We start from the raw sequence: 288,358 nt of genomic DNA on the forward strand, positions 1-288,358 counted from the left end.
TATTTTAAATGGTTGTTATATTTTATTTTATTCTAATAGTTATGGATATTAGTCATGAGCCAACTAATTGGGTTCCATGGATTACTTGGATAAGGGATTTAATGGGTACGGATAATTACCCATGGATAGTGTATATGTATATATATATATATATATATATATATATATACATACATACATACATACATACATACATGCATGCATATATATACATACATACATACATACATAATAAATATACATACATACATACATACATACATGCATACATATATATACATACATACATACATACATATATATATATATAAAAGGAAAGTCATTTAGTGATAATCTGATGTATTTATTTTATTTATATAAAAAGAATATACATAGATTATACGTAACATAAATTTTAGTTTCCTTTTTAGTATTTTAATTTTATTTTTCTTTATTAGCTTGACTTGGATTGGGAAAAGGAATATGGTTATTTATTTAGCCTATAAATATGTAGCTATATGGTTGAAAAGAGGACTAGAAAATCTATCACGTATTATATTTTAGAGAGAGAGAGAGAGAAGGAGGAAGAAGAAAGAGGAGGAAGAAGAGGGCGGTTAGGGTTTTTATCAAATCTCTAAAGGCAAGTTTTTGTTATATACTTCTCCTTTGGTCTATGAAATTTATATCTATAGTATAATCTTAGGGTTATGTAAAGAAAAATTAAAATTGAAATTTATAGTTTAATTGATCTAGAACATAGGTTTTATCAATTATATTCCATAAATGTTCTTGTTGTATGAATTTATAAGTTCAGAGATTTGATTTGATTACTTTTATGAATTGTTACAAGTTTTAAATGATATGGTTTTCATATCTGTATATGGATGGAACCTAGAAACATGCCTTAGAATCATGAAAGAAATAAAGAATGAATTTACAGTGAAATTCTGGGTTGAGTCGCGTAAACTATTCAATTCGTTGATACAGTGCTTGAGTCTTGTGGGCAAAGCTCGAGCCTTGGATGAAAAGCTCGATCCTAAAAGGAAAAGCTCGAGCAATTGGGTGAAAAGCTCGAGCCTGAAGTAGGATAATCGAACCTGGAACGTGGTGCTCGAGCAATTAGGACAAAAGCTCGAGCCTTACCTGGAGAAGTTTCGTAATCAGTGTTGTATTATTTTTTTTTATTGAATTTGTGGAGTCCTAAACATCAAATAAGGATTAGGAATGAGTTTAAATAAATTTTAAACAAACTTAAATATATCAGTGCGTGCTATTTGATTCTTTAAGGAATGAATGAATTTAATCTTTAGTTTGTTCTAACAAATAAGATTACATGTATAGCATAAAGTGTATATGGAGAATGCTTACTTGATTGTATAATAAAATATCAATCTGTTTAAGATTCAGTATGTGTAGGATATGTGATGTAGGAAGCTTAAATAATTTTATAAATCATTCATATTTTGTAATAACATGATATCGTATTATTATATTTATTCTGGATTATTTGATATACTTCTTTAATTGTTACATCAACTGTTGGATTGTGTGGATGTAGTGCACCAGTATGGGATGGTGGCACTCTATGGATGGATTAACTTATCAGTTAAGTCCTACCTATTTTGTAAGGGAATGGATTAACTAAAATGTTAAGTCCTACTTATATTCGTGTCAGATCAACTGAACAAGTTGGATGATACTAGTGGATAACTTTATATTATATATATATATATATATATATATATATATATATATATATATATATAGACATATGCCATGATATGAGCTTGAGTCTCAGAATCAGTGGATAGGGTGTGTATATTGCCAGGAATGTGTAGCTAGATATAGTTTGGCTGTGTGCCCTGATAGGTCTAGGTACTTATGCTCACTATATGTGCTTTTTGCATGTTGCCTACTATTCAGGTTGAGGCAACTTTATAGTCTAGTGAGGTTCCTTTAGTGTATATATGTATATATGGACTATATAGTTATTGCATGGGTTAGCCATGGATATAGTTTCTCCTGTCTCCTTTTGGGTTGTCGTAAAAAGAACTTGTTTGTGGGCCTGACCCACTATTATTTTTTCCAAGTGTTCGTCAGTTCCAGACATAGAGTTTGTTTGTGCTGAGTAGAGACAGTCCACATCATTCTTCCGGTTCTATGTAGGACTCTCTTTATGTTTTCGTGTCGGATTATATTTTCAGTTATTTTAGTTGGAATATCATTGGGGTCCACTAGATGGATTCCCGAGTTGTAATGATAATTTAAGTTTTTGGATAATTTCATTTGGAGAATTAATTATTTATTAAGTTACGGATTTATTATTTAGTTTCTTTTCTGCTATTTATTTATTCTTAGTTTTTCTTTTGTAATCAAATGCTTATTTATATACTTAATTGTTTGGTATCCTTCGAATCTGTGCTCGGACTTGATCACCCGTAGCTCTAGAATTCAGGGGTATCATAGTTGGCGACGAAGATGCCTCAGATTCCAAACCAGACCATCAAGTAAGTACCTTTCTATATTTCATTCTCTCTTTATATGTATATATGTAAAATTGAAATTAAAGGTAAAATTTATAAATTATATATATGAAGAAAGAATTGAAGATTGTTTTGAAGATTGTTTCGGTAGACTTGTTATTGCCTCTTTCTGTAGACTTCTTACTCGCTTAGATAGTAACTCCGGGTCTTTATTTTTCCCAATTTGCGTCAGATGACCTCAACTGGGGGCGGCCGACCTTAATCCCACATCTGGTGTTTTGTTTCTCTTGATCTCAGGCAATCACTAACATAAAGCCAATCCAGTGGTGGTTGATTTACAGATCTTTGGACCGGGTTTTTCGGTTGATGGCGATGATGGTTTGGGCGGCCGGCTGCCAACCTCCACCTTTCCCTTTGTGACCTTAGCATCAACAATAATGGTAGGGGTATTTTTGGAAGAGTAAAAGGGTAAAATAGGCATTGTATTAATTGTTGGGTGTTTTTGCACAAATTCAAAAGAATAGGGGTGTTTTTTGCACACCTTTTTAAATAAGGGGTAAAAGTGCTATGAAAAGTATACTTCAAGGGTGTTTTTTGCACTTACCCCAACTCTTGTACGAGCACTTTAAAATCACCAACTCATTATTTTTTCCTAGGGGTGCAACATGGGTTAGGTAACCCGAACCTAATCAGAGCCCAGCCCAATTTTTCACGGGTTTGGGCAAACATTTTTATAATTAAGATTGGGTTTGGTTTGAAAAATCTAAACCCGAATTTAATTAGGGTTGGGCTTGGGTTGAAGTGCTAGCAACCCGAGTCAACCTAACCTAAGTTCTAATATTATTTTCATATATATTTTTATTTTTAAATACATTATATATAATATTTAAACTATGATTTTTTTTTTCTTTTCATTTTTTTTTTTTTTTGTTAAATCTTAACTTATTATATGTTAAAATTTAGGAGAATTAATTTTTTTAAAATTTGTTTATAATTTATTAAAAATCTGCAAAAAGTCTTTAAACTTCTTCTTGTTTAAGAGTAATTTAATCTAAGACTAATTCAAGATCATATTAAATTTTTGGTATAAAGATTAGCCACATGAGTAACTCGAATTAACCCGAAATTTTAACCAGAAATATAAGCCTGAGTTGCAAGCCCGAATTTAAAAGTAGAATGATGGGTTGGGCTTGGGTTGAGTAGTTAAGGTTGATGATAGGGTTAGGGTTGGACTTAGGTTTAACATTTTGTATAGTGGGTTGGGCTCAAATTATACCTCAAAACCGCCTAACCCGCCCGATTTGCAGCCTTACTTTTTCCCCTCAGTTCGTGCATATTTTTTTAATTTGGCCTTACAAGACAAAAACATCAAATCTCCAATCTTTGGCTACACTGCTATTCGTATAAGTTTTTTATTTTTATTTTTTTATTATTATTTTTGCAATCGCAATTATTAATGAACCAAGTCTAAGTGTAAAACATCAACTATATAGGGCAATCGTATTTCAGGCCCCATATTGTATTTTGGATTAAGTGTAAAAAACTTCCTTATAATATAAGTTATGTCCACAATTAGTCCATAATTTTTGAAAAAGATGGAGGGGTTTAAAAAATATGCAGATAAACCCCTCCATCTTTTTCGAAAATGTACATTTCAATTCATAATGCTTAAAAAATATGCAAATAAACCCTCTAAAAAGATGGACTAATTGTGGACATAACTTATATTATAAGGAAGTGTTTTACACTTAACCCATACTATATGGCAAAAATTAAATATGAAAGTTCGATTTTACCATTTTGGTTCTTATTTTGCCCCCAATCCCTCCCTTTACAAATTTTGTAATGAATTTACCTATCCACCCTCATAATAATTTCATTTTCTTTTCTCTCCTCTCCTCCAAAGAGCCACTTCTCCCACCACCATTATAAGCCGTCACCTCCATCACCTCCATCATCCTCCTCTTTCCTCCTTTTCTCTATTCTATCACAATCTCTTTCCTTTTCATCAATTCGTCCCCATTCCACCAATTGGTGTTTATAAACCAAGTATTATACACATCACAATTCCACATTATTCTCTCTTTCCTTTTCCTTCTTTCTCTTTTCTCTCTCCTTTTCATCAATTCGTCACAACCTTTAGCCATACTAAATTTAATAATTTTTAAATCTGTCAATTGAAGTTGAAAGAATAACGTGGTCACCGGTGGCAACAAGAAGTTAACAACACCGGTGAGAGCTTCATCATCTTCATGCTCAAACCGCGACTCAAACATGAGTATCTCTATCGGTGCAACCATATGGCTGAAACTCCATTGAAGACCACAGTTGAAGCTCCATTGAAGACTATGGGTTGATGATTCACTGAAAAACTATTCTGCCAGGAGTTACAATGCAGACCCATTTTCGGCGGGCTCCAGTTCAATTTCAGATGAGCTTCAGTTTCAGCTCCAACATGTTTCATTCAAACCAGAAGCTCTGACGAGCTACAGAGAATATACCTGTTTTTTCAACACCATGAACTCCAGTGTGGAGCTCTGAGTTGACAATGACCAAACCCAGTTATTCCGGCGTATCTCAATGGTTAAAACTTCAGTCTGGCGAGCCCAAGTTTGGCAAAGCTTCATTTCAATCTGGCGACGCTACAAGCAGTGATGAACCACGACAGTGACCAATGGTATAGAAGTTTCGATGTACTCCATCAACGATCAAAACTAAAGCTCACAGACCCAGTTCGGTGAAATCTATAGAACCAGTTCGGTGAAGCTTACACAGCAGCGAGCTCCAAAAACTACAACGATTAGTTTTGGTGACGATGACTAAACCAGTACATTCTAGTTCAGAAACATCCATCTTTTTCGACCATAAGCTACGACGGACAAAACGCGTGCATCACTTTAGTTCTGTCCGGCGAGCTTTATCTCAGACCTGTAAGCCTCCAGCAAGACCCAGCAGAAACTTTAACCTCCGACGAGCTTCGGTCTATTTCAAAAGTTAGTTCCACGGTGATCTTCAAGACTCAGTCTAGTGTATCTTAGTTTGGCGTGCCACAACTACAGTGGCATAGTTTGTCGCAGCGATGGATGAAGAAGATGAGGCGCAGATGAGAGAGAGAATTGAGAGAAATAAGAGATGAGAGAGATGAAGTGCTAAAAAGTGGACAAAACGGTCATTTTACAGGCCTATATTTTAACATATTAATTTATTCTACTGACACAAGGACATTACAGTCATTTTAATTCTCAAGGGGTTATTTGCACCAAATAAATAGTATAAATGAGGGTTTTGTGATACCCTTCGAATCCGATATGGGTTGATCAGGCCTTAGCCCAAACCCGAGGGATACCAACCAATTAATATGTAAATGAATACAGATTTCAAAATGAATTAAGAAATCAATAATTAAAGGCAATTCTAACAGATAATCCTTTAAAATTATATACTTAAAATCCAATAATCCAAAACCTCTATTAAAATAACAACTCAGGAATCCATCTTGTGGACCCCTAATAATAACCCAAACTGAAACAACGGAAATAAAATCTAAAGCTAAACATGGGAAGTAGTTCTACGTAGTCGGGGGAATGAGTGTCTGTATCTGCTCTGCACAATCAAGCTCTAACCCTGGAACTGATCATTACCTGAAAAATAAGAGAGTGAGTCAAGCTCACATGCAAGTCCTATTCTACTACGATCCATACAGAAACTCGATACGCAGATACATCTTAGATAACTCAACAATATCTAGAGTAGTCCATATATGTATAAGTACACACTATAGAATGCTCACTAGTCCAATAGGTCTGTCTCAGCTTAAGTAGAGATACCATGCAAATTGCACATAACGTGGTCATGTGTACCTAGACCTACCAGGGAACAACAACTATTGTCTAATTATCTATCACAGGCGATATACGCACCCAAATCATGGTCCTGAGACTCAAGCTCATACCATGGCACCATAACATAAATATATAAAGTCCGTATACTCCTAATACAAAATATCATCCATCTGGTATAATGGCCTTATATATGTATAACAATCCATCCAGAAACCAAAGTAGGTTATTCAATTGTTTTATTGACATGACACCAAAGTAGGACCTAATTTTAAAAGGATAGTCCTGGTATTTTTATTTAATTATTTAATCGCATTTTTATTAATTTTTTGCCTATTTGTTTAAAATCGTTGTTTTTAATTAATTGAATTGTTTATTTTTGGTTAATTATGTAATTATTTAGTTGAGTTATTTTTCTTTTATTATTAAATACTTATGTGGAATTTAATTGTTTAGTTTAATTAATAAATTGCTTTAATTGTTCATTACTATAAGCTTACGTGGAAATTCATGTAATAGTTTTTGGTGATTAAATATTTTACATTCGTGACATTAGGGTTTTATATTTTTGTTTATGTAAGTACGGGATTTAGTTTAGCCGACTTAGGATATTGGGGAATTAGAATTAGGTTTTCAGAGACGCCTATATATATATATATATGTATGATGTCTGTCTAGGGTTTATCACATAAACCACGAACAGAAAGTATTGAGAGGCAGAGAGAGAGACGGAGAGAAATAGAGAGAGGAAGGCTAGGGTTTGGCTTAAGACTTAGACTGAATCAAGGAGGAATTAGCGACGCATGCTCATGGGTTGAACTAGGAGCAACAGATGTCAGTAAAAACAGTTTAAGGTCGTTGGAGTTGCTAGAGACGACGGTTTAAGATTTCTAAATTGAAATCAGAGGCAAGTCTCTATTCTGTCTCTTTTCTTTTAACCTGTGTTCTGTGCATGCCTAGGTAGACTCCAGGGGTTTAATTAATGCTAAAACATATCTGTGATGCATGTTTAAACTGGAATTTGCTTCATTGTATTAAACTATTTTGAAAATTCTTAAACCTTTTACTTGTATCATTTTGTATATGTTGTTTAAGCCTTGTTTAATTGAGATTGTTGATGTCTTTAAAATAGTCTGGGATATTAATTGAACACTAGGATAAGTATTAAAACAATTACAGAGGCCATGGGAATCACCGGAGGCGAGTAAGATGAAACAGAAACATGTAACGGCTTTAAGGAGTGAGAGAGCAGGCTCTCAAATAGAAGGGGCCAGCTCCTTCAAAGATAGAGACGGCTCCTAGCTCTAAAGAGCAGGCTCCAAGGCTGCAAGAGCCTACTCTCCTATGTTGGGATGCGGCTCCCAAGTGTATGGAGCAGGCTCTCAATTTGTAAGAGCCTGCTCTCGCCCGGAATTGCGTATTATTTGTTTTTAGGCTGTGTTTGGGTTGTACTGGGGTTTTTTGGTCCGTTTAGATTGCGTTAAATGGTGTAGGTAATTGTTATAGACCTGTAAGAATATAGGGAAACAATAATTCAATAATGGATTAAGGAATGGACAGTGTGAACTTAGGGAAAAGTCCTACATGTTGCACTTTGGTTGTTAAGCAACTTACCTACTGGAACTTGGAGATTCTTGTAAATATGATTTAATACTGTTTAAACATATTTAAATAGAGGTATAAGTATAGTGAATTACTTAAAAATAACTATGCTTGGTTGGGATTAAATTGGTATTTAATTTGCTATAAACTGTATCAATTTATGAACGATTTGGAGGATTTCAATGCGTTAATTGACTTTAGCAATTTAAATAGTTGGAACATGATTTTTAGGTTTTATAATGAATGCCTAATATCGTTGTATATGTATTAATTTAGGTTGATGCATACTTTGGAAAATGGTTGATGTATTAACTATTTGGATTTCATCAATTATTGGATTTATGGATTCTTATGAAATTTACATTTAAGAATTTCATTATAATGTGTTCAGTAATAATTTTGATTATCATTATATTGTTCTGGATTATAATTGATAAATTGCTTATTTTTGTTTTGTCAATTGTCGGATTTGTTGTGTGTGTATGCACCAGTATGGGACGGTGGCATACTAGGGACAGATTAGTTCAAAATACTAGGTCCTACCTATTCAGAAATAAGTTAGATTAACTTATAACAGTTAAATCCTACTTATATATATGTATATGCACCGTTATGAGATGGTGGCATATTATGGATGGCTTAGTTCAAAACACTAAGACCTTCCTATACTAGCGACGGATTAGTTCAAAACACTAAGTCCTACCTATTATGGAATAAGACGGATTAACTATAAAAGTTAAGTCCTACTTATATATATGACAGGTCAATAAACATTTGAATGTCATATCCTGAACGGATTATATATATATATATCTTTATGGTGCCGTGATATGAGCTTGAGTCTCAGGGTCATGGTTAGGGTGCGCATATCACCTAGGATGGATAACTGGACATAGTTGTTGTCCCCTGGTAGGTCTAGGTATACATGACCACGTTATGTGCGATTTGCATGTTACCCTCTATTCAGGCTGAGATTACACTATAGTTTAGTGAACGTCCTATAGTGTGTGTATATATACATATATGGACTATTTTAGTTATTGTTGAGCTATCTAGGATGTATCTGTGTATCGGGTTTCTGTATGGATTGTAGTAGGATAGAACTTGCATGTGGGCCTGATCCACTCTTATTTTTCAAGTGTTCGCAAGTTCCAAGCTTAGAGCTTGATTGTGCCGAGCAGATACAGACACTCACTCCTCTGACTATGTAGGACTGCTTTCCATGTTTAGCTTTGTATTTTTATTTTAGTTGTATTGCTTTTCAGTTTGTGATTGAATAGGGGCCCACTAGATGGATTCCCGAGTTGTATAGATATTGGGAAGTTGGGAATTTATTATTTAATTTTTGAGGATTTTTAATTTATAGTTCTTTCAACGTATTATTATTTTATTCTTATTTCATATTTGTATTCTGTGCTTATTTACATATTAATTGTTTAGTATCCATTGGATCTGTGCTCGGATTTGATCACCCGTGGTTCTAGAATCGAGGGGTATCACATTTAACATTTATGGTTAATCCATACGTCAATCCAGATTAGGTAGGACTTAGTATTTGAACTAATCCATCCCTAATATGCCATCGTCCCATACTGGTGCATACACTCCTCCAATTAGTATAATTGATTAAATAGCACTAGGTATTCATCAACATGTCAGCAAAGTATGCATCAATATAAATTAATACATATACAATGATATTAGGCATTCATTATAGAACCTAAAAATCATGTTCCAACTATTTAAATTGCTAAAATAAATTAAAGCATTTAAATCCTCCAAATCGTTCATAAATTAATACAGTTTATAGCAAATTAAATACCAATTTTATCCCAGCCAAGCATAGTTAATTTCAAGTAATTCACTATACTTATATCTCTATTTAAATATGTTTAAACAGTATTAAATCATATTTATAAGAATTTCTAAGTTCCAGTATGTAAGTTGATTAATAACCAAAGTGTAATATGTAAGATTTTTCCCCAAGTTCACACTGTCCATTCCTTAATCCATTCATGAATTATTGTTTTCCTATATTTTTACAGGTCTATGACAATCATATACATCATTTAAAACAGTTTAAACAAAGTAGAAATACCTTGTACAGTCCAAACGCAGCCTAAAAACCAACAGTACGCAATTCCGGGCGAGAGCAAGCTCTCACAAATTAAGAGCCTGCTCCATTGGCATGGGAGCCGGCTCCCTAACTTTGGGAGCAGGCTCTGTGGAGCTAGGAGCCAGCTCCACACTCCTTGGAGCTGGCTCCATTGATGAGGGAGCTGGCTCCCTCTTTTTGGGAGCCTGCTCTCTCACTCCCTGAGCCGTTCTGCATTTTCTGCTTCATCTTCCTCGCCTCCGGCGATACCCAGGCCTCTGAAATTCTTTTAATACTTGTTCCAGTGTTCAATTAATGTCCCAGATTATTTATAAGAGATCATTATGCATTAACAACATCAATTACACAAGGCTTAAAAGCATATACAGAAAGATACAATTAAACGCTTTAAGAATTTTCAAAACAGTTTAATTCAACGAAGCAAATTATAATTTAAACATGCATCACAGATATGTTTTAGCATTAATTAAACCCCTGGAGTCTTCCTAGGCATGCACAGAACACAGGTTTAAGGGAAAGAGTTAGAATAGAGACTTGCCTTTAGGTTTCCGTTCAAAACCTTAGCCTTCCGTCTCTGTGTTTTCCGACCACCTTCTACACTTCTGTTCCACACCTCTATTGCTCTTGGTTCAACCCAGAAGCACTCCGTCCCGTCTTCCTTGAACCTCTCTGTTTATCTCCCAAGTTTCACTCTCAAAACTCTTTGCATCTCGTCACCTCCACTGTTACGTGTTTAGGGTTCTAAAACCCTTGGCAACCTCATACTCATATATATATATATAGGCTTTGTCTTATGAAAACCTAATTCTAATACCAAATTACTAACTATGTCGGTTGACCTAAATCCCGTGAATTCATAAAACCCTAATTAATCCAATTAACTTATTTAAATAATTAAAGCATTACAATATTTCAATTAAATATAAATAAAAAACAATTAAATCAAATAATTCAAATAATAATAATTAATTCAATTAATCCAAATAATTCAACCAATAAACAATTAAACTAACAAAAATGTAATTAAATAATTAATTAAAATACCATAACTATCCTTTTAAAATTAGGGGTATTACAGGTTTTATATTACACATAGACTTTTTTGCACTATATCAATAGTACATGGGGTTTTTTTTGCATTTTAATTTCCTTATTATTTTAGATGTGTATATATATATATATATATATATATATATATATGGGTACACTTTTCCCTTTTGCATAGGGGGTTCCTCTTTTCTCAGGAGGTTTTCTCCTTGTCGGAGTGATTTCTTTGGATTTTCTTTTAGTCCGTTTTTCTTTCTCCTTTCCTTATCTTTCTACTACAAGAAAAATGGTTATTAGTGACAGACTTTTAAGGACAGTACAAAAAACTGTCCTTAAAGACACTAGTTTTGGGGACGGGCTTTAATTACCGTCTCTAAAGGCCCAAATAATTTTCGTTCAACTGGCGGGAAACTTAGCGCCAGACAAATGATTTTTTTTAATACAAAACATAATTAAAAATTAGTCTTTAGGGACGGTAAATGTATTGTGACTAATATGACCTAAGAAAACGACATAGGTTTTGTCCATAGGTATATATATCATTGCTCACGCAAAACCCTCTACACAACTCTGTTCTCTTTCTTCCAAGCCCTAGGTTCATCTACATAACTCTGCTCTCTCTCTCTCTCGTTTAAGCCCTAGCTTTCTCTCGTATACAAGCCCTATCGTTCTTTCTCTGCTCTGTCTATTGCGTCAAAGCCCTATCTTTCTTGCATCCAAGCCCTATCGTTCTATCTCTACTCTGTCTCTCGTGTCGAAGTCCTATCTTTCTTTCTCTTCTCTCTCTTTAGGCGAAAAAGATGCCGACAAGATGATGTTGTAGCTTAGATATTGCCTCCCTATTTAGGTTCTCTCTCTGGTTCATCTCTCTATTCGAGTTCTCCCTCTGGTTTAGACACGACAAACAACCATTTGGAGCCACAATTTCTTCTAATTTCAGAAGGCTATACACCTCAATTTGGAGCAAAAAATTAAGGTTTTATTTATTATTATTATATATTTATTTTTTGGATCTTTCTGTAGTTTTTTTTTATGCAAATACTAATAACCTTTAAAATCTATTTGTTGTTTAATATATTGATGCATCTTGAATTTACTGGATCCTCTACCAAATCTAAGTTTTTTTCATCAAATATTTCAGACCCCCAAAAAAGGGCAAAAGTGTATCCTAGGCACCCGACACATGTTAGTTAAAAGTAAGAAGTCCACTCAACCTGTAATTGCACTTTTTAATACAACTCAGTTCCTTTTTGCTCCTTAACATTGTAGCTTCAATCTGCAGCTTAAACCCCAAAGGTACTCTCAATACTCTTCTCTAATCTATTCAATAATCTAAACATCATATTATTACTAAAATTTTACATTTTTTTGCTAAACCCATCATTTAATGTATCCCATTTCCTGGATCTGTAAATTAGGGTTGTATACATATATGTATGTATGTATGTATGTTTACCTATATTGTATTGAATATTTCAAGTTTTGTGCTTTAATTTTTCGATTTTCGATTTGAATCTAGAACTCATGGGTTTCGTTATTTCATTCTGAACTGTGTAAGTTTTATTTCGGAACGTCATGTTTTCAGCAAAGATTTGAACTTTATAATGCATTATTGTTTGTTATTGTGTGTTTTTCGTCATGTTTTCAACAAAGATTTGAACTTCAAAATGTATTATTGTTTTAGTAGTTGTTAGTGTGTGTGTGTGTGTGTGTGTGTTTTTTTTTTTTATATTATTTATGGGTTCCATCTGAATAGTGACAAATTACGTTGTGAACAGGTGACTCCGGCAGGCTCAGTTGTGTGTAGCTGACTTCGGCAAGCTCAGTTGCACTTAGTTGCTTGTGTTCTCCCTTTTATTGCTATGTGGGTAACAAATTATTAATTTTTAGAATCTCAATTTAATCTTAATATATTCTTGGCTTGCTTGGTTTAGATTTCTAAAACAGTTTTTATTTATTTATTATTATTATTAGAGAACCTATTAAGAGAATGTCGTTCAAAACTTTATTAAAAAACCTTCAACTGCTCTATTAAAAAACCTTCGACATAGTTTTCCCTTAATACTGGCTATCACCACGTAATACAAAGAAATGGAAATAGGATCTCTTTTTCTTTTTCCCGCAGAGCTACAAAGAATCTTGAGGCCATATATTCGCTAAAACATAGAACTCAATAGTCAAAAATATAAATTTGAATACACCTTCAACTGGACTCAAATCACTATATGTGATCCCGCTTATACATACTTGCACTTTGGCACTGCATAAACTGATATTTAGAATAACAGTTCATCTCATTTTTTTCTTCCTTATTATGTTAAATTGGTACTTTACTAATAGCTACCTGAACGATCTACTAATAAACTATGGATCCATAATTAATTTCTAATGCAACACATTATTTGTACTGTTGTATTGTATCTTAATTTTAATTATTTATTTATTTTTAATTCAGGGCGGATGAGGAACCTGTTGATACAAAGAAGTATATTGAAGAGTCTTGCAGGCCGAAGTGTGTGAGACCTTTACTCGACTATAAGGTGTTTTTTGATAAACTATCAACTAAAATTTCTATTGCATTTCCAAAAGTTCACAAATATATATATATATATATATATATATATATATATATATATATATATATATATATATTCCTACTTACAATGTTTGTAGTTCCTTGTCAAAAAAAATATGTTTGTTCTCAGTTCTCTCTTATGACGGAATTGGTTGTTGTTTGAGCATCCTGTGAATTGTGTTTTACATTGCAGTTTAGCTTTAATGATGCAGGTTGGTGTACAGTAGGTGGGCATACTATTATATACTATTGAGGTCGTCATTTGGAATCCTAGAATGCCTGAATAGTTATTGTTATATACTATTGAGGTGGGCATACTATTATATACTATTATACCCTTTTTTTAAAAAAAACGAATATGATGGATCATGAATATTGGAGAGTTGTATTTCTTTTTCACTGTTAATGACATTTTATAAATGTTTTGACTTCTTTTACAAAGCTTTTGTCTATGAAGTGCTTGGGTGTTAAGCTGTTGGGAATAACTATTTCATCCTACATAAGTCCCTATGCCATATAAGAAAGGGTAAGTTCCTCTATGTGATTAGTGTTGGATTATCTGACCAGAAAACATATGGCATAATGAAATTTGATTCTTGAATCAAACTAATAGTGACACATTATGTAAATCCACAGAATCAAAGACTGTAAACTCTGTACATGAAGAGTCAACATCTTTACTAAATATTACCCATCTGCTGGTTGTACCATGCCCTTCAGATGTCATACAGGTACAATTCTAGTCATCACTCATTTTCTATTTGTAGTTGTCTTTAATTGTCTGCTAGTTTTTTTTTTTTTTTTTTTGTTCATGACTGTCACTAACTATATATAATCTGCAATTTGGTCCCCTCTACAAGTGCTCACTCTCTTTAGACATGTCCAGTGCACCAAAATTTCACACCTCCAATAATAGTACCTGACAGCTTCATAAAATATCTTCAATTTTGCTCGATAGTGATAATATAGAGATCTGTGTGCCTATATCACTATCATAAACTTGACCCACAGAATCTGTTTCCTCATACTTGATTAATATTTCTAAATTAAACAAAGCAATATAAACATGTATAGTTCTGTGATTTAATGTTTCAGTTAACTAATATCTCTTTTGATATACTTGGCCTGAGAAAGTTGAAATTGCTACAGTTGGTACATAGGAGTGATGTTAGTGTTGGGAAATGTGCTAGTTTTAAAAACTTTTCGAGAAATTTTCTTTCATAGATCTTGATTCATCACATAGAGACAAGTTTTATGCAAAAATAAAATATAATGTATCAATCAATTAATGGATTGAATACTTACATCAAAGGTCTGAGTAAACCTTTAAATCTTTCCTCTAAAGTGAATGTTCTCACTTATTGTAAATCCCTTAGTAAGATGTCTTCTCCTTGGATCTCCATCTCCTTGGTAATTATTTTGCCTTTAGGAATCACTCATAAGCCTCCATGAATGACCTTGAAAAACTAGGCTTGTGGGAGCCTCCATTAGATGAGAACATAAACCCTAATTTTCTAGAGAAAGAAAATATATTCCTTTTTTTTTTTTCCAAAATCACCCCTAAAATATACATAGACCATGTATATATATAGGCAACAAAAAGATAAAGAAAAGGAAACAAACAATCCTTCTCAATCTCTAATTCACATGTCTCAAATCTAATATGATTCCAATATCAAGTTGGGGTATGAGTGAGAATCCTTTAGGCTTATTATTTTATTAGTTACAATGAATTAATAGTTGGCCCGATCCATGGACCCAATTCAATCAATTCATAAATTAATTTCTACTCCACTAAAAGAAATTAAATGAACTCCAATTAAATAATAAATAACCTCGAAGTCAATATTGCACTTTGACCCCTCTATGCATAATTAGTTATCGGATAAATAAAACCATCAATCCGACTACTTAATCAATATATTTATTTTGGTACCATTGATTATTTCTGAACCGATCACAATAAAACATTTGTTTGACAAAAATAATAATTTAAATAAATAAATATATAATAAATCATTTTGTCTAAAAACATACGAAGGCCTTCGAATTTACTTTGTGATCAACCATAATCAATACAAAATAAATACAAGTAGCAATGATGCAAATATTGAAAATATGACCCTCTAACTATTAATTACATAACTACCCAAAGTGTCGGTTTAAGGATCCCGAAGAATCCGCCGAACAAATCAAAGTAATTATTAATTAATAAAAGAGTCTATAATTTTCTCATGCTTAAAAGTCAAATGCTATGACGGTGATAGGGAGCAATTGCATACGACAGCTCTCGCAATATATCTCAACCTAAAGCAGATCCAGTTCAAGTCTTAATTAATTATGAGTCTATCTATAATTACCGACTATGAACCATTTATGATTACTATCTATATTCATGTATTGATCGCCATCACATACATGTATAAATATCTCTTGTAATCAAGTGGACACTATCAATTTTATAATGAATCGAAACATAATACATTGAATTGACCAATTATATCAAGTATAAATATTTCAGAAATGTCAGGAACTTATGTCACTATAATCCAAATAGGAATTTGCTATGCCAGGGCATATAAATCCCAACAGCTCCCACTTGCCCTCATAGCCAATTCAAATTGCATCTAACTTCAATGTTATCCAGGCGATGATCAAAACTATTGATCCATAACACCTTTGTTAATGGATCAACAAAGTTGTATTCCAACGCAATGTTCTAGCCATGAGAATATTTTCTTGCTGGACAATATAATGTAGGACATGATACTTTCCTCTCAGTGTACCTTGTTCCTCTATGGAACCTTGGGTCATTGGTTTGGACTACTTCTGCACTATTGTTGCAATATAGCTTTATAGGCAGGCTAGTATGCTCCACAACCTCTAAATCAGTGAGATCAAACCAAAAGGCTTCATTTGCTGCCTTTAAGGCTGCAGTGTACTCCACCTTCAGGTTTGAGTCAGCAGTTAAAATCTGCTTAACAATCTACTAACTGATTTCCCTTCCATTGAGTGAATATACACTAAGTCATGAACCTCATAGTATCTACTTCTGATTGAAAAACAGAACTATCATACCTGACTGGAACCACATCATCACATCCATAAATGAGTATGAGATCATTGGTTCTTCTAAGATACTTAATGATATTTTTCACAACGGACCAGTTATTAAGTCCGGGATTGGACTGATATCCTCTGACTATCCCTACCATGTAGCGGATGTCCTGTTTGGTATAGACCATGGTATATATGAGACTCCCATATGCCAAAGCATATAGTTCCAGTCTCATTTGCTCAATCTCCTCTGTTAGTTTTGAAAAACTACTTATTAGAGAGAGCAATCCATATCAATAAAACAAGAACTCATTTTTTTTTTAGTTATGCATACCAAACATGGTTAAAACTTTATCGATGTAGGATTATTAAGATAAGCCTATTTTCCTTTTAACCTGATCTTGCAAAAGCTTGATCCTAGGAATATAACTTACATCTTTAAAATCTTTCATTTCAAAGTAATTGAACAACTACCTCTTTATTGATGACAAAACTTCCACGTCATTATAAATGAGTAGGATGTCAACAATATATATAGAATTAGAAAAATAATGACATTCCCTTGTACACTTATGATTTATTCACTAAGAAATCTTCTGGTATCCTTTTGTAGGTTAACTTTCCTTCCACAGGTATCACCCTACTAGAAAGTTTTACAATATCCCAGATTTTATTAGAATACATTGATTCCAACTCTAATTTTATAGTAACTCGCCAAAACAATCTGTATCCATATCGGTTCATGCTTCCGTGTAACTTACTGGGTCCAACTCATGTTTAACAGGGATATCCATAAAGGTCTCACCTAAAAACATGATTATGTCAGATTGGATGATAATCCTCCCACTACATCAATGTACCGATACAGGAATATGTGTACTAGATGATGCTGACGCATCAATAGGGAATTCATCTATAATTCTTAATCTCTATAATAAGTGTGTTCATCTTGTGGTACAACTGGAACTAATACCATATTCTCACACATTATGCTACTAAGTATATGATTCATAATATGATCCTCCTATAGATAAACAGTGAGTATAAACAATTAACTTTAATCATTGAGATCATAAAATAATCCATCCTAATGCCTTTAGAGTAGCTATCAAATCAATTATGCATTTGATCCTGCTTCCAACTTACTTATCCATATCAAGCGCACATGTGCAAGACTACCCCATATGTGCATGTGATTCAAACTAAGATTTAGTAAAAAACACAGCTCAACGGTATACTTGAGACAGACTAAGATGGAATGCAGTTCATAATGCGCATCGATGTCATTAACGCTAAACTTTTAAATGAAAGAGATAATGTGGCATAACTGATCATAGATCTAACCATGTTAAGTGGAATTCTATTATTCCAATTTGACACCTAAATGCATTTAGCATCAATTACGGAAAATTGGTACACAACACCCTCATTGACCATATAGTTTTTGCACTATCCCAAGAAATACTCATATCCACAATCAGATCGAAGTGTTTTGATAAGTTTACCTAATCTGTGCTCCACATCAATCTTGACACTTTCAGAATATACCAAAAATTTAAGACTTGTGTCGCATCAGATAAATTTATCCAAAACGTGAGTAATCTTGCTTGGATGTTCATAAGACCACACGTGTCAGTATGTACCGACTCCAATTGTTCTTTATTTCTATTTTATCTGGCTGATTAAGCCCTTAGGGTTTTCTATCCTTCAATATAAGATTCATAAGTTGGTTTAGGCTCATCTGCCTCACTAGGTTATAAACCTTCTTTGACCAATCTTTGAATCTCATATTAATTGATTACAACCCAATAATAGACACTAAAAATACAATGAGTCAGGAATAATAATTTTTCTCTTAACATTCAATTTAGAAGATGCAACATTAGTTTCTACATCCTGCAAATCTTAAGAGTTTGTGATTATAGTATATTAACTATTTTTTAATGCACCAGAAACAATCGCAAATCTATTCAATTTAATAAAACCAGTTTTACAAAATAACGATCCAGTTTTTATAAACCACAAGTGAAACAAAAATTAGATATCGTCTAACCTCTGTGCATAAAGATAATTCTCTAATACTAATATCCTCATACTTTCTAATTTCAGTTGTAATACTCCCACTGACTTAGCTACAACCTTGACATTAGGTCAAGTACAAATATATTCCATATCATCGAGGCTTCTGGATTCCTGAAATCCTTGCAATGAATTACAAACATGTTTAGTAGCTCCAAAATCTATTCATCAGGAATTAATAGATACAACCACATAACATGGCTCAATGATTAAATATATATTTTACTATGCCACGTCATTGCTTAGACAGTTTGTCATTTAGTGTCTTAGTCAGCGGCAAAAGAAACAATTTCATTCGCCCTCAACATACACTGCCCTATTCCCTTTAACATTTTGCATACCCATGTTTTGTGCTAGCCTAGTCCTATTATCATCCTTCTTCTTTACTTTGGCCTTCCACTTGGGCCTAGAAGAAGATGGTATAGACTAGGTTAGATTGATAGGAATGCCTATACTATTTGATTGTCCTTTCATTTGTTACCAATTCTATAAGAATATCAGCGAGTGTGAACTCAAACTGATTCCTTATTTAGTTCACTTTAAAAGAGTCGAACGAGTTTGGTAACAAGACAATAATCATGTCAACTTGAAACTTACCACCCAAGTCAGCCCTATTGATCTCCAGCTAATTTTTAAATAATAAACAATCATTTTTCAAAATCTGATATCAAACTGGAGTTCCTCAGGCTATCTTAATGGTATTTAAATTTGACACAGTACTCAGGTATATGCTCTATCTAATCTCACCAAAATATCTCATTGACATTTAACATGATGTTTGAAGAAAATAAAATAATGCAAATGTTAGTTTTAAAGCATATTCGAGATAAACTCTAGAATATTGCACCAAGTCATATCATTTGCCTTATGTAATTTATTAAAGTCATTAATGTCAAATTCGGTATCTCAAAGTAAAAGAATTAGGTATAGGAGTAGTAAATACATTTTGTACCCTTACGTTATGAATAAAATATCTAAGTTCCTTTTCTAGTCATTATAAATGAGGTCCACATACATTGAATATGTTAGCAAGCAGATAAAATGGATTAGACATTATTAATCTAAATATAAATGTATTCATACAATATGCAAGGTGAATTATTAATACTATCATGCATATTTAAAATTAAAATGAGTTTGTTAACCATATAATATAATAAATCTCAATAGAATAAGAGATCATTATCATTATCAGTAAACAATCCCTTTTAATTAATGTGGGTCCCTCAACTCCATAGCATAATAAATCACACAATCAATACGTCAATAACTTATCCTGTTAAAGGAGTTCATTATTACCATTGTTGAGATTCATTTGCTATTAGGTGAGCACTTCCATTAAAATAATAATATGTGGGTCCCTTAACCATTGTATGAAAATCAGATAACCAATACGCCAATAACTTATTCGGTTGGCGAAGTTCATTATTACTATTGGCAGGCAAATCCCATCATCTCCATATCTCTTAAGACAATGCCTTGTCTATCTACATGAAATGATTCCCGATTATGTTTAGCCTTTCTAAAATCACCTACTGTGGACCACTCCGTTGGAGAGCTAACACTATTAATTTTAGATTGAGTGTATAACGTTATTAATGCTCTAACAAAAAATAAAATATTAAATATCTTGTCATTATAATCTAGACTTTTTAAATCATGCGTAGGGCCTTATTTTTAAAGATCTAATTACAATGTACATTTAATATTTTTATTTTCATGAGACAACCATTCTTGTAATATTAAGACTCTTCAAATCATGCGTGGGGCCTTATTTTTGAAGATCTAATTACAATGGTTTTAATAACGAAGACCATGGGGCAATGTATAAAAATCCCCGCTCCCACTCAATTTTTAATCATTAATAATTAGGGTTTTGAATTTATTCATTTACATGATATAATGCTTGCAAAACGTCTTGATTTTAATCCAATTAAATTTAGAAAATATTTGGACATTTAAATGATTCACTAATGATTAATTTGAAGCACATTTTAAAAATAATTTACAAAAATAATTTTTCGTTTCCCAATAAGTGCCCTAAAATTAATTAGTAATCAAATCCAATTAATTTTTATAATTTAATTAATATAAATTAAGTCATTTAATTAAATATCATGGATCCAATGCATGAATAATCATTAATCAACAATTAGATATTCCATGCATCACATAAATAAATAAATAACAGATAGAATCAATTTAAATGGCCAATGGATTTAGCTTTTAACATTTAATTGCTCTAAGTATTGTATGGGCATCCTTCAACGGCTTATAAACACCTATAGGTAGCTGGTACACGTCTAAAGAAGCAAAACAGCGCTTGGAACGCGCCCGGAGGACTCTGCACGCACTGGCACACGCCTGGAGGAGCTGCAACACATTCCCACGCGCTGGCACGCTCTTGGAAAGTGTGTAAGGAGTCCCCACGTGCTTCACGCACTAGGGAGGTCAGCAGGCGCGTGGCACGCACCTGTACGCGCGCCCATGCGCTCTGACGCGCGTCCACGCGCGTGTGGGAAAAAGGCAGCTTGTTCTGGCGCGTGAGGAGCATTCTGGTGCGTGTTCCTCACGCGCCAGATACATCTAAGGTGCGATGCACCAGATTACTTCCAGCCGCCATTAATAAATCCTATGGCCAATGAACCGGGTGCACCGCATGTGGGTGTACCGCGCCGCACCGGATCTGCAAGCCTTTTCCAGTCACTGCCCTCGCTGCCGGCGGTACTCCGGTCGCCAGAAGATCGCCGAAAAATTTCAGAAAATTAATAAAAAATCCCAAAAAATTAAATTAAGCCTCAAAAAATTCTAGAAAAATTCTGAAAAATTCGAAAAAAATTTCAGAAAGTTACTGAAGCATAATTTAACCCTTTCGGACCCTCTTGAAGCTTCATAGCATCCTTTGATGAAGATTACATGGCTTTAAAAATATTTACAATTTGAAATACAATGGAAAAAATTAAATTACATCATTGAACTTTCAAACGGCTAAATCAAAGCCTTAATTACATTCATCCAAAGATAAAATTATATTCAAATAACCTATAAGCTTCATTGATGGACCAAACATACATCATCATTCATTCACAATTATACATACATCATCATATATCAATATATATCAACATATTATATCATACATCAATAAAAATATATATGAATATAATTCTGGATCCATGAATGATGAATTTTGATAAAAACATGATCTCTAATAATGAATCAAATCATGTTCTGATATCACTGTTGGGAAACGTGCTAGTTTTAAAAACTTTTCAAGGGATTTTCTTTCATAAATCTTGAATTATCACATAGAGATAAGTTTTATGCAAAAATAAAATATGATGTATCAATCAATTAATGGATTAAATACTTACATCAAAGGTCTGAGTAAACCTTTAAATCTTTCCTCTAAAATGAATGTTCTTACTTATTGTAAATCCCTTAGTAAGATGCCTTCTCCTTGCATCTCCATCTCCTTGGTAATTGTTTTGCCTTTAGGAATCACTCATAAGCCTCCATGAATAACCTTGGAAAACTAGGCTTGTGGGAGCCTCCATTAGATGAGAACATAAACCCTAATTTTTCTAGAGAGAGAAAATATATTCCTTATTCCTTTTTCCAAAATCACCCCCAAAATATACATAGACTATGTATATATATAAGCAACAAAAAGATAAAGAAAAGGAAACAAACAATCCTTCTCAATCTCTAATTCACATGTTTCAAATCTAATATGATTCCAATATCAAGTTGGGGTATGAGTGAGAATCCTTTGGGCTTATTATTTTATTGGCTACAATGAATTAATAATTGGCCCGGTCCATGGACCCAATTCAATCAATTCATTAATTAATTTTTACTCCACTAAAAGAAATTAATTGAACTCCAATTAAATAATAAATAACCTCTAAGTCAATATTGCACTTTGACCCCTCGATGCATAATTAGTTATCGGATAAATAAAGCCATCAATCTGACTACTTAATTAATATATTTATTTTGGTACCATTGATTATTTCTGATTCGATCACAATAAAACATTTGTTTGACAAAAATAATAATTTAAATAAATATATATATAATAAATCATTTTGTTTAAAAACATACGAAGGCCTTCGAATTTACTTTGTGATCAACCATAATCAATACAAAATAAATACAAGTAGCAATGATGCAAATATTGAAAATATAACCCTCTGACTATTAATTACATAACTACCCAAAGTGTCGGTCTATGGATCCCAAATAATCCACCGAACAAATCAAAGTAATTATTAATTAATAAAAGAGTTTATAATTTTCTCATACTTAAGAGTCAAATACCATGACGGTGATAGGGAGCAATTGCATACAACGGCTCTCACAATATATCTCAACTTAACGCGGATCCAGTTCAAGTCTTAGTTAATTTTGAGTCCATCCATAATTATCGACTATGAACCATTTATGATTACTATTTATATTCATATATTGATCGCCATCACATACATATATAAATATCTCTTGTAATCAAGTGGACACTATCAATTCTATAATGAATCGAAATATAATACATTGAATTCACCAATTGTATCAAGCATAAATATTTCAGAAATGTCAGGAACATATGTCACTATAATCCAAATAGGAATTTGTTATGTCAGGGCATATAAATCCCAACAGTTAGAATAAACGATTGGTTTTTTTGTGTAGCTCCGATAAGTAGTATAAGATAAGATTACAGTGTATCTACTCTTTCAATCGATAATAACAATCGATCGAGACTTCTATCATTTTTCTTACCTAATTAGTTCAAGATGTATTAGGAAGTGAAAAATGAATGCCCCAACCGTCTCTATTAATCATTTCTCCAGTCTTGAAGACTAGTGTAATAGGACTGAAATCGAGTGATGTTATCAATGCTAATGTATACTGAGCGTAGTGTCACGCCTCACAACCAAAGGTTACGCCACACAAGCGCAGTGTTATACCTCTAATTTTAAAAGGATAGTCTCGGCATTTATTTATTATTTTTATTGTATTTTTCGTGATTATTTGGTTTAATTATTTTTATTTATTGATTTCATTTAATTGTTTTTCTATGTGTCATGTGTTTTAAATTGAATGAAGTTATCTTTTAATTATTTAATTGGAATTAATTAGTTAAGTGTATTTAATTATTTAATTGGATTTTTAATTTAATTATGGTTTAAGTTACAGTTAGCTTTGGGTTGCAAATCACGTATAGGTAAGCCGCACTATGATAACCTAGATTGCTATATGGGCCGATTGACTAGAGTTTTACATTAGGGCTCTGGCTTTAATTAAATAAGGATTAGGGTTTAGGTTTTTACGCCTATATATACATAGTTGTAATCTGTATTAAGGGTTGGAAAAAACCCTACTCACGTAACATAGATACAGAGAGTTACACAGTGAGGCTTTGAGAGAGCAGAAAGTTACACAGTGAGGCTTTGAGAGAGGACCAAGGGAGGATTTTGGTGGATTAGATCAGAACCAGAGGAGGCTAGAAAGTTTAGAACAACGGCGACAAGGTTTTGGTTATAAAACTGTACAGGCAAGTTCTTATTTTCCTCTTTCCCTTTGGCTTGTGTTCTGTGCACCTAGACAGTCTCTAGGAAATTAATTGGCCTTAAACTGAACCATGCATGTTTTATATATGTTTTACTTGATCGTTTTATCTGTGAAAAATTTATTTACAAAACAATTATACTGTTCTAATTTTTATTTTGAATCGTACTGAAATCAACCAAGGTCTGATTGGATACTAGATGTAATTTAAGACTTCAAATTTAAATTGGAGGAAGAACAGAGGGGTTGGGATAAAACTGATGTTGCAATTTAGTTTTAGTGTTGTTCTTCAACAATGCTAGTTTAAATGGCTTGATTAAACTCTGTAATTGTTTTCAAAATTATTGTAAACAATCTTGGGGAATGCTTCTAGACTAAATTAAGATTCCTAAGATTAGTTTTTAGAAACCAACAGAGTGGTAGGAATTGATCAGAGAAGGAGCGGATGGACTGAAACGAAGCAACGGGGACAGAGGCTCTCAAAGGAGGTGAGAGCCGGCTCCATGGATGTGGGAGCCGGCTCCCACAACAAGTAGAGCCGGCTCTAGGGAGTCCTAGAGCCGGTTCTAGGCTGAAAAAAAGCCTACTCCAAATTTTGGAGCAGGCTCCCTTTTTATTTTCTGATTTATTTTAAGTTTTTTTTAATTTTCTACGTACTGTGCTTACTATTGGAGCATGGGATTTAAACCTGTTGGGTTTGGGGTACCACAGAGAGTTTAGAAGGCTGAATTTGGGGGTTATTTGGACCTTAAATTGATTAGGGTTAAATTCTAAATTGTCGGGACAAACAGTGTAAAAATTGAGACACTCCCTATGCTGTTAACAAATGGAAGATGAATTAATTGTTGAATTAAATTTCAGCAATTTGATGGAATATAATGTGTTTATAAAACTTGTTTTAGAATGCATTCAAGTGCATGATAAGGTCATTTAATTATTAATTTTGATCTATGCATGCGTAGGAGGCTAGTTGCTGAATTATTAAATCGTTTTCTGCAACTATATGGTTAATGCTTGACTCCCTCAAAAAGTGTATCATATTCCTTATATAGGTAGGTCAAATACACCCCATGATGAGCTGTGGTCGTGCAAGGCATATTCTCCAATCATTGGATGAAGGACAGAATAAATGAGCTGGACTTTAACTTTTTCTCGCCGGAGGAAGTTCGATCGATCGAATCTTAACTTGGATCGATCGAAAATGGGTTCGATCGATCGAACTGCATCTTGGATCGATCGAAGCGGTCTGACTCCTCCGGATAAGGACAAGGCTGAGATATTTTCAAGATATTTATGGGGAAAAAGACAAAAATGGTTGGTAGGCGTACAGCTGTGGATAAGATCAATCATTTGAATAGGACAAAATAGGGTTCGATCGATCATAGATGATGTTCGATCGATCGAACTTGGAATTTCAGCAAAGGCCAAGGTTGGATCTATCGAGAAGTACTGTGATCGATCATAGATGTTCGATCGATCGAACTCTAAGTTGGATCGATCGAACTTTTCAGCTGCACAACTTGATTCCCTTTTGCTCCTTTCTTTCTCCACTTTGCTCGCTCCTTTGGTTTATCTCAGGATTGCTTCAATTAAGCTCTTATTTGGCTAAGTTAGCTCAATTTTGGGATTAGTGCCTGAAAATATAAATAACATGTAATAAGTCTAAAACGGCAAAGTAAGATAGATAAAGGTACTAGAATGTTTAAGCTTAAAGGGTTTAAATGCGCACTTTTCAGTGCTCATCACACCCCCAAACTTAAATATTGCTAGTCCCTAGTAATGAACTAAGAAGTAAAGAAATGAAATAAACAACTATACAAGTATAAACTGGAAAGCAAGTAAAATGATAACACCATTTTCGTAGGGAACACGATTGCATTTAGCATATGCGACAAGCCTTTTAAACCCCTAGGTTACCCCTAGTGGACGATTAAAGTCTCGTGAGGGTTTCCAGAAATGGTACCCACAAATATTAAGCTCATTCTTTCAAAAGAGGCACCAATATTGCAAACAAGCATTGAGAGAAAACTACCTCAAGTATGCAATTTTTCAACCGTTTCTAAGCAATCTCCCAAAATTTCAATATCAAGCAAGCTAGTATGGTCCTCCACATATCAAGAAAATGATCATGAAAATCGAAACAAGTCTAGAATCCATGTGAGAGATCCGGCATCAAGTGTGTTGCTATCTTAGCCAACTAGAGAAGTAATCACATCCTTACCCTCAAACTAGCATACAAATCTAGTACCGATCATCAAGATAAGAGAGTGGACCTTTTATTAAAGCTTTATTGTTCTAGGTGTGCTTATTCTTTTCACTCTATTTTATTTATTTTTTATTTTTTTATTGAGGATCAAAGATGGAAATATTGTGCAATGTGTTGATCTCTTAAGCTTTCTAGAAGATTCATGTAGCGAGCTTTAGTTCAATGACTCCCAAACCAGATGGCTTTAGGGTATTAGGTGTTAAGACACCCCTACGGACTTACAAACTCAAATCAACTAGGCTACAAATCAAGACAACAACCATCTAATCATTTCCTACTTCTCACCTTTTGGGAGAAGTCCTCACTTTGATTACTTTTGCAACTTTTTTCTTTTTTTTTTCTTTTTTTTTTTTCAATTATTAACCTAGAGTTTGGGCCCTCCACCTTTTGGCGCGAGAAGTTCACTGCTTAATGAGGCAAGAATCCCGGCTACTCAATGAAAAGGGGTTGTTATCCACCTTTATCAAGAATGAAAGCTTTCAATGCACTACTAGCCCAATTGGGATATAACCAATTCAATAATCAACAAAGCATGAACCCCACAATTGAATGCTAGCGTGCGCCGGTGCTAGTGTAGAATCCTAGAATGAATCTCAAAACAATCACAAATTCAGGATGATGTGGACCACAAATGCAAGCAAGATATCAATCTTTTGAAAAATTTACTCCTAAATGGCATTCAAAAGGCATACAAGGAGTATTGGACTCTCAAGTCAAGTAATTTTTAAATTTTAAGCAATATAGTCCTCAAAAGATCAAAATCATAACTAGAAATGGACCGAGTATAGAAATATCCCTCAAATACACAAAACATGCTCAAAATTTGAATTTTAAAGCAACACTGAAACATACACCAATACACCCAAACTTAAACTGTACATTGTCCTCAATATGTGAAGAGAACAAAGGAAAGAGTATACCAGTGCTTTAGACATGAATGATCGGGATAGAAGTATCCAAAGTGGGTGGCATGGCCCCCCCAAACTTGGGATAAACTGTGGTCCTGAAAAATTTGCACTTGGATAAACTCATTAGATAACAAAGTAGGATAATCAGTGCACAGTGGACATGCAAGTGTAAATGGGATAAATAGAGAATAGAGAGAGAAGTGTAAGAGTGGTCCTGAAAAATTGGGCAGCACTCTCTCACTGAAGTCACTGTGGTGTACCTGATGGAGTCAAACATACAAATATGAGATACTAAGAGACATCCATAATCAAAAAGCAATATATAGAGAATATAAAGTGCAGGTACATCAATAAAATAATAAAGCCGACAGACCGGCCGCAAAGTATAATACAGTAACAGTGATAGTATAATATAGATCCAGAATAAAAGAAATGAAAGCATAGAACAACAAGAAGTGGAGTCTCAGGAGGCCTGATCGTGAAGATCTGCAGTGACTGGAGGTGCAGGTGCGGGTGCAGGTGCAAGGAGTCGGCTGAAGAGATCGGCAAAGCAAGCCATGACATCCGCCCTGAAAGAGGTGAACTCAGGTCGGTGGGCAGTGATGTCGGCTCGCATGGCTGCTACGTCCTCCTCCAGTGTCTGCAAGCGTGCTCCGAATCCGGGAGTGGGAACTGGAGACTCAGGTAGAGATGCCTATGAAGAAGACTCCCGAACTCGCTCCTGAGCAGTGGCTCGATCACTGGTATCATCGGCATCAGCATCATCTGCAGCATCGGCATACTCCTCCGCAGGTCGCTCCAGGTCAATGTCTATGCGATCGGCAGCCGGACCGACTGGTGCGTCGTCCGCTACGATATCTGCTGTTGCTGGAGGTACCGGCTGTGCTTGGGCTGCCTCTTCCTCCTCTAGTTCGGCTGCTGCTTCTACAGCTGGCTCCTGAAGACTCCGAATAAAAGCATTGTAGCTCTTATTCCAGTCGCTCCTCCCATAGAAGCTGGACCGTGCAAGGGGCTCCTCATCTGGGGGCACTATCTAGCGCTGGTCAAGAAGGATCTGCGTAATGAGGTGTCCGAAGGGCAGAACCTTGGACTGCTTAGGGTCCTCCCTGGAAATGAAAGAATCATACAGCAACCTCATCACGCTCCAGATGAGGGCTGGGATAGATACCCAGCAGCCCGTGTAAAAAGCGTAAAGAGCTGTCAAGTAGTCATGATGCCTCTGAATCTTGTGGCCCGCCATGTAAATGTTCTGGAAGAGAACTGTGTCGATGAACCAGAGGTCGTCAGGCAAGAAAGTCCTGGTGGCGAATGTCTGACCACCGGTATGATGGCCTGTCAAGGAGACAGCCATGTCAAAAAATGAAGGCCTATGCAGCCTCGGGTATGTCTCTGAAAGCTCAGGTGGACACCGGTGTGGGCACTGGCAAGCACAGGCCAGAGTGTCAACTGTGATGACAATCTCGTGGCCGTCCACTGTAGTGATCATCTCCGCGGTAGATCGTGGCGAGGGCCAGAGATGCTGAAAGAATAGCCGCACCAGTCGCGGGTATACAAGGCCGGTGATTGGGGCAAGGATGGCTGAGAGGCCCCGCTGCATGATATCCTGATAGCCAGACCGGGTCAGGATAGACTCGGAGAAGTACTCAGTATCGAAGTACGACTCCTGAGCCATGGTCATGGCTGCATATCTCGGCAGCAATTGGTCAAGGCGCTGAGCCGGTAGAGGAGGTTGCGGTGATGGCATGGCGGCTACATCTGCCTGATGGCGCGCAGGAGAAGGTGATGGTGTGAAGGCTGGAGGAGCCTGGGATGTAGATGGCATGTGGTCAGCTCCCTCCTTAGCCTCGTGGGATGGGGACTGAGGGGGAGTAGCCTGTGCGGGCTCCTCCTGAGCATGAGATGGCTCTGCAACCATCTCTATCCTGGGCCGTATATGTCGGCGGGGTCGCTGTGGCCTTGAAGATCTCCTGGCTGTACTCTTGTACCGCGGAGGCATGATCTGTAAAAAGACAAGAAAATTTCAATATATAAGTCAGTGCCAGATATATAAGAATTTAAGTGCATAATAGAAACATGTATGTCAAATAAGATAGACAAAATACGGATGACATGAATATATGATAATGATGAAATGTGAATCATGCTAAGCAATGTAGGTATGAAATGCATCCAATGTGGAATATCACAGGCATTGTGCATATAAAGATAGCATGAAGACAACATGAGATGAATGGAGTGTGTATGTGTGATCTTTGAAAGTTCGATCGATCGAACTTTAAGTTCGATCGATCACAGAAATTTTCGATCGATCGAAGTGAAAAATGTTCAAAAGTTGGATCGATCGAAGTGAATTGGATCAATCCAACACTTGGATCGATCGAAGCATGAAAGTGCACAACATTGGATCGATCGAAGGTAGTGAAATGAAGTTTACTACTTCGATCGATCGAAGCACAAGTTCGATCGATCGAACTGTGCGAATGCCGAATCTGAAAAGTCGCAGATCTGTGAGATCTAGAGCACGAGGCCCACACAAACGTGTTTGTGGGCCCATCTACACACCAAACATCCAATCCTTAACACCCAAACACTCCCCAAACTCCATAAATCACATCACAATCCCCAATTTGGTTCGGCCGAATGGATATGTATATGTATATCATGTAACAGGAAATTCAAGCTTCAATAATGGACGATTTACACATTTATAACATGATTCGACATAGAAAATCAATAACATGCATCAATTTAAGCTTGGAATCAAGAAAATTGCATTCAGTTTACCTCTAAACCGAGAGAGATGAGATGAGAGAAAGGTGTGAAGCCGCGGGGAAAATGAGACTTGAGTTGGCCGGAATTTGCTCGCCGGAGATGGGGAAGATGATTGGGAATTGGGTTTTTGCCGGATTAGGATGTGATTGAGAGAAGAGGGAGACTAGGGTTCGGTTTCCTTTTGAAGTTGGATCGATCCAAAGTGATTGATCCAACTCGGTTATATTTAAAAAACACGATATGCAGAGTTCGATCAATCGAAGATGGAGTTTGATCGATCGAACTTAGGTCTCCACTCTTAATGGCATTTTTTTTTTTTTGAAATTTTGGATTTTTTTTTTGAATTTTGAAAAAATCAAAGGAAATTAAATTAATGAGATGCAAATTTCGATCGATCGAAGATGATAAAGAATGTACAAGTTTAAGGGCTCAAGAGTTGACACGCGTTGGAACCTTGGATCGATCAAACTTGGAATTCGATCGATCAAACATGAAAAATTTTGAAAAGTCCTGAGAGCATGCATTTTGGAATTTGTATGCAAGTCCAAAATTTTTCTAAGTGTTGGGACTCATAATCGATCGAACCACATGTTGGATCGATCGAAAGGTAGTTCGATCGATCGAAATAGTTTACGATCGATCGAACTTTTGAAAATTTGGAGATCCTGAGAGCATGCATTTTGGAATTTGGATGCAGGTCCAAAATTTTTCTAAGTGTTGGGTGCAAAATGAGAGCTGGATCGATCGAGTCCATAGTTGGATCGATCGAACCAATGTTCGATCGATCGAACCACAACTTGAATCGATCGAAATTATGCCTAAATGCTCAAAATGACTTGAATGCTCATGCAATCCCTTACTCAGTTCCTTCCAATGAATATGAACCACAAAAACAGTATCTAGACTTCGCAAGAATCAAAATGCAAGATAGAAATGAGGGAGGAATAGGGTTTTAACATCCTACGAGTTTCGATGCTAGTCTTTAACGTCTCTAGCAAGACCTTGGGCTCTTTCAGCCCGGATCAAAGATCTTCCAATACATCCCCTCCTTTTTGGGATGAGAGATGTTTTGAGTCACTCCCAACAAATGGTTCTTGGAAGAACTTGTTGGGGTAAACTCAAAAGACGTCTTGAGTTCCTTGTCAAAACTTTCCTTGGGCTTCCACGCCCTTTCACAACAAGAGTTCGAAATCATTTTTCTTGCATGCAATGCTGAAGATGAAGATGAAGGCTTTGGAACATTGTTCATACATAAAAGCTCATTCCTTTCACAAGCAAGATCATGACATTCCTCTACCACATTAACCTCTTCCTCATATTTGTCAAATGGATTGGGTGTGGGGTTAAAGATGTTCAACTTCACTCTCATGTGCCCAAAAGAAATCTTCATTATCCCCGTCCTACAATTTATGTTAGCATTTGAGGTTGCCAAGAAAGGACGGCCAAGGATAACCGGAATTTGGTTCTTTGGATTGGGCACCGGTTCCGTGTCAATGATGACAAAGTCAACCGGGAAGAAGAACTTATCAATCTTAATCAACACATCCTCGAATATCCCCCTAGGCTTCTTAATGGATCGGTCGGCAAGTTGTAAAACCACCGACGTCGGTTTCAATTCACTTAGGCCCAATTTGACATAAACCGAATAGGGAAGAAGGTTAACACTAGCCCCTAAGTCAAGAAGTGCCCGGTTGATGACATGTTCACCATTGACACAAGATGTTGTAGGTGCACCGGGGTCCTTAAACTTTGGCAAAGTGTTGTGTTGTAGAATGGAACTCACTTGTTCGGTTAAGACCACTTTCTTTGATGTTTGGCTCTTGTTCTTCCGCTTTTGGGTGCATAAGTCCTTCAAGAATTTGGCATAAGCCGGAATTTGCTTAATTACATCCAAAAGTGGAAGATTGACTGTGACTTGCCTAAACATATCCATTATCTCATTGTTCTTGGTCTTTTGCCTTTCTTTTGAAATGGACCCTTTCAATGCGTCCAGAAATGGAGCTTTTTCAAAAACTCTTTCAGCATTTTCTTTCAAAGAATTTTCAGCATTGGACTTGTTCAATTCATTGGATTTCAAATCACTTTTCAAAGAAGAATCATGAATAACATTTTTCAAAGAACTTTTCTCAAACACATTTTTCAACACTGTTTTCAATGAATCTCTTTGGAAATCATCTTTCAACTCACAATTTGAGGGCTTCTCATTCTCAAGGTCATGCACATGCAATGAGGAGGAATAGTGTGTGGAACGGGACGGGTGACAACTTGAGGTTGTACCGGTTCACTCTCTTCATTAGGCATTCTAACTTGATTGTCTACTACCCTACCACTTCTCAAGGTTGTTACCGCATTGATATGCTCAACATTATGCCCTTCCAATGAGAATTTGGTTTCTACAACACATTATTGTTTAATTGGGGCATTAATGTGCATCTTTCCCTTCTCTCTAGCATTAAGTGTTTCAGCTATTTGCCCTACTTGGGTTTCTAGCTTGGCAATTGATTGAGAATGGGAATGCAACAATTGAGTATTTGCTTCTAGAGTGCCCAAAGCATTTAAAACCTTTTCCTCAAAAGCGGAACCTCTAGAATTTCCTTGAGAATATGATTGGTTAGGAAAATGAGAATTAACAAATTGATTTCCTTGTGAGTTATATGGTCTTGAACCTTGGGATCCTTGGTTTTGAAGTGGAGGTGGAATGTATTTCCCATGAAAACCGCCTTGGGAAGAGTTTGAGCCCTCCCCTTGGTTTTTCCAAGAAAAATTAGGATGATTCCTCCAACCGGGATTGTAATGGTTACCATAAAGATTGTTCCCTTGGTTCACAAATGTTGCATTAACTTGCTCAATGGGTTCATTTTGAATTTGTCCATGAGGACAATTAGAAGTAGAATGAAGAACACTAGAACAAGTCATACATGATTCATTTTGAGCTCTAGGAGAATGGTTAGGAATGGAAGACACTTGATTCGCCAGGTTTTGATTGATCAATTGATCAAACTTTTGAGATAAAGACTTCATCTCGGCGGTTATATCATTTGAGTGGTCAACTTGATGCAAGCCAACACTCTTCCTACCTTGAGAATTTCTACCATTCCTAGATGACAATGTTCTATGCAAAGAGTTTTCACTCATGCTCTCATAAAGACGTCACACGTCTTCCTCTTGCCGGTCTATATAAGAACCTCTCATTGAAGCATCAACCATGCCTTTATAATTGTCCGATAAGCTTTCAAAGAAGAATTGGACCAATTGCCATTTAGGCATGTCATGGTGAGGACACTTCCTTAGCAATTCATTGAAGCGTTCCCATGCCTCGTGGAAAGTTTCTCCTTCCCCATGTGTGAATTCTCTAATGGCGGTTCTCATAGCATTGGTCTTAGAAACCGGATAGTACTTTTTCAAAAATTCTTGTTGCATTTCTACCCAAGAAGTTATAGAAAAAGGCCTAAGGTTGTTAAACCAATACTTCGCCTTATCTTTAAGGGTGAATGGAAAAAGTTTCAGCCTTAAAACTTCTTCAAGCATGTCCGTGTATCGAACGGTAGAACAAACTTCAAGAAACTCATCCAAATGCTTGTAAGGTTCTTCACTAGGAAGTCCATGAAAGTTAGGTAGCATTTGGATAGTTTGTGCTTTAATCTCATAATGGTGTGCTCTAAATGGTGGCAATTGAATGCATGTGGGTGCATTATACTCATTAGGCACATAGTGATCTCTCAATGCGAGTGGTGGATTAGCAACCTGAGGTGCAACATGGACACCTTGGTTATATTGAGCTTGATTAATGATGGGGGGTTGTGGTGCATACATTGGCCTTGGAATTCCCATTGGAATTTGGCCTTATTGTTGAGGAGGTTGATGAATGTATGGCCTAGGCATGCCTAATAGAACTTGCATATTATCATTTTGCGCATTAGGATGAAGGATGCCTTGTTGGTCTATGTGACCAAGGTCTTCAACATGATCATTATTGAGAGCATCCATTGGTAGATTGGTTCTATGTGAACTTCCTCTTCCCCTTGGATTCCTAATAGTGGATTCTAAATGCAAATCAAGAGGGACAAGAGTAGGTCTCAATGAACGACGACCATGCATGCACAATGCAACACGAATAAGCAACTTTCTCAACAATGCAATTAAACTTCACAACCACAATTTCCAAATGCAATGTATGTCAAATAAATGCCTCCACGTGGGCCCCCGATTTATCTAAGGAGATTGAGTAAGAAGGTCTCACAATAGTCCTTTAGCACTTCAACTCCAAAATTAAAAGCTTAGCTTAACAATTTTACTTAGCAATTTTTCATTTTAAGCATTTTTCATTTGCTTTGCTTTGCTTTGCTCCTTAGCTTGGAATTACTTTGCTAGCTCCTTGCTCAATGCACCTAGTCAATGGAGAACAAATTCAATAAGCAATCAAAAACAGAAAATAAAAAGAAAGTAAAGACACGATCAAAAGAGTACTAATCCTAATTGAATTTCACAATTCGACGTTGCCAATTTAAAATCCCCGGCAACGGCGCCAAAAACTGACCTGTCCTTGCCTTTACAAGGGTCGCGATACCAAGTCAAGCTTGAAGAGTTGTGAATTTAGGAGGTGGCCAAGTTTTACATTTATAAAAAGCCACTACTACCTTTCTCTATATAAAATATAGATAGGGCGAGTAGGGATCCTCCCAAGGGATTTGATGGTGTATCGAATTGTGAAACTATGGTAATTAGGGTTAGTAGGTCGAGTGATCACACAATTGATTGATTGGTTGATTAAGCTAAATTGAATTCAACTAAATAAAATAATATGAAGTAAACAAGAGAGAGAGAGGTCTTGGGGTGTAGAGATCACCACCAAGCAATACTTTTCAATACTACTAACAAGTGATCAATTAAGGGTAATGGATGTGTTGCAATATGATAAGGGTGTGTGCGCATTAGGTTAATTCAATTGGCAAGAATGACAAATCAAGCAAGTATTGTCTAAACATCATGTGAAGAGCACAATATATCTAAACAATAGAGCATATATTGTCTAGACAACATGGGGATAGCACAATAGATCAAAACAAGTCATTAATCCTTCATTAAGCTCACAATCCACATACAACACAATATTAGAGGAATATGTCATTTGGACTCACAAGCATGGAACATCAAACATCAAGAGTAGATTGTCCTCCCATCTAACATTACACTACCAATACACTAAATCTACACTACTAGCATGAAAATAAAGCTATCTAGACTAAGGGAAAGGCACAAACCATCAAGAATAGGCATAAACCATCAAATGAACCAAAATAGCATTCATTAAGCATATCATCTTGATAATCTCTAGATCTATAGCATCAATACACATAGACATGTATCAAAAACACTAAATCTAGAGATAAGCACATGAATATCCTACTCTAGCATACATAGACATATGGATAGAATAGAATAGTCAATTGGAAGCATTAAACCATACAAACCATGAAATAATCAAGATTTATATATACATGAATATCAAGATGTATCATACAACACTAATCCCTCAATAATACACAAGATTAGAGTATAGAAAGCATGCTTGGGGCTAACTCTAGCCCCAAAAGGATGTCTAGCCACTCATGGTAGTGATGATCCAACCCTCAAGGGCTAACTCCATGGATGCTCCTTGTTGGTGAAGATCTCCTCCAATGGTTGCTCTAGCTTCCTCCCTTCTTCCTCTCCAAGAATAGCCTCCAAGATGATTTTCAATGTGTGACAAGAGATTCTAGAAACTCCCTCAAAAAGTGTATCATATTCCTTATATAGGTAGGTCAAATACACCCCATGATGAGCTGTGGTCGTGCAAGGCATATTCTCCAATCATTGGATGAAGGACGGAATAAATGAGCTGGACTTTAACTTTTTCTCGCTGGAGGAAGTTCGATCGATCAAACCTTAACTTGGGTCGATCGAAAATGGGTTCGATCGATCGAACTGCATCTTGGATCGATCGAAGCGGTCTGACTCATCCAGATAAGGACAAGGCTGAGATATTTTCAAGATATTTATGGGGAAAAAGACAAAAGTGGTTAGTAGGCGTACAGCTGTGGATAAGATCAATCATTTGAATAGGACAAAATAGGGTTCGATCGATCATAGATGATGTTCGATCGATCGAACTTGGAATTTCAGCAAAGGCCAAGGTTGGATCTATCGAGAAGTACTGTGATCGATCATAGATATTCGATCGATCGAACTCTAAGTTGGATCGATCGAACTTTTCAGCTGCACAACTTGATTCCTTTTTGCTCCTTTCTTTCTCCACTTTGCTCCCTCCTTTGGTTTATCTCAGGATTGCTTCAATTAAACTCTTATTTGGCTGAGTTAGCTCAATTTTGGGATTAGTGCCTGAAAATATAAATAACACGTAATAAGTTTAAAACGGTAAAGTAAGATAGATAAATGTACTAGAATGTTTAAGCTTAACGGGTTTAAATACGTACTTTTCAATGCTCATCACTTGGATTTAAATTGCCAAAATATTAAACAATCTTCTGAAATTGTTTTAGCAATTTATTGGATAATAATAGGATTATTTAACCTATTCACATGCATGATGGAGTCCCTGACATATTAAATTTGGTTTATGCATGCTCTGGATGTTAGTTGTTGATTTGTTAAATCGTCTCCTGCAACTATATGGTTAAATGCTTGGATTTAAATTGCTGAAGCTTTAAATATTTTTCTGCAATTATTTGGATGGTGGTTTTTGGGTTTGTTAATTATTGAACTGTTATATATGTTGTAATTTACATGGATATGGAGGATTGTATGTACCGGTATGAGACGGTGACATACTAGGGACGGTTTAGCTCAAAACGCATAAACCTAACCTAATGGATTAATGGAATGGATTGGAAGATATCGAATCCTAATTGTGTCTAAGTCAGATCAGCTGTAACCAAGTTGGATGACTTCCTGGATTAACGGATGGTAGTTAAGTCATATCAACTGAATAAGTTGAGTGACTAACTAGTTGGTTTATTGTATGTCGGTTTAATAAATAGTTGAACTGCATACCCTGGATTTGGACGGACTTTATATATATGTTTATGGTACCACGAGTTGAGCTTGAGTCTCAGACTCGTTGGTTAGTGTGCGTATATGCGGTAGATGCGTAGCTGGTTATAATAGGTTGAGGTGTACCCTATTAGGTCTAGGTACTCATGCCCACCTTTGGGTGCGTATTCGCATATTGCCTTCTATTCAGGTTGAGACCCCTATTATAGACTAGTGAATGTCCCTTAGTGTGGATATATTTATACGTATGGACTAGATAGATATTGTGAGGTGTCTACGGTGTATCTGCGTATCGGGTCACTGTATGGATTGCAGTTAGATTAGAACTTGCTCGGGGGTCTGACCCACTCCTTTATTATTCTTTTCAGGTACAGGACGGTTCCAGCCTTAGAGCTTGATCGTGCTTGTCGAGGACAGTCTCACTTCCATCGGATTACGTCGGACTTCCCCCGATGTTTCTAGTATTATCTATTTTCAGTTTCAGTCTCAGTTGAATTTTTAGTTAGGGGTCCATCAGAGGATTCCCAAGTTGTAACTTTGAAGTTTTGGAGGATTGGAGTTTCAATTTTCAGTTACACATGGAGGATTTTATTATTATTATTTCTTTCAGTTTTATTCTATCTTTATTTTTCTTTTGTCATCTGTGTTCGTTTTAAAATACTTTAATTGTTTGATATTCCCTCGGGTTTGGGCCTGGGCCTGATCAACCCGTGTCTCGGATCCGAGGGGTATCACAGTTGGTATCAGAGCACTCCAAGTTCAAGTGTCTCTAGGACGTTTCGTATTAAGACTTCCGCGTAGCGTTTTTTATATAGAGCTTATGTTTAGGATTCGTTGAATTCTTTCACGGTTCGTTTAAACTCGTACTGATGTCTGTCTTTCTATGTTAACAGCATGGTTAACCCTGGAAAAGGACAGAACATGAACAGTCGACAGAGGAGAGCGGCACGTAGACAGCAGGATCGTCTACAACGTCGGCAAATGGAAGAAGAACAGCAAATGCCAGGGTTTCAGGAGGAGCAGGAGGAAGTTCAACAGACTTAGGGTCGGGTCAGAGATCCAGAGATTCCTCCACACCTCAATGACCTTGCTGCTCGGGCTATAGAAGCTGGGGTAACAGCTACACTCCGGAACCAACCACAGGTTCAGCAGGCACCTGTACCAGCACCAGTGGTTCAGACGGATTCTTGGGGAAAGGCTAGGAGCTCTTTCACAAAGGGGAGTCCACCTGTGTTCTCAGGCTCAACCGATGCGAGAGCAACTCATCAGTGGAAACAGGACATTGAGCGTCATCTTCATTTGGTTCAGTGCACGGAGGTTCAGAAGCAGATGCTTGCTACTTTCAAGCTAGTTGGGGATGCACTACAGTGGTGGGAGTCAGTTACCACCTCAGAAGAGAGGATAACATTGTCTTATGATGAGTTCAGTGCTCGCTTTGACGAGAAATATTTTTCCTATGCAGTCAGGGCAGCTATGAAGACCGAGTTTCTAAATCTGCAATAGGGAAATATGACAGTGGTGGAGTATGAGCAGCAGTTCACACGATTGTCTCTCTTTGCACCGGAGGATGTGGATACAGAGGAGAAGAAGCGCAACAGTTTTGTCAAGGGACTGATGTGGTCTATCAAGAGAGCTATTACAGGTAGTCCAGCCTATACTACCTATGCTCAGGTGGTAGACGCCGCTCTACAACAGTATCCGTTGACTGTGGACATCAAACAGACTCGTGGTGAGAAGCGAGGTGATAAAGACTCTACTAATCAGTCAGTTGAAAAGGGGAACGGCAATGGTCACCGGCAGAATGACAAAGACAAGTTCCAGGGACAACAGCCTTGGAAGAAGCACAAGGGTGGTTCAGATGCTCACCGGAATGGGGCACCTATTCAGAGGCAACAGAATGGGGGACCCCAGGCAGGACAGGGTCAGCCACAGGCTAATCGACAGAGGAGGCCATTTGGTACTTTCCAGGGTAGTTGTTACACTTGTGGAGAGTATGGTCATACCACCAGGCAGTGTCCTAAAGCAGGACAGGGACAGGGACAGTATGTGCAGCAGGGACAGAAGGCGCCAGTGCCTCTACCAACTCCACAGGTTCCACGGATTCATGGATAGACACATCTGGCTTTACCGGCACCGTCACAGACTCAGGGACAGGCACCACAATAGTTGCACTATGACAGGGTGTATAACCCCATGCCACAGGATGTTCAGGCACCTCAGACTATTGAGGGTAAGTTTCCTATTCATGGTTTGCATGGACGTGTTTTATTTGATACAGGTGCTACACACTCATTTGTAGCTAGGATTTTTGTTGCTTTATCTGGGATGTGGATGAGGGTATGCACTAGACCTCAGGGTATTTCTACACCATTGGGTGATACAGCTATTATACATGAGAGTGATGAGCCTGTGACACTAGATATTGGCAGACTCAGATTTCTAGCCAATCTACTGGTCCTGGACATGCACACTTATGATGTGATACTTGGGATGGATTGGTTGTCTCACTACCATGCCCAAGTTAACTGTTTTGATAGATCTATTATTTTTACCATACCTGGTCAGGATATGTATGTAGTAGCTATGCCACTTTCTAAAGGAGGCGGTAGCACCTATTTTTTCCATGTGGAGGAGAAAAAGGATGAGGGGATTACTGTGTCATTGGATAACATACCAATTGTACAGCATTTCCCGGATGTATTTCAGGAGATTCCAGGATTGCCACCTAGTCGCGAGATCAATTTTGTGATAGACTTAGCTCCAGGCACTGCGCCTATTGTTAGGGCACCCTATAGGATGGCACCGGTGGAGATGAGAGAGCTGAGGGATCAGATTCAGCAGTTACTCAGCCAGGGTTTTATTCGTAGGAGTACATCACCTTGGGGAGCACCGGTTCTATTTGTGAAGAAGAAGGATGGTTCGCTTCGTCTGTGTATAGATTACAGGGAGTTGAACAAGGTTACGATTCGTAACAAGTATCCTTTGCCCAGGATTGATGACTTGTTTGATCAGTTAAGGGGAGCCACATACTTCTCCAAGATTGATCTGCGTTCTGGGTATCATCAGCTGAGGGTTAGGGAGCAGGATGTTCCTAAAACAGCATTTCTCACGAGATATGGTTCTTTTGAGTTTTGTGTTATGCCGTTTGGGACGACTAATGCACCTGTAGTATTCATGGACTTAATGAATAGAGTCTTCCGGGCTTATTTGAATCAGTTTGTTATTGTCTTTATTGATGACATCTTGATCTATTCTCGGTTGGAGGACGATCATGCTAGACATCTTCGCATAGTCTTGCAGACTCTTCGTGAGCACCAGTTATATGCCAAGTTCGAGAAGTGTGAATTTTGGCAGCTGGAGGTGAAATTCCTGGGTCACGTGGTGTCAGAAAAGGGGATAGCAGTGGATCCGGTTAAGGTTTCAGCAGTGGTTGAGTGGGGACAGCCTACATCACCTACTGAGATTCGGAGTTTTCTCGGTCTGGCAGGATATTACAGGAGATTCATCCAGGGGTTCTCCAAGATAGCAGGACCACTCACTCATCTGACCAAGAAGGGTGTACAGTTCGTGTGGGATGAACACTGTCAGAGAGCTTTTGATGAGTTAAAAAGGAAGCTGACTTCTGCACCGGTTCTGGCTACTCCGCAGAGCGGGATAGAGTATCTTGTTTACATGGATGCTTCGTTGCAGGGTCTTGGATATGTATTGATGTAGGAGGACCGACCGATTTCTTATAGATCTTGGAAACTTAAGCCTCATGAGCTTAATTATCCAACATATGATTTGGAATTGGCAGCAGTGGTCTTTGCCTTGCATATTTGGAGGCATTATCTGTTGGGTGAGTCCTTCAGATTATTCAGTGATCACAAGAGTCTGCAGTACTTGTTCACTCAGCGGGAGCTGAATATGAGACAGCGCAGATGGTTGGAGTTTGTAAAAGACTATCATTTTTCTATACAGTACCATCCAGGGAAAGCGAAGGTGGTGGCGGATGCACTCAGTCGGCGACCTGTTGGTTGTCTTTCTGCTCTATTCACTACTGAGTGGAATGCTTTGAAGAGTGTGGATGAGTTATCGGATGCTTTTATGGCTTGCATGGTGGTTACACCTTCCATCATTCGCAAAGTTTTACAAGCACAACTCACGGATCAGCAGTGCATTGACAAGGTCGCAGAAATAGCTTCCGGAGAGGTTCCATTCTACTATGTTGGGGCTGATGGAGGTTTAAGGTACAAGGGACGGTTAGTGGTACCTTCTGCTGATAATTTGAGGAAGGATGTGATGACTGAGACTCACCACTCTGAGTTCTCTGTTCATCCAGGAGGCGATAAGATGTATCAAGATATGAAGTGGCAGTTTTGGTGGGCAGATATGAAGAGAGACATTGCTCTTTTTGTTTCTCAATGTAGTACTTGTCAGATGGTTAAGATTGATCATCAGAGGCCGTGAGGAGCTCTACAGTCACTACCAATTCCAGAGTGGAAATGGGAGAGCATATCTATGGATTTTGTGGAAGGGTTGCCAAATTCTTTCAAGGGGCATAATTCCGTATGGGTCATTGTGGATAGGTTGACCAAGTCAGCTCATTTCTTGCCTATTTGCACTGACTACACTTCGGAGCAGTTGACGAGACTTTACATTTCAGAGATTGTGAAGCTACATGGCATTCCATTGTCTATTATATCGGACAGGGATTCGAGCTTTGTATCTGAATTTTGGAAGAGTTTTCAGCAGGCTTTAGGTACGGAGTTACACCTTAGTACTGCTTATCATCCTCAGACTAACGGACAGACTGAGAGGGTGAATCAGATTATGGAAGATATGCTTCGGTCGTGTGTCCTGGATTTCAAAGGCCACTGAGAGGAATATTTGCCACTTGTGGAGTTTGCTTATAACAATAGTTTTAAGAAGACTATTGGGATGGCACCTTTTGAGGTGTTATACGGTCGACCATGTCGATCACCTTTTGAGGTGTTATACGGTCGACGCGCGTGGAAACAATTTCCCTTGGTTGGCGCGTGAGATCCACGCGCCAGCCCATGTCCACCTCCTGGCGTGGAAGCGCGTGGGGGCGCGTCCCACACGCCACAGGCGCATCCTAGCGCGTGGGGGCGCATAGGAGCGTGTGCCTTTACCTGGTGCATGCCCCAGGCGCGCGCCAGCCCATGTCCACCTCCTGGCGCGTGTTCCACACGCGCCAGGTGCACTTCCTTGCGCCGCATGGGATAACTTCCCATCATCTAAAAGCTCAGATTCCAGTTGTACCATATAATTGTGTTCCGCGAAGCATGTGATCATCAGTCCTTCTACCTCCGGCCAATACCTCGCCGCCGGCAATTTTCGTTCGCCGGAAAAACGCCGAAAATTCCAGAAAATATTTAAAAAATTCCAGAAAAATTCTGAAAAATTCAGAAAAAATTCCAGAAAATTCCTGAAGCCTAATTTAACCCTTTTGAACCTTCTTAAAGCTTCATAGCAACCTTTGATGAATATTACATGACTTTTAAAATATTTACAATTTAAAATACATTGGAAAAAATTAAATTACATCATCGAATTTTCAAACGGCTAAATCAAAGCCTTAATTACATTCATCCAAAGATAAAATTACATTCAATATACCTATAAGCTTCATCCATGGCCCAATCATAAATCAACATTCATCCAATCACAAATATACATACATCATGATAATATAAAAAATATATACATATACATATATAAATTTGGATCCATGAATGATGATTTTCATAAAATCATGATCTCTAGTGATGAATCAAATCATGCTCTGATACCACTGTTGGGAAACGTACTAGTTTTAAAAACTTTTTGAGGGATTTTGATTCATAGATCTTGATTCATCACATAGAGACAAGTTTTTTATGTAAAAATAAAAATATGATGTATCATTCAATTAATGGATTGAATACTTACATCAAAGGTCTGAGTAAACCTTTAAATCTTTCCTCTAAAGTGAATGTTCTCACTTATTGTAGATCCCTTAGCAAGAAGCCTTCTCCTTGGATTTCCATCTTCTTGGTAATTGTTTTGCCTTTAGTAATCACTCATAAGCCTCCATGAATGACCTTGGAAAACTAGGCTTGTGGGAGCCTCCATTAGATGAGAACATAAACCCTAATTTTCTAGAGAGAGAAAATAAATTCATTTTTCCTTCTTCTAAAAACCACCCCTAAAATATACATAGACCATGTATATTTATAGGCAATATAAAAATAAAGAAAAGGAAACAAAAAATCCTTCTCAATCTCTAATTCATATGTCTCAAATCTAATATGATTCCAATATCAAGTTGGGCTATGAGTGAGAATCCATTGGGCCTATTATTTTATTGGCTACAATGAATTAATAATTGGCCCGGTCCTTGGACCCAATTCAATTAATTCATAAATTAATTTCTACTCCACTAAAAGAAATTAATTGAACTCCAATTAAATAATAAATAACCTTTAAGTCAATATTGCACTTTGACCACTCTATGCATAATTAGTTATCGGATAAATAAAGCCATCAATCCGACTACTTAATTAATATATTTATTTTGGTACCTTTGATTATTTCTGGCTCGATCACAATAAAACATTTGTTTGACAAAAATAATAATTTAAATAAATAAATATATAATAAATCATTTTGTCTAAAAATACACGAAGGCCTTCGAATTTACTTTGTGATCAACCATAATCAATACAAAATAAATACAAGTAACAATGATGCAAATATTGAAAATATAACCCTCTAACTATTAATTACATAACTACCCAAAGTGTCGGTCTAAGGATCCCGAAAAATCTGCCGAACAAATCAAAGTAATTATTAATTAATAAAAGAGTCTATCATTTTCTCATGCTTAAGAGTCAAATGCCATGACGGTGATAGGGAGCAATTGCATACAACGGCTCTCGCAATATATCTCAACCTAACGCGGATCCAGTTCAAATCTTAATTAATTATGAGTCCATCCATAATTACCGACTATGAACCATTTATAATTACTATTTATATATCATGCATTCATTGCCATTACATACATATATATATAAATATTTCTTGTAATCAAATGGACACTATCAATTCTATAATGAATCGAAATATAATACATTGAATTCACCAATTGTATAAAACATAAATATTTCAGAAACGTCAGGAACATATGTCACTTTAATCCAAACAAGAATTTGTTATGCCAGGGCATATAAATCCCAACAGCTCCCACCTGCCCTCATAGCCAATTCAAATTGCACCTAACTCCAATGTTATCCAGTTGATGATCAAAATTATTGATCAATGACACCTTTGATAATGGATCAACAAAGTTATGTTCCAATGCAATGTTCTAGCTACAAGTACATTTTCTTGCCGGACAATATCATGTAGAACATGATACTTCCTCTCAGTGTATCTTGTTCCTCTATAGAACCTTGGGTCATTGGTTTGGACTACTTCTACACTATTGTCGCAATATAGCTCAATAGGCAGGCTAGTATGCTCCACAACCTCTAAATCAGTGAGATCAAACCAATAGGCTTCCTTTGCCACCTTTAAGGCTGCAATATATTCCACCAGCAGGTTTGAGTCAGCAGTTGAAATCTGCTTAAGAATCTACCAACTGATTTCCCTTTCATTAAGTGAACATACACTAAGTCATGAACCTCATAGTATCTACTTCTGATTGAAAATCAGAATTAGTATACCTGACTAGGACCATATCATCACATCCATAAATGAGTATGATATCATTGGTTCTCCTTAGGTACTTAATGATATTTTTCACAACAGACCAGTTATCAAGTCCAGAATTGGACTGATATCTACTGACTATCCCTACTATGTAGCGGATGTCCTGTTTGGTATAGACCATGGCATATATGAGACTCCCATATGCCAAAGCATATAGTTCCAGTCTCATTTGCTCAATCTCCTCTGCTAGTCTTGGAAAACTACTTACTAGAGAGAGCAATCCATATAAATAAAGCAAGAACTCATTCTTTGAGTTATACATACCAAACCTGGTCAAAACTTTATCAATGTAGGATTATTAAGATAAGCTTATTTTCCTTTTAACCCGATCTTGCAAAAGCTTGATCCTAGGAATATAGCTTACATCTTGAAAAACCCTTCATTTAAAAGTAATTGAACAACTACCTCTTTATTGATGACAAACCTTCCACATCATTCTATATGAGTAGGATGTCATCAATATATATAGAATCAAAAAAATAATGACATTCCCTTGTACACTTATAATTTATTCACTAAGAAATCTTCTGGTATCTTTTTGTAGATTAACTTGCCTTCCGTAGGAATCACCCTACTAGAAAGTTCTACAAGATCCCAGAATTTATTAGAATACATAGATTCTAACTCTGATTTCATAGTAACTCACCAAAACGATCTGTATCCATATCGGTTCATGCTTCCGTGTAGCTTACTGGGTCCAACTCATGTTTAACAGGGATGTCCATAACGGTTTCACCTAAAAACATGATTCTGTCAGATTAGATAATTATCCTCCCACTACATCAATGTACTGATGAAGGAATCTGTGTACTAAACGATGCTGACGCATCAATAGGGAATTCATCTATAATTCTAAATCTCTATACTAAGTGTGTTCATATGTGGTACATCTGGTACTCATACCATATTCTCTAACACTATGTTACTAGGTATGTGATTCATAATATGATTCTCCTATAGATAAACAGTGAGTGTAAATAATCAACTTTTATCATTGAGATCATAAAATAATCCGTCCTAGTGACTTTTAGAGTAGCTATCAAATCTATCATGCGTATGATCTGTTTCCAACTTACTTGTCCATATCAAGCGCACATGTGCAAGACTATCCCATATGCGCATGTGATTCAAACTAAGATTTAGTCAAAAACACAGCTCAACGGTATCCTTGAGACAGACTAAAATGGAATGCAGTTCATAATGCGCATCGATGTCATTAACACTAAACTCTTAAATGAAAGAGATAATGCGGCATAACTGATCATAGATCTAACCATGTTAAGTGGAATTCTGTTATTCCTATTTGACACCTAAATGCATTTAGTGTCAATTGCGGAAAACTGGTACACAACACTCTCATTGACCATATAGTCTTTGCACTATCCCAAGAAATACTCATATCCTCGATCAGATCGAAATGTCTTGAGAAGTTAACCTAATATGTGCTCCACATCAGTCTTGACCCTTTCGGAATATACCAAGAGTATAAGACTTGTGTCGCAATAGGTAAATTTATCCAAAACGTGAGTAATCTTGATTGGATGTTCATAAGACCACACGTGTCCGTATGTACCGACTCCAATTATTCTTTATGTCTATTTCATTTGGCTGATTAAGCCCTTAGAGTTATCTATCCTTCAAAACAGGATTCACAAGTTTTGTTTAGGCTCCTCTGCCTCACTAGGTAATAAACCTTCTTTGACCAATCTTTGAATCACATTTTGATTGATTACAACCCAAAAATAGACACCAAAAAATACAATGAGTCAGGAATAACAAATTATCTCTTAACATTCAATCTAGAGATGCAACATTAGTTTCTACATCCTGCAAATCTTAAGAGTTTGTGATTATAGTATATTAACCATCTTTCAATGCACCAGAAGCAATCGCATATCTATTCAATTTTATAAAACCAGTTTTACAAAATAACGATCCAGTTTTTATAAACCACAAGTGAAACAAAAATTAGATAGCGTCTAACCTTTGTGCATAAAGATAATTTTCTAATACTAATATCCTCATACTCTCTAATTTCAGATGTAATACTCCCACTGACTTAGCTACAACCTTGACATCAAGTTAAGTATAAATATATTCCATATCATCGAGGCTTCTGGATTCCTGAAATCCTTGCAATGAATTGCAAATATGTTTAGTGGCTCCAGAATCTATTCATCAGGAATTAATAGATATAACCACATAACATGGCTCAATGATTAAATATATATTTTCCTATGCCACGTCATTGCTTAGACAGTTTGTCCTTTAGTGTCTTAGTTAGCGACAAAAGAAACAGTTTTCTTTGCCCTCAACATACACTGCCTTATTCCCTTTAACCTTTTGGATACCCATGTTTTGTATTAGCCTAGTCCTATTATCATCTTTCTTCCACTTGGGCCTAGAAGAAGATGGTATAGACTAGGTTAGATTGATAGGAATACTTATACTATTTGATTATCCTTTCATTTGTTACCAATTCTATAAGAATATTAGCGAGTATGAACTCAAACTGATTCCTTATTTAGTTCACTCTAAAAGAGTCGAACGAGTTTGGTAACAAGACAATAATCATGTCAACTTGAAACTTACCACCCAAGTCAGCCCTATTGATCTCCAGTTAATTTTTTTAAAATAATAAACAATCATTTTCAAAATACAATTTCATACTGGAGTTCCTTAGGCTATCTTGATGTTATTCAAGTCTGACATAGTACTTTGGCATATTCTCTATCTAATCTCACCAAAACATCTTATTGACATTTAACATGATGCTTGAAGAAAATAAAATAATGTAAATGTTAGCTTTGGAGCGTATTCGAGGTAAACTCTAGAATATTGCACCAAGTCATCTCATTTGCCTTGTTTCACTTATTCAAAGCATTAATGTTCTCTTGGGTATCTTAAAGTAAAAGGATTAGGTTTAGGAGTAGTAAATACATTTGTACCCTTACGTTGTGAATAAAATGTCTAAGTTCATTTCTCAGTCAATATTAATGAGGTCCAGTTACATTGAATATGTAAGCAAGCAGATAAATTGGATTAGACATAATTAATCTGAATATAAATACATTCATACAATATGCAAGGTGAATTATTAATACTGTCATGCATATTTAAAATTAAAATGAGTTTGTTAACCACATAATATAATAAATCTTAATTGAACAAGAGATCATTATCATTATTGGTGAACAATCCCTTTTAATTAATGCGGGTCCCTCAACTCTGTAGCATAATAAATCAACCAATCAATATGTCAATAACTTATCCTGTTGGAGGAGTTCATTATTACTATTGTTGAGATTCATCTACTATTAGGTGAGCACTTCCATTAAAATAGTATGTGGATCCCTTAACCACTGCATGAAAAATCGGATAACCAATACACCAATAACTTATTCGGTTGGCGAAGTTCATTATTGCTATTGGCGGGCAAATCCCATCATCTCCATATCTCTTAAGACAAAGCCTTGTCTATCTATATGAAATGATTCCCGATTATGTTTAGCCTTTCTAAAATCACCTAGTGTAGACCACTCCGTTGGAGAGCTAACACTATTGATTTTAGATTGAGTGTATAACATTATTAATGCTCTAATGAAAAATAAAACATTAAAGATCTTGTCATTATAATTTAGACTCTTTAAATCATGCGTAGGGCCTTATTTTTAAAGATCTAATTACAATGAAAATTTAATATTATTATTTTCATGAGACAACCATTCTTGTAATATTAAGACTCTTCAAATCATGCGTGGGGCCTTATTTTTGAAGATCTAATTACTATGGTTTTAATAACGAAGGTCATGGGGTAATGTATAAAAATCCCCGCTCCCACTCAGTTTTTTTAATCATTCATAATTAGGGTTTTGAATTTATTTATTTACATGATATAATGCATGCAAAACGTCTTGATTTTAATCCAATTAAATTTAGAAAATATTTGGACTTAAACCGTGCGGGCTCCGACCCAAAGCGGATAATATCATACCATGTGGTGGAGCGGGTCGTTACAAATGGTATCAGAGCCTGACCCAGCCAGAAGTGTACCGACAGGGTCGTCGGGCCTCCAAGGGGGGTGGATTGTGATGACCTTGTGGGCGGGTGTATCGTAGGCGGGTGCGAGAGACACTGACAGGATACCACATTGGCGAGCTACGGGCGCGCAGTCCCACATCGCCTGGGTAGAGGAAATGTGAAGTGCTTATATGTAAGTGTGTCACCTCCAATTGGTATGAGGCCTTTTGGGGTAAAGCCCAAGAGCAAAACCGTGCGGGTTCAGGCCCAAAGCGGACAATATCATACCATGTGGTGGAGTGGGTCGTTACAGGTTCTACTCAAAGTGTCTCCTATGAAGGGTGTTATGCGCTTTGGGAAGAAAGGGAAGTTGTCTCCGCGGTTTGTCGGTCCATTCATGATTACGGATCGCGTTGGAGCTGTTGCTTATCGGTTAGCACTGCCGGATAATTTGGACCGCGTACACAACGTATTCCATGTGTCCATGTTGCAGAAATTTATGCGAGATGAGGATCGGTATCAGCATATAGATGTTGGGGAGATTGAGTTGCAGCCGGATGCAACTTATTTTGAGCCACCATGTCGTATTGTCGATCGTCGGGATCAAATCCTTCGCAATAAGGTTATCCCTTTGGTTCGTGTGCAGTGGAGTCATCACAATGAGGCCGAGTCCACTTGGGAACAGGAGGATGTCATTCGCTCGCAGTTTCCTGAAATATTGGAAGAAGGTAAGGGCGAATTCCGAGGACGGAATTCCTTTTGTTAGGAGGGAAGAATGTAATACCCCTAATTTTAAAAGGATAGTTTCGGTATTTATTTATTATTTTTATTGTATTTTTCGTGATTATTTGGTTTAATTATTTTTATTTATTGATTTGATTTAATTGTTTTCCTGTATCATGTGTTTTAAATTGAATTAAGTTATCTTTTAATTATTGAATTAAGTATTTGATTAATTGTCATGCATAATTATTTAATTTTATGTGTTTAATAAATTCTGGAATTTCCTAGGCATGTACAGAAACACGAATCAAAGGGAAAGAGATAGAAGAAGAACTTGCCTTAAACTTTCGGACTGAAAGTTAAACTTCTTCTTCCTTAATCTTCTCTCTAAAGGGTTTTCTCCTCATTCCTTCCTCTTTCTCCTTCTCTCTCTAACTCTCTCTCTCTAGAATATATTACGTGATATATTTTCACTCATTTTTCAACCTATAGTTGTGTATTTATAGGCTAAATAATAACCCTATTCCTTTTTTCAATCCAAGTCAACTTAATAAAGAAAAATAAAAAAATGAAAATATTAAAAAAGTAATTTAAAATATGTTACGTATATAATCTATGTATATCCTTATTACTTAAATAAAATATATACATTAGATTATTTATTAATACTAAAGTTACCATAATATTAAAAGGTAACTTAAAGCATATTACGTATATAATCTATCTATATCCTCATTAAATAAATAAAATATATACATTAGATTATTTATTTATACTAAAGTTACCATAATATTAAAAAGTAACTTAAAACATGTTACGTATATAATCTATCTGTATCCTCATTAAATAAATAAAATATATACATCAGATTATTTATTTATACTAAAGTTACCATAATATTAAAAAGGTAACTTAAAACATGTTACGTATAAAATATATGTATATCCTTATTATATAAATATATAAAATATATACATCAGATTATTTATTAATACTAAAGTTACTATAATATTAATAAATTACTTTCTTTTTTATATATATGTATATACATATATATCTATATATATACATATACAACTATCTATGGGTAATTATCAATACCCATCCAACCTCCTATCCAAGTAGTTCATGCGACCCAATTAGTTAGCCCATTACCACTAACCATAACCATAAAATAAAATAAAATAAAACATTTAATCATTTAATTTACAATTAATTACAATTAATCAAATACATCATTTAAGCACACAATCTAATTAAACAAATAATACAAATAACACCTAGACAAAATACAAATAACACATAGATAAGTAGTCAATTAATCAAGTAACACTTCATTCAATTAAACACATAAACAATTAGTCAAATAATCAATTAAACAATTAAAAAAAATACAATAAAAATAAATAAATAAATAAATACCGAGACTATCCTTTTAAAATTAGGGGTATTACATTCTTTGCCCCTAACAAAAGGAATTCCGTCCTCGGAATTCGCCCTTACTTCCTTCCATTATTCTTCCATTATGCTTGAAAACTGTGAGCGAAAAACATCCTCTTATTCCCAAGTAGATGCAACTTCACTATAAGGGTTCCACTTAACTCTAATATACCAAGTGGTAGACAGGGTTCCTATATTTTAAGAAACACAATAATCATACGATGCGTAGGCTGTATCAAATAGCAACGTAATCCTCCCATGTCGACAAGGGAATGATCTACATACCTCCAAGTGCCATAGAATATACGCACAAACTCCTACGCACCTAGACCTAATAATTTGGTAACGCTAATTCAGAGGCGACTGCCTCAATTGCGAAACACAATCCTCTAAAAGTCAATGTAATAAGTAAAATTGACCTTTCTCCAAAAATCGCCTTTCTTCCTACATGGAAAACAGAACGAGCAAACTACTCCCTGATAGAAAAACTCTAGTATACGAGTTCAACTATTTACAACATTCTACTGTTGCCTCCCAACCGCGCGCAGTTCAAATCTAGGATATACGCCTCAAACATATCATTTATGGTCTAATTTTATCTCTCGATTAATTCATCTGTCTATATATATGAAGTAAAGCTGCTGTTCCAAAATCTTCATAAAGCTCCTTCGAAATAGCACTTTGTATCCACTAATATGGACATCCACATGCTATAACACCACTATCACTGAACTATATAATTACTATGAAGTTCTAAAATAAGTATCACTCAAATTTATGTCCTCAAGTGATCTTTCTCAATCCACCACTCAGATTCCATATGGAAAATTGAAATTCCAAATCAATGTCAATCCTTCCCATCAACCGTCACTCCTATTTAATTCAACTTCCATATTTGTTATAGGAAGTGGCTAAAGATTCCTATGATATCCGATGATCAACTTTCCACCTTTGTAGCAGGTTTTACACTTAGGGCAATTGTATATGCATCCTTATTTGTATCTGCTCACCAAAATTGACATTTGATGTCATGATGTACCTTCTAACCGTTTGATCACACCAAGAAAAATTATAAATTTTCTAGCTCAGTCGCCCGACCTTCATATCATTATTTACAGAAATTACGAAATCCTCCTCGAGTACTTTAAACTCCATCCGAGTAAGATAACACGGTCTCCAAAGTCAGCTCCAATATTCAAAGTTGACCTTCTCAACTACTGTAGTAATAACAAATGTTATTATTACACATGCTATAAATGCATCTAATAACTCAACAACTAACCGAAAGATTTAAATATTCTATCATTTGTTGAGAGCATCCATTTACATCATTGCTTCCACCAGACGGAACTTGATATAAAATGTGAATCACCACTGTAATCCATCTAAACCATCTCGTGATCCATTCTATTCGTATGAACTAAAGTCCTACCAGTTCGAAATAGACAAGAATCAAGTTGACCAAATGTATTAGTCAACCAATATCCCATCCAGAATCCTGACCCTTGTGTAAAATCAGAAATCCCACAACTAAATCCGTAAAATGCTCTCTCATTTCCACTTTAGTATAGGAAATGGCTGCAAAGGATCTAGTGATCTTTGATGATCCATCTCTACTATCTAATAAATATTAGACTTGGAGATAAATCACTATGTCCATTCTCCTGCCTATCGTGAAGCATCATGTTTCCACCAAGATGAAGAACTAAAAGTTGTGAAACTCAGTCCGTGCATCCTCCATCCAATTTGTCTATAGAAAGTACCGTTAGTCTGGTACCACCAACTTTCGTATGTACCCAACTTTTAAATTGGAGTATCTTCAAAAGCGAATTCTGTAACTAAATCTATCCACCACTGATTCGTGATAAACTTGCCGATATTGAAAATCAATCGGTAATTCCATTTATCAATATTCAACTATGACTTTAACTCAACAAAAGTCAACAAGCTACGACCTTTCCATATATACCATGCACCTCATCTTTATATAAGTATTTGGTCTCACCATCTTGTCTTTGACACACCCTGTTCCTTTAAGGCAAGTTAATGACAATCCGACTTCTTTGTCTAACTTCAAAAGAATATGAAATCTTTCCATCCTCTACATAAGTCATCAATTTCCTTACAACAGCTAATTGTTGCAAATTGTGACTAAAAAAATAATTCCATATTATTTATGAAAATGTAGAGACTTAGTTTCCTACTCTATGTGTAACACCGGCAAATTCCTCCTAATGACACACCCTCTTGAATAAATTCTTGATTAAGAATTTACTGATGAATATTTATTCAGTCTCCTATCCTCACTCGGTGTCATTCCAATAAGTACTTAATCCAGTACTAAATCTTCCTTCCGATTTGGTAACAACTTCTAAAATTTTCAAGAAGATGTTCAGCAAATCCAGCACCTCTGATAAATCTTCATGGCGTTACAGTGATCTTTATTTACCATTACCTCACGCATACCGAAACATTAACAACCACCAATATCATGGCGTTGTAATATGATATGAATCCATACCTAACATAAAGTATATCAACCAAATCGTTCTAGATTGTTTGACTCGTAGTGATGGTTTAATTATCCCATCCTAAAACATACCATAATGACACATGTCCAGGTCCAATAGATTGGCTAGATTTATGTGTGTCTACCAAATCCTACGACCGTATGCTCACAAATCTAGCGTAAATAATGCTATTAGTCCATGTTATTAAAACAATAGTTAGCTGATCACACACTTATTTCCCAACTAAACCACATACCAAATCCCAAATAATTAACAAAAATAAAAATAAAACACGTATGATAAACACAATAAAACAAAATATACTCCTACTTAGGACATCGTTCTTTCTAGAAAATAGAGTCTCATTTAAAATCAACCTTACTAGATTGTTTCAAATTTTCCTTGTTATAGTTTCGTAAATAATCATCCAACCTCGAAACATATCATTTAAAACATAGCTTAAAAACACAAATATTTGCCTAAGCAAATACCAAGGGCTTAACCCTCATCTTCCTTATATGCAGAATGTAAACTGTCTAACTTGGTTTTATAAAGCAAGTTAGAACGTCACAACATAATACCAATGCCCTCTTGTATATGATTTAAAAATTATGTATTTTGTTCTGATAAGAACACATTCGATCCCCAAACTCCTGAACAATACTTCTTATATACCTCTTTTAGAGATGATAAAAAAAAACTTAATTATATGTTAGATTGATCAACTCCAATTCTACTAATAACATTCGTTATACTACTAGCAATTCAGATCACCTCGCGCGATCATCCATTTTCAAGATTTAGTACCCTCTCTATTGGATACACATAAATCTCCTCTATTAGGATCATCTTCGGCTCGTACTCCTCGCTTGTCTCCTTTTTGAGATCAACTAAAGTTGTGTTGGCCCCAATATGCGATGACCTATCACGTACACCTAAATCCTTCCTTGACTTATACTTTTAAAGTAACGCCGAACGAACCTAAACCATCTATCCCTAACTTTGCCTTCTGGTAACGAAATTGATAACGTACTCCTTTACTCCTTTGGGTCTTTATCGTTTTCGGCTTGGACCCATCCTTTTCCTAGTGCCAACCATTCTACGACTATAGAATATAATTGACATCAGCTCCTCCTAACAAACCGTAAATAGAGTACAACGAATCCTAATACGGGCTCTAAGTTTTAAGAGACGCAACGCGGAAGTCACATAACGAAAGACACTCCTAAGGACACTTGAACCTGGAGTGCTCTAATACCAACTCTGATACCCCCAGATTTCCGAATGCGGGTTGGCCAGGCCCACGCCCGAATACCCGAGGATATCAAAACAAATTGATAATAAACGAATACAGAGTACAAAAGAATAAAGAAGAATAAATAAAATACTGACAAGAAACTAAAATGATAATCTAATAATAAACCTCATAACATATTTCCATTAATTAATAAACTCTTCTGATACAACTGATCCTCCAAAATACAACTTGGGAATCCATACTGTGTGGACCCCTAGAAAATCCAAACTAAACAAATGACAGTAATCTAAAACAGGAAACTGAATCATAAAGGAACTCCTATGTAGCATCGGAAGAATGAAGTAGACTGATCCCCGCTCAGCACGAACAACCTCTACTCGTGACGAACACCTGAAAAATAATGATGGGTCAGGCCCACAAACAAGTTCTACTCTACTACAGTCCAAGCAGAGATCCGATACACGTATACATCCTAGTCAATCCAACAGTAACTAATAATCCGTATATATATATACACACACTAAAGGAACCCCACTAGACTATAGGGTTGTCTCAACCTGAATAGTAGGCCACATGCAAAACGCACATATAGTGGGCATGAGTACCTAGACCTACCAGGGTACACAACTACACCATATCTAGCTACACATCCCTGGCAATATACGCGCCCTAACCATTGATCCTGAGACTCAAGGTCATACCATGGCACCATACTTATATATATATAATATAGTAACCATCCTATCCAGTATAAATTAATCCTCTAAAAGTCATTCAACTTGTTCAGCTGACCTGACTTGAATATAAGTAGGACTTAACATTTTAGTTAATCCATTCCCTTATATAATAAATTAATCATCCATAAGTCATTCAACTTGTTCAGCTGACCTGACTTAAATATAAGTAGGACTTAACATTTTAGTTAATCCATTCCCTTATATAAAATAGGTAGGACTTAACTAATAAGTTAATCCATCCCTAGAATGCCACCGTCCCATACCAGTGCATTAAACCACACAATCCAACAATTGATGTAACAATTAAGGAAATACATCAAACATTCCATAAATAACTATGATAAATATGATATCAAATTATCACATAATAGGAATGACTTATTATTTCTTTAAACTTCCTATATCATATGTCCTACACAAACTGAATCTTATACATGATGATATTTTATTATACCGTTAAATAAGGATTCTCTATATTCAATTCATTCTATACATTTAATCTCAATTGCTAAAATATTTTAAAAGATTAAATCCATTTGTTTGTTTAAAACATTCAAATAGCGAGCATCATTATGATTGAGTCTATTTAAATATATTAAAACCCAAACCTAATTGGCATGTTTCTACGTTCCATCATTCCATAGTTATGAAAAATACATAATTTAAACATGTAAAAATTCACATAAGAAATCAAATCAAAATCATACATTTTATCAATTCATAACACAAGAACAGATATGAACCAATTTCATAAAACCTATATTCTAACCTAATTAAACATGCATAATTATTTAATTTTATGTGTTTAATAAATTCTGGAATTTCCTAGGCATGTACAGAAACACGAATCAAAGGGAAAGAGATAGAAGAAGAACTTGCCTTAAACTTTCGGACTGAAAGTTAAACTTCTTCTTCCTTGATCTTCTCTCTAAAGGGTTTTCTCCTCATTCCTTCCTCTTTCTCCTTCTCTCTCTAACTCTCTCTCTCTAGAATATATTACGTGATATATTTTCACTCATTTTTCAACTTATAGTTATGTATTTATAGGCTAAATAATAATCCTATTCCTTTTTCCAATCCAAGTCAACTTAATAAAGAAAAATAAAAAAATGAAAATATTAAAAAGGTAACTTAAAATATGTTACGTATATAATCTATATATATCTTTATTAATTAAATAAAATATATACATTAGATTATTTATTAATACTAAAGTTACCATAATATTAAAAGGTAACTTAAAACATATTACGTATATAATCTATCTATATCCTCATTAAATAAATAAAATATATACATCAGATTATTTATTTATACTAAAATTACCATAATATTAAAAAGTAACTTAAAACATGTTACGTATATAATCGATCTGTATCCTCATTAAATAAATAAAATATATACATCAGATTATTTATTTATACTAAAGTTACCATAATATTAAAAAGGTAACTTAAAACATGTTAAAATATATGTATATCCTTATTATATAAATATATAAAATATATACATCAGATTATTTATTAATACTAAAGTTATTATAATATTAATAAATTACTTTCCTTTTTATATATGTATATATACATATATATCTATATATATACATATACAACTATCCATGGGTAATTATCCATACCCATCCAACCTCCTATCCAAGTAGTTCATGGGACCCAATTAGTTAGCCCATTACCACTAACCATAACCATAAAATAAAATAAAATAAAATATTTAATCATTTAATTTACAATTAATTACAATTAATCAAATACATCATTTAAGCACACAATCTAATTAAACAAATAATACAAATAACACCTAGACAAAATACAAATAACACATAGATAAGTAACCAATTAATCAAGTAACACTTAATTCAATTAAACACATAAACAATTAGTCAAATAATCAATTAAACAATTAAAAAAAATACAATAAAAATAAATAAATAAATAAATACCGAGACTATCCTTTTAAAATTAGGGGTATTACAGGGTTCCACAGAGAGTTTAGAAGGCTGAATTTGGGGGTTATTAGGACCTTAAATTGATTAGGGTTAAATTCTAAATTGTTGGAACAAACAGTGAAAAAATTGAGACACTCCCTATGCTGTTAACAAATGGAAGATGAATTAATTACTGAATTAAATTTCAGCAATTTGATGGAATATAATGTGTTTATAAAACTTGTTTTAGAATGCATTCAAGTGCATGATAAGGTCATTTAATTATTAATTTTGATCTATGCATGCTTAGGAGGCTAGTTGCTGAATTATTAAATCGTTTTCTGCAACTATATGGTTAATGCTTGGATTTAAATTGTCGAAATATTAAACAATCTTCTGAAATTGTGTTTAGTAATTTATTGGATAATAATAGGATTATTTAACCTATTCACATGCATGATAAAGTCCCTGACATATTAAATTTGGTCTATGCAAGCTCTGGATGTTAGTTGTTGATTTGTTAAATCGTCTCTCGCAACTATATGGTTAAATGTTTGGATTTAAATTGCTGAAGCTTTAAATATTTTTCTGCAATTATTTGGATGGTGGTTTTTGGGTCTGTAAATTATTGAACTGTTATATATGTTGTAATTTACATGGATATGGAGGATTGTATGTACCAGTATGGGACGGTGACATACTAGGGACGGTTTAGCTCAAAACACATAAACCTAACCTAATGGATTAATGGAATGGATTGGAAGATATCGAATCCTAATTGTGTCTAAGTCAGATCAGCTGTAACCAAGTTGGATGACTTCCTGGATTAACGGATGGTAGTTAAGTCATATCAACTGAATAAGTTGAGTGACTAACTAGTTGGTTTATTGTATGTCGGTTTAATAAATAGTTGAACTGCATACCCTGGATTTGGACGGACTTTATATATATGTTTATGGTACCACGAGTTGAGCTTGAGTCTCAGACTCGTTGGTTAGGGTGCGTATATGCGTTGGATGTGTAGCTGGTTATAATAGGTTGAGGTGTACCCTGTTAGGTCTAGGTACTCATGCCCACCTTTGGGTGCGTATTCGCATGTTGCCTTCTATTCAAGTTGAGACCCCTATTATAGACTAGTGAATGTCCCTTAGTGTGGATATATTTATACGTATAGACTAGATAGATATTGTGAGGTGTCTACGGTGTATCTGCGTATTGGGTCACTATATGGATTGCAGTTAGATTAGAACTTACTCGTGGGTCTGACCCACTCCTTTATTATTCTTTTCAGGTACAGGACGGTTCCAGCCTTAGAGCTTGATCGTGCTTGTCGAGGACAGTCTCACTTCCATCGGATTACGTAAGACTTCCCCCGTTGTTTCTAGTATTATCTATTTTCAGTTTCAGTCTCAGTTGAATTTTTAGTTAGGGGACCATCAGTGGATTCCCAAGTTGTAACTTTGAAGTTTTGGAGGATTGGAGTTTCAATTTTCAGTTACACATGGAGGATTTTATTATTATTATTTCTTTCAGTTTTATTCTATCTTTATTTTTCTTTTTGTCATCTGTGTTCGTTTTAAAATAGTTTAATTGTTTGATATTCCCTCGGGTTTGGGCCTGGACCTGATCAACCCGTGTCTCGGATCCGAGGGGTATCACACGCAGGTCCAAGTCCATGACAGTAGGCTTGCTTTTATCACTCTAATTGTTTGTAGACTTCTGATGATTCAGTAATCCATGTACCTGTTTATGTTGTTTTCACCATGCTATCTACCTTATAAGTTACTACACCTTAGCTATCTACCTTATAATTTACTACGCTTTAGCTGCAAGGATCTTTATTACTACACCAATTTTAGAACTATAACTCTTTTTATTTAAAAGCTCATAAATTAACCAAACATATTTTTCTTTTTCTTTAATTTCTCATGACAAATTTTTGATCATTTGTAAAAGAGTTTTAGGCTGGCTAAAGGCAAATAGTATTTCTTAAGAAAAATCTTTTCTTCCAGGGAATTATATATTTTGGAGTTTAAATTAAAGAAAATAAGGCATTACGATTAGAAATTGTGATCTTCAAAATTAATTGTCACGTGAACATTAATTATTCCTCATATTTTAATTTGCATGCATGCAGTTTCAAAACTTTTTAACTATACCAAATGTCTGTATATTAAAATTCAACAAGTTATATGTGGACAACACAAGGCTAGCTGGTTCCTGATCCATGAGCTGTCCCTATTGCATTTCGGTTCTTTTCCTAAAAACTAAAATCGCATGCACAGTAGATGAGTAGACGCATCAATTCTTGTTGTTTATAGGGGGTCACATGCCTTTAAGTGACCATTCTTGATTTTTTGTGCACAAATGGAGGCGGGAAATTGTTGCGGATGAAATGTGGTTCTCATTCATTTCATTTCATGTTTAAGAAGCTGTGATTGTTTGTCTTTCCCGATCTGGAATTTTCATTTGTGATGGGTAGTTATACTGTTCAAAATATAAACACATATAAACAATATTTATCTCCTGAAATGTAACAGAGGCAAAAATGTAACACAAGTAAAAAATCTACGTTTTATGAACCCAAGATGTTTTACTGCTTTGTGGCTTAGTGTTTTACACTTTTTAGTTTTTATATTACTAATCATCTATTTTAGCTTTTATTCTAGCTGTATTATTTCTTATAGCTAGCTTTGTTGGATAATAAAAAAACATTATTACAAAGTGTTTGGTTGATGAAAAAATAACGTTACTTTATCTTTTTACCCCTTAGAAATTAGCTCCAATACATGCTTCTTTAAAATCTTGTTCTCCACTTGATTCAATAAACTAGTCCCTAATACCCAATCTATGTGATATATATCGTCTCACATGAACATAAAAAATATATAACTCATTTAAAGCAATATATGTGATATATATTTATCTTGTATCTCAATTCTAAATTCTAAGACTTATATGTCAATTGCAGGATGAAATAATAAATAAGTCTTCCCAAATCTCTCAAAATTCTGATGGTACTATTTCGGTGAGAAATGATGTTGAGATAGTGCAAAACCAACTAGGTATCAGGAAAGGATATCCTCGTGGGTTCGGACATGGTTTCGTCATTCCAATCCGTCAACGTGCATCCTCATCTTATAAAGTGGGAATCAGCATCCATCACCACCAAACTCTCTCCTTTAACAACTGCCACCACATAATTTTGAAGCTTTCTTATGACTAGCTGATATCTAGCCCTTTTGTCTTTGAACTACAGATTTTGTTGGGCTATATTTGGATGTTTTTGCATTTAGTTAAAAATGATGCTATGATTTTTAAACATGTTGGAAAACGTTTAAAGTTTATTTTATATTCTAATTTTCATGCTTTTGATATTTATCTATGATGTATGTGGTATAATATTTTGTGGGTTACTATGCAGTTATCTTCAGTTTTTCTTATAAAGAACCTGAGAAGAAAATAAAAAATAAAAACATACAAACATAACTGGAAAAAAAAAAAAAATTAAAAAGAAAAATTAAAAAGGTTAATAGTGACGGTTTCTTGTTGTCACAATTGTGATAAAAAAATATAAAAAAATAAGTTATTAGGGATAGTAAATACTGTCACGAATAGTTTACGTATTAGTGACAACCCAAAAATTATCCCTAATATATAACTTATTAGTGACGTACATTCCATCCCTAATAACTTTTAGTGACGGGATTATTTAAAGACCTTTTTTGGTGACGGTCAATTTTTACCATCACTAAAGATCTTTTGCGACACTCTAACTAGTGACGGACGATTTTGATTTTTAGTGACGGTTTAAGGGCTTTTAGTGACGGATTTGACTGTCACTAAAGACCTATTTTCCTGTAGTGTTTCTTGTCTCTGGTATGCTTGTAGATCGTTTCCTCTGATGTTTCCTTTGGTGGGCTTCTGTCATAGTTTTTTTGCTCCTGATGGTTTCCTCTCTAGTGATCTTGGGTATTCCTTTCTCTCTTTACCGGAACGGCAAAAGTGCACAACGAGATGCAAAGCTGGGGGTTTTAAGTTTTGGAAGAATTGATGACCAATCAGTGAAAATTTTTCCTTTCAATCTGGGTATCGCTATAAGTTCTTATGTTTTTCTGTTAGTGTTAATTTTATCTTGGTGTGTTTTGTCTTTCAGATTTCTTGGTTTGCCTCCCTTCTCTTTATGGGTTCAGATTCCCATGGCGAGTAGATTAGCTATAAGCAACGTGACTATTATTGTTGCCAATGCCTTTGGTTTGTGGATGGGGTTGAACTGTGGTGTATTGCAAATTTCGGCGATTTTCTGGTTCATGGGTCAGTGTATGTTACCGGCGAGGTAGTGGAGGTTCCCCTCCAGTCGCCGCTCTTTTTTTGGTCAACATCCATTTCTGATCTTCTGCTGCATCGGCTATGTGTCACCTTTTAGGCGGCACATGGTCTGTATCTCTGCACCGGTTTAACACTTGCATCCATGGTGGTGCTTGACAACATCTTTTCTGGTATGCTGTTGTATCCCCAAGAAAATCATGGTCCGGCGAAGCATCGGACTATCTGTGGCATTTTGGTTGCTAGTCTGGGTTGTCGTGGTTACTCTGTTGTGAAGGATTCACCGTTTCAGGATTGGTCGGCGAAATCAATTTCTCCTACTTCTTAGTTGCCGGGGAATCTGGGTTATCCTCGAATTCTCCGTCCTATAATTGACTGTCAAAATGAACATCCAAAGTCAAAAGTCATGATGGCTCTGTGGCTCATATTGGATGATCAGCTCTTTGATTTGTTGGCCTGTGGTAAAGATATTTGGGGTAAACCATTTCTGTTAGTTATTCAAAATTGGATGTTGCTGTTGGTGTTTTCTAGTCATGGGGTTAAATTGAAGCAATCCGTGGCATGGTCGGTGGTTCGGCTCTATTGGCCGGCGGCGTGCTATCCAGAATTGGGGGGGAGGGGGGTGTTGTTGTAGAAGCGTCTTTGGAACGCCTTATGGTAGAGATTGGGGGGACGTGGGCATGTGTGGTATCGCGATTCGTGGTTGGCCCCCACTTTAATTATGACTTTGGGATTTCGATGCTCATGGTGTTTACCGATTTGTGATTGTCAGTTTTTCGGTGGCTCGACGACGGGGTTGGGTTTTGCTTATTCGGTTTGGGAAACCATGACGTCAGAATTTTACTCTGGAAGTTTTCTTCTGCCTTTTAGTGGGCCATGGCTATGAGTGTTTCGGGACATCGTGTGAGGCGGTGTCATTTGACAAGAAATCCTCAAGTGCTTTGATGGGTCCAAAATATGACTTTTCTGGAAAATTCGGTGCTCTGTTTGTGGGTATTAACACTCCTAATATCACTTACGTCTTTTAGATGTCGGTTATTGTCAAAGATGATATCTTGACATTAGGGGGTGTTAGTTTTGGATAATTTTGTGTTTTTTGGCACGGAATGCGTTTCTTTGTTTTGATAATGATTCTATATTCTTGTCCTATAGATGTTGTATGGCTGTTTTCTTGTCAGGTTATAAAATATATATATACACACACACACACAGGCGGACACAGGGGGGGGACTTGGGTGGGCTTACCCCCCCCCCCGCCCCCCCAAATTTTTTTTTTTTAATAATGCTAAATTTAGCCAATTCTAAAAAAAATTAAAATTTAGTAGTAGTATTAGCCCCCTAAATATTAACCCATCCAAACAAGTCCAAGATTTAAGTCACGATTTTAAAATAAAGCCCAATCAAATAGGCCCAAGACAAACAAGCCCTAAACAATCGCTAAAGCCTGGTTACAGAGCTAGAGCACAAATCAGAGAGCTCCTCCTAATATTTCTATGTGACCTAGCCTCTCTCCCTCTAAAGTCTAACTGTATTTCCTCTAAAATTTTCAACTCTTTCATCTTTCATCTTTCGATCCCGCTAAGATTTAATCATCCTGTTAAAAATTTTTTTTTGCTTAGTCCTCTCTTGACAATTCCTGAATTCACCCTTGTGTATATATATATGGGTACGCAGTGTTAAGTGGATTTTATCTGTTCCGTCATTTGAATTGATGTGATGATTTAATAAGCATACTCAATTCTAAATTAATAATCAATGGTGCAAATCAAACTTTGCTGTAAAATCTCAGTCATAGGTTTACATAGGCGCCGTCGTGAAATTCACATGGTTGAAATTGCTAATATATTTAGCATTTTTCAAACTTCATTAACTACGAAGGAAAAGAAAAAAAAAAAACGAGAGAGACTGCTGATTTTACCTTCTCTGTCATTTTGGATCGATGAGATGTTTTAACAAGAATAATCAGTCTTGATCTAATGGTGGTTCAAATTCATTGTGGATGGAATTTTTTTTTTTTTAAAAAAAAGAATGCTATGCCGTTGCGTAACTGTAAAATGTCAACAGTCATAGGTTTACATGTGATCATGAAATTGATGTAAAATAATGATTAATATTCCAAAGTCGTGATTGTGTTCAGCAATTTTCAAATCTCAAGCTTCGTTTTGTTAAGCAGAATGAAAAAGAGTAGATTTCTTCAAATATATGTTTTGTAGAACATCATGCATGAAGCCATTGTCAATTTTGAATGGGGGGTTGCAGGTGAGCCATTTTTTCTGTCCCTTAATTGTATTTAGATGCAAATTAAAGAATTATTTATTTTCAAATCACACAATTAAGCTTCTAGATATTCTTAGTCTTCCCCTCTCTTCCCATCTTTAATATTTTTGGTCTTTTTGACAACCCATAACCCAAAAATAAAATAAAAAACGTTATAAATAAATTATCTGATTGACTATAATAATTATAAAAATGAACAAAAAAAGAGTATAAAAATACCAAAAAAAAAAAAAAAAAACCCAAAAAAGAGTTATCATTGTGAAAAAATTATCTGTTGGGACAAAAAAAAAAAAAAAATTATTATTTTTGTGGAATAAATTATCTCTTTTGACAAGGCTCCTCCCCCACTACCAAAAAAAAAAAAAACCAAAAATTAAGTTACCTCTGTAAAATAAATTATCTATTTTGACATGATCCAGAAAAAAAAAAAAAAAAAAAAAAAAAAAAAAAAAAAAAATAAGACAGTAAAGAAAATGAATAAGAAAAAAGGAAATTATAATTTATAATATAAATGATAGTTTTGGTATTTTAAAATAAGAGATTGTGCATTAATGAGTTTAGTGACCTTTTTGTCATTTTATTTAGAAGAAATGATAAGTGGAATGCAAGTGTAGAACAATGGGGTGCCCTCCATTTTCTAATTATTAAGATGCAAAAGATGGATCATTTAATTTAATTAATGTAAAATTGAAGTTATTAGAACAACCTTAATTTAGAATATTTTGCCAAGTTCAATCATAAATAAATAATTTATTAAGTAAAAAGTCAATATTTAAATACATGCATGCCATGTGAAAAACATATATTGAATTGGATTCAAATGTTGCCATCCCGTTCTTGAAAGAGAACAATGGGACTTATATATATATATAGATCAATAGAGTAGCTCAATGTGACATAAAGCCAATATTGTTAAATATTCTTGACTTATTATTTTTTTTTTTTCATTCTTGAATTATTGGATCCCATGGTCGGTTAGCTATAAATATTTCTCTCTCCATAAAAATTTGATCCAAAATAAGAAATAGATATTGAGTATGTCAAGCAAGTCATGTCATTAGTGTAACCATCCAATGAAATACTAGTATAATATATTATCTTGTTATGAATTTTATAAGTAGGTTGGTCAATTTGTTTTTAAGTAGTGCATTGTCTTTGGATGGGTACACTAGCTAATAACATAGTGCCCAAGATGCATTTAATATCTATTCCAAAACAAGACAAGGTTATATATCTATTGGCACGAGATTAATAGCCGTTAATTTCAATATCTTAACTAGTAATTATGTATTTGTACGCCTGACGCATCCAATATCTAACTAGTAATTATGCATCTATTGCTGCCTAGATAATATAACCATTAATTTCAAATTCTACCTGGTCAAACTCGAATTATTAGAAATGATATGATTAGATTCATCCCCTCATAATCTTCTTGACAAATTTTGACTCCCGCTAATTGTTTCTGTGGACGGTAAAGTTAAAATTAGCTATTTTAGACAAAATTTAAATGAAACCACCCAAATTTATAATTTATAACAGAACAAACTGTTTTTTCTTACCTTACAAAAAAAGAAAAAAAAAAGAAAAAAGAAAAAAAGAAAAAAGATAATGTATAACATAAAGTTTTTTTTTGGAAAATTGTATAACATAAAATTTACTAGTACTTGTACGTATGCTTTTTATGTCTAATAATGGAATTAATTTCCTCCACCATTTCAACGATTTTGCTTGGTTGATCTCTCCAATATTCAACCCATCAATTATTAACCCATATCATTCCATGGTGTAGAAATTGAAGCCTAATATTATTGAAAAATGTAATTTATTCGTCTATCATGTCAAAATATAGTTTTATTTTAAAAAATTATAAATTGTTGATCCACGAAAATTGAGTGTTTCACATATGGGTAGAGTTCTCACGTGAGAATACCGGAGACTACTACGTGATTAAACTGATATATGAGACAATGTAGTGGTCTCATATATTAGTTTTGACCAATGAGTAGTGCTACTTTTGACTAGGGGATTTTAACCAACGACCACTGCACATTGTCTTATATATCAATTTAATCTTGTAGTGATCTTCGGTACTCTCATCTGTACGTGAAACACTCAATTTTCGTACATTAGTACATTATAATTTTTTAAAATAAAATTATATTTTGACCAATTCAGATATGAGCAAAGATGAATAATTTGCATTTTTCAATTATGTCAGGCTTCAATTTCTACACCATGGCCAATAATTGATGGGTGAATATTGGAGAGACGAAGGGATAGCAGTGCTATTTTTCACATATATAGCAGTGCTATTTTTTTTTTTTTTTTTTAATTTCAAAAGTCAATAAACTTTATTTCAAGAAACTAGGACAAATACACTCTTATGGATACACAAAGGATCTCAAAAATATGAAATTTCTCTAATTTACTTCTCAAAGCCCACCCTACTAATTGATGCGCAACACTATTAATTTCATGAGGCACATAGATAATTGAGAAGCCACCATGAATTTACTTCCCTGAATGTTACTTAATGAAATAACAACCCACCTTTGCCGAGTTGAGCCCAAAATATTCATGAATAATTCGATTTAATTTTTTATAATTGTTTACAGATACACTAAATGGACTGAAGTTAAAAGATTTCATTTTAGAAATATGATCTTAGGCTTTTCATTAATTAACATGTTATTTAAAGTTGGCAGTTCTTCTACCAATTAAAGTTGACAGTTTCTTAAGGTGGCAGTTCTTCTACCAATTAAAGTTGACAGTTTCTTAAGGTGGCAGTTCTTCTACCAATTAAAGTTGACAGTTCTTCTACCAATTAAAGTTGACAAATCATCTAATGCAATGCAGTATAACACTGTACCGTACACTGTAGAGGATTCGATTGAGCTCATTAAAACCTGTCAATGATAGGGCTAATTAAGCAAATAATTCGTCAATTCGATCCAAACCAATTCGATCCGTGTGATTCGGTTTGATTTTCAGATCTCATAATTTGGTGATGGTTTAGAAAAATAGTAATCCATTATTCGCGGTTCGGTTAACGGATTGGGTCCTGAAAAAATCGTACCTTAATTATATATACTACTATTCAAGTGTTTTGTTTTGTTCTATTTGAATAATTTATATTTGATAGTGTAATATTATTTTCACTTTTGAATGATTTATAACTCTATTTTGTTATTAGGTAATTTAAGTTTTTGAGCTACTATTTGACTTAAATAATAAAGACCCGCCCCTTTAAGGGACATATGCAACCAACCCCGGCCAACAACAGGTTCTACCACTACATGGCCCAATCATAAAAGTTTGCTTTTGGGTTAGAAGTAGGCGTTCTTAATAGATATATGTTAAAAAGTTAGTTACCGATTTTTAATTACTAATTTGAGAATTTACGGATTATAAAGTGTAATCATATTGGTCTGTTTGAAAAGTTCAATTTGTGAAAAACGAATCGATCCGATTTCACGAATCTATTCCGTTTCAAATTTCATAATCTGTGAGAACCAAATTGATTTAAACTGTACTCCCAAATTGAATAGATCGGATGTGTGATTAGCCCTGGTCAATGAAACTCCTCCAAACACTGTATCACAATTTTAAATATTCCTTAATGTTTTCAGAAAGATAGGATATAAAAAAGTTGATTCTATAACCAAAGGAAATTACATACTCATCCATTGCCACGTGTACATTCATTTATACGCGCCAAAGTCCATCTTGTCACATTGGACAGTGGACAGAGCCTTCATGTCTAAATGTGTATATATATACACACACTACTCTTTTACCTTCTCTTATGCCATTCCCAATCACTTAATCAATCAAACTCCACACAAAAAAAATTAAGCAAGCTCACCATTTTCAACAATGGAAGCAACATCCTTTATTCCACGTCCCATGCTTTCCGGCAGGTTGTTTCCCCCCAAATCACCTTGCCGGAGAAGACTTGTACCAGTAACAAAGAAGACAATAATTGCAAGTGTGAGAAAATCGGGGCATGATTACGGTGGTAGGCCGGTGGATGAGAACATGATCATTCTCCGGATGCGCATTCGAGAGGCCAAGATGTTGGAACAGGGGTCATCCATTCGCCGCCTGAGAATTGGATGGAGTGGGAGAAACGCTACCTACTATGCACACTACAATGAGGATGTGTGTGAAGCAGTAGGGTTGTTACAGTCTTTTTTTATGGATACAAGGCCGTGTTTGGCTTTTGGGATGGCCGCACTTAGTGTGACCCTTTCAACTTCAGGAGTTTTGTTCTATGTTATACGCATAGCCAAACGACTCTTGTGTGGGTTTCATCTAAGCTGATTACGATGTGTAGTTTTTGTCATATACCTAGGGTTTAAGTTTGTGACCCAATATTGAAGTTTTCCCTTTCTTAATATCCGTGGACAATATTTATATGTCTAGATTTGATTCTTGTCTTGCACCACTTCAGAAATGAAGCTCATATAACGATGACGCTATATGTTTATATATTTTTGTATATGTATGTCTGAGTGTACAAATATTGCCAAATGCCCCAGATTGACAAAATTATTTATCTAACCTTTGCCTTTTTCACTTTGCCCAATTAACTTCAAAAATATCACCAGTGGGCTCTAACCTAGATGGTTAATGGAAGGTTAAGTGTTCTCGTCACTACAAAATATAGTTTGTGCTTGAAAAAAAAAAAACTTCAAAAATATCAACTCTCTGTGTGTCTTAATTGTGATGATCTCTTTCTATATTCATTCTTGTTTTGTGGGCCGGTATCCTTTAAAAATAGATTTTTTTGACGAAAACATACCATTCTGATATTTCTTCATTTTCTGCAGTCTGAACTTTGGGTTTGCTCTGATTTTGCTTTGATTTAAATTTGTTATCACATATTTAAATTATTTTCATTCAGTAATTGCTACATGGTTTTTTTTTTTTTTTTTTTAAGAGTTGGATATTAACAATAACATATCTTTATCTGATCGAGTGTGTAATTTCTCAAATGAAAAGGGATCCTATCAAATTCAATTAGAAGATTTGTTTCTTATATTTTAGAACTTTAATAATTAATTATGTCTTGCGCTGATTAAATTGAGATTGGTTCCTTACTTACCCAACCCCGCCGCACCCCCCCCCCCCCAAAAAAAAAAAAAAAAGAATTTTTTTTAAAAATTTGTTGGTGATTTACTCAAGTAACACAACAAGAGCAATTGCCTTTAGCATTGCTCTAATAATATATAAGTAAAATGTTGGTTGCCTTTAAAAGGTGAAACTACTAGTAATTGTGAAATTTCAGTCATAGTTTCAGATAGATGTCATCATGGGATTCACTTAAATTAATTATTGGAATTACAAAGTATTTAACATTTTTAAAATCTCAGGCTTTGTTTGGTTAATTAAGCAGAATGGTGAGGTGATTTCATCAATTATGAAGGGAAAAAAAAAATTATAGTGTTGATTTTATCTTGTCCATCATTTGCATCAACGTGATTTTTTAACAAGAATAATCTGCCTTGATCTAATAGTTAATGGTTCGAATTCATAGTAAAGATGGAGAAAATTTTTAAAAGAACTGCAAAGCGATCGCGTAACTGTGAAATCTGTCACAAATTTGTGCGAATGTCATCATAACATTAACGTAAATTAATGGTTGAAATTACAAAGTCGTGATTGTGTTTAGAAATTTTCATATATCAAGCTTGCTTTGGTTTAAGTAGAATGAGAAAGAGAAGATTTCATCAATTATGAAGGAAAAAGGAAAAAAAAAATTATTGGGTCATGAAAAAAAAAAATGTTGTTGAAATGGATGGCCTTGATTAAATTAAGATAACCAACCACAACATGCATGAAGCTATTGTCCATTAGATGCAAAAGAATCAGGTGATTTCACATTAATGTAAATGTAAAAACCTCAATTTAGGACCTTTTCATTGGTCATCAGTCAAAGAAAGTTTATATATAATTTGTGAATGGAATTCATATAAAAAGACCCGAGTTTCAGTAGAACAATCTGAATGGTTTATTTTTTTCTTTTTTTTTTTAATGACAAAAAAAACATGCATCCACTATGTTGCTTTAGGAATTCAAACTTTCAGAGTTGACTTTAAAACAGAAGAAATATACAAACTTTCACCGTCGACTTTAAAAACAGAGGAAATATACATTTATTTTTAAGGCAAAACAAAGAAAATAAAGGGAATGTTAATATAAATATTGTTGAATTATTGCAACCCATGGTGGGTTAGTTATAAATCTCTGTTTCCATAAAATTTTGACCCAAAAAAACGACAAGGTGGATCCCATTCTTTTCTAGCACTAGGTACTTATTTGTCGATAGGTATTACCTCGCCGCCTAGCTAGACCTAGCCAGAGGCAGGAGTACTTTTATAGCCGTTAATTTCAATTCCTCTTCAAGCTCTACATTCTAAGGATGACCAACCGCCATTATACCGGCCTATTTGATTTTGTACTTTTATAGCCGTCACTTGGTTTTGGCCTCCACTATTTCAACGATTTTGCTTCGTTTTTCTCTGCAATAATATTCAAGCAAGCAATTATCATGAGTGTATGTTTAATCATCCATTGAAGTGAAATAACATTTGAGACTTTCATGTTGATTTGTCGGATGGGTGTTATGTGAATTATTCCTGAAGATAAAAAATTCAAATTTAATTTGATTATTTTGATTTTACCTTTTCATTAATAAATGAATGAAAATAACAACAGCATTTACAACCAAGCCATGGACATCTGGCACGTATTTAACACAAATATACTAGTTCTTTTGTTTGTTACTCCAAAGAAACTTACAATTTATTTTGAGAGAGTACTTTCAGTTAGGGCAATTTTAAGAGAGTTCCACATAAAATAAGGCAAAAACTTGAAGAAAATAAAGTTTTTAGCAATAAGAAATGTTATTTTCTTTAAATTTTAAAACATGTTCAAAGAAGCAAGATGTTGAACTACCAAAATTAACCAGCCGTGCTCTTCAGTTTTGTTTGATAGGAAGAAAGGAAAAAAGGGTGGAGAAAATATATAAAGGAACTAGCATGATTTCCTCGTATAGTAAAAAAGAGACAAGAAAAAAATGGAAGAGAGGATATATGAGAAAGTAAATTAATAAAAATAATAAAAAAATCATAATTAAAAAAAAGAAGTAGAAGAAATCAACTAACCATTGAAAATAAAACATCATCTAGCACTGATATCCACACCAAACACTTGTACTAAATTGACTAATTCAATAATTTTTAATTTTTTTATTTATACAAAATAAAACTAAGTGAAAAGTTACGCTTCCTTATTAGTTACACCAATTCACTGCAACTATTCGGTACAAGAATCATTTTCCTAACATCATCTGCAAGAATCATTTTCCAATCATTTTCCTAACATCATCTGCAAGAATCATTTTCCAAACATCATCTGGTTTTTTCATAAAAATACTTTAATTAATTATTTGTCATATACTAGCATTTCTTTTATTTTGTATAATACTATTTCATTGTAAATAAATTAGATTTAAAAAAAAAAAAAATTTTGTCGGCAAGGTAATTTGGCTTACTTAGGAGAATTTTACTTTTTCAACACGCCCACAGTATAAATACATTCCTTGAGAAGTAGAATTAACACTTTATTTTTTTCCACTTTTTAGAAAGATGGGATATGATATACTAAGTACTATACATGTATAAAAGTTAGATGAATCATCAAATGAAATGGCACACTCACGCATTGCCACGTGTAGATTCATTTATACTCGCAAAAGTCCAACTTGCCACGTTGTACACGGTTTGCAGATGCCATAAGCAAGCCTTTCATGCTTCATGCCCAAGATAGATGTTTACAACACGTAACTATAGCTACTTAATTCTCACTCTCTCTCTCTCTCTCTCTCACTATATATAATAATTCTCTTGTGCCATTGCCAATCACTTACTCCACATAAAAAAAAATTAAGCTCACCATCTTCAACCAATGGAAGCAACCTCCTTCACTCCACGTCCCACGCTGCCCCTCCGGTGCTCTCCGGCCAAGTCGCGTAGCCGGAGAAGACTTGTACCCGCAACAAGGAAGACAGTAATTGCAAGTGTGAGAAGATCAGGGCATGATTATGGTGGTAGGCCGGTGGATGAGAACATGATCATCCTCCGGATGCGCATTCGGGAGGCCAAGATGTTGGAGGGCATCCATTCGCCGCCTGAGAATTGGATGGAGTGGGAGAAACGCTACTATGCACACTACAATGAGGATGTGTGTGAAGCAGTAGGGTTGTTACACTCTTTTTTGATGGATACAAGGCCGTGTTTGGCTTTTGGGATGGCCGCACTTATTTTATTGAGCGTGATCCTTTCAACTTCAGGACTCTTGTTCTATGCTATACACATAGCCAAACAACTCTTATCTGTAAGCTGATTACGATATGTAGTTTTTGTTTTGTCATATACCTTGGCTTTTATTTCGTGACCCAATACAGTCTTATACATGAAAATTTAACTTTCAAAAAAAAAAATGATGTTATTATTAATTAATATTGTTACAGATTTTGATGTTTTGGGTTTAGGTGAATCAAGGACGCCTCTTCAAAATCAGCATCTTTGGCTTGTAGTGTTGTACACTCTTTTATGAAATATATTCTGCGTGAAATTTACCTTGCAATATCCCTTTTGTTTTTAAGTGTCAAAAAAATGGAATTTTATTATCTATGCGCGCGGATATATATATATATATATATTAGTTCATCATCAATTAATAAGTCCACTGAAGGAAGGAGCATATTCCTGCCGCCTGAATAAATGCCACTTGATGCCTTTTTACTCGATCTGTCCAACTTCAAAAATATCAAACTCTTCTCCACCTCTCCCTCTCTCTGATGATCTCTTTCTTCGTTGATTAACTTGTCATGTTGGTATGGTTTAAATAAAATTTTGACCTAATTTCAGGTTTATTTCAGTTATGTTTTTGTAAAAAGATAGTATGATTTTAACTAGGAAAAAAAAGATATGATTTTAATATTTCAGTTAAGTTTTTCTTTATTGTACTTTAATTTCATTCATTTACTGCTGTTTGAACTTTGGATTTGATCTGATTTTGTAGAAAAGAAGTATTTGATTTAAAAAAATTTAATCACATATTTAATTTGTTTTCGTTCAGTAATTGCTATATGAATAATCTTTGTTTTCCGTGGTGTTGGTTATTGAACTTATTGTGTGAGAGGCAAACAATAGTATATCGTGATCTAATAGTGTGATTTCTCAAATAGAAAAGGGATCCTATCAAATCCAATTAGAAGGTCCGTTTCTTCTACTTAAATTTTTCAAAATTGATTTCTTGAGCTGATCTAAACTGAAATGGGTTTTTTTTTTTTTTTTTTTTTTTTTGAAAAGTAAATTTCAATTATATATATATAAAAGACAACTTACCGGCAATATAATGGTAGTTAGCCCAGGCTAACTTCAATTACAAGGCCTATAGCCAACCCATCAGTCCCTTACCAGCCTATTTGGGTTTGGTGTTATTTAAATTGAAATAGGTTGGTGATTATTTACTGAAGTAATATATAATTATAGTAGAATGTTCGCTGCCTTTAATAGTGAGTTAGTGACTATATAAAAATGATTATGGTTGTAATTTTATGCAATGAGAGAAAATGATTTACTTGTTCAGTAGTGCCATCAAGCAAATTGTAAAAATTCATTAAAATAGTAATTAATTCTCCATTTTTTTATTTTTTTGTTTGGCTCGGTCACTATTATAAGTCTTGTGTATTAATTTTCAGTTGAGAAGTTTTCTGTTATTCTAGTATTCCGAGCTAATTAATCTTGTGGCCAATCTTTTGTCACTAGTTCGAAAGGTATGATTTCTTCTCTTTTGAGAGTTTGAGTACGTTCCTGCAAGGACATGTTGTGGGTGCCAACAAATATATTTATCATATATTTAATTTCCAAAAAAAATAAAATATAAAAAAGCAGTCGATAGAAAACATATGTAGAAAAATGATATAACCAAAGGAATTTTTATCTAACGGCATAATTTCTCTGTAGAAGAAGGGAGACGTTTAAACCCGGACATGGACGAAAAGGTATATGTGTTTCTTTACTATTCAAAAAAGAAAAAAAAGAAAAAATAAATAAATAAATAAATGATATAGTTGGCAAACTGTGGCAGTTATATTTATTTATTGTAACTCTCCCTATGTGTGGGTGTGTGTTATTTTAATATATTATGACATATGAACAGCAGAGAATTTGTATATGATAACTGTGATATACAAATTAATTAATCCATGACCATCCATAATTGCACCATATATTAATAGAACTGTCAATTTGTCCTTGGAGTGCTGCCACAATTTTCAGAATCGAAAAAGAACTATAGGGCTTAAATATATAATACATACATAGATTTGTATATACTTGTATTTATATATTTATATGCATGTATAGAACTTTTGATACTAAAAGATAGGGGGCCGGTTGAAAGTAAATAATTAGATTTTGGTGATTAATACAATGTTGCTCGTTTTGGTTTCTTCATTATATTTCTCACAGTCATGTGTTCCTTCACTATGAAAATGTTCACTTCACCTCAAATTAAGTAACCAATATTAATTAATCTCAAATTAAATTTCGATTAAACATGGCAGAACTAAAGGAAGGAGGAATTGTCAAGAAAGGCCACGAAGAAGGTTTGAAAATGGCAGTTGCCCTACTTGAAGAATTTGGACTCCCTCTAGGACTCCTCCCTCTCGAAGACGTGATCGAAGTAGGGTTTGTCGCAAAAGAAGAAGGTCGAACACAGCTTCAAGATCATTAGCAAGCTTGTGAGTTATGACACACAAATAACTGGTTATGTGGAGAAGAAGAGGATTAAGAAGCTCAAAGGAGTTAAGGCTAAGGAACTCATGCTATGGCCTCCGGTGAGTGAGATAGTTGTCGATGACTCACCTACCGGAAAAATTCATTTCAAGAGCCTTGCCGGTATCACTAGGACCTTTCCGGTCGAGGCTTTTGCTGCTGGCCAGTAGCTCCATGTTTATGTTCAAGGGACATGGATCGAGAAGCTAGCTAGTTCCATATTTATGTTTTTTATTATTTCATAGGAGGTCTCTATTTTTCATGCATGTTTTTCTTTTGTATTTTTAGTACTGTATTGCTATTAATTAAGGGCTTGTTAGTTTTCATGAAATGAAATAAAATTTGAACTGATGTTTAGTTACTTTTGCCATATATATAAGAATCATTTAAAAAATACTTTACTTAATTTTGTATAATTTAAAAAATGCTAACTTTTTCAAATTAATAGGTTTGACTACTAAAAACTAATTACAAAATTATACTAAAACACTATTTATGTTTTTTTATGGTCTAAAATACCCTCTTTTTTTTTGAAAGATAAAGTTAATTTATAAAAGAAAGAAGGATAATACAAAGAGGTTCAACAGTTAGCCCATTGCTAACAAGAGAACAACCAAGACATAGCCCAAAGGCAAAACACAATGTTACAGATGAACAACTAGCCTAAGTGAAGAGGCCCAATAATCAGACATTTCCCATCCATACCAAGTGTGCAAGAACTTTTACAAGCAAAGTTCTTAACCGCCAGGCTTGCTTGATACAAAGATGACGAGCTCAGTTCTATTTCCTTCATATATCCCAAACTGTGCAAAAAAAGCTCTCCAAACATTAATATTTACATGTCGGGTTTCCTCTCCCTCAGCTGCAATAATATTCCTTACTATATTAAAAAGATCGACATACAGATTCAAAAAAAAAAAATCTATGTCTGTCATTCCGATCCATACAGTCTTCCAGGGAATCAAAATATCCACCATAGTTAAAAAGAGCTTTAAGGAAACGATTCACAAAAAATGGTGAATTGTGGTTCGCCTCAACTTCAGAAACCAACATAATACGTGGATTAATGTTTCTTATCACACTCTCATCAAATGTTCTACCCGATCGATCTGACCCTGCAATCATGGTTCTTAACAAATATGATGAGTAAACAGCAACTGCTTCTATTTAGGAAAAAAAAAAAAATAGCAACTGCTTCTTCTGCATTTAGCTCAAAGAGGTTTTCATTGAGATCTAGGATGTCTGATACCTCTACTACATTGAAAGAGAAGAGTAAGTTCAAGGATCTTAGCATTCCAAGTCTATCTCTTGCTCACCATCAGTTTTACATACAGAGTAAAAATGTTAATTAGTTGCCAAACTACCATCATTCACAAGAGCACTAGGTAAGCCAACATCATGTAGAAATAACAGTGTTAAATTTCATTTGGTGAAGAATTTCATAATTCGAAATAGGTGTGACAATTTTTTTATTTGCCGGGAAAAAAAAAATTAATAATTTCAGTTGTATCAGTTCTGAAAATGAATAAAATGTATTAATGGAGAAAGCATTAAACTGAACTGTACATATAATAACAGTACGTTAAAGTAGGCCTCCTATCATTTATTAAGGCAAGTTTTCTTCCCAATCTTCAGCTATTGGATATGTGGATCTGGAAAGTAGTCGTACAAATAAAAAAGTTTTTCCATTTAGACCATCACCAGAGTTATTTCTGTTAAGAAGAAGCATATGGTCATTACCTAGGATACTGGACGCGACAGACAGACAATTTTTTTTTTTCTTAAAATCATGCATTCACTTATACAATCGCCAGAAAAAAAACTCAATAGCATAATATTCCGAGAAATCAATAACACCTTCGATCTTTGATATGGTGAAATCGATCGCCCTTGAATCGGCAGAAAGAGTATCAAGAGAGGAGGGAGAAAATTATGCCCTAAAATGACAATATCGGTGTAAAGGCTAAAGTGAGAAAAACAAAATGAAAGGTATTTTGGACCATAAAAAAATATAAATAGTGTTTTAGTATAAGTTTGTAATTAGTTTCAAGATGAAAATACTATTCATCTTAAAAGCAATGTTGAAAATGTTGAATTTTATTGTTGGAAAGAAAAAAAATCATCTAGACAAAGGATGATTGCTTCATTTTATATTCAAGATGATAAATTTCTTAAAGAAAGTCAAAATTACTGGGCTTGAATGATTTTTGAATGAAAAAAAGTCTTTGTCATTTTATCATCATTTCGAAGAACATCTTGACTTAAAAGAATAACCAATAATGTGTTAATCAAACCCTCTAATCAACAAGAGAGCAGGGGCACAGCTAGAATTTTAGTTTAGGGGGGCAAAATGTTAAGAAAAAAAAAATTTATTTAAAGGAGTAGAAGGAAAAAAAAAAAATGTCAGAAAAATGACAACTTAAAAAAAGAAACAATTAAAATTTAATTTAACAAGGAAAATTTAATTTTTTTATAAGGAATTTGAAGAGTAAATTAGGAAAAAATTAGAAGAATAAGAGATAATTTTAAAAATTAGTAATTTTAGGAGGGACATTATATAAAAAAATTTCATATATACACATATAAAATTAAAAAAAAAAATCTATATTTATAGTAGGTGGGCAGGCCAAAGGGACAAGTACTACATTGGCTCCGCCCTGCAGAGGATAAGCCAAAATAGGCTGACTTAATATAATTTGAGATACAAAATCACTAATTAAAAGTTTGTATTAAGATATTTTTAATATTTATATTTCTCTCTTTTTTAAGTTTTCCACATTTTGATTCACAATTTTTAGTGGACACGTTGATAAATAAATAAAAAATTGTAAATATAATAAACACCCCTACAAAAAAAAAAATTATACTGGAAAAACAGTTGTAGGATCACTAAATCTTGTCAATGTGTTGTGTGTGAACATTTGGAACACACAAGTGTGAGTGCACGAAAAATAATTAAAGAGAGAAAAGAAATGACTTAGGAGTAAATAAGTAAATACAATAAAAGACGTGAGAGTAGGGATGGACAAAGAGAATAGTATACATGATAGAGAACGGCCTTAAACAATAATAATATATAGTGGGAGTATCAAGGAGACAATTTAAAGATTTTTACAAAAAATAAAGATGTTTTTGAAGATTTTTGTAAAATTTATGGACAATTTTGTAAATAAAAAAATAGAATTTAGAAAACATATGTATAACACTATAGATATTTTTTTGTGGAAGCGCGAAATTCTTGGTTGAAAGCGTTAGCTAAAAAAAAACAAATAAATACTGACCAAGAAAAAGCAAAAATCATTTGGTGTGTTACACATCTTTATTTAATAGATAGGGAAAAAAATAAATAAATAATAGTTAATTGATAAAAGAATTGTAAATCTTAGGAAATTCTAGATTTTCACTAGTGTGTCATTTTAGTAAATGACAGTGCAACCATGGCCTTTTATTGTTGGAAATCACAGCACAACGTTCTTGATAACTTCTGGTGGTGGTCATTTACCGTTCAACTGAAATTCCCTGGTCATGGAATCACCACCGACCATGCAAACCCAATGATTATTAGCAAAAAAATAATAATTAAATGATAAATTTGGAAAAATTTAAAATTAAAATTGATGACATCTACACAGCATCTTTATCGCATATCTGTTTCCTCTTCCAAATCCCACGTTACCCTGTAATGTTCTTCTCTTTCTTGGTTATCTATTCTGTAAGTTCTTCTCTCTCTGTCATATTTATGAAGTTTCTTGAAGGAATTTGACTTTTGTTTATGTTGGGGTTTTTTTATGCAGTTTGGGTTTAATGAAATTATGAAAGAAAACAAATTTACATGCTGTATGTCTTGTAGTGTTTTGATAATTGATTGACACCCTTTTATTTTTCACTCAAATTGGGTCCGATTGTGATTTTTTTTTCTTTGTTTTTTTTTTTTTTTTAAAGGTGATCGATTGTGATGTTTTCTTGTTTGATATACAAAATTATGTGAAATGCAAAGGGTTTGAAGCCTGATTGGGATTTGAATTTCTTGAATTGGGGAAGGTTTGCGAAGTTTCTTGAAAGTTTCCAATCTTAGAAAGGATAGATAATGGAATTCCTTTTCGCACAAACTGAAGAAAGCGTGAAGACTGGGGAGGTGGATTCTTTAAAAAGTTCTGTTCTGCCATTGTTGAAGCTCCTAACCCTATCCATCATTGGTCTGATTCTTGCCCATCCAAAAACCCAAATCGTCCCAAGATCTACTTTTAAGCTTCTTAGCAAACTTGTTTTTGCTCTGTTCTTACCTTGTATGATCTTCATTCACCTTGGGGAATCTATTACTCTAAAAAATTTCGCACTTTGGTGGTTCATACCTGTAAATGTGGTCATCAGTACCACCATCGGTTGTGTGTTAGGGTACCTGGTGGCATTAATATGCAGGCCGCCTCCGGAATTTGTTAGATTCACTGTTATTGCTACAGCATTTGGAAACACGGGAAATCTGCCCCTTGCTATTGTTGGGTCAGTGTGCCATAGCACAGATAACCCGTTCGGTCCTCATTGTCATAGAACTGGTGTGGCATATGTATCTTTTGCCCAATGGGTTGCTGTACTTCTTGTTTATACCCTTGTTTACCATATGATGGAGCCCCCATTAGAGTATTATGAGGTCGTGGAGGAAGAAGGGGCTGAGATTGATGAACAATTACCAATCAGTGACCTCAGTAGGCCACTTCTTGTTGAAGCAGAATGGCCTGGAATGGAAGATAAAGCAACTGAACATTGCAAGACACCCATTATAGCAAAGGCCTTCAACAGCATCTACAGCATTTCACAAAGTTCTATTCCAGATAACCTTTCACAAACTTCTATTTCGGATAACATTTCACAAACTTCTATTCCGGATCCTGATTTGCCGGAGGAGGGAGGTCGAAGGAGTCCCAAATCTGTTCGGTGTTTGGCAGAGCCCCGGATGGTTAGAAGAATTAGAATTGTGGCCGAGAAAACCCCAGTTATTCGCATCCTTCAGCCTCCAACAATTGCTACTCTGTTGGCCTTTATTGTTGGGATGGTTCCTCCTATCAAAGACTTTGTATATGGTGATGATGCTCCACTTTCATTTATCACAGATAGTCTCGAAATCTTGGCTGGAGCTATGGTCCCCTCAGTAATGCTAATTCTTGGAGGAATGCTTGCTGAAGGTCCCAATGAATCTAAACTCGGGATTCGAACTACAGTGGGCATCATTGTTGCTAGGCTTTTGGTACTTCCTTTGATTGGAATTGGTGTCGTTTGTTTGGCTGGTAGAATGAAATTTTTGATCCCTGGGGATGAAATGTACCGGTTTGTGCTATTATTGCAGTACATGACACCAAGCGCTATTTTGCTTGGAGCAATTGCTAGCTTGAGGGGTTATGCAGTGAGTGAAGCATCGGCACTCCTCTTCTGGCAGCATGTGTTCGCTCTGTTCTCTCTTTCAATGTATAGTATTCTCTACTTCAATCTGCTGATTTCTTACATCTGAGGTTTGTTCCAAACCTTTTGGCTTCATGTTTTGCGATTATATGATTAGCATGTAAGGGGCTTATGACCAATTATTTCAGATGGTATTGTCTAATTCTTACAGTGCAATATATAATTAAGTTTGATAGATGTGCTGTGCTGTTTGGCTATTGTTGATCTTGAAGGTGATCTTTTTCTTCCCCTCCAACCTAGAGATAGTTTTGGCTTTCCTTTATGGTTATTTTGGTCTTAAGTTTACTCAACATATATGATAATATTGGACAAGTTAAAGAGGTGTCCAGGGGCTCACTAAATCCATTTGTATATTTCTTCGTCTACTGTTTCTACAACTAGATACTTATAAAAAAGAATGTTTGTACAACTATATACAAAATGTATGCACAACTATGTCTTTGCAGTATTATGAGGTGTCTCTAGCACATTCTTGTTTAAATTGGTTCATGTTCTCACAAAAAGGTGTAATAGAAGGATGAAATGAAACTATACCTTCTATGAGTTCAAAACATAATTATTCCTGAATTCTGTAGTTCCTGCATGTGCAGACATTTTGATGTCGCTTCCACTTGATTGAAGCATGTTACATAAGATATGATAATTTCTTCATCTTTCACATAATGGTGTGCTAGATTTATATATTGAACATTTATCCATCTCAACAATGCCCTGCCAAGCTCAAGTTTGTTAAACTAAACTGGTAATTTTTTACTCTCGCTATAGTTTTAGAGGTGATGCTACGGGGGTGTGAGTTGAGAGCCTGTCCTATTGGCTCTGTGAGTGTGTTAAGTTGATAAATATAGAAATTGATTTACTTTGTTTATGAAAGAATAATGAGATCAACCCGTTGTAATTCACTTGCTTCAAATGTCTTTAAGGATTGGCTAAATGATCCTTTGCATTATGTTGCCAGTGATCAAACAGACAATTCCTGTTGTATAAAAAATTACTCTCCCCATTCACCTCAAAAAAGGGAGGGATAAAATAAAGAAAAAAAGAAGCTGTAAAGATACAAGTTGAAGAATGGAACCTCCGCTTTTACATTCTTTCCTTGCCAGAATTAGAAAAGAAGAGAGTTAAACATTATTTTAAGTGTTGGAAATTTATTTTCTTTTAGCAAAGAAAACCTAAGCTTGCCCCATAGAATGACATTGGAGCTCTCCTACTACAAGATTATAGGAGAAAGATGCAACTCTTGTAATATGTGCTTGATTGTTTTTTCTTCTATGCCAAATGTTGCCAATATGGATTTTTTGCTTATAAATTTGTTGTAGTCATTTCAACTTACAATTTGTTTGTGCCCCTTCTAGCTATAATACATTATGGTTGAGATATGGTTGAATTATCTTAACCAACAGACTAAACTACTTGTGCTTTTGATTGGATTTTGTTTATGGAAATTAGAGGGGGTGTTCATGTCCCCCTTCATTGATAAGAAGATAGTTACAAGTCATATTTAAAAAAATTGATGCCGTCCATCTGCATGCTGATTAACAATTCATTGAGCTGTTGTTAGACGATTCAATGGCCAACATTCAACATCTTGCTTCTGAAATGTTTATGACTTTCATACTACTACGTAAGGGGGAGTGAGAGTTTTACTTCTTTGTCTTTGGTTGGGGATGGAGGGGCAGGTAGCGGGGGAGAACATTTGGTGGTAGCAATTACCATGTATCCTGATCTTATTTTTTAAAAAAAATAAAAAACCTAATAAAGCCAAATTCAAATAAGATCACTTAATAAAGTCCACTATAGTCACTTTATTAAGTGATCTTATTGGAATTTGGCTTTGTTAGTTTTTGTTGTTGTTGGAAATGGCTAGTTTAGCTACTAGTTCTTGGTAGATGGAGAATTGGAGATAGAGATTGAACTTCTTTAAGGCTAGATGTTTAAGTATGGGGTACTACCTGTTACAGATTTTATAATTGATTTGTTGGTTTTTTCCCGCTTCTCCATCTTTTTGTAGTATCTTGATACTTTGTCGTCATGATTCTCATCTCAATTCAAAATTTGAACAGTTACTGAATCCATTTATTTAATTGTTTCCCCATATTTTCATGTTATGCTCCAATAGAGGATGCAAAGGTACACAGTAGAAACATATACATACGCTAACTCGCTGCACAGAATTTAAGTTTTGATGCATCCCATACTTTGTTGATATTTATTGATTTAGTAATTTTTAGTTGCATCACATCAGATATGTGATACCAACTCCATTAACTACGGGTACATTTATCTCCAAATGCCTCTCTTTTTTCCCCCAGCTCAATGTTGTCAACGTTGCAAAATCTGAAAGAATTTGGAACTATACATGTTGATGCCAGACAAGGGTTTAGTTTACAGCAAAATGTCTTTTACTGTAGCATCTGTCAGGAATCTCTTTCTCACTGATTTTGCAAATCTGGCAGACTGGAGATTCTTCATTTAGTTAATTCTGCTTACAAAATTCCCTTGCTTCATTGTTGCTCAATGTTTGCCCTATCTCAAGTTACAGGCAAGAGTTCTGAGGCACTCTTGTAATAGAATTAACAAATCTGCTACCCCATATTGTGTCTTAGTGGATATATAAGGTTCTTCTACAAGAGTTCTGAGTTCTGAGGCACTCAGTGTCTGCATTTTTTGCATTTGGAAGCCGAATAAGCACTAAGATGTGTTGTTGTGTTCCATGTATATTGTGATCAACCACTCAGAGTCAGATACTTCTTCACTACATGAGCATCTATCCGTTAGGAAGTTTAAGGATAATAAATGTAGCATGTAAAAGGATATACAAAATATGTATTATGCTAATTGGGAAACAAGTCAAGTTGAGGGCCATCAATCAAGTATGGAGAGGTCTTTCCTTGTTAAATTGCAAATATGTGATTTCTAATAGCATCATATTCGATATTGATTTGTGGTTTATATGCAAATACTCATGCCATACGGCCCATACCTCTGCTTATTGCATCCTGAATTTGTTAGTGATATTTGGTTTTCTTCTTACCTTTTATTGCTTGTAACACATCTTTAAGTCGTTTAATGAAATTTCCATCCTATGAATCTCCAATAAATTTTTAACCTTCATGAACTTACGCTCGACTTAATTTTATTATATCAAGGCCTAGAGAAGAACAACAGTTTTTTTTTTTTTTTGGGTATGTAGAGTAGCTGAGTGGATAAATATCGACTTATGTTTGTTCCTTGTTTACAGTAATGTTTCATGATGAGACTTAATTTTTTTTTATATATTTATTTTTTTCCCGTTTTACTTGAATCGTTCTGATGTGAATTATAATAGAACTGAAAGTTGATTTTTCAACCTGTAAGTTAGAGAAAATATTTCATGTGAATGTCACAAAGCTGTGAATGTGTGATGTTCAAGCTTGTAAGTCCTATGCAAGGAGCTAGAGATACCACATACTGACAGTGATTTCTTCAAAAAATAGAAGTACAATAACTAAGCAGCATACATAGAGGAATGCATATTTTAGGCAGCAAACAAATCTCATTCAAATGGTATCTTCTGGTCTTGATGAATGCAATTCTTCTCATTCTCTGATGTCAGTTAGGAATCAGCTCAACTGTCAACTGCATGCCATAATGATGATGATGATGATGTGATTCTTGTTGATCATTCTTTTTGTGTAACATATGATGATGATGTGATTGTGTGTAGACGTTGTTGTGAACTGATTACTAAGTAGGTTGCTTATTCATTGATAGCTTTGAAGAGGTCATTTGTAATGACCTAATGTTTAGGCCAACCACAACTCCAAATGTTGTTGAGTCTTTGCATCATCATTCCACCCACTCAACTCTATTACTACTTGTAATAGTTTGTTCAACTTACATACCTTCTCTTCATATGCCAAAAATGGTGACCAATTGGTGATCTATGTAAAGATGTGGTTTTGGAAAGCAACCATAATGTATTGTATTAATGTAGTGGGGATAGTAAGATTACTCTATGATAATTGCTAACAATTCCAAATAAAGGTATATGACAGGTATACAAAATGATTAAAAATCAGGAATCATTTATTAATTTTGAATACAACCAAAATGGTTCTTAAGCCATTCTCCACTATTTGGGCCCCACAAAATGACAAAGCACTCCAAGTCATGCTCCAAATTCCTTGCAAGCTTCTCTAAGCCAAAACCATTGCTTAAATTTTATTTTATTTTTCTGTTAACGATGGTCGAGTCGGGTTTTTGGAGCACTTAATTTTGTTGACAATGGTGGTGTCGGGTCTTTTAGAGTACTTAATTTTGTTGATGATGGTGGTATCGGGTTTTTTAGAGCACTTCTTTGTTGAGGATGATGGTGTTGGATTTTTTAGAGCATTCAATAATCCATCACCGAGCACATGCAATCCCTCTATTCCACATGCACCAAGCAATTACTGGAAGAAAAAAAAATTTGAGAGTGGTCTTAAGGAAATTCAAGCTCTTGAGTTCAGTACTTAATTAACTTGATGGTTTAAAATTTTAGATGTTTTTAGTGCATTAAATGAACTCTATTTTCTTTCTTTATCCTTGTTCTTAAAACTGGGGTTATATACATTTGATATTTTCATATCTTAACTTATACCTAAATCTAACAACTATAATGGGGAAAATGACATCTATCACTAGGTTAAACATAGTCTTAAAGACAAGAATTCAAATCCTACAAGTAACTTAGGAATGTGAAGCCACAATGACATTAGATTGAGTCAGTTATCTTTCAAACAACTTTGATAGAGTTAGTTCACTGATGACATCAATTAATAATTACAAAAATAGGCAATGGAATATAGAAAATGCTTTATATTATTAATTTAACATCCATATTATTTGGTGACATGCAGCCGGTAAATTTTTTTTTATACAAAACCGCTTCTAGTTTGAAGACCAAAAGCTAAAAGTAATCAATTCAGAATAAATAATTGTTATGAGATTCATATGAAGAGACGAAAGTGTAGTCCATAGTGTCTTTATGAGATGGATTAAATAAGTTTAAAGTTTTAACGTTGGACTATACTTCTGGGTTAAACAATTAAGTTTAAGAATCACTGTTTATAATGAAAATAACAAAATATTTGCGTCATAACTCACTATATAAATATTATAAGAATAATGAAAACATAAAACATTTTTTTAAGACAACAAAGAGAATGTTTCCAAAGAGGAATTGCTTTTGAAGTTCTTCTAGTTCGATTGGAGTCAACCAAGCGCCATACGGTTGGAAAAGCTCTTCATAATTGTGGTGTCATGACATCAGCAAAGGAAGTCAATAGATATAAATCTTTTATTGCTTTGAATTATTATTTTTTTTTTGAATTACTCCGTATATATATTTTTTCTAATTACGAAATGAATTGAAATTTAAGAAGCTATTGGTAGAAAATGATGCCGGATAATCAATTGAGCATTTGTAATGGTGGGAAATTATATACTCCATCTTAAAATAGATGGATACTTTGAAAATTGTGACTCACAAAGTGCCCATCTATTTTGAGACGTAGGCACGCTATTGTCACTGCTTATAGAAATACTAAATCAAGTACTAAAGGACATAGTCTAATGACTATAACATTTTTATTCAAGAAGAGGAGGGAAAGGATTTGAGCACTGGTGGAGACAAAACGCTGTGTGAGTGTGCATATCTTGCCAATGTAAGATAAACAATTAATTAATTCATTAAAAAAAAAAAAGTTACCAAATATTATATAACTTAATCATACTTATTCACCTTCCAAAATAAAAAGTTTAAAAATTTAAGTTTAGAACATCTGCAGCACTGTGTTAAAAGTTTTTATTTTTTATTATTATTTTTTTTTTTAGTATGTTAAGATACATTGTCACCTTACTAATGTGTAAAATTATTATATATTTTGTACCACCCTTTTTCATGGCCACATCAACATATTTTCTCTTTCCTCCTTCCTCCCTATTTTTCATTACATTAACGAATCAACCTTATATTAACTAAGTTTGTAAAAATTATGTGTGGCTTGGGTATAACACATGATTAATTGTTATTGATAAATATATTTTTACGCAAAAGCTATAAAATAATATGGAGTTGTTGAAACTAAAAATAATTAGTTCAAAATTTTTATGTAAATTTACTATGATACATCACATTTACATAAAATATAAATAAATAAATATATATATATATATATATATATATATATATATATAAAGATAACATTGGAGATGCTCTTAGGAGATGGGCAAAGTAGGAAAAAAACTTTGATACACCTGTTACACCATGCAATAAGCGCATTTGGATCATTCGTACGCGTATATTACATGCATTGCAATAAACGGTATGACAGGCGCAACCAAATTTTTCTTCCCAAGGTATGTGCCCGCCTATCTTGCCTAGGTTAAAAAATATACACACACCAAACCAAGTTATGGGCCCTAAGGCCCACGCTACAGACGAATAATAACGATTCGGCAACATTAGGGTCCATTACACAAACAAGTTGGACGTCATTTCACGATAAATTTAGCGATACATTCTATTTATAGTTTGACGAGAAAGCGAGAGTCGAGCTAACGGCTAAGCCGGTTGACGAAGCTCCTGGCGTGGCGGTCGTGGGGTTTGCCGTTAGGATTTCTCTCAGGTCTCCCCTTTCCTCCTTCCCACTTTCCCCTCACAAACAGGAGAGAGAAAAACTAGAGAGAGAGAGTATTATTTGTGTGTGCGCGCGCACTAAAGAATACACAATGATTGTGATTGGCTTGTGATGGAGTAGCACCGATAATGACGACACTCAATCTTTTGCTTCGTTACAAAACTCAGACCATGAATGAAGGAAACCCCCAAAAAAACAAAGAATTGTAGCTTCCTTTTGTTGCAGACATCCCATCCCATTCTTGTAAGCTTGCTTTTACTTGTTCTCATACTAATTATGGAGTAGCTCTTTAATGGGTTTTCATTGATTTGTCATGTTCATCTCTGCTTTTTACAATCTGGGTTCTATCCCTCCTTCTCTCTGTTCAAATAGGTTTTCATTCAATCAGGTTGGATATTTTTCCTTTTTAATAGGTTTTTTTTTTTTCCCCTTTCATGTCTCTCTAAATAATTTTATGCTCATGGAGTTGTATGGTACTTTATCTGATCTGGGTTATGGTCTATTTTGTTCCTAATCTCTCATTTTGTTTTTGTTTTTTGTTTCCTGACTTTTCTGTTTTGAAGGCATTTCTGTGATGCCTTTTGATTTCAGATAAAGGTACCTTTACTTTTGACATTCTTTTCTTCTTCGTTTTTTCATTGTTCAGCTTTATATCTCCATTGGTGGCCCATTTGGTTTTAATGCTGCTTTTTCACTGCTACCAACATCCGTTATTGGACTTCTTCATTGCACATGCTTCTCTTTCTATAATGCCATTTCATTGCTTTTCCCAAATAATATTGTAGGTCTTTTCATTCTCTTTTGGGATTTCATTTGTGCCATTAGAGTTCATTTGTTATTTCTTTTTGGCCTTCTCATTTGATGGTCAAATTTTCAATTCTTCCAGAAAGAGGTTCTCTCTCTCTCTCTCTCTCTCTCTCTCTCTCTCTCTCTCTCTATATATATATATATATATATATATATATATATATATTATACACACACTGTAGATTTCTTTATTATCTGAACTATTTTTTCCTAACAAATGCAGGCTGACTTTCTCGGGATTTGATTATCCGGACTTACAGTGAAGAGAAAGAGATTTCACAAGGGTTTCTGAGGATTTTATGTTTATTATATATTTTATTTTACAACTTCTTCTTGTCTAATTTGAATCATGGGGGATCATTTTGTGTTGTTGGTCGATCGGTTGCTCACTGAATCCACCCTTGAAGCTGCTATTGAGAGCAAAAATCGTTTGCAGAAAGCCATGCCGTCAGCGAGTGAAGATATGGTGACTAATTTTTCTTCCCATAGGATGGATGTGGATGTTGGATTCGGACCTGGGAAAATGGTAGAGTGTAGGATTTGCCAGGATGAAGATGAGGACTCAAACATGGAGATCCCGTGTTCTTGCTGTGGTAGCTTGAAGGTCAGTTGTGGTTTATTGTCTGATTCAAAAATTTCCTATATTGTTTGTTGAGTGCCCAAATCTTACTAGCCTTTGTAATTATTTTAAATAATATTAACTAATTGCATATGAACTATCCTCAAGTATTTGTGAATAATTTCCCCATTTTAGTGAAGTATTAGATTATAGTATAAGATTTAGTTAATGCATTTTTACCATTTGTCAGGATTAAACACTTTATGTTAGTCATCTACTTGGGCTGTTTTCCCGTTCTTAAATCCCCATGGTACTTATGTAGCCTGTTATTTGCACGTGTGTTGGCAATATGGGGAGTGCAAGGAGGGTGGGTGTTGGCAGAAGAGTTGTCTATCTTTCCAACTACAAGTCTTGAGAGACTAAAGATTGGAAGCTGGCATACTAGCATATTGCATGCTTTATTTATCTATATTTAAACCTGAATTTTATTTTTCTTGGTTACTCGTTTATTCTGTGTATGATCTTTCCAGTGCTGAAAGTGAAAGCAACTTCGTCGGGAATAACTTATGGAATCCATTCTATATTTTAATAGTCTCTTCTTAGAAGGACCTTGGTCACTTCTCCATATGAGCAGAAAGTCCTAAAGGAGCTCATACTTCCACCCACCCCCTTCCCAGGGGGCATTGTAGACCATAATATATTATGGGGTGATGAGAATATTATTTTCAAAGAATTATGTAGTTAGACTTGAAAGCTGCTCTTCACACCCTCTGACATATATGCTTGTGGTGCACTATGTGACAACCTTTGAATGTAGGATTGCAATATTTTGATAGGAAATAGATTAAAGACCTCTCATTAAATTATGTAATCTTAAAGAATGATTAATATTATTTAATATAATTATTTCTAGTGGCTGAATTGAGGCAATTCAATAATCCATTTATCATTATCTTTTTTGTTGTAATTCTGCCATTCAATAATGTCATGTACTACATGTCGTTGTACTTTTGGTCTGCTCTGTCTTTATAATGAAATTCAAAGGGAACTTTTGTCCAATAAGAAAATGAAGATACACAATTAGAGCTTGATGGGTTTGTTTTCTATGCAATGTAAATCCATTTATTATTAACATTATCTTTTTTGTTGTAATTTTTTCCATTCAATAATGTCATGTACTACATGTCATAGTACTTTTTGTCTGCTCTGTCTTTATAATGAAATTCATAGGGAACTTTTGTCCAATAGGAAAATGAAGATACACAATTAGAGCTAGATGTTTTTTTTTCCTCCTCTGCGATATAATTTATAAATCCTTGATGAATGAAGTGATAAAGTTTTTTCATAGGATAGATGCTCCATTTCATAACCATCTGCTAAGAAAGATAATTTTGCGAAGTTAAGCAGTGTTTAGAACTGCAATTAATTTTCTTATCCATCTTAATTTCTCCAGGAAGCAGTGGTGCATGCATTTAATCTTAATGTCTTTGACCATGATATCCATTTCAGAAGCTGGTTTAAGTGGTTTAATAGTTATCAACATCATTATTGCATGGTGAACTATAGCCATCCTTTCCTCGATTTGGTTCCTATTTTCGAATGTAGAATTTGTAGGAATGGAGATGGTTACTCTTAACAACTAACAAGCTTTAACACTTCCTAACTTTCTTTTATTACTATTATTTTTTTTAGCTTTTATATATTTTTTATGGGGTAAATTACCTCGACCTCCCCTAAGGTTTGCCTTTATTACATGCGGATTAAAGTCTTGCGAAAATAACTCTGACACCCCTGTCAAGGTAAGGAACCGTTAACTCCGTTTACATCCTTGGTATTATCAAAATACCCTCAATTTAATTACATTTGGTAAGAAAATATTAAAATGACCAATGTACCCTCTCTCTTTTTCTCTCTCTCCACAGCTGCCACTCCCACTCTCCCTCTACCATCATCGCTGCTCCGTCACACTCTGCCTCCACCATTACCCCCCTTCACACTCTCTCCCTGTTATTCACTTTAGAAACCACCCCAATTGTAGACATCTCTTTCTCTCTCTCTCTTTCTCTCTACACTCTCTCTTGTCCCGTTCTCTCCACCGAAACACACGTGCACACGAGCACACATAAATAAAAGAATGCTCATTTCCCTCCACCAGCACACATACACACGCACAGATGGATCTTAAATCACCAAAATGTTAAACCTCAAAAACACATATTGGAATGAAATAATCAGCGCAAAAATGAAGAACAAACTATAGTTGTGCAATTTAGAGAGAAACGTGTGAGATAATTTAGGTTGCGTTTGATTTGGGGCTAGGTTTTGACGATGGGATGAATTGGTGGCAGCAACAACAGTAGTGATCTGCATGTGTGTGTGTGTGTGTGTGTGTGTACAAATTGATGAATAATTACTGTAAGGTTGTTGGAATGTGTTGGTGATGGTGAGAGAGAGAAACAAAGGTTGTGATGGTGTTGTGGAGGGACAGAGTGGAGGGGGGTGATGGAGACAGTGGAGGATGGTGGTGTAGTCGCCTTGGAAGAGAGAGAGAAGGGGGGGAGGCGGCAATGCGATGGAGATGGTGGCGTTGATTGAGAATGACATGTATGATGTATGTGTATATATATTCTGTAATGTATATACATGATATAATTTGTATATTAAATATACTTTTAGTAGAATAAATAAAATACATTATTTTGATATATATATATATGAAATTCCCATTTTCTTTAAAAAATATAATTTGAAAATTCTGCAAATTCTAAATTTTAAAAAAGAAAATGCCAGGGTTTGAAGAAGCGCAGGAGGTATTCATTCTTTCTTCTTTCTTTTTACGGGATTAACGGACCCGGGGATTCAACTAATTACTCCGTGAATTGCGGATATCTTTTCTTTGTACGCAGGGATGTTGTGACTAAAGAATCTAATGAATAAGGTGTGACAAGCCAATGTCTTGAAAGGGTCACTAACGAAATATCGCATTTACAAGCCGATAAGTATATTAAATTTACCCCTTTTTAAGGGGTAATTTGGTCCAATTACTAATGGTACAAATGGTGATTTCATTTGATTGATGAGGTTAATTTTGTAAATGTTCTGCGTATGAGGGTAGTTTGGGCATTTACATTTTTTTTTTTTTTTGACTTGACTTTGATGAAGTTGACGGTCAATTCACGGAAGATTTGGTTAGGGTTAAGTCAGCCAAACCTCAAGGGAGGTTGACCTTGGTTTTTTAAAAACTTTAATCCGTGTGTAATAAACAGCAAACCTCAGGGGAGGTCAGAGCAATTTACCCTTTTTTATATTATGAATTGACTATCAAGCAGGTAGCCCAACAGAGAAAACTGGGTTGTCAAGTTTCAATAAAAAGGTGTAGCGAGAACCAAGAGCTATGAGTGGAATGAGGGAAGTCTTAGTCCAAGCTGTTGTATTTAGACAATTTTCTAATGAAAAATATCCAATGATGTTCGGAGTGTCACTTGAAGTTATATCTAGTGCTACTGTAACTCCACTAATTCCATGGATCACATTGAACTCTTGAGTATATCATTTGTGGGAGGCATTAGCTACTCAGTCTTATTTTTCTCCCTAATATTCTTCATGTTAAAATGTTCTTAAGTGGTTGTAGATGGTTCAATGTGATAGTCATAGTTCTTACCATCTTTTTCATTATGCAGTATGCCCATCGCAGATGCGTCCAAAGGTGGTGCAATGAGAAGGGGAACACTATCTGTGAGATCTGCCACCAGGTATGCCATGATATTCTTATGCACACTTCTGATTCCGCAGGGCTCTTACTTATTCTAACCAATTATTTTTGCCAAGTTATATTGTCCTATTTAGTTGGATAGTTACCACCATCTGTCTAGCTTAGCTGGCATCTCCTATCCCTCCCTATGTGGAAGGTGAAGTGTCCAATTCCTATCAGATGGGCATCAGATTGAAGGAGTTGAGGAGGGGGGAAGACCTTACAGAAAAGTAAATAAAATATAATTAATCCTATATTTCGATGGTTGGTTACTTTAATTTGGTTTGAATGTGGTTGCAGCAATTCAAGCCAGATTACACAGCACCACCCCCTCTGTTCCATTATGGTGGTATTCCAATGAACTTCAGGTACATTTTTTTACACCTTTATTATTTTTTTGAGATATTAAAACTTATTCCTTCATAAATGTTTTATTTTTTTTCCCTCATATTTTACTGACAACAAATAATGGGATTCCCATATGAGGATTATCTTAGGGGACATTGGGAAGTTTCCAGGAGGGACCAGCATAATCCTCAACTTATAGCCATGGTTGCTGCTGATCGCAATTTTCTGGATCAGAACTTTGATGACTATTCATCTCCCACTTCAAGAAGCCTGATATGCTGCCGTTTAGTTGCTACAATTGTACTCTCTCTCTCTCTCTCTCTCTCTCTCTCTCTGTGTCTTTTATGAGATTTTTCAGAAGATGCAAAAATTTATGATATTGTATATGGTAAATAGGTTGAGAATGAGGTGGCTAACCACATTGACCCTGTAGGGTCATTCTCCTCAGCTGCTACATAAATATAGATATGTGTGTGTGTGAGTGTGTATGTTATATTTCTGGCTAAGTTACCTATGCAGGTAATTTTCCTAGATAGGCTAGGGTGACTGCCAGGAAGTTTTCATTGCTTTCCTACTCTTTCAGGTTACAATGCCCAATCAGGTCTTCAAATTATGCTGGGGCATAAAAAACGGCTCCAGCCACAATGCTGTTGAGATGTAACCAATCTAATTGAGATGTAAACAATTTTAGTTTGTTGGGGACCTTTGGCGGAGTACAATTGAAAATGAAGTTGCATGATGTTATGCATGTAGCATAGAAATCTCTATTTCCATGTTGTATGTGGCGTTACACTTGGGATTTCGGTGTGTTATGACCGATTTTTGCATCACTTGCAGTGTTAAATGTGCTCTGAGGTCTTGTTCCATCATATAATATACAGTTTTCGGCAGATGGCATTACTTTACTGAATCATGGTGTTTCGTATAGTTACTTTGATTATAAAGATGACTATAATAAAAATAATAATCAAGTGGAATCTTTTGTGTATTAAATGATTTATGATTTGCATAAATAGAAGTGAAGCATTCCTGGAGATTCTTTTTTTCTTATATCACAGTTATGTGCTAATAAACCTCTTTCTACATATCTGATAGATTTTTTTTTCCCTTTCGGTGGGTATGTTTTAGAATATTATTTATACTTTCTATACAAGTATGAAAATTTTCAAACCCATCTTTATGCTCGTAACTGTTGATCACGAAGCACAACTCCTAACAATAATTCTGTGTTGCGGTACTCTGGTATCCATAAAAGTGATACTTGAATTACAGTACTTTGGTATCCATAAAAATGTACTTGAATTTTACTTAATTAGAATCTTTTGTGTTAATAATTTATAATAAAAGTTTTATGTGAACAATATATATAGATCACTTCTTTTTCTTACCCAGCGATCCTTTACCTACTTCATCATCCTCCCTATACTTTCTATCAGGACAGTGTCAATGTTTCTTTCTAGATAAAGTTATTCTGATTTTATGAAGCAAGTATATTTGTGTATTTGCAGTTTATGGTTCTTTTGGTGTTACGCCATACTCTACCTATCATTATTAGTGGAGCTGGAGAATACTCAATTACATTGTTAATGGTGAGATGGCTATGTCACTTTTGTTTAGAATGATGATGCTCTTTGAACACAATGATGTTTAAAAAATATATCATTGTTTAATCTACAGCTACTGGTGTTGAGAACTGTTGGGATCCTTCTGCCAATCTATATCATGGTTAAAGCATTTACAGCTATCCAACGTCGACGTCACCAACAGGTCTGTGATATCTCAACTTCTGTTAAATGATATTTCAGATAAAGTGGTTTAAGTTGGTGCCCCTCACTCTTGTTGCCAGCATCAAGTATTGTACTTCAGCCTCTTTTGCTTTCAAAATGCTGAGTTTGTTTTCTCAAGTTCCCAACTTCTGGTAGATATTTCCCCGTTAATTTGTTCATTTCTCTTTCATAAAGTTTTCCGTAGTAGGCATGCTGTTCATTCATTACAATGCAGATAGTAAACTGGTCTGTAATTTCCTTTTTGATAACGGAAGAACAATGCTTGCATCCTGCGCAGGGAGGATGAAGTTCATCCTCCCTGCTGACGTAGCCCAATGACCCGCTAACACTAAATATTAAAGATGAGATGGGCAACACCCCTTTTTCCTTTTGTCCTTGTCAGTCTCTTCTCTCTCGCTCAAACCAGGTGTTCTCTCCCTAACTCAGGTGTTCTCTCCCTCTCTTATGTCTTCACTTTAAGTCCGCCATAAAGCCCATCTTCGAAGCAAAGCATCCAAACGAGGTCGTTTTCACTTCCCCATTACCCCTTCCCGGAGATAACCCAACAATTCCGATTAAACGCCGACCAATTGTTGATTGTTGATGCAGTGAGTGAGTGAGTGATAGTTTTGATCATTTTTGGAAATGGAAAAAGAGGTTCAGTCGAATTACACATACATGGGATGGAGCTTGAACGATCTGAGGATCAATGACGATTTGGCTGCCTTCAGTGACTGCAACAGCGACCGATCCAGCGAGTTCTCAACGGCGTCGTCTCAGAGCCGGCAACTCCTAGTCGCCTGCGATACGGATAATTCCAACGAGCTGATCCGGTAACTCGTCTCCAGCCTCAAGGCGAGCTCAATCGAGGATCAAAAGCAAGTAACGATGGAGATCAAGCTCCTCGCCAAGAACAAGTTCGAGAACTGAATCAAGATCGCTTGCACCGGCGCGATCAAGCCGTTGATTTCGCTGATCTTGTTGTCCGATCCTCTGCTTCAAGAGTACGGCATCATCACAATTCTAAACCTATCTCTCTACGACGAGAACAAGGAGCTGATAGCTTCATCGGGAGCGATCAAACCACCGGTCAGAGCGATCAAGGTCGGCATATCAACGGCGAGAGAGAACGCCGCGTGTGCCCATCTCATCAAGGTTGGCACATCAACCGAATCAACAAATTTTCTCGCTCAAACCAACAAATTTTCTCGCTCAAACCAGGTTGAACCCGTAAAAACGGGCATTGCCCATATCATCTTTAATATTTAGTGTTGGACACTTGTCAGTGCGTCATTGGGCCACGTCAGCTTCATCCTCCCTGCGCAAGATGCAAGCATTGTTCATAACAGAAGGTGTCCCCACTACCTTTTGGGGTGTGACTACTCCCTTCGGATACCCACAATTAAGTTATCCCCATGCCATGGGTAACAGTACTCCTATGATTCTCAAGTTATTTCTATCCAACTCTGTTGGCCATGTAAAAATAAATTTTCTTTGATATATATATATTTATATATATATATATTCTGGATGCAGGTGATAAATCATAAATTGTCAGGTTACTGCCACAAAAAATTTTAACGCACTGGATTTCATTGCTTTTTATTTTTCTCTGCATTAGGATTCTCGTAACTTTGCTCTTGCCACATCAGACGAAGAAACTGAGCTGCCACAACTGCAGCTTCAACCACATCTCATTCATTTTCAGTAAATGCTGCTACCTTCACTCACTTTTAGGAAGCTAATCGCACGAAGTATCAGCATGAGAGGAGCAAAACAGAAATTGCTTCCTGCAATTTATATTGGGTGCAGAAGGAAGTCTTGTGACTCCATTTAGATGCTCACTTATGACCGGGTAATGCAATGCGACTAAGCACTTATATTGCTGTATCATCCTTGAATCTTCTGCGTCTCTAGAAGAATTCGGAAAACTGTTTTTTTAATTAGGAATATAATCCACTGTATATACATTATACCAAAAAAAAAAAAAAAATGAAAGAGAGAGAGAGAAGCAACGAACAGATGTGGAGAAAAGTGTTCATTATTAAGATTGGCTGAAAGCAGAGAACACTATTGATGTAAAAATGTTTGAAAATAGAATTATAGAATAGATTTTCCTTTCCTTTTTCCTCTTCTTCAATTGAAACTTTAGTTTAACGATCGAAGTCTCTCTCTTTCCCATGTTGTTTATGGTGGAAACATAATTCAGATAAAGTTTGCAGGTCACTTCTTTCATATATTTTGTAGGAGCGCATTGCTTGATTTGAGACCATCCGTTTTCAGATATCTTTGCTCCAGAATCACTTTGATGCTGGAATTGATAGGATTTTGATTGATTAATGCCTGCTACTACGAACCATCTCATGTTGATCTTTCAAGTGCCAGTCTCTTCTGTGTTTGGTGTCTCAGAAGTCCATGAACAGTGACTATTATGAACAATTGTACTGTGCATTCTTTCTTTTTGGTAATTGTTTAACCAATATTGGCAATTACCATTTAGATTTTATTTTATTTTTCAATACATTCATGTACACAATCAGATCATCAATCCGTAGAGTAAGATAAGAACCAACATCAACCGAGGTCACACAGTTAATCATTAATTATACACCAAAGATCTGATATCCTCTATAAATAGAAAATCATAGGAAGCCAGACTCTCTAGCATCATATAAAAGTAGTTTTGAATCCTGCTATAGGTTGTTATAATAATGTGAGGTTGTCAACTTGAGAGACCATCTAAAACTGATCAGAAGTGTTGTCACAACTCACCGCTTATTTATTGAACGGGTTAAATGGGTCAAGTTGTGTTACTTGTTTAATAACTCGTGCTTTATACAATTATTTAATAGGTCCTGTTTCAGTTGAACTATATAATATAATATAATCTTAGGTTGATATGACATGAATTGGCTATCATTTTTTTTTTTTTTGCTTGCTCTTGCTTTCATGTTTTATTGAGCTTATCGATTTTAAAATTTGGGAGATTTACAATGTCCCCTTCTTTTTTTCCTTTTTTTTATCATTTTATAAATTAGAGTGTATTGATAAAATAAAGATTCAGATAGACTTATTTGTGGGTTGAATTTTTTTAATTCAGATATTAAATATTTCTTTCTAACATTGATCGCAACAGTAAATCATATCATTTCGGTTGATAATGTTCTTGAACGAGAGGTGACATGAAAGTCTATCCGAATGAATAGATACACTCAGTGAAATTCTTTTATATTTGTAAAAAAAAATTGGCTTTCATTTAATTGATTGAACCAAAATTTGTGAATAGTGTATAGACAAAGATAAATGTGTGAAAATGCATATCACAGTGTTTTGGGTAAAGTACAAAGACACCCCTGAGGTTTGAGGAAAGGACAGGCAGAGGAAAGTTGAATTGTTTTTGGACACACACACACCCTTGTTAAATTTGTCCTCCAAACAGAGCCTTAAATCAAGTGAAAAGTCCACTTTACCCTTCACTATTTTATTAATTTTAATTATAAAATTTATAAAACTTAAATGGCCAAAATACCCTTTTCATATATACTTATATATATATATATACACACACACACACACCAACAATCAGTCACCACCGCCCCCAATCTCCACCAACCCCCAACCTCCATAATCACCACCCACTAAAGAAGATGCCGAAAAGGAGCTCTGCCACTGCCACCTCCTCGACCTCGCCAAAGCTCAGCCTCGGTTCGGGCGGCGAACTCTGCCTCGGACAAGCCGGGTTTGACCAGGATTAACAGAGACGTTCCCCACGCCAGCGTCTTTAATTCTTGACAGCGGTAGAGAGTTGATGTTTAAGCCTGCAAGGAAGATTTGAGGATGAGATCGGTGCCGCCGCCACCACCACCCTCTTCCCCTCTCTCTCTATACACATGCATACACACACACATATATATCACCCCCTCATCTGTGCACATCACCATCCCCAATTCTCATCTTCGCACGGAAAGGGCTCTAACTTGACTCAAAACGGACGGCAGAAGCAATGGCCACTTCAGCCTCCTCGGCCTTGTAGGTGACGGCCGTCGGACTGTGCTCATCTGAACCTTGTCGTCATCGGAGCTTGGTCCTCGCCGGATTGTTTTTGCTCGTCGGTCTCTTGTTGCTCGGTTTCTAAACTTCGCCACACTGTTCAGTCCATGGCCGCATCGTCATCGGAGCTTGGTCCTCGCCAGCAATTTCAGGGTTTCGCCAATGCTTCTGGGTTTCGCTGCCACTGTCGCAGTCATCGCCGTCGCCGCCACTGTCGCATTCGTCGCCGCCACTGTCGCATTCATCGCCGCCACCCCCACTGTCGCAGCCATCACCACAATCTCTCTCATATCTTCTTCCTCTCTCTCCTTTTCACCTCATCTCTTCAACTATAGCCGCCCCTCTCTTCCCCCTCTCTCTACACCCACCACCGCGGCCACAACCACCATCCATCTGATCTCCCTTCTCTCTCCTCTGGTGAACTATATAATATACACAGGCGGGTTTGGGTTCGGGTTCGGGTTCGGGTTTAATCAAAGGGTATTTAAGTCAATTAAAATGTTAATTTTATTTGAAAGGGTAATAAGATCAATTCACCATCTTCAAGGTCTCTTTGTCCATTTTTCAAACTTGAAGGAGTGTCATTGTCCAAAAATAGGCTAACTTTTCTCTGCTTGTCCTTTCCCCAAACTTTAAGGGGTGTCAATGTACTTTACCCTAGTGTTTTTTTAGTGTTTTATTCTGCTGTCAACTCTATTGTATTTGGAACTTATTCTAGTTCTATTTGACGGTACGATCGATCCAAACCATTTATGATTGATCCAACTGGGCTACAAACGATTGGCTGCGAGCTATTATTTTTCGAAAACGCGTGATTTTCAAAACTAAAACGGAACTTTTTGGAAAAAGAAAATACCTCAATCAAGGTACCTATTATGTCACTAAACCTTTTAAAATGTATAAAGATTGAATTTTTGAAATAAAATGAGAGTTTTGAGAGGAGCTGGTACCGATGTCTAGCCCATGTCTTTTTGTCCAATGGGGAATAGACTTGATTGGCCGGAAAAGGACAAACCAAGCATGCTGTCGTGGCAATCAACTATTTCACAAAATAGGTAGTTTTTTGCTGTCTAAAGACAGAATTTGGGTGGATTGGTTCAAGAAGTATTTGATCTTGAGTTCTGTGACTTTGTTGAAGTCCACTTTGAGTCTCATGGTTGACATCAATTCTTAGTGACCACCTTCTTTTCATTGCTTACGCATTTTGAATTAATTCATTGAATTACTTGATGATGCACCGGATCTTTTTCACTCCCGCCGTGTTTGGTGGGTTAACGACACATCCATTCCTTTTATGGGGTCTAAATTAGTTTTTTAGAATACCCAGTCAAAATATATATGATATTTACGCACATTATTCTAGGACTCAACCAAATGTTCTCCACAAACTCCTACAAAACTATTATATGCATCATACAATTATGGACTAACCAGCTAGGAGGGCATGTGAGGGAATTTAATTATAATAAATTGGAAGAGTTTTTTCTTTCATTAGATCATGAGAAAATGGTAAATTGACTAATTTTCTTTTATTGCCCTTTTTCCATCCCACCCCACTTTAAACGGATTGCATGAATAATTAGAAACTAAAGTAAAAAATGGAAAAAGAAACGGCAAAAAAATCAGAAGAAACATAAATAATAGGTGCCATTAGCCCATGAAATTAGTACTCCACTACTAGATGAAGCAGCTGAAGGGGAGAGTTACGATTAGGATCACCAACAAATCCTTCCAACATCTATCCTGTTAATTTAAGCCACAAATGGAAAGTGGTAAGTGGGATCAAAAACACCTGAAACAACCACCGCAAGAGAATTTCCTTTGAATTCTACATTTGCCCAAGCTTCCGTATTAGGACGTACCTTGTTTCATTATAATCGAGCACACAAAAATAGGTCCTACCGTTATATGGTAGTGTTGTAATAGTTCAGACTTTTCACAATAGCTGCTGCTTATAGAGGTGGAGAGGAGTAAAAAGGCCATTCATTATATAAAAACTTGATTAACCCAGAGAGAGAGACAGACAGACAGACACATCAACAATGACCACAAGAAGAAAATCTAAGCAGATTTAGTTCCACATATTGCAAGAAACTAGCCCTTTGCACAAAGAGCTACTTATTTCAAGCAATCTATGTTTAACTGAAAGCATAATATACCAATAGACTCTTTTACTACACCAGACAAAACACAAACAGATAGTAAGGTCGCAGAAAACTGAATGCAAAACAAGTAACTGAAGACACTAACGTATCAATCACTCCTCTTCAGTTTCCGACTCCGCGCTCTGGAGCCACTCAATGAAAGGCTTTGAATTCTTCCAGATCAGAGAGTCCTTGTTGCCTCCTGTCAGTCCCTCCTTGTACCACTGTACTATGTACTCTTCCTCCAACACATCAGCATCATAAAGTGCTTTCAAAATCAAAGCCACTTCCTTCAATGCAGCCGAGCTTGACTTCACACAGAAAGCCTCCATTGCTCTAAGCAGAAGCAACTGTGATTTCTCATCCTGAGCAACAGCGGCAGCAAGATAGCTTTTCTTCTTGGACACCTCTTTTGTAAACCCTTTCTCAACACAATCAAAGAGTGCCTCAAAAAAAGAAGTCATTATTTCCTGAGGAGATCCAGAAAGCGATCCCAAAATGGACTGGAATTGACTTGCAGTAACACCTTTCTTCATATTTGCTTTCACCTCTTCCACAAGCCTTTCATGGGTTGAGCCCCCATTCTCAATCTTGGAATTCTCCTCAAGCGGCGGAGCATTTTCTAGACTGTCACTCGCTTTAATGCTCGCCTTGGACTTCTTCTCTGCCTCCTTTGTGGAAAGCATAACCATGTCCGCTGTAACAGATGTCAGTTGCTCTTGGATCCGCAGGCGAGCAGCCTCCATTGATGTGTCAGCTTGCCACTCAACATCATCCTCTTCATCCTCATCAGCCTCTTCCTTCTCATCAACCTGGTGGCTTATAGCTGGTGGAGTGCCTTCCTCATCAGAGCCACTGGCTTTCTTCTTGGCAGAGATGACTTTTTTAGGACCATCCTTGGTAGAAGTCTTCTTCTTCACCTCTTTCTCTTTCTTTAGCTTCTTCTGCTCCTCATCAACAGCCTCACCTTCCTTCAATCGCTCTTTCTCAGCCCTCCTCATTGCCTTCTTGTCCTTGGCCCCCTTCTTCGTTTCAGGTGGGTTCTTCAAGATGAAAGTTGTCAGTTTGTCTCTCATGTCCACATCCGATACAAAACCACAAGCAGCACATTTAAGTTGGATCATCTGACTTTTTGTAATTAAGACCTCAGTTTCAGGGTTTCCACAACCATAACATTGAACATATTTCTTTATGAAGTTCTCGAGGAGACCAGCAAGTTTGGCAGTGTCATGAGCCCCATTAACAAGTGAAACCCCAGTTTTCTCGTCGAATTTAGATTGGGCTCCAAGCTCACAACCAAAATACTTTGTTGTGTAAGAAGCTGGCCTCGCCAATGCCTTTGCAATATCAACCATATTGACAACATTTGTCTTGATGCCATTTCCTCGGCCCTCTATCTTGGTAATCATCTTAGGCATCTTGTACCTGTAGAAGGCATCATCACTATTGCTGGCACCTATGTTCTGTAAAGCCATTTTTGCTTCAGTACAGAAAGATCCAAGACAAAATTGCTATCACAAGAAGGAAATGCTGGATTTCAATATGTAGGTGTTTTCCAAGAGTTCTTGGGCACAAATAGATTGATCCTGTGTACTAAGGGAAGGTTGCACCCAGCTGCAACAATAAAAAGACCCCGGGTGTTCCCGAAATGACCCGATATTCATGCAGTCTATTCTATCTGAAAACAGTGAGTTCTTTTTCCTTGACGTCGGACAGTACTCTCCAAGCAACCCAATTGATCCCAAATAAAGAATGGCTTGTTTGGACATAAAAGAAACTTCAATGTTGGCACACTTCAACTCAAATATTAGCAGTCCGCAGATGAACCAACAAGCTCCCTGAATCAACAAGGTAAGATTATGAACTTGAAAACATTTTTAAAAATGCAAGCATTGAAAAAATATAATGATTATAATCGGATAGCTACTGCAAACAATGGGACCATCCCCAACCTATACAAGGTATTATTTCAGAAAGGGTTCCCAACACTTAGCTACACAACACAACTTTTTCCTCTATCTCCTTTTCATGTGAAATGAATGCCACACCACACTAAGTTCCCAACATCAGCATGTTCAATTAATAAGAGTCAATTCTTTTTTCAGAATATGACAGACATGTGAAATCCAGTAATTCTAAAATCAACAATATGAACCATCCAAGCACCACTTTTAATTTCATGCGTAAGGAGAAGAAATAATTTGTCAAGAATAAAGATGAACAAAAAAAAGTTACAAAATTTACCACTTGTGAAGTAGTAAGGCTGAAATATTCTCAAACTAATCCACACCATTTTTATATGTATAACCCACATGGTGAAAGATTAAAAGAGAAATATCCTCTTATACATGAGAGAGGCTTGAAAACAGAGAAAAATGGAAGACTTTCCACAAATCATGAGCTACGTAAGACACAGAAGTAGGTTAAATAAACGAGACAACAAAGATGACCACTAATCTAACAAGAGATGTTTCTCAACAAGGAAGTTAGACAATGGTCACATAAATAATTTTTGCCAACAGTACGATGGTCACATAAATAACTCAAATTACTTTGGTTTCAATACCTAACTAACTAAGAGAATATAAGCGAAAAGTCAAAGGAAATAGCATTGTCATATAATTGATGATTATCCATTCAAAATTGGCTCATGTATCAGATTCAATATATTGTTATGCCACACAAAAATAAGCAAATCGGTGTTTCCAAATACATGATTTTCTTCAACTAAATCACTGAGGGTGCTAATTACAGGCAGAAATGTGAAGCCCAAAACCACACCAGCATAACCTACAAGTGAATGAAATAATAGAAGATGAAATTATGTAGAATTAGCTTTCTTGATCCTCAAAATTAATTTTTGAACCACATGACCTTAAAACTAACCATAACAACAACAATGAAGAGGATATGAATTTTAAGCAACCATGCCTGTATCATCTAAGCCTTAAGACACTTAATTAATATAGGAGAACAATCCAAATGTGCATTCAAACTTTCAAAGTGACTAAATCCCTAAAGACACTTTATTATGGCATAAAATGCAGGCGGAATAGAAACTGCACAATTTCATATCTATTATTTTTCTCTCTTCTCTTTCAGAATTCATCTATAATTTAGGGATGTAAGTGACACTTCATATTTTAGATCACAGCCTTTTTCAGATTCAACAAGCCAATAAATTCAAAACAACCAAGCCTCAATACTACCATTTGCCTTAATAGGGTTTTTTCACAGCTGAAAAACAAAAATATCAATATATTTATATAAAAAAAAAATTCATCCATTTTCTCTGCAACCAAATAGACAACTAGGAAATCCATGGTTTGACAATAAAAAATACAAAGAAATGAAGTGGATTTCAAGAAATCTCTTTTAGTTACTAAAAAAGATAACTAGTTCGCAACATTCATAAATAATCAAATATAAGAAACGTGAAGCATGTACGGACTCGAACAAAAATAGATTTATGATAAAATAAATAAATAAACAAATATTAAGAATCAAAACCATCAAGGCCTGATTCCAATGGCTTATCCATTCAATCAAATAATCACATTCAACCCCATATTCGAGCTTTCCATACACTGAATCTCAACAAACACTACACACATAGCACGAACTACAAAAAAAACCCTAAACAAAAACATATTATTAGCTTACAAAACTATCCATCACTTTTATTATGATAACATCAAAAATCTCAAATAGCATAGCTGAGATCTGTCATTTATACACGCGATTTTATAATATCAAAGCAGATTCATAGAGATGTTGTGTATATATATGTAATCGAAAAGAAAGAACACGAGAGCAATCGAATGGTACAGATAAATTTCACCGATCGAATAAGCCCGAGCCTTCGTCTACCTTGGATGGAGCAACATGAAATTCTAGAGAGAGAAAAGTAGAGAGAGAAAGAGATTAGGGTTTAGCTGGTGCAGGAAATGAGTGATGAGAGGCGGCCAAAGCGATTTCTTATATAGGATTGGAATCGGAATGGAGAAAAATGCCCACATACTTTCGATACCAGAATTACATGTAGTAGCATTTACAATAAAACTCCCGAAAAAAAAAAAAAATTACAATAAAACTTTTTCAACATGATAGAATTAAAGTGTTACCGTTACAGTTAGCAACATTATTGGTCCGTTTGGTAAGAGAATAGAAGAGAGATACAGGGGGGAAAGAAGATAGGAAGAAGTAAATGGTTTTTATTTTGTTTTCTAGAGAGGGGGTAAGGAGTGAATTTCAAATAAATAAATAAATAAATAAAAATAAGTAAGTCATTACTAAGGGGGTGGAAGAAAGGAATATATTTTCTTCGGTAGAAATGATATAAAAAAATAAAGAATAATATTTAAATATAGACAGAAGATAGGAGTAAAGATAAGTTAGTCTATTATAAAAGTTTTAAATTAATACATCACTCTTTATAAATATTTAATAAATCTTATAAATAAAGTAAGGAATGTTTTTAATGGTAAAAATAATTTAAAAATTTATATTTCATTTTATTCCGTCGATCAAATTAAATTGTCAGATTTTTCATTCTCTTCCATTCAATTGAATAAAAAGAGGAAAATGCTTAATCTCTTCACCGTGGATATCTCAGTCATCCTTTCTTCTCTCCTTTTCATTAAACTTTTTTCCTTCATATCAAACAGAGCATAAAAAGTTGACGAAGACAATTAAAAAAAATAAAGAATTTAAAGCACAAAATTTTTCTTACAATTAACCTCTCTCTTTTCTCTCCCTTTATAAAAAAACAAAATAATGTATTATCACGTTCTCTTTTGTTCAACCAAACAAAAAGAATAAATGACATAATTTTTTTTTTAGGGTAAAGTACATTCACAACCCTTGAGATTTGGCAAAATGACACTCAGAAAAAACTTATATGCTTTTTGAACAAAGACACCCCTGAACTTTCAAAAATGGATAGAGACACCCCTTTACATGAAAAATTGACCAAATTACCCTTTAACAGTTTAAGAAACTTTTTTAACTTTACAATTTAATAAATTGGACCAATCTACCCTCATGAACAATTTATGCATAAAAAGAAAAAGTAAAAAAAAAAAAAAAAAAAAAACTTTATATTAGTATCATATTTTTTATTTTTAAGGAAAAGAGATTGGTTTAATTTTTTTAGATGCAATAATTAAGCATCTTAATTTAAAAATAAAAAAGAAAAAGAAAAAAAGTAATTACAAAATATAATTTGTTTGAAATATATTAGATAAATAAATCATTTTAGACGTCTACATTTTTAAAAAGTTGGGACATTTATAAAGTAAATAACCAAAAAAAAAAAAAAAAAAAAAAAACTTTATATTGTTCACTTTTTTTTTTTTGGTTATTTACTTTATAAATGTCCCAACTTTTTAAAAATGTAGACGTCTAAAATGATTTTTTTATCCAATATATTTCAAACAAATTATATTTTGTAATTACTTTTTTTCTTTTTCTTTTTTATTTTTAAATTAAGATGCTTAATTATTTCATCTAAAAAAATTAAACCAATCTCTTTTCCTTAAAAATAAAAAATATGATACTAGTATAACTTTATGCATCTTAAATTATATATCAAATATTGTGCATTTCCCAACATAAAAGGGAAAAAAAATAATATAAAAACAAAGGGAAAAAAATAAAAATAAAAAAAAAAACAAAGGTATGCATAAAATTATATTGGTACCTATTTTCTTTTATGTTGGGAAATGCATAAAATTTGATATATAATTTAAGATGCATAAAATTTTACTGGTACCATATTTTTTTATTTTTAAGGAAAAGAGATTGATTTAATTTTTTTAGATGAAATAATTAAGCATCTTAATTTAAAAATAAAAAAGAAAAAGAAAATAAGTAATAACAAAATATAATTTATTTGAAATATATGTATTGAAACAAAAAATCATTTTAGATGTCTACAATTTTAAGAAGTTGGGACATTTATAAAGTAAATAACAAAAAAAAAAAAAAAAAAAAAAAAAAAAAGTGAACAATGAATTGTTTTTTATTTATTTATTTATTTTTTTTATGCATAAATTATTCATGAGGGTAGTGTAATACCCCGATATTTTAAATGATTTATTAATTAGGATTAATTAATTTTATTTTATTTTGAAATGAATTGTTTGATTTAATTGGGATTAATTATTTTTATTTTATTTTTAAATGATTTATTTTATTTAAATTGAGTGCTTAGATTAATTATTTTGTTTAAATAAAATTATATTTCGTGATTGATATAATGATTGTTGTGTGTGTGATTGATGTATTGATTTTATTGGGATGGTATGACTTAGTTGTAAATTCTTGTTTGTTTATGTGTTTTATGTAATTAGTTATTTTAATTTTAAGTGTTTGATTAATTATTTTATTTATTTAAATTAATTGGAATGGACTTAAAGGAAGTTGGACCAAAGGATGTGATCTTGGGCTTGGATGAAACCTTGTTAAGAAATTAATTAAAGGCCCATGGTTAGGAGGTTACTTAAAGGATTTTGTTGAGCTTAAAAATAATAAGTATTCTTATTTGAGGTTAATTAATTAATTATATAAAAGTAATTAAATAATATAATTAATTAATAATTATTATGGAAGGATATATACATAAATATTATATATATTTATGGATATATGTGTATACATATATATTATATATGTGGATTTATATATATATATATAACATTATATATGTGTATATATATTTATATTATTTTATTAAAGGATGAGTATTATTTATTTAATAAGTCATACTAGTAATAGGATTAGGGTTATGTGTGTAAATATACACATAGGGTTTTATTGTGAAGAGTTTCACGTTAGAAAAATAAGAGAGAGTCAGAGAGTGAAGAAAAGGGGCTAACGAAGAGGAGGCCGGATCAGACAAGGAGGATGCCGGATTTTGATTAGAAGGCAAGTTCTTTTCTAATTCTCCTCTTAGGACTCATAAGCCTATCACCTTATTATCGAAATTATAGTTTTATTTCACTTTTATTTTTATTAAATTAATTTATTAATGGGATTATATGAACATGATTATTCTTTACAAGATTATAGAATTAGATCTTTGTATGTATCATTCTGATAATTTAAAACCTGTATGTGAGGTTAGGTTAATTAAATTTTGTCTTTGAAATTTTTATAATTTGCTTTAACCTTGTATAGCATGATTAATTAAATTAAATAGTTCTTAATATTGTTCTATATGTTCATTTATGCCCAAAAATAATAAATTAGTCTTTGGGGATTTTTTTCTGAAATTTTTAGAATATTTTTAGAGTTTATTTTGTATTTTTAGAAATATTCTGGAATTTATTTAGAATTAAATTTGATTAATTTAAATCAATTACGTGCACTGTTACATATCGGCGTAGCACAAAGGGTTATGATTCCGTGTGTTGTGGTGCAAAGAAATTCAGTGTGCTTCATATCAGGACCATAGGATGGTTCTGATGGTTAACTAATGATCCCATGTGGTTGGGTGCATAGGGAGTTGGTAAGTGGGCAGATCTAGGCCCTTAGATTTTTTCAACATTAAATGGATTGATTCAGTGCATCGAGGCACACAGAAATCGGATGTGCGCATTCATCTAGACCGTAGACAAGGTCTGGTCAACGGAGAATTCATGCGGTGTGGGCGAGTGCACCAGAACGTGGAAGGCAGCCAATCAGAAGCAGCCACACACGCACCGAGAGTGTGACAGGCACGTGACGGCACGTATACGCGCCTGCCAGTGACCTTAAGCGCGTGGAAGCGCATGCAGTACGTGTAGGACAGTGTGACGGCGCGTGGGGAAGCGTGTGATGTCCCGAAAAGTTCCAGCGGGGTCCGGTGATGTGCCAGAATTGTCTTTAACTCTGTTTGGGGTTGAAATCAGTCACTAGAGGAGATGTTTTTGGATTGGAGAGCCGTTAATTGTTATTAATTTATTTAATAGCATTTATTTACATAAAACAATTAAATAATAAATTTATTATGGAAGGAGGTATACGTATATATATAATACAGTTGTTTATATATATACATATAGGTGTATGGTTTAATAAATTTATGGTAAGTATGGAAAGTTGTATATATGTATTTATTAATATATATGTATATATGTGATAGAAATAATCAACGATTATTAGGAAATGTGTTATACACATATATTTTATAATATATATGTGTATATGTATAGACTTTATAATTGTTAAGTATTATAAATCCTATTTGGTGTATCTTGTTGTGTAGATGGTATGGTTGATTTAAAAATGTGAATGTAAGGACATGCGTATAATATGCATGTGAAGTTTATGTATGATTAAGTTTATAGTTAAGTTTAAAGTTAGTACATGGTTGAATTGTAGGCATGGATGAATTGTCAAAGGTTTTAATACGTTGCCTTATTAGTTATGAATAAATTTCATATGTGGGAAGCATAGTTGAATTGCTAATTAATGGTGTAAGTAAATATACTTAAGGAGGCATGGTTGAATTGCTAATTAATAAATAAGTATATTTATAATGGCATGGTTGAATTGCCAAGGCATAACTAAATTGCCATGTGTTAGATGATTTATAATTCATCTATGAATACTGTATGTATAAGTTGGATTAGGATTATATATTCTGAAATTAGAATAGTCTAGTACATAAATGTTAGTTATTATTTTATTATATTAGTAAAATAATAATGGGAGAGAAATTGTCAAAGTATAGACATTAGCTATGTGATAAAGATAATTGAAATTGTTATTTGTTTTGGATTAAATGTGGTTTCTGTTGTTTTAAAATTTATTGTTTAAATAAGTTATTGTCTGGGGTGGAGTTAAGATTGGAGGAATTTCTTTTTAAAAGAAATATATATTGGTTGATTGTTTAGATATGATTATTTATTAATCATTGATTAATGGTTTTACAATTTAAGGAAACTATTAATGGATAAGAGTATTGTATATATATAAGTACTTATACATATGTGTATCGTCGTACATTAAAGTTAAAACTTTATTAGGGTTGGTTTTGGTATAGATGATTTGTTTATTGGTTTTCAGAGGTTTGGTAGAGAGAACTTGCTCGTAGGGTTTAACCCGCGATTTATTTTTTTCAGGTTACTAGAAGTTCAAGTCCTAAAGTTGAGGATCCGCAGCTGGAGGACTTATTCATTCTTTCGGGTTATTTAAAAGCAGGATATTATTAGTTTTTCATTTGATATTAGTATTTACTAATGAACTTCTGGATAATAGATTTTGGTTAAGAAGTCATTGAGTTACAGGATTTCCGAGTTGTAAATTTTGGAGAATTATAAATGGAATTTTTATTTAATAGATTTTTTTTCAGCGAATTATTTATTATTTTTATTTCTTATTGTACTCTGTGTTTGTTTAAATACTTTAATTGTTTTGATATCCCTTAATTTTGTGCGCGAATTTGATCAACCCGTGATCCGAAATTAGGGGGTATCACAGGTAGATTGGTCCAATTTATTAAATTGTAAAGTAAAAAAAATCTCTTAAACGGTCGAAGGATAATTTGGTTAATTTTTCATATAAAGGGGTATCTCTGTCCATTTTTGAAACTTCAAGGGGTGTCTTTGTCTAAAATATAGGTAAGTTTTCTCTGAGTGTCTTTTTGCCAAACCTTAGGGGGGTGTGAATGTACTTTACCCCTTTTTTTTTTTAAGAATCTCTCATTCATCTTTTATTTTTTCCCTCCTATCCATTTTCTCTCTCCCTACCCCAAAAAAAAAAAGCATAAGAGTTTGCATAGCATTAAAAATATATGGGAGAAACAAACTTTCAATGACCACCTAATTTTTCTTTTTTTCTTTTTTTTTTAAATGTTATTTTCCAATAATTTTTTCTCCCAAAGAACCCAGGTATGGGGAAAATAATTATTTGTATAAGAATAGTGTAATAGTCATTTGACTCATTCTTATATTAATTAGATCCTTATATAAAGCATTATTTATTTAAATTCATATATTGCTTTTATTTTTTTAAAAAGAGACAAAATATTTGTCGGTACCTTATTTAATAAAAAATAAAGACAATTTAAGAAAAATATTATATTTTTATTTAACTTTCTCATACTATCCATTATCCAAATCATGAAATGATACTTTTTTATAAAAAAAAATTCATGATTACCGATCACACTAGAAAGTTGGTTTTTTATTTTTTTCACTTCCCTCTCCTTTTACTTTTACTTTGACTATTAATTTTCACTTAACAAAATTGACTAGAACTCGTTGTATTCATATTTAGTCATTGCTAGACATCTAGAAAGTACACTCCGCTCCTCCTAGGGTTGTAGCATTATTTAACATGCATCGGACGTGTCAACTACAAGTGTTATGAAATTTGATTTTTTTTAATTATTATTTTTATTTTTTGGTTAGACACGTTCGGAAATTGACCAAGTATTTTTCTTAAAATAATGGAATTTAATACAATTTGAAATATATTATGGATAATTAAAAATAGTATAAATTTTTAGAAACCAAAAATAACAAAAATTTAACTTAGATTGCATTGAATAATTATTATTTAGATCTAATTAGTGATTTCATTATGTGATTACGGTGATGGACTGATTTACTAAGGGCTAGGTGGGAATAGTCGCCCCCACTGAAAAAAAAAAAAAAAAAAAAAAAAAAAAAAAATTATTTACAAAATTTCTTATAATTTTGTTAAAATCTTAAAAAATTTCATACTTAATTTTTTATAACACTCCGCTATATATTATTGTATAATTTTATAGATATGTCACTATTGTGATATTATTATTTGTTGTTGTGTTCCTTTTGTATCTAACCCATAATATTTTGTGAGCTATGTAGTATGGGCAAGGACACGGAACACCCATTCGACACGTCACGTTAAATTTTTAAAAAGTAAAATGAGAATAATTTGGATACGACTATATATAAATATGAATTTTTATTTATACATATATTGAGTAATAGTATCATAAAATTTAATTAATTTCTAATTTTTATATTAAGAATTGTAATGGCTTTTATATCAATTATTCCTGTTATAATAGTGTTTTATTTTAAATTAATAAATATCATTAATGTTTCGCTTGTGATCGCACGTGTATAATGTTAATTTTTCTTCAAGAAAAAATTTGGAGTTAAACATTTTAGAATATGTTCATATTATTTTTAAAATTATCTGTAAAATTGTGTTAGAAGTATTTGAAAGCCGAATCTAAATGTTCAAAAAATATGAACAAAATGTCCGAAAATATTAAGAAAGTAATCAAAATAATTAAAATTTATTTTTATTTACGTACTCTCCACCGACACGGTTACGACTTGTAAGTTATTGCATCATTACGTCCGAGTGTTGTTCCGTTTAGTATCTGTGTCAATATTTACTAACTTTGACATGGTATAATTCTTCTCGTTGGTGAGATTTGTTGCGGCAAATGATTAAAGTAAAAGCTAACTTCTTGTCATCATGAAACTATTAGGTTGTCCTTTCTTACAAAAAGTCAAAAATTTATTTACTACAGTAATTAATTATAGTTAAATGTAAGAGTCTTTATGTAATTTTGTGATATTTCATTAATTAACCGCCAATGTTTATCTTTATTTTTTAGATCAGATGGTTTATTGAGAATTGGGAAGGATAAAAATACTCATACATTGATTTTATACATAGCCAATTAATAAAAATATTTTTGGCCGTTTACGTGTGTGGGATATTCTCATTGTTGAACTAAAAAATGAGTGCCAAAATTGAAAATTTTGTTCCTTTTGTAAGTGTTATAAGAATATATATATATATATATATATATATATATATATATATTAATACGAGAATCGATCATTTTGAAATATTAAAGTTCAAAATATATAATTATTGTCAATATTATAAATAAATAAATGGAGTCCACGTTCTTGTTCTAGTGTGAAAACATAGTTTTTATTTATTTATTTATTTATTTTTTCCTCACAAAGAAAATTTTTAGTAATCATAAATTACATTTTTTAATTTTGGTGGGTGTTATTTTGACTTCAATAAAGTATTATGATAAGATTTTTATTTTATATTATATTATATTTTTTAATTTTATTTAATCATGTCCCCAAAATCGGGCGTGAGATACCCAAATATAAATATACAGTTGTTTCACACTTGTACACATACCCATGTAATGCTACAATGTTGACAAAAAAATAAAAAATAAAAAATAAGTAAATAAATAAATGTCTATATATCTTTTTTCCTGGATACCTATTAAATACACATTAAAGTATTGCATTCTCTAATTATTTACATTTTATTTTCAAATTTTCATCAAATAAAAACATAAAAAATATTTTTTATAAATAATTTCATATGAAAAATATTTTATGGGTCATTTAAATATCTGTTTGGTTTAATTCTCTAATAACAATTTTATGTCTCATATAAGGAAAATCAGATAATTTTATCAAAAAAAAAAAAAAAAAAAAAAGGTTTGGTTATTCGTTTTATAAGAATTGTTTAAAAAAAAATTATTTACCAAAAATAAAAAAAAATTCTATTTTTAGAGAATTATTATTTTAAAAAGTATATATATATATATATATATATATATGTTATTTGAACGGTTTATAAGAAAAATAAAACAAACACGTCCTTAGGATTCGTATTTTCCATTAGATTATCATTGACTTAAATGATATTGGTCGGACTCCTATTTCACCATATTCCATCCACCAATCAACCAGATATTGCCACGTCACCACCCCAAATTGTCTATTGCAAATGTACCAGCGTTAAAAACCAAAAGCTGATCGATTGCATGAGAATCACGTTGCAGAAGATTATAGCTTTATCGTTTCAATCTCTCGTCTTCGGCCACACCCACAGTTTCTGTCTCTCTCATCTGTGATTATTTCGAGCGAAGGTTGAAGCAATCGTGACCTCGCGGGTTTGTCTTGTTGGTAAACCCATCAATCTCGTTCTTATCTTATTTCTCTCTCTACATTTTAAGTGATTCAGTCTATATGATCTGTTTGGATCTTCGAATCGTGTCTGTTATCAATAAATTTCTCTCTCTATATGTGTGTGTATACATGTATATGTATACATTTACATATGCACATGTATTTTGGTATCTAAAAACTCTTGCAATCTCAGCTCCATTATTTGATTTATGAAATTTGAAACTTACAAAGTGATACATGAATTGGTGATTCAGATCTTCAGTTGATTCTGAATTACTTCGTTGATGATTTTTCGTGGCTGTTTTTGTCAGATCTTTTTGTGTATCTGTGTTTTCTCTACTTTTCTTTATGCAGTGTAATTTTCTTCTCAATTTGCTCGTTGGAATCGTATAGAAGGTTTAAAAGTTTATAATTAATTTTCGAAATTTTGAGTTCACTATCCGTTTGGAACTTTGGGACATGTTCTCTGATCGCACAAATATATATAATTTTGATAAGTCTGATAGCATAAATATAAAAATCTGCTGAATGCTTTGTTTATTCATGTTGATGGGAGGGTCACCTTGGTTTTGCCAAATGGTTGAATTAGGCTTAGTTGTGGATGTTTTCTTTTTCCATGTCTCTATGATCCAAAATTGAATATTCTGAAATTCTAGTTGCGAGTCCTTAATGCTAGGGGATTAAGTGAAATATGAATCTTGGTTCAAAAAGTTAATGAAAAATTAAGAGGTAAGGGAAGAAAAAGAGCCCATAAAGGGCTGCTAATGGAAAGAATGCTCACCTTTAATTCATATGGAAATATAGATAATGTTTTAGAGGGTTAAACACTTAAACATGTATTATTTATTGAGCATTGAAGTGCTTATTTTATTGGTCTTCCATTTATATCTTACCCTAAGCGAACTGTTCTAGCAAATATCCTGCTATCCATATATTCTGTCGTATGTTTGATTGCACTAGAGAGTGGTTTAGTGTATCTATTCGGTAGATTTGTGAACCCTTACATATTTTGATGTCAAATGCAATGAAGGTCCTATTTTTTCCTAACAATAAAGATTCAAATTGTTCACCAAGAATTAAAAGACTAGTAAGCATACAGTAGAATGCCTTTGTATGTTAACTAATGTTTCCTTTCTTCCTAAATATAGCTCATCAAGCTAATTGGTATTATAGGAAGCATTTAATGTATGTTTATGCAGATTGTGGTATTGTGCTATTGCAGCTGTCGTATGCTAGGTTAGAACAAGGACAATATGTCAGGCACGGAGGATGTTAAAGAGCACCATGTAGAGGGAAGTGCCCAGCCATCATCCCAACAAGAGGTTGGGTTCACATTCTGGCTTATTTCATGATGGAGAACCTTATTTTCCCTCGACTTCTTGATGTTGTAGCAGATTTCTCAGGATTTGTCATAATTCTAATTTTAATTTTTGCAGGAGGAAGCTGTTAAAAAAAAGTATGGAGGGATTATGCCAAAGAAGCCACCACTCATTTCTAAGGTGTGTGTATATATATGTATATATATTGATTTTTTTGATGATGTTTGTCACTAAAATTTTCTAAAAAGAAGCTAGTTTGTGCTTGTCCTGACTCAAGGCTCTATTTTTCATGTCAGGACCATGAACGTGCTTACTTTGATTCTGCTGATTGGGCTTTGGGGAAGGTATTGCTTTATTTATTGCTCCACCATCTTCTTTGGGCTTGAAGCTTGCAATAGTTGAGTAGCTGCATCATGTTAATAACCTAATGTCCTTAAATGCTTTTGGATGATAACAGCAAGGTGTAGAGAAGCCCAAAGGACCACTTGAGGCACTTCGGCCTAAATTGCAGGTACTAATATACTTTTTTTTTTTCCTCGTCACTTTTATATATTTGCTATGCTAATTAATATTTGTTAGACCCGCTCCACTTATGCATTACTACCATGTATGTATTTTTATTAGTTTGCTGGTTTTTATAATGGATTTGATATTTTCTTAATGAGTCTCATCGAAAAGTTAACACTATCAGATCAGAATTTTTCGTCTTAGCGCAAGTTCTGAAATGCTTGTTAGTTGATATTTTCTCTAGATAATCGAGCATTTAATTGAGTCTGAATGTTGCAAGATAAAACTTTAATTATGCTAAAGAGAATTAATATAGGATTGGTTGGATTCTCAAGGGGGCCTGACCTTCAATCATATTTGGCGGGGCATTGAAAAATTAACTAATTTAATTTGAACTAGCTCACTAATACTGGAACTGAATCTGAATATGATCCCAGGTAAACTAGTTTAACTATACTCAATTTGTCTAGGATTTGCCTAGATTGTTAAGCGGCACTGTTTGGTACAATGTTAAAAGTTTGAACAGACAAGTGTTAAAAGTTTGAACAGACAAGTGTAAGGACGTGTTTTCAAGTCTTAAGTTTATCCACTTTGTGCTGAAACGCCAAATGCCAAATGCTAGGTCTTTTTTCCAGTCTCCCTCATAGCACCTCTCATAGGTGAGATCAGCATTGAGTTATGGCCTTTATTTGCCTAGAATATCTGTAAAGTATGTCATCCAGTGGCCTCTTGCTGGATGTTAAGCTAAAAGGCTGATGGCGGTGCTTGACCAAGTTGTAAAAGGCGGTGAAGCAGTGGTCTGGTGGATAAAAGAGGATGTTGAACCCTGATTTTCTGAAGTTTCTTTAGAAAACAATTTGTGGTTTGGATTACTTCCAAAGGCTGATAACATAGTTTATTCAATTCCATGCCTTCTTGATACATAATCTTCATGACCTTCTTCCTCTGAAAATAGACGATGGCAGATGAAGGAAAAATCACACCTCATATGATATATTGTGGTGTAACTTTTAAGTTTATGGAAGGTATCATGAATCCTTAAAATGAATACATCATAGTAATGCAATTTGTGGTTCTGCATATGATAATGTCAGATTAATTTTGGAAAGATTCTGGCGTGATGTCATCCTGCCAAGCTAGCAACATCCTCTATATGTACTGAATCCCTATTATGCTGCTAGTATGTTGTGGAGTCGAGGGATTAAAGAAACTAAATGTTTTGAGTGACCAAGCAAGTAGGAATTTGTATGGTATTTTTAAGACATGCCGGTGTACATGGGTTACAGTCTTTCCTGGTGCTTGAATTTTATATGGGTTGTTGTTTACAATGCTGATTAGTTATATACTCAATAGATGGCGAGCTTTGGTTTTGTGCACCGTGCCTCTTACTCTGTATACCCAAAGACTGCAGTATGATTGTTGGTGGTAGGCATCTTAACTGAATATGGAAGATTTTCTCAATGACTTTATATCCTCCCATCATCTGGCCTTAGAGACTGTTAAAAGACTTTCTTAATGACTTTAAATCCTCCCATCATCTGGTGTTCAATGTTTCGGAATTTATATGATTTAGTTAACAGTGGTGGATTTTATGGAATTTACAAGGGTGGTCTATAATGCTTTCCACTGGATTAGAGTACTATAGATATCAGGCACAAGAATTAATCTACAATGCAGGCTGAGTATTTGCCCAGGGAACTGTTGTTACTGTTTCAGAAATACAGAAATTAAGTCAGATGATCTCATACCTGTTAAAACCTCGCCTAGTTGCCTTTAAGTTTGTGCTGAAAATATGTGAAATGGTCGAAAGTCTCACCTAAACCTTGTTTCCTGTGGATAAAGTCAAATCTCTCTTACAAGATTACCTAGTTCATGTCCTCCCCAAAGAACATGATTGTTTCTGTTCCAGCCTGACAATTTCATAAGATACAGAAGCATCACTCAAAATATTTCCTGAGATTATTGTTAACTAATTTTATCATAATCATATCGTAAAATTTAGTGTATGGTAATGTAATCCATTTGAAAATATCATCACACATTATTTTCTTTCCAAGAAGTGAGTATATGTCTTTAACCTTTTGCATTTTAAAAAAAATGGTAGTATTTTCTTGTGAATAAATAAATAAATTGGAAGCCTTTGCTCTATAAATTTGCACGTTCATTATATGTCTTGCCATTGACATTTCCTTTTCTTTGTTTTTGGTGCTTTCTTTCAACTAGCCAACACAACAGCAAACACGATACAGGAAATCTCCTTATGCTCCATCAGATGGTGAAGGTATGCACAATGACATATTGATGAGCCTGGCTGACTTGAATTTGTTCCTAACTTGCCACAGTTAATGTGAATGTTGAACCCGCTTTCCTCTTGAATTGTTTTTCTCTTGGGAAAATATCCTTACGATTTATTCTCTGTATGCAGAGGGAGGAAATGCTCCTTCAGAGGAAACTGCAAATGAATGAGGGGCAGCCATTGGTCCTCTGATCTTGTGAGGACGATTGTTATTCTAATATCTAAATAGGCGAAGAGTAAATTTCTGTTGTTTCAATAAAATCGGTGAAGATGCTACAATATTTGCAGAAGGGAAAAGAAAAACACCTACAGTCTGTATTTGAGATTTATGCTACTATAATCTCCAGATTTAATTAATATTCTGACACAGGAACGTGTTCTTGCTGGACCATGAAAAGAACTTACATCTGAAATTTAAAACCTTCTATTTTGATCTTTTGTGTGCAAAGATGAATTAAGCACGTGGTTAAATTGAAATGAATATTTATGTTTTACATATGGTTTTTGGAAAAAAAAGGTTTGTTGCTCTTATAGGGCCTTAAAATTTGGCCATTTGTTCATCATTGTTTTTCGTTAAGTTAATATTTTTGGAAATAAATGACAATACCTCTTCTTTCATTTCCTCTTGGAGATTAAGTTTAGAGTTAATTGAAATCATTGATAGATTGAAAATGCTTTGATTTTAATGGAAGCTTTTGCTCTCTTATCTTTCCCAAGCGTACAATGAAGTATGCAGTGACTAAAGCAATGACATTCATGCTAACCGCAACAGTAGAATGACCAGTTGCCTCCATCCTCACCGCACCCATCATACCCAGAGATCTTGATGGGCTCACTCCGCCCTACTTATTGTCAAAGTGACACAATCAACGCACGTTGATATCCTAAAGTAAGGTCTAAAATAGGATCCACTTAGGCCATCATACTCTTGATTGTTTCACTTTAACAAATAGGTCTAGCTCTAATTAATCGATCTGCATTGTGTATTGGGTCATGTATAATCAATACTTACAACACTAGTCATGTTTTGTCTTAAAAACGTCTCATGAAGATCCAAACAAGCAGCATCTGGAAAAGTTGTGTGCAATATTTCTAAAGAAAGGGAATTGAGGTTTCATTTGAAAGATTAAATCTAATTTTATCGAATCTAAATTAAATTATAACCGTTAAACAACCGAACCTGAATATTACATTTCTTAATCCACATAGAACTGTAGTTATGTGTACATAGTAGTACAACTCGGGTGAGTTTAGGGCCCAATTCAAGGTAAAACCCTGTGTACAACTCAACCCAATTTTCTATGTCAAGCCCAATCCACCTTCAAAATTCAAAATTTGAACTCAGTTGAGCTTAGGTTCGAAAAAATCTATGTGAAAATCTGATTAACCTCTGTCACTTCTACATGAAAGATTCCAAAACTGAATATAAAATAGGAAAATATACAAAATTATAAACAAATTAATTCTTCACATGATAAGATCTTCGATGGAATGTGGTTGGATATTTAGCATTTCAATGGAAAGTAGTGTTCATTCACTTTTGTGTCGGACGAACATCTGGGTCTCTCAATCTAAACACAACTCAAAATTTTTTGGGCAAATGAACCCCCCCAGTTGTAGAAATTTTTTTGCTCAAGTCCAGTTCAGGTTTGATCACCCATATGCGTACACCAATAAACTACAATGACATATCTATAAATACCTTTTAACTCCTACATACTTTTAATATCTTTGCATCGCTAAAATTCACGCTTAATAATCGACCATTTTAAATTCCGGAACCTTGGTTCTGTATCAAAAAGACACTAGTATTACCCACTTATTCAACTCCAGGATACCAAAACCAATCTATTTTTATCATTAAAATTCATGCATAATAGTCGATTAAACGAATCTGAGGTTAATAAAACAGGGCTACCTTATTACCCAACAAAAAGCCGGCTAACCTCGTACCAGCAAAGCATCTCCCCAAATGATCGTGCAAAGAACTGAAACCGGATTCGACTAGAGATGATCTTCGCATACTGGTGATTGTAAAACCTGATTGCTTTACCATAAAAAGCCCAATTATTACACAAGGAACAATCAATCATGGTTCTGTAAAAGATTCCAAACCATTTTACCAGAAAAAAAAAAAAAAAAAAAAAATTTCCAAACCAACACTTCAAAATGGAAACAAAGGTTAGATGTACACAAACAGAATTAGCCGCTTGGCAGTCTACTTATCTATTCTTCACAGTCAAGTCAGTTTTCAACAAATTTTAGTCCAAAAAAGCTTCATCTTCCACAGCAACTCGAATGTTTCCACATTTATCAGTAACTTTCCATTAGATGTCGAACTCCACTTCCTCCCCACACATACACACACATGATACACGACAAAGCCAGTTGACAGAAATGACCAGCCCAAGGTGGAAAGAAATCTAATGATATCAGTTCCGTAGAAATGCTACTGTGGTCACACGTGATCCTAACGATCCTCCAAACATGAATGTTGGATATGAGCGAACATGATCGAGATAGCGTAATGGAGGGGGATCTCTGCTTGCTTCTTGGTCTCCAAGGGTCTCAGGTTCCTGGGAGGCAGGGACCCTTCTTTGATTGAAATTGTTTACTTCTTGCACCAATTCATCTTTTGTACTATTACATGACGTAATCACCTATAACAATGACCAATAAGCATGGATATCAGGCGGAATAAACAAATTTGAGAAGAAGTCATTTTTTCACGAGTAACATAGGATGGAATGTCAATTCTAAACCCGTTTCAGAAAGGAGGAAGACCTCATAAATAAGCTAATCAGAACTCAAGAGAGACATCATTGTATTAGAATAAGTATCATTTTCATGAAGGATAATAATAAATTATGTGTAGAAGGGCACGTACCTTCATATGTAGAATCAATGTTCATACCTAAAAATATAATAAAAGTAAAAAGGACTCATTGCCAATGTAAGATATTTGAAGCAGTACATATGCTTACCAATATTCCACCAGGAGCCACCAACCTTGAGACTGAATCCCAATACATGATCCTGAAATGAAAGAATAAAAACGTTCATTCCAACTATACGTCCACAAATTATGAAGAAAAAAAAAACTTTATGTGCATGGGTCATTGAAAGAAAAATGAATGACATCATCCATATACCAAGAAACACCATGATAGGTTGAAAAGTTCAGTACACCTTAATGAAAACAACTAATATATCCAAATCTATATAGATAGATAAACTACTTGGTCTTGCAAAATATTTCTGTGATCCAGTAAACAAGAAATATAAGGGCGAGGGATTCCTGATCATATATATGACTAAATATGTAAAAACACAAGTCAGTATTCCAGTTAACCTTTTGATAGGGCCATCAGGATGCAGTCCAATGGCATCTAGAGTTCCCTTATCCATAAGAATCTGAAACTTTTTTTCTAGCTTTGTCTCAAGAACATCGTCAACCTGCAAACCAAATTGGATGTAACAAGAATCAACTATTATTGAGGAAATTGAATGATGCATGTCTTTATTGAAAAGGAATGATTAAGAAAATTAATGTGATAAAGGAACTAAAAAAAGAATCCAGACACTCTTATCTGTGCAAGTTACAACTTAGAACATACTTGTAGAAGTCATAATCTGCACAGAAATATGATCATCAGTTATGCTTATGCAGGGACAATGAATTTTGCTATTACTAGTTAACAAGACAGTGTTAGGCCTTTCCATGGAGTGGCAAATCTGATGAGCCTGGCCTAACCATAACCTGATCATTCTTCATGAGATTTTATGGTTGATTGGTAAAATTGCTCTGATGCAAAACAAAATAACAGTTTATGGGATTCACTTCTCTATTTTTGTAAAAAAAAAAAATTATTTTGAAGGGAATATGTAAAACAGAGATAATTAATAATATTTTATTTGTTTCCCACAATCATAATTTATTTGTTTCTCAATGGTGCATAATTTTCAAAATTTTCCTAAATTTTTGTTTTTAAAATTTAAAAAGGAAAATAAAACCTAAAATAAAGATCATTTTTAAAGAAAACCTAAATTTTCTTAAATTTATATTGAGGGGCATTTTTGTCATTATAAAATTGCTTTAATGGTTAATTTTCTTAAAATTTATATTTTAAAAAAATAAAAAAGAAAAAGAAAATTTAAAATGAAAATCATCTGGGGTTGTGGGTGAGGGGGCTGTTGCAACAATTGGATAGTCCAAGGGGGTTTTAGGTCTTTTTTTTTTTTTTGGAGGGGGGTATTATGCCAGAACTTGAAACTGGAGCGGTTTTTTTAATGCAATTTGCCCTATAAACATGGGTGTATCAGCCACTCTCATGCCTATATTTTGTAGATTTGGTGTATTAACACTCTCGTGTCTATATTTTGTAGATTTGGTGAATTAAAAAAAGATGTAATGATGTTGGATCTAAAAACTAACATTTTGTCACACATAATTTCTCTCCATGTCAAATTAGTAAGCTCCCCGCCTTAGTTCCCACTTGTCCAGGATCTATTTAAAAGTTCATCTACTGAGTCTGGTCAAAGAAGAACTGGCATAAAACATGAAAATCAACACAGAGGTACAATCACAAAGCAAAAACTGGCAATCGTTTTGTGTCACAACCAATAAATATAATTTTTTAATTAAAAAAATGGAAGTACAGAAATGTGGTCATCATTCCAAATAATTTCAAATCCGTGTCATACCAAAAATTTTATGTTGGTGAATCCATCACGATCAGCAATGCTTCGGGCAAGGTCAACTGCTCCTTCACTATAATCAGTTCCAGTAAGATCAGAGAACCTGCATCAGAAAAATCGTAACTTGGTTTACTATGTTTTCAGTAGTATCAAATATACTTATTAATGAACTCATCTAAGTGTTAACATAAAAAGTAAAATAAGGTATCAAACATCATCTTGTAATCACTGAGTTTTTTTATTATTATTTTTTTAAAATTATTATATTATAATGAGCTAAATAGAGTTAACAAGAACTACACTAGATGAAAAGTAAAATATAGAAAGCAGAGAACACGTCAAATACAAGACCGAGACCCTTGAGATCACAAAACATTAGGAAAAAGCCAAACCGTGAGCCTTCCGTCTCCTCTGCCTTTTACTGTCTTTCCCTTCCACATTTCCTATATCCATATTTTCCAGATAAACCAAAAAGAGTGAGTGTGGAAAAAAATTTATTTTTTTATTTTTGTTATGCTGCTCTTTTCAAGTTACAAAATTCCTTCAACCATATCTTATATCTTTAGAAGCACAATGCACTGCCCATACTTACTCAACCAAGGATAGAGAAAGAGCAACGAATGAGCAAGGATTGACTAGTTCGAGATGACACGTCAATTAGGAAAGGCCCAATTTCTACATGTCTAATTATGTGTTGAACTTTAAAAGGATACCTTACCCCAAAGAACCAGTGATCATCATATTATCCCCAGGGAATTACTCATCACCCATCTCAATTAAAGAATGAAATGTGACTTAACTGATCATGAGCCCGAATCATCAAAAACCATTCCCCTCCTGACCTCAACTTTGTTGCCCAGTCTAAAATGTGAAGCCAACACAGTAAGTTCTGTTACTCCTAATCTTGCAAATTTCTATGAACAAGACTCCAAACGAACCCAACTCTAATTCCAACCCATACTAGCTAACCCTCAAATATTAATCCCTTGTTGCCATGCAAGTGATATACTAAAACAGATATTCAGAGAAAGGTTATCACACCGTATGTCTTCCTAAACTGTACGTTAGACTCATTCTCAATGACTAACTTTGTTTGGCAAGTGATAGAACATGAAAACCCAGGGGAACAGAAACTGTGTACACACAAAGTATACAAGAGCATCAAATTAAGCTCCTGTAGAACATCAGAAGCATGCATATATTTAGGAAGCCCCATTTCAGAAATCCCTTTCCATGAACCACGTCAATGAGCAAAGGCATTCTGATTACTTCCAACCCATTGTTATTTACACAGATCTAGATTAATATACATCCCATAATCACACCAACATTTTCCCAACGCTCCTAAATCAAACTTCTCAAACCACCTTCAAAACATTCAAATGTCACTTGGAGTATGGGGTTTATGGATGCTCAAAATTGAGTTGGCAACTGATGGCAGAGCAAAAATAGGAGTATGGGGCGCAAATGCACCTCCCCCTCTTAGCTTACCTAATCTATAAAAAACCGAATTATACAAGGAAATTTTATGTCTCACAATGTATCCTAGACGAAGATAAGAGCTTTTTTGTTTCCCATAAACATAGTCTTCAACAACTAGAAGTAGATTATTAAAAAACATGAGGGGATGTCTGCACAACGTATTAAATGGACATTGAGGTAAATATAGAAGGCATTGGACCCTACACACTTTAGACTCACTTAATCAAATCATTCACTTAAATTTATGGAAGTTACTGGCAATGCTTCTGCAAAGCTCCTCTGATGTCTCTCTGCAGAGTAGCTCATTCTGTATGATTTTCACTGTTAAGTAATTAACAAAATGTGAGGGGATGAACCAATTCCAGAAATTGTGTCCTTTGCCTATACCGCCTAGGATTCTGCAAGCAATAAATATGTGAAAAAGGATCCTTTTCCATAGTAGCCTCCAGAAAGAAAGAAATAGGATGACCTTAGAAGGACCAAAGACACAGGAGAATGTTTTCTGTTGGTTGTATTGCTAATTTGGTGCCCCTACAATTTATTTTATGATCAAAGTTAGAAGAGCCATCAGAATTCTAACAGAATTTGGATTTCTTTCATTGATTTGAATTTTCTTTCCTTTTTTTTGAATTAGTTTTATCGCAATTGAATGCATATGGAGGACTAGTTGCCATATATTATGAACGAATTCATCACACATTAATATACATTATTCTTACTTGGTGCTTCCATATTTAACCCTTTAGAGCATTTTATTCTTTTCAACCAAAACGGTGTTTAACCCTTTAGAGCATTACTTTATACTTTTCAATCAAAACGTTGTATACAATTTATAATACCAAGATACTTCATCACAAAAATATTGCGGCTCTACTATGACAGAACACATGTAGTATATGAGATACATGCTCTACACATAAAATTGATGTTCATCTTTTTTAAAGGCGATGGATGCACTAGATCGTTACCCAAGGCTCTGATACGTCAGAGTGTGAGCGGTTACTTAGACCAAGAACGGGGTGAATCGGTCTTATGAATGTTATTTTGCAGTTGACTAATTTTTCAAATTAGTATTCATCCTTATTTGAAATTTCGTTAATTCGTTGGTTAGGTGTCTCAATTATAATCATATGAATAAGTAAAACAGTAAATAAAGTATAGTGTGTCTGCAGGGTTTGATCAATTGAACCTTCGATCTACACTCACTGGATATGCTTCAATAAAATCAACCATTTGCTTGATGCTCTTTGTATCTCAATGGTCGATTCAGGAAAAAATCTTGATCAATCAACCATTTGGTCGAGGTATACTGTTTTGTAAAAATTCCTATTTTGAAAATCATTTAATCAGAAATCTCAATTTCGATAAACAAGATTAAAGGAGTATTTTGAGCCTTCTGCAGATCTAACTTAGGTCATAATTGGTCTTTCTAAGGTCAATTTTCTAACTCAATTCGCCAGTGCCCTAGATATGTGATAGAGGATGTCAATTTATCGCAATGTCCTTCGCAATTCTGTGTCTGTTGTGTCAATGATTGCATTCGAACTACTTGAGACACTTTGACACATTCCAAGACAAGTTTTGAGTGGGAACTTGCCAACACAACTCATATGCCTAACAAAAAGAATGGGTAATAATACCCATATCCCCGAGCTATGGATAAAGAATTAAATTTCACGTAAAGGTCGTCTACAATTGTTAAACTAATCATTTACCACCTTTGAAGACCAATATAGGTAAAGAATTAAATTTCATGTATTGAAATAAATACTTTCTTCAACTTAATATATTTCTACGTTAGAAGTTTATAAAAAAAAAAAGTACAATAGCTAGTAATTTTATGTGAAAAATATGACGCGTCCATGTACACAGCAATTGCACTGATATTAGACAAATATGGTGGGTTAGATTTTCTGAGATGTTGGCAAACTTGAATCTCCAGTCCATGTTATGTGCTTTACAACCATAAAACAAGGACCAAAGGCTGCTAAGATCCTTTGATATTGTTTCTCATGATGGTCACACATCAGCCCGTAATCAAATAGACATAAATCTTACATGCAAAAGAGCAATTTTTTTTTATGAACACATAAAATGCAGAGAGAGAGAGAGAGAGAGATGTAACACCAGCCAAATTTTCCTTTCTAATTTATTTCTGATAAGCATCAGTTTACTTCATTTAACAAGTTCAATTAATATAATCCTAATTGTTTTTAGCTAAAAAATGTACGAAATACACATAATGTAGGCAGAATTTCAGAAATTACCCCTGCTTAGCAAGTTCTTGAAGAAGCAGACCGTTGCCAGTTCCGATGTCAAGTACACTCCAACTGGACAAATCTTTATCACTCTGTTCAACAGGCTCTGATTTGTTTTCATCAACATGATTTAGCAAGTGACCTTGAGCAACGTCAGTGCACAAGCTTTTGGTCCAAGAAGCTACAGTTTCCATAACATCAGCCCCAAACCTAAAGAAACAGAGGGAAAGAAGAAAAATCATATAGCTCCATTCCCTGGAAGCAGTATTAAGGAAAAATACACTCAGGTAAAGATAACAAGATATTATTTCCTTACTATTTCAAATCCCCTCGTTACAACAAATTGTTAACCTTCAGCACAACAAGCTTAATCATGATCAAACAGAGGCAGCAGAAAATACAATGACATAATAAAAGTATTAAATGAGAGCCCTATCTCATCAATTAGGTACAAGCCTATAACAATATGAGCATTTCTCTAATGTGAAAATAGATGGAAGTCTCATAGTTTTTGTCATTACATTTGAGAAACGCCTCTAGCGAGCTGAAAATGCACTAAATAAGAGAAAATGTAAACCCAAGAATATATCTCTTATCTTATATTAACGAGACTGCGTTGATATTGTTTGGCAGTCACTACCACCTTTAACATGCAGCATGGTCTAAGGACAAAATGTCTCAAGTAATGTGCCATTAGCATTCCAAAGTGTGAACATATAATGATGGACCTCAGTTTTATTTACACAACACTAACTTAAGCCTCAGGGTGTCCAAGCACAAGAGTTTGCGCACGGGTGCATCAGAAAAATAAATTGCTGATTCAAAGAAGAAAGAATTTTTTTTTTTTTTTTTTTGGTAGTTTTTTGTTGTTTTTATAATAAATAAAAACACATATATCTCCAAGTGGAACTCGAACCCTGTGTCCCCTGCTTTGGGTGTGTATGAGATACAGCTCAAGCTATAAGAAGGCAGTGAAAATTTTACTTCACCGAAAGACATCAGGTCTACCACAATTCGCCTTCTAATTCGAAAACTATACAGTGTAGTCAACCTTTTAGCTTAATTGAGACAATATTACAAGGAACCTAGTGCGGTAATATCAGAAAACATCATCTTTTGTTGACATCTCAAGTTGCTTCTTTACGTATTTCATAATTTATTTTTACTGTCAAAGCATCATATCGGTCCAGAAAACATGTCTAAAAAATATCCCTAAAGTTATCAACTTATCGGTGTGTAGAGTTTTCCAATCGACAACATAATTTTAGATCACTAGGTAGGAAGTGTCTATAGTCTGGTTGCCAAAGATGGAAATTCTACTGTTAAATGTTGATATGAGGGTTTTCTGGCCTACCTGCTAGGTAAGTGTTTATAAGTTGGTCCCCAAGGTTTTGTTATTGGAGCTCCAGAGGGTTATTAAAGCAAAAACAAATTTAGGCTTAAGATTTACAAGCATTGATTTACTTGATCTACCCAATTTATGTATCAAAATTCCATTTTAAAATACTTTTCATTAGTTATATTGCATATTTTGAAATATTCCAAATGTACATTGATTTAATCGAGTTTATATGGACATTATTTAAGAATATATGCAGATTACTATATTTGATCAATTGAAATTCCTATTCTTTGATCTTGACTAGTTTACATTGTATATTTAATTTTTTTTCTCTATATATATTTAACATTGTGCACCTTAGTTCAATCAGGCCCGCACCTTGTGAATATTAATCATCTTATTTTTCATTGTCCCTTTGCTAGGATGCACTTTGTCGCTTATTTTCCTTGTTCAAGTTGTCCTCACTGACACCTTGATGGATAAGGAGCCTGTTAATAGAGTTAGGAAGATGTGGGATCTGGCTCCATTGTGCCTGATATAGAGCATCCGGAGGTACAGAACTAATAAATCCTTTAGAGGGAAATCACCCCTCCTAAATCCAATTTTTTGTTCTCACATACCATTTTTTTTAGTGCATAATGAGGCAATTAGTATGTCCACATATTCTTTTATTGAATTTTTTGGAAGATTTGCAAGTGACTTCTGATTGTATAAATCAAGTTATGTCCTCACTTTGGCACTTCTAGTAAAATCTTAGTTATCAGAAAAGAACATTCTTAGTTTGCAAACTAAAATAAGATAACTTACTCCCTGTAAAACGATCAGAATGCGGTAGGATCGAAATATTTTGGGACAAGAAAGCCGGAAGAATGTTTTTAATAAGTACATAAGAGTGTTGATGTAACTTGTGCAAGGGTTCTTGAAAACAAGGAAGTCTATTTCCTTTTTAGGAGATGAAAGAAAAAAAAAATGAAATAACAGTTAAGTCATACGAGAGAGTATTCAAGACATAAGAGGGAGATAAATAGATGGGTTAAGGGAAAGATGAAAGAAAATAAATAAATGATTAAGAGAAAATAAGAAGCAAATGAGATAAAGGTCAGCCAGGAGCGCGCGGGAGGGGGGGGGGGGGGGGGGGGGGGGAATCTTCAATTTGATATAAACTTCATTCATCTCAAAGGGGTTGCCGCCTTTTAAAACTGAAACGCTGATTTGTAGGCTTTAGAAAAACTCAAACAAATGAAAATTAATAAGAACAATCCAACCAAATATGATTATAAACGAAGCCTTAAATTTGATTCCTAAGACCCCTAAAACTTCAATATAATATATATGTATATATATATTAAACCTTCAATACTCCGAGTACCATGTGGTATCACCTTGGTGTCATGTACTGACAACAATAAGGAACAATGAATATTAACAGTCAAGAAGAGGAGGTCACAGAGAACACTGTCCATGGAATTTGAAAACTTTAACAAAGTAAAGAAAAAAAAAAGAAGAAGCTTCTGAGCATTGTATGAACAAGCCATCCAAACCAAGTTAAATGGAACATTATGAAATTGTTTATAGTTAACAAAAAGTTAGTGGAACTGTTGGGACTAAAGAATAAGATGCCCGTATAATGATAATATCTAGGACAAGGATTTTGGAGATAGATGAATCTTAAGATTCAAACCTAAGTTATTTAAACAAAAAAAAACGAAGAAGAGTGAAATTACAAGCTGAAACTTTTGAAATTTGATTAAAGTTGGAGTGCCTCCAGATTGTTTGCACTTTGCATGCCTATGCAACTATTTTTGCATTCCGGCATGTCCGTGTGTGCTCAACCGCTAGGCAATTTAGGCAGTTCCCTGGGGCCCCACTTGAAAATGGCCTGACAGTTTTCAATCTGCTCTTATCGTAGGTTTTCTTTATAATTAAATACTCCAATTCATTCATGTGAACCCATAAAAATTTTGAATTTGAAAAATAATTTCTTTCCAATTCTTAATTTTTAATTGAACTGCTTCAGTTAAATCTCTTTCCTCATATCTTTCCTTGTCATTCTAGAATTTTCTAACTTGTTATTGCCATTTCTTCTTCTTCTTCTAAACTTCCTCTAACTTACTACTTGGAGTGATTGTTAAATTCCTAATCTCTCATTCCTCAATTAAAACGATATGTGAAATTTTTGCATATAAAAACCTAAAAAATATGACGGGCAAACCAGAAAAAAAAAAAAAAAACAACAACAACAATGGATTGACTTCAACCTTTGCAACAGTATCATTTTTTTAATCAACAATTTCGATAAATAGTTTAAATTGGTAAGAAACTGAACATCCTTTGTTTTACCTTTCAGGTTTGAGGGTTGTTTGGTTAAAAATTTAATTGGAACTTCAAAATCTCGCTAGAAATTTAGTTGAAATCCAAAAATATTTGTCTTAGACCTTGAGTTGTGTTGAGCTGGTCTGCATTTGTACTGCTCTGCAATATTTAACATTTTTATGTGATGGAATGAGACATCTTAGAAGTCACAATTTATTGAAAACCATAGAGAACTAAATGCACAATTTTTAGTTTGGGATTTCTCACATTGGCATAGCAGGCCCAACATGTGAAATGCATATAAAATGAGGAAGTGCACAATCCTAACCCAAATTCTTTCAACTGCAAAACTTGTTTTCAAACCCCAAATCCAAAAATTCTAATCTTTAAAGATAGAATATATATTATGGATCACTGCATCTAGACAGTTCAAAAGGCGAGATCAACACTTGAATATGCAAAAGAGCAGTCAAAGAAAATCAAGAGGCACTTGACAGGGTCTCTAATTTTTCTTTTTTAAATAGATAATAAGAGGCTATGACTTTGCCAGAAACTTCACAATATTACCTGGATTCATAATGGATAATCACTTATGAACTATTATGGTATTAATATAAGGTTTTGGTGAAATTATGCAATATCAAGGATGCATAAATTTTTGTTTTGATCACTAACACAAACATGTAACAGAGTGCTTGAAAGTTTATCAAATTCATGGTTCTTATCATGGATTAATCTAAAAGTATCTATATAATGTACACCTAAACCTGATATGTCATAAATTTTGCTTGTTCGATGAATAAAAAGTTCAACCGTGCACACTTTAATACGGGAAACAGATATAGCTGTAAATCAAAGTCCAATGGCTGTTGAGCTCCATCTTTCAAGTTATGCAATTGTCACTATTGCAGTTTAGATTTAATGTAGAATTATATAATCTTTCCCATTCATGAAAAGCATATGTACAAATACAAACAAGCATGAGTTGTTGTAACCCACCGTGTCGGAACATCCCTTTCATATATTCAACCACAAATTCAGAGACAACTTTTCCTGTTAGGCTAACTTCGAAGGTGAAGTTACACTTGAAACCCATAAAATAGAAAGGACAAACATACAAGAGAAGTTGCATAGTCAAAATAACACTCACCAAACTTCACCAGAATGGCCATGTTCACGAAAATTCGCCAATTCATCTGCGTATGCGGCATCCCAATAACTCTGGAAACCCAGCATTGATGAAACTGCTTCGGCATCTGGCTCCTCCTTGTCAGAACTGCTTATACACAACCAATAAAATTTTGAAATTAGTATTCAAACCCGTACATTATGTTGTTCCAGAAAAAACAGAAGAAAAAAAGGAAACAAATCTCAAGTAGATTAACTTGAAATCAGTTTCATTGCATGCTCAAGATTCGAAATTTCAAAGTGTTTTTTTTTGTAAACAATGTTTTCTCATGAACCAAACAGGGCGAAAGAAATGAATTCCGTGTATCATTTAAAAATCAATAACTTGTAATCAGAGGCAGTGCGAAAGGTAGCGGCAGAGAGAGCTTCGGTGGCATCGGCGTGTCGTTGATCGTCGTCGAGAGTGCTTCCGTAGTCGCTCTTTATGGACCACGAGTCCGCCGCCACAGAGCGGTCATCGTCTGAGATCAGATCGGTTGTGGTTGGCGCTCTGGCCTGTGAGAGGTCGGACTCCTCCGGCGGCAATCGAATTCCGGCCATTTCTCAGAAAAGATTGAGAGAGAAAGAGGGAATGCGATCTTAAATAGAGAAAGACTGAAACCCTAATTAAAAAAAATAATAATAAATAAACCAAATAAATAAAAGATTTTGCAGGGAGGGTGAAGAGAGCGATGATACTGAGGCAGTGAGGTTTTGACAAAGATGGAAGAAGGGGAAATGAGAATTGTGACCTTGTAGGACTCACTCCATGCTTTGGTGGGCCTTTTAGTTATTGTCCATTTCTCCCCACTGTGTCTCTCTCTACACCCAAGGAGGTACAAGCCTACTACCACCACACTCTCTCTCTGTATTTTATGTGAAAAAAAATTATACTACTAGTAGTATATATATATATATATTATTATAGAAATGGATGTAAAATTTATATACATTTAACATTTTTTAATATTATTTGATTATAAATATATCATAACTACTTGGGAAAAAATACGGAGTATATTATTACTGATAATATTTATGGAAAGTTTGTTTTAACATAGGATATATTTGTTACATAATAGGATAAGATTTTTTTTTTTAACCAATAGGATAAGATGAGTAATGTGTATTTAAACGGATTTATAATGTGTATTTAAACGGATTTACATGACTTAAAAAAATAAATTCAAGTAGAAATGTTTGTCAGAGTGTTATTTATTTATTTATTTTAAATGATAGAATTAAGAGTTCTAAATAACAAAATACCCTCCAAACTCTTATTTCAAAGTACAAAAATATCATTCTTAAAAACATATAATTTTATAATACCAAAATAGATATATAGTTAAGAATCTGTTTGAACTAGCAAATATGAATTAGATACTCCATAATGACAAAATAAAAATTTGACTAGTGTCTGTTCTTAGTTTTTGAATAACTTCTTTCTCGTGGTATAAAACATTAAATAAGTTGTGCAATAAAAGAAAATCAAGAAAAGTAGTAATTAAATCACTACTCTTACTATGCATTGTTCTTCTTTTGTTCCAATTGGGTGCTGGACCTATTATATCTACATTTTTTTTCCCCCGAAAAGTTTATTACATCTAAAATATTGAAATAAATCTTCACACAAACATTCAAGTCTTTATTTTAAAATGCATGATAAATAAGAGTCTCTTATCATATCATAATACCATATTCCAAAATATTGAGCTACAAATCGAAAGAGCACTATGGAATTACAGATGTTGGATGCTGATCTCCACACTCTCTGATTTATTATTATTATTATTTTTCCTAAATTAAGTCTAACAAATTAAAAACGAGTTTGAACAACCAAACATAATTTAGATAGTTGATATATATATATATATATATATATATATATATATATATATATATATTTCCGTGTAAGGAAGATAAAAGATTCATCATGATTTTAGACTCTGGCATACATGAGGAAAAAATAAGTAAACTGTTGACACTTGTTGCTTCCTTTCTTGAAGATACGACCATTTTTCATTCGATCTTCTTCTACCTCCAAAGTAAAGGACTATCTGAGCCTTGTAAGTCGTGATGAAATCCACTAGAGTTTGGACTCAAATTTGGCACCAATTTCATACCCATGGCGTGCTGATGGTAGGAAGGAGATTTGCAATGGTTAAGGCTTACCAACTCAGTAGAACTAGTTGAAATTAGTATTAATATATACATAACTTAAGTTACACAATCTTTCTCAACGGGTGTCGCTCTCATATTCCGAGCGTGCTCCCACTCTCACGCTTTGAGGGCTTAAGTCTATCGCTCTCACGTTCCTGCTCTCGAATTTGTTTTCGCTCCCGTTCCCGCTCCCGCTTTATGTGAGTTAGTACATAACAACTTAGAAGAACTTTGTTTAAATAAAAAAAAATAAAGGAAACATTAAATTTTTATTCATTTGTAGTTATTTTGCTTAATTTAATTAAATTAAAAATTAAACTTTTAAAATAAACCACTTTGTTATTTTAGTCTCCTAATTTTATCCATATGTAATTATTTATTTATTTATTTATATCTTTTTGGGTAAGGATTTGTGTGACTGAGTTGCTGAATTTGACAAAAAAAAAAAAAAAAACAGAAAAAAAGAAGAAGAAGAAAAAGAAAAAGATAAGTAAAAGAAGAAGAGAGAGGAGGCATTTATGAGAGAGAATTGCCTAAATTGAAACTAAAAAGGAATTGAATGACTTTGTCACGCTCTTTTCTTATTTATTTGTCAAATTTAATGAGACTAGCACATATATATTATTTTTTTTGAGTTATGTAACAAGCCCTCGTTTTTTACATCTTTTCGTGAAGTGCAAAATTATTTATATAAGGCTTTCAATTAAAAGGTGCACTTTTAATTATATATATGAATAAAGTGAAAATGTATAATTGTTTTTATCATCCCATAACCAACTAATAGTAGCACAGAAAAAGCAAAGAGATTGATATTTCAATTGCTCAAAATCTAATTAATGCTAGTATTTTTTCTCTTCTATTCTATGGTGCTTCAATTTAAGAATAAATGAATAATTGTTCATATAAGTTGTTATTTGTTCCTGGATTATGATTCAGAAAGCTTGTGATTTACACGCATATGATTTGTCACCTAATATGTCAAATGCATAACTTTGTACTTGTAAGTTTGTGGTTTGTTGAAAAAAACAAAAGAGTCTGGTTTGGAGATGTTATATAAAAAAAACACTTGGTAAACCACTTTAGCGCGCAACCGAAGAGGAAATATAAGATAAAATCGATCTATAAAACTACAAAAAAAAAAAAAATAAATAAAAAATGGCTTCCTAAAAAGAAACTTTTATAAGCAACATTTTATCCCTTATTTGAAATGGACTTCATGACCATGGTTTTTTAAAAAAGGCTTTACAATCAATGTCATACGCAGTAATATTTTTAAAAAAGGACTTTTGAAGCTTGGAAGTGCTTTTAAAGGCCTCGAGAAGCTCCCCAACCGGGCACTATGATGTTAGAACATAAGGGTGCAATCATAAGTAGATAATATGATGTTAAAATATAAAATGAGGGACTGGTGTGGGTGGGAGTAGAGTGTCATGCAATTAGGCCCACCCCTGATTATCTATTCGTTACCATTATTCACATTCAGAGAGTCAAATAGATTCCCGTTTGGGAGAGCTTTCTCACATTATAAGTCCTTCATTGATAAAAGCCTTCGTGAAAGGGATTTTGTTGGAAAAAAATTATAAGAAAAAGATGTTAGGCGAGCACATTTCTTAAATTCACTTTTAACTTTTAGATTATTTTTATCTTGACAATAACATCCTTTATCCTTAACAATTATTGCAACCCTTCAATCAAAAAGTGTGAAGTGGGCAATGATGAAAGGCAATGACAATGTTGATAGTTGTGGTGGTAGAAAGTGGTGGTTGAGTGTGGTGGTAATGGAATGTGACAATGTTGATGGTGCTAGCAGTGGTGGAAGGTTGTGGTTAAGGGTGGAGACAGCGGTGGTAGTAATGGTGGAAGCTTGGAAGTGGCGGCGGCGGTGGTGGTAGGTCACAGTGGTGGAAGGTGGTGGTGGTGGCGGTGGTGATGGTTGGTGATGGTGATGATGGTGGAAGGTGATAGTGGCAATGGTGATGGTGGAAGGTTATGGTGGTGGTGGTGGCAGTTGGTGGCAATGGTGGTGAAAGGTGATAGTGGCAGTGATTGTGAAGGGTGATGGTGGAAGGTTATAGTGGTGGCGATAATGATGGGTGATGGTGGTGGTGGTGGAAGGTGGCAATGGCAATGGTGATGGTGGTGGAAGGTCATAGCGGCGGTGGTAATAAAGTGTGATTGTGACAGTGGTGGCAGCGAAGGGTGATAGTGGCAGTGGTGAAAGGTGGTGGTGGTAGCGAAGTGTGATCGTGGCAGTAATGGTAGTGAAAGGTGATGGTGGCGGTTGTGGAAGGTAGCGGTCGTGGAAGGTCACGGTGGTAATGAAGAGTGATGGTGGCGGCAGTGGTAATGAAGGGTGATGGTGGTGGCGGAGGCAATGATGGTGGTGAGTGAAGGTCACGATGGCGGTGGTGGTGGTGGAACGGACTACCAATAAAGAATATAAGGACAATCTTGTCACTCTGTGAAAAATGTATGGACAAATGAGTAAAATAACAAATTTATTTTAGAAAACAGTTTTAAAAGCAACATTTTCTTACTTCTCTAAAATAGGCTTTTTGATTATTGGCTTTTCGAAAAAGTTCTTTACATGTGCGTAAACGTCACAATGTTTTTTCAGGAAGCTCCCTAAACGGTGTATATGACACTATTGTTCAGAATATACATTTTACATCTATATCTTGTGTCAGTTTTTGGAATATACAATATACTTTTTGATTATTTTTGTGGTTCCACTTTTTTCTCTCTCACCCTCATCTATCATTCTAATTAAAAAAAATAGTGGAGTAAATAATGAGAAATTGCATACCATAAAACATAATTGGTATGGTAAAAAGAGTAGATAGCCAAGTTAACACCCCGTAAGAAAGTGTGGTGAGTGGCAATCGTAGCCATTTTGGATAAATAATACGATTCTCACTCGTATATACCTGATGCCCTTAGAATGACACAATATTGTTTGGTTAATGAGTGATCATGTCAGTGTCACCTTTCTTTTTGAAGTACAATGGTACACCACATTCTTACCTGTGTGCACTCATCAGCAAAAGAGAATCAAACGCTCAAACCGCTTATATTAGAACTCTGTTCATCGGGGTGCTTTATTTGTATGCAAGCAGATTCCTTTTTGGCTGCTTTGTACTGTCCGGTTTGCAACCTTTGCAGAGCAGAAGGAAAAGAAAAAGGAATTCGATTTTCTCATATTTTTTTCCCGCCTAAATAAAAATATAAACTGATATATATATATATATATATATATATTTTCAAAATCGGGGCATGGAAAGAAAAGGAGCAATGATGCATAGAATTTAATCTTTAAGCTTAGGAGATATCATATTGTCATTTTGATCATTTACGCAGGTTTATCTAGTAATCCTTTCCCAGAAAGAAAGAAAACTAAATCAATAGCGAGAATAGGTGTGAGATCTTGTGAGAATCTTCAAATAAGGTTGGGAAGATAATATTAAAAAACAACAGCTTTATTAACATCAATACAAGAGGTCTCTGAAACAGCTACCATTTGATCAGAGCATGTCAATTGCATCAATGCAAGTCTTTTTTTCATCTTGCTCCAAGCGAGTTTCACTTATGCCGTCGCTTGAATTTATCTATATTCTACAACTTGATCAACAAACAGGGCAACCAGCTTTTCGCAGCCAAGACGAAACTTCTTCTAGGATTTGTATGACAGCTTCGAATGTAGGCCTCTCAGACGGGTCCTTGCTAGTGCAATGCTTTATCATCCTGCAAATGGTAACCATATATATTCCATGATGAACAGCTAAATATATATTTGTAGATACGAAGCAAAAAATGTGACATAATAGTTGTAAATTTTGCTTTTAAGTGGAAAAAGTTTAATATTCTACAAGCACCGAGTACCCAACAAGCATGATTTGATAGCAATCAATGGATAAAAAACCTCATATAATGTTTAGCTTTTTTTTTTTTTTCCCCCCTACTTCAAATGTTTAGCTTCTTTAAACTATATATATATATATATATACATATATATATATTCATGGTTGATGGTAAAAATAGAGCAATTTCAACCTTCATCTCTTTGGATGCATGCCTGTACGACATTAAAACAACATTATTTCTATAATGTTTGAAAGTGCCTTATTTTAGCTTGAGGACATGTATAATGCCCTCATTGTATAAACCATCGACATCCATGGTTGATGCATGGAATCCTAAACCCATTTTTTCATCACATTACAATTACGAATATCAACATAAAAAAGAGAACACGACTGAGAAATATTCAACTTTGGCTGTTAAGATCGTGAAACTCAATTTCCGGGATGCGCTCCCCTTTTGAACGCTTTCTAATACTATTGAAGATTTTCCTCCTGATTCTTATAATTATTCTCCAACAAATACATTTGCACTTATTAAAAAAACTACTAATAAATTGTGAAACTCAATTTCATCTCTATTCCTTAATATTTTGATTGTAATTAAGCCACAATTCTAATGTAAACTATAGGATAAGTTCGTACAGCTAGTTTTTTCCATCCCATTAGGAACTTCCCCATTTCTTCATGAAATTTAGATTCTTCATACATTTACAAGATTATTATTATTTTTTTCCTGAACATTTTGGTTCTAGTATTACCAGGCTAAGATATGTACCAAAAATTTCAATTTGATGTTCAGTTTGGAGGTCAGAATCAAGCAATGAAAGGCTTTCTTTATCAGAATTTTGAGTGGGATACTTCAAAAGAAAATATGCACATCACACACACACAAGAGCGGTGTGAGAGCGGGGAAGGGGAGTGAGAGAAGCCATCAATTTATATTGAGCACTGATCTGTCAAACATTTTTTCATGTAACACACTCACATAGGATTCCCTTTCGTATTTCATGTAATATTGTTGTAACAATTTCTTGACCCACAATATTTATGCATGCATACTAATTCACATAGAACAAGGACATCTGAACATGTAAAAATGATAATGCTTTTTGAAGCCTCCTCGTGCCATTGATGCTTCCTAAGATATTATATAAATTATCTTTAAGCACATTCATTACATGCAAAAACTTCAGAACCAAGTTCTTTTTGACAAAACAGAATTCAAAAAGGAAAAAGGAAAAGAAAAAGAAGTATAATTAATAAGACGGATTACGATCTTTTACATACAAAATATTACAGGGTTGAGTGCAAATAACTGCTCTTTCGTGTTTTTATTAATAGCAATTGTGTGGTATCCATAGCATGCAATCTAAGTATATTCATTTCTTTCAATAAACATTTCATCAAAAAGATGCCGGAAAAATTTGGAATGGACTACAAGATTCACTTACTGTTGAATTCTTCCAGGACATCTGCTTACATGAAACTTTGGCTCAAAATCGAAGGATTTGAGATGTATAAAGTCAGTAAGGTGCTTTCCTTCTAGCATCTGTTATACATTTGCGTTACAAATATAAATTGCAGTTCAGAAGAGATAAACATATATGCAGTGGTTAGTAGCACAAACAAACACTAAAGACACATTTATCAGTAAGAAGTAAGAATAACCTTTCAAAATATCCCCCACCAACATAAATAGTGGCAAGAATGATATTATTTCAAGTTATATATTTCTGTTACTTTCTGATGAAAAAATGCTAGGTATTGCTTGTAGTAGTGGCTTAAGAGGATAAGTGAACCCTGGTTGGCTGTAAAGTATCCAAAAACCTTTAGTAGCCTAGGGGCATTTTCTAAAGGGAACTAGCATTCTAGAAGGCTTCAAAGAGAATTTCTTAAATTAGCTGGTTTATAAATTTTTTGACATGTCTTGTCCAAGTGGCATGCTACTCGTAACTTGTATATGTGATTTTCCACAACAAGGTTCTATTGGATATCTCCCATGAAGTTGATATAAATGAAGGCTTGTGTAAAATTCTTACGGTTTGATATTTTGCAAATCATAAAAATTGTGTATACAACTGCAATTATGAATACAAAATGATATAAGTGTTTCTATCTCCATGCCACTTTAAAAGAGAAGGAAAAATAGATAAAGAAAGTGTTCCTATCTTCACGCCCACATGATCTTCCACCAACCTACAAGGGCACAAGAGGAGGTCTTCCACTCTCTTCTCTAACCTTATTGTTGCTAAATCTAATAGGAAGCTTGCAACTAGATGGGTGAAAAGAGACGCTTATAACCATACAACGCAAATCCTAACACAGAATTGCTAATGGATTCCATTCTTCTGTCCTTCATGATCAACGTAGCTAATGCAGACCAAGCTTGATGGATCATTGTGAAAGCTTGTTTATCCAGCTTAACCAAATATGTAGTGTTCAGTAAAAGCACTAACAAATAATATTATACTCATTTAAAATGAAATAAGAACAGTGATTCAAAATAGTCCCCCACCAGCATATATACTAGCAAGAATGAGACCATTTCAAGTGAACTTTATATTTTATGTTTCCTTTTTGGTAGGAAATTGTAAGGTGTTGCGCGTAGCAGTGGCTTAGGAGCATGCTTGCACCCAGGTTGACTGCACAGTACCCAACATTTCAAAGAGCATTCTAGAAGGCTTCAAAGAAAAGTTCTTAGATTATTAGTTTATAAATTTGTTGACATCTTGTCTGAATGGTTACTAATTAACTTGTCTGTGTAGTTATTCATTGTACATTATAATGGATATCTCCCATGAAGTTAATCTAAATGGAGGCTTATGTAAAATATATTATGAAAATTACTATCATTGTGTAGACAACTATAATCATGAGTATAATACAATATCAGGTATAAGTGTTACTATTTCCATACCAGCAAGGACAAGTGAGAAGGGTATTCTACTATCTTCTCTAATGTTAGTGTTGCTTGCTCTCTTCTTTAACCTTATTGTTGCTAAGTCTAATAGAAAAACTTCAACTAGATGAGTGAAAATAGAGACTTACGAAAATGCAATGCAAATAATAACACACAGATAATTGCTAATATCAGATCCACACATCATGAAATTCCATACTAATGCCTACAGAGTCGAGAGTTGCTAAGATGCCATTTAGATCCAGTCTAATGAGGCAATTGTTCACCAAGGGACCCAGTGGTATCTCCTCTACCTTTTGAAGTAAGAGTTTGCAAGTTCAAGTCCCATAGGGACAAAGTAGATATGTTAGACTTTTGCCAGGACACACACACAACGATTAAGTACCTGATAAAATATGAATCCAAATGAATGAATATCTTTGTTGGTGTCATTTGATGAAGATCTAATGATCCTAGTATTGTCATTTACTTGACCTGTAAAGCAAAAGATATTACTATAGGTGATAAAAATGTTAAAACACAACTTCACAACAGAGACATAAACATACAATTGTCTTGATTGGGGTGTATCCGCTCATACAACATTTGAACCCAATATTCACCAATCTTCAAGTGGCCACCTTCATCTTGCAGCAAGTTTCTTGGAGAAAACAAATGAAATGATTTGTGAAAACATCATTAATTTTCATTTTTGATAGTAAATGCAGTTTGAATATTTCTGAATGCATATTACCATTTAGAGATATGTGCAACTACTTGTCTACATTTCAAATCAAAAAGTTTATTCAAGCATAAATTGTCTCTATATTGACTGAAGTTCTGTTTGAAGCTACATGGAGGCATAGAAAAAAGAGCCAAAAACAATTTTTCACGTTATATATTTCAGGTCCCTTTTTTTTCTCAAACTTGTCCGTCCATAAAGTGAGGACTAATTACAAGGCATCAAAAGACCAACACGTGGAACGGTGAAAGAGAACTAGGTGCAGATTCAGCCTCTCTTTGATAATGTCTAAAAGTATTCAGAGATGTAGTCAGTGGGCTTCAAATATAAAGTAGCTTCTCTAATCCTTAACTATGTACGTACTTAATATTTTACCTCTTGAATTCAAAATAAATTATTGAACATTATATTAAGGAAATTTATTGAAAGAAGAAAAAGAGGGTAAAGATGTGCTAGATCCCAAAAATGTAGAATTTTGCTATTATTTGTAGCATTGTGAGTGTAGCATCCTTTTCCCTCTTATTCATTTAATCTTAACTTTATGCATTTGATGGTATTGGTTGTGTAAGACCTGAAGACGTTTCATTTCAAAATATAAGCCTTTCAGATCTTGGATATATATATATATATATATATTCAGAATATTTAGATTGACAATCAAGATTTTTTCAACTTGGACTATTCCACCATATGTATTCCAATTTTGAATTCTGTAAATCCAAATACAACATGGATGCTTAGCAAGTTAGGGATCCTAGTAACAGAAAAAAAAGAAAACCATTTAATTTTAGTAGAACTGTTTAAATTGGGTAAGATTTTCGTGAAATAATTTTCAATAAAGAATACCAAATTGGTGAAGATAATATAATTCACGACTCTAGTGTAATTAGCTTACCTGAGATGCAAATGATTGTGTACTATGGGTAAGGGCTTGTGCTGATGAAGGTAATTCATTCCCCTGTCAATTGATTTACATATTAAATATTAATGATCGAATTTTAATTTGTATATAACAAATGAAAATAGTTTGTGACAAACATAATACACATGATCTAGAAAGTGAGATATCAACATGTCGTGCGGTCAAACAGACGGGTTCACTTTTGTAATCATATATCATTAAGATTTCAAAAAACGTCATTTCGATACAAGGTTGAATCTCAGATTATTTGTTTTCACATGCATTTCGCTGATTAATGTACTTAGAAATCTTATTTGCAAACTAGAGAATTAAAGAGAAATTACAACTAAAACAGAAATGAAATGACAATATTAAAACAAGTTCTTCAAAAGGTGGGACAAGAGATCAATTGATTTAGATATTAAATATCAATTATTGAATTTTAATTTGTATATAAAAAATAAAAATTGTTTGTGACAAACATATTACATATTATCTAGAAACATGTCGTGCGGTCAAACAAATGGGTTCACATTTGTATTCATATATGATTAAAATTTCAAAAAATGGTCATTTCGAATTTTCGATACAAGGTTGAATCTCAAATTATTTTTTCACATGCATTTAGCTGATTAATTTACTTAGAAACCTCATTTACAAACTAGAGAATTAAAGAGAAATTACAACTAAAACAGAAATGAAATGACAAGATTTACAACAGGATGAGGCTCTCGAAATTGGGAAAAAAGCAAAATGGGAATGGTAGTGTATGATTTAACTAAAACAAAACCTTCCCTCTGACATAATTATGCAAAAAAGTGGCTTCTCTCAAACATGAACATGTTTTGTGCTAGGTAGCCAAGTATGAGAAACATATTGTTTCCAGATAAGATGGTACTATATGGGTACTAAATGGAAAATATACTGTTTTGACATAAAAAAATTTAACTCATTTTTACTTTTAATGGAAGTGGACAAGATATCAAAAATTAATAAACAGGGAAATACATCTTACAATATCAGAGAGAGAACAAGGAAACGGTTATACTAAGATTAATGTTGAATCAGAAAGAAGCATGATATGCAGATATATACCATAAGATAAAGAAATAATGGTAACTTTAAACATGGGAGCAATGAATATTTCTATCTGGTCACCATTGTTGTTTCTTGAAATGAGTGGAAAGAAGCAAAAGCATAGTACCTAGCAATGTCAAGTGCATATCTCACAGCAGTTGGTATGTCAAGGCGAACTTTTTTATCCAGAATCTCATTTAAGTTTCCCTAACGCAGCAGAATCAACCAGAAAGAAAGAAACCTTAGTTGCGAAAGAATCAGCAAAATTGGCTACTGATTTTGAAATACAAAGCTAAATTTGGACACATGCATAAAAAGGAACAAAATTATGGAGAGACCGATTGACATTGAATTACAAAATTGTCTGATTGTGCTTACTTTTGACAAATATTCTGTAATCAGGATCATCTCTTCACCATGAACAATTGAACCAAGAAACTGCAAAATATTGGGATGCCGAAGTTCCCTTAAAAGAGTATTATCCTTGGCAGACAAAACCCTGAATTGTTTTTTCAAATTATCAGTATCTTGAATTGACCAACTAGGTCACTAATTCATTATGCTGAGATAGCAAGGAAAAGCATAATCATACATTTCTACTGGATAATATATGAGCCTCTTGATTACTGTTTTAACAACCCACGTTCCACGCCACTTGACCTTCTCAGATTCACCAAATACACCCTGACAAGTAACACAAACAGACGACCTGCATCAGATTTAACTTCATACGAAGAAAATGATTGGTCATAACTTGTCAGGAATAATATTGAAAATAATTCTTATTCTTTGTTGGCAAACCATTAAATCAGGGAAGAACCAAGTTTCGATACAGGCGGCAATTTTAGTGGCCTTGTCTAAAAGGTGAGTTTGTGCCATCAAATCTGTGTAAATAAAGTGGACCAATCTGATTCCTTATGTATTCCAGCAACACTAATGTCATTTACAGTTGCTAAAAAGCTTAAATTCATTCATACTTGGAATATATTAAGAAATCGAAGGAATATTTTGGGATAAGAGTGAAATACAATTGGTTTTGCCATATGGTACAACATGGTAAACCTACTTAAGCTCTAAAGCTATTTCTCAGTAAGAAAGAGTCTGGTTCCACTTTTACCCATATGATGCCTGAATTGGCGTTGCATCTCAAGTATATCCTTTTCATTCTGCCACATGAAGATACTATTATACAATATACACACAATAATTTTTTTTTTCCTAGTTGGTACTCACACACACTTGTCTCTTCCGAGAGTTGAAGTCCTGACCTCCCTTTGGGAAGTAAGAGGCTGATACCGCTAGGCCACTGGTCCGTTGGTCAATATACACAGAGTATTATTATACACATAGTCCACAAATTCTGATTTACAACTACTTCAACTAAGAGAGAACTAGCTTTCTTTAACAAAATTGAATGACTATGAAAAATTATTAAACACAACATCGGGTAAAAGGACCAACAAAATCCTCTTTAATTTGCATACCTGTTCAATTATTGAGGACTGCTGTAAATTCAATTCAGACATATCAATATTCACTTCATTTGAATCTTGTTCACGACAAACTGTCTGCATGAAGAAATGAAATAATTTTTTTAACATTGGAATCTTTTCTACATAACATCATTCCCAAATAAAAATTCAGTTAGCAGAAAATATGCCCTATATTAATAAAAAAGGTATCATTACAAATCTCCTGTCATGTTTTCTGATAGTATTGCTGGCACACCCAGGTATTTGTAGAAAACTTCATACCTTAATTTGTGAGTAACTCCCAGGGATTTTCAGTTTCTTAAGACATCAAGCAACCACACATAAACAAGCATATAGTCCTGTTAAAATTTTCAAAGCATTTTGATTTACAATGGTCAGGTCAAAAAAGGCCAGTTATGCAACTGGACATAACCCACGTAATCTGCCTACTAACAGAGTGATTCAAATAGAGGCAATTTAATAAGATCATCCAAGCGAAAATGCTTTGAATGCAACCAAGAAGGCATGCTGCACCGTCCAAACTAGAGTTCCACCCCATCCAAGGACTACATCTGCTTGTGTTGTACACATTTTCTCCCCTACATCTTAATATAAGTATTGAGCTCAAATTTAAGATACAAAACTGATTTCCTTTCCTAAATCATCCTCTTATCTGGAGAAGCTGTCACCAAAAGACAAAGATTTTGGACGGCCCCCTTCAATATCCTGTTCAGAAGTAAATAAATGCCTCCATATCTTTAGAGCAATCTTCCAAGCTTACTTCGTTCCTTCCTCACAATAAACATAAGCTAGCAGATTGTTGAAGCATTTATATATTAAAGTTATACCACTCTAATAGCTTAAGCTTTGGAGTAGATGATTTTTAACATAGTATCAGAGCCAAAGGTCTCAAGTTCAAACCTCACCGTCACCTTACTTAAAATTTGAAAAACACGTGTTGGACCAAATGAAGGCCACATGTGAGGTTTCCTTGAACAATTGATATATTAAAGTTACACAGCAGAATAATTTATTATATAAGACTTGCAAATGGGTGGCAGACATAAGATCAAGTACTTCTAAGTTCCAACACAACATTTTGCTCAATCTAATTGCTTGAATTCATATGATAAACAATAACAGTCCCTTCTTAAGTATCAATTCAATTACCATTGTCTGGTCATCAACAGAATCCCTGCCTCCATTGACTTCCAGGATCCTGCATATATCTCGGTGTCCATAGAGCCTAGCATCTGTCAAAGGCTTGATTTAAACAATCAAAAGACAGTATCAATAGTTGTCAATGCCGATGGAGTTAATCCAGTAGAGATGTCAAAAGTGTATCACTTGATTCACATCAGATGAACCAATTATACAAGAAACATATTATTTAGCAAAATACCCTGAATGATTCAAAAACGCATCACACATTTTAAGCAATATTGAGGGCACATATGTAAATAGATTACCCTAAAGGGGTATTCTAGTCTTTTCATTATATCTTTGCTCCCCTATTAAAAAGTAGGAGTGAGGGTGGAAGGGTTTTTTGCTTTCACCGTTCTCTCATCTTCTTCTTCTTGCTTTATCTAACCCTAAAATCTACAAAATGTAAATGTTATCAAAGCACAAACCTGGGTAGGTCTCATTGTTGAGTGCATCATTCACGTCGTCGTCGTCGATGGTTGGTTCCGTCATCATCGTTCGTTCGTTCCTCCATGTTTGTGTAATCGCACGATGAGTTTTGTATTGTGGTAGTCTTCGTTCGTCGCCATGGTGGATTTCATGCCCGGCGGTTGTTGTTTGATCATTGGTTGATCGTTGGTGTTCAGAGTGGTTGCCGTACGATTTGAGGAAGAAGAAAGCGGGTTAACCCGCCCGGTTGTTTGTACCAGCAAACATCTGGGTTTTATTCGAACCGATTCTGATCCATCTCATCACCTTGTTTTGCCCAACCCAGTTCAGGTTCTTTTCCTACCATTTCAGTCTTTGTCCCCAATTTTAAATTGTTTTTTTTTTCTCTATCATGTCATTCAATTGTGACCCATTTTCATCCACAACCTCGTTTGACCTTCCCATGACCTTCAAGTTTAATGGCAAAAACTACAACCTGTGGGCCAAATCATTTGAGATTTTCCTCAAAGCTAAAGGCCTTGGCAGCCATTTGATCGAGGACAAACCAAATTCAAGTGATCCAAATTTAGGTACATGGGAGCAACATGATGCTCAGACAATTTATTATATGTTAAGCAGTATTGAACCTCACATCGGCGCCAACTTAATTCATCTCAATTATGCCAAGGACATCTGGAACCGCCTAAAGCAATTGTATTCTAGGACGGGCGATGTCAGTCGCATCTACGAGGTGGGCAAGCAGTTTTTCAGCCTCGACCAAGGTAATCAGAGTTTAGAAGAATATTTTTCAAAAGTAAAGAGAATTTGTGATGAATTGAACATGTATCAACCCCTCACTTGTGATGTTCAGCGAATGCAACAGCAACGCGAGGATTTCAATGTTATTCGGTTTCTAACTGGTTTGTCACCGGAATATGAGCCTATTCGTGCACAAATTTTGGATGGTCCTAGCCTTCCATCTCTTACTGATGTATTTCGTCGACTCCAGCGAGCTACTCAATCTAATGGTGCCTCCGGTGTCCATAATGATAATGGTGGTGACAGTTCAACATTAACGGTCTCTCAGGGTGGACCCAATAGTTTTCGAAGAGGCAGAGGGAGAGAACCCCTAAGATGTACTCACTGCGGTCGCCCTAATCACACTGTGAATTATTGTTGGGATCTTCATGGTAGACCAAAATTATCTGGCTATGCAAATCAGGTGTCCAATAATGAGGATGCTACTAGTTCACCTGCTCCGCTCACTTGTTCTCCCCAGGCTGCTGAGTCTGATATGATCACTATCACGCGCGATGAGTATGATCAACTTATGTCTCAGCAACAGCCACTCTCCTCGTCTTCCATGGTTTTCTTCGCCCAATCAGGTGGTTATGTCTGCATATTTATTTTCTTCCACTTATATAGTCTACCACATGACTTATAGTTCCTCCTTTTGCTAATGGTTCATCATCTAAGAACTCATTTTAGTTTTTCTACTTTTATATGTTCCTCAATTTTGTTTTTTAGGTTGATGTATATTAGTAACATTACTAAAACTCTCCAGTGCTCGGTAACATTTTTATCTCATTTTGTATTTTTTAGGATCTCAAGATGAAGAAGAAGATTGGTACGTGAGACAAGGGAGATAAAAGTAGGTGGTTTGTATTACTTGGATTTTGAGCATCACACCCCCAAAGCTCTTTATATCTTCATTTATGTGGAAGAGTAAAAGGCAAATAGTGATAGAAACTCTTTAGTTATTTAGATCTTCGTTTAAGTGGAAGAGTAAAAAGCAAATAGTGGTAATCAAGGTTTGGTGCTAAAGCTGAGAACAGAGGAAGATAGCTTACACATCTAGTGAGTTAATAAGGCAATTCAAATTCCTTCTCTGTTATTTTGTGATAATCGAGCACCTACTCATGTTGCCTTTAATTCAGTGTTTTCGTGAGACGGCTAAACATATTGAGGTTGACTCTCACATTATTCAATACAATATTGAGCCTAAATTTTTTTGGCTGATATGTTCACCAAGTGGGCCTGAATTATAGATATTCTCTAGCTTGGAGAGTGTTAGAATAGTCATATTGGGGGCATACATGTAGTTAGATTACCCAAAGAGGTATTTTATTCTCTAATCTATTTGTATATGTGTGTGAGAGATATTAGGCTGAGGAGATATCAGTTTTATTCTCCCGCGCTGTTCTCTCATTTTCTTTTCCTCCCTTCCCCTTCATCTTCTTCCTTGATCTAACCCTAAAATCTACTGAACCAAATAATCAATTAAATTTGAAATTTGAAATTTGAAGGAGCAAACATGCACTATAACCTTGAACTGTTTTTTTTTTTTTTTCAATTCTAATTTCGAAGCACAAATTTCATCAAACCGAAAATAGGCTAATATACTAATGAAATTCAATGTTGTATAGATACTTACGGTTCTTTGCCACCGATCTTCGAGGTTAACCTCGGCCTTGTAATGCAAAAGTAGCTCGACAATTGAGGCATGACCCTCACTGGCCGCAAGATGCAGAGCTGTTCGCTTGTCATAGTCCTGCACGTTGGGAGATATACCTTTCCTCAACATTTGATTCAGTCCAACCCTGTCCCCTCTCGAAGCGAAACTCAGAAAGTTTCCGATCAATTGCATGTCGAAATCATCCCAAGGATGGTCACGATATATTCCACTGAACATCTTGATTCAAAGATCAAAAGAGTGAGTGATTGAGACCTTAAAAGTTAGAAGAAACCCTAAGTTTGATTACCCAATTTTGGATTTCTTGGGCTTCTTGTGGAGGATGGTTAAAAGAATGACATTTCAGATGGATATGCGTATTTATATATATATTCACATAGATATATATGCTGTGAGAGACCCTTTTTGTGGGTGTGAAAATGGGCGGTTAAGTCGAAGACAGAGGTTAGTGTTTAACGACCACTTTTTGATTTTTGAAATTTTTTTTTTTTTGGTCGTTTTTCGCAACCCAAATACTGTTCATTTATGCCCTTTTTGTCTAGGGCTTCTAAGCTTATATTTGTCTAGCTGCTAGTGGAGGTTCAAAAATCAGAACTAGGGATTGCAAAACACCCGGAGTGGTTAAATGGTTTTGGAATAGAAATGGAGGATTAAAATTGAAAGTTCACGCAGTTGCAAAGGGAAGATGGGACGAAAAAGGTCACCTTTACATTTATGTTGATAAATTACAATTTTGCTCTTATTAATTATATTTTATATTAAAAAATATTACGTATATATTAAGCAAAATCCTATCTCAATCATTAGATATCTTTTTGTATATATATATATATATATTTTTGAGAAATCTATGTATTCTTGTGATATTGGTATAATAATAATATATATTAAATCTCAAGTTCCAATTGAGAATTTAAATCTTTTGTCTTATTACCATGGTTGAAAAATTATTTCGCCGCTATTTTATCTTTGTTAGACTCGAGATACAACTTGCCAAAGTACTTTCCTAAACGTTCCCCGTCGCGACCAAATTAATAAATAGTTTTGGGTAAGGATGGGAAGCTATTGCAAATGGGGGTAAGGATGGGATTCGGGTTGGGTTCCTCCAACCCTAAGTCCCAAACCTGTCTTGTTGCCATCTCTAATAAAAACTCATCCGGTTTACAAAAACATGATGTATAGGCAGTTAATGTAAACCAACACAAACCGCTAGGCCCTTTGCCGGAATGGTATAACTCTCCAATCCAAAAGACATGTTGAGAATTCGAGTTTCTTAAAGGACATGCTGTGGGTATGGAGGTGTGTTTCGGTGAGAAAAAATAAAAAAAATAAAATGTAAACCAGCTCACTGTTTCGGTGAGAAAAAATAAAAAAATAAAATGTAAACCAGCTCACTATCTTCATCTTTAAAAGGTGAAGACCTCCTGTTGCATGGAAAATTGAATCTATGATTAATTCATATTATGTGATGTTTTTTAAATCAATCAATTTTAGGGCTAGTTTGGTAATTGGGAATGGAATGAAATAAAGTGGAATGAAATGCTTTTAATTCCATTCTTTTATTTGGAAAGTAATTTTAAAGATGGAATGCCTATTCTCCACATTTTTCGGAGAATTGTTATTCCATCAAAATCATTTCACTTTCCAACAAAAGAAATGGGCATTCCATTCCCCATTTAAAAAAATACAGAGTAAAAATAATATTAAAAATCACTTTGCTTGAACGATTCCCCATTTAAAAAAATACAGAGTAAAAATAATATTAAAAATCGCTTTACTTGAACGATGTAATTGCTAACACACTTTTTTCAAATAACGAGATTCAATAAAAGTCGACTTTTTCTTGATATTTCTTCCTCAATTTCCAATATATATATTAGGCATATATATATATATATATATATATATATATATATATATTTGGTTTGCATATAGATTAGTTTTCCTTTTTAGGCCATGCATTGAGAGAATAGGAATGGTCTTCTCAATTTCCAAATATACATCGAAAGTATATATTTGCGCATATATATATATATAAATTAGTTTTTCTTTTTAAGCCATGCATGGAGAGAATAGAAATAGTCATTCCATTCCCATTCCATTATCTGGTTCATTCCATTGGTATCTTATTTTATTCCTTCATACCAAATTAGTCCTTAGTAGTTCTTGCAAATGCCTAATAGGACATGGCATAATAGTTGGACTAATTTTCATTTATTCTTTTTTTTTTTTTTTTTTTTTTTTTTTTTTTTTTTTAAATATATATATTTTAATGTTGCAACGATCATGCATAAAAAAGTGATGTCAAAATCTAAGTCACTTGGTACAATATTAGAAAACAGCCTCTAAGGTACCCCATTTGATAGCGCACACACCAGGCAAGATTGGGTAATTTATATGCTATTTTTTCAAGTCATTACTGGTATATACTGCAGACAGGGTGCTTGTGAATGTCTATGATTTTAGATCCAAGACTTCTCTATTGGCATATGCTTTTGACACATATGTTGACACCATTCAATCATTTGTTGCGACTTGAAACGTAGGCAAGCTAGAAACATATATGTTGACACCATTCAATCATTTGTTGCGACTTGAGAGGCTTCAGGCTTGTGATGATATATAATCATTAATATTACAAAAAATCTTTTATTGAGTGAAACGGTATATGCTCCCTCGATCATTTGCCTTGGATTTTATATTTTTCTTTTAATTTTTTTTTTAGGTAATTGGGTATATGAAGCTTTGTAAGGGTACACAAAGTCTGATTTAGTACGGTTTTTGACGGAATCAGAACCGAAACAGTTATGTTATTGACAGAACCTAATTGAAATCGTTCATAAAAACTAGAACTGGAACTAGAACCGTTGGGACATGGAACCGGAACTTAACCGAACCGAACCGGTTACGGTCCCCCCTCATTTTTTTTTAGCAATTCCTTGACTAAAGGCAATTAACTCGGGCTACATGTATTGCCAAACAAACATCTAATAGACATGTACATATATTTTCGATAAATGTAGGCATATATATGTATTTTCGGTAAATATAGGCTCTATATAATTATTAGTACGGTTCCTCTTCTTATAGGTTCCAAATTTTTGGAACCGGAACTGAAGCACTGAACAAATTGCTTCCTCTGCGCGGGTCGAGTAAAACTAGGTCTTTCACCTACGAGTGCCTTCCCAAGAAACTGTTTGAGTCTAACTTTAAACTTGTTGCTTTATGAAATAACAACTCCAAGTAAACTTTCCACTCGAGCCAATCCTTGGGATTAATATTTCATTTTATTACCATTAAATGAAAAAATAAAAGTGGCATGGTTTATATCAAAAGATACGATACACTAAAAAAATCACAGGCGGCTTGGAATCAGAAAAATAGTTGTTTCAGTTTAATTTTTTGCCAATGCATTTTGTCTCTTCTGTTGGACTTTGCTCTTCAGACAATTTTAAGATTTGACACCCCTTAGATAATTTGTAAGTAGTTGTTATGATTCTCTTGGTAATTTCCGCTCATTGACAACATTGAGGTTTGATGTCGATTTGAAAATAATTGCTAAAGAATTCATGGCTTGACTGATAACCATAAGCAAGCATGACTGTGGGTAAACTAGTATAAATAGTCACTGTCATTTCACTGAGTTGCATAGATATATAGATATAGATATGGCTTATACATCATCTGAAATGTCTCCTATGAATGGTGGAGATGGCCTTTATAGTAACAACAAGAATTCCACTTATCAGGTAGACGTCTACACAGATGCAATGTTTGTAGGACTGATTTAATCATGTCCACTCTTTTATTCTTTAGGGCAGACATGCATTGTATTATCATGATTCAATGTTCTGATTTTTGTCTTTTATCCTATATGAATAGGTGACTACATGAATTCTTTTTCGCATTCTTTTTTTAATCTTATTATACCATGTGTTCTTTGATGTAGTGAATTGAATTTTATGGTCTCGAATGCGACCCGATTTCGACCAAAGATTGGCTTTGTATAGGCCTAAGCCTACTAAAGTCACACGTTTAGGGATAGTACCCCGAGGAGTTTTTTTTTGACCTGGTTTTTTCACTTACTAATCTTGAACCTTATATAAATTCTCATATAGTCTAGCAGGGCGCTTAGGGTTTGGAATGAAATATTATGAGAACATTGATGTAATGTTTATATATATGTATATATAAATAAATGTTAAAGTTAAATAAATATTTATATACCTGTGGGACCCACCTCTTATTATATCAAAGGTAATGACATTACCTTTCTGCAGAGACCAAATCTCTCTCTCTCTCTCGAACAAAAAAAAAATTTCCTTTTTTTCTTTTTCATCTTCTATCTTTAATTACTTCCTCATTTTTTAGAGTTTTTGGGAGCCGTTTGTAGCAAAGCGGAGAGCACGGCAAGATCTTTAAGTGGGTGTAAGCAATTTCAAGTTTTGGTACACTCTAGGAAGTTCGAAATTCTAGGATTCTTGGGCTCAAATTGGGTATTTTCATCAAATTTGAAGTAGGGGTGTTCTAATCTACAACTTCTTGGATTTTTGTGAATTTTTCCCCTTAAATTTGATCCTAAGCATGCTAAATTTTGATTACCTAGCTTGTTGTTGTTGTAGTTATGTGTAATTAAAATGATAATTTTGTTCCATGTGTTATTTGAGTTCATATACATGACTATTTTTATTACGGTAAACGAGCATACTTAGTGTTGATATGTTGTATGTTCTATGATTCATTTTTTTTATTACTTTGAAGAATTGATGCTATGGTTATGGACAAAAAAAAAAAAAATGAATGTTTAGAAATTCCTATTAAATTGTGATGATGATGTAAATGGAATTTGTGAAAGCTTATAGTTAAATTGATAAATTGAAACACACGCATTCATGCATTCATTGGGAAAGAGAAAGGGGGAAAAATATTTTTAGAACAAACGAAATTATTTTGGGAAAAATATTTTCTAAAAGTGTTGCGAAAACCGGACGCCTAGGAGGCGCCTAGTGGTCCGTGATGTTGGTGTAGTTTAGAAGGGAATGTAGTTGAGTTAACTAGGCCGGATGCGACGCCTTAGAGGTGCCTTATGGTCGTGGATAGATAGTTAACCAACTTTCCTTTCGTGATACCTTGGAGGTGCCTTGGGTCGAATTACAGTAACGGTTTAGTTGTTGAAATAGAATTGTTTCGGAAACGGGGAGTGGCATAAGCATGACATTGCACTTCATTTGCACTTCATGGTACATGTGGGAAATTTGTGGTTGGATGTTATTTATACCATGCTTGTTATTGTGATTGAGATTATGTTTTTCTCATGGTATGACCCCGTCCCTTTTTATCTATTCTTTGTGTGGGATTCACGAGGATATAAGAAGTGTGTCTTAGACACTTCCTACTAAGCTTATACTTATCCCATTATTTTTTAACATTTTTTAGGACATGGAAAAGAGGTGGTGGACGACGATCCACCACAGGTTTAGACGAGCTTGAAGAACCATTTTATTTTTGTTATCTTTGTATTAGAACCTTAATATTTTGTAATGTACTCTTAACTATTTTGTGAAATTCTAGTTTAATGGGTACAATGTTGTAAGTTATGGATTTTTAAATTCTAGCTACATTTTATGAACTGTAACTTGATGTAACTAAGATGTGTTTCTGTTTAGATGAAATGGTGAAAGGGGATTTTTGATATGTATGTAATTATATTGGAAATGTGATGTAATACTTGTATTGTGTGTTGGGACAGGACGGGTTATTTTTAAAACCCAGTGAGGCTATTGTATTTTTTTTTTTGGTATTTCAACAGGTTGTAGAGGGATTTTTTCTGCGGAGTCATGCCGAAATTTTATATATTTTATTATTATTATTTTGGTATCTTTCCGTGTCGTTACAACTGAAAATTGCAAGAGATAACGTTATTTTTCATGTAGTGAAATCTTTCGTTAGATTTTTACCGTGAACGTAAGTTTAGACTTAAAAACGACCTAAATTTTCACCGATTTGACTAGTTTACACCGATATTCGCCCGAATCCCTTACACCGCGACTATGAACCATAGTTCTTTATGTGCGACTTGTTTACTTTTTTATCGTGATTTTTGTTAACATCTTCTCTTAAATTTAAGTTTTTAGGTTTGGTCGGCCTCTTTTGTCGCTTAGCTTCTAAACAATCTAACTCTTCATCTTTTAACAGGATGTACGTTCAATATGGTCATACCATATAAGTTTGTTTGTTTGTTTTATTTTATTTTTTAATGGATACTATACCTATCGTTCACTCACAAGTTCATTATTTATTTGATCAGTGATTCATATCATGCAATGTAAGCATCTTTATCATTATATTATCATAATTGCCATCATTTACTTAAACGGAAACCAAAACTTACAACTAAAATTTCATTTTGCAGCTACAGGTAATGGACAGTGCCAAGGACTTGATCAGTGAGGCCATTGCTGAAATATTTGATGTAAACCAGTTCATTAGTTCTTCAAACTCGTTCTATATTGCAGACTTGGGATGTTCTGTTGGACCCAACACATTCATCGCGGTGAAAACATTGTAGAATCCATAAAACTCCAGTGCCAGTCTCATGGTCTTACTTCAGAAGCTGTGGAATTTCAAGTCTTCTTCAATGACCTTGCTTCCAATGATTTCAACATGCTTTTCAACTCTCTGCAGTCTCATGATGGGCAATACTTTGCAGCCGGTGTACCAGGTTCTTTTCACGGCCGCTTATTCCCCAAGGCGTCTCTTTATTTCGTCAACGCCTCTTATGCAGTTCAATGGCTCTCAAGGATTCCAATGGAGGTGGTTGACGAAAAGTCGCCTGCATGGAATAAGGGGAGGATCCATTATACAAATGCTCCTGATGAAGTTGTTGAGGCTTACTCAGCTCAATTTGCTAAGGACGTCGAGTCCTTTTTAAATGCCAGGACACGAGCTTGTCCATGGAGGTCTCATGGCAGTTCTCATCCCATGTATCCCAGTTGGGATCCTTCCTTCCCAAAGCCCTCTCACCGCAGTCATCGATCTTTTAGGAGCCACTGTCCTTGACATGGTCCAGATGGTAAGGCTTCTTCCAGTTGTTCAATTTTTTTCCCTTCCAATCAATAATATCTAGTGCTGCTAATGAGCCGAGTTAACGAGTTGACACATGAACAGCTTGAGCTCGTCTCGTTTAGGGGTGGTTCTTTTATTGCCCAGCTCAAGCTCAATTTCTGAGCTTAGCTTGTTTAAGCTCGTGAACATGAGCTCGTATAGACTCATGAACACATTCATAAACATAGTCTTGTATAGGTTCATGAACGTAAGCTCATGAACATGTTTATGAACATAGACGTGTAAGTTTATGAACAAATCAAAACGATATTGAACAAGAGCTCAAATTGAGCCCGGACAACTTTTGTTATTTAAATGAGCTGAGCCCGAGATTTTAAAAATAATCCCTATCTGAGCTTGACCTGAGTCCACAAACAAACGAGCCTAGCTCCAACACACTCTAGCTCGGCTTGGCTCTCTTCATTTGCAACCCTAGTAATATCCCTTCTATGTTGAAACTGATTAATAATCACCTGGTAACACACACAAGTTATTGCTGTATTTGTGACTTGACCTGAAGCTGCTTATCCTAATTCAAGGGATTGGTAAGTGAAGATAAATTGGAGAAGCTGATAGAGGGAAATGGGAGTTTCAGAATTGTGAAAATGGAACCATTAATACGCGCCCCTGCAACGAATAACACAGCTCCTGATGTCAACATGTTTGTGCTTCACATGAGAGCTGCGTGGGAAGGGATAATCAAGGAGCACTTTGGAAGTGAGATCATTGACGAGCTCTTCGACAGGTTCGCGAACAAGGTCTCAGAGTCGTACTCCCTTTATTCGTCCAGCTACAAGAAAATCGTGGAACTATTTGTTCTTCTCCAGCGCAAAGCGTTTTGATTTTATGATCTCTTGTTTTAGAATCAACAATTTTCCTAAATTTACTTGTTATCCTTCAAATGCATAATAAAATTGTTGTCCTTCAATAACCTGTAATATATGGGCATCACAATTCTCCTGGTAAAATATTTCAACTGGTTTGTTAGTAAAGTTGTTCTATTCTGTATATTGATCCATCCTATAGGATTGATTCATTACAAACATACTGAAATTATTGCTCAAATTAGAGTTTCACAATTATTCCAGATGCTACAGAGAATTAATTAATTAGAGTTCATTCAAGTAAAACTAGGCAATATGGGCAATATTGTACTCATTTAACATTCAAACCAAATAATAAGGCATTAAGATCCTATGGTAATGAAGTTGTTCCATTCTGTATCATGTTGCTGTTAAAAGCACACTTCGAAAAAAAAAAAAAAAAAAGGCTTCTTTCGGATGTCTAAATGGCCTATAGATTTAAGCATCTGTGAGCATTTTCTCTCTTTCTTTCAGGGGAACCAAACAGGGAGTTGACTGAGTTCTTTACCCCACCTCCACCCACCACCCAACCCTTTTCCTTCTGGTGGGTGAGGATGGGGGAAGTGTTGTTTTTAGTTAAAATCTTTTCCCCTAGAATTTGGTCACACAATCATATAGCATAAAAAAAGAGGATCAACCATGTGTAACATATATTTCTCAGAGGAAGGGACAATTGGCTATGATTATAATAACATCACAAAAGTGTAGAAAGCAGAGTAGGCCTCTAGGGCATTAGAAATCTGGTCCAAAAAAAAAAAAAAAACTTTAGTTAAACCTGCACCAGAATATCATATTCTACATATAATGCTGTACAATAGTATAGTTTGTAAGTGCCATTGACAGTAAGTGGAGAACTGCATTTAGCATCTACAAATTAACACTCAAGGACCACAATCTTTAGCATCCAATTCCACTTCCAAGATTCTAATTACATGGTTCTAAGCAAAAAGTGACTCCACACTTGAGGACCACAATTCTACTAAGATGCTAAAATCAAATTAGGTCATTGAATTACTCAAAAAAGTAACTCCACTCTTAAGGACCACAGTTCTGCCATGTATTGATTAATTAATTACAGTGCCTTCCACTTTAAAGGTGTTGCACAATTTTATTTTAGAAAGATTAGGTGAAGAAAGAAAAATACTCAAGGCTTGAGCCTCGATTGTTGTGTTATTACTGGTTGGAAGAAAGGAGACAGATTGGCTTCATTTGATAATTGCATGAGTAGTCCATGCACTGCCTACACTTACTAGCCACCATAACCCTAGAGTCTATATATCACCTCGTACCAAGACTTGCTGCCTATAAAGGACACAGTGCCTGCACCGAGAGTCCACACACACACACACTGCAAGCACTCACAGTCACAAAGAGAGACAGAGATGGCTGATGTGCAGACCAAGAACATGGCTGAATCATATCCCGTGAATGGTGGAAATGGCCCCAACAGCTATGCTCAGAATTCCTGCTATCAGGTTTGTTCTTTGTTACTACATATTAGGTATTCATTAGCTAAAATAAATTATACTCTTTTGGCGTAACGATAAGGTTGCTCTAATATGATCTGGAAGCCATGGACTTGAAATAGGAAACGGCTAAGGAGGTAAGGCTTAGAGGCACTCTGCTAGCCCTTCTTGTTTTTTTATTTTTTTATTTTATTTATTTATTAGAACTTGGGAGTTATTTTGATGTACTTGGGTGATGATGATGAGATTAAACCCTTTCTCTTTGGCAGAAAGAAGTGGTGGATGGTGCAAAGGGTATGATCACTAAAGCCATAGCAGAGAAGTTTGACATTGGAAACCCTCTTCTTGATTGTCCCAACCTTATTCGTATAGCTGATTTTGGCTGTTCCACAGGACCTAACACATTCATTTCAGTGCAAAACATCATAGAAGCTATAGAGCTCAAACACAAATCCACCCAACAAAATTCTAAAACCCTAGAATTCCATGTGTTCTTCAATGATCTCACCAGCAACGATTTCAACACACTGTTCATGTCCCTCCCTCCCTCGCGAGAATACTTTGCAGCTGGAGTGCCTGGTTCTTTCCATGGACGCGTATTTCCCAAGGCCACACTCCACATTGCACACTCCTCCAATTCACTGCACTGGCTTTCTAAGATTCCAGAAGAAGTGCTGGACAGAAACTCTCTTGCATGGAGTGGAAAGAAAGTTCACTACACCGGCAATGAGAAAGTACTCGAGGCATATTCAGCTCAGTTCAAAAATGACATGAAGACCTTCTTAAGTGCTAGAGCATTAGAGATTGTGAGTGGGGGGGTCATTCTATTTTTCGTAGGCGGTTGTGAGGACGGATTCCTTGCTTCTCAGACTTGCTCCAGTATGCAATTCGGCCTGCTTGCATCTTGCCTCGTGGAGATGGCTGAGTTGGTAAGGTTTAAAGAATGGCAAATTAATGTTCTGCTATATATTTGATGAAAAAAAAAAAATCAATTCAACACATGAAGATAATATAAGCCTTTAGGTATGAATCTTAGTCTCTTCATGGTGCCTTTATATATATATATATCTATATATATATATATTTGTGGGTGACTGTAGCATTCATCATGATATGGCTAGCTCAACCCTAGCATATGAAAGTCCATCACCACATGACAAAACAAAACAAGGGTGTGGATCCTATTGAATGAGTACATATATACCTTGGTTTGACCTTTGATTTTTTATTGAGTTCCAAAATTTTGATTTAGCTGATGTCAAATATGACGTTCGTCCTGCTCTATTTTCTAAAAATACATTAATGGAGACATTGATCAATAGCCTAACATGCTCTGAATCAACCAATTTTTATTCAAATTAATATGTGTACATTGCAGCATTTATAAACTAGTTTTGTGCTCTAATTTAAAATCATATATATTCTGTAATCAATTGTATATTAGACGTTAAAAGAAATGTCTTATAAATTTATAATCTATGATTAAATTTGTAAAATGATCTTTTAAAAGGACAGGCACTGTGAAACCATAGAATAATTGATCTCATTACTATTATATGTAAAATTTATTACCCTAATTAACATATAGTATGATGATTAATTTCTGTTTTATTGCAGGGAATGATCAGTGAGGAAAAAGTGGAGTCCTTCAACGTTCCCATATACCTTACATCACCAAAGGAGTTGAAAGAAGTGATAGAGACAAATGCAGAATTCAGCATTGAAAGAATGGAAAATTTTGTTCCCTACAAGAATCCAGAAATGCCCGACTGTCAAATGTTGTCGACGCATCTTAGAGTTGTCATAGAGGGACTCATTTCGGAACACTTTGGCACTGAGATTGTTGAGGGGTTGTTTGAACGCTATACCAAGAAAATGGAAGAGAATTACTTTGTCTTTGACATGAAATACCGCCAAGAGTTTGTCATTTTCGTCTGTCTGAAGCGAAAGTAACAGATTGAAAGACCAAATAGCTAGTGCTGTCCATGCATTTTGATCCAAAATAAAGAGTTATTGATTGTGTGTGTTTGAACTTTTGATCAATGCTTCTCTATTTTAAACTTCATTCTTGAACCCCCCAAAAAAAAAAAAAAATTTATTTAATTGAACAAAACTAGATGAAGATACCTTGAGAACTGAATTAAAACCTTACCCAGATAAGAAAAAATAAAATAAAAAATCTTTTTGACCTGAATAATTTTGTGGTACAAATTTAAATAAGCCATATCTTAAATTTATAAAGTTAATGAAAGGTGAAATCTTGACCGCGTGAGGTAGCATAGATTTTTTTGGTAGGTTACATTTTTAGGGGATTTTGACTTTGTTATGATTAGCCACTGCATGGTCGTGGAATATATATTAGGTCTTTGTTGGCAAATGACATGTTGAAGACAAAATTTTCATAAATTTTAATGCCATGACATTGATGAATCAAGTATGCAAGTTGAGCTCTTATTAGTATATGTACATTTATTGTACTCTCTTAATTCGATTTGACTATTTAAAAGTTTGGTAATTAATCATCATAATGCGGAGTCGAGCTATCATCATCACCATTATTGTAATTAAGCATATAACTCTCTCAATCTATATTAGATTTAAGGGGTTTGGTAGCTAATAATGTTTGTAATTAATAATTTAGGAAAAAAAATTGTTTGTAATTAATAATAAGGCATCTAATTAAGTTCTCAAATATTCAAACTAGTGTTTGTTGCTATGTCCATTTCGATCAGTAAGGGGAAAGGTAAATCTTTTGATGGAAAAAATGTAGCCGAGATTATGGTGAAAATTTCTAAAGAACGAAAGGTTCAAACCCCTAACCTCTTTTTGAAATATAGGAGTCTTGTACCGCTAGGCCACATGCCTATTGGTAGTTATTGACTCTTATATTAGTATATGTGTAAACATCTTCTAGCTCTAACAGTTGTTTTGAAAAAAATCATAAGTAGAGACAATATTTAACCCAATGTGAATGAGTAGTGAGGTGGCGTGCACAAGCCATATAATTCAAGTCACCCTATATAAGGTTAACAAGAGTCATAGTCGTATTTGATTTTTGGTATTGTCAGTTGAAAATGTTTGGTCCATTAATTTCATTCATAAATCTAGGGAAGCTTGCACTACATATTTCAATATTTTCACTATAATCTTAAATGAAATGATCATTCTAACCTTATCTTTACAAGTAAATAATTATTATTTTTTAAATGACACAACTACCCTTTCATATTTTCTCTCTTTATCTCTAATTTTTAATATTTTAAGTATCTTTTAGCAACACAAAAATAAAATAAAATTTGAATAATTATTTTTTAAGGGACCAAAAAAACATAATTTTTTTTATGTTAAAAAAATTGCCTTTTTTGGCCGGATAAAAAAATAAAAAGTAACCATTTAAAAAATTATCTCTTTTGACATGAAAAAAAAAAAAAAAAAAAAAAAAAACACCCAAAAACTATATTTATTAAATAAATTATCTCTCTTGTCTAAATCCCAAAAAAATAATAATAATAAAAAGTATAAAAGGAAGATGATTAATGAATTGTGCATTAATGAATTTAAGGACTTTATTCTCATTCTCTTTAGGGCGAATTGTAAGAAACCCCCCTCGACGTTGATTTGTTAGCAAAAAAACCCCTCTTATGAATTGTTTTAGCAAAAAACCTCCCTAACTATCATGAGGAGGGTATTTTAACTACTGTCTGTTTAAAGGGTTATGTGTTTGGACAAAAATACCCCTTAAACAGTTACCCTCTTTGTCAACAGTTTTTTTTTTTTTTTTTTTTTTTTTTTTCTCTCTCTAACCTCTCAATATCCTCTATCTCACCATCGCTGCCACAACCCACCTCCGCCATTGCCACCACAATACAGTAAGAAACAAGAATTCTTATCATTTTACTTTTGGTCATTATATTTATTCTTCTCTGGAAATCCCAATATGAAATAAACTATAAGATTCGTAGTTTTCTTTTTTTTTTTCATTCTTTCAGTTTCTCCGCACAAACAAAGCTGTTTCAAATTTTTTTTTTTTTTAATCAATATTTAGAGTTATATAACTTATATATGTAAGTATTTTTGTGCATCATGGAGGCGATTTCAAGCTACCTAGCGGCTAAATTGCTTCCACCCATCCCTCAGAGAAAGAATTCATTTCTTGCTTGAGAAATGATTTGATCCTATGCAATGCAATTAATGTTGAAAAGGAAAGATTTGGTAGTAATACTACCAAATATTATTAGCTGTAAATATAATATTTGGAGAATATTTTCTGTAAATAGAATATTAGTCAAATGCTGTAAAATAGGAAATTATTAAATAGGCCAGCTAGGTATGTACATGTATTCTCTTCTATAAAGAGAACCTGTGTAAACTCGTGAATTGTGTGCTAATACAGAGAAAAATGTTTTTCTATTTTTCTTTCCTTTATAGTTTATATGGTATCAGAGCCACCCTAAGGAAAAAAAAAACCCTAATTTTCTTTTCTGTACAATTTCTTCACTAATCAGCCATGTTTAACGGTTCCTCCATGTCATCCTTGCCTATCACAACCCAGTCAACAAATCCGACAACCCAAGCCCCCAGTACCAATTCTCACTTAGCTCAGATCACCAATATTCGCCTTAATGGTGACAATTATTTACGGTGGTCCCAGTCCGTTCGGATGTACATCAGAGGGCGGGGAAAGATCGGGTACCTGACGGAAGACAAGAAGGCACCAGCATTGGAGGACCCAACGTACGTGACCTGGGATGCAGAAAATTCAATGGTGATGACTTGGCTTGTGAACTCCATGGACGAGGATATTAGCTCCAACTATATGTGCTACTCCACGGCTAAGGAGCTCTGCGACAACGTGAATCATGTGTACTCTGATTTGGGAAATCAGTCTCAGATCTACGAATTGACTCTAAAACTTGGTGCGATTTGGCAGAGAGAAGACTCGATCACCAAGTATTTCAATTCATTAAAGCGCATTTGGCAGGACATGGATTTATTCAATGATTATGAATGGAAATCCACTGAAGATGCCAATCACTACAAACGGACCGTAGAGGCTCATCGTATTTACAAATTTCTTGTTGGGCTCAACGTGGAATTTGATGAAGTACGAGGACGAATCATTGGCAGGACTCCACTTCCTCCGATTGGTGAAGTGTTTGCTGAGGTTCGAAGAGAAGAGAGCCGCAGATATGTAATGTTGGGGAAGAAGATTACCAATGGACCTGTTGAAAGTTCTGCCCTTATTGTTGTCGAGACTGCTGCTAATAAAGCAGTTAATTTTCAACGAAAACCTGAAGAAAAGCCACTGGTTTGGTGCGACTTCTGCAACAAACCACGCCATACTCGAGAGAACTGCTGGAAAATCCACTGAAAACCAGCGAATTGGAAGAGTAGCAAGTCTAGTGACAGAAATAGGCGTGCGGTTCCTACTGCCAATGAAGCTGAGACAAGTCCCTTAAGCAAGGAGCAGATGGATCACCTTCTAAAGTTGCTGAAATTTAATTCCTCATCTGGTATTCCTAATGTTTCTCTTGCACAAACAGGTAGTGCACTTAATGCCCTTTCTTGTTGTTTAAATTATACTCCATGGATCATCGATTCTGGAGCTTCTGATCATATGACCAGCCTTTCCAATCTTTTTAGCACTTACTCACCATGTTTAGGTCTTGAAAAAATTAGAATTGTAGATGGTAGTTTATCACCTATTGCAGGAAAAGGTTTGATAAAATTATCCGAGAATATAAATCTTAAAAATGTTCTCCATGTCCCTAAACTAGCCTATAACCTTTTGTCTGTGAGTAAACTAACCAAAGAATCTAATTGTCGTTTAATTTTCTGTAATTCTTACTGTGAATTTCAGGACTGGAGCTCGGGGAAGAAGATTGGCAGTGCTAAGATAATAGATGGACTTTACTACTTTGATGGGGACTTCTCCAGTAATAAAAAGGCTCAGAGCCTTAGTAGTGTTAGTTCTAACTCTGTTTATGAACAAATAATGTTTTGGCATTTAAGACTAGGACATCCTAGCTTTTCATATCTTAAACATTTGTTTCCTACTTTATTTAAAGGTTTGGATTGTTCATCGTTCTATTATGAAAGTTGTTGCTTATCTAAGAGTCATCGTACTACATATTTGCCAAAACCTTATACTTCTTCAAAACCATTTTATTTAATACATAGTGATGTTTGAGGACCTTCAAGAGTCACGAATATCTCTAGGAAAAAATGGTTTGTTACTTTTATAGATGATCATACCGGTTTATATTGGGTTTATTTGATAAATGAAAAGTTTGAGGCTGGAAAAATTTTTAAAGATTTTTATACAATGGTTGAAACTCAGTTTCAAGCAAAAATTAGCATTTTTCACACCGATAATGGAACCGAGTATTTTAATGAAATTTTGGGGAGTTTTTTGAAAGAAAAGGGTATTCATCATCGGTCTACGTGTGTGGATACCCTTCAACAAATGGAATTGCTGAAAGAAAAAATAAACATTTACTTGAAGTGGCTCGTGCTATAATGTTTTCAATAAATGTTCCAAACTATCTTTGGGGGGAAGCTGTTTTAATAGTATCGTATTTGATTAATAGAATGTCTTCACGTGTTTTAAAATATAGCACGCCATTAGAATGTTTCAAAAGAACTTTTCCATTATCAAGGATATACTCCGATTTACCTCTAAAGGTTTTTGGCTGCATAGCTTTTGTTCATATACCTAATAATACTCAGTCCAAACTTGATCCTTGAGCTGAAAAATGTGTTTTCATAGGGTATATTTCTAATCAAAAGGGATATAAGTGTTATAATCCCCAAACAAGAAAATTTTATGTAAGTATGGATGTCTCTTTCTTTGAAAATAAATCATACTTTCCCAAAAATTCTCTTCAGGGGGAGAATGAGGTGATGAAAGAAATTTTTCGGGATTTATCTCCTACTCCTTTACCAAATGTGATTTTGACTCCTTCACCTCATCCTACTGTTATTCTCGAAATTCAAAGTCAAGAACAATGTGATAAAACCAATGAAAACAATGAAGAGAATTCTAGTCATATATTGCCAAACATTATTGTATCTGAAACAGGGAAAGAATCACTACAACCGGGCACAAAAGTTCCCAATACTGAGCCTCTGGTTTATACTCGGAGAATACTTCATCAAAAGAGTCAAATTCAGCCTATTCCTCTTGGAATTGATCAATCTCAATCTCCGGGAACTGGACTTCCAGATATCATAGGTAATTTTAATCCTAACTCATCTTCGGTTCCTATTGCTTCTCCTATTCAAGAACCATCAGACCTTGATATTCCTATAGCTGTTAGGAAAGGTATTTGAATTAAATATCCAAATTCAAAATATCCCATTGCCAAATACCTTTCTTATGAAAAACTCTCTCATACTCATAGGGCTTTTGCCTAAAAAAACTCACACTTGTTTGTCCCGAGAAACATTCAGGAAGCTCTTGATGATTCGAATTAGAAGTTAGCAGTGATGGAAGAGATGAATGCTTTTAGAAGAAGTGGTACTTGGGAGATAGTTGATTTACCTAAGGAGAAAAGAATAGTAGGCTGCAAGTGAGTCTTTACGGTGAAATGTAAAGTTGATGGTAGTATAGAGAGGTACAAGGCAAGACTATTAGCAAAAGGGTTCACCCAGATCTCTAGAATTGATTATCAAGAAACTTTTGCTCCTGTAGCCAAGATAAACTCAATCAGAATTTTGTTATCTTTGGCTGTGAATTTTAGCTGGCCATTACACCAATTAGATGTAAAAAATGCCTTTTTAAATGGAGATCTTGAAGAGGAGGTTTTTATGAATCTACCACCTGGGTTTGAGGGAAAATTGGGACCTAATAAAGTCTATAGACTGAAAAAATCTTTATATGGTCTCAAACAGTCCCCTAGAGCTTGGTTTGAGAGATTTGGGAGAGCTGTTAAGAATTGTGGCTACTGTTAGAGCCAAGCTGACCATACCATGTTCTACAAACACAGTAGAGAAGGTAAGGTTGCAGTGTTAATTGTCTATGTGGATGATATAGTCTTGACAGGTAATGACAATGAAGAATTGGAGAGACTGAAAAAGAGACTTGCAGCTGACTTTGAGATCAAGGATTTGGGTGCATTAAAATACTTTCTTGGAATGGAGTTTGCTAGATCCAAAGAAGGTATATTTGTGAATCAACGTAAATATGTTCTTGATTTACTTAGTGAGACAGGTCTGCTAGGATGTAAACCAGCCGAGACACCCATTGAGTCCAACCTTAAGCTGCAGCATTCTAAAGATGAAGAAGTTCTAAATAGAGAGCAGTATCAAAGACTTGTTGGAAGACTGATTTACTTGTCACATACACGTCTAGATATAGCTTTTGCAGTCAGCATGGTTAGCCAGTTCATGACCTTTGTTGGAGGTAACCTTGTCACCTGGCGGAGTAAAAAACAGAATGTAGTAGCGAGAAACAGCGCAGAGGCCGAGTTTAGATCAGTTGCTCATGGAATTTGTGATGTGTTATGGATTAAGAGACTATTGGATAAATTAAAGGTCTCTAATCCATTGCTTATGAAATTGTATTGTGACAATAAAGTTGCTATTTCGATCGCTCACAATCCAGTGCTTCATGACAGAACAAAGCACGTGGAGGTAGACAAACATTTCATCAAGGAAAAGCTCGAAAATGGATTAATCTGTATGCCATACATTCCTACTACCGAGCAAGTTGCAAATGTGCTTACAAAGAGACTTCCTACAAGGCAGTTCGACCGACTAATTGGTAAGCTGGCTATGGAGGATATCTTCAAACCAACTTGAGGGGGAGTGTTGAAAAGGAAAGATTTGGTAATAATACTATCAAATATTATTAGCTGTAAATATAATATTTGGAGAATATTTTCTGTAAATAAAATATTGGTCAAATGCTGTAAAATAGGAAATTATTAAATAGACCAGCTAGGTATGTACGTGTATTCTCTCCTATAAAGAGAACTTGTGTGATACCCCCGGATTTCCGGATGCGGGTTGGCCAGGCCTACGCCCGATTACCCGAGGATATCAAACCAATTAGCAATAATCGAATACAGAATATAATTAAAACAAATGAAGTAAATAAAATTTGCTGAAAAGAAACTAGAATGATAATAAAAAAAAACCCCAGAATAAAATTTTATTAACAGATAAACTATTCTGTTACAACTGATCCTCCACGAATACAAATCATTCTCCAAAGTATACAACTCGGGAATCCATCTAGTGGACCCCTAAAATATCCCACTGTACTCAGTTGACTGAAAAAAAACCCAGAGCCTAAAACATGAAACAAAGTCCTACAGCATCGGTGGAGTGAATTACTGTATCTGCTCAACATGATCCAGCTCTAAAACTGGAACTAACGAACACCTGTAAAAATAAGAGTGGGTCAGGCCCACATGCAAATTGTAATACCCCTAATTTTCAAAAGGATAGTCTCGGTATTTTGTTTAATTGTTTTCTGTTCATTAATTGTTTTTGGTTCATTAATCGTTTTGAATTATGTTTTAATATGTTTTAATTGACTTTTTACTTATTTGATTTATTTGACTTATTTGTGTTTTTTGAATTAATTAGTTGGTTTATTTGTTTTCTTTGGTTTAATTAATTATTTGAATTATTTACATTAATTGTGATAATTGTGATTATTTATTTTCTGTAAATTGTATGTTATTTTCTATTTTACATTAACTTGGAATTTTATTGGTTCTTTAATTGAATTAGTAATTACATGTTTTAATTTATGACTAGGTATAAAAAGTGTGGTTAGGGTTTTAGTTCTGGTTAGGTTTAATTTAATGCGCCGACAGGGTTTATAAACTAGGTTGTGTTTATGGGCCGCGTTTCAGACTTTAGATGTAATTGGACTTAGGGTTTTGGTTGCCTATAAATATATAAGAGAAGTCTGCTTGGGGAAAAAAATAATAAAACCAAAACACGTCTGTTGAATTAGAAACGAGGAACAGAGGAAGTTGTAAGAGGAATCGCCGGAGATCGTAAAAGACAACGTAGAGATTTTTAACAAAAATCTCAAAAGGCAAGTTCTAACCTTACTCTCTCCCTTATACTCGTGTTCTTTGCATACTCAATAGTTCCAGGATGAATTACATGTTTAAAAAAAATAAAAACGTTAGCTGTTTCATGTTCAGAGTTTCACTGAAACGGACTTTGTTTTAAAATTGTAAACTGTTTAAACTTTGAACTTTCTTGTTTAATTCTTGGTTTAATCCATATTAGTAGCATAATAAAGACTGAATTAAGGGTTGGAATCTTCTGGGATTAAGCTAAACTCTCTGAAAACCTATACTGTGAAGTATCGGAGGCGTAAACGGCGACCGGAGAGGAGAACACAAAGAAGAGGAGGGAGAGAGCCGGCTCCTATTGGATTGGAGCCGGCTCTCCTTGGACTGGAGGCGGCTCCAATGGTCTAGGAGCAGGCTCCAGGGCCATTGGAGGCCGCTCCAATATTCTGGAGCCGGCTCCAGGTTGTTTGTTCGTGGGTTTTTGGTTCTGTTGGTTGTTTTTCCACTTTTCAGTGATTAGGCTTCCTAGTGATTGTTTTAATGTGTTTTAGTGGAGAATGAATACTGTGATGGGTGGTTTAGGAGTGGTCTAGGGTAAACATAAATATGCAAAGACCAGATTAACATAGAATTGGACACAAAGCATTAATCATTAGGATTACATGGAGTTAATTACGAATGTCTTGTAGACTGTGTGGATTTGGAGTTTCTAATTTCTTAATTATATTAGAAATTTTCGTTGAGAGCTTGTCCACTTGAATTATATGTTCATGAAAATAGAAATTATGCTAAAAATTTATATTTCACTGAAAATTAGTTGATGATTAAATTTAACGGTTAGTGCGTCAAGTTGTTGGACAGGAAACTATAAGTATAATAGATTACTTATATTTATTTTGCATGTTATAGATTTGAGTGGGAAAATATCTATTTAGGCTCTGTTAATTCTATGGAAACTAGGAATAGGTCATAATTACAAATAAAGCCCTGTATGATCAAATTATGGATTCTGAATTGGCTTACTTAAGCATGTTGGTTAATCTGTTCTAACATGTTTAGTTTGGAACTGTTGGTATTGACATTTATATGGTCATTATTTTATCAACTGTGAATGTAAATAAGCATGTTGATTATCTATTTCAATATGCATAGTAATGAGTAGTTGACATTGATATTTATATTTTCAATGTGAATCAATTATTGTTATTTTTAAGAATGGTTGCTAATGCATTCTATTATGTTTAGTATAGAATTGTTGATATTGTTGTTATTATTATCGATGCTTTATCAACTATTGGACGGATTGGATTGTATGTACCGGTATGGGACGGTGACATACTAGGTTTGGATTAGCTCAAATTGCTAAGTCCTACCTATTTTGGAGTAAGGGCACGGGTTATAAAATACAATCCTCCTTATATATATAAGTCGGTACGGTTGAATACGCCGAGTGACTTACTGGATTTCTTGTGGATGGATAGAAACGGAGTTTAGATATATTTTTATGTTACCGTATCATGAGCTTGAGTCTCAGTGTCGACGGTTATGGTGCGTATATGCAGTTTGATGTGTAGCTGACTGTGAAGGTTGAGGTATACCCTGTTTAGGTTTAGGTACTCATACCCACTCAGGTGCGTATTGTGTGATGCCTTCTATCCAGGTTGAGACCCCCTTCATGGCCTAGCGAGAGTCCAGTAGTGTGGATATATTTATGTACGGATTATTAGTTATTGTTGAACTATTTAGTATGTACATGCGTATCGAGTCTCTGCTTGGATTGTAGTAGGTTAGAACTTGTTCGTGGGCCTGACCCACTCCTATTTTTCAGGTGTACGTCAGTTCCAGGCTTGAGCTTGTTCGTGTTGAGCAGAGACGATCTTCCCTTCTACCGACGATGTAGGATTTCTTTCCAGATCTTGGATTTGAGTTTTATCTTTCATTTTACTTTCATTTAGTGTGAGATTTTTATTAGGGGTCCACTAGAGATGGATTCCCGAGTTGTTCAAATTATGGATATTTGGTTTATCAAATTTATGTATTTAATTATTTAAGGATTATCTTTTAGTGTCTTTTCAGCTTTAAACTTTCATTTCTTAATTCATTTTGTATTCCGTGTTCGTTATAAAATATTAATTGTTTGATATTCCCTCGGGTTTGGGCCTGGGCCTGATCAACCCGTGTCTCGGATCCGAGGGGTATCACACAAATTCTTCTCTAACTACAATCCAAACAGTGATTCGATACGCAGATACACCCTAGATATCTCAACAATAATTATTTAGTCCGTAATAGATAAATACATATCCACACTACAGGACTCTCACTAGACTATACTGAGGGTCTCAACTTGAATAGAAGGCAACATGCAATACGCACCTGAGTGGGCATGACTACCTAAGCCTAACAGGGTATACCTCAACCAACATAGCTAGCTACGCATCCTACTCCATATACGCTCCCTAACCGTCGACTATGAGACTCAAACTCATGTCATGGTACCATAACAATATATATAAAATCCGTTCACATTCATCCATAAGAAATCCAGTAAGTCGTTCGGCGTATTCAACCGCACCGACTCATATAAATAAGGAGGATTTTATTTAACAACTCGTACCCTTATTCCAAAATAGGTAGGACTGAGTATTTTGAATCAGTCTGTCCCCAGTATGTCACCGTCCCATACCGGTGCATACAATCCACAAAATCCATATAATTGATTGAACAGGTAAAACTGTTCACCAATTAAAATCCATAAGGTAGGAATTAGCGTTTTGAGCTAAACCATACCTAATATGTCACCGTCCCATACCGGTGCATATAATCCTCCATATCCATGTAAATTACAATATATAAATAATAAGCAAGTAATTTACAATCCAAAACCAAATATCCAAATAATTGCAGAATAGTTTATGCAATGCTACAACAATTATAGTTCAAAACCATAATCCAATTAATTGTAGAATAATATATAAGATTCCATAACGAACATCCAAACCATGTAAATTACAACATACAATTAACAGTTTAGCAATTTACAATCCAAAAACCATCCCAAATAATTGCAGAAGACAATTTATAGTTTCAGTAATTTAAATCCAAGTGTTAAACCATGTATTTGCAGGAAACGGTTTAAAGGTTCAACAATTAGCATCCGAAGCATGCGTAGATCACATCTTATGTATCAATGACTCTATCATGCATTAAAATTATCTGTCAATCATATCATAGTCCAATAAAATTGCTAAATTAATTTAGCAAGTTAATTCTCTCCATCCGATAACAGCATGCTAAGTTATATACTAGTATACTGTTTAATCTTTTAGCACAGAGCCACAATATGCTACAAGTCTAATTTTGTTAATTAAAAGACTCCATTATACATCCAAACTTTAATTTAGAATCATATTGTCGCACCTTAAATTGTCAAATTGAAATTAGGCAACTTAACTTCCTTCTAGTAGTTAACCGCGTGCAAGTTGTTAATTAGCGCACTGTTAATTCCATTTATACAAAGAGGGTATTTTATGCAATCTAAGACCTTGATTACATGTTAAATTAATTATTGAAAAGCCCCCTAAAGTTTTAAAACTGTTCAAGAACCCTAAGTGTCCAAATAGTAGCCAAAAAGTCACTGTATGCTTCAAAATGAAAGAGCCTGCTCCAGAAAAATAGAGCAGGCTCCAAATCAGCATAGAGCCGGCTCTACCACCACCTTGGAGCCGGCTCTAAACAGGTGGGAGCCGGCTCTTGGCATTCTAGAGCCGGCTCTCTTTCCTCCTGTGAGCTATCCCTCTGTTTCAGCTTTGTTCTGACCTCTGTTCCAACTCCGGCCAGTTACAACCTTTATGTTTGGTTTTAAAACTAAGTTAAGAGTCTTATTAAAGCCTAAAATCATCCCCAAGATTTGTTTACAACAATTTGAAATCAAACTATAGAGATTAAACAAAGCCATTAAACCAGTATACTTGAAGAACAACTCTTAAACTAATCTAAGAAGTTTCAGTCCAATTCCAACCCCTCTGTTCCTCTTCACCATTGAACCTAAGGATCTTATCTTATCCCAGTAATGTCCCCATGGTTTTGTTTGCAGTAGTTCAAATCAATTACTAAGTCTAAAGTTACAACAGAGATTACATGCTTACAGAAAAACAACTGGAACGAGACATGTAGAAATTGTAACAGTTTTGATTTCAACACAAACAGATTATTAATATAACATATATTAAGCATGTAAATTTCAGTTACTGATTGATTAAACCCTAGAGATTATCTAGGTGCACAGAACACGAGCCAAAGGGAAGGAGAAAGTAGAAGAACTTGCCTGATTTCAGTTATGAAAACCCCAGCATCGTCTCTAAGTTTCCGACAACTATTAACTTCCTTTAAGCCTCCTATGGGTGTGATTTAAACCACCACAACCCTCATTTGATCCTCTCTATTCTTGTCCTTGGTAGCTCTTACGACTGCCTCTGTTCTCTCAACTCCCTCTCTGTTACGTCCTATTTTCACTGTGCCGTGAATAGGGTTCTCCAAAACCCTTAGTGAAACTCATACACATATATATATATAGGCTCTTAGAAAACCCTAATTAAACTAGAGCTAAGGCAGAAATCCTAATTAAATTAGAGTCGGCCCATAAACTTAAGTCACATACACGTTAGATACTTGTATGACGGCTCCAAGAAAACCCTAACTGAAAACATATTTAAAACCTTAGTTAATGGATTTACATATTTAACCTATTAAATTTAACAATTACCAAATAAGTCAATTTTAAAACAAACAGCTTATCAAGTTCAATGTAACAAAAATAATTAATTAAATGACAAAATTAAATGCAATTAAAACAAATAAGACACAAAATACAAATAATCTCAAATAAATCAACTAAAGCAATTAAAAGCAAATAATAACCACAAATAAACAATTATCAAACAAAAATATACTCAAATAATTTATTAAAAATAATTGAAATTTCAATTTTATCCTTTTTAAAACTAGGGGTATTACAACATGTGTAAACTCGTGAATTGTGTGCTAATACAGAGAAAATAGTTTTTCTATTTTTCTTTCCTTTATACTTTATAATTAACAAAATCCAACCAGGATCAGTCCCAAAGGTGTTACTACTGTTAACGGAGGTGGGTTGTGGTGGCATGGGATGGAGGAGGAGATTGAGAGATTAGAGAGTGAAAGTAGAAAAAAAAAAAAAAAAAATTTCTTGACGAAGGGTAACTGTTCAAGGAGTATTTTCGTTCAAAATATAATCCCTTAAGTATACCGTAGTTAAAATATTCCCTTCATGATAGTTGAGGTGGATTTTTTGCTAAAACAATTCAAAAAGGGTTTTTTTGCTAACTGGTGAAAGTCGAGGGGTTTTTTAGCAATTCATCATTTTCTTTAAAAGAAAATGATAAATGTAGTATAACTGGAGAAAAGTGAAGTGCGAATATCGTTTTCCTAAATCTATTATTATTCATTAATTTAGTAAAAATAAGAGTAAGTATTGCATCTTTTTAATTCAACGACTTAAAATTTATGAATTAGTTATTACTTGTGTTAAATAATTTTAAATTATGTTCTAATAATTACATATCTCTATATTTTTTACTCAGTTGATTTTTTTTTCATTTTTTTTTATTTTTTATGTTATCCTTTCATTGAGTCTCATATAATATTATTTGTTTTAATTAACCCACGTCTTGTGCGTTCGGGCTGCATGAAATTGGAATTGATGAAATTAAAGAAAAATTGTTTATAAAATTGAACTAAAATTTTCTCTAATTTTAATTTTAAAATTTCAATTTCATAAAACTGGACACATCTATAAAATATATAAAAATATTAACCGCTAATGTGAGCTTCTGAAGAGCCTACTGGGGTTGAGATTTAGCCAGACTAGGCCCACTGCTAGGGCCTTAGGCCGATCCGTTGATCTACTGGATTTGCCCACAAGGAGTCTTGGGCTGGACCAATGTGAAAGAAACGTAAAAGAGAAAGGTAATAGCTCATTCCATGAATTGGATTTCAAAAGGAATTTCAATTGTTTAGAATTTTGAATTTTATAAGGGGATTTGAAGGGATCTTGGAAAATAGGAGAAAATTTGAAAGAATTTGAAGGAATTTGGTTTATCCAAACTACCCTTCTACAAACCGTTTTAACGGTATCTTATTTTGCAAATCTATCTCGTATCTTACAAATTAGACATTTTTTTTTTTTAAATTTGTTTTTACAAAATTCAATTTATTCCAATGTGTAAATAAAATTCTATTTTAATTACAATTCCATTTCCCAAAAGAATTTGGTTCCACACAAAGCAGCCTTTTAAGTTGATTTGGTAACAACCATTTCAGATGCGATCTACCCAGAAGAAAAAAAATTAAAAATCAGATGTGATTTATAGAAATATATATATATATATATATATATATCTAGTGGAAGAACAAAATTTGTTCTTGAATACCAGATATATATATATATATATATATATATATATATATATATCTGGTATTCAAGAACAAATTTTGTTCTTCCACTAGTCCAGCACAGGCTTCATTTTGGCCGGTTCATATTCTCAAACCAATATTCTTACCAAGATCTGAGGGCATATTAGTAATTACATATTCACTTTTAGTGGTGGCTTGCTGGGACAGGACATAAAAGTATGATTGAACACGTTTGAACACTCTTGAGTCAATATACGCCATAATGGTTTGTTTCATAATTATTGTTGTTAGGATAAATTTAAATATCAATTAATTAAAAATTAAAAATTAAAAATTAAAAATTAATGTTGTAGTAGCATTTTAGAAAGAAATAAAATAGGCATCTATTAATGATTTTATTTGTGATTATTACTTCTATATAAAATGATATATTTTTAATCCATCTTCATCATATTTGTATCCTAATTTTTTTTTTTTTAAAAATTTATCATATTTATTCAGAGGTAGTCCTATTGCCGCAAGTCTCATATAATATTATACTCGCATTTCATATTTATATTCATATTTTGTAAATAAACATTTACTTATACTTTTTCCATCTCAGTGAAGAGGGCTTAATTTATTTTAAAAAATGAGGTTTTAATAAATCTCCACGAGAGACAGTTATGTGTTACTTGGGCTTTCTTTGATTCATAAAAGATTTCAAAACAATTCTTCTGATAAAGTCGGATTTTGAAAAACTATCATGGTTTTAATTTCTAAACTTAATGATTCATTTTAATCAACACTGATATTTATAATTTTTTTTTAAATATATTATTACACTTTTATGGATTTTTTTTTTTTTTTTTAATATAAGAGTTTAAATTGGAATCGGTCATTAAGTGGCAATGTAATCCAATGTCATCTAATTTTAGCTTTTCAAAAATAAAAAATCCAAAAATATGAACTAGTTTAATTGAAAAAGTCCCATCACAAAAATAGTCTTACAGCGAAGTGATCTTGTGCTAATCCAATGGATTAGGAACACAGGCCAGTGCGTAAAGCTATTTAAGAACACTAATCCCGAAATAAAAGGAGTTCAAGTTCAAATTTTCTTCTTCCAAGGGTAATCTCGACTTTTCAGTTACACTGCCTCATCATTCCACCACGACAAGGCTCCAATTAGTTTCATCTAGACCATCCTTACTGAGTTGGGAGGGTATTTCATATAAATCTTTTTAAATTCCAGTTTTGGGTGAAATTACATCAATCCTCCCAGCTTTGTTCCAATGGCAGATAACACAGCCATGGTCGACGGCAACCTCCTCATCGCCAAATCCCTTAAACAGGCCGGCGTAGAGCACATGTTCGGCGTCGTTGGCATCCCCGTTACCTCCCTCGCCAACCGCTCCGTTGCTCTCGGAATCCGATTCCTCGCCTTCCACAACGAGCAGTCCGCTGGATACGCCGCCTCCGCCTACGGCTACCTCACCGGAAAGCCCGGAGTCCTCCTCACCGTCTCCGCCCCAGGCTGCGTTCACGGCCTCGCGGGCGTTTCCAACGCCGGTGCCAACGCTTGGCCGTTGGTGATGATCTCAGGCTCCTGCGATCAGAAAGATTTCGGCCGCGGAGATTTCCAAGAACTCGATCAGATCGCCGCTGTGAAACCCTTTTCGAAATTTTCCGCAAAAGCCACAGATATCAAAGAAATCCCCAAATGTGTTTTCGATGTTCTCGACCATGCCGTGGCGGGCCGACCCGGCGGGTGTTACTTGGACGTTCCCACTGATGTGCTTCACCAAACTGTAACAGAATCTGAAGCTGATAAACTATTGGCTGATGCTGAGAGTTGTAGAAAACCAGAAGTGATTGAAGCAGTTGGGCAATCTGAAATTCAGAAAGCAGTTTCATTGTTAAGAAATGCCCAAAGTCCTTTGATTGTGTTTGGCAAAGGTGCTGCTTATGCTAAAGCTGAAGATGCATTGAAAAAACTGGTGGAGACTACTGGAATTCCATTTCTGCCTACTCCAATGGGGAAGGGTTTGATACCTGATACCCATGAGCTCGCCGCGACGGCGGCAAGGTCGCTTGCAATCGGTAAATGTGATGTTGCTCTGGTTGTTGGTGCACGGCTGAATTGGTTGCTACATTTTGGAGAGCCACCAAAGTGGTCAAAGGATGTGAAGTTTATCTTAGTTGACATAAGCAAGGAAGAAATTGAGCTACGAAAACCCTGTTTGGGATTAGTTGGGGATGCGAAAGGGGTTGTGGAAATGATTAATAAGGAGATTAAGGATGACCCTTTTTGTTTGGGGAAGACTCATCCTTGGGTTGAAGCAATTTCAAAGAAAGCCAAAGAGAATGTGTCGAAAATGGAGGCTCAGTTGGTGAAGGATGTGGTGCCATTTAACTTTCAAACACCGATGAGAATTATAAGAGATGCAATTCTAGGATTGGGAAGTCCTGCTCCGATTTTGGTTTCGGAAGGAGCGAATACAATGGATGTTGGTCGTTCTGTGTTGATTCAAACTGAGCCGAGGACTAGGTTGGATGCAGGAACTTGGGGGACAATGGGGGTTGGTCTGGGTTATTGCATTGCCGCGGCAACGGCTTCGCCTGATCGGCTTGTAGTAGCTGTTGAAGGAGACTCTGGATTCACGTTCAGTGCCATTGAAGTTGAGGTTAGTTACCTTCTGTGGAATTATGCTTATTATACAATAATGCTTGTGCATATTGAAAATCCTTATATACTCTTCCTAATTGCTTTAATCTATGATCAATGGTAATGCAGATTTTGATTTTGAAAATTTTATAAGCATGACAAAAAAAAAAAAATCCAGTGGTTTTGTGTGGTATTTACATATTACTTTTTCTGTTTCAACTGGTTTTAAGTTTATGTATCCATCTTGGTGTGTTTGCCAAATGAGGTGGGTGAGCCGATATATAAGTTAAGCCCAACCCTTCGATGAATGGCTTGGTCTTTGTTTACATTGTTGTCATGTATTATGTACTGTGGAGTAATATGTGATCAGCTGGTTACACTTATAGTTACCTTACTATATCAATCACCATTTTCTACTAATTAAAAAGAAAAAAGAATCAAGAGTCATGCATGGATGACTGTCAACCTAAATACAAGATATGTATGCGCACTCACACGAATTTTGCATTTGCATGTAATATTTATGAATTTCATTTGGTTTGTATATGAATAATCATTAAATTTTCTTGGTATTGTGACTATTGTCATGCTTATGAATTTACTATGTATGCTTTTAGATGGTGTGTCTTCTCATTGATATAAACAACCATCAAAATACTCATCTGGGGACTTTTTTCTTCATTGAATTTTCTTGGTATTGTGACTATTGTCATGCTTATGAATTTACTCTGAATGCTTTTAGATGGTGTGTCTTCTCATTGATCTAAACAACCATCCAAAAAATACTCATCTGGGGACTTTTTTGGGTTAGCTAAATATATTAGCTGTAAATTAATGACAACTTTTCTTGGTATTTTCATGTTTATGAATTTTTATTGATAATTATCGAATTTTCTTGGTATTGTCATGCTTATGAATTTATCATGTATGCTTTTAGATGGTGTTTCTTCTCATTGATCTAAACAACCATCCAAAAAATACTCATTTTGGGACATTTTCTTTGGGTTAGCTAAATAGCAATAAATTAATGATACTTTAACTAATTATATTTTTATTGTCCAGTAAGTTCTTCTGAGAGTTGGTGTATTAAAGTGGTACAATTATTCTATCTAAATGGTAGGACAGTGCGCTTTAATTTCATCTTCCTGGCTATGGTCCAACAAGTTAAGGATTTATTATATGTTCCAGTTACTTGTACGAGGAAGCTTGAACTTTCTGTTGATCACCATGTTGGACATGGTGACATGGTACCCCATGTTTTCTTTAGTACTTGCAGAGCCATGCGTATCTGTGTGACTTTGCTCTACGTCATTTCCTCCATTGATATGCATACGAAGTCTAGATGTACACTTTCAATCTCTCTCTCTCTCTTTCTCTCTCTCTCTCTATATATATATATATATATATATATTTATATCTATATTTCATGAGGTGTGATGATTATTGCTGGAGTGTGAATTCGATGCCAATATAAAGCATTAGTTATCAAGTTAGCCACATGCAAAGGATGTGTTGATCTCCTTAATTAGTGCTATGGAAGTGGATATAAATTCCAGAGGAAGAAGGGGGATCTGGCTCTTAAATGAGAACCACTTATATAGTTTGAATTGTTTTTCTGGCTGGTGGAGAAATATCTCATGTGAAGGTGGTTGATGGGCTCTTTTTTAGACATAGATAGCATTAATTTTTGTATGTTTCTACCATTATGCTCTCTTTGAAATTGTGGCTCATAAAGAACTGTTTATCTTCTAAAAGCACCTCAAAATTGGTTGAACTTTTCAAAAATCATACTGAATTAATTAGGCCAAATCCACCTTGAAAGATCTTAGAAAGTTGAAGTTAATCTTGATGGAAGAATGAGAAAAAAGGAAGCGATTCATCAGTGTTGGATAAGACTATCCTTGTGCCTTTGCTATAAGTTTTTTTTATTTTATTTTTTATAACAATTAGAGCCAATAAGATATATTTCATTTTTGGCCATTGTGGATAGTGGTTTTACAATCTATAGCTGTACTCTTAGGATTGCCATTGTACCCTTTTCCTACTTCTTTTCTTCCTTAACGAGTTCATATATGTGTCTCAGAATTTGTCCTTCTCACAAGTAAAATGGCTGTACTAGATGAAATATATCATACCCCTATGTGCATTAAATGTGAAGAATTTTGATATTGTGCTAGGCACTGGATATGTTTTAAATAGAGCAGAATTGTAAAATAAAATGTTGTTCTCTCTTTGTTTGTTCTTTTCCTGACATGAGATTTTATCAGCTCATCTCAAATACTCTTTCTAATAAATAGCAAGGCTGCTTTTTACATTTTTAGAAGTATAACAGATTGTAGGCGTGTAATTGGTTTCAAAACTGCCAAATTTGTTCAGTTTAGCTTTTCGGAAGATCTTCTATCCTCTAATTATCTGGCATCTCTAGAAAGGATAGTGTGAGCATTGAAATCTTCACATTAGGTAAAATAGATGGGTTTCACATTGGCATGGTCTGGATTCAAGTTAGAAATCTGAACTGAACATTTTTTATGGCTTAATTGATTCAGCTAATTTTGTGTCCCCCACCCCTCTTTTTTCCTTCTTTAAATTCGTTCTGTGGCTCTCTTGGATGATCTGTTAGCCATTATACTGAATTTTGATTGTTAGCCAGTGATTAGTTAATCTTCTTATTTGTAAACTAGATATTTCTTTAGAAATGTTGTTGTGTTCATGTTGTTGTTTATTCATTTATCTTGATTACAAGAACTGCAACAAAGGCTTGGCTTCAAAAATCATTTTCCTTGTACAGCCATAGGGCCATATTATCTATTAGGTCATTCCATCCAACTTCCATATTCTTCTCCCTGTCATATATTTTCCTATGACAATACTTATTGTCCACAAACCGTTCAAATGCCAATACATGACAATGTCATGTTAGCTTTACTTATCTGGTTTCTGCTTATCGGAAATAATTTTGTTGTGTGTGTTTTTTCTGAACTACTGCAGACATTGGTTCGATACAATTTGCCTGTGGTGGTGATTGTTTTTAACAATGGCGGTGTATATGGTGGTGACCGCAGGAGCCCTGAAGAAGTTACAGGGCCTCACAAAAGTGATCCAGCGCCCACGTCTTTTGTCCCTGGTGCGAAATATCATGTTGTCATGGAAGCTTTTGGGGGGAAAGGTTATCTTGTCGGGACACCTGAAGAACTCAAGTCTGCGCTTACTGAAGCCTTTTCTGCACGGAAGCCAGCTGTGATAAATGTTACAATTGATCCATTCGCTGGTTCAGAAAGCGGGAGGATGCAGCACAAGAATTGAGGTAAGACTTCAATTTGGTTCGTTTGTCCTTTGTTACGCTGTTTAATAATGTAAAATTTCTAAATCTAGCAGCTAGTTGCTGCTAGCATCTACACTAGATCATAACTCTGGTTTATCTGTTCTTCGGCATTCCAGGAGATGTTGAAGAACTTGATTGAATAAGTCAGCAGCTGAAGCAAATTGTGTAACAGTTGACATAAAAGCAGGGTAAGATTGTGATTAGATGAATTAGATGTGCATCACTGGAGTACATAGATTTCAAGTTTGATCTGATTATGTGGCAACAAAAATACATATTATAAATTTATATTATCAATTTTCCCCCTATTTTCTGCTGTTTTGAAATATGTTGTACTCCAGTTTTTCGTCCAATCGGCAATTAGTAAAATGAGTGAATGAAGGTGGGGTTGTTATCTTGACCTTTTTATACTTTTCTTTTGCTCCAGTTCCTGTGTGTGTGTGTGTGTGTAAAGAGTGTGCGCGCGCTATGCCTTCATTGTCTTTGCAATGACTGGCCAGTTTGAATGTTCTGAGTTTGTGAATGTTGTAACGACAATTGGAGAAGACTTTGAATTTATATGCTGTAATGATTGAAGACGAACAGTTTTTTCCACTTGAAAATTAGTGAAGATTCTGAAGAAGATAAAAGATGAATTTTTTGAAGAAAATTTAGTTCCTTAGAAGAAGAAAAGGAAGTGTAGAAAGGAAAAAATTGGAAAAGCCGATGGTAAAAGATAAAAATTGTTGAAGGAAAATTAAAAAATGAAAAGAAGAAAAAGGAATTTTAAATTTGATGCTTTACGAAGAATAAATAAATAAATTGGCAATTCAAGTCAGTGAACCATTGAATATGAAATATCAATCAATAAAACAATCTGCAGCATGGGCAGTTCAATCAGCATCGATTTTAACACAGTTCTAACTTGCACTCGATGATAAAAATTAAAAAAAATATTATTTTCGTTTTAAATTAAATATCTTATTTTGAAAATAATAACTTACGAAAACACTGGCATTAATTTGAGACTAAGAGAATATTTAACGATAACAATTTAAACTACGGGTCCTGTCATTAACTATTTAGAGTTACGTGATGCCTAAAGTGTAAGGGAACTAAAATTGGACTACAAATGAAATGAATCAAGTCAATTTTGAGTTGTTATTGACCTGTTTAATAACAAATTTTTTATAAGGGTTGAAAATTATTTAATTTTATTCATGAATTTATACCAGTTTATTATATATTTATGAATGTGTAAGAACCCTATACGGTATCTTCCGAAAAAAAAAGAACCCTATACGAAATCCATATTCACGAACATGCGAAACTATATGCACGCACACGTCTTAAACGACCAACCTTTGATTCATTTGGAGCCCTAACTAAATAAATCACGGAAACGAAACTAAAGTATATTCAACAGCGCGCGCACAAGCCTAGCATGCGCATTAACCATACGCATCTAACGTACGCATACTCAAACCAGAGAATCGGAGATATATATTGAGATAGAGTTTCGACTATATACCAGAAACGAAAGCAGAGGACGACGAAGGCAGTTTTGGTGACTTTAAATTCGTTTAATTCTCCAGTCAGACCGTCCAATCTGATTACATCAACAGTCGAAACTCCAACACCGACGACGACGAATGGGGCGATTTCGTCGAGTACATCCGTGGTTTCAAGAAACCTGACAAGTCTTAGGTGAAGCCTTTTCTTATTGGGTAATGAAATTAGTTACAAACCTTAAAGGGTGTCAATTCTGTTGGATTTATGCTGGAATTATATTGTGTTTTTAATAACCCTGTAATTTTCTTGTTTATATTTGTGAAATACGTATAATCACATCAACCAAATCTTCTTATTGTGTTTCTGATTGTTATAATCACTTCTTGGTGATGATGACGACTCAGACGAGCAATAAACTAATAAGGAGGTGAATGCGAGAGAGGATTTGGATAAGATTTGAGTAAAAGACAATTTTCTCTACTATTATTGTCATTTAACCTTACTATATGATTAAATACCACCACAGAGTATGATCACTTCACACAGTACCACACCCGTGTGAAGTTAATCCTTGAAAATCTTTGTAACTTTATCAATTTTGACTAAGTTGATACTGCTTTAAATGATGGATAAAATGATTTACTAGCACCAAAAAAAAAAAAAACATATGTGGTCCACATGCAATTAATAATGTTGTTAGAAGGCAAAATCTGTTTTTCTTTGTTCTTTTTTTTTTTTTTTGTCTCTTTTTGATGTCGGTGTCACTTGCTTTAATCATGAATAACACGACGTGCATTTTCTTATAGAAAATAATTTGTAGATTGAGCTGACAGTACTTATAGAGTCTGGATCGTCTAGTATACTGATGATTTGATCTAAACCGTCCACTAGTATACAACACATGCACTGTATGCGGAGGATCTCGTGCTTACATAGCATTAATTGTTGTTTCTTCTGTCAGTCACCATATTAAATAGGTGATTCAAGCATTGTGCTTTGATTGGTCTTTTCTCGGAGAGGGTTAAAAGAAAGAAGATAGAGAGAAATGGATGAAGCACTATTGCCAGAAAAAGAAGAGAGGAGATGGGTGGAAACGCAGGGTGTGTTTGTGGAAGAATTGAAGAAGTTGAGCAAGATAGCAGCTCCAATGGTGGCAGTGACTGTGTCACAGTATCTCTTGCAAGTTGTGCCTGTGATGATGGTAGGACACCTCGGCGAACTCGCTCTCTCCAGCGTCGCCATCGGCTCCTCTCTATCCAGCGTCACCGGCTTCAGTCTCCTCGTAATCTCTTCTTCCTTCTCATCACCTGTTAGCCTAGTTTGTACTAGTTCTTATATATACTGTATTTCATAACTCATGTGTACCTTGTATTTTGAAAGTTCATTAGTTCGCAATAGTCAGCATGCTTTTTGTTGATTTTTTTTTTTTTTTTTTTTGGAAAAGCTATAATAGATTTTAAGTTTTGGTAATCAAAATGAATGGAGGAATAGATTTTCAATCATTCTTTCATTTTGGGAAGAACTACAGTAACCATATGGTAAAACTCACCAAACTAAGCTAAAGGCTAAAGCTAATATATGGCATGATAAATCATTGATTGTATGGTCGATGCTTTTCAGAAACATCCCAGATGGCGTATGAGGTTTGACAAGGCATGATGAGTTGGCAGCTATTTGATAGGAGTTAAGAGTTACTCTTGTTTGGAATATATTGATTTATTCATATCATGATACGTATTTCTTCCTCATTTGTACTCCGGTTTTTTCTTCTAGCTCACATTCGATCGTCTGAATAAGACCCAAACAATGGGTTTTGAATACAATGCAAGAATACAGAATCCAAATGCCATTAGGGTATCTTATCTAATTTTGTATTAATAAAAAGAGTTCTCGTCTTAGTTTTCGAGGTCATTGTTAAAGGTAGAAATATCCTCTACCCAATTTTCATGTTCATTTTATTAATCCATTACAATTTTGAGGTGCCCAATTCTCGCGTTTATTTTATTAATCCATTATCCTTGTAATCCTCAATATATTTATTAGTAAGGAGTTGTTGAGACCTACAATTTTTTTTTTTTTTTTTTATTATTCAATTTCCTTTGACTTTGACATCTTATTTTAAATGTGCTGAGGATACAGTTTAGAAGTTTCTACAAGTTATATGCTAAAATTAATTAGTTAATACTGTTAGGTGAACTATCTTTTTAGCTTATGATTTTGTGGATGGGCCTCAAATTTGACATAATTCACTGCATAGGAAAAATATTATTGATTTATCATTTTCCGGATGGCATGACTGAATGACATACATCACAATAACCAAGATGATTTAGATATTTTTGTTAGTTTTAAGGGTAATCAAAACAAGTTCATGAAAGTCTTATCATAAAAGGATGCAAATGTCATAACTTAGTTAAACTGCCAATTGGGGATGCTAGGAAAAACGATGGATCAGATACAGGCTTAAATATTAGCATTATTTGCACGAAGAATCTACTAACTAATTTTTTCAACTGGAAGCAGTTAGGATTTGCTAGCGCTTTGGAAACTCTATGCGGCCAAGCTTATGGAGCAGAGCAATACCAAAAGGTTGGAATTTACACTTGCACTGCCATCATCTCTCTCATGATGGTTTGTCTCCCGGTATGTTTGGTATGGATCTTCCTGGGCAAATTACTAGTATTCATAGGCCAAGACCCTTCAATCTCATATGAAGCTGGTAAATACGCTATTTGGCTCATCCCTGCACTATTTGGTTATGCAATTCTTCAATCGCTCATTCGCTACTTCCAGACTCAGAGTATAATCCTTCCAATGCTTTTGAGTTCATGCACAATCCTCTGTCTACATGTACCTCTTTGCTGGTTTCTGGTGTTTAAGCTGGAATTAGGAAGCACCGGGGCAGCATTAGCCGTTGGCGTATCGTACTGGTTGAATGTGCTACTGCTTTGGTTATACATGATGTATTCTTCATCCTGTGAGAAGACTCGCCTCCAGTTCTCAAACGAAATTTTTCTTAATATTTGGGAGTTCTTCAGCATTGGGATCCCTTCTGCTGTAATGATTTGGTATGTTTATATATTTTTCTTCACTTGGTCTCAAACACACACACAGTAAAATAGGTTGATTTTTGTCCTTAATTTTTTGCTTTACAATGATTTAGTCTTGAATGGTGGTCATTTGAGTTGCTTATTCTGCTGTCTGGGCTTTTACCAAATCCGAAACTTGAAGCTTCAGTGCTTTCAATATGGTAAGCTTCTTTCTTTAATGTTTCCAAATATTATGATTTGGGGACCTTGAATAAGAGTGCTTCTAACCTTTCATGATAAATAATTGCAGCCTTACCACCACTGCATTGCACTTCTTCATACCTTATGGATTTAGTGCAGCTGTGAGGTTTGATCTAAACTTGTTTAGAGTGTAATATCTACACATCCTTGTACACAAATCTGTATGAACATGAAATTTTAAAGAACATATTAACCATTTTTGTAGCACTCGAGTTTCAAATGAATTAGGAGCCGGGAACCCACAGGCAGCAAGAGTGGCTGCATGGACGGTAACAGTTCTTGGTGGGGCAGATGCGATTATAATAAGTACAATTCTCTTCTGTTGCCGCTATGTTCTTGGATATGCTTACAGCAGTGAGAAGGAAGTTGTTGATTATGTCAAAGAAATGACTCCTCTACTTTGTTTGTCAGTTATAATGGACAGCTTACAAGCGGTACTTTCTGGTTAGCCTCTTACCCTTTGCCATGTTTCATCTTGATGTGGAGGGTATTTAGGAGCTCCATATAGGAGGCGGCATTTTACCACTCTGAATCTGAATTCACATAATAAATATTACAATCTTAGTTTCTTCTTTGCATCAGGCGTTGCCAGAGGAAGCGGATTGCAACATATCGGGGCCTATGTCAATCTCGGGGCATACTATCTTATTGGAATTCCTGTAGCTGCAGTTTTGGGTTTTGCTCTGAATTTAAGAGGGAAAGGCCTTTGGATTGGAATTTTAACAGGGTCTACAGTACAGGCAACTTTATTTTTCCTCATAACAAGTTTTACAAATTGGCAAAAACAGGTTACCTGTCCAAACTTTTCACTGAAGTTGATTTATTATTTCTTTTTAACATTTAGTGTCCTCTTTGATGTTTAATTATGTGGGAGAATTTAATTAGATATTCCATAACCACTTTGAATTGAATTTGTGTGGTCTTTTAGTACTTTTTAGACTTTGACCGGTTAAGTGATTATTTGAGATTCTTCATTTGCAGTCAACCAAGGCAAGGGAGAGGATGTATGAAGGAAAAGTTTTAGCAGAGAATTGAATGAGTAAGTCATAAATAATAAGCTGTTCTCTAGACGACATTTTGTGGTTGCATTTTAACTGTCTTAACTATTAACATCCCATACTGGCAAGAGAAAATGTTTTCTGATATTCAAATTTTTCATTGATTTTGATAGTGGTTTTAGTTCTTATGTAGTCTATGTTTGTATGCGTGTCTATCAAGGAAATATTGCAGTACACTTCTTTAAGAAACAAATCAATTCTTGAGGAGGAATGAAAAAGACACGAGGAAATTATTCCACTTGTAGGGTGTGATGAATGACATTATATACTATGCCCATTAGTTATTCTAGCAAGTTAAGCAGAAATAAAAGAACTGCATAAAGCAATTTTAAGGCGGAAAGTAGATATCAAATAAAATGATAATGAATAAGAAAATGTGGTCACCGGGTTAAGCCTTGATTTAGTCGGGGTTTGAGGATATCCTCGTGTGGTCACCGGGTACAGTTTATAGCGGTTAAAACGGTTGTTTGAATGCCTATGCTGGGCTTGTAGTCTTGGGTAGCTCCCAAGACCTTTTTATAGTCTTGTTTACATTTGTGCCTAGCCCATTGCTTCTGTTCATATGCCTGAATCTGGCTTTCCCACTTTGGGGACCCACTACACTAGCTTAACCTTTCGTCCTTTCCCAAAGCCAAAAGAAAATTTGTTGACATGCTTTTGTCATCTTTTTACAAAATTAAACACGTAATTATAAAAAATATCATAAAATAAAAGTTATCAAGCAACACAAGTTACACAACTAAGAAATATCATAATTATCGAAAAAAAAAAAAAAAAAAAACTAAGAAATATCATATATATAGTGCCTTTGTATATGAGAAGAAATGTAAGAATCAATACACACACTGAATTGAGGTATGTAAATTGAATCAAGTCATGCATAGTTCTGGCCTTGGCAGTCGAGAAAAGGTTGCCCCTCTTTGAAGGTAGCATGTGGAGGATGGCCTTGATCTTGAGAGTCTGCGGCTTCAATGTCTTGAATTGCTTCATACCGTGGCTTCCCCAGTATTGTTGTCTGTCTCGTCAATGTTTATGGAGGGGGGCTGGATGTCTGATCTAGTAAGAGTTATATGTGGTAATATGTACTTATACAAATATACAAGCAGAGAGAAGAAAAACATGATCAACAATTTTTTTTTTTTACTTCAATAGATATTTATGATTAAGAAATTAGGGTCAGATCGAGGTATGAACATGTGCAGTGAGGTGAGCAAGGGGCTGAAGGTGATGACAGAAGAATAGAGAGCACAAAAGAGTGAGGTGTAGGACTTTCTGCACTTCATCTTCTGTGCTCTCTATCTTCTGTCAACAACGTCTCCATTGCCTCCTCTCTTCTTATATATATGTGTGTGTATGTTTGTGAGAGAGAGAGAGATGGGGGGGCCTGCCTAGGACGCATCCCAAGGTCGTAAATATTCTTAGTGATGCATGGCATGCAGTGGTGATATATATATAGTAGTAATAACTGTATATCCTTATGGGAGAGAGGGGCTGAAGGTGATGACAGAAGAATAGAGAACACAAAGAGTGAGATGCAGACTCAATGCATGCACTTCATCATCTGTGCTCTCTATCTTCTGTCAACAGCATGCATCACCACTACCTCCTCTTAATTCCCAATATATGTATGCATAATACTATATGTATAGTAAGAGAGAGAGAGAGAGAGAGAGAGAGAGAGAGAGGCATAGACACATTCCAGCTAGGCTTTTATGCATAGTAATATTGGTAGTAATACGAGTAATTAATCCAATGGAGTGAGGGGTTGTAGGTGATGACAGAAGAATAGAGAGCACAAAGAGTGAGATGCAGACTCCTTGCATTTCAATATCATCTGTGCTCTCTATCTTCTGTCAACAGCACCACCCACTTCCTCCTCTCCCTATTGTTTGTAGATATAACTATATATATATATATATATATATGAGAGAGAGAGTGATTAGAGTTCAACTTGCTATAAACTAAGGACTTCCCACACCCTCTATTTATAGGAAAAGATCTGTGCCATATTGCATGCAATGTTCTACTTGTAAACCATTTTCCTATGTGATGTCAAGCAACCCCAACTTGAAATTTAGTAATACTTGCCTACATTAATGTTTTCTAGAATGTTTACTGTTACCGATCAGTGCCTTCATTGTCATGCATGATATATATATATATATATTAGTAACTATCAACTACTGAAAAAGAAAGAAAGAAAGAGAAAGATATATATTAATTATCACTGTATTAGATTACAAAGGCTGATTTTCCTAGAATAAGAACCCAAGGAGTAGTTTGATACTGTGAGAATAAACTCCTTTATGCAGCTAAAAAATATATAGTAGACGTGTCGAGAGCAACACCACTGGACATTGAATGCTGATTTTGAAGGCATGCATGCATGTGTGCCAAGAAACAAAGGATATGGTTCTCAATTGAGCATAATGCGTGGCAAAAACTAAAAAAAATATTCACATAAACAAAGTAGTTATATTCAGATCCCACCCTATTATAGAGGAAGGGTAGTCATTCAAATTAACGTGTTGATTAATTGGAGTGATGTATTGCCTTTCTTTCTCAATCTGACGTTAGTTTGTTTAGTTTGCATAATAAAGATGGTTCTGAAAGTGTGAGGTGACAATACAGACCATCATGTGGATGGGTATCGAGCACTTGGATCCTACACCACCCATCATGTGGATGGGGAGGGAGCACTTCGATCAGCTACCCATTCGGTTGGCCCTTTTAGCCACTAAATTATTTTCCTTTATATATGTGGGAATATATATTGGTGTTTCTAGGTATGCAAAAAATATTGCATTTGCTCTTTAAAATAAGAGTGTGTTTTTCTTTTCTTTCTTTTTTGGGTGTCTATATCTTAATATACATTACATATATATATATATATATATATATATATATATATATATATGATATAAAAATAAAAATGCCTTTGTTATATGATGAATTCTAAGAATGTGGGGGTTGGCCATATTGAGAGTATTGGTGGCTTATACAAGGCACCACATCTCATCTCCAATAAGTGAGCATGAGGGATTACGCAAGTTGGCAAGAAGGCAAGAAGCATGGAGGAGAAAGGTGGTTGAAGAATCCCCTACCACAACGAGAAGTGCTTTATGCCATTATCCTTCCATCTGTCATCACCCCATGTGGTCTTTCCCTTATATATATATATATATATATTCCTCTTCTATGTGGTCTTTGCCTCATCCCTCCAATCTTTAGAATCATATCTGTCAAATTGGCATAAAGTCTAGTATATATTAATTATATACCAAAAAAAAAAAAAAAAATTTGTTTCAGAAGGTGTGAATTACATTTTCTGAGTTGGGATGTATATCCACAGAAGGAATAATAGTACTGTAACAACTTGGCCACATGAGCACACTACTTTTTATGCGTGTGCAATGACAATTGTAAACATCCTTGAGATTTTATCCCTTTCGTGATTACACCCTTATTGGTAGTTGTGAAGAATGTGCTTTTCATTAGGGTATGGGCTTATGCAATCTAACAAGAAATAGATGAGGAAAATGCAAGAGAATTCTAGTTTTCCTTTGTACGTAAACAATTAAAGTAGGATATTTTTTTTTTTAATTCTACAAATTTCAATTTCAAACTCCAATTTTATACAACTAAACAGAGCTTAAAAGTTGCCTTAAGCTTTTGCTTTTTCTTTTTCCTTGGGATATGGATTTTCGTACTCTCATAATATGTAGGTGATAGAAATGCTTAAATTACAAAATTAAACTACATTGATAGACTTGTAGACTTAATGACCTAACCAATAACCATAGTGATCATCTTGTGAACTAAACTCTAAATCCCATTAGTATATATACCCGAAGGTCATATGTTTGTGTATATATACATTATATTAGTTCATAATCCAAATAACTTAAGCAAACGGAAGCCAATGGCAACGAGACACGTGGCCCCCAGTACCAATCCTGTTAAAGAACATGTCCCTCCCTGCTCTTTTTGCCTGAATGGGTGGATTGTCCTTATTCCTATGCTTTTTGCATATTTGTCACAAATCAAAGTGCAATATCTAGATCGATGCATCTACTTTTTGACCACTTTTCTATAGAATGTGGGGACACTCCTTTACTTGCAACCAATGAAAGAATTCGATGTACCCACATCAGATGAATATACGTACCCTTTTTGGTAAACAACCAAACGATTGTTGAGAGCAAGTGTTGATTTCAAATTTTTTAAATTGGGTAAATCTGTCCACATTATAATTATAGTGTGACCATGTCTAATGCCCCTTATAAAGTTATGCTAAAGGATAGTTTGGTCATTTTGCATTATATTTAACAGTTCAATTTGTAATTTTTTTATTTTTTTACTTTTTATTCTATTTTATTTTATTGAATTGAAAAAGATAGTTAAGTGGAATTTATGTGAAATTTAGTAAAAAATTAGTTTTGATAAGTTTTATAATAATATTAAAATTTCCAACCTTCTTTCTGCTCTAGTAAAAGTGACTTTAATATTTCTTTATTGTGGATTTCTCGTATGCTTGTTATATATTCAATAATTATTGCTTAGATAATAGGAAAGTTCAGTAATTTTCATTTAGAGGGATTAAAGTTGAATTATGAAAATAAAATTTTAAAAATGATAACCTATAATAAATTTCCTTAGAATAAAAGTTTCATAGAATACTTTTAATAGAAGAGGTAAGAAAACTAGTTTTTAATCCATGCGAATGTTTGTATCATACTTTTAATAGAAGAGGTAAGAAAACTAGTTTTTAATCCATGCGAATGTTTGTATCATCTGAACTTCATTCCGAGTTAATTTGAATACTATGAATAAGAGATAAAAAAGCATAATGAATGAGTCACTCGTCAAGTTGTCATCTCATACAAATTTTATAAAAGACAAGTGATGGTGGGACTATACAATTTTAAGTTATAATATTATCATCCATAACAGTAAAAACAATTAAAAATTATATTCCCTTCTCTCGAATACAATAGTTTGTATTGTGTGAGTTAATTTATTTTCAAAATGTCTTCAAAATGTCGTATCAATTTTCTTTATGCAATTTGTTAATTTAAAATTTTAATATTTACTGATATATCTTTTTGATAGGTCTTATGATTCTTATATCATCACATGTTATATAATGGTGTAACCTACATTAGTTAACAAATAATAGATTTGAACAATCAGTCTGCAAAATATTATAAAAAATTTATGCATTTGCTTGGAGCTTGGTATGGACAATTACTTTCCAAGATCATGTTGGAGTTATGTTTCAAATTAATTTTTAGTAACTCTATATTTACGAAGACAAAGTTTTGATATTACAAACTTTAAACTTAAGCTTTAAGTTCTTCACCTAATGCATTTAATCTATTATATTAATATGTTATTTATGAGTTACATTAAATACTTAATTCATGTCTTCTAAATATATTAGTATAAATAGTATGGCATATGAAGCTTACGGATACACACTCTCTTTAAACTAGTTAGAGTTAATCAAAAGGGATTTGAAAAGGTGTTTTCAAACTATAGATTTTGAGTGTGTGGGTTTTATACTATCAGTTGATCGGACGGAGATAAATACACAGGTTCATGAAGAAGAAGTGCAACATTCATGAACATACAGTTTTGATATCTGGGCTTAATTGAATCCCAGAGATAGTGCTGCCATTTGTCTTCCGTTACACGTGGGAGAGTCTTCAACTATCTTCAAGAAGCGATTACGTGCCTCTAAGCCTCGATAGTCCCCGTTTTAATATATTGGTTCCAACAATTTGAAGATAGTTTTCTCTCCAATGGATTTATTTTCATTGTTGTCCAACACTTATTATTCGGTTTCTCCACCGAATATCAAGCGTTTGATGGTAAAAAAAATATGCCAACGGTGAAAAGAAAATTTTTTATTTTTCCTTCAACAATTGAAAAATAGCTTATGCCATGACTAAGTCATGTCCAACTGCTCTGGGTGACAAAACACCATTTGATCAAATTTTAATTTGATTAATGAGAAAATCACAAGGTGGATTGAATTGGCATCTCATCCTACTAAAGGTGACCAGAATTCTTCCATGCCTAGTGGGGGAATCATGTAACCCAATATCCTATATTGGTAGGCACAAGGGCAATTGGATGAAATTGCACTTCTGGTAAGCTAGTCATTCTAAAGGATGAACACCATATTCCTTATATTCATATGAATATGGTTTATAATTCATTTCCTTTCAAGTGTGGCCTCAAGGTTATCTTTAAATCTGGTATATTCCTTGAAATAATCTTTTCATTAAAGGTATATCTAAATTTGTTCAATAATTTATATTTATGTTGCTAAAGTCATTGATTAATAACATGTTATAAATTTGGTCAATGAACTGAATCCTTTTATCAAAGGATTTGTCAGGGATTGATCGAAAGGTTATGGTAAAACCTACATGGGTCAATGCATTATTGGTAACATATGAAAATTTAGTGGTCTTTCATATATGTTGAAAGAAATATGGTATCTTAGAACTGATCTCCATCGATCACATTATTGATGCTCATTTTGAATATACTTATGTTTATTCCTTGAAAGCCGAAAGCTCCAGTAGGTCAGTTTCCGCCTGATTAGATCATATTCTGTGATGAATGAGAAGATCACAAAAGAAGTTTATTGTTTTTCTGGATGCGTGCCATCGGTTGATTAAAACTAGATCATCTCTCCACATTACAATTAGTTAAAATCATGTAAGATTTATGACTAGTGGGTGGATCATATGACAATATAAGAGGAGAACTCTTCAACTTCTAAAGTGGCATGCATAAGCATAATTTCTGGTAAGTGATACATCTAAATGAGGTCTTCAGACTTGCAAATAATGACTTTGAGGTGAGTTTTAAATTCATCAATTTTTCGTCTAAAATTGGTATGATTGCCGAAATGAGCCATTCTATTAACAGTATGCTTTCCAGTTATAAAACTAATTTTTGGTTATTGATAAATTTCTTAATTTATGGCATGTCATATACTTGATTACATGAGTTTAAATTCATTAATCAAAAGGATAACCAATGATAAGGTTCGAGTGGATCAAAGCATTACATGTAGTATGTAAACTTTTATTGATATGTTGAAAAGACACTAATACTAGAAATTTGATCCATATTGACATGTTTGAAATGAGCTAATTATATTCATGAAGAAAAGTGTTGTGTTATCATTTTATTGATGATAATAGTTTTTATTCTTGAAAGCTCATTTTTGAAAGCTCCTAAATAGAGAAATGAATGTTTGAGAAAAAAATTATTGCAGCTGAATTTCATATTGATAAAAAGAAATTCCAAGGAAATTCTGGCAATTATTATTTGCCTATTAAGTTCTTAATTTGAACTTTTGACATGATGGATCTTAGGGAGGTCGGTTTGATTGTGTAAATCAAAGTGTGGGGCCTCAACATGGATTTACTTTCACGCAATCCAATTTTATCAATTAATCTTGAAAGGTTCAAAATCTTATCAGATGCTGCGGTCTTTGTTCTTATTAATCCCAATTCGGAGCCAATTTGCAATCAAGGCAGTGCAGAGAATCAACTTGAATTCTTAAATTGGTGGTCTTTATGACGCAATGAACTGCTAGGGCAAACACAATTTGTTATCAAGTACAAAAATAATCTGGGAAGAGATCATTGAATTTCTCTTGTGAAAATATAGAGGTACTTGCAAAGTACTATGGATCATGGGTCACATTATTGCAAATATCCAGCTATACTTTGCTATGGATGCTCAATGTTCATAACAGCTTGGATCTTCACCCTGGGTGGTGTTGTGATTTCTTGGAAATTAAAAGGGTGAACTTGCATAACTCATTCCTCGATGGAATCTGAATGTTATTGCACTTTCTCTACTGGAGAGGAAGTTGATTGGGTAAGGATCTTACTGGAGGGTATTCCAATACGAAGTAAGCCTATACTGCCTTTGAAATATTTTCGTGACAATAAGGTTGCGATGCTTCAAGCTCACAACAAGTGTTACAAAGAAAAGTCCATACATGTGCAGTTGAAGCATAATTATCTTGAAGAGATCCTAGCTAATGGAATATCACAGTTTGCTGTATAAAGGCCAAATCTATTTTGGCAGATCCACTGTCAAAAGACATGTGAAGGGACTTAGTATCCAAGGCCAAATCTCATTTGGCAGATCCACTGTCGAAAGATATGTGAAAGGACCTAGTGTCCAGGGCCAACTCTAATTTAGCATATCTACTGTCGAAAGATATGTGAAGGGACTTAGTGTCCAGGGCCGAATCAAATTTGGCATATCCACTGTCGAAAGACATGTGAAGGGACCTTGTGTCCAAGACATCTAAAGGGATTGGAAAGAGCCTGTAATCGATGTTGTGATGTTATGGGAACCTAACCCAGTGATATTTCTCCTGGGTTCAATGGGAAAAACAAGTAACATAACAACTTGTGTGAGCACATCAATGTTCCTTTTCCTATGATGTGATGTGGGTGCTCAATCCTGTAACTGAGGAGGTTGAGATTTTAGATCTCTTAATGAATCTATAGATCAATTTTTGATTGGAGTGTACATGATCACTCTTGATAGATTCACCGCATAATCAATGAGGAGGTTGAGACACGAGTCTCTTAATGAATTCTATAGATTGGATTTCCGATTGGGGTGTACACAAACACTTTTGATAGATTCACCGATTTATCTTGCAATAAGGATGATGAGATTAAATCTCTTAATGAGTCCATAACCGGTATTCGGTTGGAGTGTGCAAGGTCATTCTTGATGGACACACCGATCTGAGTGTGGAAGCAGGGCCGCTTCTATAGGATCTAGACAGGCTTGATCCTTAACGACACTCAGAAGTATGGATTCCGGACACATGGCCGAAACGTGTCAAACTTTAGTACTTTATCTCCGAACAGAAGTGTGTGTATAGTATTTCTTATTCATCAACATAGTTCTTGGTTCAAGACATCGGTCTTCAAGTTCCTAGATGAAATCAAGGGTATTTACACTAGGTAATGCTTAAAGTCCAAAAGACACCATTATTGATGCACATGACCGTACCGATCAACAAAAAGAATTTGAAACAAGTAGGGGACTGTTGGAGTTATGTTTCAAATTAATTTTTAGTAACTCTATATTTATGAGGACAAAGTTTTGATATTACAAACTTTAAACTTAAGCTTTAAGTTCTTCACCTGATGCATTTAATCTATTATATTAATATATTATTTATGAGTTACATTAAATACTTAATTAATGTCTTCTAAATATATTAGTATAAACAGTATGGCATAAGAAGCTTACAAATGCACATTCTCTTTAAACTAGTTGGAGTTAATCAAAAGGGATTTGAAAAGGTGTTTTTAAACTATTGATTTTGAGTGTGTGAGTTTCATACTTTCAGCTGATCGGACGGAGATAAATACACAGGTTCATGAAGAAGAAGTGTAACCTTAATGAACATACAGTTTTGATATCTGAGCTTAGTTGAATCTCGGAGATAATGCTACCATTTATCTTCCGTTGCACGTGGGAGAGATTTCAACTATCTTCAAGAAGCGATTACGTGCCTCTAAGCCTCGATAGTCCCCGTTTTAATATATCGGCTCCAACGTATCACACTGTTGATAACAGAATGTGTGAAAGGTTTTTTTAATTATTATTATCTTTACTTATATATTTCTTTAAAGAAAAAGACCGCATACGCAGGGGAAATAAAAAAATAAAAAAACACGGGCAAAAGCAAAATAAAAATTTTCACTTGAAAGTATATTACATATTGTTTCTTTCAAACATATAAATACATTAAATTGCTTCCACTAAAATTTTATATATATATATATATCCACTAATACTCCCACGGACCTCATGGTTTGATTTTTTTTAATCTTTTTCATTTCATAATTTTATGAATCTGTCTCTATGCGAGTGTGTATATATATATTTGTTTACATACGCAAATAAAATATATTAATACGTATAATTATATTTTCAAGAAATATATTTTGTATGAATCTGTAAACGAATTTGTAACACGAATCTGTGATTATGTAGATCCAAAACTGCAAGTTGTAAAATCGTCACTGAAGTAAACTAAAAGTTTAAGATCCATAACAAAATTGATTAACAATTAACAGCAAAATATAAAAGTGAAAAACAAAGAAAAAGAACAAAAAAAATAACATAAAATGAAAAAAATAAATAGATCTATAAATATGGATTGATAATAACAAAGAATTGAGTAAGAAGGGAAAGGGAGGAACAACTGGAAATGATCGGAATGGGCGGTATTGGGAAGAAAAAATTGAGTGAGTAGTTTTCAAACTCAATCTCATGACACTTTCTTCTTACCCAAACACCCCATTCCGATAACTCCCAGAAGCTCAAATCTCCCATTCCCTCCTCTCGCCCTTCTCTTCTCCTTTCCTTTCTCTTTTGTTATAGTATTCATATTCATATATATGTATTCACTCTCTATATACAAGTTGTTGTAAACAACACAGTAATAAGAAATTGGCCTTTATTTAGGACCATTCTAGCCCCCACACCTTCCACCGACCCTATATGGTGGTGTGTATCTTGCAGAGTCATCCTTCAACTTGGAGCTATTTCCTCAATGCAGCCTCATCCTTGATAATTTTGCATTTTTGGGGGCGTGCTGGCGTAGAAGTTATTAGATGGTTTAGGAAACCTGGCCCAACCATCATTTTGTGTCAATAATATAGAAGTTTTATTCAATTTATTTTTATTTGAGTGTTCATGGTGATTGGTCAAGGCAAATGGTCTCGGAATCATCTAAAAATTTCTCCACTGTTACGGCTAGTTTGGTTTGGATGAATGAAATAAAGTAAAAATAGAATTAATCACATAATGGAATGTGAATGGAATGACCATTCTCATTCTCTTGTTTGATTATGCAGGGCTTAAAAAGAAAAATTAATCTATATATATATATATATATATATATATATATATATATATATGTAAACCAAATATATATATATACATATATATATATATATGCGTAAATATATATTTGGAAATTGAGGAGGGAATATCAAGAAAAAGTTAATTTTTATCGGAACTCGTTGTTTAAGAAAAGTGAGTTGGCGAGTAGTACCTACAAAAATACGACACCAACGTGTATATCATTGTGTGGGCCAGCTGTTCCTTTTTTTTTTTTTTTTTTTTTTTAAAGTCAAACTCTAATCATGCCTGTATATTCATTAAGTCGTTAGATTCAACATCCCCAAGAGTTGCTACTTTGATTTTTTTTTTTTTTTTTTCCTATATATAAAACTAAATTGAAATTAAATAATTCTCTATACCACTCAAATTGCTAATTTTAGAAAGAAATTAAATATATATATGATCAATGATCTCAAATTCAATCCAGGCATGTAATACCTAAATTCAATCTAGGAATTACCTAAGTTGATTTTGATGTGATTGTTTGGATTTCGACTGGTGTCAAATTCGATGGTGAGGATTAAGGCGAGACAGTGGTGAGTACTCACCGGAGAGATCACAGGCAGGTGAGGTGGAGTTGGAGATAACGAAGGTGAGGCCAAATCTGGGACTGAAACTGATCTCCAAGTGAGGAAAACTAAGATTGTTTAGTTTTATAGCCCTAATTGCTTCAGAACGTGAAATGATTTTTTTCAATGAGAGGATATATCTCTATGATATTTTAGGAAAATTTCGCTAGGAGAGATGGATCTTTATCACCAGGTCGTCGGGACTGCGGCCAATGATTTCAAATAAACAGCAACAACAACAAAGAATATTTATGGTTATTATGTAGTATTACGTGATTTGCCAAATTAATATTTTTTATTTATGTCGGTTTTAAGTCATTAGATAGATATTGTCAAAATTATCATTTTCCATATGTTGACGATATTATTTCAACATCATGCTTTTTTTTTGTAAGATAATAATTTTAATAATTAACGTATTTTTCATTTTAAATTTATTATTTTGTCTTTTTAAGTTTAAATGTGTTATTGAATTGGAAGATTTTTGAAATCTTAAAAGGTAATGATGGAAAGCTAATAGTATTATTTTACTTTTAACTTTCAAATGTGATAAGACTATAATTATTATGGGATATAGAGAGTAACTTTTCATAAATATGTCCAAAAAAAAAAAAAATTGAATAATTATTTTGCTTTGACTTTCGGATAATTAATTTAGAACCGCCTAATAGGGAAAGATGAATTATTAATATAGGATAGAGGAAATATAACTTTTTATAATTATGTCAATATATATATATATCTTTGAATAATTATTTTGCTTCAACTTTCAAATGGGACAATTAATTTAGAACAACCTAAAAAGGGGAGATGCGCATGTCTTATTAATATAATAAAATAGAGGGAGTATAACTTTTTATAATTATATAAAATAAAAAATAAAAAATTCAAAACTCTTTTCCAATTGTCTTTATAGAAAGAAGTGCATAGTACTTCTATATATGTGGAGGTATAGAAATCTAAGAATATTGTATATCACTTACTCCATTCATGTTCATTACAGGTAAATGCATTTGATTGTCACTTGTCAGGATTGTTCCCAGTGTTTCCCACCTTATATATATGACAAACACCTCTTAGGTCATCGAACTTAACCAAATCGGCCTTCACTTATTCATCTGACTTCATTATTCTTTGCTCCAAAATAGCTCTAGATTCCGTCTCAGCAATTCAGTGAAACCAGAAGGCCGACCCTCTCTACATCCTTAAATTTAATTCATGGCACATTAATCTTAGATATGGAGAGAAACAAACACAGAGACACACACATACAAATTCACATACACATACACACACAAGGGTAATATATATAGCTTAAGCATATATAAAAATTAATGAGAAGTGATCGAGCTACCTTCACCTGATGGAATGACATGGATTACCTGATAGTTGTGAGGTAACATGAAAGATGGCATGGGCACAAAGTGGTGCATCTCAACTGTCAGGGTTGAGGAGTGTGAGAACTCAATTGACTGATTCAACTCCATCACTCTGCCTTCTAACACCTGTTCATCTCAAGAAATATCCTTTAAATACACACACATCCACATATATATATATATATATATATATATATATATATATATATATATATATATGTCAGGATTGTTCCCAGTGTTTCCCACCTTATATATATGACAAACACCTCTTAGGTCATCGAACTTAACCAAATCGGCCTTCACTTATTCATCTGACTTCATTATTCTTTGCTCCAAAATAGCTCTAGATTCCGTCTCAGCAATTCAGTGAAACCAGAAGGCCGACCCTCTCTACATCCTTAAATTTAATTCATGGCACATTAATCTTAGATATGGAGAGAAACAAACACAGAGACACACACATACAAATTCACATACACATACACACACAAGGGTAATATATATAGCTTAAGCATATATAAAAATTAATGAGAAGTGATCGAGCTACCTTCACCTGATGGAATGACATGGATTACCTGATAGTTGTGAGGTAACATGAAAGATGGCATGGGCACAAAGTGGTGCATCTCAACTGTCAGGGTTGAGGAGTGTGAGAACTCAATTGACTGATTCAACTCCATCACTCTGCCTTCTAACACCTGTTCATCTCAAGAAATATCCTTTAAATACACACACATCCACATATATATATATATATATATATATATATATATATATATATATATATGTAAGTACGTATATATATATAGAGAGAGAGAGAGAGAGTATTAATTTTGAGGCAATCTGCTGCGGGTGGAAATGAGCATATTTTGTCACCTGGGGTAGGCTTGACTTGTTGACCATAAATGAATTCACGTTGTTTTTTTTTTTTTTTTTGTTACGTTATTCATTACTAATATAATAAAAAATATATATTAAAATTCTTCCTCTTAAAAAATTAAATTTTTAAAAATGAACATCTATTTTGAAAGGGATATAACATTTTTTTTTTTATAACATATTACCTTTTTTTTTTTTTTTTCGTAACATTTTCAATTTAAGATTTTTGTATTAAATTTATAAAAAGTACTTAGTAAACCATAGCAGCATTCTGAATAAATTGATAATTCATTTACTAGTAATACATAAAAAATACTAAAAAAACATCACTTTAAAAAGTTAAATTTTTAAAAAGAAATATTTTTTGTGAGAGGGAGGAAATATTTTTTTATTTTTAATGTAAGTGAGGAATTGATATTTGACCACCTCTTAACAGGCCATCTTCCACTAACATTAATGCAATAGAATGTGTTTGACCGAACTGAATCACAACTCTTATTTTAATCCCAAATAGTAGTTAATGGTTGGAAAATTATACAAGAAATAGTAAAAAATTTCAAGTAAGTGATTGAAGAGAAATAATCATATTGTTTGCGCCCCGCCTAATTAAAAAATTTCTACTGATTGAATTGGTCAAAAAGGGTTCTCCTCTCCTTACTTACGCCACTGTCCATTAAATTTCAGTAATGAGCTTTATCTCTAACCATTAGTACTGTCTGTACTGAATCAAATTAAGCATATTCTGTATCAATAAAACTAGATTGATTTGATTATGATCATTCCAATTTATTTTCGTAGTAAGAAATTTATAAAAAATAAAATAAAAAAAAAACTTGAATTTAAAAAAATTTTAAGGAGCTATTATATGTATTAAGGAAGTACTTTTTCTCAGCCAAATGACATGGGATCTTTAGGTGCTTTGGTTGGTCCACCTTCTGACTCTTCTGGAAAATTCAGTGCTCATCTTAAGGATTCATATCACTCTGAGTCCTCTCAATCTTTTGCCTCAATTAGCCCTGCTTGGGTGCTAGCAGCAAACCCACTATTACTGACACCTTTTAAAGTTTTAGGTTATTGTTAATGCTGATGTCTTGACCTTACTGGGTGTTAGTTTTGTTTTGGAAGGTTTACTGTCTTTTGGTGCTATTTGAAATTATTTGTTTTGTCAATGATTCTATGTTCTTGCCCGTATAGATGCCCGTATAGATGTCGTATGGTTGTTCTTTTATCAAGTTTAAAAAATAATATGTATTAAGGAAATATCCAACAAAATTGTCTTCGTTCCTCTGTTTGGGCATTTGTGGGCTCGGCTTGCCTCTTTTGGGTTGGGTTTGACTTTGTTTTGGGCTTGGCATAGTATGGGCTTGCTGTTTGTGTACATTCTATCTTCATCTTTACAGTACATTTAGCTTCCCAAAATAAATAAATATATATATCCAACAAACAAAAAGGAATATGGTCCCACGATTAAAAAAACGAGCCATGCTACTACAAGAGCTTGTAATAGACCACATATATTTGTTTTGAGTTTAGAATATTAGTGTGTGTTTGTTTAAACTTTTAAAAAGAAAAAAATTAGTGGCAACTATAATTTTGTTAGAGAAACTTACTACAACAACGGACGACCACCGCTGTCATTAATTGTCTCACATTAGTAATGGATCATCACAAAAAAATAAAAAGTAAAAATAAAAAAAATAAGTAAGAAAAAGAAATAAGAAATAAGTATTATCCTAAGAGTCTGTTGTCTCACAGCCCGCCACACTGCTGTGATAGGTCCCACAAACCTTGTGAGACAAATTTGTTAGAACCATCATATTACTGCTGAATTAAACATGCTACTGTGCATAAGGGAAGCAGCCTCAACTCGCGTCTAATTTAAGTTTACATTTCGGGATTTGGATTAAATTTGGATTTTATTTATTTATTTATTAAATTAGATAGACATTATTAATGTTTTATTAGTAATATTACTATTAATAAAATATATTAGGATTGAATTGGCTTGGAGTGTAAAAATAAATTAGGTTGACATTATTATTATTTATATGTTAGGTTTGAATTAGGTTCTAAGTTATTCTCCATTTTCATTCAAATTCACACCACAAAAGAAACATTTTATGGCCGTGCAAGGACGTTTTCGAGCCCGAATTGGATTCAAATTTCTACTTTTGAGGCTTTTGTTTTTTGTGTTTATATTTTACAAAATTGAGTTCTCCAGTAATGTACATTTTTCATTTGAGTGGCTGTGGCACTAAAGCTTTAGTCATTTTCTTCCCCAATTAAAGACATAATTACTTAATTGCAAAGCGTAAAGCTGACATGGCGTGTGTTATTAAAATATTTTGTGTTTAAGATTGAACTGGTGAGATGTCAACTACTGCTCTGAGTCGTCGTCATGTACGTATCTAACGTGGACCATTACCTTTTCATTAACGTTAAATAACCTAGTATCACCCACTCCCCCATAACAGCTGTTTCCAACAACTGCATCATTCACAGTCTATTTCACAAAAAAAAAGGGGATTAACATAAACATCCATGATTTTACCGTGACACTTCCTCTGTCACCTACTTGTAAAGATTAAAAAGTCAAATAATTAAACGTTACAAAATATAATTAAACCTATATCACAATTAGTAAACTGCACCGTCATACACACACTCTTTCTAAACGGCGCAACCCCAGATCTTCTCCCACCACCACCACCGCCATGGATTTTCCACCTCCGCCACCGCCTTCCATCATCACCGACGCCCATTCTGACACGTTTCCAGCTGTCCCAAATGATAAGCTGCGCCTGATGTGCAGCTACGGCGGACACATAGTCACCCGTCCACACAACAAATCCCTCTGTTACGCCGGCGGCGACACCCGCATCGTGGCGGTGGATCGCAGCACCACCGCCGCGACACTATCTTCCCTTACCGCTCACCTTTCCCGCGCACTCTACAACAACCGCCCTTTTACCCTCAAGTACCAGCTCCCAAACGAAGACCTCGATTCCCTCATCTCCGTCACCACTGATGAAGACCTCCATAACATGCTCGAAGAGAACGACCGCATCGTAAGCTCCCCTAATCCCTCCCGCATCAGATTGTTCCTCTTCCCCTTGAAGCCCGAATCGATCGGGTCTGTGCTTTTGGATCCTAAAGCCGAGTCCTGGTTCTGCGACGCGTTGAAAGGAACCAAGATTATGCAGAGGGGACAATCTGCTGAGTCGGGTTTGGTTAACGGGTTGATGGGTCTCGATTTTCTGGGTCCTTCGGATTCATCTGTTGAGAGCTTGAGTGAGGCTAAGAATGGTTTGGATCAGAGTAATGTGCCTGAATCGATGGCGTTGGAGACGAGTTCGTCATTTGGGTCCACGAGTTCGTCCATTTCAATGTCCAATTTGCCTCCGATTGGGGTTCATTGTGAGGATGGTGGTGTTAATTTGCAGAATAACAAGGTTAAAATGCCTTTGTCAGGTTCAATGGAAAGGTAACTTTGGATATTTCTGCCCACATTTTTTTCTTCTTTCTATAGTCGTTTGGTTGCTGAGAAAATGCAGGAACATTAAAGGTTGGATCTTAAATTTTGATATACTCAGTTGAGCCTAATACGTTTTGGATTTAGTTTTAAGTTCTCATTTTCATGAACAAATTAAAAAATAAAAAATAAATAGTAGGACTCGAAATAAATTTTGGAATGTATTATCAGTTTTTATTTTTCTTTGATTAAATTCTGTTATCACTGTGATTAGTTATTACTAGCTTAGAAAACGTTGGAGGTAGGGGAATTAAGGGGAAGATTCAAATTTTAAACATAAAATTCAACTTCTCTCGAGTGCACTATCCCCCCACAGTGTGTCCCACATTGCTAGTGGGTGATCTCACTGTGGTGCACTCAACTACTGCAATGGAGAGGAGTTTAATTCAACATAAAGTTCAATCTTTTGCAGAATCAAAATGAGAACACATTTTCATTTTCAAGTGTAATAGTGAGAGTTCTAAGTTAGGCATTTGATTTGTGAATTTGACAGTGATAATAGTGTTGCAAGTGCTGTTTCTCACCCACGAACTTACCAAGACCCGCTCATTCATGTTACTTCGATGGACACAAGGGTTTCTTCCAATACTTTTGAATCAGAGAGTGGTTTGACTGAATCTTCATCTGGGATTCATTTGCTGAAAACAGTTCCGATTTCTGGGTATCAATTATCTTCGCAATCAGATCAGAAACAGCAGCAACAAGAAGTGCAATACGTTCCAGCAGTTGCCCACTACATACCCCAATACCCTACAGGCCCGTTGCCGATGTCATCTTATTATCCAGTGTATCATCCCCCGTTCCATCAGCAGCATTACAGCCATTATCAGCCAAGTCAACCATACCCAATTTATTTATTGCCTGTTAGGGAGACACAGCCTCACAATATGTCTGTGCAATGTAATTTAATTGAAACTGCAACTGCTGCTTCAAGTCGGCCTCCTTTGCATCCACATACTGCCTTGATCACTCCCACTGTAACTTATAAAGAGGTTGAGGGAACTCCACCGACTCCGGAACTAGCTACGAAAGTTTATAGAACAGTCCAAGGAGCAACCACACTTGTTAGTGTGCCTTCTAATCAGAAGCAACAACAATTTGTGGGTCCTCCTGAGCCGGTCCATCCATCCCAGTCTGTTGCCACTACTACGATGGCTACATCTAATTTTGATAACGAATTTGATGATAATCTTGCGTACAATCAGATATACAAAACCCAGCCTTCAGCACCTGGACTGTCTCTTCAATATCAAAGCATGATGAAGGCCACGCCAGTATTGTTATCAGAGGCTCCCTCACAGCTGCATACTGACAACAATAAGCAGGTTGGAACCTCACAACCTCAATGAGGCAGTTGTCCTGGAAGAAACAATTTTGGTATGAGTGTTTCTTTTGTTTAATTGTCTTCTTTCATGGTTTCAGTTTTGGTTTGGTTTTGGTATGTGTTGTCTGTGATAGAAATAAGCAAGTGTGTCTTATTTTTCTTTCGTTTTCAATGATATGTTGTTAGTTTACCCAAGGGATATGAGGTGCATAAAATTATACACTGAATATTGTAACTTTTATACAAATATTGGTTGTTGTTTGTTCAATCCATGTATCATTTATTTATTTAATATGAGAGCTATTTTTGCCCATATCAAGTGCTTGCAGGTAATTATATGTCGATAAAGCCATAACATGCAGGGACTATTTGCTTAGATTAGTTCTAGATTGTCATATGGATCGCACATACACATCTTCTATGGCTATTGTGCAAGGCAAGTCTCAGGAGGACTCAACAATTGGTATGATCCATTGTAGAATTGGTATGATGTTCTATTCTGGGATTGGTTTCATGGTGCAAACTCTGGTGGGTGGTTCAATGGCTGTTGTCCTCTTTGACATTGAATCATAGCAGTTTTATTTGCGAACAGTTGCAAGTTCATCTTTGGTAGACTGTAGACCTAGTTCCGGCTCATAATTTTGGCTCCAAGAGCAGTGCTACCCACAACCGTGAATGGTATCTCATCCACGAATGATATGGGTTTCAGGTAGAGCCCATTTCATCCAATAAATGAGATACTAAGTTGCCGGCTAGCATAACTCTGAGTGTGTGGGCCCGCGTGACAGAGACGAGGATGACAGTGATGATGGAGTCTAGGGCATAGGACATGAAATTACTTTTGTTCTGAGTTGGCACGGCTTGAAGTTAGTCCTGTCTAGCGAAATTCACTGTTCTAATAACACACAAACAACAAGCTCGGAGTATAAGATTATTTTATACTTTGTTGAATACAGATGCTACTGCACACTACTGATACATATTTTGATACTGGGATCTTATTGATTTGATTAATTTATGACTTCTTACTCTCCCTTGACCTTTACCTCTTAATAATGTTTGAGCTGTGGCCTTTCCTGTTGACATTTCCTTCTCCAGTGCCTGTCAGTTTTTAATTTCGAGATATTCATTGTGGAATGGGCTGAGATGCCAGCTTTAGATTTTTTTCTTCTTCTCAATAGATAAATTTAGGAAAATGATACTTGTACCGAAAGGTTCCTTTGACATAATTTATGTGGCAGCACAACTGGCAAGGCAAAAAAATTATTTAGCCCTTTGCGTACATCTTCTCTCGTCTGCCAACACCAAAGTTTTGTTTGTTTAATCACCGGAACTGGTCACTGATAGAAGTTCACACTGTCGTTTGCACGGAATGGAGCACCGGAACTGTAATCAATATGAAGCTCTCCGGACTGAACTAGCGCACGCCGAAACTGGGTCTGTTTTCTCTGGACGCTGAAATTGTTCTGTTGGGTAGAGCTTCAGATATGTAGATGGATGGATGGAGGCAAGAAGGTGTGCTTTGACAAAGACAAGTGCAATGTGGTTGATTGTACCAAACACTCCTAAGCCGCTGGGGTGCTTCTTCTATAATTTCTTTGCCATGTCTTGAAAACTTGAAAATGATAAATAAGGAGTGAGCACATAGGCTTTGGGCTCCCTTGAGTGAAAATGCTATAAACATGAAATGGGTTTTCTAAGATTTCTGTGTATGGGTCATATTAATGGAATTATCTTTATTCAATCAATTTTATCGCCTCCTATCGCAATCTCGGCTCGTAAGGTTACACCCCAGTGCAATAACACATAAAATACATGCATGCAATGAACTCAACCCAAAATCCTCTACCTTTGGGTCGATGGAAAGGACGATGGTGCCCCAATCGGCGCCGTAAAGGACGGAGGTGGGGCGGACGTGGAGGAGGATCATGCTGTCCCTGGGGCAGAGGTAGTTCCATACCGCCCACTTGACGGCGAAGGCACTCTTGTTGCTGAGGTCGACGACGATGGTGCTTGAACTAGTTTGAACTGGATTCACCGAATGTCGGTCTGTGTCACTTGAAGCTTTTCTAGTCTGGGTCGTTGAAGCTCTGTACTCATCGTCAGTTGGGTCGTTGAAAAACTCTATTACTTTCTCGCTTCAAACTGCCTTGGATCAGAGCTTGCCGGTAATGATGGTCGCTATTTGCTCAGAGCTTCGCCATACTTGGGCTCGACGATTCAATGAAAGCTGCTACAGTTGGGTCGATGAAGCTCCGAAACTGATCTCGCCGGACAATGGAGCTCACCGGACATTCATTGGGGTTGTGATCGGAGAATGGCTCATATTGTTCAGCATGAGAGAGCGACAGTGAGAACGGCATGCTGGAGCAGCGGTGTTGTAGTAGATTCCGCCATTGGTCACCATCGGTTTTCGGATGAAAATGGTTCATTTTAGTTTGTTCAAGCTATAGGTCGAAGAGAGAAGATGAATAAAAGCCGTGTGAGATGATGTCAACACTCAAGCCAAATAAGATTAACAAGTCAAATAAGATTAATTTTTAGCTAGCTAGACTGCCACATCGATTCTGCCCAGCAAATCTGTAAGATGTTTCTGCCTAAATATCACGGCTTATAAATTTAATTTCACTTTCCTCTTGTTCTTGATGATACTAAAATCATCTTGTTCTTGATAATACTAAAATCCTATATAGTTGACTCCGAGGGCCACCCATGAGGTGCCAAGACATGGTTGTGATAAATTCACTTTACTCATGTGACCAAATATAATTAGTCGGTGCGACTGGGCAGGAAAGTCTTTTTGGTGTGAAGTTTACTTGGTGTCATTTTAAGCCAAAAATCAATTAGATACTACATGTAGATTGGACACTTTTTAAACAAACTACTTTGGGACCTCTAATAGCATCTTAAACGCCATTAAACTTCATAAACAATGGCCAAAGTCTACGAGGAAAAGATTATATTAAGCTAAAAGAGAAGTAATTTCCATGGTTGAGTTCAATATTTTTGACCTTTCTAGTTTTACCCCTTATAAAGACTAATATGAAGAGCCACTATAAATAAATAAAATAAAATTATGAAATTCTCTCTAAAAATAACGAAAGTAAAAAAAATCATCATGAGTAATGATATGCTTTCCAATTCAGATAGACAGGCACCGAAAAAGCGACTTGACATTAATTTGGGTTAAATTCATATTTATCAAACTTCTAATATATATATGTATAATTTATGTATACAACATATCTATTATTTAATGAATTTGACTTTTACTTCATGGATCAGTTGATTGAAATTTGAACATCCTCAACAGAAAGAACGAAAATCTTAGAAAAGAAAAAAATCTAAATGTAGAACACAAAAATAACTACAACTACAGTAATACAATGCAGATCCGAAGAAGAATAATTAAAAATGAAATTCTTATTTTGATCAAAAGGTGAATTTGTGAATCTAATAATTTTTTAACTTTTGATAAGATTTGGAGCTGAAGAAAAACAAATGATATACCAGTTAAAGGGAAGAGGGAAGAACAAAATAATAAAGAAAACTTAGAACTATTTCTTTCCTGTTGCAAAAAAGGTCAAAAAAAAAAAAAAAGTATTTTAATTTCATTCAAAAGATAAAGTTGAATGGTATAATAATATATTATGTATAATATATTATATAAAGTATAACGTATAGACTGATTCGCACATATAGTAAAACAAAGTGTAGTTGAGTAAATTTATTTCTTCATTTACTGACTTGGCAAAGACAAAAATATGTTGGGATATGATGTTAATCACCACCATTAGATGATTACTAGACGACATTCAGTGAGAAAGTAATTGGAGGGGATTTTTTTCCAGGAATGTGTGGGCCCCACACACCTTGACAGCAGGTCATTTGCAATTTCCCTTTCCTTTCATTAGTGGCCATAGGCCTTTCTTTTTGCCCTGCTCTAATTTGTAGCTAATCCTTTCTTATTGAAAAATGCCCTAAAATGATTAAACATGAACATCTCTTTACAGCTACTCTCACGCATAGCCATCGCAAAACCTTCCGCAATATGTGCCCATAAATTCTGGAAACACTAAATCATGAGGTTGCATTACATACATGATACAACCTTAAATCAGATCATACCAAGACGGAGGTCATTGAGATAGAATTTTGAGCTACCAACAGCCACCGGCACAATATTCTTCTCTTGTGCATTTATATATCTTATACAGAGTCAGACAAGCATTTCATGAGAAACCTAGTCAAAGACTAAAATATTGTTAACTTACAATGTTAAAATTGTGTAACACTACAATTTATTGAATGTAACCTAATTGCTAGGAGTTTATAAGCGAGTGTAAAATAGCTGCTACATGGGTCAACGATCCCTTGCATTACTCTTGTTACTAAACAACTTGGCAAGAGTTGGCATTACCTTTCTTCTCCTCTTAACATTGAAAGAAGGTGTTCTAGGTGTCCGAACTGCAGGTGATGCAGACATCCGAGACCTTGTTCGTCTTATTGGCGTTGGATTGTTACCTCTATACATGGATTTTCTAGGCATCATCCCCTTAGGTTTAAAGTTTTCAGCTTCCATGTTTCTCTCGAATTCCTCTCTCCAGTTTTGTAACTCTCCCTCAACTACTCTCTTTGCAGCAAGTGACCTCTCTGTTCTGTAGGACACTTGCTCCTCCTCCATCTTTAGCTCTCTGATTTCTCTATGAGCCATTTCAGTTTTCATTAGTATCTCCTTCTCACTGGCCTTTAAAGCTTCAATCCACGCCTGAGCCGCTGCAACCTTCTTATCTGCAATTTCCTCAGCCCCGCCTGCACCTCCTGTTAAGTACTCGTATTCAAAAGTTGAGATAGTTATCGTGGAACTATGCTGCGAAACAGAAGCTCTGGCTCTCATTGCATTCTCGGTAAGAGTTCTTAGACTATCAAGTGCTGTTGTTTCCGATGTTTTAACAGCTTCGAGATCTTGCATGGCAGCTTGTAATCTTTCCTCAGCTAAGTCTATCTCAGACTCGGTTTTCTGAAGTTCTGTCTTGACGTTTACAGTTTCTTCACTAATGAGTTCCTTTTCTTTCTTTGCTGCCTCTGCTTCTGTTTTCAATTGATCAAGAGTGAAGGATAGATTTGACACAATTTCTGTAGCCTTTTCTTCAGCTGCAGATGCAGCTTCCAACTTTGTTTTCGCCCTGAGGAGCTTCGAATTCAGATTCTGAACAGACAAATCTCTCTTTTCTTCTGTTTTCTTCAATCGAGCTGTTTCGTCTGAGACGTGCTTGAGCTCACTTCTTATGACATCCATAGAGGCCATGAACTGGAAACCCTCTTCTCTAATAGAAGCTAATTCTTTCTTCGCCTTTTCCAATTCCTCTGAAACTGACTTTAACAAAGATGGAGAGTTCATCTCCTCCCATTCCTCGAAACTAGCCTCATTTCTTTCAACCCTTTTGTCCATCTGTTTAACTAGATTAAGGTCACGCTGCAACACATTGACATCAGAAGTTGTGACATCCAATTTCGTTTCTAGCTCTTTTGCTCGGTCAATCTCTTGGGCGATGCCATCTATTTTCTTTCTGGTTTCCTCCATTGCAGATGAGTATTGATTAGCTTCTTCTTTTCTATGAGTTTCAAGGGCTCCCAATTCTTTAAGAGCCTCAATTCGAGCCAATTCAACGAGTACTTGTTCTCCATTAACCTCCTCTATTTCTTTCTTAAGTGCTTCCACTGAACTCGAATAAGACCACAATTTTGAACTTGAGGCTTCGGATTCTTTCTCTGCCCGTTTCTTCTCTTCTAAAACAGAAGCCATGTCAAGCTTAAGCTTACTCAGTTCCTGTTTTACATACTCCAATTCCCTCATAACTTCTGCATACTGATAATCTTCGACATTTCTAACAGCCAGTGCCAAATCTCCATCACCCCTTTTCGGCTTCTTTAGCTTTTCCAAGTCTCGAATCTGTGCTTTTGCTTTTGAACTAGATTCTTCAATCCTTAATGTAAGGTCTCTCACTTTCATCTTTGCGCTAAAGAGCTCGGATTCTGCTTGTGCTTTTTCGGACTCTGCAACTCTTCTGCTCTCGTTAAATCGACCAATGTCCCTCCTTGCCTGATGAAGCTCTCTGGTTCTTGAAGTGGGCTTCTGAGAATGATACAACAAGTGTTACTAGATTAAAATCAAAACATTTATGTACAAAAGAAAAACATGAACAAAAGGGTTTTGGTGTTTGACAATAGATGATATATATATATAGATATATAGATAGATTGGGCTTCATAGTTGTATGAATTATACCTCTGAAAAATCCATATGGGGTTTCTTCACTGCAGGATTGCCTTGAAGAACTCTTTCTCCATTCAAATTAGTGGCTGATTTAACTGAACCAATTCGCCTTCTGTTATCAATCTCTCTTCCTCTGTCCATTTCAACCTATTTCATTCTCATATAGATAAACCACTCTCAATATATATATATATAGAGAGAGAGAGTATAAGAGTTGTGCTCTTACAATAACAGAGTTCAGAATAAATTGAACAATTTTAGTCTATCCAATAAGCTACTTTATTAGCGACTATAGAAAGAAAAAGATGAACCTTAACCTCGAAAGTAGCTAGAAATGCATACCTTAAAATGTTGTTGAAAAGTGGATTTGGTTTTGGTCCTTTTTTTCTGTAAGTTGGAATTGGTTGTGGTGAGAGAACTTGTGGTCTGTAGTTTCAATAAGGCTCCTCTTGAAATAAAGAGGGAGATAAAAAAAAAATCTTGATGATTGGCTCTTGTTGGAAGTATCGCCAGCCGTCTGATTTATACCCTCTTGGGCCCTTGCAAAATTGACATTTTTAATCACATTGAACGTGACCCTCCTTCACAGAATGAGGTTGATTCTTTAGATGTGACAAGAATTTACACTAGGGGACCACTAGAGTGGAAAAATGTCAAACAAGAAATTTATCTTATACATTAATTTATACTAAACTTTCAACAAAAAAAAAAAAAAAAAAAAAAAAAAAAAAAAAAAAACAATTCAAACCTAAGCCTAATTCTTATGTCCAAATAAACTGATAATCCTAATTTATTGGAAGTCATTTGATTCATAAGTGTGGGAATCGTTTGGTTCTCACACTTATTCATCTCATGGCTAGCAACTTTATCACTTTCAAATGTTTTTTTTTTTTAATTAAAAAAGGTAATAAATATGAGTCACTTAAATCATATTTAAATGGATAAACACATTTGAGGTAGTGTTTCTCCTCCGCATTTGATTTATAGTCAGTACTCACATGCACATGTCTCTGCTGAGGGTCGAATCCCTGACCTCCCTTTAAAAAGTAAGGGATCTGCTACTACTAGATTACTGGCTTGTTGGTTGTATGGTACGTGTTTTGTTTTAGCAAGTGTTTTGTTGTATAGTATTTTGAATAGTAATCGAAAGTATGTTTGGTAATATATATTTGTTGCAAAACTTTTGGAAGTAAAAACATAAAAACATGTTTCGTAAAAAAAAAAATAAAAAATTAAGGTCATTTTAGAGCCTTTTTTTTTTAAAAAAAAAAATTATACTGTTTATCGCTCAAGTACCTGTTGCTAGAGTGCAGAAAAATGTAAAAACACCAAATTAGTGTTTCCACTTTTGACTACTTCTATCAACAAAACATTTACCCATTATACAAAATAAAACAATTTTTACCAAATTCATTTTTTCACTTTTCATTGCTAAAATACTCACCAAAACAAAAATATCAAAAAAAAAAAAAAAAAAAAAAAAAACCACTTAACAAACATGCCTTTACCAAACCAATAAAAAAGACAAATTTAAAATCCAGGAAATGTCGAAATGAAAATCGACCAGGCGTACAAAATGATAAATACATTTTTGGCAAGAGCGTAGAGTACAAAGACATTTGCAATTTTGGAGCTAGCGTTGCTGTCAAACTGTCAAGTATATCAACGGTGAATGGTCTTCCACGTTGCTGAATACTAAACCGTAGAGCATTGTAAGCACACAAATTAACATGTCTCCCTTTACTTATTAAATGGGGCCCTTGGAATGGAGAAGAGGGATCCCATGTGGTACAAGATTTTGTCTCTACTTAGATGCCATTTTGTGCATTTACAAAAATAAAATTTTTTTATATAAATGTGTTGCATTCACAACTTGAAAAAAAAAAAAAAAAAAAAAATGGTGTTAGCATACTTTGTTTAAAAAAATTGTATCAAGGAATGTATAACCTATATATCATTTTGCTATATATATAACCTCAAGGATGATGGTAATTTTATACAAAAATGCATTTCTTATATATATATATATAATACACACACTATATGCATGTATTATGTGTGTATGTGGTGTTTGTATATACACACACACATTGCCCTACATATATCAATTTACATTAATTTTAAAATTAATAATATGTTTTATGCTATTATACTATCACAATTTGGTCCACTTACACACTGTGTATCACATCTATCATATATTTACATCTACAAAGTATGGATGATATTATTTATTAGTCTGGTCCAACTTTTCCAGATAATATAAAATTAAGTATTCCGTGGAAACTATATTTTAAGCATAATAAAACCCCATTGAACATAAAGAATTACTATAATTTTTCACTAAATATAGAGAAGTGTCATAAAAATAAGTAAATATGTATACAATGGATGTAGTTAGAGCATGTTCCATAGGCAAAAACTCAATTTTTAAGAGTATGCGGTCCAAACTTGGAGAGCCAAATAGATAGATCCAGTGGGCTCTTGAAAAGTAGGCCCCAAAGTTTGGACTCTTGGAATGACTCTTGGTTACGAGAGAGCCATTTTTTTTTATTCTTTTATGGTCCAATTTCAGAATTTGGGCAACGGTCGTAAGGGCATGTTTGGTCCAGATCGAACCAAAAATCTATATATTTGTTTTCTCAACCGAAATAAGGAGCCGTTCAGCATTGTTTGGCTTAAAGCCCGACACAAACAGTGCCTAAACAGTTTATTGACTAAAAAATTAATATTTTTAAATTAAAAAATTAATATTTTTAAAGAACGAAAAATAAAATTAAAAAAGTCCAAGCTGCTAACAATTACTCTAAAAAAATACTAACGTAACTTTTTAAAATGATGAGGTAAATTTATTTATTTTTGTAAATAACCTATACGTCAAAACTTGATATTAACTTAGTAAGTGATGATACTATAGCATAGTTGGACACTCATAGTAACACTTGAGCCGTAAATAAGTTCCAATAATAAAATTCTGATTCAAAATCCAGATGTATCTGGTACTTTCTCATTATCCAGAATAAGTTCTCACAATATATGAATTTACATGTTCTTTATAAGGGTGATTTGTACTCCGGACTGCAAATTATTTTCTGTATATTCTATAAAAATTCCTTTTTAATCCTATTTTTTCAAGAATAATTAAGTTTTAATTGGTGTCGGTTGCCACCGACTCCATTACAAATTTATAAAAGGGTATGGCACTGTGGGATCCACCTACTGATATACTAGGATGAACGAAAAAGTAGTAGGGAGTGTAAAAGTAGAAAAAAATAGTAGTGGAGAGTGCAAAGGTGTACAGAAAGTGGATATAATACAACAATATTAATTTTTCTGTATGGATAAAAGTAAAAAAGATTATTCATTTTCATACTGCTAATAGCATTAGCCTAGCTAAACAAAGCATAGAGAATGTTTTGTAAATGTCTAAAATTTTTGATGGTCTAATCACCGTCAAATTAGTCAAGAAGTCAAACATTCTTGATTAATCAAATTTTTTTATTACGGTCCCATCAATGAACACGTGTCAAAATTTTAAAGGTTCAACCTTTAAAAAAAAGTGCAGTTATATTTCAAATATTTCTTTCAATTCTAAAGTTTTTTTTTTTTTTTTTTTTTGTTCTTCAATAACTGAATATTTAACTTTTCATTAAAATTACTTTGAAAGCATTATTAAATAGTTTCTCTGAAGATGAAAGTAAAATAACTATGTAACAAAGAAATTTAACAAATTTGCCAAACTGTGCTTGTGTTTAATGTATCACATATTATGTTTTTTTTTTTTTTTTTCCTAGTTGACGTATTATGTTGAAAGCATTATTAAATTCAATATTGTTTTTTTTGAGCTCTTACAATTCATTTCTATTTATCTCAAATATACTTGGGTTGTGTTTGGGGAACCTTCCTAATCCGAAAAATCCTTTCACTATAAGGGGCTTACAAGAATGACTTTGTAAAAACAAATTTTCAAATAAAAAATCATTTGGTTAACATTATGTTGAAAAGTCCTTTTATCTGCAAAAGTAGTTTTACTCACATGATCATGTGTTTGGTAACAATATGCCCAAAAGTCCTTCTACTATTAAATAATTATTTTGTTAAATTATAGAGAACTTCATTTCATGTATTCAGACATAGAAAAACAATTACTTGACTTCTGGTCATTGGAATTAATGGTGAGTAAAATAGTTGCCCTTCCCCCTCTTATTTTACTGTATTTGATGAGCATCAAGAACACACAGAGAGAACCAGAGAGAGATTGAATTACACTCACGTCAAAACATGGGAATTATTCCTTCTAGGATACTTGGATTCAGATGCAACTTCGCCAACTTCAGCCAACATTCACAAATGAGTAAGCGTTTTATCATTGTGTTGGTGGGGCTTGGTCCTTATCCAATGCAGTTTCCAATTTATTTACCTGCAACTAACGTGGTAAAATAAAATTTCCTCTCCTAGATGACATGTTAGAGAAAATGGAGTTGAAGGGAAGCACAATTTGCACAACTATTAGACAATAATGTAAAAATTACAACACCAAAGGCATTGACCAAATACTGGGATCAAAATCACTAGAATTTTATTTCTTAGCAATGTTAGAGAGAATATGAGCTGATAAATTTGAACTTTATATATAATTCACTATTTATTTATCTAATAAGGAGTTGCAAACATCAACAGTATAACTAGTTTAAGTATATATAATTCACTATTTATTTATCTAATAGGGAGTTGCAAACATCAACAGTATAACTAGTTTAAGGCTCTTTTGACGCATTTAAACTTGACCAATTAAGCTTGTATGAATCTAATGATGTCCTATATGTTTATGGACTTGTTGTGGAAATTGCCCTGTACTTTTACATCAAGAAAGAAGATATATGCCAAGAAAGAAGATGAAGAGATTGTTATTTAAGTAATGTCGCTAAGTCATGGAGTATGTCGACAAAATCTAAGATTATTTGGTTTTAGGTGATATGTTCATACTTCCACACTTTTATTCAGATGATAATTTTCCTTCAAATCATCTAAGTTTCAACTAAAAGTGCATCCATAAGTTAGTATGATATACAAAATAAAAAATAAAAAACATTAAAGAATAGTACCCACATCAAACATACATCGGTATAAAGGGTATGAATTGTGACGTGTAACCTGAGTCTTGAGAGAAAAAATTGAGAGAGCTATGACAAGTGCAGAGATTTCTTGCTTTGGCAAGTTAAAGCAAGAATATATAGAGGTTTTTATTTTGGAGAATAATAAACTACTACTATGCTATTAAAGTAACACAAAACCTTCCCAGAAAAATTTCTTGAAAAAAAAAAAAAAACAAAACACAACGAAGCAATACACAAAACAACAATACAACCATACGAACAGACTATACATCAGTATAAAGAGCATGAATTACGGGAAAGTGTAGAGAATTTGCAGGTGTTGAAAATTAATCTGGGTTTTGAAAGTTGAATTGACTGAGGAAACCAAAATATATATATAGCTATGGTGTAAAGAGAATTAAAATCCCATTAAAATTGTAATTGCTAGAGACTTTTGTTGAATAGAATTGCTAGTATTAAACTTTTAGTGAATTTCTATGCTACAAATCTCTTTATTGGTCTACGAAATTCTATAAAGAAAGAGGAACATACCCGAAACATTGATCTAAACACAACTATATGGCAAAGACAAATAGAGCAAGTGTTGGAATCAAATGAAGAATAATATTATGAATAGGAGTGTACAAACACTAAATTTCATTCCAAAACTACAAATACATATTAATATATGGAATTGGAGGAGAGCACTAGAGTGTATTCTCTGTGTGCTTCTCCCCCAATTTCAAATAAAATATGTTGATTCATATTTAAAACCCTAACTTCGCATAAATTTAGCAAGACTCAATTTTTTGAAAGTCCCGTAAGAATTGTTTCAAAATTGGAATTTGCAGGGAGAGTGAAGAACTCTCTGCAAATTTTTCGCTCTTCCTGCATAACATCGTTCTTTTTGGGTACCCAGCATCAATTAGTTTCAGGAAATAAAATGGGACAAAATTGTCTTTGCAAATTTTTTTACTTAAAATGAGGTACCGCTTCCCCATAAGTGAGCTTAGAAAGCAAGTTTTTTAGGCTTTTTTGAAATGGACTTTTGTTAACTTTCACTTTCATTGAAAGCCCGTTTAAATTTTTTTGGCCAAACCTCAAAATCTTCTCAAATGGATTTTTTGGGCTTGAAAGCCGGTTTGAAGCTCCCAGGAAGCTGAGCCAAATAGGGTCTTGATTTTCTTCTTCTTCAAGGGTTATTTTGATCCATTCAAATGACTTAAAAAGGTTAAAAATATAATTTTATGATTTACATAAGTCAATCACAAGTCAAAGGGCACTAATGTCAATTCTTCCGATACGACATGTGTCGGTTGGGTGCCTTTGTTAATTTTACCAAATTTAAATGAAATGTCATTGTTAAAAAATAGATTAATTTAATATATATGATAGCCAATAAAATAAATGTTAGAGGTGTCACTGTAATTTATCTACAGTGTTAAAATAACTACTCCAGTTTGCTAGTAGCCTAGTACTATTAATTAACTCTAATTAACACTGTTAATATTAACGTGTTCTGTAAAAGGGTTGACCATATATCTGGAACGACGCACAAAATTTCATGCAAATGGCCTGATCCCACTACAAAAGTTCCCAGGTCAAAACATCAAACGGCCAATACGGTCGTGACCGATCCTCTCTCATCAATCTTGATCGTTCACCGATACGAGATCATGAACTACGATGCTCTTGCGTCGCACCCAAACGCAACCTTCTTCTCTCCAAAAGACCCAAAAGGCTTGTCAAGTCTAGTAAAGAACGTTTTCACTCCTCCCTCTGTGTTGAATTGAAAATTTGATGGGAAGATCTAAATATATAGTTATGTATATATATATATAGGCATCGCAATGCGGTGGTAGTTGAATCTCCATTGGAGAGAGTTGATTGATTCGCAATGGATGTGGAGAGATCGTCGTTGTGCAATTGCGTAGTCAACTTTCTTATTGAAGAAAATTACTTGTTGTCGGCATTCGAGCTTCTCCATGAGCTTCTCGACGACGGTCGTGACGCTCAGGCCATTCGCCTCAAGGAGTTCTTCTCCGATGTCTCTCAGTTCCCTCCCGATCAGATCTCTCGCTTCAATACTCTCCGAGGTTCTCCTCCTCTCTCTCTACATATAATATATACACATATATATCAGTATACGCATAAGTATTTGTGTTCCCTGCAAATCTTGATTTCTTAAATTCTATTTGTCAATCTTGGAACAGTCTCTACCGGTGGTGTTTCTTAAATTGTCCTTTTTAAAGATTGATCCGTATTTTCTGAAGTATTTTCTAAATTTAGTCTATATTTTATTTGACGTTGAATTTCGCAACGGCATGATGTATGTGTTGCCAAGGAATTAGAGGCATTCATGAATGTTTAATGTTGTTAAGTTTGAATTGTGCGCCCTAAGACGCTAGGGGAAAAGACAATTCGCGGTTTCTCAATTGGACTTGATCTTCATTTTCTTTAGTCAGTAATTAACTTAATAATGACATAAACATGTATTCGTAAAAGATTCATCGGTAGTTAACCGTTACTGAAAATGCTCAATCTCAGTATTATTATTAGATTTTATACGGGTTGGAGTATTGGAATGATACGAGTGAGAAACTCCCAATTCATAGTACTTTATCCCATCCCAATCTTTGGAAAGAAAGTATGGGATCAAAATTAGGGTCATCAAAAGCACTACTGAGTATTTCTGTTACTTCAGAAATATGAGTTCCATAAAAAAAATAGGAATTTAAAAAAAAAAATTCCGACCTTTTATATTTGATATAAATGAACTTGATCACGTTCTTCTTTTATATAACCCCTCATAAGGGTTATATTATCATACAAGTTCCAGTGGAGACTATTTGTTTTTTAATCTCAATTGGTGTATGATGATGTTTGTAATTTTTACTATAGAAACTTTCTCAAATTCTTTTTAAAGTAAACTCTGATAAGGTAATTGTATCAAATAACTCTAAATGTAAACTATAGCTTTGAATATCTACTAATTAGTATAGTATTTGTTTATAAATAAGCTAAATCACAGTTCTTAGGAATTGATTAAATTTTGTCTCATATTGAAGGTTGGACTCTACTCTGGTCTATTCAGTAAAATTTTCCTTCCCATTTGACCACCTCATTTTCAGTTTTAGACTTTTCCTACTTTCCCAGTATCTCTTCCATAGGAAACCATTTAGCTACCAGTTTCCATGCCTTGGGCATAATAGGAGTCATGCAAACAAGTTTTATGACTTCAGTTCATTTCTCTTGTTGGTTATTTGCCCTCCTTTTCTTCTTCTTCTACCTTGGAAGTTTTCTGTTATGATCAGGTTTAAATAAATCAGTACCTTCTTTAATCCCAACTAGAGCAGTCACCACAGCCTTTAAATGATTAGATTGTTTACTGTTTTTTTTACCCTACTTCCTCTAGGCAACAAATTCTCTTTCCTTTAGGCTGTGTTTGATACAACATGAGGGAAAAGAAAAGAAATGATAACATTAGTTGTGAGGGAAAAGAAAAGAAAGGAATTTTAGTGTTATCCTTCCATCATGTTTGATTGATTAAATAAGAAATGAAAGGATAGTGTTCACACCTAATCATATTTGAGGGAGAAAGGAAAAGAAACTATTTTATTGAATTTACCACTATGCCCTAGGATTGAGGTGGTACTTTGTTTGTCCTCCATAAACTTAAGGTTAAAATTGGTATCATGAAAGTTTCATTCAACATTTATCCTTTCCTTTCATTTCCCACCGTTTTTAGGAGGATAGCGAAATCAAACCACTGTTAAAAGGGTGTGAACTCCTCCTTCTCCCTTCATTTCCTTCCATAGTATTATAACAAATACAAGGTAAGGTCTCCTCCCATCTTTTTTTTCTTTCCTTTCTTTTCATTTGTCTCAAACCCAACTGACCCTTATGGGCAAACACTGCGTGAGCCTAGAACAGAAAATACAAGTAATGAAGCGAAGGATCACATTGAACTGCAAAGATCTGTTTGATTTTAACTTGATGTTATGAAAGTTTCTATTTAGAAGGTTCTGCAAAAGCTCTTGGAACTATTTCACTGCCTAGTGAAATCTTTGAAATAAAAAACCTTTGAAATGCCTTGGTTTCTTTCAAGAAACTTGGTACTTTATTGAACAACAGAATGTCCTCATGGCCTGAATATGCTTCAAGCCTGCAATTTGACACATGGCACCTAGCAGCATTATATAATGTGCGAAAACCAGTTTTTTTGTTTGTTTATTTGTCTTCGTTTTAGGTCTAGTGGACTAGTGTTAGCCTCTGTATCAACTAGTGTTAGGCCCATGATAAAGTCCCGAAGCCATGGCCTAGGCAAAAGAAGGTTTGGCTAGGCCTCACACGGCCTGCAAAACGAGGTTTGGTTTGGCCCTTGACAAAGTCCGAAGCCATAGTCTAGGCCTCACCTAGCCAAAGCTTGGAGAGAGAGAATTCATGTGATCGACTCCATTCATATGGGATTAAGGCAAGGATGATGATGACTACTACATAAAGGGTGAGGAATAAGGATTTTCGTAGCAATTCTTTGGAGAAAATTATGAGCAGGAGGAGACTTTATTTTGTACTCAGCAAAATCATGGACAAAAATGGTGATCCATGTGAAGCTTTATGAATCAGTATCAATTAATTATGGAGATGTTGTCCCAAATAGGAAGAAACATAGAAGGCACTCCAAGATACAAATGAAAATATCTGAAAGAATCAATTTCTAATGGTTGATCCAGAAAATAGTGGCTAATGGAGAGAGAGTTGATTTGCAACATAAACATTGCGCTCAACTTGCTTTGTTGGGAAAAAGAATTAGATAAGAAGTTGGTCAATGCTGTTGGCTGAGGCTACTTAGCAACTTAATTCTGATATTAGTGAGTTGTGTTATTGAAGATCTTGCATAATCAGACCTAAATGCTGCAGGTGTGTCTAGCCTATTCCTTACATTTGGAAATTTCATGAAGAATTGAGTTGTTAACAATGAAATACTTATATCTTTGTTCTGCAAGCTGCAAACACTCTTGGTATGGGGTTCTCTGACGCCAATTCCTAGGATATATTTTCCTTTAAATTGGTGGTTGGTGCTTCTATAGTTCTATTGTAAATTTTTTTCTTTCTCAGTTTTTAGTATGTCATGACATAGCTTTTATACCTTAGGTTGGTGTATTGATGCTTGGACTTGGTGGTGCCAATTTGTACTCGTACTTTGTCCTGCAGGCTGCAGACACACTTGGTATTGGGGGTACTCCGTTCTCCAATACCATTTCCAGGATTTATTCCCTACAACTGAATTGGACCAAGGCTGCATTTTTCAATTTGGTGATGTGATTGATAAATATCTGAAATAGCTCTTGTTCCAGTCTTGAATCATTGGTTTCTCAGTGCTTGGTGCTTCTATTGTAGTATTTTATTTCTTGTCATAGTTTTTTATGCCTTAGGTTGGTGAATTGATGCTCGGACTGGGTCCCATTTGTTGCTACTCTATCTTATTTAATGTTGAAAATAGGGTTCATGCCTCAACTACCATTTGTAATAGCTACTTAAAATTTCTATTGTTTTTAATTTATACACGACTGATGCTAATTTCTTTTTCTTTTTTCTTTTTAATCCACTGGAACCAGTTGCGGACCCCCAGAGTTTGCTAGAAGAAAAAGAATCACTGGAAGAAAAATTGGCAATGAGTGAATATGAACTTCGTTTAGCCCAAGAGGACATGCTAAAACTGAAGACTGAATTGCAGAAGAAAACTGAGTCCAATCTGGATGATTTGAGTGGTAAGGCTTTAGTGGTGGGCCTTTAGATGTCTCAGCTTTCTTGCAACACATTTTTTTCGTATAATAGTTGAGTCGTTCCTTGATCTACATAATTTGGTGTACCAGTAGTGAGTTTATCTGGTAAAGTAGCAAAGAAACTCTCTCTCTTTTCCCCTTTTCTTTCTTTTTTGGCTTTCTTTATTTCTTATTTCTTATTTTTTTGCCGATACAAGCAATGAAGACCTAGGGTCTGTGCTGGATACAGACGCTAATATTGCATTCAGCTCTTAAAGTTAATATGCCATATCACCAATGGTTGTGCCTTGCTGGAATATATCAACAATTACTTTGTGTAACTACAAGACAGTTTTAATAGTGCATTATAGGTTTTACTGTGTAAATTTTGTTATCAAATAACCACAATGCTTCTCTTGTTTTGTGAATTTATTTGTGTCAAAATTCATTTTATAGGGTCAAATAGAAATGCTTCTGCAATTCATGGACCAGACTCTCTACAGCGCAAGGACACTTCATCTGATTTGGGCCCTTTGAAGGACAATGAACGTGGAGACCTCAACTGTGCTGTCAAAGAATATTTGCTTTTAGCAGGTTACCGTCTCACTGCAATGACATTCTATGAAGAGGTATGCAAACTTCTCCTGTGTATCTCTCAGTTTATTAGTTTTCCTAGTTTTTCATGCTCACGTGCATGGAAAGTCGGGTTAATCCTTCTTTATTGATCCATATTATTTGTTTTGTTTGCTTTCTCTTGCTTCATCTTTTGAAGCCAGCATCAAAAAGCAAAAAAAAATTATGGTAAAAGTTTGAAGTTGCAGTTAACACGTTGAACCTGGCTTAGTGACTGCCTCTGGGTTAACCAGTTGGATCAATTTAGCTTTTGACACTTGTTTTAATTTAGCATTGATGTAATCTTATTCTTTTTATTCATTATTGGGTCCTTGTGGCATTATTGCTCATGTTTATTCTCTGGTGATGGAACAAATTTTAAATAAAAGAGAAGCTCTAGGAATATGTCTCAAACAGGACATGAGCACTTCACATGTGAACTGTGTTAACTGTATATATTTATATCTGTATGAATATTTATGCGTGTGCATATATATATATATATATATATATATATATATATAGAGAGAGAGAGAGAGAGAGAGATAAAAAGACTCTTAGATGTTATTGTAACTTGTCAACATGTTCGCGCAGGTTACGGACCAGAACCTAGATGTTTGGCAGAATTCATCTGCATGTGTTCCGGATGCACTGCGCCGTTATTATTACCAGTACCTCTCTTCCACTGCAGAGGCTGCCGAGGTACTCCCTGAAACATGCATGGGGTAGGCGAATTGTTCTTCATGTATTCTTAAAGACGTTGCTGATACATTAGTATAATAGTATTAATCATTTGACAAATGATATTAATGCCCTTTACTGGTGCATCACATTAGATTTATTGTAAAGGGATGCGCTATCTATGCCCTGATTGTCTGCTTCTTGCATTCCACATTTTGTGTATTATGATTATTTCCTTTCACTTGTTAAGTGGTGGGCAAGATGCTTAAGGTGGTGTCCAGTTGAGAGTATATTATTCCTTTTTCCCCCCTTGTGATGACTATATCTTTTCTACATTATACACTGCTGAATTAATGTATAAGCTCATGCTATGAATTTGATCCTTGAACTTTCATTCATTGAAATGTTAGAAGAGCATAAGTTTTGACCCCCTTTTCCCATAGATCTGTTCTCACCTTGCATCTCGTCGTTTGGACTTGCACAAATAGTATTTCTATTTTGCTAATTATCTCCTGGTTTTAAATTGCGAATTTCATATAATTCATTTTTACTTGAACTTCATGAAGGTGGATCTCCTATTTTTCCACCCTGAAAATTGAAACTATGGTGAACAGACTAGTCTATAATCATTTCTTATTTTGTCATTTAGTTTGATCTAATGTTTGTGGCTTGTATTTTTTTTCTTTCTAATTATTTATTAAAGATCAAAATTAATTGTTAATAAATACTGAACTTGTGATTAGTAATGCATCATAAATGTTACCCTAGTGATCAGTAATGCATTATAATTGTTGCCTGTCTTGAAGTTTATTGGAAACTGTTAGAGCCTTCAATGTTTTTTTGCACAAACTTTTTTAGACAATTGATATTCATCAAATGCTTTTGTAATTTATTTGAAAGTTGTTGCTTGTTCTGAGCAGCACATAAATTAGAAAGTTTATCATTGCTGCAGGAGAAAATTGCCATGCTTCGAGAAAATGAGACTTTGCTAAAATCGAAGGAGAGCCTGAAAAATGAAAAGGAGTCTTTGCTTAAAAACAAAGATTTGGCCGATGGTCAAATTATGGCATTAACAAAATCCTTGGAGAATTTACAGAAGGATGTCAAGGACAAGGAGATTTTGGTATTTCTCTTTGAATACACTGCATCTTTTAGAGAACCTCTATGTCATGAATTCATGTCGCAAATTATGCTGATATCATGTTTTTCAGGTGCAAGATTTGAAGCAGTCCTTGGAGCGACAAAGAAAAGAGCTCAATGACTGCAGAGCTGAAATCACTTCACTAAAAATGCACATTGAAGGGTCTCGGTCTGGAAAGAATCTAGTAGTTGGTGATACTGAAGATGTGCAATCACAGTCTGTAGAAGGCTACAAGGAAGAAATAAAATTGCTGCTGAAGGAAATAGAAAGTTTAAAGGAGAAAAAATCTATTTCTACTGAAACAACTATCAATTGCGGGAAGGAGTTTGTGGAGACGAATAATGAAGTTGATGAAATATGTGAAAACAATAACATATCATCTTCAGATGACATGACAACAGGCGTTTTAGAAACTATAGATGCTCAATTAATGGGAAATCGAACCCATGATGACACCAATAACAAACATGAGAAATATTCCGAAGGGAAATTATTAATTTCTCCAATTGATAATGATGCTACTAAGAATGATGAGAATCTCCCCAAACACAATGGTGAACCTCCACTAGAAGACAACAGGTTACTTCTAAAACCGGACAATGTAGTTGGTGAACCTGTTTCTGAGAAAATGGTAAGTTCCTAGCATTCATCCTTTAGACCACATTAACCTTTAGTGAAGATTCCATCATACGCCCGATCTGAATATAGTTCAACTTTGTCAGGGTTTCGGAACCATTCAGATCCTTTCGGATGCATTGCCTAAAATTGTTCCTTATGTTCTGATCAACCATCGGGAGGTGTGCTTTTCAATATTTTAATCCTATTTGCACATCCACATCATTTTTATTTTTTCCTAAATAACATCCACATCATCATCATCATCATCATCATTTGAAGTTAATGGTTAGTCATATTTTATTGATGTTGCATTATTTGCCTATAGGAGCTCCTTCCTCTGATAATGTGTGCAATTGAGCGCCATCCAGAGAGCAGCACACGAGATTCCTTGACTCACACATTATTTAACCTAATAAAACGTCCAGATGAACAACAAAGGCGAATTATAATGGATGTAAGTTTTTTTTATTAATTATTACTACCACATCAATATTGTATTATAGCTTTATATTTTGAACATGATGCTCAATTTTTCCTGTTCAGGCCTGTGTTACGCTTGCTAAGAATGTAGGAGAGATGAGAACAGAAACAGAATTGCTTCCCCAATGCTGGGAACAAGTGAGCTTAAATTTTGATTTTGCAGGGGACTCTCAGTTCACCTATGTTTTCCCTTTTGTCTTGGATTTTAACATTTCTGGTCTCATGAATGTAGATTAATCACATGTATGAGGAACGTAGGCTGCTCGTTGCGCAATCATGTGGAGAACTTGCAGATTTTGTGCGGCCTGAGATCCGGGATTCTCTCATCTTGTCTATTGTGCAACAACTGATGGAAGATTCTGCGACCGTTGTCCGTGAGGCTGCTGCTCATAATCTGGCTTTGCTGCTTCCACTCTTCCCAAATATGGACAAATATTTCAAGGTCAGCTTCACTAAATATGCTTCGAGGCAATCATGGAGAAGAAATCTGACTTGACAGAATTGCCTACAATGTAAGCTATGTGGTCTAGGGAATGGAGCAATTCCCCATGATCATAATATGATTACAAAGGAAAAAAAAAGAAATAAATAAAAGTTTCTCCAATTCCTCTTCTTCTTGTTTTTTGGTAGGTTGAGGATATGATGTTTCAGTTGGTTTGTGATCCTTCTGGAGTCGTCGTAGAAACTACAATCAAAGAACTAGTCCCTGCTCTGGTAAATTGGGGAAACAAACTGGACCATATTTTACGAGTTTTACTCTCTCTCATCTTGAGTGCTGCTCAGGTATTATTATTTTTAATTTTGTTTCCTCAATCATGAAAAAATGTGACCACATGGTTTCTGATACACCTATCTTTTCAGCGTTGTCCACCTCTTTCAGGGGTTGAAGGTTCTGTGGAGTCAAATCTCCGTGTTTTAGGCGAAAGAGAGCGCTGGAATATTGATGTCTTATTACGGTTGCTGGCAGAATTGCTTTCGTTTGTGCACCAGAAAGCAATTGAGACATGTCCATTTCCTGCTGTTTCAGAATCGGTTGGAACATTATTTTCTACTTCCCTGCTTGAACTGTATGCAGGGTAAGCTTTGAGTGACCCGCCTTTTTCACCTACCTTTTCGATTTCAGGTGGAACAAGACCTTTTATTTTGACATAGTGTCATTACATATTTTGAAAATCTAGCCTCCACCACTTTGCTTCTGAATTTTTTGATCACTTGTCAGGGGACGTGTGGAATGGCCTGCATTTGAGTGGCTTCACGTTGACTGCTTTCCTGATTTGATTCACCTTGTCTCTCTTTTACCTCAGAAGGAAGATAATTTAAGAAATCGACTCACAAAGGTAACATTGTCAAGTAGGAATTTACTAGTTGGGGCGCTTTTGGGTACACTCTTTCTATGTTTATGCATGATATTAGTTCTGTTCCAGTGGTTCTCTAATTCTGATATTTGTTATGCAGTTCTTGTTGGCCGTTTCTGAACGTTTTGGCGATTATTATCTGAAGCATATTATGCTGCCTGTATTCTTGGAAGCAGTTGGTGATAATGCTGATTTGACATTTTTCCCATCAACTATTCAGTCAAGAATCAGAGGTGATGAAATTTTAATGTTCAATAAAATTCTATTATTTTAATAATGTTTTACTTCACAACATGGTCATTAATTCAGTTTTCACGACAGGTTTGAGACCGAAATCTGCTATAGCTGAAAGACTCTCTACTATATGTGTCCTACCCCTTCTCTTGGCAGGTGTGTTGGGATCTCCTAGCAAGCATGAACAATTGACAGAGTACCTGAGAAATCTTCTAGTTGAAAGCACAGTGCAGGAGGGTCAGCCTGGGAAGCGTAATGACGAAATTTTCAACTCTGTCCGCTTCCTTTGGTTGGTATTTATTGTAAAAGATTTCAGCATATTGAGGTTATGTTTGTTTAAATTCATTACTCACTAGAACAATCCCCCCTCCTTTTTTTTTTTCTTTTTTTCTTTTCTATGTAGCACATTTGAAGAACATCATACTATGATTTTTAATATCTTATGGGAAATGGTTGTAAGCTCCAACATAAATATGAAAATTGGTGCTGCCAGTCTGTTGAAAGTCATTGTAAGCTCATCAATTCTCCTGGAATTCTCATGTCATTTACTTTTTAGCTTCGCATTTGTAAATCTGTATATTTTTCTCCTGATAGGTGCCATATATTGACGCTAAAGTTGCTTCAACTCATGTTTTGCCTGCTCTTGTCACTCTTGGCTCTGATCAAAACTTGAATGTAAAGTACGCATGCATTGATTCGTTTGGAGCTGTAGCACAGCATTTTAAAAATGAAATGGTATATATCTTTTGGAGTTGGTTTGACACTGACAAATTTTATGGAGCAGCTTCAAGTTCAATGCATTTGGCTGACCCAAATTTGCACTTCTTAGATCGTTGACAAAATACGTGTTCAAATGGATGCTTTTCTTGAAGATGGATCACATGAAGCTACCATTGCTGTGGTCCGTGCATTGGTGGTGGCCGTACCACATACAACTGATAGACTTAGAGATTATATCCTCAATATCTTCCGTTGGAGAATTACTTTTGATGCTTGCAGAAATTCAGCTTATCACCATGCTATATTATTTTAGTCATTTTGAACTTTTTTTGTTGGGTACTAATGATGGTTGATGGGTTTCACTCTTTGTTTCTTTAACTTGAAATACATCTATTGTCCAAGATTTTCCAACTTACAAGCACACCACTTCCTTCAAGTGATGTGATGCGTCGCCGCGACAGAGCCAATGCTTTTTGTGAAGCAATCCGTGCTCTGGATGCTACAGGTTCGATATTTTAGGATTACAAACACTGTTTTTTCTTTGTTTTTATCCTATATATATATATATATATATATTTGAAATCCCTCGTAAGTGCATTGCTAGTTATGGGCAAAATTCCAAGAATACTTCAACATGCACCCTCATAATAACAATAAAACCAACATGCAATGTCATGTCTTGTTCTTGGTTATTATATACTTGTGTATTAGCTTTTGGTTAATTAGATTCATTAAGGACATAATTAAGAATTCTTGTAGTCAATAATTTTTTTGGCTCCTACAGTATTTATTGGCTGTGGAAATGATGCTAAAGGAGGGAGACTTCCTGTACTTGTGACATGGCAAGAGGGTAAAACATTTAGGGCTTTTTATTTTTTTATAGTGAAGGAGAATTTTGGGGCTCAATTTCTGAACAATTAATTAGTGAAGAAATCACTTGCTTTTGATCTGCTGTGTCTCACAACCATGTTTTAGACGAGATGCTTCTCAACTTATGTGAAGACGTATTAGATATGATGATGGTAAGAGGAAATATGAAGATAATTGAAGGAACTTTTCTTCTTTTCATTTTATACTTTTTTCCCCTGTAAGTCAGGAATTATTTTCAAGGGAAAAGACTAATTTTACTCACATGAAAGGTGAAGTAACTGACTGCAGTCACAGTTCTGAGTAATTGAAAAATGCCAAAAGTCAGGATCCCAGAGTTACAAGCCAAAGGCAGCTTGAAGGATTAGTATATATGCATTTACATGAACTTGCCCCTCCTCTCAATGGCTAAACTTTAGTTTCCAACAACTGCAGCCAACTTTAAATATGAGTGCTTCATAATGATTAACAGCCGTTGTTAATATCATAAAGCCTAGTATCCCCATTTTTGTGTCTACGTGCAATGGCTTGCATTTGCGTTCCTCTTAAAGTTCCATTTGGTGCTTAGTCTCATCTTTTCTTGCTGCAGATCTTTCTGCTGCTAGTGTTAAGGATCAACTCCTACCTGCCATACAGAATTTGTTAAAAGACTCTGATGCGCTTGATCCCGCACACAAAGAGGCTCTTGAAATTATTATGAAGGATAGATCAGGCGGAACACTTGAGGCTATTAGTAAGGTGATGGGTGCTCATCTTGGAATTGCATCGTCTATGACCAGTTTCTTTGGCGAAGGTGGCCTTTTGGGCAAAAAGGAAAGTGCAGTCCCGGTACCAGTACCGGCCCCGGCACCAGAGCCTCTTGAGCCCGCAAAGCCTGATGTGCAATCCCCGGTGGAGGACACAAGATTGAGACGAATCATGAGGGGAGGTTTCACAGACATGCTCAGAGGCAAAGCAAAGACTAGTGAAGAAACTCCTCCAAGCCAATGAAATCCGACCTTCCATGTTGTGATGAGAATGTTTTTGTTTTCGGTATATAAGGCTGAGAATTTTGTGATTCATTGATAGAAGAAATAATTGCTCTTTCTTTTTAGGTTTGGGTCTCCTGCGAAAAGAAAAGGAATAATAACTGCCTTCTCATTAATTCGTCCAGCTTTTTAATCATGTCGATTTGTTGTTGAATTGGAATTTGTAGGCATTATAGATCATCATTCGTTGTAAACGCTTTTATATGGACTCCGAAGTTGTAAATTTCTGCGTTTTTGTCGGCTAATGAAGTGCTTATACTCCCATCTGCGTGCAGGACTTTGTTGTGTGGGTTTTTAAATATCATTTTGGCCTTATTTCTGGCACTGCCATATGGACTAGATGGGTTGAGGCATGTTCTTGCAATATCTGGTACCACATAGGCTGGTTGACTGTTGAAAGTCCAAAAAGACACCCATCACATTCTTTTCTTTACTTTTGTTTTTATTATTATTATTTTTTTTGGATCTTGTATGAAAAACATGGATAATATGGTTCAGAATAGTTGGTTTATCGTGATCCAAAGATGAAGAGGCGAGATTTCGGAGGGCATTTTTCTTGTTAGAGAACCAGTTTTGGAGGGCTTTAATTGTCGAGGGAAAAAAGGTGAGTATTTTTTTTTTGGGATCTCGCATTAAAAACGATAATATGGTGCATGCTGGTATCGAGAGTAACATTATCGTGGAGGGCCTTTTTCTCAATAGAAAGGGGGTTTATAGACCCTGCTCTGTAAGATTGTAAATGAAATGGTATTTAGCAGATTATTATTACTATTATTATTTTAAATGAATTAGTTTGATTATATTTTGAGTCAGCATTTTAAAAGAATAAAAACACATTCCTATGTATATGGCAAATCTTAATTATCACATCAAGTCGGTTGTATAGTCAATAAGTATATCATTTTCCTTATATTTTTTTTTTTTTTATATATAGACACAATTTTATAGACCCGTTGCGGTTTAATTGCGGTTTAATGATATTTTCTCTCCTTCTAAAGTAAAATGTAGAGTATTCAACTCTCTCAGAGATTTCTTTACCAAAGAAAAACTGTTTTCATAGAACTAACCTAAATAGACGCTAACAGTTCTGTTATGGTAAATCTTAAGGTGTGGAGGAAGTAACTGTCAATTGCCCAACAGGACTTGAAGACTACAAATAATTTTTACTGGTTTGAGCGGGCACAGATTGATCCTTAGAGATTGAATTAAAAGAGGTCAAGTATTCAAAATATACAATCATTTGGAAGAAAAAGGAAAAGGACTAAAAGTTGTCACTTGATGATCTGCAAGGCTTGATTTTTCGCTAAACTATCCAAATGCAATGCAGAGTACTTATATCAAAGGGACCTAATTGGGAACATTAATTTTTCTTCTTTTTTTTCTTTTCAAATTCGGAACATCAAATTAATTCAGTCTAACAAGAAAATGATTGAAAAAATGTTTGTTCCGTATGAAATAGAAGAAAGGTTTCAGAAACTTCTAGGAGCAGTTCAACTAAATAGAACATTTTTCCAACTATACATTGATTTGGGATGTACTTTCAAACATAATTAGGGAGAAACTAGGGTGTAGGCGTGGAGCATTCTCAAGCAGCAAGCTGGTAGATGTATGAATCCGGGACTAATGGTGCGGAAAACAGTAGGAGGATCGTCATTGTCACTTGGTAGTTCAAAGAAAGTTTTCGTGATTTTAAAGTAGTGACAGGTAACATATTCATTTACACTTGCAATGCATTTTTTCCGACCCTGAAAAAAGTTTGTTTGAATATCGAACCATTGACAAGCACTATGCAGTTAATATTGAGAGCTCCATCTGGGCTAAAGTCTTTCTTTTGATCTCTCTTTCTTAGGCTATAATGCCTCACCCAACCTGATCTTAATCCTGACCCTCATGTGGGACATTTTAGTAACAGAAAGAAAAAAAAAAAAAAAAAAAAAATGTCACATATCTAAATGAAGTGAATGCTGCTATCATCATATTGAGATATCAGAAATGTCAATTCTGCATGGGTTTTGCAAACAAATTGATCCATATGAGCAACATGTCATTTATGCGATACTTCAATGTTAAAAGAAAATGTGTCACACATCAACTAATGCCTCGTTCTATATCTGATTGCTTCACTTTCTCCTGAATTTTGTAACCTACCTCCCTCGCCTCTTGGCCAGACATGAAGTCCCTTCTTTTCTCGTTCCCGCCTTCTCCATCTCTCTTCTTCATATTCCTGGTTGTAGTAGATCTTCTTCCTCTATCTTCAAGCGATGCTAATAAATGGTACACAACGTGTGGTACTCTGTTCTACTGTGGCAAAATTACTGCAGTGGATTACCCTTTCCGGGGAAGTGATCAACCTGAAACTTGTGGCTATCCTGGACTAAAGCTAGATTGTGATGATGGTGTTCCTAATATAGTGATTATGAATGTGAAATACCGCATTTTGGGTATTAATCAAAATACTAAAGTTCTCAAAATCGCAAGAAAGGACTTCATGGAGGATATTTGTGTAGATAAATTTATCAATACAACCCTTGATTCCACACTATTTGAGTATGCTTCAGGTTATGAAAATGTTGCATTTATGTATGGTTGTCCACCTTCTGATGTACCTATCCCGGGACAATTCACTTGTCCCATTGATGGGGTTGCTTACACAGATGGTCATGTTAGGGTTGGAGCTCAAGGCCCCGGGGCATGTCACGCTAGCGTTGTTGTGCCCATTCCAGGCAGATTTATTGGGGAAGTTCTGAATTTGTCGCGGTTAAGTCAAGTCATTAGAGACGGGTTTGAGGTGAGATGGAAGGTGGATGGTACATCATGCAGTGAATGCATAAGCTCAGATGGGCGATGCGGATATGACCGTGTTTTGAATCAATTTTCTTGCTTTTGCCCAAATCAGTCTACTGGGTCCAAGACGTGCAATGCTTCACTGGCTCGAGAAGGTAGCACCCAGGGAGCTTCTCCGACAGCACCAGGTATGTTCCATTTGAAGAAAATATAATTAATAAAGGGTACTATTACATAGTCTCTAAAAGGGAAATGTTTTGTCAATTCTTATTGTGTAGTTACAAATTTTCTTTTAGATTTTGTGTATACACTTTCTAAATTGACTGTGGTTGATGTTTGATCATGCTTCTTATTGGGCTTAGTTACTGGTTGGATAAAAGCTCGTTGCATGCATCCATAGACTCGAGTGTGCTGAACCAGTCACAGCCTGGGGCTGGGCTGGAATTATTAATGCAATTTATATGCCAAATTATGTTTCTCTAAGTTTTAGTTACTTGATAATATTAGATATTAATTAATTTAATTTCAATTCAATTCAAAAACTCTTGTACAGAATACCCGATTTATTACAAAAAAAAATATTTAATTATTCTATAGAAAAAGATCAATGAAATGTTTTTTTTTTAATTCAAATTTTACGTGTAATTTAATAATGGTATATATGAAATTTTGTTATTATACCTAATTTAAGCAAGAGTATAACTATTTAATAAAAGGTAGATAGTTTATTTTTGTCTTTTAATAATACTAAAAGGGAAAAAAAAAATGTAATACGTGCGGTATTTTGGTGCCTTAATATTACGTTGAAGAGTGGAGGAAGCCCATATACAAGTAACTCAGCGTAAATGTCAAGTCAAAACTGGGGACAGTTAATTGCGTGGTCTCCAATGTAAAGGCTTTATATATCTACTGACTATATATATATACACACACACACACATGTAGAATGAAAACCATCGTCTCTGTGGTGGTGGGTTGGTGGAGGTTGTTGGACGATGAGAACATCGAGAAGAGAAGATGGATGATAGATGGAGTGTCGGAGGCAATGGACGGCGAAGAAGATTGGTAAGGTGTACGTACAACAATGGTCATATACTCGGTCTGCAAGAGAAAACCACCTACCTATGCATGAATCAAGAATATGATCGATCTTGATGCATGGTCGTTCTCTCTTTGCATACCGAGTTGTTGACGGTGCACATTAACCCAATCTTCTTCCACGTCCATCGTCTTTGATTCCCCAATCTTGCTTTCTTCCTTCCAGATCCGCTACTATCTATAATTATTTAAGGTTTGTTATCTTTTCTTTTCTTTCTATATATATATATATATATAAATTACTCGCGGCTATAGATGCTTTTTTAATCTTCTATATATATATTTATTTATATATTCTTTTGTTTAATAATTTGATAACAAATTTCTGCTTGTTAAACTTATCTTTTTAATTGATTATGAGAATTTGTACTTCGGAAAAAATATTGACATATATGTACATGGCTTCGATCTGTACAAGAAAACACATAAAACGTTAATCTTTTGTACAGCTATATATAGTGATTAATTTAGTCTCAAAGCCTCATAACGATGGAGCAGGTAACTGGTGACAACATTCTTTGATGGTTGAGATATAAGCCAAAATCTTCCTCTCTATCTTCAATATTTGCAAAATAATATATATATATATATATATATATATATATATATATATATATTTATAAATACCAAAAAAAATAGACTTTTTTCAATCTTCTATGTTCTTTTTCTATTTCTTTGTTTTCTTCTTAATATGGTAACCAATTTTTTTTTTGTTGTTAGGTCCAAGAATTGTTAAATTATTGTCTTTTTTACTTATTATGAGAATTTATATAGAAGATGGTTACTCCTGAAAATTTATCCGAAGGAGGAGTATTTGTACAAGTCCGAAACATATATACTGTATACATATATGTCGCTGTAATGGACTCTTTTATGTATATGTATGTGGATTTGGAAAAAATCGAGATGAAATTGACAAAACCCTACTCGAGTCCGAATCGATGCATATATACTTGGAATGTGCATGACGAAACCCTAATTGAGTCCGAATCAATGCGTATATACTTGGAATGTGCGTGACGAAACCCTAAACCCTAATCCTAGATTATTGTAATTTTTTTATTAATTCAGGACGATTAGTTGCAAAATATTAATAAATTCATAATTTCTTTTTGCAATTAATCCTAAAGTTATGTTTGGCTGTATGGAATTGGTAAAATTTGAAAAAAATTTAGTTCAGGTATTTTTCTCCAATTTCAATTCTAAAGGTCCAATTCCATAACCTAAATTTAATTCTCAGTAGTACTCCACAAAACTCCCACCACAATTACAAGATTACCTCTCTCACGCTCTTGCTAACTAAATTTGATTGTAATTGTCCATCTCCAACTCTCCAATTAAAGTATATATGGTGAAATCCATAACAAAATCTCCAACGATCATTAAACATCTAATATCAATTAAAAAATCTATTTAAACCCTAACCTAAATCAAAATCTTAAAATAGTTTGTAACTTACTGACGTTCTAAGGAATGACTTAAGATATAAGCTTATATCATGTTTATCATAACTTCAGGAGAGTATATATAGCATTAGGTGGTGTTTTTGGTACATCTAGAAGCTTAAAAAGGTAAAAAACATGGCTTATAACCATTATTTGCTGAAGCAATCACTGTGATGTAATGCACTGTAATAACAGGCACTGTGGTTGTAGTTATTAATTGGACCAATATATTGGACCCCTAATACCATGGCTTTGGCAATACCATTAGGTGTAATTCTGCAACATTTCATCTTATTTATATTTCTTGTTTTTGTACAAAAATCAATAATCAAGGTACATTTGAATAGAATTTTCATGATTCAGTTTTCGGTTGATGCAGGAAAAGGAAGAAGCTCATCACAAGTAATTACTGTCAATATTGTTGTTTCAGTAGTTGCTGCATTGGTGCTTTTATTCATCGCATTATGGTGCATAACAACAAAAGCAAGAAAGAGATACAATGGTATTTACAGAAAAATTAAAGAGAAAAAAAAAAATGCAAACAAAATTTTTGTTCGTACCTGTTCGGACCATTTGTTTTTTTAGTGCTGTCTCTAAGAAGGACAATATATTTACTTTTTGGTTTTGTAGTCGGAAATGATATGATAACAGTACAGTCCTTGGAATATGATTTGAGAACAATCGAAGCAGCAACAGACAACTTCTGTGACAATAACAAAATTGGTGAAGGTGGATTTGGTGCTGTCTACAAGGTAAGAATTTAATTAGTTCATGTACAAGCATTCTGAAATTTCAGATTTCTAAAATCGGAAAAACTCTAGTGTCCTCGTGACATACTTGCTCTAATATTTAGGATAACAATTCCATTGCTATCACATATATTCAGGGTATGCTTCCTAATGGACAAGAGATAGCTGTGAAGAGATTATCTAAAAGTTCCGGACAAGGTGAAAACGAATTCAAGAATGAGGTCATACTGGTGGCCAAACTTCAACACAGAAATCTAGTGAGGTTACTGGGATTTTGTTTGGAAAGACAAGAAAAGATACTCATCTATGAATTCGTCCCCAACAAAAGTCTCGACAACTTTTTATTCGGTTCGACCCTTCTCAACACATCTTTAGTTCTTGAATTTTCTTTTTGCCTAATTTTATAACAAGATGAAGGTTTTTAATTTCATATCTTAATTGAACGAAGGCAGGAAATTATAGGCTATTACTTCAAGATGTGAACAAGTGCAATTGCTGTCCGCTATGACAAGTGTTGTTTAAAAAGCTTTGAAACATTTCCTGAGTAATATAAAAGAGCGTATGAAAGTGAAACACCTAGAGTTTAGATTTTCCTGTTTGATCAATTATATTAAATTATTGTATAATGTGACTGAATTTAATCCTCGTTAACTCAATGATTGATTAATGTACAGATCCAGAAAAGGGAAAACAACTGGATTGGTCAAGACGTTACAAGATTATAAGTGGCATAGCACGAGGAATCCTTTATCTTCATGAAGATTCTCAACTCAGAGTTATACATCGGGATCTTAAAGCTAGTAATGTGTTATTAGACGGGGACATGAATCCAAAAGTTTCAGATTTTGGCATGGCGAGAATTTTTGGTATGGATCAAACTCAAGGAAATACAAATAGAATAGTTGGGACATTGTAAGTTTCCGAGTCTTGCATCCTCTTCATAACTTGAATTAATAAATTTCTAGACTACTGATTTGGACTAGAACTTCTAATGGAAAAGAAGTTCAATATATGCATGCTTATTCTAATGTCTTTAAATATTTATTTTTTATTTGTGCATCACGTCATCAATAGATAATTTTTAACTTTGATTAAAAAGTTATATATATATATATATATATATTTTATCTTACTTGTTGTTTTTTTACGTTTGGATTGTAGTGGTTACATGTCTCCAGAGTATGCTATGCAAGGACAATTTTCTGTGAAGTCTGATGTGTTTAGTTTTGGAGTCTCAATTCTGGAGATTATAACCGGCAAGAAGAACCGTAGTTTCTATCAATCATATGGAGTTGAGGGCCTTTTGGGCTACGTGAGTATAGATAAAATATTGCAATCATTGTTTTTCTTTGTCAATACAAAAAAGTATCAGAATTTTTCTAAATCATTTTTCATATTGTCGTAGGCTTGGAAACATTGGAGAGATGGAACACCTTTGGAACTGATGGATCCAACTCTCAAAGATTCTTATTCAAGAGATGAAGTCATTAGATGCATCCATATAGGCCTCTTGTGTGTTCAAGAAGATATGGATGTCAGACCCTCTATGTCGTCCGTAGTTCATATGCTCAACAGTTCCTTTGATACTCTACCATTGCCTCAGCAACCTCCATTCTTTGTCCGAGGTAGAACAGAGTTCAACTTTGAAAAAAGGATGAGGTCACGTTCTTTCAATGAAGTAACAATAAGTGAACTAAAACCTCGATAATGTTACTAAGTCGAGGAATTGTTGAAATTGTATGTTATTAAATGATGAAACTCAATCTCACAAGATAAATAAATGTATTGGCAGGGTTGAAAGACTTCCAAATTAAACATCCAAATTGTGCATGCTACTTTTGAGATTCTTCTTCGTAATATAAATATATTGGCAGAGGGACATCCATTAGTACTTCTTACAAAATTATCAAACCAGAATGCTTAGGTGAATATCCTCTTGATCTTATACCAACAATTTCACTCTTACCTAATTTAATTTATCTGTAATTCTTAGGTGAATATCATCTTGATCTTGTAGTAAGGTATGGGGCAGCTTCAGTTATCGTCCCACGAGTTTAAGGGTTTTAGATGTTCTATGTAAAGGAGAAGACATTGATCCATCTCATTATGAAGATGAAAACTCGTAAATGTTTCATGTGGGGGTACACTTCATGAAGATAAAGGGAAAGAAGTCTAAAAAAAAATGTCTAACAAGGCTACACCATGGCACACATTAACTATGATAACTACGAAGGACATAGACATGTCATTCTTTTCTTTCTTTTTTTGATAAGTAAAATGGACATAGACATGTCATAAAGGTCAAAAAAAAATACTCCTCTGCATTCTTGATTCAAGGAGCATTTGGATGAATAGTGTCAACTTAAGCAAAACCTAAAGATTCAAAGGAAGAATCAAACTTGTCAACATACCTCAAGAGATGCACAATAATTGACTGCCTTCTGTGCTCAGCAACTTCAGGCGATACGTTTATAAATATCTAAGGAAAAAATCAATACAGTCAGCATTCAAGTATAAGAAAACTTGCTACGGTAGCAGAGCAGAAGATATGGCAGATGATCACAAAAATACCTGAAGCAATTTGTCAGTGCTTTCGGACTTAGATAGCCAACATGGAACAACTGCAGATATAAGATCTTCAAATACACATTGTGAATGGCTGTCATACTAGATATAAATTAACCAAATTGTCCGTGCACATACACTAAATATCTGAAATTTCACTTCAAGAGTGGTTATAAACATTCAAAAGTTGTGTCAGATTTCAAGTATGATCCTACTTCGATCCTGAAGATCAAATCTGGCATACAAGATGCGACCAGCTATATATTTTACTAAAAAATAATAATAATAAAGTGCTTCCATAAATAATGCAACTTAAATAAAGCCAATCAAAAATATCAACAAACCTGTGTCACAGCTGATGCCCCAATAACAGAAAGAATGTCTAGTATGTGGTAACAATGAGAATACATGATTGCAGGTAATTCCATCCTTGCAGCACGGGCACATTCGACCAACAGTTTCAAATTAATGTAATTAACTGTGTCATCCTGCCATGAAATTAGTGTCACTCAAGATTAAGAAAAGGAGATGAAAGTAGACCAATCTAAGAGAGAAACTAGGGGGGGAAACAATAACAAGATCAATCTAAGAGAGAGAGATCCAAACATGAAACTGCAGCAAGGCTTCTCTTGTGGCACGTTGTACATCACCATTAGAACTCTGAAACAAAAACACAGGATTTTGACATAGAAGTTCCTGTCAAAATGAGAAATTAGATGAAATTTCAGCTCATAAATTGGAAACCAGTTTGCAGTCTTTTTTTTTTTTTTCCTAGTTGGTACTCACACACACATACATGTCTCTTCTGAGACTTGAACCTCTGACCTCCCTTTGGGAGGTAAGAGGCTGATACCGCTAGGCCACTAGCCCGTTGGTCAGTTTGCAGTTTCATTTCAATAACAAAAGGTAACGGGGTGCTGGGAACTGAAAAGAAAAATCAATAGAATCCTTCAATCTATAAATTCAATCAAGAATGTTGTCAGCTGAAATGGTGCCTCATAATATAATATACATGTAAAAGAAGAAGGTAACTATAACATGATAGAAGAAAAATAAAGATAGAAAACAACATAAATGTCATTCCTTTTGATAAGTTGCACACATCCATACTAATTGGGAGCTGAACCCGGCACATCCCTTCTGGAAAGGCAGGACATTACAATTAAGCCAACAGCTCAGGATATACAATAATTTTAAGATCTTATCATAGTTAGCAACTAGAACCCATATGATTTCTCAACACACCGTGATTTCATAGAGCAAAATATTATGGCCATTATTTTCATATATTTCTCTAGTTAAAACAAAAGGTTAGTTACTTCACCATGGCATGGTTTCTATTAACGACATTTCCAGATGATAAAGCATTCCCTAAGTTGGGTAGCCTTGATATTGTATTTTAAGTTTTAAAACATTTGAGCTTGAAAATTTGAAAATAAACATGATTCTGTAAACAATGTAGTTTTAATTACAACTTTGTGAAACCTATTATGCATAGCTAAGGTAATAGAATATATATTCTAACTAAAATGAAATCTTACTAATCTTCACACGCACATGGACTTAAAATTCCACTTAGCAAATCCAAAATTTTATTTCATGAATTAAATACATATATATAGAGAGAGATAAAGAGATGGACCATTAGCAAGCATCATTTCTGCTTATAAGGTATGAAGAAGTAAACAGGTAAAGCACTAATACTTGAATGCATATAAGGTGGCTATTCTCGTGCAGATCCACATTCTTATGCTTCGCAGAATGAGCTTTTACTATTATACCAAGTAAGCCCGCTATGTTAATTTCATGATGTGTGCATCTACTTACTTTGCTAAGCATTAACGAGGAATAATATTCAATAAAAAAAAATTTAATAATAAATTTATTTATTTCGATCACATGTCCAACACTACAACACAAGACGACATGTGAATAATAATATTTTCACATTTGGATAAGAATTAGAACCAAAAAAGAATATTGCAAAAGAAAAATCAAATTAAAGATTTATATAACTTACAAAAGCTTGACCAAGAAAAAACAAAATAGAACAAAAGATGTAGAAAGGTTTATGTAAAGGACTGGACATGCGAGTAGAAGAAGACAATGGAGTCATCAGATTGTTTGTTCATACATATCTATAAACATACACAAAGACATGAATACACTATCACTTTCTCTATATAAAATAACAAATAAAATCACACCAGTTCACGGCTGTTGTGATTGGTTTTCAACCAATCACTGAAGGCGAGTGTCGAGCAACTGTCGCTAGCACTCCTCAACTATAAATCATAAAGTCAATCTACTCAGAATATTAGAATAACTTATATAATGTTTATTTTATACAATTTATTTATATAAAAAAAATGATGAGCAACTAATGGCTAATGGTTATCATTTTGATATGTAGAGAATCTAGAGATAGCTGTATTTCAAAATATTACATATTCATATACGCACACACACATATATATAAGGAGCAGGGTGACTGACTTGAGGTGGTTTGTGGTTATCTTTTTTCTATCTAAAGTCCAATGGCAACTTTGCTTTTGAATTGCTCCAGGGTAGGAGGATCAACCTATAAAGATAAGGAGGTCTGAAATAGAGATTTGTTGACCATTTTGTGGTGCATCTGGGAAGAGATGAGTAACAGAAGTTTTTTTTTATATAGGATGAGTATTTCTCAAGCTGAAAGCTAATTCAACTAGCTACCTTCTTTGTCAATGTTTTTTTAAAGGAGAGCAAATGTGTCTCCTCCTTTAAAGATTTTTCTATTTCTTGTCAATACTGTGTAAACTCAGCCTCTAACCCTTCTTTATATCATTGAAGAAAGATATTTAAACTGTTGAAACTTCAAAAGGAGAAAGAAACTCCAACTATCACACACAGATATCTCCCACTTATAACAAGTTAACATATCCTTGACGTTAAGAAGTTCATAAATCCTCGACCCCTCATATTGCTTTAACAAAAAAAAAAAAAAAAAAAAAAAAAAAAATTTAAATCTTTATTTGGCCAAAGTCCTCCACACTTTTTTTTTTTTTTACAAGTTCAAAAGTCGTCCACACATCAGCGACAAAAAAAAAAAGATACTATAAATGTGGACATTGATTGGAGAAGAGAACTCAGAAAAATGTTGATTCAAAATTCTTTTTTAAACCTCTCTCTCACATTGATACAACAAAAAACTATCAAATGTTAGAAACATGAAACAAAACAATATACATGATATATTGAATTTCAAGAAAAAATATCTACGTCAAATAGTTTCTCAATATGTTGATAATTTTATGACATCAAGATATAAATTCAACTATCTAAAGCAATCCAAAATATATAAAAAATGGCAATAAAAAACCGAAAGTGTTTCAAGTAAATTTGGAATACATCCAAATTTGAGCTTAGTCATGTGAGTCCATGTTTTCCAATGAAACATATTCAAATTGTCTAAACCAATCCACCCCACCCCCAACCCCCACCCAACAACCCAGAAAGAAAAAGGAAAAAACACACACACACTATACCCTTGCTCCATCCATCAGTTATCTACTACGAAAATTTAGGCTGCTGACCTAACTATAGATAAATAGAATCTGGGCATGTTTCTGGTAAATGGACAAAAGTTACCTGTGTCTCAGTCTTCAAACCTCCACAAAGGGAATTGCTGAGAGTTCTTAACACAGTTATACAAGGCTGTACGGTGGCAGTCTCTTCAGAGGACAGACCATCTAACTGGAAGCATAGATAAGTGCATGCATATTCAAACATCAATAAAAATAAATAAATAAAAATGTGTTAGAATGTATATATGGTAGTAGGTATTTCACTAAAGGGCAATGTGGTCATTTCAATGTAATAGCACTTATATATACACACACACACATACGAGAGGAGAGGTTATTGACTCCTCCTCACAAAAATTCCCAAAACTTGCCTCTTGCTTATTTTCTTTTCTGCAAACCCTAAATTCATCAGAATGTTAAATAAAAAACACAAGTTCCAGATACCTACTTACCTGCAAGGCCTTCAATAAATGATTGAATGGTGATGACTGCACAGCACAGCTCTGGTACACACGGGAGATGGAATTCTCAACACAACTTAAAGAAGCATAAGATAGTAAATAAATTTAATGCAAATACACACATATATATGAAACTTCAATTTACCTCCAATAAAAGGCATAGGATTTCAACATCAGTCTTTGACAATTTATGGCAGGATTTATCAAACCCAATAAGATATTGACAGCATTTTCTCAATAGTTCAGACAGCAAACTGTTGTACAGTATTGTATGAGTTGTTACACGTGCACAGTTAGTATTGTATGAGTTGTCACCTATCTAACGGGGTGGTCAGGAGCTTGTGGGGAGGAAGGTTTGTGGAATGGGAGGCTTTGAATGCTACAGGTGCTTTGGGCAGAGTTTTAGTTATGTGGGATTGCAGATGGATGTCTAGGATGGATGTGTGGATTGGAAGATTCTCTGTGTCTTGCAACTTCAAGCTGGCAGAGGACAACTTCAGATGGGTTTTCAATGGGGTCTATGGACCGGTTGTTGATATTGATCGACCTTCTTTCTCGGAGGAGCTAAGCCACGCTCAAGAATTGTGGTCTCTTCCTTGGTGTTTGGGAGGGGATTTCAATTCTGTTAGATCCCCATTAGAGAGGTCCACAGGAGGAAGGAGGTCTTCTGAAATGGATCAGTTTTCTGACTTCATTGACAAGCATCTTCTCAATGATTTACCAATGGAAGGTGCAACCTATACTTGGTCAAGTGGCAGGGACCCAATCACTTTTTCAAGGCTGGATTGATTTCTGGAGAGTGGGAAGAGAAATTCCCGAATGTAGTTCAAGCAGTTTTAGCAAGGGTCACATCTGATCATGTTCCTTTGGTTTTGGATTGCGGGGGTTTGTGTTCTTGTAGGTCTCCGTTTCGATTTGAGAATATGTGGCTGAAAGCGGAAGATTTCCAAGGGAAAGTTCAGTCTTGGTAGGAGGGAGTTGTTGTTACAGGCTCGTCCAGCTTCAAGTTAAGTACGAAATTCAGGGCTCTCAAATTCGATCTTAAGAAGTGGAATAAAGATGTTTTTGGGAATCTTGAATGGAGGAAGAATACAGTCCTTGCTGATTTTTATGAGATTGATCGTCTTGAAGAGGCAGGTGGGGATGTGGCGTTATTGCGTTCCAGAAGAGCTTCTTGTCAGGCAGTTCTTGCTGAGATTGCTAGTATGGAGGAGATTCATGGCGACAAAAATCCCGGGCTCTTTGGTTAAAAGAGGGAGATCGTAAAACAAAATTTTTTCATAGACTCGCTAATGCTCATAGGAGTAATCATATAGGACGTATCCAAGTGGAAGGTGGAGTTGTGGAGGGAGGAGGAGGTTCGAATTGGGATTGCTTCTTTTTATCAGAAGCTTTATACCGAGCCGCTTGCTTGGAGACCTAAACTTGATGGTCTCTATTTTGAGGCTATTTCTGAGATAGGCAGGGAGGGGCTTGAGATTCCTTTTATTGAAGACGAAGTTCTAAAGGGTTTATCAAGTTGTAACGGGGACAAAGCTCCGGGGCCTGATGGGTTCACTATGCGGTTTCTAATGGAAAGTTGGGCAGTTGTGAGAAACGAGGTGATGGGCACTTTTCAGGAGTTTCATTCTACTGGCGCTTTTGAGAAGTCGTTAAATGCCTCATTCATCGCCCTTATCCCTAAGAAGGGAGGTGCTTCTGACATTAAAGACTCCAGACCTATCAGCTTAGTGGGTTGTATCTACAAGCTCATAGCTAAGGTTCTTGCTCTTAGGATGAGGGAAGTGATGGATGAGATTATATCGGAAAAGCCAAAAGAATTACAAGTACATATATACATAAATACATATATACACAAATGTAGGAACAAGCATCTTTCGAAAATTTACATGTGTCTGTAAGATAACTGCACAATTACCAAGATAGATAGATGGACAGTTAGACAAGAATAGTAAATACTGATGCTTACTTGTATCTACGTATCAAGTACTCAAGCATCTTCAGTCCAGAAGGTTTATTTTACTGCCCATCAACTCTTTGCTCTTGAGACTAAACAAATCGATCTTATAATTTTTATATCTTTAGTCCATCCCTATAAGAACCTCCAAGCCTGCAAAACCAAACCACGAGAACACACACACACACACGCATAAAAAAAATAAAATAATAAAAAATAAAAACTAGACAAATGTAACAAAGATTTTACTCAGATTGCAAAAACATTACGTTTGGATGATTTTCTATCACTTTCTTGGGAGCCAAACAGGTAGAATGTTGTGAGATTGAGTGTACCTGAAAGTGCGATGTTGATAATAGTGTCAAGGTCGATATCGGCGCCTGGTTTAGGGTTGAATAGGATTGAAGGACAAGTGAAGGGTCGCTTGAGTGGCTCCGAATCCACTTGTATTATGGAGTGAGAAATTTAGATGTTAGAACCCTAAACCTTCAAGGCGATGAACGGAGTTATATAGGCTCTCCGACGCTGCATGAAATAGCAGCACTCTTTGTTTTGTAGAAAACCGCGACTTCAGTGTTTCTATTACCTCAAATTCTAGCTAGTGTCTGGTGTCTTCACAGGCTTATATTAGTTCCACAAAATTTGTTTTGCTGGAAATGGATTCTGTAATAGCTAGAGCACAAAAGTTGTGTGGTTACCACTTACCACCAAGAATGAACCATCGCCTCTTTTTCTTGTATTGTTAAAAGCCCCCCTAAATTTTGCTTCATGTCTGCTGCTGGTGTAGGATCAGATTTTTCACTCTAATTGACAAGAACACATAACTTGTTCAAGTATAAACTTTATCACTCAATATTACAGCGCTATACATGAGATAAAAACTCGACTTCCCTTGCAAAATAAAATATAATGATTTAGAATTCAGATAAACTTTCAATGTGACCCCACAGGCCACGCGTGTTCTTAGTATGACATTTTCTTCAAGTAATTACAGAGTCACCTACTAAAGATTTCTCACGAGGCCGTAGTTGCATTTTGTCTAGGCCTGCAATGCAAAAAATTTGGACAGTGGATCATTCTTTTCTAGAATACATTACAACAAAACACTTGGTAAATTTAGTTGGTCACCTTATATGTTAAAACTTGTTTCACTCTAATACAATTTTGTGGGTAATTTTGTACTCTATGGAAGAATTCATGATTACTTTCTTGAAGGGATGGTGTATAATGAGATGAATTCAGAGATCAAACATTGAAGAAATATCCCTAGCCAAAGGTAGTTGGAGATTCAAAAAGAAAGCACATCCCATGGCACTGTGCTCCCAAGTTGAGAATGTTGAAACTGTGTCCAATATCTGCGGAGGCTCTGTCTCCTCTTTTAAGATGAGTAGCTACTTTTCATTTTGGCAGTCCGATTTACTTATTACAGAATCCCAAAAAATAACAAAAACATCACTCCCTTCCCCCACCCCAAAAACTGAGAATCCAAGCAGATTATTGAAAAAATAATAGGAAACAATTTCCAAAAGACTGCCACTAAAGAATGTGCCTGAGCAATACATTTAGCCTACTAGTATTCAAGTAACAGCCATGTAACATATGTTACATTTATTGTGAAGTAGGCAAATTATGAAAACAGAATTTACTAGGGGAAATTACACTGAACGCCCTTCTAGTTGAGCAAATATATACGACGACCTTCCCTATGTTTTAAAAATTACACCAACTTTCTCTATTAGACCTTGTCGTTAAATGGCATTAAAGGAAATTGTAAGTTTACAATTTTACTTACTAAACCTCTATTGTCTTTACACTCATTTTAATGGCAACTTAGCAACGTTGGTGTTTTAAAATTTCCATTTGCTAACATAAGCAAAAATTAAATTGACCAGGGTGACGACTAATGGAAGATGTAACCAAATCATAAACCTCAAGGGAGGGCAGTGAAAATTTCAAACCTCACTATTGTATGGTAAGTTTTCAAACCTCACCTTGTGATCCAAACCTCCCTTGGCACCAAGCTGTAGTCTAGAAACAATATATGGAAGTATTCTTTTCACAACATCACTTTTAACAAACGTAAGAGAACCCAAAGCCTTAACAACAACACGTGTAGAAGTTGATAAGGCTGAAACTTTTTTGTAGATAGGGCCTAGAGAAAACACTCAAGTGTAAGCATCTACAGAAAAACATTAATCAATGGACTAATCAGAACAAAGACTGGCATATTTGCATAAAACCTCCCAGAACCCCCAAGTCACCGATGCATTGGTGCAATATAACCTTCCTAGGTGGAGGTGCACCAGATACTTTAACACCGTCAAGAAATTTCCTCACAAACACACAAAGAAAGAAAAAGAAAAAAAAAAAAAAAAAAGTAATGAGTCAGAATACACAAACCTCAATAGATCAATATACTGATACAAACAACTTACACAAGAAACACTTTTTCTTACCCTATGTCAAGTAACTGCACAATTCGAACAAAAGCGTGGATCTTTTTTTTTTTTTTTTTTTTTCACAAGTACGAACAAAAACATGGATCTTATAATTGCACAAATAAAGATGAGAAGAGTCAAAAGAATTAAAAGTACACATATACACAAATGTAGGAACATGCATCTTTCATATATTTACATGTGTCTGTAAGATAACTGCACAACCACCAAGAGAGATAGAAGGACAGTTAGACAAGAATGGTAAATACTGATGCTTACTTGTATCTGCGTATCAAGTACTCAAGCATCTTCAGTCCATCAGAAGGTTTATTTTCCTGCCCATCATCTCTCTTAGTCTCTACCCTTGGGACTAAACAAATTGTTCTTATAATAACTTGACAAATGTAAGAAAGATTGTACTCAGATTGCAAAAACATAACATTTGGTCAATTTTCTATCACTTTCTTGGGAGCCAAACGGGTAGAATGTTGTGAGATTGAGTGTACCTGAAAGTGTGATGTTGAGAATAGTGTCAAGGTCGATATCGGCGCCTGGTTTAGGGTTGAATAAGATTGAAGGACGAGTGAAGGGTCGCTTGAGTGGCTCTAAATCCACTTGTATTATAGACTTGTTTGCTTGCAACTGCGAGGCCATTGAAGTCGCCATTGTAGTCTTGCAGGAGTGTGAAGACTGAAGAGTGCTTTTAAGGAGAGAGAAATTTAGAAGTTAGAACCCTAAACCTTCAAGGCGACAAACGGAGTTAAATGTTGAAGGATATAAATATTAAAGTCACACCCTCCCTAATAGCTGAAGCTTTTGGAGTGGATGGTTGTTAACATGGTATCAGAGCCAAAGGTCTCAGGTTCAAACCTCACTGTCACCCTAATTAAAAACTTTGAAAAGCACGTGTTGGACCAAAAGAAGGCCACAAGTGAGGGGGCGTGTTGAAGGATATAATATTAAAGTTACACCCTCTCTAACGGCTTAAGCTTTTAGAGTAGATGGTTGTTAACATTAAATAGGCTCCGATGGTGCGTGAAATAGCAGCACTCTTTTATTTGTAACAAACCGCGACTTCAGTGTTTCTATTACCTCAAATTCAAGTTAGTGTCTGGTGTCTTCACAGGCTTATATTAGTTCTATAAAATTTGTATTGGTGGAAATGGATTCTGTAATAGCAAGGGCTCAAATGGATGATGTGGCTGACAAGCCAAAAGAAATAGATGAGAAGTAGAGGTGGTCATGGTCAATGAGAAGATAGCAGGGTACTCCCACACTCACTCCCTCTCGCTTAGGAGATATCTTGTAGGTCTCAAAAGGATGGTGTGGCTAACAAGAGCGAAGAAAAAGTATAAGAAATAGAATAGGAGTACTTATTGTGGGGCTCATAGATGATGTGGCTGGCAACCCCCAAGTAGAATAAAGAGAAACGGAGGTGGTCACAGTCGATGAGGATACACCTAGAGAAAATGTCCATAAATCAAAATCCAACTCATAGGATGTTATGATATTATAGACTTCATTCAATTTACATAAGACTTCACTCCCAAAGGAAGAAGCAATTATCTGTTCTAATAAAAAGAAGACAAGACACTGAAAAATATAAGCAAACGACAATGACCGATGTTACTTTTTGAAAGGAGACGTTCTAAAACAGGACATGACATTCTAAATTTGAATCCTGAGAAGATCGGCAAGAGAAAAACTCAAGGACATCAAGATCCAGAACAAAATCATTTGGATTTCTAATTATTACACCTTCGAAATCTGTCAAAAACCCTGGGATAGACCTCACAGGGCCATAAATTTCCGACCCAATCACACATCACTGTAACTGCTTCTAACACCACAATGCACATAAATTACATGGCAAAGATCATGATTACTATTGCACTAAGAAGCTCTACAATAATTATCACCTCCTTTGGGCCAGAGCATTGACAAGATTCCGTTAGAAAGGCCACTTTACTTCCATGGCCAGATACAACGCCTTCAAATTCAACTTCAAAGTCTGCATTTGGTAAATTGAAAACTACGAAATGACATTCTAAAAATAAACACTGAAAGATCGAACTGATTTATCACTAGATTCTAGAAAAAAATAAAAATAAAAAAATAAAAAAATCTCGAGTTGAGAACGAGAAACCTTTGGTAGAATCAGAAGTATGGGAAACATCATTGAAGCAAGTTTCTACACAAATTCATCCTGAAAGCCAAACAGAAATACATTTGAAATTAGCGAATATGTTTACAACTTGTAGTTAGCATAGTCATCAAAGCCAAACAGAAATAAGTGATTGAACAACCCTTTTGATAAATTTCCAGTTTTAACCAACTGAAAAAATGATCATGGCTCAACTACAATATAGCGAGTGGCAGATTCACTAGCAAGTAGAGAGAACACCAAAAGTAGCTACCAGCTGTAACGCAGAATGTGTGGAAACAAACAGTCATCACATCAGTTAAAAGGGTATCTGGTATTGGAAATTTGATTACTGATGTACCAATGAGTACGAACTAAGCCTTACAGTAGGAAAAATTATCAACTTTTTTATTCCTAACATCGTTTTCTGCAGTGAAGATGGCAATAAATCACAATGACCATATAATATCAAAAACAATTTAAAATACAATCATGAGGTACAATATGGGAAGTTAAACAACAATAGTTAAGAAGAGTAATCAAAGTATTATGATCAACTCACTCGACATTAAAATTCCTGTGCATCGTTGAAGCACAGTCTGAAGTGCATCAAGTAGACATCCAGGACTCATAATTTCAGACAATCTACCCACAGTCAGAGTTGAATGAACCACACTTGGATTTTCATCGCGAAACAAGAGTAATATTGCATCTCGAATAGTTTATAGCCTCTGGAAGAGAGGAGACAGCACCAAAAATCAAGGATACAAAAGCTTTTAAGATGGTCAGGTCAATGTAAGTCAAGTAGATTCTGAATTTAAAATTTAACAATTTAAGTTTGGAGGAATTGGGATTAGGTGACTGGTGCCTTTTAACAGGGCTTTGTTAGGTAAGTGGTTGTGGAGGTTGGTATTGAGCGGTATAGATTGTGGAGGATATTGTGTCGTTTTTTTTTTTTTTTTGGGGGGGGGGGGGGGGGGGCGGGGGGGTGTTCTATACTGGAGGTGTCGGTGTTTGGAAAGACTTTCGAAAGGGATGGAATGAGTTTTCTAAGCATATCAGATTCAGAGTTCATGATGGTAGGGAGATTCGGTTTTGGGAGGATGCGTCTGTTTAGGATTACGGTGGATAGGCATGCCTTGGTGGCTGACTGCTATCGCCTTGATAACGGGAGACCAGTTTGGGATGTGCTTTTTCAGCTATCCTTTCAGGATTGGAAGATGGATGATGTTTTTGGTTTTTTAGAGTTGTTGTATAGCCAGGTGATCCGGGAAGGAGGTAGGGAATCTCTTGTTTGGACTTCTTCTGCTGGGGGACTGTTTAGTTTGAGATCTTTTTTCGGATGCCTTTTGGACTCGGATGGGGTGGTATTCCCTTGGAAGGCAGTGTGGCGAACTAAGGCGCCATTGAAAGTGGCCTTTTTCACTTGGACGGTTGTGTGGGGTAAAATTTTGACGCTGGATAATTTGAGAAGGAGAAAGCTTATCACGGTGAATTGGTATTCCATGTGTAAGTTCAATGGCGAGTCGGTTGATCATCTTCTTTTGCCTTGTCCAGTGGCGGTTGATTTTTGGAACCTTTTGCTAGGTTTATTTAGAGTTTGTTAGGTCATGCCTAGATCTACTAGAGGCTTGATAGACACCTAGAGAGGGGTTGGGTGGGAGCACAAGCTCGAGGGTTCTGGAGGATGGCGCCTCTGTGTCTTTGGTGGTGTTTGTGGAGGGAGCGGAATAGAAGATCCTTGGAGGGAGAGGAATCTTCCAACAGTGTTCTGAAATCTTCTGTTATTAGCTCTCTCTGTTTTTGGGGTTCAGGTAGACTCTGCTCTTCTGCTGAGGAGACTGTTGAGTTTTTGGCTTCCCTAGGGCCTTGGGGTACCCCAAGTGTTTGTGGTTTTGCTAGGGACGCGTTCCCCTTTTGAAAGCTTTTTATTGAAGTATTACCATTCACTGAAATTGAAGTTCATCCCTTGATCAACCTCTAACTAAGGACTACTCGAAGAAAGCCATTACAGAAATCTATCTACATGCAGCATGGCAGTTAAACGTGTAAAAAAGATCATGGAACAAACATAAATCTAAGAATATAACTACTTAATTAGGGTAATAATTAAGAACTTCAGTGCTCAATTATTTTCGATAAATAAAAGTTTTACTAGAAAGCACCTAAGAGGATGCACCCATGTATGCATCAGCTATCTAGAAAAAACTATAATCTATCCAAAAAGCGCTAGAAAAGAAAAAATCAAAGAAGCTGGAATTTCAAGAACAATAAATATGGGTTTCAGCAATACACAGTGGCATGGATATTTATTTCACACATGAAATGGCTCTCTATAAGTGAATGGCTGAAAACTTCCATGGCAATAAAGTAATTGGAAAACAAAACTTCAAATTAAATCAATTGGCACGACCTAGATTGCTAGTGGGAGATCTTAAATCAATTATTAGTGCAATCAAAAGCCCCCAGATACTGATATTTGTACTTGACAACAGAACTTTGACAATGATTTTGGACCAAACCAAACAGTGTAACTTATCAGAAAGTGTTTTCACTCGGATCGGTTAATTCTGTTGACATTGAGAGCATATGGCACCCATACACAAGTGGGTTATCTTGCAGTCAAATGGACTCTAATGCTATGTTTGGCTGGAAGGAAGGCTGGAAGAGAGGAAGGATAGATGAAGCATCCCATGTTTGGTTGAAAGAAAGGGAAGAGAGGGAGGAAGCAAAGAGGGATGATGAAGCACCCCTCCAGTTTTTTTATCCGTTGAAAATCAGGCGGAGGAGGGAAAGACAGAAAAACTACCCAACAAATATGTAAGACCAATAAACCCTACTAAAATTTGGAATGGATGTTTTCTAACTCTATATAATGTTGAAGATTGGTAAAAAAAAATATAAAAACTTACCAGACCAAAAAAGGTGTCACCCCATCCATCCTTTCTACCATCCCTTCCATTCAATCAAACAAAAAGTCAGGGAGACGCCTTTCCTTTCCTAGGAGTGCCTCATCCATCCATCCCCCTCCATCACCCCAACCAAACAGAGCAAAAAACATCATGTTGTGCACAATTACTCATATTTAATGGCTCCCCTTTATTTTCTCATCTCACCCGTGATGGTTTTTGTAAGCAGCATCATCCCAGCATTCTATGACCGTTACTGTATGTCTTGATGACAATGTTGTAACAGAACTCAGGCGTTCTAGTATCAGTTGAAGGAAGTGAATTGCCCTTGCTGCTCCTGCAGACGAGAAGCGTCCAGCCAAAGTTCATACAGCCAGGGAGTAATCACAATTTCTCATCTAGGTGTGCATCATCTTTGGAGTTCAGGCTCTAGTTTTTGGCAATGTATTCTCTCTTCAGATTATTAATTGTTTTCTTGTTGATTATGTCTTGAATGGTTTAAGATTTCTAAACCTTCCACATGGCTTGAACTGTATTCTGTTGCAAATGCTACAGTTATATGTATGTGTATGTATATCTAAGGTTCTATCTTTAAGAGAGAGAGAGAGAGCACCAAAATTTGTCCTCAAGAAGACAAGGAACGGATTTATACCAACCAAAAAGGAACAGACAATTTTCAGGGAAAAAAAGAAACAGACAAACAAATGAGCGAGGAATGAAACATTTCCTTTTAAAAGTAGAAGCATTAACCATTAAATAATCAATTGAACACTGAAGCGAACTGCGGAAGTGAACCTGTAAGACATGGAATTACAAAATTGAAATGTCACCAGACATTGTTTTATTACAATCAGAAACGAGAAGACAACGTCACCTGTGAACGAGCAGTCTTAGTCTTCTTTTTGAGAATACCATATGCATCCAAACCAAGAAGTGTAGATTAAGTATTTGCGTGTATTTATGTGATGAAATCGAATCCATTAGTGACCCAACAGACAATACCTTTGGATGTTCCGGCACAACCAAATTTTTTAATAAGGGTTGGGTCACTAACAAATTCAAATTCCCATCTAACATCCTGGGCAGGATCTCATATACCAAACCCTCTCCTTCGATTCAAGTTTAGGATCCTAAAAGGAAGGAACACAAAAAGATTGTGAACACACTATTAAATTTGGAAGTGAGCAATAGAGAGAAACAAACAGACACCCGCATGCAAAGGTAGACAAAAACAAAGTTGGTGTTTTAAAATTTCCATTTGCTAAGATAATCAGAAATTATATTGAAGGAAGGGAAGGGGGAACATGTGACCCAATCATAAAACTTGAGGGAGGGCAGTGAAAATATCGAAGGAAGAAAAACACAATACAAATAGGAGCAACCAAACTCACTATTGTATGGTACGTTTCAAACCTCACTTTGTGATCCAAACCTCCTTGGCAGCAGACTGCAGATTAGAAACAATATATGGAAGTATTCTTTTCACAACATCACTGTTAACAGTCGTAAGAGAACCCAAAGCCTCAACAGCAACTGCTGGGCAGAAATTGATCACAGGCCTTGAAGGCTGAAACTTTTTTGTTGGTAAGGCCTAGAGAAACACACAAGTGCAAAGCATCTTACATAGTTTCATAAAACCTCCCAGAACCCCCAAGTCACAGATGCTTTGCTGCACTATAACCTTCCTAGGTGGAGGTGCACCAGATACTTTAACACCGTCAAGCGCGCACAAACACCCACACATACAGGGTTAAAAAAAGGAGAGAAAAAGAGTAATGAGACAGAATACACAAACCTCAATAAATCAATAAGCTGATTGAAACAACTTACACGAGAAACAACTTCTTACCCCATATGTTAAAGCAACTGCAAAAAGAATTGTGCATGTGCCATGGCTAGTTAAATAAGATTACTTAGTCTCAACACAAGCATCTGGCATCTACTCTTTTTAACCTACTCATAATGAAACCATTACCTCTTTGCAAAGGATTCCGCCTCTGTGGCTCCAACACATTACTTTTAGCCAACCGTTAAATAACATCACCGATCATTCAAGTTTAAAATTTAGAAGCAACTGAAAAAGTAATAGACTAAATATGAATGTGTTGTTGCACAGTTCTTTGTAGAAAATTGATGTCACTATTTGGAAGAACACGATTGGTTCTGTTTTCTGCCTGCAATAATTACTTTTGGCTAGGTGTCTATAGCAGCATGCTTCATATGAAGTAAGACAAAATATATGTATAAATTACACGGGACATTTACCTCTTTAAGAGGGACATCTCGGCATCATATTCGCATATTGCAGATGCCATTTCTCCAGCAATATTAAAAAAGGCACCGACAATAAAATATAATAAAGTAGCCACCACATTTTCTTTTAGAGAAAAAAGCAATTTCACTCATTATTTCTATTACCAATTAGATTCGGGCGGATTCGAACCACCAGCCTCTCAAATCATTAGATCTGAGCACTCTTACCATCTTCGAGCTTCCGAATCTTTATATTAGAATGGTCTTTAACATGAAGAGAAATTTGTGTAAACAATGCAACTAAAATACATAAAAATGTGAAAAACAATACAAAAAATAAATTACAGAGTCTTCCTTTAGGAATAACATAATTACACCGACATCCCTCGTTGAAACAGATACTACAGTGGTCAAAATTGTCAAGTGCAGCTTAACATTTTTTCACTCAATAGTTATTATATTTTTTAGTCTGCAAATGTAGGAGAGAGCTTGAGAACCAACAACAGGGGAACCAAGTAATTTTTTAATCGACACGTGAAGCCAAAATAATTATGTTATGCTTTAGGAAAGGTGGGATATTGAATACAAAACAAAATTATACAAAAAAAAAAAATTGGTAAAATACAAATTCATCACAATAATAAGAAAAAGAACATATGATTAACATAAGCATACAAATATAATATTTAATATAATATATTGATCTAATATATCATAATAATCAATCCATTTCTATCCCTCCTTATCTATTAAAGTCAATTAAATAAAAAATTATATTAAAAAATCAGAGTAGATGTACTGCCAATCATAACCTACCACCTTAAAAAACTATTAATCACTGATATATGAATTAAATATAGTGAATTTATGAAAATTTACCCAAAACGTAGGATCGAACCATCAAGGTCCTTTATCTGGATACAACTGCTTCCTTTTGCGTTCATGTGTCCCACAAGACCATCACCTGGATCGAGTACTTAAAGGAGCAATCTGAATCTAACCCTAACTCGCAACCCTTGTTTGAATCAAACTCTCAAAACAATCCTCTGAATCTAACCCTAACAAGCCTCAAGACCCTTGTCTGAATCGAACGAAGCCTCAATAACCTTGTCTGAATCGAACGAAGCCTCAAGACCCTTGTCAAGCATCAAGACCCTCGTCTGATCGAGCCCTCAAGAACGAGAGACCCCCTGGTCTGAATCGAACGAACCCTCAAGATCCTCCTCTGATCGAGCTCTCAAAAACGACGTGGACGAGAACCCCATCTGAATCCAACGAATCCACAAGACCTCCTCTGATTGAGCCCTCGAGAACGAATAGGAGACCAGAAAGAGAAACCCCTTGTCTGAATCGAACGAACACTCAGAGCCCTCCTCTGGTCGAGCCCTCGGGTACGAATAGTGCACCGGAACCAAAACCCTAGCTTGTCTGAATCGAACGAACTCTCAAGAGCAGTGGTGACGTCATAAATGGACGCTTGCTTTTCACGCATCCGCGTTTTTATTTTTTTGCCCTTTAAGAAAATACAAATATTACGGAATACTTACAACAAGTCACTTGTCTCATTCGGATGGTCACTTTTATTTTTTTTATTTTTTAAATAAAAATAAAAAACACTTGTTATCCCACCTTTCAATATAATTACTTTATGTTATTATTGAAACCCCTTATGTTAAATAAATAATTTTTATTAAACTCCATAACATTAGTAAAGCCTCAGGGACTTCAAAATACTATGAAATATGAAAATTTTATTTTATATTTAAGTTAGCTTAAAAGTATAACTAATTTACTAAAGCGTACGGCTTCTTCGTCGGCTTGTGGTAATTTCCCTGAATAAAGGAAGCCCAAGTATTCAAGTGAGATGAGTATCCCAAGTAGGAGGATGGGCTTCTTCCGTGTGGTGGGCCTGGATGCCCTAATTAAGGGCTGAAACTCTTGAAGAGAGAGATGAGTGGTAACCTCATTCTAAATACTCGTACATTGTTTTATTACTATATAAATAACAAAATATGGTAAATCATAACAAAAATCCGCTGTAGCCAACTAAAAATGTTGAAATGGTCTCTCAGCTCTCTCTTGAGAGCTCCGGGTTCGAGTCCCGGCAGCGGAAATTGTTTTTTTACTCATTTCTGAAAGCGGATTATATATTTTTTTTTAAGGAAACTTTCTTCTGTCTTTGGGCCGGGCGAAATTACATTTATGGACTTGTTATTACTAAATAGTAATAAATTGTATGGGTTAGGCCCATCTCATTATCTAGGTGGACCACATACTGAAAACAGTGTTCGCTAATAAGTTGACCACATAAGATTAAAAGAAAAAAAAAAAAGAAGACAACATAACAAAATACAAAATATTACTTACAACAGTTCGCTTGTCTCATTCGGATTGCCACTCACATTTTTTTTGGAAAAAATAAAAATAAAAACACTTGTTATTTGAAAACTATAGAAGGTAAAATAAAATGTAAATCACAAGTTTCTAGAGACTAATTTTTTAATTCAATATTATTACTTTATGTTATTATTTACAATCTTTGAAAAAACCTAAAAAATCGATTTGAGTTGTAGAAATTGCCATTTTATTTATATTGAGACTAGTAATTAAAATGTTGATATTTTTAATATATTAATTGTATTAATATTATTTGATATTTTCTATACTTTATTATTTTTTCAAAAATGAGATTTTTTTTTTTTTTTGAGAGATTTTATATTCAACTGCAAGCACAATAATTTTAGATCATGTAATTATCTTTTTGAATTGAAACTCCAAAACTTTAGGTTATACCAAATTTGAAAGCAAAAAACAGACAAAAAAAAAAAAGTAAAATAAACAAAAAAACAAAAAACAAAAGAGAGTGAGAGGAGGGAGAGAGAGATGTGTTGGTAGTTAGCAAAGCTTTTTAATATATCTTGCCCCGCGATTCTCTTTTCCATTATAAAAAATAAATAAAAAAATTAAAGTTTTTTTTGAGTGGGTACCGTTGTCCGAGTGATAAAAAGGTCATATGTAGAGTGTCTCTCATCTTATTAACCCTAGTTCCCCAACTAACAATTAACCATTGCCACACTATAAATATATATATATATATATATATGGTATATTCTTTTGTTGAATGAAATTGACTTTAAAAAAAAAAAATCCTTGTATTTTGAAAATTCAATTATAAATTTACAAATTATTGGGCGAATTGCAAAAAATCCCCCTTGACTATTACCCAGCTGCGAAAAACTCCTCTTATGAATATTTTTGGCAAAAAACTCTCCTAAACTATCATAAATGGGTGTTTTTAACTAATGTCAGTTTAAGTGATTGTTTGAGAAAAATTTTTGAACGAAATTATCCCCTTAACGTATTATTCTTCAGACAATTTATTTATTCTTCAGACAATTTATTTATTTTCTCTTTTTTTTTTTCTCTCTCTCTCTCTCCGTTAAGCAAGGTATGTCATATGTGAAGCAACAAAGAAAAATTCCCAAAAAAAAAAAAAAAAAATGAAAGCCAATAAAATCATATTTAAGAGATGTATAATTAATAAAATAAAATTGAGTACAACCACATATGAGAGAGAAGATCCACCATGGCGTTGGAATAGAAGATCGAAAAATTAAGCATCTCAAGAACTCTTCGGTGCATTTGATTTTTAGCAACCATTATAATAGTTAATTATTTTAAGGAAAATAATTAATAATTTGCCATATTTCCTTAGTTCAATTTCTTTCTTTCCCTTAATTGAATTATGCTGCAGCAAGGTAAGTTGGACTAAAATTGGCAATTAAAAAGTAACATAATTTCTTTTTCAAATCTGATTTTTTATAATAAAAAATTACTTACTTCGGGAATACGAAATACCCCAAAGTAACTTTTTCAGACAAAATTGTTGTAATTAATGCACTTAAGTTAAAGACCTAAAAATATGAAAGTTTTTAATGTGAAAGGACATCGCTGCCCTCTATTCAATCAATTTATTCATAAGTAATTTAGTTTGAGAGAAATGCATTTCTCATCTCATCGTATATTGTTTTGATTCCACCACATACTACACGAAAATTATTTTGATTCCACAATTGGGTTTCTCGATTTGTTGTTAGTTTTGTGTTTGAAGGAATGAGAAAACTTGCTTGACACGGAGAGAGAAGAGAGAAAAAATAAATAAATTGATTGAAAAATAATTTGTTAAGGGGTAATTTCGTCCAAAATATTCCCTCAAATAACCACTTAAACGGATATTAGTTAAAAACGCCAAACACCCCCTTGGGATAGTTAAGGGGGATTTTTTTGCCAAAAATATTCACAAGGGGAATTTTTTACAATTCGCCCTAAATTATTTGAAATATTGACATCATACTAAATTTATATATGTAAAACTCTAGACTACCAAACTTATCTTCGATTTTTTTCATATTTTCAAATTGAAAACAAAATTTTACTTTTGCTTTATAAATTGGGAATACTTGTTTTTTCAGTTATGGGCATCTTTTGAACCTTACTTGCAAAGCTAGTTTATATTATGGGCTCTAAAACATTTTTAAATAAATATATTATTATTTTTCAATAAATTTGATAAACTCCAAAACATTAACAGAGCTTCTGGACTTCAAAATACTACTGTATGAAATATGAAAATTTTATTTTATATCCAAGGGTTGATTTGGCTAATGTTTTTGCTTCATGTTTTTTGCTTTTGCTAGTGTACTATAACGAAACAAAAGTACGAAGAATGTTTGGTAATGTTTGCTGAAGCGTTTCTAAAATTGAGGCCAAAATCGAAAGAATCAAAATGATGCTTTTGTTTACTTTCACACGGTTAAAAAACAATAATAAAAAAAAATCAAAAATAACATTTTTTTACTAGCCATTTAAATTTTCAAACTTACAACACTTTTTACCAAACATGCTTTCATATTTTTGCTTCTAAAAATCTTGTAACAAATTTACATTACCAAACAAGTTTAAAAAATAGTATTTAACACACTCTAAAACAAAAACTGTAGCAAAAACAAAAGTACAAAGCAACTGTGGTTGTCAAACGGCCCTAAGTTAGCAAAAGTATAACTAATTTAGTAAAGGTATTATATATAAATAGAAGAGTTTGTCTTAAAATAATAACAATAATAAAAGGGTAGGGCTTGTGGTAATTTCCCTTAATATTACCTTAGGAGTGATTTGGTTTTTGTGTTTTCCTAATTATTTATTCCAAACCATCAGATTGTACTTGCACGATCTATCTATGGTGTTGTATAGTTTATGGATAAATTCGTTTGTAGAGCATGCATAGCAGGACAGTGGCATGTATAATTCGTCTATGTGTTATTGCGGTGATGGATCCAGGATACTGAGAGTGCGTAGCTGGGAACACACACATATAGACACACATATTAGGAAAAGGCACGTGCGATACACGTTATGAATATTTTGTAATTTATAAAAATTTTGTTTTCCATTTTTTTTAATTGTTAATTTGAAACTTGTAACAATAAACCTTATAAAAAATTACAATTTTTTATAACTTTTTTATATTAATTAATAAATAATTTTTTTATTAATAAATAAATATTGAAATATTTTGAAATTGATAAAATATATAATTTGTAGTAGAATTTTATAGAAATTTTTTTATTTTTTGTAAAAATATTCATAATAAATAGATAAATACGTGTTATATCTGATAGAGTTTTATATAAATTATTTTATTTTATTTAAATATATTCTTGTTTAATTAGATTTTATTTTATTAAAAAACTCATAATAAATAGATAATGTTATAGAGTTTTATAGAAAACAAAATAGCTAATTTGTGGCAGATTTTCTAGAAATTTTTTATTTTCTTTAAATATATTCTTGTTTAATTATATTTTCTTTTTGCAAGACCCCGATACAAAATTAATTGCATTAGCTTAATTTTATATTAATTCTGACATGCTTTATATATGAATATATAAATGGAGTGGGTTGTTTTGTGAACTAGGTGTGTTTTGTAACAATAAAATGGAAAGAGAAAATAAAATTATGTAGTGTAGTAAGAAGCACTTGTGAGTGGATGAGGTTAATTAAAATTCTGATGTGGGTAAACAGTATTGACTCACACATAAAATAAATAGTCATAAATTATATATGAATATATAATTCTAGAAGTACCCATATGGATATATATCATATGTATATTCTATATTAGTTAGTAAAGCTTCCTGTAGAAGGCTTGATTTTTTCAATCTAACTGTATATATTTTACATATGTGCACACCAAAAGGTCATAAGTGTACTTGTGGGCCATGTGGGTGAGAATAATTTGGTGTGATGATTCACGAAATGCTATCATGTGTTGTAGTGATATTTATATAGTAATTTAGTGCTGATTCATTAAGGAGATGATGCCAGCACCATACACGCATGCAATACACCTGTAGATGGTAAGTTGAAAAGTTTTAAATATTTTTTACACTGCAATTGAAAAGGAAAAAGAAAATAAATAAAATAGAAAAGAGAAGGGGTTTTTGTTTTCGACTAGAGAAGAAAAAGAAGTATAGAAAAGTTTAGAAAAGGAAAAGAAATACTCTACAGGTAAGGATTTTATATTTTATATTTTTGTTGTTTTTCTAAATTTCTACACAGAGGTTTAAACTTACCATGAATAATTTGGTTCATTTTGTATTAATCTTGTGGATTTCTATTTATTTCATTAGATAGATTCAAGTATTTCAATTGTTTAAAATGGAAGGAATTATGAAGTAGTTGAAATTGTTAAGGTGAAATTGATATATATATATATATATATATATATGGTTAGTAATTTGAGATTATAGAAATCGAATGAGAAAGGAGATTGAAAGAGAGAGTATATATATATATATATATATATGGTTAGTAATTTGAGATTATAGAAATCGAATGAGAAAGGAGATTGAAAGAGAGAGAAGTAGAAAAATAGGAAAGAAAAATGGTTATGTGATTTTTGGTACAGAGGTACTGGAGGTGAATTTTTTTTTTTTTTTTTTTTATCCTTATTGGATGTTTTTATTTCTTTTTATATACGGATAAGTGGGTTGATTGATTGTGTATATATTATAGTTATTTGTATTTTGTTATCTCACTTGACTAATTTGAGTGAAAATAGGTGTTAATTGGAAGGGTGGAGTTGAAATTTCACATAAATGGTTGTGGTCATGGTTTTAAATGAAAATTGTGATTTTATTATTTAATTCTTTCCATAAATATATATGACATGGTTATAACATTGTATAGGCAAGGAGAAGGACTAGATAATTTCGACATTTCTAGGAGAAAAATAAATAATTTGGGAAGTAACCAAGGTATAATTTGGGAAGTAACCAAGGTGAGTGTACTCACTGGAAGTTTTACACTTGAAATGTTAAATTGAAGTATTGAAGTTGTTTATGTGATATGAAGATGCATATATATATATATATATATATATATATATATATATATATATATATAATTTGATTATGTGATATAAGGTCCATACTCTAGCCTGGAAATAGAGTAATATATTATATAAGGTCCATACTCTGGCCTGGAAAGAGAATACTACATTAAATAAGGTCCATACTCTGGCCAAGAAAGAGAGTACTATATTTAAATAAGGTCCATACTCTAACCTAAAAAGAAAGTACTATATTTTAAATGTCTATAAAGCTGAAAGTTTTATGTTATGGAGTTAAATTGAAATTATCAGATAATATTTGTTTATATTACTTTGATGCAGTAGTGTTGCATTCACTGGGCTTAAAGCTCACTCCTTCCATATCTATATTTTCAGGTACAAGGTTGGGTCGCTACTGCCAGGTCTAGATTTTAGAGTGGGAATGGGGAAAAGAACAATGTAACGTCTTTTGTTTTGTTTAAGATGTAAATGTTGTAGTAGAATTTAATAGTGTAACTGGTTGTTAATGTTCTAGTTGTCAGAATTTGCACAATAGGTTTATATTTTGTGTTAGATTTGTAAACTATTAACCAGGTACTCTGATGTAGGATGATGTTATGGTTGAAGGAGGTTAATGCAGATGGTTAGATACATTCCAATTTGTTCAATTTATTAAATAGTGTAAATTGGGTTGGGGTGTGTCAACTTTTGGTATCAGAGCCTAGGTTTTCTAGGTTCTGGAGGTAGTAAGAGTCTAGACTGGCAGTGGCAGTAGGAAGTGTGTAGTAAAGTCATTTCCTTGACATTAATTTTATTCTAACAAATATATGTGGTAATTATGTATTATATATATATATATATATGTTCTTGTATTCAAAATTCATTGCAGATAAAAAGTAATGGAAGGAGGAAGTGGTTATCATAGAATTAAGGAAAAAGTCTCTTATGTTCCTGTTGAGGCTGAAGTGGAACAACATATTCAATGTGGTATGAGAAGAGAACAAGAGTACTTAACTGGTATGCAGAAAATGGAGAAGGCGATAACAGACTTGGCAGAACAAAACAAACAATTTATGGCAAGTCAAATGATGATACAAGAAAGGCTGGAAAGACAACAGAAAGAAAAGAAAGGCTCAGATTATGAGAGGTTTATCAAGTTAACACCCCCAGAATTTTCAGATACTACCAAACCAGAAGAAACAGAGGGATAGGTAAGAAGAATGGAATCGATATTTGCAGTGATGGGTGCAGCAGAAGACCAGAAGGTAAACTTAGCTACATTTATGTTCAAAAATGAAGCTAGTTATTGGTGGGACACGATAAAACATTTATTGCTCATTCCAGGAAAGAAAGAGGTGATATTATGGGATCTATTTGTTAAAGCTTTTTATGAGAAATATTTCCCTCAAATTTACAGAAAAGAGAAGGAACGGGAGTTTATTCTCCTAAAATAAGATAGAATGTCTGTGGTTGATTATGAAGTTAAGTTTACAGCTTCATCGAGGTTTGCACCCAAGTTTGTACAGAATAAAGAAGATAAATGTACAAAATTCTAGGATGGTTTAGAGGCGGCTATTAAGTCTAGAGTTTCAGTGTTTGAGGAAACAGATTATAACAAACTTGTGAATAAAGCTATGATTGCCGAAAGGGATGTGAAATAATTGCAAGAAAGAAGGGAACAATACAAAAGAAATAGATCTGAGCCGTCACAGTCAAGAGGAGCTGAAGGAATTTCAAGTCAGAAAAGTCAAAGGTCACGGTATGGAAGGGGAAGGGTGATGAATCTCAAGGCCAGACAACAAGTATTGGAAGAGGTCAAGGGCTTTCCGAACAACAATTTGTACAATAAGGTAGCTTTGGAGGACGTGGTACTGGCAGGGGGTGTTTTCAGTATGGAAGGGAAGGTCACCAGAAGAAGGATTGTCCTGTATTGAAAGCAGAATAGTGCTATCATTGCCATCAGCCGGGTCATCGGAAGAGAGATTGTCCTATGTTGACAAGAGTGACCTCAGTGGGTAGTGTTGCTGGTTCTAGTAAAGGTTTTCCACAGGGGAGCTCGTCAAAAGGAGGTAGGGGAGCTACAAGTGGTTCACAAGCCTAGGGAAAAGTTTTTGCTACGACACTTCAGGATGCTCAAGTAACTCCAGAAGTGGTGACAGGTACACTTTCTATTTTGAATAGAAATGTTACTATGCTTATTGATCCTGGCTCAACCCATTCATTTGTTTCATCATCTATTGCTATGTATTTGGATAGACCACTTTTATCATTAGATAGTAAATTGTTTATTTCTACACCAATAAGGGAAGTGGTAGTGGTTGCAAATGAATATCGTGATTGTGTATTACAAATGGGAGATAAACAGTTAAAGGTGAATTTGATACCATTAAACATACCAGACTTTAATATCAGTTTGGGTATGAATTGGCTATCTGCATATCATGCTTCAATATATTGTTTTCGAAAAGAAGTCGTATTTCAGATACTAAGGGAGCCAGAATTCAGATTTATTAGAGAAAGAAATGTTATTCTAAACCGTCTCATCTCAGTTATACAAACCAGAAAGTTGTTGAAAAAAGGGTGTCAGGGTTACTTGGCTTATGTAGTTGATACTGAAAATAAAGATTTGATACTTGAAAATGTACCAATGGTAAGAGAATTCACAGATGTATTTCCAGAAGAATTACCGGGGTTACCAGTGGACAGAGAGGTAGATTTTACCATTGAGTTGGTACCTGGAATAGCTCCAATTTCTATTGCTCCGTATCAAATGGCACCGACAGAATTGAGAGAGTTGAAGATACAGTTGCAAGATTTACTAGATAAGGGCTTCATTCGACCTAGTATTTCACCGTGGGGTGTACCGGTGTTATTTGTTAAGAAAAAGGATGGTACTATGCGGTTGTGTATTGATTACAGACAGTTAAATAAAGTAACCATCAGAAACTGTGATACCCCCAGATTTCCGAATGCGGGTTGGCTAGGCTCACGTCCGAATACCCGAGGATATCAAAACAAATTGATAATAAACGAATATAGAGTACAAAAGAATAAAGAAGAATAAATAAAATGCTGACAAGAAACTAAAATGATAATCTAATAATAAACCTTAGAATATATTTCCATTAATTAAAAAACTCTTCTGATACAACTGATCCTCCAAAATACAACTCGGGAATCCATACTGTGTGGACCCCTAGAAAATCCAAACTAAACAAATGACAGCAATAACTGTCTAAATCAGGAAACTGAATAATAAAGGAACTCCTATATAGCATCGGAAGAATGAAGTAGACTGATCCCCGCTCAGCACGAACAACCTCTACTCCTGACGAACACCTGAAAAATAATGGTGGGTCGGGCCCACAAACAAGTTCTACTCTACTACAGTCCAAGCAGAGATCCGATACACGTATACATCCTAGTCAATCCAATAGTAACTAGTAGTCCGTATATATATATATATATATATACACACTAAAGGAATTTCACTAGACTATAGGGTTGTCTCAACCTGAATAGTAGGCAACATGCAAAACGCACATATAGTGGGCATGAATACCTAGACCTACCAGGGTACACAACTATACTATATCTAGCTACACATCCCTGGCGATATACGCACTCTAACCACTAATCCTGAGACTCAAGCTCATATCATGGCACCATACTTATATAAACCATCCTATTCAATATAAATTAATCCTCCATAAGTCATTCAACTTGTTCAGCTGACCTGACTTGAATATAAGTATGACTTAATATTTTAGTTAATCCATTCCCTTATATAATAAATTAATCCCCCATAAGTCATTCAACTTGTTCAGCTGACCTGACTTGAATATAAGTAGGACTTAACATTTTAGTTAATTCATTCCCTTATGTAAAATAGGTAGGACTTAACTGATAAGTTAATCCGTCCCTAGAATGCCACCGTCCCATACCGGTGCATTAAATCACACAATTCAACAATTGATGTAACGATTAAGGAAATACATCAAACAATCCAGAAATAACTATGATGATATGATATCAAGTTATCACAAAATAGGAATGACTTATTATTTATTTAAGCTTCCTATATCATATGTCCTATACTGTAATACCCCTAGTTTTCAAAAGGATAAAATGGGAATATTTTGGTTTGTTTTTCATTTTTATTTAAATTATTGGACTTATTTGTTATTTGGTTAAATTAGATGATTTATTATTATTTGTGTGTATTTAATTTAATTGTTGTATTGTAATTGTTTATGTATGTTAAATTAATTATTTATCTGTTTTATGTTAATTGGTTGTGTTGCTTTAACTATTTAATTTTGCTTTAATTTAATTGTGTTTTTTTTTACTTAAACGTAGGATTAAATGACGTATGTTTTAATATGACTTATTTGGTATTTTTTTTTTTTGTATAGTTATATAGGATTATGGTTTTCTTTTATAGAGATAAATAAGCCGACTTATAGTTAGCTAGGAATTGGAATTAGGTCTTAGTAAGTGCCTATATATATAATCTTATATGTCTGTTAGGGTTAGGAAAACAAAACCCTTTTCACGTATTGTGAAATAGAGAGATATAGAGACACGTAATGGGTGTTTGAGGGAAAAACAGTGGGGCGCTTGAAACTGATAGAACCACTAGATGGGATTTCAGCCATGGACTGTGGGTTGAACCAAGGAAGGATAGGAGTGTTGTTCGTATGAGGAACCTAGGAGGAAGCAAATAAGTTAGAACAGTGCGGGATCGCCGGAAAATCTAGGAAGACGGCGTAGGGATTTTAATTCAAAAATCTCAAAGGCAAGTTTCATTCTGTCTCCTTCCTATAAACTTGTGTTCTGTACATTCTATATAGTCTCCAGGGATTAATTCAACCTTTAAAACTAATAGTTGATGCATGTTATATTAGACTTAACCTGTTTTACGTTTAAATAACTGAAATTGGGTTTTTCTCAAACTGTGTTGTTTTTTATTTAAACTTCTATCAATCAAGTTCATAATAGAATTTAAGAAGTATCTATGATTTTTGGGACTTGTATTGAACCTTAAGAACTTTAAAGAAACTTGGAGCAGAGGAGTGGTCTTCGCCGGAAGCGAAGAAGATAAACAGAGGAAAAGAAAATTGTTTCGGTTGAAGCTTTGTTAATACATTCATATTGGAATATGTAGGGTTTCTAGGACTTTAGGAACTTGAATAGAACCCTAGGAATGTTAAAAAGATTTAGGATAGGACATTGGGCTTCGCCGGAAGAGCAGACGATAACCGGACGAAGCAGAAACGAAGCAGTGAAGCAGAGAGGGGCTCTTAGGGGTGAGAGCCGGCTCCTAAATGGTGGGAGCCGGCTCCCATGAAGAGAGAGCCGGCTCTCCATGAGGGAGGGCCGGCTATAGAAGCCTAGGAGCCGACTCCAATAAAGGGGAGCCGGCTCCCATGGGAAAAAAACCCCTACGGGTGTTTTCTGTAATTTTTCTGAAGTTCAGGGGCTTAAAGGTAATAACTGGAAAGTGATAGGGGGTTTTAAATGATTAAAATTAACTTGTTTAAGCCTTCAAATAGTTGGTTTATGCTAAGGTGCTAAACCTAAATGCATGTCATAAAACATAAGCTTATAATAGGCCTACTGTCAAGGAAGGGGGAATGCTTGTTTTGCTAAGTTGTTTTGACAACTTAATTTGGACTGATATTGTAATTATTGTTAGAATTTATATCAATGATATATTTAGCATAGTTCAGTTCCAGGAATGTTGGTTATGACGTCATGTACTCGTATTTAATAAGTTGTATATTGTCGGGAGTAGTGGAAGGTTAGTTGCTAGTTTCGTGTTAGCAAATTAAATGAAACTGGTATAAAATACTTTTGAAGTTTCATATGATGTACTTAAACTTTGGAGTGTCATTATATCCGACACACAAAATTTTATAATGGGGAATTACATAGATGCCATGAGATTTAATTATAAATTTGCATGCCGTAAAGGATTTGGGAAGATGTAAATGCTAGTCATCATTTTAAAATTTAAAACGAACTAGTATGGATGTGTTGATTTGGAATTCTAGTATAAAGTGCAGTTTAAAATTCTGAGATTCATTATATTATGTTATGGAGGATAATTGCTGAACTGTCTTAATTTTGGTTTCGTCAATTACATGGAAATGGATGGTTTAAATTGTTTATTCTTATTTTAACAATTTAAAAGGAGGATCTATGATTATAAACATATACTGGATGCATGATAGGATCTTATCAATATCTGCTTTCTATTATGCTGGTTTTTGGATATACTTGATGTTCTAATGGATATGCATCATTTGTGAATCATTTGCATTATATGTACCAGTATGGGATGGTGACATATCAGGGATGGATTAGATCAAAAAGCTAAGTCCTACCCCTTTCATACATATGGAATGGATTAACTCAAACAGTTAACTCCTACATGGATGCATGTCCTGTCAACTAAAACAGTTGAACGACATAATGGATGATTGCTTTACTTTTCTGTATTAGGAAGAGATTTAAATATATACTTAAGTGCCGTGATACGAGCTTGATTCTCCTGATCATGGTTAGGGTGCATATATCGCCTAGGATTGATAACCAGGCCTGATGATGTTTCCTTGGTTGTTCTACTCGGGTTGAGACGGATTATGTGGGCTGGTGAACGTCCTATAGTGTGTACTTATATCTATATGGACTATCTTAGCTATTGTTGAGCTATCTAGGATGTATCTGCGTATCGGGATTATGTATGGATTGTAGTGGCATGGAACTTGCATGTGGGCCTGACCCACCCTTATTTTTCAGGTGATCGTCTATAACAGGTTTAGAGCTTATTCGTGGTGATGCAGATACAGTCATTCACTCTTCTGACTAAATAGGATTTTTCTTTCTGGTTTTAGTTTTGGATTTTATTCTGTAAAGTTTTATCAGTTGAGATTATTAGGGGTCCACTAGTTGGATTCCCGAGTTGTACGGATTGGAAAGTTAATTTATATTAAAACTTTTATTTTTGGAGGTTTTACAATTAGAATTCTTTTCAGCATATCATTATTTTATTCTTAATTCAGTTTTATTCCTGCTTGTTTATATATTGATTATCTGGTATTCTTCGGATCTGTGCCCGGACTTGATCACCCGTGGTTCTAGAATCGAGGGGTATCACATACACAAACTGAATCTTATACATGATGATATTTTATTATACCGTTAAATAAGCATTCTCCATATCCAATTCATCCTACACATTTAATCTTAATTGCTAAAACATTTTAAAAGATTAAATCCATTCGTTTATTTAAAACATTCAAATAGCAAGCATCATTACGATTGAGTCTATTTAAATTTATTTAAACCTAAACCTAGTTCCTATTTAATGTTCAGGAATCCTAGGCATGTTTTTACGTTCCATTATTCCACAGATATGAAAAATACATAATGTAAACATATAAAAATTCACACCAGAAATCAAATCTAAATCATGCATTCATCAATTCATAACACAAGAACAGATATGAACCAATTTCATAAAACCTATATTCTAATCCAATTAAACATGCATAATTATTTAATTTTATGTGTTTAATAAATCCTGAAATTTCCTAGGCATGTATAGAAACACGAATCAAAGGGAAAAAGATAGAATAAGAACTTGCCTTAAACTTTCGGATCGAAAGTTAAACTTCTTCTTCCTTGATCTTCTTTCTACAGGGTTTTTTTTTCCTCCTTCCCTCTCTAACTCTCTCTCTCTCTAGAATATATCACGTGAATATTTCTAACCCCCTTTTACAACCTATAGCTATATATTTATAGGCTAAATAAAATAACCCTAACCCTTTTTCCAATCCAAGTCAACTTAAAAAATATATATATTAAAATATTAAAAAGGTAAGTAAAATATGTTATGTATATAATTTATGTATATGTTTATTAAATAAATAAATTATACACATTCTATTATTTATTAATGGATTATCCAATAATACTTAAGTTACCATAATATTATAAAGTAACTTAAAACATAACACGTATCAAATCTATGTATATTTTTATTATTTAAATATAAAACATATACATCAGATTAAATATTACTACCCAAGTTACCATATAAGTAATTAATAAATTACTTTCCCTTTTATATATATATTAAAAAGGTAAATAAAATATGTTACGTATATAATTTATGTATATATTTATTAAATAAATAAATTATACACATTCCATTATTTATTAATGGATTATCCAATAATACTTAAGTTACCATAATATTATAAAGTAAGTTAAAACATAACACGTCTCAAATCTATGTATATTTTTATTATTTAAATATAAAACATATACATCAGATTAAATATTACTACCCAAGTTACCATAAAAGTACTTAATAAATTATTTTTTTTTTATATATGTATATAATATATATTTATATATATACATACACAACTATCTATGAGTAATAATCCATACACATCCAACCTCTTATCCAAGTAGTCAATGGGACCCAATTGGTTGGCCCATTACCTCTCTATTGTTTTTGCTTTGAAATTGTGGAGGCATTATCTGTATGGTGAACTTTGTGAAATATTCACTGACCATTAGAGTTTGAAGTATTTATTTACATAGAAGGACTTAAATTTGAGACAGAGACGTTGGATGGAGTTAATCAAAGATTATGACTGTAATATTCACCATCATCCTGGAAAAGCCAATGTAGTAGCAGATGCTTTGAGTAGGAAGTCTTCAGGGAGACTATCTTGTGTACAGTGTGCACGGGTGGCAAATATTATGGAGTTGAGATTGATAGAAGTTGAATTGACAGTTACAAATGAATGAGCATTCTTTGCACATGTTATGGTGAGACCTTTGTTGCTGGATCGAATTAAAGAGTTACAAATTCATGATGTATTCCTGGATAAGAAAAGAAGAGAAGCTCAAGAAGGTATGCAAACTGAATTTACAGTTAAGGACGATGGGACTTTGTATTTTAAAAGTCGAATTTGTGTTCCAAATGATGTTTCTTTGAAGAAAGATATTTTAGATGAAGCCCGCAGTTCTATATATGCTATGCATCCAGGTAGTACTAAAATGTACAGGGACTTGAAGGAATACTATTGGTGGAACAATATGAAGCGTGAAATTACAGAATTTGTAGCAAAGTGTTTGGTATGTCAACGAGTGAAAGCTGAACATCAGAAACCAGCGGGTTGTTGCAGCCGTTGCCAATTCCTCAGTGAAAGTGGAAGCATGTGACAATGGATTTTGTGACGGGACTTCCAAGATCAAAAAGGGGACATGACTCCATCTGGGTTATAGTTGATAGATTGATGAAATCAGCTCATTTTCTAGTAGTGAAAACTACTTATTCTACAAAGGAATATGCTCGTTTGTAAGTTAAGGAGATCATATGTTTGCATAAGGCTCTAGTTTCTATTGTTTGTGATATGGATCCGAAGTTCACTTCGAGATTTTGGTGTAGTTTGCATGAAACCATGAAAACTTCTTTGAAGTTCAGTACAACTTTTCACCCGCAGACAAATGGGTAGTCAGAACGAACTATTCAAATTTTGGAAGATATGTTGAGAGCTTGTGTGCTGGATTTCAAAGGTAATTGGGATAATTATTTACCGTTGATTGAATTTGCTTATAACAATAGTTATCAGTCTACTATTAGAATGGCACCGTATGAAGTTTTGTAGGGGAGAAAATGTAGAACTCTATTATGTTGAGGTGAGGTGGGTGAAAGAAAGTTATTGGGTCTAGAATTGATTGAACTTATAACAGAAAAAGTAAAGGTAATTCAGCAGCATATGAAAGTATCACAGGATAAACAGAAAAGTTATGTAGATGTGTGAAAAAGAAGGGATTTGGAATTTGAAGTTGGTTTATTTTGTTTTTCTTCGTATTTTTCCTTGGAAATGTATTATGAGGTTTGGAAAGAATGGTAAATTAAACCCCAGGTACATTGGACCGTACAAAATTCTGGAGCGGATAGGAGCAATAGCGTATCGGTTGGAGTTACCCGAAGAATTATCAAGATTACATGACGTTTTCCATGTGTCTATACTTCGGAAGTATATATCGGATCCATCTCATGTTTTAATTGCAGAACCGATAGAGTTGAAGGAGGATTTAACTTATGTAGAAGAACCGATACAGATTTTGGATCGCCGAGAGCAAGTGCTTCGAAATAAGACTATATCACTGGTAAAAGTATTGTGGAGGAGTCACACGATTGAAGAAGCAACTTGGGAAAGCGAGGAAACTATAAGAATGCAATATCCTCATTTATTCGGTATGTTTCATGCATTTTAATTTCGAGGACGAAATTAATTAAAAGGGGGGAAGAATTGTAAGACCCCGATACAAAATTAATTGCATTAGCTTAATTTTATATTAATTCTGACATGCTTTATATATGAATATATAAATGGAGTGGGTTGTTTTGTGAACTTGGTGTGTTTTGTAACAATAAAATGGAAAGAGGAAATAAAACTATGTAGTGTAGTAAGAAGCACTTGTGAGTGGATGAGGTTAATTAAAGTTCTGATGTGGGTAAACAGTATTGACTCACATATAAAATATATAGTCATAAATTATATATGAATATATAATTCTAGATAAACTATCAGTACCCATGTGGATATATATCATATGTATATTCTATATTAGTCAGTAAAGCTTCCTGTAGAAGGCTTGATTTTTTCAATCTAACTATATATATTTTACATATGTGCACACCAAAAGGTCATAAGTGTACTTGTGGGCCATGTGGGTGAGAATAATTTGGTGTGATGGTTCACGAAATGCTATTATGTGTATATGGAAATCTTGTAGTGATATTTATATAGTAATTTAGTGGTGATTCATTAAGGGGATGCTGCCAGCACCATACACGCATGCAATACACCTGTACATGGTAAGTTGAAAAGTTTTAAATATTTTTTACACTGCAATTGAAAAGGAAAAAGAAAATAAATAAAATAGAAAAGAGAAGGGGTTTTTGTTTTCGGTTGGAGAAGAAAAAGAAGTATAGAAAAGTTTAGAAAAGGAAAAGAAATACTCTACAGGTAAGGATTTTATATTTTATATTTTTGTTGTTTTTCTAAATTTCTATATTGAGGTTTAAACTTACCATGAATAATTTGGTTCATTTTGTATCAATCTTGTGGATTTCTATTTATTTCCGTAGATAGATTCAAGTATTTCAATTGTTTAAAATGGAAGGAATTATGAAGTAGTTGAAATTGTTCCTGTGAAATTTATATATATATATGGTTAGTAATATGAGATTATAGAAATCGAATGAGAAAGAAGATTGAAGGAGAGAGAAGTAGAAAAATAGGAAAGAAAAATGGTGATGTGATTTTTGGTACAGAGGTATTGGAGGTGAATTTTTTTTTTTTTTTTTATCCTTGTTGGATGTTTTTATTTCTTTTTATATACGGATAAGTGGTTTGATTGATTGTGTATATATTGTAGTTATTTGTATTTTGTTATCTCACTTGAATAATTTGAGTGAAAATAGTTGTTAATTGGAATGGTGGAGTTGAAATATCACATAAATGATTGTGGTCATGGTTTTAAATGAAAATTGTGATTTTATTATTTAATTCTTTCCAGAAATATATATGACATGGTTATAATGTTGTATAGGCAAGGAGAACGACTTGACAATTTTGACATTTCCAGGGGAAAAATAAATAATTTGGGAAGTAACCAAGGTGAGTGTACTCACTGTAAGTTTTACACTTGAAATGTTAAATTGAAGTATTGAAGTTGTTTATGTGATATGAAGATGCATATATATATATATATATATAATTTGATTATGTGATATAAAGTCCATACTCTGGTCTGGAAAGAGAGTAATATATTATATAAGGTCCATACTCTGGCCTGGAAGGAGAATACTACATTAAATAAAGTCCATACCCTGGCCAAGAAAGAGAGTACTATATTTAAATAAGGTCCATACTCTGGCCTAGAAGGAGAGTACTATATTTTAAATACCTGTAAAGCTGAAAGTTTTATACTATGGAGTTAAATTGAAATTATCAGATAATATTTGTTTGTATTACTCTGATGTAGTAGTGTTGCATTCACTGAGCTTAAAGCTCACTCCTTCCATATCTATATTTTCAGGTACAAGGTTAAGTCGCTACTGCCAGGTCTAGATTTTAGAGTGGGAATGGGGAAAAGAACAATGTTTCGTCTTTTGTTTAAGATGTAAATGTTGTAGTAGAATTTAATAGTGTAACTTGTTGTTAATGTTCTAGTTGTCAAAATTTGCATAATAGGCTTATATTTTGTGTTAGATTTGTAAACTATTAAACAGGTACTCTGATGTAGGATGATGTTATGGTTGAACGAGATTAATGCAGATGGTTAGATGCATTCCAATTTGTTCAATTTATTAAATAGTGTAAATTGGGTTGGGGTGTGTCACTTTTATTATAAAAAAAACTCATAATAAATAGATAAATAAGTAATATGTGTTAGACTTTTATATAAATTCTTTTAAAAACTCTTTTTATATGAATTAATAAATATTTTTCTATATTAATAATTATTGTCTAATTAGATTACCCTTTATTAAAATAATAAATAATAAATAAAAAAAACTCATAATAAAAGGTAATCTGTGGTAGAGTTTTAGAAAAATTATTTTACTTTTTATATCAATTAAAAAATATTTTTTATATTTATAATTCTTGCTAACTAGATTTTCTTCTATTAAAAAACTCATAATAAATAATTAAATGGGTAATTTGTGTTAGAGTTTAATAAAAACCCTTTTCAAAACTTTTTTCGATCAATTAATAAATATTTTTTATGTTAATAATTTTTCTCTAATTAGATTTTGCTTTATTAAAAAACTCATAATAAATAGACAAATAGGTAATTTGTGTCGGAGTTTTATAGAAACTCTTTTAAAACCTCTTTTTATATCAATTAATAAATCATTTTTTTATTAATAATACTTGTCTAATTAGATTTTCTTTTATTAAAAAATTCATAATAAATAGATAAAGAGGTAATTTTTGTTAGAGTTTTATAAAAAAAAACTCTTTAGATATATGTGATAGAGTTTTATTGAAAATAAAATAGGTAATTTGTGATAAAGTTTTATAGAAATTATTTTTTTTTCTTTACATAAATTCTTTTCTAATTAGATTTCATTTTATTAAGAAACTCATAATAGAAGCTAATTTGAGGTAATAATTCTTGTCTAATTAGATTTTTTATATTAAAAATTTATTAATAATAAATATATAAATAGGTTTATTTGAATATTTTTAGGTTGATTTTAGAGTTTTATAGAGTAATTTTTTTTTTTAATATAAAAACTCCATTAAAAATAGCTATTCTTTTTATATCAATTAATAAATATTTTATTAGGAAGATTTTAGAGTTTTAGAGAGTTTTTTTATTTGTTTTTTTTTTTTTTTTTTTATAAAAACTACTGTCATATCAATTAATAAAAAATAACTATTCTTCTAATATCAATTAATAATTATTTTATTAGATAGATTTTAGTGTTTTATAGAGTTTTTTTTTAATAAAAAAATAATAATAAAACTCTTTCGCAGAGCTTCTATATTTTACTCTCGAATTTTGAATTTATGTACCCCTTCCTTCTTCCTCCATACCTCTATTTATAGTTTTCTTGAATTAATAGGATGATGATATGTGTCATCTCCTGATAATGACATAATCATAATTGGCTGGGCCGAGCCGGCTATATATTGATAATAATTCAAAAAAAAAATTTAGTGTTTTATAGAAACTATTTTTATACCAATTAATAAATATATTTTTATATAAATAAAAAAATATTTTATTTTCTTTAAATATATCCTTTTCTAATTAGATTTCTTTTTAATTAAAAACTCATAATACATAGATAAATACATGTTATATGTGATAGAATTTTAAAGAATATAAAATAAATAATTTGTGGTAAAGTTTTATGGAAATTATTTTATTTTCTTTAAAAATATTCATAATAAATAGATAAATACATATTGTATGTGATAAAGTTTTATAAAAAATAAAATAGCTAATTTGTTGTAGAATTTTATATAAATTATTTTATTTTGTTTAAATATATTCTTGTCTAATTAGATTTTATTTTATTAAAAAAGTCATAATAAATAAATAATGTGATAGATTTTTATAGAAAATAAAGCAGCTAATTTGTGGTAGATTTTATAGAAATTTTTTATTTTGTTTAAATATATTCTTGTTTAATCATATTTTCCTTTATAAAAAAACTCATAATAAATACATAAATAGGTAATATGAGTTAGAGTTTTATAGAAAATCTTTTAAAAACTCTTTTTATATGAATTAATAAATATTTTTATATATTTATAATTCTTGTCTAATTAGATTATCTTTTATTAAAAAATAAAATAAAAAAAAAAACACATAATAAAAGGTAATTTGTGGTAGATTTTTAGAAAAACTATTTTATTTTTATATCAATTAAAAAATATTTTTTATATTAATAGTTCTTGTCTAATTAGATTTTCTTGTATTAAAAAGCTTATAGTAAATAAATAGATAAATAGCTAATTTGTGTTAGAGTTAAATAGAAAATCTTTTAAAAACTCTTTTTTTATCAATTAATAAATATTTTTTATATTTATAATTATTGTCTAGTTAGATTTTCTTTTATTAAAAAAACTCATAATAAATAAATAAATAGGTAATTTGTGTTAGAGTTTTATAGAAAGTCTTTAAATATATGTGATAGAGTTTTATTGAAAATAAAATAGGTAATTTGTGATACAGTTTTATAAAAATTATTTTATTTTCTTTCCATAAATTATTTTTCTAATTAGATTTCATTTTATTAAGAAACTCGTAATAAAAGCTAATTTGTGGTAACAATTATTGTCTAATTAGATTTCATTTTATTAAGAAATTAATAATGATAAATAGATAAATAGGTTTATATCAATTTTTTTAGGTAGATTTTAGAGTTTTATAGAGAAATTTTATATATATATAAAAAAAAAAACTCCATAAAAAATAACTATTCTTTTATATCAATATTTTACTGAAAGATTTTATAATTTTTTAGAGTTTTATTTTTTATTTTTTTTATAAAAACTCCTTTCATATCAATTAATAAAAAATAACTATTATTTTTATATCAATTAATAATTAATTTATTAGAAAGATTTTAGAATTTTTTAGAGTTTTTTTTTTTATAAAAAAAAAATACTAAAACTCTTTCACAGAGCTTCTGTATTTTGCTCTAGAATTCTGAATTTTTTTACCCATTCGTTCTTCCTCCATACCTCTATTTATAGGCTTATTGGGTTAATAGGATGATGACATGTGTCATTTCCTGATAATGATATAGTCATAACTGGGCCGGGCCGGTTATATCTTCATTAATTATCCAAAAATTTATTTTAGTGTTTTGTAGAAGCTATTTTTATAGAAACTATTTTTATAAAAACTATTTTTATGTCAATTAATAAATAAATTTTTATATAAATATAAAAAATTATTTTATTTTCTTTAAATATATCATTCTTTAATTAGATTTCTTTTTATTAAAAAACTCATAATACATAGATAAATACAGGTTATACGTGACAGAGTTTTAAAGAAAATAAAATAGATAATTTGTGTTAAAGTTTTATAGAAATTATTTTATTTTTTTAAAAAATATCCATAATAAATAGATAAATACATGTTGTTTGTAATAGAGTTTTATAGAAAAGAAAATAGCTAATTTGTTGTAGAGTTTTATAGAAATTATTATATTTTGTTTAAATATATTCTTGTCTAATTAGATTTTATTTTATTAAAAAATTCGTAATAAATAAATAATGCAATAGATTTTTATAGAAAATAAAACAGCTAATTTGTGGTAGATTTTAGAAATTTTTTACTTTCTTTAAATATATTCTTATTTAATTATATTTTTCTTTATCAAAAAACTCATAATAAATATATAAATAGGTAATATGTGTTAGAGTTTTATAGAAAATCTTTTAAAAACTCTTTTTTATATATTTATAATTCTTGTCTAATTAGATTACCTTTTATTAAAAAAAAAAAAAAAAAAAAAAAAAAAAAAAAAAAAAAAAAACTCATAATAAAAGATAATTTGTGGAACAGTTTTAGAAAAATTATTTTACTTTTGATATCAATTAAAAAATATTTTTTATATTAATAGTTCTTGTCTAATTAGATCTTATTATATTAAAAAACTCATAAAAATAAATAAATAAATAGGTAATTTATGTTAGAGTTTAATAGAAACTCTTTTAAAAGTTCTTTTTATATCAATTAATAAATATTTTTTATATTAATAATTCTTGTGTAATTAGATCTCCTTTTATTAAAAAAAACTCATAATAAATAGATAAATAGGTAATTTGTGTTAGAATTTTATAGAAACTCTTTTAAAACCTATTTTTATATCAATTAATAATAATTTTTTATATTAATAATAGTTGGCTAATTAAATTTTTTTTATTAAAAACTCATAATAAATAGATAAATAGATAATTTGTGTTAATGTTTTATATAAACTCTTTAAATATATCTTTGCTAGTGTGATAATGTTTTATTGTAAATAAAATAGGTAATTTGTGATAGAATTTTATAGAAATTATTTTATTTTCTTTAAATATGTCCTTGTCTAATTAGACTTCATTTTATTAAGAAACTTGTAATAAAATATTTTTTATATTAATAATTTTTCTCTAATTAGATTTTCTTTTATAAAAAAATTCATAATAATAAATAAATAAATAGGTTGATTTGAATTTTATTAGGTAGATTTAGAGTTTTATAGAGTATTTAAAAAAAAAAAAAAAAAAAAAAAACTCCATAAAAAAATCTATTATTTTTATATCAATTAATAAATATTTTATTAGGTAAATTTTAGAGTTTTATAGAGGTTTTTTTTTATTATTATTATAAAAACTCTTTTCATATCAATTACTAAAAAATTACTATTCTTTTTATATGAATTAATAATTATTTTATTAGGTAGATTTTAGAGTTTTATATAGTTTTTTTGATTTTTTAAAAACTCTTTTCATATCAATTATCAAATATTTTTTTATATAAATAAATAAATACTAATAGACCTAAAAATATAGATAAAAACTCTTCTTATATCAATTAATAAATATATATTTTTTATACTTTGTAATTCTGGATTTCTAGAATTTTGAATTTCTGTACCTGTTCCTCCTTCCCCCATGCCTCTATTTATAGCTTATTGAATTAATAAGATGATGACATGTGTCCTCTCCTGATAATGACATAATCATAATTGGGTTGGGCCGATTATATTGTGATAATTATCCATAAATTTTTTTTAGAGTTTTATAGAAGCTATTTTTATAAAAATTATTTTTATATCAATTAATAAATATATTTTTATATAAATAAGTAAATAAATACTGAAATGCTGAAACACTGAAACTCTTTGCACATTTAATAATATATATATATATATATATATATATATATATTGGACAGAAAAAGTAAATTTTCACTTAAAATTAAAGGGCATAACTGACTTTTCACCCTTATATTTAATGTCTATTAAATTGTTAATCAACTAAGTGCCTTAAGGAGGTTAGATTAATAACTTCAATCACTCCATTTGGGTGAGATTTGTCCAAACCTCAAGAGAGTTGAGTGTAATTTATCCCTAAATTTATATATGTAAAAATCTAGATTAACAAACTTGTCTTCCATTTATTTCATATTTTCAAATTGAAAATAAAATTTTACTCTTGCTTTCTGAATTAGGAATACTTGTTTTTTCGGTTTTAGCATATCTAAACTGAAAACATGACCCGTAACAGTTCAACAATATCCAAAATGGGTTATTGATATCGTTTGAACCTTACTTGCAAGGCTAGTTTATATTAAACTTTTGATTGAATTTGACAAGTTGGGCTTTAAAACATCTTTAAATAAATAAATAATTATTTTTCAATAAATTTGATAAAACTCCAAAACATTAATAAAGCCTCTAGAATTCACAATACTATGAAATATGAAAATTTTATTTTATATCTAAGTTAGCAAGAGTAAAAGGTCTATAAATAGAAGATTTGTCTTTAAATAATAATGATAATAAAAAAAAGGGTAAGGCTTGTGGTAATTTCCCTTAATATTATCTTAAAGAATGAAGGAAGCCCAACTAGGATGAGTATCCAAAGTAGGGGTGGCAATTCATATTGGCGTGTCGTGTTTATGTCGACACGATTGCGACACGAATACGACACGATTATTAATCGTGTCTAAGACACTTGATACGAACATGACGTGATTATTACACGTGTAACACGACACGACACGCGTAATCTGTTTAATAAATGTGTAAGACTTTATACCACACGAAAAGACGAAAAGACACGTTTAAGTCATTTTTGACACAAATAAGACATGTTTATTTTACACATTTAGCTAAATAGGTCATTTTTTACACAAACACGTTTATCTGACACGTTTAGTTAATCGGGTTAATCGTGTTTACAGAGTCAAATACGAATACGACACTTTTAGTTAGTAGGTCTATCTGTGTCGACACGATTAATGCAAACCCAAACCCTCTTATCTCGTGTCGTGTCATGTCCAAATAGGAGGATGGGCTTTTTCTGTGTGATGCCCTAATTAAGAGCTCAAATTTTTGAAGAAAGAAATGAGTGGTAGCCTATTTCTAAATAGTCATACATTGTTTTATGGACAATACTTGCGTCTAACCCAGGTTGGATAAAGTTTGTCCAACCTGAGTACGTGGCACAATCAGGGCATGACAAGTGTCCATCACACTATTCAACTTAAGTTGGGCAATACCCAACTTAAATGGGTTTAACCCGACAGAACACCTTTTTTTTTTTTTTTTTGCTTTGCTTTCAGAAGATCACTCCCCAGTCCTCGCCTCGTATCTTTCCGTTGCCGCCGCCACTACCAGCACCAGTCTTGACCTCATTTCTCTTTCTTTTATCTCTCACTCAGCTAACAAACCCATCTATAGCCATCTCTCTTTCACTCACCTAACCAGCGAACCCATTTAAAAAAAAAAAAAAAAAACATTTCATCATCAATCTTTCTCACACCCTAAACCAGTAAACCCTTACATAGATATATATGTTATATACACCACAACCAACACCGACGAGCTGTCGGCGCAAGATACGGCATCCTGGTAGTTGCAAGAGATACAGCGGTAGGGCAGGCGACCTATCATGGTGACGAGATACCGGACGACGACGGCGAGGATGATTGGTAACTCGTCCCAACCCAATGGAGCGCTGCTGCTTAGAATTCGGTCAATTCTGCCGTCAAATCAAAAGACGATGATGGCTGATTCGTTTTTCGATTTGGGCATTTCGGTGATGAATCAATAGCACAAAATGGTGTCTAAACTCTAAACCTGATCCTAGATTCTGACAATTGTGTGATCTGAACGGAGAAAGAGAGAGAGCTCGTGGGGATGCCGATTGTGGGTGGGGCGGGGAAGGGGTGGAGATGTTGTTTTGTATGGTGGGTGAGCAGTGGTGAAAGGGTCAACTGTGGGTGGTGGTAGGAGGTTAGAGAGAAGAGGGGATCGGCAGTGGCGGCGACCATGGTCGGCTACCAACCCTCCACCCAAATTGAAGCCATCGTCGTTGGCAACGAGGTCTTTATCAATTTGGCCATGGCTCTGCCTCGTTGCCGAGTCAACTCGGTCTCCAATAGCCACCAATCCAACACCATTCGCTCTATCCTCTCCATGCTCTTCTTAGGCCACCTCGGTGACATCAGACTACACCGCCAACCTCAACGCCGGTTGTTTCTTCGCCAACAGCCACCAAACGAGAATCGGATCTGAGGGAAGATGGAGGAGTTGACTCGGCAGCGAGGCGAAGAGAACGAGTTAGGAATGGGTAATACCCGGAAATTGACGGGCAATATTCAACAGAATTTTATATTAATTTATGATAAGTGTCATGACCTGATGGAACCACGTAACCAGGTTGGACAAACTTCATCCAATCTGGGTTGGATGTAAGTATTGTCCTTGTTTTATTACTATATAAATAATAAAATATAGTAAATCACAACAAAAATCCACTGTAGCCAACTTAAAATGTTGAAATGGTCTTTCAGCTCTCTTGCCAGAGCTCCGGGTTCGAGTCCCGGCAGTGAAACTTTCTTCTGTCTTTGGGCCGGGCGAAATTATGTATTCGCTATTACTAAATAGTAATAAATCGTATGGGTTAGGCTCATGCCATTATCTTGGTGGCCCACGCACTGATAACAGTGTTTGCTAAAAAGTGGACAGCATAAGATTTTTTTTTTTAAAAAAAAAAAAAAATGACAACATAAGAAAATACAAATATTACTTACCCCTACAAAAGTTCGCGTTTTTATTGTTTAATTTTTCTTTTCCTTTAAGAAAATACAAATATTACTTACAACACTTGTTATTTGAAGAAAAAATAAAACAATAAAAACGATAATTTTTTATTTGACACTCACAATTTTTTAAGAAAAAATAAAAATAAAAACACTTGTTATTTGAAAACTATAGAAGGTCAAATAAAATGTAAATCACAAGTTTCTAGAGACTGATTTTTTTAATTCAATATAATTATTACTTTATGTTATTATTTACAATCTTTGAAAAACCTAAAAAATCGAATTGAGTTATAGAAATTGCCATTTTATTTATATTGAGACTAGTAATTAAAATGTTGATATTTTTAATATATTAATTGTACTAATATTATTTGATATTTTTTATAATTTACTATTATTTTTAAAATGAGATTTTTTTTTTTAAAGAGTTTTTATATTCAACTGCAAGCACAAGAATTTTATAATTTTAGATCATGTAATTATCTTTTGTAATTGAAACCGCAAGTAGCCGGACTTTAGGTTATACCAAATTTGAAAAAAAAAAAAAAAAAGAAAAAAAAAAGAAGAAAAGTGAGAGGAGGGTGAGATGGTTAGTAGTTAGCAAAGCTTTTTAATATATAGTGCCCGGCGATTCTGTTTTACATTAGTAAGGAAAATAGAGAGTTTTGTTTGTGTGGGTACTACAAATAGGCATCGAGAGGTCTGGGCTACTGTTTTGATTCATGGCATATTAAATAAGAATATTTGGATACTCGCACGGATAGAGCCAGGATTTCAAGTTAGGGGCATATATATATGTATATACATATATAACATAATAAATATAAAATACAAAAGAAGAAGAAAAATAAAATTATTCAAATATGTACGTAGAAGAATTTTTAAAAGTAGAAAAATAAAAAGAAAAAGGAAAGAAATATATTTTTTTTGAGAGAACTTTAAAAGGAAATAGTTAAGAATTCCATTTGAGGAAGGAAAATTTAATTTTTTTTCTTTTGAGGAACTTTAGGAATTTGAAAAGTAAAATAGAAAATAAAGAGATATTACCTCCGTCCCACAATAGATGTTTATATTTAAAAATTGGACTTTTTAAGGGGACATGCAATTAATGCATTGTCCCCTTTTAAAAGTACCAAATTGTCATTTTTAATTTAAATATATATAATTACAAAGTTTGAATTTTTTTTTTTTAAAAAGGACAATGATGGAAATATAAAGAAAATATACTTTGACTTTTGAAAGAGGACAACTAATTTGGGACATGTAAAAAGAAAAAAATGAACTACTATTATGGGACGGATGGAGTAATTTTAGAAACCACGAAATTTAAGGGGACACTGTATAATTTTTTTTCATAATTTTTTTCATATATATGAATTTTTTTAAAAAAATTAACACATATTTTAAAGGGCAGAGCCAGGCCAGGGGGACGTCCCCCCTGGCCCTTCATTGGCTCCGTCCCTACTCGAATACCAATAATATCTATATCTATATATATATATATACAATTATTAAATATGCAAAGAGTTTCAGTCTTTCAATATTTCAGTATTTATTTATTAATATTTATACTATTATTAAATGTGCAAAGAGTTTTAGTCTTTCAGTATTTATTTATTAATATAAAAAAAGAGTTTTTATAAAATAAAAAAAAATCATAAAAATTAATTTAAAGAGTTCAATTCAAATTATAAATTACCTAATAAAATTCATTTTTCTTATCCTATGTCGGTTTTGAGTTATAAAGGATTACATGAAATCCTCTTATAAAACTATAGACTTAGAGAAATATTGATCATACATTTCTCAGCCTTTTGGCTAAAATCAAGTGTAGTATTAAATTTTTTTGAGTTGGCCTTTTGGCTAAAAGAGTTTCAGTCTTTCAGTCTATACGATTATTAAATTACAAATTAATTTAAAGAGTTTAATTCAAATTACAAATTATCTAATAAAATTCATTTTTCTTGTCCTACATTGGTTTTGAGTTATAAAGGATTACATGGAAGTCTCTTATAAAACTATAAATCTAAAGATTAATCACACATTTCCCGCCCTTTTGGTTAAGAGAGTTTTAGTCTTTCAGTCTTTACTATTATTAAATTACAAATTAATTTAAAGAGTTTAATTCAAATTACAAATTACATAATAAAATTCATTTTTCCTGTTCCTCATTGGTTTTGAGTTATAAAACTATAGACTTAAAGAAACATTAATCACACCTTTCTCGACCTTTCGGCTAACCTTTCTTGGCCTTTTAGCTAACCTTTCTCGGCCTTTTGACTAAGATCAAGTGTAGTACTAAATTTTTTTCGGTCGACTTTTTGGCTAACCTTTCTCGACTTTTGGTTAAGAGAGTTTCAATCTTTCAGTTTATACTATTATTATATTACAAATTAATTTAAAGAGTTTAATTCAAATTATAAATTACTTAATAAAATTAATTTTTCTTATCCGACGTTGGTTCTAAGTTATAAAGGATTATATGGAAGCCTCTTATAAAATTATAGTTCTAAAGAAATATTAATCACACATTTTTCGGCCTTTTGGCTAACCGACCTTTTGGCTAAGATCAAGTGTAGTACTAAATGTTTTTGAAAAAAAAAAAAAATTACTTAAAAATTATTTAAACAGTTTAATTCAAATTACAAATTACCTAATAAAATTCATAAAAATTAATTTAAATAATTTAATTCAAATTACAAATTACTTAATAAAATTCTTTTTTTTTTTGTCCTACATTGGTTTTGAGTTATAAAGGATTACATGTAAACCTCTTATAAAACTATAGACCTAAAGATTAATCACATCTTTCTCGGCCTTTTGGCTAAGATCAAGTGTAGTACTAAATTTTTTTGGGTCAGCCTTTTGCCTAACCTTTCTCGGCCTTTTGGCTAAGAGAGTATCAGTCTTTCAGTTTATACTATTATTAAATTATAAATTAATTTAAAGGGTTTAATTCAAATTACAAATTACCTAATAAAATTCATTTTTCTTGTCCCACATTGATTTTGAGTTATAAAGGATTACATGGAAGTCTCTTATAAAATTATAGACCTAAAGAAATATTAATCACACCTTTCTTAGCCTTTTGACTAAGATCAAGTGTAGTACTAAATTTTTTTGGGTCGGCCTTTAAACTAACATTTCTCGCCCTTTGGCTAATAGAGTTCCAGTCTTTCAGTTTATACTATTATTAAATTACAAATAAATTTAAAGAGTTTAATGCAAATAACAAATTACCTAATAAAATTCATTTTTCTTGTCCCACATTGGTTTTGAGTTATAAAGGATTACATGGAAGCCTCTTATAAAACTATAGACCTAAAGAAATATTAATCACATATTTCTCGACCTTTTGGCTAACCTTTCTCGGCAATTGTTAGTACCCTTTTGGTTTTTATAATATATAGAATTTTTATATAGTATTTATTTATAAATGTTTCGTAAATTATAGAATTTTTAGTTTCTTATATTTTTTAATTTTTTATATTTTTTATTCATCCATCAACGGGAAACTTTATTTTATTTATTTTGAGGTAACAATTATTACTTTCCAAGGCATTCTGGGCCTGAAACTGTTTTGCCTATTTTTTATTTTTTTTTATAAAACTACAAACAATTGAAAAATATATGAAAATATAAATTTTATAAATTACAAAACATTAATCATGTACATCGCACGTGCCTTTTGCTAGTATGTATAAATTGTCCTATTCTATTAACCTAAATTCCTCTAAGAAAAAAAAAAAAAAAAAAAAAAGCAGCTTTATATGAGAAATTGTAATTGTGGCGGTGTTGCCTGAGTGGTAAAAGGGTCACGCCTTAAGTGCCTCTCACCCATCCTAGTTTCAATTCTCCCTTCCCAACTAACTATTTACCATTGCCACACTATAAAATATTTATAGTATATTCTTTTGTTGAATGAAATTGACTTTAAAAAAAAAAAAGAAAAAATCTTGTATTTTCAAAATTCAATTATAAATATATAAATTATTTGAAATATTGACAACATACTAAATTTATATATGTAAAACTCTAGACTAACAAACTTGTCATCGATTTATTTCATATTTTCAAATTGAAAACAAAATTTTAGTTTTGCATTATAAATTGAGAATACTTATTTTTTCAGTTTTAGAATATCTAAAATGAAAACATGATAAACTTCCCACATCAATTCAATAATGTCCAAAATGGATTATGGGCTTATGGGCATCTTTTTCAAGGCTAGTTTATGTTAAAATTTTATGACTGAAGTTAACAACTTGGGCTCTAAAACATTTTAAATAAATAAATTATTATTTTTCAATAAATTTGATAAAACTCCAAAACATTAATGAAGCTTTTGGACTTCAAAATAATATGAAATATGAAAATTTTATTTTATATCTAAGGGATCGTTTGGCTAATGTTTTTGCTTCGTGTTTTTTACTTTTGCTAGTGTATTGTAGCAAAATAAAAGTACAAAACATGTTTGGTAATGTTTACTGTCATTTGAATAGTACCGAAGCGTTTCCAAAATTGAGGCCAAAATCGGAAGTATTAAAATGATGTTTTTGTTTGCTTCTGCACTATAGCAAAGTATTATTAAAAAAAAAAAAAAATCTAAAATAACATTTTTAACTAACCATTTAAATTTTCAAACTTACAACACTTTTTACCAAACATGCTTTTATATTTTAGCTTCTAAATTTTTTTTAACAAATTTACGTTACCAAACAACTTTCAAAAATAGTGTTGAAAACACTCTGAATCAAAAACTACCGTTAAAGCAAAAACAAAAAGTAACTGTGATTGTCAAAAGGCCTAAGTTATCAAGGGTATAACTAATTTAGTAAAGGTATATAAATAGAAGAGTTTGTCTTTAAGTAACAATAATAATAATAATAATAATAATAATAAAAAAGTGTAAGGCTTGTGGTATTTTCCCTTAATATTACGTTAAAGAATGATTTTTTGTTTTTGGTTTTTGTGTTTTCCTAATTCTTTATTCCAAACTATCAGCTTTACATTTGTTAATGTATACATTTACCTTTACTTCCTTCAAAAAAAAAAAAAAAAAAAAGAAGAAAAGAAAAAAGGAAAAAAAGTAGTAGTAATTGTAATGCAACAGTACTTGCACAATCTAACTACGGTGTAATATAGTTTATATATATATATATATATATATATTGAATAGAAAAGTAAATTTTTACTAAAAATTATAGGGCATAACTGACTTTTCACCTTTATATTTAATGTCTGTTAACCCACTAACTGCCTTAGAGGAGGTTAGAGTAACAACCTCATATCATTCCATCCAGGTGAGATTTGTCCAAACCTCAAGGAGGGTGAGTCTAATTTACCCCTAAATTTATATATGTAAAAATCTAAATTAACAAATTTGTCTTCAATTTATTTCATATTTTCAAATTGAAAACAAAATTTTACTTTGGCTTTCTGAATTGGGAATACTTGTTTTTTCAGTTTTAGCATATGTAAACTGAAAACATGACCCACATCAGTTCAATAATATGCAAAATTGGTTATTGGTATGGTTGAACCCTACTTGCAAGGCTAGTTTATATTAAAATTTTGACTGAATTTAGCAACTTGGCCTCTAAAACATTTTTAAATAAATAAATTTGATTAAACTCCAAAACTTTAATAAACTCTGGACTTCAAAATACTATGAAATATGATAATTTTATTTTATATTTAAGTTAGCGAGAGTATAACTAATTTAGTAAAAGTATATAAATAGAAGAGTTGTCTTTAAATAATAATAATAAAAAGGTAAGGCTTGTGGTACTTTCTCTTAGGGTTAATTTCATTGACACCCCCTCAGGTTTGGCCAAATATCACCTTGAAATAAATTTCGAAAATTACTATCACTATTACGTTTGTTCCGTTTTTCACCCACACTTTAACTGTTATATTTAGACATCTGACACTATATAAAATGACTTCATGTCTTTTGACTTTGTAAAAAAAAACTTTAACCTAAAGAAATATACTAAAAGACTAAATTATCCCTAAATGTTTTGCAAATTTACAATTATATATATATATATATATGTGTATATGTATATATATATATATATATATATATAAATATATATGAGAATTAGTGATGCCTTTGATGAGATGTGCCTTTCGGCTTAGGTCTGACTTTTATAAAGGAAATTAGACGACCCATTTTACAAAGATTTTTCTACTGATGTGGCCAAATCTCTTACTTAGCTCGATCGCTTTTTGACAACTTGCTTCTTTTGATAGACCATTCCCCATCCAAACAAGTTTCTTGACCCCATTAGTAAATATTTGGCTTGGACATAACAATTCCATTCCAGGATATGGTTTAAGCCCCTTCCTAGCATCAAGAAAGTCAGAGCTTATTCATTCCATTCCATTCATTTTGATTTTATACTGAGAATTCCTTACAGAATCGAAAGGTAAAAGCCCACTAAGAATCAAAAGGTTGAAACCCTCGGAGTGGTTCATATCAATATCAAAATAACAAGAATAATAAGTTGTAGCATTATCAACTATTTCTTTGTCTAAGAGAGGATGTAAAATATCCCATTGAGTTTAGCAATACAGAATTATATAGTGTATATATACATACATACATATATATATATATATATATATCTGAGGTAATATGTGTGAGTGAGAGTGAGGGTGAGGGTGAGGGTGATGGTGATGGGGGTAATTTCGT

The 288,358-nt window shown here is 34.0% G+C and overlaps 18 protein-coding genes across 31 annotated transcripts; 14 read left to right on the forward strand and 4 right to left on the reverse strand.

The window, feature by feature from the left end:
* Positions 1–68,214: 68,214 nt before the first annotated feature.
* LOC132282156 (uncharacterized) lies at positions 68,215–68,661 on the forward strand. The gene has a single exon (XM_059783778.1). It carries the CDS (start codon positions 68,215–68,217, stop codon positions 68,659–68,661), a length of 447 nt encoding a protein of 148 aa, XP_059639761.1.
* Positions 68,662–72,212: 3,551 nt separating this feature from the next.
* Positions 72,213–75,549, forward strand: LOC132286332 (uncharacterized). 2 transcript variants are annotated; one of them, XM_059788652.1, is made up of 2 exons: positions 72,213–72,738; positions 74,978–75,549. In XM_059788652.1, exons 1-2 carry the CDS (start codon positions 72,310–72,312, stop codon positions 74,981–74,983), a joined length of 435 nt encoding a protein of 144 aa, XP_059644635.1. In that variant the 5' UTR covers positions 72,213–72,309; the 3' UTR covers positions 74,984–75,549. The 2 variants fall into 2 exon arrangements, with proteins under 2 accessions (XP_059644635.1, XP_059644634.1); XM_059788651.1 differs by lacking the exon at positions 74,978–75,549 and adding an exon at positions 72,896–74,969.
* Positions 75,550–78,663: 3,114 nt separating this feature from the next.
* On the forward strand, positions 78,664–80,817 carry LOC132283551 (protein PIN-LIKES 2). Its single transcript, XM_059785514.1, has 2 exons — positions 78,664–78,900; positions 79,131–80,817. Exon 2 carries the CDS (start codon positions 79,276–79,278, stop codon positions 80,689–80,691), a length of 1,416 nt encoding a protein of 471 aa, XP_059641497.1. The 5' UTR covers positions 78,664–78,900; positions 79,131–79,275; the 3' UTR covers positions 80,692–80,817.
* Positions 80,818–87,166: 6,349 nt separating this feature from the next.
* Positions 87,167–96,530, forward strand: LOC132284392 (uncharacterized). 5 transcript variants are annotated; one of them, XM_059786499.1, is made up of 9 exons: positions 87,167–87,544; positions 87,865–87,898; positions 88,332–88,712; positions 92,348–92,419; positions 92,719–92,786; positions 92,916–93,066; positions 94,275–94,355; positions 94,444–94,533; positions 96,154–96,530. In XM_059786499.1, exons 3-9 carry the CDS (start codon positions 88,458–88,460, stop codon positions 96,241–96,243), a joined length of 807 nt encoding a protein of 268 aa, XP_059642482.1. In that variant the 5' UTR covers positions 87,167–87,544; positions 87,865–87,898; positions 88,332–88,457; the 3' UTR covers positions 96,244–96,530. The 5 variants fall into 5 exon arrangements, with proteins under 5 accessions (XP_059642482.1, XP_059642479.1, XP_059642480.1 ...); XM_059786497.1 differs by lacking the exon at positions 87,167–87,544 and adding an exon at positions 88,087–88,193 and having other exon boundaries at positions 87,884–87,898; XM_059786496.1 differs by lacking the exon at positions 87,865–87,898.
* Positions 96,531–100,549: 4,019 nt separating this feature from the next.
* Positions 100,550–104,749, reverse strand: LOC132286967 (eukaryotic translation initiation factor 5-like). Of its 3 annotated transcripts, none has more exons than XM_059789415.1 (2): positions 104,597–104,749; positions 100,550–102,564 (listed from the first exon to the last, which is right to left on the reverse strand). In XM_059789415.1, the coding sequence occupies exon 2, from the start codon at positions 102,199–102,201 to the stop codon at positions 100,840–100,842; it is 1,362 nt and encodes a 453-aa protein (XP_059645398.1). In that variant the 5' UTR covers positions 102,202–102,564; positions 104,597–104,749; the 3' UTR covers positions 100,550–100,839. The 3 variants fall into 3 exon arrangements, with proteins under 3 accessions (XP_059645398.1, XP_059645399.1, XP_059645397.1); XM_059789416.1 differs by having other exon boundaries at positions 104,568–104,749; XM_059789414.1 differs by having other exon boundaries at positions 104,555–104,749.
* An 8,754-nt stretch (positions 104,750–113,503) lies between these two features.
* On the forward strand, positions 113,504–118,224 carry LOC132283640 (uncharacterized). Of its 3 annotated transcripts, none has more exons than XM_059785625.1 (7): positions 113,504–113,664; positions 114,890–114,989; positions 115,104–115,166; positions 115,283–115,330; positions 115,444–115,497; positions 117,717–117,774; positions 117,919–118,224. In XM_059785625.1, exons 2-7 carry the CDS (start codon positions 114,921–114,923, stop codon positions 117,957–117,959), a joined length of 333 nt encoding a protein of 110 aa, XP_059641608.1. In that variant the 5' UTR covers positions 113,504–113,664; positions 114,890–114,920; the 3' UTR covers positions 117,960–118,224. The 3 variants fall into 3 exon arrangements, with proteins under 3 accessions (XP_059641608.1, XP_059641609.1, XP_059641610.1); XM_059785626.1 differs by having other exon boundaries at positions 113,512–113,664; positions 114,867–114,989; XM_059785627.1 differs by lacking the exon at positions 113,504–113,664 and adding an exon at positions 113,806–113,834.
* Positions 118,225–119,817: 1,593 nt separating this feature from the next.
* On the reverse strand, positions 119,818–131,883 carry LOC132282951 (uncharacterized). Its single transcript, XM_059784796.1, has 7 exons — positions 131,396–131,883; positions 131,033–131,158; positions 126,237–126,437; positions 122,494–122,590; positions 121,142–121,245; positions 120,774–120,825; positions 119,818–120,449 (listed from the first exon to the last, which is right to left on the reverse strand). The coding sequence occupies exons 1-7, from the start codon at positions 131,608–131,610 to the stop codon at positions 120,222–120,224; spliced, it is 1,023 nt and encodes a 340-aa protein (XP_059640779.1). The 5' UTR covers positions 131,611–131,883; the 3' UTR covers positions 119,818–120,221.
* Positions 131,884–136,567: 4,684 nt separating this feature from the next.
* Positions 136,568–148,980, reverse strand: LOC132285841 (integrin-linked protein kinase 1-like). Its single transcript, XM_059788070.1, has 11 exons — positions 148,206–148,980; positions 145,331–145,423; positions 144,173–144,256; positions 143,305–143,372; positions 143,067–143,187; positions 142,816–142,895; positions 141,606–141,668; positions 140,538–140,629; positions 140,375–140,463; positions 138,521–138,618; positions 136,568–136,950 (listed from the first exon to the last, which is right to left on the reverse strand). The coding sequence occupies exons 1-11, from the start codon at positions 148,461–148,463 to the stop codon at positions 136,833–136,835; spliced, it is 1,164 nt and encodes a 387-aa protein (XP_059644053.1). The 5' UTR covers positions 148,464–148,980; the 3' UTR covers positions 136,568–136,832.
* Positions 145,724–148,075, forward strand: LOC132285840 (uncharacterized). Of its 2 annotated transcripts, XM_059788068.1 has the most exons (3): positions 145,724–146,553; positions 146,643–147,156; positions 147,374–148,074. In XM_059788068.1, exons 1-3 carry the CDS (start codon positions 146,503–146,505, stop codon positions 147,418–147,420), a joined length of 612 nt encoding a protein of 203 aa, XP_059644051.1. In that variant the 5' UTR covers positions 145,724–146,502; the 3' UTR covers positions 147,421–148,074. The 2 variants fall into 2 exon arrangements, with proteins under 2 accessions (XP_059644051.1, XP_059644050.1); XM_059788067.1 differs by having other exon boundaries at positions 145,724–147,156; positions 147,374–148,075.
* Positions 148,981–151,912: 2,932 nt separating the features above from the next.
* LOC132282157 (loganic acid O-methyltransferase-like) lies at positions 151,913–155,303 on the forward strand. The gene is made up of 2 exons (XM_059783779.1): positions 151,913–152,016; positions 154,760–155,303. The coding sequence occupies exons 1-2, from the start codon at positions 151,913–151,915 to the stop codon at positions 155,301–155,303; spliced, it is 648 nt and encodes a 215-aa protein (XP_059639762.1).
* A 1,993-nt stretch (positions 155,304–157,296) lies between these two features.
* LOC132286442 (loganic acid O-methyltransferase-like) lies at positions 157,297–160,001 on the forward strand. The gene is made up of 3 exons (XM_059788778.1): positions 157,297–157,686; positions 157,947–158,606; positions 159,295–160,001. The coding sequence occupies exons 1-3, from the start codon at positions 157,594–157,596 to the stop codon at positions 159,628–159,630; spliced, it is 1,089 nt and encodes a 362-aa protein (XP_059644761.1). The 5' UTR covers positions 157,297–157,593; the 3' UTR covers positions 159,631–160,001.
* Positions 160,002–175,346: 15,345 nt separating this feature from the next.
* LOC132282587 (2-hydroxyacyl-CoA lyase) lies at positions 175,347–180,444 on the forward strand. The gene is made up of 3 exons (XM_059784314.1): positions 175,347–176,833; positions 179,803–180,118; positions 180,253–180,444. Exons 1-2 carry the CDS (start codon positions 175,442–175,444, stop codon positions 180,115–180,117), a joined length of 1,707 nt encoding a protein of 568 aa, XP_059640297.1. The 5' UTR covers positions 175,347–175,441; the 3' UTR covers position 180,118; positions 180,253–180,444.
* Positions 180,445–180,694: 250 nt separating this feature from the next.
* Positions 180,695–186,764, forward strand: LOC132282588 (protein DETOXIFICATION 14-like). Its single transcript, XM_059784315.1, has 8 exons — positions 180,695–181,822; positions 182,589–182,909; positions 184,151–184,695; positions 184,791–184,877; positions 184,967–185,023; positions 185,123–185,361; positions 185,500–185,705; positions 185,899–186,764. The coding sequence occupies exons 2-8, from the start codon at positions 182,673–182,675 to the stop codon at positions 185,950–185,952; spliced, it is 1,425 nt and encodes a 474-aa protein (XP_059640298.1). The 5' UTR covers positions 180,695–181,822; positions 182,589–182,672; the 3' UTR covers positions 185,953–186,764.
* A 15,663-nt stretch (positions 186,765–202,427) lies between these two features.
* LOC132285209 (protein PAL OF QUIRKY) lies at positions 202,428–204,948 on the forward strand. The gene is made up of 2 exons (XM_059787377.1): positions 202,428–203,263; positions 203,805–204,948. Exons 1-2 carry the CDS (start codon positions 202,494–202,496, stop codon positions 204,658–204,660), a joined length of 1,626 nt encoding a protein of 541 aa, XP_059643360.1. The 5' UTR covers positions 202,428–202,493; the 3' UTR covers positions 204,661–204,948.
* Positions 204,949–208,788: 3,840 nt separating this feature from the next.
* On the reverse strand, positions 208,789–211,375 carry LOC132282611 (protein PLASTID MOVEMENT IMPAIRED 2). Of its 2 annotated transcripts, none has more exons than XM_059784346.1 (3): positions 211,255–211,375; positions 210,925–211,059; positions 208,789–210,771 (listed from the first exon to the last, which is right to left on the reverse strand). In XM_059784346.1, exons 2-3 carry the CDS (start codon positions 211,051–211,053, stop codon positions 208,999–209,001), a joined length of 1,902 nt encoding a protein of 633 aa, XP_059640329.1. In that variant the 5' UTR covers positions 211,054–211,059; positions 211,255–211,375; the 3' UTR covers positions 208,789–208,998. The 2 variants fall into 2 exon arrangements, with proteins under 2 accessions (XP_059640329.1, XP_059640328.1); XM_059784345.1 differs by having other exon boundaries at positions 210,925–211,088; positions 211,255–211,321.
* Positions 211,376–217,628: 6,253 nt separating this feature from the next.
* Positions 217,629–229,771, forward strand: LOC132282661 (uncharacterized). Of its 3 annotated transcripts, XM_059784402.1 has the most exons (20): positions 217,638–218,104; positions 221,627–221,779; positions 222,230–222,402; positions 222,980–223,087; positions 224,019–224,189; positions 224,278–224,838; positions 224,930–225,004; positions 225,151–225,279; positions 225,369–225,443; positions 225,538–225,747; positions 225,936–226,088; positions 226,167–226,381; positions 226,525–226,642; positions 226,761–226,893; positions 226,982–227,183; positions 227,298–227,403; positions 227,489–227,629; positions 227,724–227,847; positions 228,003–228,119; positions 229,071–229,771. In XM_059784402.1, exons 1-20 carry the CDS (start codon positions 217,906–217,908, stop codon positions 229,469–229,471), a joined length of 3,564 nt encoding a protein of 1,187 aa, XP_059640385.1. In that variant the 5' UTR covers positions 217,638–217,905; the 3' UTR covers positions 229,472–229,771. The 3 variants fall into 3 exon arrangements, with proteins under 3 accessions (XP_059640387.1, XP_059640385.1, XP_059640386.1); XM_059784404.1 differs by lacking the exons at positions 228,003–228,119; positions 229,071–229,771 and having other exon boundaries at positions 217,629–218,104; positions 227,489–227,574; positions 227,679–227,819; XM_059784403.1 differs by lacking the exons at positions 217,638–218,104; positions 221,627–221,779; positions 222,230–222,402 and having other exon boundaries at positions 223,007–223,110.
* Positions 229,772–231,679: 1,908 nt separating this feature from the next.
* Positions 231,680–232,633, forward strand: LOC132282158 (LEAF RUST 10 DISEASE-RESISTANCE LOCUS RECEPTOR-LIKE PROTEIN KINASE-like 2.4). The gene is made up of 2 exons (XM_059783780.1): positions 231,680–232,481; positions 232,590–232,633. Exons 1-2 carry the CDS (start codon positions 231,680–231,682, stop codon positions 232,631–232,633), a joined length of 846 nt encoding a protein of 281 aa, XP_059639763.1.
* Positions 232,634–234,953: 2,320 nt separating this feature from the next.
* On the forward strand, positions 234,954–237,295 carry LOC132284081 (cysteine-rich receptor-like protein kinase 10). Its single transcript, XM_059786148.1, has 6 exons — positions 234,954–235,338; positions 235,467–235,588; positions 235,723–235,933; positions 236,260–236,497; positions 236,747–236,897; positions 236,991–237,295. Exons 1-6 carry the CDS (start codon positions 235,083–235,085, stop codon positions 237,291–237,293), a joined length of 1,281 nt encoding a protein of 426 aa, XP_059642131.1. The 5' UTR covers positions 234,954–235,082; the 3' UTR covers positions 237,294–237,295.
* Positions 237,296–288,358: the final 51,063 nt, after the last annotated feature.

Source organism: Cornus florida, unplaced genomic scaffold, assembly GCF_030987335.1.
Source record: "Cornus florida cultivar Cherokee Brave unplaced genomic scaffold, ASM3098733v1 CherokeeBrave_3.0.0_Hap2_Chr11, whole genome shotgun sequence".
NCBI lineage: Eukaryota > Viridiplantae > Streptophyta > Magnoliopsida > Cornales > Cornaceae > Cornus > Cornus florida.

What these genes read in the sequence shown, in the direction of transcription:
- LOC132286967 (XM_059789415.1), bottom strand. Translation starts at nt 102,201, where the DNA reads ATGGCTTTACAGAACATAGGTGCCAGCAATAGTGATGATGCCTTCTAC.
- LOC132282588 (XM_059784315.1), top strand. Translation starts at nt 182,673, where the DNA reads ATGGATGAAGCACTATTGCCAGAAAAAGAAGAGAGGAGATGGGTGGAA. An exon ending in TCACCGGCTTCAGTCTCCTC is followed by an intron (nt 182,910 to 184,150) that starts GTAATCTCTTCT and finishes AACTGGAAGCAG; the next exon opens with TTAGGATTTGCTAGCGCTTT. An exon ending in GCTTCAGTGCTTTCAATATG is followed by an intron (nt 184,878 to 184,966) that starts GTAAGCTTCTTT and finishes AAATAATTGCAG; the next exon opens with CCTTACCACCACTGCATTGC.
- LOC132283551 (XM_059785514.1), top strand. Translation starts at nt 79,276, where the DNA reads ATGGAATTCCTTTTCGCACAAACTGAAGAAAGCGTGAAGACTGGGGAG.
- LOC132285209 (XM_059787377.1), top strand. Translation starts at nt 202,494, where the DNA reads ATGGATTTTCCACCTCCGCCACCGCCTTCCATCATCACCGACGCCCAT. An exon ending in TTGTCAGGTTCAATGGAAAG is followed by an intron (nt 203,264 to 203,804) that starts GTAACTTTGGAT and finishes TGAATTTGACAG; the next exon opens with TGATAATAGTGTTGCAAGTG.
- LOC132285840 (XM_059788067.1), top strand. Translation starts at nt 146,184, where the DNA reads ATGTCATTCAATTGTGACCCATTTTCATCCACAACCTCGTTTGACCTT. An exon ending in GGTTTTCTTCGCCCAATCAG is followed by an intron (nt 147,157 to 147,373) that starts GTGGTTATGTCT and finishes TGTATTTTTTAG; the next exon opens with GATCTCAAGATGAAGAAGAA.
- LOC132284392 (XM_059786499.1), top strand. Translation starts at nt 88,458, where the DNA reads ATGGGGGATCATTTTGTGTTGTTGGTCGATCGGTTGCTCACTGAATCC. An exon ending in TCTGTGAGATCTGCCACCAG is followed by an intron (nt 92,420 to 92,718) that starts GTATGCCATGAT and finishes ATGTGGTTGCAG; the next exon opens with CAATTCAAGCCAGATTACAC. An exon ending in ACTCAATTACATTGTTAATG is followed by an intron (nt 94,356 to 94,443) that starts GTGAGATGGCTA and finishes TTTAATCTACAG; the next exon opens with CTACTGGTGTTGAGAACTGT.
- LOC132282611 (XM_059784346.1), bottom strand. Translation starts at nt 211,053, where the DNA reads ATGGACAGAGGAAGAGAGATTGATAACAGAAGGCGAATTGGTTCAGTT. An exon ending in CCCATATGGATTTTTCAGAG is followed by an intron (nt 210,772 to 210,924) that starts GTATAATTCATA and finishes TATCATTCTCAG; the next exon opens with AAGCCCACTTCAAGAACCAG.
- LOC132282661 (XM_059784402.1), top strand. Translation starts at nt 217,906, where the DNA reads ATGGATGTGGAGAGATCGTCGTTGTGCAATTGCGTAGTCAACTTTCTT. An exon ending in CCAGTCTGTTGAAAGTCATT is followed by an intron (nt 227,404 to 227,488) that starts GTAAGCTCATCA and finishes TTCTCCTGATAG; the next exon opens with GTGCCATATATTGACGCTAA. An exon ending in AGCATTTTAAAAATGAAATG is followed by an intron (nt 227,630 to 227,723) that starts GTATATATCTTT and finishes TGCACTTCTTAG; the next exon opens with ATCGTTGACAAAATACGTGT.
- LOC132286442 (XM_059788778.1), top strand. Translation starts at nt 157,594, where the DNA reads ATGGCTGATGTGCAGACCAAGAACATGGCTGAATCATATCCCGTGAAT. An exon ending in CTCAGAATTCCTGCTATCAG is followed by an intron (nt 157,687 to 157,946) that starts GTTTGTTCTTTG and finishes TCTCTTTGGCAG; the next exon opens with AAAGAAGTGGTGGATGGTGC. An exon ending in TCGTGGAGATGGCTGAGTTG is followed by an intron (nt 158,607 to 159,294) that starts GTAAGGTTTAAA and finishes GTTTTATTGCAG; the next exon opens with GGAATGATCAGTGAGGAAAA.
- LOC132286332 (XM_059788651.1), top strand. Translation starts at nt 72,310, where the DNA reads ATGGAAGCAACCTCCTTCACTCCACGTCCCACGCTGCCCCTCCGGTGC. An exon ending in TAGCCAAACAACTCTTATCT is followed by an intron (nt 72,739 to 72,895) that starts GTAAGCTGATTA and finishes TTTTGGGTTTAG; the next exon opens with GTGAATCAAGGACGCCTCTT.
- LOC132282951 (XM_059784796.1), bottom strand. Translation starts at nt 131,610, where the DNA reads ATGGCCGGAATTCGATTGCCGCCGGAGGAGTCCGACCTCTCACAGGCC. An exon ending in CGCACTGCCTCTGATTACAA is followed by an intron (nt 131,159 to 131,395) that starts GTTATTGATTTT and finishes GTGTATAAGCAG; the next exon opens with TTCTGACAAGGAGGAGCCAG. An exon ending in GGCCATTCTGGTGAAGTTTG is followed by an intron (nt 126,438 to 131,032) that starts GTGAGTGTTATT and finishes CTGTTTCTTTAG; the next exon opens with GTTTGGGGCTGATGTTATGG.
- LOC132282157 (XM_059783779.1), top strand. Translation starts at nt 151,913, where the DNA reads ATGGCTTATACATCATCTGAAATGTCTCCTATGAATGGTGGAGATGGC. An exon ending in GACGTCTACACAGATGCAAT is followed by an intron (nt 152,017 to 154,759) that starts GTTTGTAGGACT and finishes TCTATATTGCAG; the next exon opens with ACTTGGGATGTTCTGTTGGA.
- LOC132284081 (XM_059786148.1), top strand. Translation starts at nt 235,083, where the DNA reads ATGGCTTTGGCAATACCATTAGGTGTAATTCTGCAACATTTCATCTTA. An exon ending in TCTCGACAACTTTTTATTCG is followed by an intron (nt 235,934 to 236,259) that starts GTTCGACCCTTC and finishes ATTAATGTACAG; the next exon opens with ATCCAGAAAAGGGAAAACAA. An exon ending in AATAGAATAGTTGGGACATT is followed by an intron (nt 236,498 to 236,746) that starts GTAAGTTTCCGA and finishes TTTGGATTGTAG; the next exon opens with TGGTTACATGTCTCCAGAGT.
- LOC132285841 (XM_059788070.1), bottom strand. Translation starts at nt 148,463, where the DNA reads ATGTTCAGTGGAATATATCGTGACCATCCTTGGGATGATTTCGACATG. An exon ending in AAGATCGGTGGCAAAGAACC is followed by an intron (nt 145,424 to 148,205) that starts GTAAGTATCTAT and finishes GTTTAAATCAAG; the next exon opens with CCTTTGACAGATGCTAGGCT. An exon ending in TTGGATTCATATTTTATCAG is followed by an intron (nt 138,619 to 140,374) that starts GTACTTAATCGT and finishes AATGTATAACAG; the next exon opens with ATGCTAGAAGGAAAGCACCT.
- LOC132283640 (XM_059785625.1), top strand. Translation starts at nt 114,921, where the DNA reads ATGTCAGGCACGGAGGATGTTAAAGAGCACCATGTAGAGGGAAGTGCC. An exon ending in CTGATTGGGCTTTGGGGAAG is followed by an intron (nt 115,331 to 115,443) that starts GTATTGCTTTAT and finishes GGATGATAACAG; the next exon opens with CAAGGTGTAGAGAAGCCCAA. An exon ending in TGCTCCATCAGATGGTGAAG is followed by an intron (nt 117,775 to 117,918) that starts GTATGCACAATG and finishes CTCTGTATGCAG; the next exon opens with AGGGAGGAAATGCTCCTTCA.
- LOC132282156 (XM_059783778.1), top strand. Translation starts at nt 68,215, where the DNA reads ATGGAAGCAACATCCTTTATTCCACGTCCCATGCTTTCCGGCAGGTTG.
- LOC132282158 (XM_059783780.1), top strand. Translation starts at nt 231,680, where the DNA reads ATGAAGTCCCTTCTTTTCTCGTTCCCGCCTTCTCCATCTCTCTTCTTC. An exon ending in AGCTTCTCCGACAGCACCAG is followed by an intron (nt 232,482 to 232,589) that starts GTATGTTCCATT and finishes ATTTTCTTTTAG; the next exon opens with ATTTTGTGTATACACTTTCT.
- LOC132282587 (XM_059784314.1), top strand. Translation starts at nt 175,442, where the DNA reads ATGGCAGATAACACAGCCATGGTCGACGGCAACCTCCTCATCGCCAAA. An exon ending in TCAGTGCCATTGAAGTTGAG is followed by an intron (nt 176,834 to 179,802) that starts GTTAGTTACCTT and finishes GAACTACTGCAG; the next exon opens with ACATTGGTTCGATACAATTT.